The sequence below is a fragment of the Embiotoca jacksoni genome, unplaced genomic scaffold (genome assembly GCF_022577435.1).
Source record: "Embiotoca jacksoni isolate LCO1_2020_lvr unplaced genomic scaffold, fEmbJac1.0.p SCAF_28, whole genome shotgun sequence".
NCBI classification, from domain to species: domain Eukaryota; kingdom Metazoa; phylum Chordata; class Actinopteri; family Embiotocidae; genus Embiotoca; species Embiotoca jacksoni.
In genome coordinates this window covers 5,792,274-6,080,631 of record NW_027185379.1, presented here as the reverse complement: position 1 = coordinate 6,080,631, position 288,358 = coordinate 5,792,274, and the positions used below count along the sequence as shown (strand labels likewise).

Below are 288,358 nucleotides of genomic sequence, written 5' to 3'. Positions count from 1 at the left end.
TTTTTTTTCTTTTCTGTGCTTGGGTCCGTGCCATTATGTCACTGTTGAGCGTTTGATGTAGTCAGACAAGGAGGTGAACCCAAACAATGACTGCGATGCTCTCATGTTAGATTAGTTCTGTTTTATATGAAACGAGTGCTACGGTAATCCACCCAGATCACATAATGGTAATTTGGTACCCATTTCCTCGTTCAACAAGCTTTCATGTAGGCCCAGTAATCATCGGCAGAGAACTTGAACTGCATGTTATAGCACTAAAGCTCAAACGCAGCTGTGCAGGCCAATAAAAAGACAAGTAAGGATGTGTTATTAGACATTAGGACTTCTCCCTCCACCAATCGCCGGGTGAGCCCTGCACTGAAAAAGCAGCTTTCCCCAAAATCGGACTGCCGGTCGGCCTCGGCGATCGGACCGGCTTTGATGGGGAATTTAGAGGAAATGCAGACACTTACTGTTTCTTGCAGACACTGCTTAAAAGCAACAGTGGCTTTGGTGAAACATGCGTCAGTCATAACACTTAATGGGTGAATGATATCATTTGGCATCAGACTTAAAATTCTGAGTAGCAAATCAACAAAGAAAACTCTTGGAAACCACCAGTTGTTTTATTTTGGAATTTGGTGAGAAAAAGCAGACGAAAGTAAACTGCATGTTTGATGCTGAGAAGAAAAATGATTGTCATAAGGTTCAATTCTGTGTGATGTGGTAAACGGTTATTACAGATAGCTAAATAAGATCACGTGACACGGAGATACTGACAGAGACGTGACAGAGGAGCAGCCGATCAACAGTGGTGATACTTTTGCTCTGAGTGACTTCCTCACCGATACCAGAAATCCCCGCAGAGTCAACGTGAGCAGTGGGTTGGGGTGATAAGGTAGTCTTGCCATTGCAATAATTAACGCACATTCAAGCAGTCGGCATAAAGTAGTCTTTTTAGACAAAACTCGCTTCATATACAAAAATAGATCCTTATATTCAGCAGGGTTCTCGTCCTCTCCTCTCAGGACAAACTGTGCACCGGACGAAACCGGAACAAGCGGAAAACCCAGAAGTGATTTGTCAAACAACAAAGATTTTGTTATTCTGGTTTTACCACGGCAACAATACTTTTAGAAATCTTAAGGGCAATTTCTGCAAAAAAAAATGTTCACATCAGCTTGACATGCACTTGGAAGATGTGGCCAGAAAGCCATCGAATTTGAGATCCAATCGGAGTATTTAGAGTAAATACGCATCTCAATGCTTAGTATCCATACTACGGCACCTGCCAACCCACACCTAGCTGTCACTTTCTCTCCTATTGCAGAGCAATGAACTGCATTCTTGAATGTTTTGTCATGAGAGGAATCTGGTATTTTTCATCATTGTCCTATAACTGGAGAGTGAGTTGCATTCACTCTCTGACACTTGGGGCTCATCCAAAGTGCTGTAGCCCATCTTCTCTTGTGTAGCCTTAACCTCCCTAAATTCTCCCAAAGGCCCCGACCATTAGACAACACTGGTCCTTGGCTTCATCACGACCAGGGATACAGCCTCACATGCCTTCAGGCCATGACCTGCGCAGTATATTAAACTACTACTGTTTGACTGGCCGTGTGACTGTCTGGTTATCTGTCTGTCCAGTCTGGATTCTTCCTCACATCCTTATACAGACTGAAAAGCTTTCTCCCCAGACTGGCCCTCTGCCCCTGACCTCCAGCCCTCCAACCCGACCATGACCCCTCAGCCTCGAACAGGGGTTCATATCCTGCATGTCCACAAACACACACAAAATGAAAACAAACACAAATCAAGCGACTGTTTTGTGTTTCTCGATTTCTGCTGCAACACAAAGTGTTACATTGGATAATAATATCACATTAAAAAATATATATATAATGGAAAGAGAATTTCACATTATATGTAAAACTGAGTGAAGATCAGATAAAACCATATTGCAATAATCAACATAAACATGATCTATTTTAAATGGATATTCAACCTTCTAAAGTTATTTTAAGGGGCTCTTTTGCATTTTCTATTTCCTCTCTTTCTATTCCTCTCTATTAGTCTTTTCTGAGCTGTGCGTAGGCCTAGTTTACTGTAAAGTCCAGCGGAGCTGCGTCATCTTGCGGGAAGAAAATAAGAAATAACTGTTGCCAGTCTATTAAATCTAGAATTTGTTTTAGCTCATTTGAATCTACCACTTCAAAATAGGAAATGTTTTCATAAAAATAACTGGGTAAAAAATGACTGTTATCTTTAGTTTAACGATTTGTAATTGCACTGTAACAAGTATTGTAACACTTCTTAAACCTCAAAGTCTTTTTGAATTGTTACAATAAAAACATTAATTTAATCCCAACTACGTTTTTGAAAGTCATGAATGAACTAACCAGGTAACTGCTGTGAGATCAAACCCCCCTCCAGTATATAAAAATAGAAACTTGCCCCCACATCCCCCAATATTTGTAATGAACTGTCTGAAAATCTTTTCCCATCAGTTTTTAATGTTAAACTCCAACAACCAGTGTCTGTTTGACGAAGTCCTCCTGCATCATGTCTGTCAACCAGAAACAGTGAATGCAGCAGCTGTGTGAGACTTCATCAAGCACAGTTACCCAAACACACAGGTCTCCTACCAATGGAAATCACAGCATCACTGATACATGTTAAATACAAACCAGCGGGTTCCTGCTTTATCTGATGAACAAATCTGGTGGTTTATTCAGTTTCTTGTTATTTAAAGGTCTGTAGGCAACTTCCTTGCCATGTATTTGTTTGACTGAACATCGTACATGTAGCTGTTGGTTAAAGAGCTAATATACAAAGAGATATTTATCATATATGCAAAGTCAGGAAATATATATATATATACACACACACACACACACACACACACACACACACACACACACACACACACACACACACACACACAGAGGGCTGGTTAAATGGCCCTGGGAAAGAACTGTATCTGGATGTAAAATTGGATTCAGGAGATTGATGAGCTCCAGATTTAAAGCTCAGACCGGCCTCCTCTCTCTCACTATTAGTCGAGGGCATGAGTGAGTGGACTAATCCTGATTGAATTACATGGTAAACTCACTTGCTGGGTATCCACAGCTAAGACAGTGTCCTCTATGTACCCTCCGCACAGAACAGGAAGCTGCCAGCCTCTCTGAGATTAGGCCTGTTTCCTCTCTCCACAGTGCACTCCCAGCGACCTCACGGCCCTGTGACCCCGCAACCTTCCTCCCAGTACGTATGGCATACACACCATCGGCCGAGGAGCGTGCCAGCTGGCGTGACTGACACACACACACACACACACACACACACACACACACACACACACACACACACACACACAATTCCTCAGAAAATGACACGAGTTCTATTCAAAAATAATATGGCCTTTCCTGGCAGAGAGGAATGCTGAAGTGTTCAGCAGACGCTACACATTCACGCATGTCGATACTGTATCCATACACAGCGCCACTCGAGTGCGCCCCCGACATGCCTCCACCTCCCTCTCTAACAAATTGTGGCAGTAATTTTTCCCTCTTGCGGAGTTTTACGAGTCATAATGTGAAGCACCTGTAGCCACAGAGGGGCCAGACGAGGGCTGCGGGAGTAAGTCTGTGACCCAAACTCAGCCTCACAGGACACACAGGTACACTCAGCCATTTTTAGGAGTCATGCTAAAGGTATGAATTTCTGTTGGCCAGTCGGTGGGTTGGCCACTTTGGTCCAGGGAAGAAAACCATGAAACCCACTTTGATTATCCCCTGAGTTCTCCTCCAGTGCCTCCTTCGAGGTTAATATTCTTATTTTTTTCTACCATACAACCCAACTGTTTTTGTTTACGCTGATCAGTCCAGCCTCACAGAGCGCTAGCATGGCTGCTCGGCTTGTTACCATAAAATACTGGCACTTCTGCAAACCCTTCAGGATATGACGCCATTGATCAGTAGAAACACATTCGTTTCATGGAATAAAGCATCAGTAACCAACCCAATTGAATATAAGAGACAAAAAGTGCAAAGAAGTGATGAAATGATCATACTTCCTCTAAAGTGGTAGATGCGGAACAGGGCAATGAAGAAAACATGAGGTAAGGGATGCTGCACCTAAAAACACCACTTACTGTACATAGTGCATCGTCTCAAAATGACTACTGAAGTCACATTTAACACTCCTAAGTGGGTAGTTTTTGTTGTTAAATGGAGGTGAAATTCCTTTCATGTGACTCTTGTGTGTATGTGTGTGTACAGACGTGTTCTATTGAGGCCACATGTAACACCCAGGCACTCGGCTTGCTATGAAAACAAGGGGTCATTAGTCAGAGCGCGGGGCTGTAACCTGCAGTTCTCTGAGCTTTCAGGTCAGCTGCTTTCTATTACCTCAGGGGGTCGACTTGGTGCGGACTGAAAGCTTGTTAACCCTGGTCGAGTCACTAAGTTTGGATACAAACACTGATGCTATTGATGGCCTTTTGGTCTGAGTCACTCAAGAGAAACCCTCAGATGAGAGGTAGTGTGTGTGTGTGTGTGTGTGTGTGTGTGTGTGTGTGTGTGTGTGTGTGTGTGTGTGTGTGTGTGTGTGTTAGTGTGTGCGTGTCTGTCTGCACGCAAAACACACACAAAACACTAACCTTTTGACCCGGTCACTGCTGCGGTATTCACTTCCATAAAAACTACTCAAATCTCTCGCTATAAAATAATGGCACATGCACACTATTATTTTTAGTCAGCCACGGAGCAGGATTATTGCGTGTGGTTTCTGGACACATCGTCTTTAATTATTAGTGAGTAGTCAAGAGCGAAGTGAGCACAAACTCCTATTTAATTTGGCTAATTAAAGCACGACTGTCAATTGAGTCGATTGCAGCAAGGGTATAATTGTCTTAAGAAGGCTGTCGCCGCAAGTTGTACCACAGACGATAAACAAAACAGGCACACACTTTAGCACAGTGGTACTATTACTGTGCTGTAAAATGCGCAGAGGTGTGTGTTTGCTTTTACATGTTCTGAGTGTAATTTTTCAGAATAATTTCTTATTTCAGTCACAGTTTCCTCTTTTAGAAAATGCCACCACAGTCTGCCCGTCTGAGTAAAAGAGAACCGTCTAAATATATCCGACTGCACCAGCATGTCAACGACAAATGTCACAGAGAACAATGGGAAACATCAAAGAAAGAAAAGGGGCCGAGACGATAGGAGACCTGCAGTAAAAGATTGTCAATCAGAGTTAAATAAGAATAATAAAATAGCACACAACATTCTATAAATATTATTAACCTTACAGATACAATTTTAATTCCTACCATGCATTTTAATTATGTTTACAGGTAATAATAAATACTACTTTCAGTGGTGGGCTTTGAGGAAATGCAAAACATCCACATGTGACAGCAGGAGTAGGTTTCAATGTTACAGCAGTACTGAAATTTGACACGAGGTCTCCAGTAATAGAAACACGTAGGCACTAGGGATGGGTCATCATTTTCGAATACTGGAATAGTTGTTCAAATATAAGAAGTTGATTAGTATATGCGACTATGGTTCTTCCTTATTTTCCCTGTTTTTACCAGCGCCTGGATGTAATGCGTCACTCCTGTCAGAAGGTGGCAGTAATATACCTAAAAGCTATATGCAGTAAGTAGTCGTTATGGGGCCCTAAGGGACAGTGGTTTCACTGGGAAAACCTGAACCAGTTCAACAGCTGAGATGTGCGACTTTAGAGAGGCTTAAGTGTATTTTTACATAATTGTAATAAATTTGGGAAACACATCCAGACACATCTAGTGGTTGCTGCTACAGCTTTGCATATCATCAAAGAGTGGACTATTTGCCTTGGTGGAGGTTACTTTAAGTTCAAATTGGTTAAAATAAGGTTCCAATTCATTTACAAGGAAACCAAACTTTAGAACCGATTCATTTAATATGTTACATGTTTGTACTGGTATCTGACTGCATTGACAAGTGCCGGTGTTGAGTGTAAAAGACATGCAAGACTGCTGCTTTTTTGACACTAAATTTTTCTATTTACCAATATTATAGTTGTTCTAATCAGAGATTCCTCAACTCCAAACGCTGCTCATTTTACCATTTTCTTCACTGTAGCAATCTACACTGTTGCATTTTTCAAGACTCGCACACCCACAAACACACATACATCACTTTTCCTTCTCACACCTGGTCCCAACCTTTGGTCTGTGTTTTCTTTGGTCTGCAGCCTCTGAGGCTGTGGATGGTGTTAATCAAAGACTTGTTTTAATCCAGATCCAGTGTATTGCATGAGAACCATGTTCAATCATGAAGACGTGACTGGAGGGCAATGCAGCTTGTTTGAAATGGAAATGAGCGCTGCTTCTTCCTCTTTTAGCTACCAACAGGAGTCCCAGTGGTAAATCCCCTTCTAATTTATCAGTGTGAATCAATTCCAAGTGAATAGATTATTTCTTTTCTTTTTTTTTGTGCGGAAGGATTCCATTTGTTATGGATAAAAGGCTTGAGGGGGACTGCAGAAAGTGTTACAGTGAAGTTCAAGTGCAAACCTGGGCTCAGTAGAAACACTTAAAGCCTTTGATAAACATTCTTATCTGGAGGTGAGATTTAAAAATATGATCTGCTCAGACAGAGCAAAAAGCCAAAGCCTACGGCGTGTGTGTGTGTGTGTGTGTGTGTGTGTGTGTGTGTGTGTGTGTGTGTGTGTGTGTGAGTTTGTCAATTGGTTTAATGGTGGTTGTCCCCACGTTGCCTTTCTTTCCCTTCATCTGCAGCGCTGAGGGCCTGTTTTATCAGCTCCACCACTGGAGCTGACAGTAATGTGTGCCCACCCATGTAGAGAACTCCCTCTGTGTCGATGTGCTTTTTATCTGAATATATCTTTTGTCTGTATTTGTGTGTCTGTGCATTTATGCGTGCGAGTGTGCCAGCCAGCAGGCTGGAACAATACTCAATCTATCTCGGCTGATTTACCGAGTCTCCTCGGGCCTGGGAGAGATCCCATGTATGACTAAAGATGGTGCGAGTTCTGTGCGAGGACAGCCAAGCTTAATGACTTAGCTGGTGCCAACTAAAGCACAGAAACATGCACAGGTATGAACGCTATGTCGACACCAAACCAAGCACACAACAAAAGACCAATCACATCTAAATGACTTCATGCAAATACACAAAGAAAGAAATCAAAGCAAAGTAACACCACCTCTTTGAAACCATCATGAATAAGCAGAATCCAACTTATTTTGCCGAAGAACATTTGATCCTTTTGGCACCAGGAAACGCACAAACTCGACCACAATTTTTGGCTCCTTTAACTGTGGTTATGCTCCCAGCCTTTTATTATAAAAATCACATCTAATTTCTACTTCTGTGAGTATAAACACACAGAGGTTCAGACCACTGTGTAAGCATAGACATCACTGTGAGTCCATGGAACTGTAGGTTACTTAATTAACCAGGGTAGAGGATGAGATTCAATAAATCAGAATTTGAAAAACAATTATCTACAGATATTTGTAATATGCAAATGATAAAACAAGTCCTCATCATAGTTAAATGACTAAAGAGATCTTACATCATCTCATTCCAAAACAATCCATATTAGTGTACAGCTGTTAAAGAGCACTTTGACACCAGCAGAGCATCTTGTGCTTGTCTTTGATTCGCCATTTGCTTTATAGGCATTATTTGATTAGCGCACCCTGATAACACTTTGAGACCTAAAAAGCTCAGAGTTTCGTATAAAGTTACTCTTTACCTACATACTGTCAAATTAGAATAACCTAAACTGCTTGAATGATGTTTAAGAAAAAAATTGCTTTCAGGGTAAAAGAAATGAGAAGACAGCTAAAGTGTAAATCGCACAAGCAAATCCAAAACTGTGTCATCCTCCCACCCGCTCTCCTGCCAACACCCAGGCAACAGTCTGATTTTTTTTATGTCATGTTGCTTTCACAGCAGCATGTAGCAAAAAAAAGTCATGGTACTTACACCTTTACTTAACAAGTTTATGAAAAGAAAATACCATTGCTGTTAATTTTCTTGGACAAAATATTTAAGTCCTCTCAGCAAGTTTGTCTGAGTTTTCAACAGCAAACACTGGTTTAAAAAAATAAATAAATAAATAAATTAAAAAAAATAAATAATAAAAAAAAAAATATATATACACACACACGCACACACACACACACACACACACGCACACATATGGCTATAGCGCATGCATCTTTACCACTCCGTCACCAGGACACTTTGTTTTAAAGCTGGTGTCAAATATGTTTCTGTTTTCTTGTCTGTCTATTTTTAATGATGCATCTCCTGAGCCCAGCCAGTGATCTTGTGATTTCTTATCAGACTTTAAGAAACGGGCCACTCGTCTACCACCCAGGCGTCCGGTGAGTTACTACAGTGGACTAGCGTGTTTCACAAACGGGAGGTTACAGTGCAGAAATTCGTCTCTGGAGGTAATCTGCCTCCTGAGGCCTTATGTGGTGTTTTACTGGAGCCGTGTCGATTGTCGAGGAGGGAGTCTATACGCAGCCAGATATGAGAGCACTATGACCAGGACACAGGGGTGACGAGAGGCCGACTGAGGGCTGCAGGGATGAAGGGAGGTAGGAGGAGGAGGAGTGTTTGAAGTGGAAAGAGATCCTAGAACTATTTTATAGTTTTTTTTTTTTTTTTTTTTTTTTTTTTTTTTTTATGCCCTTCTGCAGGGAGAAAGCAAAAGGGGTTGTCTTTTTTCCTTTTTTTTTTAAACACATAAAGTTTGAGATTTTGATGATTTATAGAGAAAGGAAGAGAGAGAGAGAGAGAGAGAGAGAGAGAGAGAGAGAGAGAGAGAGAGAGAGAGCGAGAGAGAGCGAGAGAGGGGAGGGGTGGTGGCAGGGGGGTTTAAACATGATGCAAACCATTTGGACTTGGGAGCGGAGGTTGCCAGCACAGCCTGCTCTGTTTAAACTGGAGAGGAAGTGACCGTATATACAGCATGCCAGCAAACTCACTCTCTCACTGTCTCTCTTCATCTCTCTTTTTTTTTTTCTTCTTCAGCTTTTCTCTCACTCATGCACACGAACACACACAAAAAAAAAATCAGAGTTTCAGAAGCTCGATGGAGATTGTTCGCACACGTAGGTACACACTCACATCCACAGAGGTCAAATGATGGCCACCGGTTAGAGAGTGTGTTTGTTATTCTAATATTATGTTTCTTTACATCACCGTCACCGGGCCCATCACCATTATTATCATTATTACTATTATTACAATCTGGAAGGCTGGGGGTACATGAGAGAGCGAGAATAAAGGAGCGCTGAGGGGAGAAGAGAGCCAAGAAAGAGAGACTGAAAAATGAAAGAGAGAGCAAAAAGGGAGGAGAAGAGGTCAGCGTTTTCCCTCAACACCCGTCTATGACTTAATCTTATTCTGCTCTATTGAGACCTTCCAGGAATGAGAGTTTGTGGTAATAAGTGAGAGACACAAAGAGAGAAAAAGATGGAGAGTGAGAGGGGGGTGATATAGTGAGGTGGGTGATGAAGAGGTGAAGGACAAAAGGAGCAGAATAAAGCACTGGAGGATGATGTATTTAGAAGTGAGGCTGTATTCAAAGGGGACTAACAGTTACCCAAACTTACCTTCGACGATAATTATGCCTCATTACATCTTGGGTTACAGTTTTGACCACAACGCCTCTTGGTATTAATAATGTGCTCTCCTATTCAAGAGGTTTCTTTTGGTTGGACAGTAGGAGGGTGATTTAGAGAACTACTAAATATTTAATGCAGCAGAACGGTATGTGGGATCGACTAAAAATAAGCTACAGAGTACATTCTACTGTAATGTTGTAGTTGTGCATTCACAAGATGATGATTATTTCCATTTTTCTTCTGAATGAAGTTTTTTAGGTCAAAAGGTTGAACTGGTGGCTTGTTTAAAACCTCCCTAAACAACTGGCTCCTTTCTCGCTTTTTCTATTTTAATTCCAGATGATTAACAACCCTCATCTCAGGCTTGGTATCATTCAAACATTTTCAAGACCGGTACCAGTACCTGGCCTTCAAAGCCTTTTCCTTAATTATACTTTTTTACCATTAGCAATTTTATCAAATTTATTTCAAGGGGAAGAAAATTCCAGTACACATTATGGTACAAAACCTTAGTTGTCATACAGACATTTTAAAGGGGGAGAGTGTAACCCAGGTGACCTTCTGTAGCTACAATTAACACAAGTCCCGCAAGTTATTGCTGGACTGTACAATTAACCAATGGTCCCTAAATGCCTATCAGGAGACGCTTGCCAGCCGGCTGCGCACAGGCGAGCCTCCAATTACAGTAACATATGCAACTTGGGACAGATGTGTGACCAAACATTTGTTTGAAAAGTGTTAAATGGGCCACACTAATGTAAAAAGTGATAGTATGGATGTAGCATGTAGCAATGGATTTTTCCATAGCTGATGGTTTTAAAGCAGTTCAGTCTGTGCCATAAAACTATTTAAGAACCCAACCAAACTCATCTCACATTGTTCCAGTGATTTAAGTAGGTCTGGTATTGTCCCCACTGTAGAGTGATTTCGCCAATCAGAGAGACAGCGGACCAATCAGAGCTTTGTATGGAGAGATAAAAACTTTATTTCTCTACATATCGCTAGCTAGCTGCCTGGCTAATGGAGAGAAAAAAATACACCAGCTTCTATGTCAACTTAAAAAAAGTGACAGGACAGATATGTAACTCTCTAGGGATTGTGATAAAGTGAGTTTTAATCCTTTAAGTGCCTCCGTCATACGCATTTAACATTGCATTGTTTCAACCATCTTTGCTGTAATGGTTTTCAATCAAGTGTGATCAAACTTAAAATAGAACTAATGATCCCTATACTCTTGTTTTGGGTTTTTTATGAAGCAGACACGGACCACCTATTTCTGTGGTGTCTGCTTCAGCTGTGGTGAGCCGGTCTAGACCTCACTAAACCGGAGCACTGGGGTCTGGTGATGTCATCCTAAAAAAAAAAAAAAAAACCACACTGCACAACTAATTGGTTTACGATCACCTCCAAATTGGCTCCCAGTGGACTTTATCAACTTGAGAGACTCGCATGAGTGGAAAGGTTACTTGGCAGTTCAGAGGTTTGACAAACCGCCCTGATCTTCCATATTTAGTTCAGACAGAGAAGAAACCCCAAGCAATAATTTACCATATTCTCATAAGAAGGGTGATTAAATAAAACCCAGTAAATGGCTTCAGACGGAATCTGTGATCCTGAAGTAACTGAAAATTTAAAGTGAAAGACTGGCAAACATTTAAACATGACTCCCCGCATATTTCTAGCAATGGGAAACTACAAGTGTTTGTGAATTGTACATAAAAGTCTAAAGTCACACATAGCAACTTTTTTCTTTCCAAATTAAAAACAAAAGAAAAAACAAAGTAAGACATCACATACCCAACACGTCAAATTACTCGTATACAGATCACTGTTCCCTATGTCCTTATGTAAAGGAAACCTTGTACTCTTCCATTAAAGTTCTCAAGGAAGCACAACACAAGCTGTAAATGCTTCAGAGTATGCAAACACACGCCCACACGTGTGTGCTTGTGCGTCTCAGTGTGTCAGTGTGTGTGTGTGCGCGCTGTGCCGGTGTGTTGCTGGTGGCTCGGCTTCAGGATTGTGTCGAGGCTGTCTGTAATAAATGTGCCCGGGCGAGTGGGCCCAAAAAGATATATCACAAACAGGAGGGGAGGCAGAGTGCACAGGGGAAGGAAGAGGATGGAGCAAGTGGGGGTGAGAGGGGAGTGCAGTGGGAAAAGAAACGAAGAAGAGGAGAAAGGAGAAGGGGGAGAAAGGGGAGGATCGATTGGTAAGGAAAAAGTAAAAAGGGGGGTAGGGGCTGTTTCTCCTGGGTCCTGCTATGTTTCCCATTATGTAAGCCCTGGTCACCGGCAGCATGCCAGCAGGCAAAATAAAAGAGTCTCTCTGGCTTGGCACGGCTCGTATTTTCCTATCCTCGGCGCGGGGTCAGGGAGGGGTCAGGCAGCTGGATGGGGCGCTGGGGGGATTGTGGGGTCTGGGCTGGCCTCCAAAACCCAAAAGGCCCAGGGTTCAAGTACCAGCTGAAAGCAATCAGGGGGAAATCTGGGAGTGCCACAGCTGCTCGCAGCAGCGTTGTTCTGTGGCTCAACTCTCTCTCCCTCTTTCTCCGACTCTCTCTTGTCCCACTTCTCCCTCCTCAGTTGCCTGGTTTTCCCCCTCCTCTTTTCCTTGACAGACTCACACACACAAAAAAAGTGCATACTTTAAACATTAAGCTAGAAGTATGTCTGCTGGTATGTGTGTGTGTGTGTGTGTGTGTGTGTGTGTGTGTGTGTACACGCCAAAGTTGTGTTTGTGTGTGTTAGTGGGGTCACTGAAAAGACAAAAGAGACAAAAACAATAGTCGTGGTTCAGTCTGCTTAGACCACAGTGGATTGTACACAACGACACTTCACTGTATGTGTGTTTGACCACAGAGCCTGAACATCTTGGTACGTGTCTGGTGCTGCCTTTCACACCAGGACATTTCACTCAAAATGAATCCATCACATGCCAGCTACACCCTTCAATATCAGAGATGCCAGCTAAATATGAAGAAAAAGAGGCATATTGAAAACAGGTGGGGGGATTTTGCTTCTCTGGTTTTGTTCTAATCTTTCCCTTAGAGGGCACGACAAATGCCAATAAATACAATACCATTCTCAGTGATTGCTTCCATCCATTGGAAAGTTTCTAATAATCTTTTTCCTCTAAGATATATATCCTCAGGGTCACTGAGCGTTTTGATGAACCTGAAAACAATGTAAACCGAACACCAGAGCCAAGCTAAGCAATGACATCGAAACACCCACGCAAAGGTGCATTAAGATGCCTTTTCATACACGTTCATACGAGGTGCAACCAAAAACTTCAGAGACTGTTCATCTTGAGCACAAATTTGGTGCACTTATAAAGGAAGGGGAAGCTATGACCTTCTTAAATGGGTCGTCCAATTTATCCAAATTCACTGTATGAATATAGAGGTGTGGGTACACTCCATAGGAAATCACTTCCAGTCATTGCATCCTACTAGACCTTGTTTTAAAGTTGAAACTACTGGAGCAGCCTTTAACCAATTGGCATTGACCAGCATATGCGACAATACTAAACCATCACAGCAATTACATTCAGAGGAAAACGATCAACTCCATGATCGCACTGAGCCACCAACACTGGGTACTGATTGGTCTGCCAGAACAGGGTTTCCAGACTACATTTATAGTGAAGACAGCTGAAGGTGTGCGCAAAAGTCTAGCAAATCCAGGTTCCACTAGCACCCATGTTACATGTGCTTTTGTGACCACTGCGTGCGCATTTGCAGTTTCACAATGGCCCTGAAAGTTGAGCAGAGAGCGCACGCCACATTTGGTGTCAATCTTATTTCCTGTCACTTTCCAAGCCCGAAAAAAGGCGAGTCAGGTTGAGTGTGCCACCAAGAGCATGCTGATGTGGTTTTTTTTACATGTTTGTGCACCGTGAATTCGTCCCGCAAAGTCAGACTGTCAACACTGAGTTCTACTGTGACGTACTGAAGTGTATGAGGGAAAAGCATTCAGTCCAAACGATCTGAACTGGGGTGCGATGGCACTTGGGTTCTCCAAACTGACCACGCTCACGGCGTGTTGAATCAAGATGCCAGGACTCCAGAGCTGCACCAACAATAAAACATAGAAAAGCTGGATTTAAGGTGGAGGAGTAATGTCGTATGCCTCTTAAATTGTTACAGATGTGTAAATTCTCCCCCAGTGTGCAGAAAAGCTGTTTTGGCAGATTGCAGCTGCTAGACACCCCATTAAGACACCTTATGTTGTTATTTTCTTCGCCTCTACACTTACCTGTGAAAGCCTAGTTAGTAACATAATTTTATGGGAAACACTTGCCTTCAACCCCCTCATCATCGGAGAGATTAGTAGCTACAGGCCCATTAAACCTACTTCAGAGCTATTCATCCCATAATGGGCCTGAGATAGTACAGAGCATTCAGCAGAGCCATTAAGCTTTGCATAATGTTTATGATGGGCAATGGATCTCCGTTATGTCTTGCTTAATGTGTACGGCCTGCTGTGTATCCACCGAGCTGGCACCGGCGCTCCTGCCAGAGCAAGAACCCTCAGATGAGCCAGGCCTGCAGCCTCTGTTATCATCTGTATTCCCTGTGCTGGTTTCTGGACTCCCTCAACTCATGCCCCCCATCCAGACACCTGGGAAGAGGGAGGGAGGGAGGAAGGGAGGAAGGGAGGGAGGGAGGGAGGGAGGGAAGGACGGAGGGAGGGAAGGACGGAGGGACGGAGGGAGGGTTCGGGAGCAGGCAGACGGATAGAGCAGCAGTGTGATTGAGAGTGGCAAAAACAGAGGAAGTGATAGAGACAGAGAGCCAGCCAGCTGAGCAAGACCCCAGACACAAAGGCCTGGGATAATACGCACGCACGCACGCACGCACGCACGCACGCACTGACATATGCTCACTTATGGTCCAAGAAAAGGGGGGGTCCGACAGATAAGACTTGTGCTCGGGGAGTGTGCGAGAAGAGACACCCACAGTCGTTCGCCGATTCGTTCCCTTGCTCGGAGTGACGGAAGGAGCGGGGCTGGCTGTCGTCAGCCTGGTCCAGAGCAGGAAGTGTGCTGGGGATAAGGCGGCCATGTGGCAGGATGTTATGGATTTCTAATTAGAGCAATTCATCTGTCAGCAAGGGCACGCTTTCACTGGAGCTTTCTCTGGCCCTACTCTCGCCGGACCCTCCATACTTCACACTCCCAAGATCACCCGCACTTTGCACACACATTTTTCACCCAGGGCAGGCACGGCCATTTACACGTTTCCCTGGAGACTTCACAGTCGTTGCTTGTCCAACATGCTTCATCTCGGACTGACTGCACCAGAACAAATCACTCAATCAGCACCGCTCACATCAACCAAACAGCCCAAAACGAGCTGAGGGGATCTCCCGAGAGAGGTCATACTTCAACAGCGTAAACCCATGACTGAGATAAGGACTCGCCAGCGCAGAAGGTGGAGAGGGTGGGAAAGAAAGCAGTTGCCGGTCGACCCCAACACCCGATGATGTAGCATTGCCTGAAGGCAAGTGTTGCAGAGCGAGCGCTGTTCCCTGGACAAAAACGATAATGCTACACTGGATGTTCCAGAGGCCTTACAATACAGAGCAGAGAGAGCTCCCCAGGGAGCAGAACACGCTATTGTGTTACACCAGATATCCTGCTGCTGCTCTTTTGGACAGGAGCTGATAATCATACAAATAAACAAACAAAGGGAGGCGTGCTACATGTCTGACGTGTGTGCATGTGTCTGCGTGGGTGTGTGAAGCGGTGAATGATACTGTAATCAACACATGATTAGAGGAAAAAAATTACAAGGTGGAAAAGAGAAATCTTCTCCACAGAAGTGAGGCTCTGTTGAATAGCTTTCATTTTGTTGCCAATCTGTATCTGACCTTTTGGCTGATTTCATGATTTTTCAAGCATTAATGGCCAACCCTTCGAATCAGACCGAAACATCTCACCAATTATTGAATGCATTGCTATTAAATTTTGTACATACATTCCAGTGTTTCCGTTATATGAGACTCCTTACAGGAACTTTGCATTGCGCTGATTAGAGCACGGCAACAAGCAGCGAGTAGACGTCCGCAATGAAGCAGGGGACGTGATCACGCCTTCAGGATTATAATTAACCAACAGTAACACAACTTTGGTAAGGATGGAAAATATAGCCGTACGTGCAAATTTTCGGAAACAATAACTTGTAAATTAAACATCGTTAAAACATAAATAACGTGTCATTCCTCCAGGAAGGTGGACAACGAGCTATACACACAGGCTGCAACCTAATTTTAATCAAAACCGGCCGTTCTAGGAGCTGAACAGATAACAGTCTAACTGGTCTGTATGTCGGCCACAGAGGGCATACGAGAATTCTTTGTTATTCATGGCTTGTGGTTTGTCTTGATATGCCCTGTGAAGGATCTATACAGGTATATATTTATACACATGTGCCTACGTCCACTCAATTCAGTTTGCCCCATTTGACAATTAAATTTAGGACACACAAGGATAATTCAAGCAAAGACGACGGGCCTCACAACAAATCTGAGTGCCACAGAAAAGGAAATGTGTTTTCACTTTGTCATTATGGATTATGGAGTGTAGGCCGATGGTTAAAAATAGCAATTTAATTCAATTCACTTTAAATGTAAGTTGAATTGAACATGTGCAAAGAGAGAAAGGGTCTGAATACTCTAAATCTATGAAATACCTGGTTCCACTTCATTAGGTGCAGGCTAGTTGATTATCAGACTTTTTCCTTTACTTCCTTTTTCCCTGAGAATAAATCCTAAATTTGGAGATAAATTAACTTTTAAAATAGAATATGGATCAATTTTGATCTTATTCAGTGTTTTGGTTTGAACCCAAAAAAATAAAAGAAAAAGACATTTGGCCTTAGTTGAACCTTTGTTTAGTGCTACTTTGCCAATGTTTGTATGCTAAAATATGAAAGTAAATAACTAAAGTAATAAAAATCCATCACTTGTTAACTATATTGCAGGATGTCAACACATAGGAGCAATAATTACTACAAAGTAAAAACAAATGACATCACTTTAGCCGTACTTAGCTAGAGTAAGTTTAAGCCTTCTTTCACCAATATTTTCCCAACTTTTTCTCTCTTCTACAGCATCAACAATTCAAGGGTGAAAGTGCAAGAGAAACTGAGTCATGAGAAAAAGTAGCAATAGAAGAAAGGGCACAACAAGGAAGATGCAAGCAGGTTAGACAGAACACATTAGACATAGAGTAAAAGAAATGAGGAAGAGAGAAAGATGGACAGCGACGAGGGATAACAACACGGCCCACAGTGAAGGAGTGATGAAGCAAAAAGAGGGTGTGAGAGAGAGCAGAGTGAACCGGGTGGGGATGAGGCGGGTGGTGGTGGTGGTGGTGGTGAAGGAGGAGGAGGAGGAGGAGGAGGGGTGGAGGCTGTGCGAGGCCGGGAACACAGAGCAGCGGCCGGGGGGATGTTTAGATAGGTGCAGGCTGCCACTAGGAAGTCCACGCTCCAGTATAAACAGGCCGCCACACAACCCAGCACTCCCAACTGTGGGAGAAATCTGCCCTGAGACGCATGCAGTGGTGCTGGCCAACAAAGCAAAGGAGGGAGGGAGAGAATAAGGGAGGATGGGTACACGGCCACTTTCAGATCCCCGTAGACTATATACACAGCTGAAAATGGCCTGTGGACCCGTTTCCTCTCGCTTCCTTTGCTGAGGGTCCCTGCAGGACTCCTGAGGCCATTTTGGTTGCCCTTATCTCCATGTAATCTCTACCTCATATACCCCTAATGTGTAGACATGTGAACGGGCAGTTACACACACACACACACACACACACACACACACACACACACACACACACACACACACACGTCTGTATTACCATACTTATGAGGGTCCTCATTGGGTGGAGTACTTCCACTAAACTCAAGCAGCCAATCTCTTCACTTCATGTCAAACATGAACCATTACCATCTGAAATCATTCTTATTTTGAATGTAAATGCAGGACTAATCAATCATTTCATGTGATTAATAGATTAAATGAACATACGTGATGTGAAAGGAATCACCTGCAATGCCAAACACACAGAAAGTTATGAGCCGAATATTCAGTTCCCCTCAACTCTACAGAGAATTTCAGCACCCGTCAGCTCTGTGTTTGGATTTTAACAAGCATGCACCTCCTCTCTAATCGACCAGCTGTATAATGACAGCAGGCCGTCAAAATTAGAAGTTAGAAACGCACGAGGAGAAGAAGAAGAGCACGTTGCTACCAGACTCCGAAGCGGCGGTGCGGACAGCAGAAACATGCAAAGATGACTGCAGCCGTCAAAACGTTCTGTGTGCAACTCGAGGACGAGGTGCAGAGCACATTCTGCCGGTAAAGCTGGCATATAAATCCACCACAGCTAAGCACCGACACTAGAGCGAAGCACCGATCATTCATCAATGACCAGACGAGATGAGTTTGATGCTGGACGTGCAGCGCAAACAACGACCCTCATCTCCAAGATGAAGCTGAGGACATGCGTCTCATCAGCTCTGTCCAAGACGAGTGTTTGAGAAGTTGGATGGCATTTGTTGAGCCCGAGTTAACGGAGCGACCGAGTCTATCTTCTCTTTACGCGTGTGAATCGTTGATTAATGATCAAATAGCTCCTAGCCGATTTTGAACCAATCATTACAGATTGTTTGATGAGTGACATTGGTCCCACAGCCCCTCCATTTTCAATGTTGGAACCCACCACTTGGAGCGCTCCCAGGAACGTCTTACACAACGAAATATGAAGAGTGAAGTAAGACGGCAGAAGACGAGAAAGAAGAAAATTGTTAGCTCGGTAGCCAATATTAGCTGTGGTTATACGTGACTGCTGGACGCTGTGTTGATGTCAGGTTGACATGGAGAGAAAGGAAATTAGCCAAAAGGTTGTTATGCTCAGTGCTCCCTTAAGTTGTAATTTCACTAAATCATTACTTTGGTCATCCTGTCACAGTTTGGGCTGTTGTTTCAGTCAGTTATGATGACATTGCACTCACGAAAGTAACTGATAAGATCTGACTAACAATGATATTACTAAGTCTAAATAGGCGTGAAACATGAGCTGTCGGGTTGAAAAAGCCAACATCAGCATAGGAAGAACCAAGACATCAGTCTGTAAACATGGATAAATGTTTACAACTGCCAATTTCAATTTCTGCACTTTGCTTTTCTCTTCTAAATAAATTAGGTCAACCTTGGATGTTAACCAAAAGGGTTGTTCGCTGGGGGGCTGAATCTTGGCAATTAAACTGGTAAGAACAATGTTATCACAACCTATAGAAAACCATCATAATAGGGCATAATAAGACTTCGCCTTTACACCCTATATTTAAACCAATTATGATCTAACCTTTCCAGTTAGGTCCAGCTGCAGTTCAGAAGAAAGTCCTTACTGTGAAGGAGTTTCCTCCTTTTTTTTTTTTTTTACCTCAAAAAAGACATTCGGTCCTCAAAAGTATAGAAATATAAAAACACACCCACGTACACCAGACCACTTACTCATTTAAACACACTAGCAGTCACACACACACACATGCACGCACACACGCACGTCTTGTGGTTTTCGTGTTACGCAGAGGGTTTTCAGGGGAAATTCCTTTGAACATGAAACCTTATGAAAATAGGGACGGTAAGTGAAGAGAAACATTCAACATTCCATGAGAACCAACACAACGGCAAACCCCACCGTCACACTGAACCAACTCCAACTTCCAACTGACATCATGTCCTGTTGGGTATCATGTTCCCCCCCACATCACCTGGAGGAGAGCACACACAGGCGCACACACACACACACACACACACACACACACACACACACACACACACACACACACACACACACACACACACACACACACGAGTCCATCTCCACCTGGCCCAGCTTAGTGCAGAGAAAGGCCAGTCTCACCATGTTTAGTCTGTTCTTCTGGCCTTTCAGAGTGTGACAAGACCCATGAGGGTCTGAGCAGTAACTGAGGGGACTTACTGTGTCATGATAGGTACACAACTCCTCTCCTACAGACATATATTCAGTGGAGTATTTACTCAGTCTCTGTCACTGTGAAATACTGTTGGTAGAATTGAGCTTGGAAGAGTTTTTGATACCAATAGTATATTACCTTCTGCATGTACAGCAGGAAATAGTCGCAAAAGATCACGATATGCAATCAAGCCCCCGGAACTTTATTCATACTGCAGTGGAGAGCACAATGACAGCATATTTTCCGTTAGATGACAGAGAGCAGACAAAAAGCTCAAATTACCACCTCATGGTTGTGTACCTCTGCCAACCAGCCAGGTGGTAGTTTATATTCATGTTTATCCACACTCATAACATATGTAGTGAATACTGTGAAGGATCTATTATGACAGTAGACAACGCTTTCAATAGAGATGTTACTGCAAAGAAGCTACAAAGCCACAACCACAAGCTACACCTTCGACCCGACAGCAGACGATCAATAAAATCCCAACAGTTTCAAGGAAAACACCCAAGATCGTTTCCAAAACAACGGGGACAGATGTGAGGTAACCGTGACTACTGAAATGTAATCATTTCCTCCTCCAGTCCAAGTTAATGTTTGTACCAAATTTGAGAAACTCCCTCCAAGTGTTTCTGAGGTATCTCATTCACAAGAATGGGATGGAAGGATGGATTGGATGTGAGGTCACAGTGACCTTTGACCACCAAAACTGAATCACTTGTTCTTTTGTCTGTCGACACTTATATGCATTTTAAATCCCATGTTTTCATAATTTGTATATTTCAGTATGACATTATTTTTCAAATTGCAGTTCACATTAATATCTGCAGCTCTACTAGGAATGTCCTGATCAGGTTTTTCTGGCCTGATATGTTCTTTTAATATTGAGCATCTCGGATACCAAGTCTGATCCGACTTATATTTCCCTCAATATCTATTCGATATTGTAGCTGTCGACTTCTAAATTTGATGCTTCTTATTTTTCAAAGTTACCTGATCAAAACGCTGAAGTTAAATTATTGATGTGATATTGATGAAAGTCTTACTGGTAGATTGTGACCCTTTGAACCGCGTCACCCTGTTGGAGTTGTCGTGGCGACGGGAACAAGGCTCGGTGCCACAGAGTAATGTTGTAATGAAATTTGGAGGAGGATCAGAGGAGTGTGAGGGCAGCTGAGAAAGAAAGGACGAGGGGCCAAACAAGAGTGGACCAAGACCTCGCCGAACACATCGTTGCAAAGACACGCACTCTGACACACACACACACACACACACACGCACACACACACACACACACACACACACACACACACACAGGCTGCCAGTAAACACTAACAAGTCCAGCAGTTCTTCCTGGAACAGCACCACGAAACAGCTGTGAGTCCCAGCAGAGCCTGACTCTCCCACTCACTGGGCCTCTCACAAGCAAACACACACCCATGCCCTCACACACTGATATACATACCACACACCCTCACACAAAATCTCACGCATACTTTTTATCTTGCTCATTTCTAATGGTTTCAGTAATATTCTGGTTCAGTCTGAAAGATTGAAAAAAAAATAAGATGGACCACCTCGTAAACGATCACGAGGGTTTCGGACGTGATCACGATTTCTGAGAGGACAAATGTGAAGAGCTGAAAAGAAACAAAGAGAGAAGAAATGCAGCAGTTTTCGAATTCCAGTTCACACCTTATATTTCAAAAAACTATCACGTTTGTGAACCCTACCCCAAACCCAGAAATCTGCTTAGTCAGCAGGTCCAGAGAGTCATGTGATCCAACGATCACTCCTAAACATGAATATTTAAAGCCTCAGTCATCGTCTTCTCTGGATCTGCACTTATCAGCACTGGATCAGCAGGTCCAGAGAGTCATGTGATCCAACGATCACTCCTAAACATGAATATTTAAAGCCTCAGTCATCGTCTTCTCTGGATCTGCACTTATCTCTGATCTTAACTCAGGTTGGGTTTTTTTTGTCACTTTGCCTCAACTATAACGTGACAACACTTTTAATGCTGTGACACAATCACCCCCCCTCCCTCCACCCACCCAACATCAACCGTCTCAACCCTGGTGCATCACTTCCTTAAACAGCAGTTAATCTGCACCTTATCAAATCCAGCAATACTTCGTGTCAACACTCCTGATTGATGCATGTCTGACTCCACCAAGTCTCTGTGTGTGTAGATGAGAGATCACACTGTCATGTGTTGGCCATAACCTCGCACACTGGTAATGACTGCAGAGGGAAGACAATACTGGGCCAACAATAAATGGACCTGAATGAAACCAAGTAACTTTTACAAAGTCCAATTTGATTTATTTAATTTAATAATGTATTTTATCAAAGCCCTAAGGTATGTAGACACACACACACACACACACACACACACACACACACACACACACACACACACACACACACGCACTGCTATAATGATCATCTGAGCAAAAGTCAAGGAGTGGGACCATCATACCTTAACGCTTTTTGCTGCATTTGAATCTTAAAAAGAAAATTTCGTACGCAGCACTAAGTAGAAAGGTTACACAGAAGATGTTGAAGTGAAAGTGTGCCCACTAAACTGTGAAAACAACCAAAACTCCCTGTGTCTGGCGCATACTTGGCAATAATTGTAACACACAATTTTCGAGATTTATTGGTATTTCCAGATCCTGTCGGCTTCAGTGTTGACTCACAGTGATCTGGGTCTTCCAAAGAAAACACCTTCCAGCTCTGCGAACTGTTAAAGTGTCTTTATTGGAGTTTTTACACCAGCTTATTACCAGAAAAAATTTCCCCTTGGGGATTAATAAAGTACTTACCTAACCTAACCTAACCTTATGCCAGTCTGCCCTCTATTTAACTCAATATAGGAAGAATACATGAACTGTACTGTACATACAAGTGTATGAATCAACCTGTCATTTATTGCTCAATCGAAAGGTTTTACATTTACCAACAACTTCTTTTTAAAATGTTGTTAATCCGCTTTGTTTTCTGTGGTTTCATCCACCTGTTTTTTATACTAGGTCCAGAATTGCGTCAACCTGCAGGAAAGTTAAGCTCTTTATTTGAACGTGCATAATAATTGACACGCAGGCCTTGTAATCTTCTTATCACTAAAACTAAATGTTTCACATTGGGTTCAGCAATTAAATAATAATAATAAAAAATAATAATGTACTGGTTGATGTAGTGAAATAAAATAAACAAATCTATGTGACACTTTTCAAATGCAGAGGTCATGGGTTTCATTTGAAGGCACAAACAGACTTGAGAAGGATGCAAGATGCGCTGCTGCGCAGTGACACCCTTTCCCAGGCTTCGCTCCACCGTACGTTTTGCGTCACTCCTTCTGGTCTCGTGGCTTTTCTGTGGTTGCAACTGCTCGAGTTCACAGAGTCATCACTAAGCTTCTAAAACGTCTCTAATGATCACATATCTGTCCTCACACACTCGCATTAGAAAAGCAACTCTTGTACACACTGCCAATCAGAGAAAATAAAAAACACCTGAAAGATAATTCCAGTTGCAGCATTCCAATATGGGAAATCTCCTCCAGATTTCCTGAATGGAGCCAAGGGCCACTCACAAGGCTCGGACACGGGCCCAGTCTGAATGACCTTAGCAGATGCTTCGGTTGGAATGCTGGAGTCCCTGTGATACTGTCCGTGCTCAGACCTTCCTGCGAATTGATGTGAGCCACGGCCATTTAACTACACGCGGTGTTCCTCCGCCCTGACGGACGCCAATCTAAGAAGCACAATGAGTGATGAAACCTGCTCGCTCCCCAGAGTCCCCCGCCAGCCGCCCATGACGTCTGTGAATCGAGACCCACAGGGTAAGAAAGTTAACAGGCAGTGATGACACTATTCTCCGACTCTGTGATTCAGGAAGGAAGAGAAATAGCAATGCATAAGTCAAGAGGATGTCTCTGCTGTGTTTTTCTCAAAACCAGACCGAGATGTTGAAAAGATGTTTCAATCTAGACATGAAACAGTCTGTGTTCTGAAAAATGCTCAACCGACACTTAAAATTAACAAAAAAAATATAAATCAGCCCAGCGACAGATTAGTAGCTTAACGGAAAACTAACTCACAACAATTGTAATTTAATGTTATTTGATTATTTATTAATTGCTGGGGTTATTTTTTTAAATAACAACTTTACAAAATGTATTCTGTTACTGGATTGATTTTTTTTTTTTTGTACTTGTACTTGTAGTGGAAACAAGCTGTAAACACAAATTTCATTTGTGTGACATCAGCCAACAGTGGCTTATTCGTACGAGTGCAAAGGATTTCACATTGTGGCTTTTCTGCATCGGGCCTGGACCTTTGAATGTATTTTGAGTTTCCGAGTATTGGGTGTTCTGCACCTTTTAAGCCCACAAGAGTGCAGGTCACACTAAAGTGGAGTTTATACTCGACCTGTGCACAAAACTCTTTTGTGACTTCCTGTGAGCAACGTGGCTGGCACAAATATAAACGGGACACGCTGGAGGCATGAGTCTGTAATAAGGTCCATCTCAACAGCTGAACATCCCAAAACTGCTGAAAAAAACCCTCTGTGATGCTTTGTACCTCCCCTGCATTAAAACATCTACAGCTATTCCATCGGTGTGGATTTTATTTTTCTCAGCAGCGACACCTGTTGTTTAGGAGGAAGGCTGCAGCGAGTATCGCAAAGACTCGGGCGCAAGTGTCAAAGTTTACGGCGCCGTGCTGATTTTACTGTGTGCACTGACCGACGCATCAAACATAACGGCAGCTGAACGTGACATGCAAACATAATGTATACCGTGTGTCCTCTATTTATGCGGATGGGGCCCCGAGTTCCTAATCACAGTTAACTTCAGTAGGATGAGTCTGATTAACTTCATGTTGTTTAACTTGGGTCAAATCTTACACTGAAACTAAATATTAGGAGAGCAAAATGTAGAAATGAATTGAGTCCAGCCTTTAACACAACATACAGCACGGCAGTCTAACTGTACAAGTCCATGTCGAAACTATTTTAAAGTCAAAAGTCACTGTTTGCTTACAGCAAAGCAAAAATGAACAACATATGTTAATATCTAAAACCTTAAGTGTGTTTATTTTTGTTTCTCAAACAAGTGTTTCAAACCACATTACATTTCTTTTCAAAGCATCCAGATCGATTTGTTTTTCTTGGCTATAAAATGTTCTGTCTATGATCAAAAGAAATTCTTTCCTTCAGTTTTTTCTCTCTGACTTACATCAGTGACCAAACACACTCTGTGCACAACCCAATACACAAAAATATAATCTGTAGAAGGCCGGATTTGATGCCTGGGATGAAAGGAACCTAAATTTAGCAGTCACTTCACTCTAACTGGATTAAAAAAAACAAAAAACAAAACAGACGACTAACAAACAGCAGGATAGGTGCCTACCCGTTTTACTGCTCCTGAGCAGGCTGACTGTGGAGGCCTCTGTCCCTCAGCAGGATGGCAGCATTTGGGAATATTCATATTCATGTTTCTAGAAGAACTCTCAGCACACATTCAGTTGCGTCACGTTTCCATGTTGGTAGACGTTCACACAGAACAACTGGTCCAGCTGAGTTGGTGAGCAGCAGTCCACAGTCCGTCCGCGGTCATTAACCTCTGACGAGCGGCCTTGCGCAGTTTACAGCACCGCAAACGTCAAGCGCAAATTCTCTGTTACTCACGAGCGCTTGAGAACTTGCACATTTTCCAGCTGTCAATCTAAAACACGTAATAATAAACTTTTCCGGTCCAACTTTTGAATTCCACAGCAAACTTCCGCATTGCCTCTTTAACCCTGTTTTTTCCCCCCCTGGCTGGCCTTCCTCTCTCCTCTCACTTGTGCGCATGCACAGGTGTGTCAGCCAATTAACACGCTAATAAAACCAAATACTGCGTCATCTTTTTCTTCTTCTGTGTTTATTGACGGTTGGCAAACCGTCTTAGAGTTGAACCTCCTATGACTGGATTAGAGTGTGGATAAGAAATAAAATACAACGCATTCATATATTTTCACCATTCCTAGCATTACCAATGGAATTGACATTTTACCACACAATAAAATGTGTATTTTATCCATAGCCTTTTTGACAAACCCAATTTATTTATCAATTTATTCATCACGCTCAACTACTTCTTTATTTGTATTTTTAACTGAGCTACAGTAGCATTATTTTATAAGCAGCAGGTCTTGACGAACACGAAACCCAAATAGGTTGGAAAAAGTGAAGAAATTTGTTGGTGGGCATATTGCTATTTCCTTGAGATATACTAGTGTGGACCAAGTATAAATCAAAATTGCAAAAGTTCCAGTAAAAAACTAATTGTTTTTTCATTTTTGCCTTTTGAGTAATTTACAAGTCTAGGACGGAGACTTTACTTTCAACCACTTGGAGGATACAAGTGTACACCATCCTTCGAGGATAATCTGGCTATTAAGCAGCAAGATACTCCACTGTTTTCATTAGCTATTTGCTAACTGTATCTCTGTACTGTTTGATACGGTACAGATAGAGTCAGTTTATCAGAGTTCTTTCTTTGTTGTTATTCTTGAAAACAGCTGAAAACTTTGCTGTTTAGAGCAGTGACAAACGTTAAAATTCTCATATTAAAATCCACACCAATAACCGGAAAGACACAAAAATGCTGAGCATTAAAAGAAACTTCAAAGTTGGGTGTTTTTTCTTAGATACAATCCTCTTCACATCAAACAATGGCCATTTGATCCACTGGTAACATAAAAATATTGATTAGTGCAGCTTTAAACACAATATCTAAAAATAATTGACTGATCTATAAAGGAAAAAAAACACAACTTGCGGCCCGTCAACATTTTTTTAAAAACTATTTGTCCTTTTATAATATAAATAGCTATTTGCTTAAAGTCGGTGAGAATCAAATGACGGCCATATTAAGACCCCCCCCCCCCACCACACACACACACACACACACACACACACACACACACACACACACACACACACACACACACACACACACACACACACACTTCAGGCGTCCTAAATCATAATGCCACTGTACTGTATTTGCACAGAATCAAGCACCACCTGCTCTGACAGCAAAACACTCTTTCAGGGTTAGCTATAAAATGTTCACTCGATGAGTTCTCTGTCACACTTGTTTGTGCATGGACACACACTTCAGATGAACCAAGAGTAAACACAATAAAGGTGCACCTCTGTCTTTTGTAAACAGGTTCTCCAATCTGGGCGCACATTCAGACGGGGCGGTCAGCCAGCGGAGCCATAACTCCACAGAACTAGCCCATCCACCGGCCTGTGTGTCTGTCCCTAGCAGTAAAGAGAGCCGTGAGACTTCCCAGTGGCTGTTGGTTTATAATCAGTCATCGCAGGACGCAGGCCTGTCAGCCCTGCGTCCTGCGACAGTGTGCTATGCACACTACACAGAGCTGGCGGCCTAGCCAGAACCCGCTGCAGCTCTGACATTCAGCCGCGCTTTTCACCAAACTGAGTCAGTCCATTCTCATGACCCGCGGCAAATCAACGTGACCCGTTTACGAGGCTGTCTCAGTCATTCCTGTCAGCGCGGCCCCTCTGGTACATCACGCACAGATACAGGACCTGCAAGAGACGACTGTGGAATTTAAACATTTCAAACCACGGAAAGTGTAATATTCATTTTTCTCGTAACTTAGGCCGTATGGTTTTTGGCATATTCATCACAGGGACAGCAGAGGAGAACTAATGCAGCTGTGGCATGGTGCTTTTCACAGTTTGGATTTTTATTGGATCCTGGGACACAACTCTGGATTATATCTCAGACCTCTCATACATGCTTATAATGTAAAACTAGGATTGGATGTTGAAAATCAAATCAACATTTCAGATCATCTGCTTCTGACACCTGCAGCCACAGATATTAGTATGATCAGGTTACATTCCCTGCTGGCTGTAAATGGCAAAACTGACCTTACTCGACAGTTTAGGGTCTCGTTTAAGTATCCAGGCATCCATCAGTGCCTGTGAGAAGGGTGAGAAGTGGAGAAAGCAGAAAGTGAACATGAAAAGGAGTGCAAGATAAACACTTTTAATGGGATGGAGCAGAGAAGGGTGAGAGGAGGGAGAGATAGATAGAGAAATAGAACAAAGGATTGCCACTGGGGGAAAAAAACGAGGTAATTAATGATGGAAAATCCCGGTTTGTCTCACAGGTTAATTTTCTGATGCGCTGAAAGGCATACTCAGATGTGTTTCTCATGTCATAGCCAGAGGTAGCTGCAGCACTTGTTTCTGTGTGTTTGACTGCAAGTCAAACAGGTTATCTGCTTGAACAGAGGGAATTTTTTTAAAATAGAAAAAAAAATAGCATTCAGCCTGACTCTGATGTGCTGATAAAAAAAATATATATATACACACGTGTACAACTCCACATCTTGGAATAGAGTTGAGAGCCTCTCCAGAGGAAACAGTGCACATTTTGCACGCACACAAAATACATGTTGCAATGAGCGTTGTCTTGTGTGTCTGACTGATTGAGAGTGTTGTGTGTGTGTGTGTGTGTGTGTGTGTGTGTGTGTGTGTGTGTGTGTGTGTGTGTGTGTGTGTGTGTGTGTGTGTCTGTGTTAATATGTGTGATTAAGGGGGGGAGGTTTTGCAGGTGGCTTGCGCCAGTGCTCTGCCAAGAAGGCAGAATACCCTGGGGTAGGGTGGAATAAATGAGAGTGGGAGAGGTGAGGGAGTGGAGCGGGAGAACAACAGGGGAGGGAAAAAAGAGTGGGGACTTGATTTAGATGGTGGTTATCATAATCGATTAAAAAGTGTTTTTGCTTTAGTCCCAGCACCCTGTGTCTCTCGCTGGGGCTCGGGCGTGACTTCCAGAGAACGGCCAGGCCAGATGACTTCATTGCCATATGGTATCTAACCTCTCAGTCACACTCATTTACAACAATACACAACATACCCAGTCTCCAAACACTCCCTTTTGTTATGCAGCACTCAGTAATTCTGATAAAGCCATGCCCAGATACACACACACTGATCAGTAAGTTAGGTGGAACCTACAGCAAATGACCTCAAACCACAGTGCCTCCTCGTTGTAGAGAGGGAGTCAACTTATTACTGACAAAAGTTTCTCATCTATCATTTTTGCAATGTGTTGTGTCTGAAGCCACGATCTTACTTCATCTCACAAGAAAAATTTGCTGATCACCTGCCATTTTTTCCTCATGTAAAGCAATGACCAGATGAAGCTACTGCGAGGGCCGTTGAGCAACAGTTTGCTTCGTGGGACCCTGTGGATTCCCACACATTCAACCTCTGAAGTATTGTGTTTGTATCACCACACAAGCTCATTTCAGGTGAGGCACAGCTTTACAAATGCATCTCTTCTTTTTTGCATGTGTTGCTGTGGGTGTGCCAATGCAAACCTGCTAGCAATTATTGCTCATTGGCAAAAAATGCCATGACATATAAAAGTGGGACTCTGAACTACAGTGATTATCTTATTCCACTTCTCCTGCATCCTTTTTTCATCATCAGTTTTTCAGCAAACCACTGCAGAGCCTCTTAATTTAATCATCTTGTACGTAAAGCTAAATACAACAATGTTTGATCACAAAAGAATTTGAATAAATCAAAAAAAAAAATGGAATGAAAAAATAAGATTAGGTGCAGGTGATATTGTATTCTGGTGGAGCATATACCCAGACAAATGCATATTGAGACAGGTTTATGGGGGTCACTGGTCCTCTGGAGTTGCCCCAGTTTGCCTGCTTGGTTTACATTCAGCCTCATTTAGAATGCAGGCAAAGCTGACAAGTTTTTTTTAGTTTTTTGCTTCTACCAAGCTAGCTACTGGCATCTCTTCAAGAGCCAGTCCACCAGTGTTATCTTCATGATACAAGACTGTTTACACCAAAACAAATAAAACCACATAATTGCACGGTGCAAAGTATACCTGAATTTGACCAAACACAGGGCCACATATCTAATCCAAATTCCAGCAACAACCTCAGCTGCAGCCATAACCCCAAACCAAAAAGATCCCAGTTTGACTGAGTGTGCAGTTAAAGCATCACATAGTTGTGTAATTACTATGTGCTTTAAAGAAAACGTTGCCTCTATAGAAGTCGATTACAGCAGGCCGTGTATATTGACAATGCTACGGAGAGAGGAGAGAGAAGAGACGCTTGGAGAAGCCATATCAAGCCAGTGTGCTCTTGCTGGTGACGGCAAAAAAATATGGAATGCATTACGGAAGTGACAGAGTTGAGGACGAAGACACAAACAAACACATAAATCCGCCATAGACAGACACATAGATGACTGCGGAGACAGACAGGCACCCTCTGCCACTGCTATCTCTCTACATCTGCTCCGTCTCTCCCTCTTCTCCGCCTCTATCGCACCATCTCGCAACCTTAACCCTCACTTCCTTGACATTGCTCTTTCCCCTTTTTGTGCCTCAAATCATTTATCTTGCAGTTCTTGGGTTTCCGTCTCCAGTGCCCGGGGTGGACTGGGTCCCGCTCCCCTTCAGTCCATCTTCCTCCTCTTGTTTTCCAACTCCAGGCCCACAGAGAGAGAGCGAGGCAGAGAAAGTATTTGCCCTCGTCTCTCCTTCTCTCTCTGGCTGCGTCTTGGCCGCTCTATAAAGGTTAGTGAGAGCATGGTGTGGGTGTTGGTGTCACTGGGTGAGTTATGGGTACTGCAGCCAGGGGACCCCAGAAAGAAGCAAATGAGTGTACTGTTGGGAGAACGATGAAAGAGAAAGAGGGAAGAGGGAGGGATGAAGGGAGGGCAATTTAAGGGTTCACAATGCCAAGTGCTGATGTGTTTGTTTTCCATCACTGCCGTTCCGGGCAATGACAGAGAGAGAAAACAAACGGCAACACTGATATATTACATACAGACTTTCAACTCTATTTTCAAAGCAATAATTCTGCAATGAAAGTGTTTTAGTTATGGCCAAGCCTCGGTTATCTCCTCATATCGAATCTTCACACGTGGAATCTTGGAAGCGACAAACCTAACATTATTTTTTTAGATGTAATGTATGAAAGGATAAGCATGTATTTGTGGGTGTGTCTTCACAGCATTTATTATTAACCATGCAGCTGCTGAGATGAACATGAACAGAGGTGGTGCCGGTTACATTAGCCATATTCACAGCATGGCGTCTGTTCAAACCCGTGACTTCTTACTGTGACATTTCAGCGGTGTCTGTCAACTCTTACACTGTGCAGTGATGCTTTATGCTAAGTGTGAATACCTGTCTTTATAAGGTAGCGCATTGCTCCTGTTGCGTGCAGAGACAGCTCCAGACAAGCTGGATCGTCTAGCCCATGCGCTGTTAGGTAACGTATGGGACAGATTGGAGGGCGGAGGAGGAGGTGGAGGAAACAGCACAGCAGTATGGGGAGAAGATGGTGGCTTGCCTCCATCAGTCCCCGACAAGTAGCTATTTGAATGGAGAGACATGAGATGTGCAGCTGATTGGAAAGGTGGGGGAGGGAAAAGGAAGGGTAAGAATTACAGAGCAGATGACATAGTTCAGCCTCTTATGACATACGCGAGGGTTGGTCATTACAAACTCAAGATTTTTAGCCAAACATAGACTGTATGTAAAAGTGTTTGCAGCGTCCCGGTCTGAAAAATGAGGCCAATGCGGAAGTGCCTTTAGCTGCAATACCACCGAGGGCCACTAGAGGTTGCCTCCAAAAAGCCTCCGGCTCCATAGACTCCCATTTAACCAGTCTCATGAAATACAAAGTCAATAAAGTTTTTCCCCATGTTATTTAGGTGTTGTTATTTAAAGTCACTCCTTCTTATTCGTTTTCGAAATAAATAAATAAGCCTCAAAAAGCCATATTTTTGGGGGCGTAGGGGTGTCTGTTTGATTGACAGGCCTGTGGTGCAGTTAAGTTACAGCTATCGGTGGGCTACCCCCCAGCTCGTCCAAATATGGTCACTCTAAACTAGCAGGATGGCAACGGGCAATATCCGAACTCGAACGGCCATTCACAAACCAACGGGTGACGCCACTTGAGCCAAAAAAAAAATCGGCAAAAACCCGTATAACCTTATTTTAGATTGAAGTGGAGATCCTAAAAGTTTCCAAGGATGCCAAATATTACAGGCTGAATTTTGGGAAAACATGCAAAAAAAAAAAAACGAGGTTTCAGGTTTGTATAAATATTGTCGAGGTTCAGTGATGAGTTGGAACATGCTGTAACAGGATGAATGTTATCATGTCAGATGGAATGGAATTCAATAATAAAGCTCCTTAATGGAAACAGAAAAGTGGAAAACTGCATGTTAAACATCACAAAAGAATAAGGAGCAGAATAAAGAGTCAATGGGACAAGGAGACAGAAGAAGAGGAAGACCCCCAGCAGCCCGCACAGACCCAACCTGTTTGCTGTCTGACCCACTGTATGTCTTATGAATGGAAGGAAATTGTCCCCTGAAAACACCATTTAAAAAGCATAAGCAGGAATAATAGCATCAAGCCAGCTTCCAACAGTGTACAAGACACAATACCGGGGCGAGAAGAAGAAGGGGAAATAAAAAAAAGGACAAGAGAAAGAAAGGTAAAAGGACAACAAGGGAGGTTTATTTTATTAGCCTTTAATAAATATCTGACAGATTTCCTGAGGAAATATCGCAGATCACATGTAAAATAGTTTAAGACTGATGTCAACTGCAGCAACATATGAAATCTATTAGCGAGGAGCCACAGCAGACACAGGGTGAGAGGGAGAGAGAGAGCAGCAGAAGAACAGAGTGGGAGAGAGAATGGGAGAGAGACAGAGAGGGAGGGAGAGGGAGGGAGAGGCACCGCTGCTGAAAGTCATGGAGGAGAAAAAAAAAATCTCACAGCCTTTCCAAATTCTTCGAGAGGTAAAAAAGTCAGCCAAGACGCAAAATCAGAAAAAGGAGGAAAAAAAATGAAAAAGAACAGAAGCACGTGCACGAACACAAGCACGCACACGCGCACACACGCACGCACACACACACACACACACACACACACTTAAGCACTGATCTCCACATCCTGCTGCGATCAGGAGCCAGCAGTGAAACGAGTGCCCAGACGTTGGTGCCAGTCCCAGGGAGGGATGGAGAAAGGAGACAGACAGAGACACACACACGCACACACACGCACACGCACACGCACACTCACCTCACACACACACACACACACACACACACACACACACACACACACACACACACACACACACACACACACACACACACACACACACACACACACACAAACATAGAATATTAGAGTTGGCAGGAGAAGTAACTTGCCAAGAGTGCTACCATCTGTAAAATAACATGACTCTGGGACAACGTCTTGAAACTTATCTCTTTGTTCCGGTTCGCCTCTTCAACTGGTATTGTTTACCTTCAAATTAGAGCTCACTGTACATCGTCTCGGTTTCCTCCCCATAGCAATTGATGTATGACTCTGTTTGTAATTCTCAATGAAACTTGTATTTTTTAAGATGAAAATGCACAATCCGGTGGAATAAAAATGCTCCTTATATACGACATAGGAGTCGGGTTTTTGGTTTTTTTGGCTGAGACTCAACACTCAACTAATTATGTGTGTGAGAAAATTCATCAGCTTAACAGAGATACTGAAAGCCACACAGGCAAGCAATCACTACATCTCATGAACTCCCAACAACACACACACACACACACACACACACACACACACACACACACACACACACACACACACACACACACACACACACACACACACACACACAGTGGTGGTTCCGTATTTTGGAAAGAGGAACTTGCACTGGCTTGGTGGTGCCAGTATGTCTGTGGCAGTGTGGCAGCCATGGTGTTCCGCCACCCTCACCCTCGTTCTCCACCAAGAACCAAAACCACAAGCCAATACCCACAAGCCAGAGGCCTGGATGAACACACACACACACACACACACACACACACACACACACACACACACACACACACACACACACACACACACACACACACACACACACACACTCACACTCACCTCACACACACAGCCAACCAACCACACATACCAAGTAAAGAGGTAGAGTTCTGGAAAATGAGAATGAGTGAGGTTTCTGCCGTTCTCTGTCTTTTCTTCCCCCTTTTTAATCATCCAAGCTTGAGAGGGCAAACAGAGTTCAGTGGGGACAAGGAGGCTCGTAGGCGGGGAGGTGCTGCTACAGAGATGAGCAACAGGCTTACTACACACTACACTGCCTCGCATGGGAAACCGAGGCGATGACTGAGATACGTCTGTCACAGGGCACGTGGGTTTGCTCAGTCAGGAAGTATTCAGATAGAGTAAAAGTAATGCTTTATTAGCAGTTCAATCCCATAAGCAATACATGGAAAACGTGCATCAAACCAAAACGTTTAAAATAGATTTTAGTATTAGTTAACTAATTCTGATGGAGTACAATGTTCTGATGGAAAAATGAGCTAATCCTACTGCAAAAGGCAGCATGTGCTGCTTCGAGCCTGTTCACATCGAGTGCTTTGTGGGGAGGAGGGGTTGTGTCAAGCTACTACTCACTATTCACTCTTTTTTCTGATGCAACCACAAGGGGGAAGCAACGTCAGAAATTACCCAATGTGGTTTTCAGAGAATTAGCAACACCACAAAATCTGTACAAATGGTGTAAAAGTAATGTAAAATACTCAAAAAGAGGAGAAAAGGTGAACTTTTAAGTGTGTAAAAGGTATTTTATTTTTTGGATGTTTAATGATTCAAATGCTGCTTTTAAATCAAACTACTGAGGTTTATATGATGTTGGATTGTGACTTCGATGAAATCAGTCATAAGTTTTGTGAAATCTTTTTGTACAACATGCAGCTCTGTTTTTTGTTTTTTTTTACAGTAGAATTAATGTAGCACCTTAATTTACATCAACTGCAAGCCTATCAAATACGTTTTAAGTATATTTTAAATGTGCTAAAATGTATTTAATTAAAGTGACCGTAGTGATTATAAAAAAAGTGAAATGCCATCTGTCAGGGTGAGTCAAATTTATTTTTTGTGTAAAGAGCATTTTCATGTTCAAACTAAATCTAACTAATGGATACAGCTTCGATTTAGTTACAATTCCTCATGAGCTTATTATCATTTCCATTTGTTAAATATTTACCTGTTATAGCTGTCAAATAAATGTACTGTAATATAAAAGTTTGCTCCAAATCCCTTGAAAATGTCCCTCTAACAAAATAGTTAAGTAAATGTACTCGGTTACTTTGCCCCTCCGCCTCTTGTTTAAATGTGTTTATAATAAGTAGAGCAGAATGAACTCCGCCTGCAGCAAAAGCATCACTTCACTTCGGTGTGGAACAGAGTGTATTGCCCAAGGTGTCCCTTCAAATCTAACACCCAGAAGTCTACATCTCACCACGTTGTGTGTATGCGTGCGTGAGTGAGTAGACTAAGTGTTGAAGGTTAGGGTTCCTGTATGTGTTCCCCTCGTTGTGTAAAGGCCCAGCGGAGTAGAAAGTGATGAGAAGCTGGTGTTTGAGCCCAAAGCAGGCCCTTATATGGAAAGCTGGAGCTGTTTTCTCTCTCCTCTCCGCTGTCTTGCTTCTCTCCAAAAGTGCTACAAGGTCGGAAGAGAAGAGGACATCCTTCCAAGTCAACATATTTACATATTTGCAGTGATGTGGGGATATTCAGCCCAATGTTGGCAAGCGGTGGTCAGCCCGGACAGCTGAAAGTGGACATCTGGGGCTGGGCTTTGGGTTCGTTCGCCCTTATCACTCTTGCAGATGGAACATTATACATAAGACTCATACAGCTCAATGGACATCTTTAGATTTTATCTTTAATGAAAACTTCAAATGAACCCACACGTCGAACCTGGCGTAATATAGTGTTATCATCCGTAACGTACTGTGAAGTTATGGAGAGCATATTTTATGTGTAATCCAAATCACTGTAATGTAGTAAGTTTTACAATAAAGATTTGTCATGTCATGCCTCTTCATATCTTCACACATCTTTTGGCAACATCCCAGGGAAGTACCCAAGGGAATCCCTTGTCTTTGTCTTCATCCCCACCTCCAGACAACACACACACACACGCACGCACGCACGCACGCACGCACGCACACACACACACACACACACACACACACACACACACACACACACACACACACACACACACACACACACACACGTCTGTGCAGCTATCCTTGTGAGGACATTGCATTGACTTCCATTTATTGTGGACAGCCGAACCTTAATCCTAAACCTTCATTTAACCTTAATTTACACCTTACCGCTAACCCTAACCAGGACCTCACACACACGCTCAAACGCACACATGCACACACACCCCTCTTGCCCCTTCCCTCCTCTCTCACCCCCATAGCTCTTGCGAGGAACACAGCACCATGTTTCTCTTGGCAGAACTCTGCAGGCTGTCCCTGCGTGCCTGAAAAACCAGCGTTCTCCCCCTCATCCCCGCAGCCAACGTGCACATTTCTCACATTTTCTGCCTGCTCTCTGTGAACAGTTCACTTCAGTCTCCTCACATCATCCAGGCTCCCAGGCACTGCAGGACAGGGTGGGACAGATATGTCCTCTCACTTACATTACATCCACATCCTCCCCCCGTCTCTCTTCCTCCGTCTCCAAAGTCTCTCTATAATTCACTCTTACTCCATCCAAATCCCTCTCTCTGGTGGTTACTTGCCCTTTTTTGCTCTGTCTGAGCTGCACAGCTGAGCGCAGGTGTGTGAGACTATGAGTAACTACAGTGTAATGAGGGAAAGCTGCTAATATGAAAGTTTCTGAGCTAATAGGGAGGAAACCGGTTGTCTGGCAGGCACTGTCTCACAGACAAGTGTCAGTTTGGGGGCACACAGATGTCTGAGCCGGTTAAAAAGCTGATTTAACCCAGCTGTCCAGGTGCAAGATTCAATGCAAATCAAATGCAGGAAGTGGCATACCCACATCAAAAAGGAGGGTAAACTTACATGAGCTTGATGAAATGCAAAGAGTGGTGGATGTGTAGTTGCACACACAAACACGTTTGAGATGAACTGAGTTGAATTCACACAGCCGCAATTGAATCCATTTGCCTTCAACAACAGAGGATGGACATTTAACCTCGATCCCACACACCCGGCTGTTTGGCAGCAGCTCACCATTTGTATTTATTATCTAATTTATTTCTTCTAAACTTTAATTTAAACTTTATTTCCTCTGTGAGTCTGGGCATTGCTACATAAATGAACGTTCTCAGAAATCAGGGCAGGAGGGGAGAAAAGAAGGAGGAGGAGAGAGGAGGAAAAAAAGAAAAAAGAAAAAAAGTGCAGCCTGTCTCTTGGGTGCCCTTTTTGCCATCCCATTTCCTATGCATCTGGTCTGTGTTTGTGCGGAGAGGGAGAGGGGGGGAGCAAAAAGGGGGACGGCCGTCTGGGGCCGATTAATAACCAGTGATTTATAGGAACTTTTATAGAATAATACAATAAAAATGTGTGCGTACGTGTGCGCTAGCGCATGTGTATGCATGCGGTTGTACGTGTGCTTGCCTCAGTGAGAGTGCACACAATGCTTTTCTAATTCTGGGGAATCAAAAACAAATTATCGGGGAAAAAACACAGGCAGTGCTCAGGATAAATTGGGCACAGATGGAGGCAAGAAACAAAAAGAGGAGAGGAGAAGAGAGTTGAGGTAAAAGAGCAGGAGAGGAGCGGGGAAGACAGGGTACCAGAGACAGGGACAGAGAGAGGACAGGACAAGGTGAGCATGTGATGGAGAGAAGGGAAGAAGAAGTGTAGGACGACAGGAGAGAGGGTGAGCAAGAGGACAGGGATGATGTGGAGGAAGAGAGGAGAGTGGGAGGAGAGCGATCAGGGGAGTTCCCATGCCCCGCGCGCAAAGGAAATGGGCTTAAGAGAGGGGGTTAGCGTACACTGCATGAGTGTCTATGTGAGCGAGTGGGCAATGAGATGAGCAGACCTCTCTGGCACACAACAGCATTTCCTTGCCAAAGTGCAATCTCTCCCCCCCAAATCCCCGTTCATCCTCATCATCCATTCTCATCACTCCGCGAGACACACACACACACACACACACACACACACACACACACACACACACACACACACACACACACACACACACACACACGCACGCACGCACACTGCTGGTAAATTGACAGGTTCCCTTGTCACACCCACATGGCTTTCACGTTAGGCTCATTAGTCTTGATGCTACACCTCTAACAGCAGCAGCTCAATGGATGTAGAGTTTGTCTCATGTTTACACACACACAAGGGTTATCCTATTCGTCGAGCGTGTCACAAAGAATAACCAAAAAAACATCTCTAACGTAACTCAGGTCGCTCTCTTCATTCATTTTACACGTTTGTTCAAAACATAAGGACTGTTATTTGTTTTGTATTGCCTTGTGAGTTAATCTGTGTTCAATATCTTACAATAATAATTCTTTTTAGACATTTGAAAATCATTAGCAATTAGCAAACACACTATTTATTGGACTACGGGGTGAATTGTGCATGATATTGGACACAGGCATGTTTTGACATACTTGTACTTGAGCTTACCAGAGACACATGGATGTCAGCGTATGTGCTTGGCAATAAGTGACGGTACAGTTTCACTACAGAGATGTTTGAGGTCATTTAGAAAGAGGTCAATAAAGAGAGCTGTCTAGTATGTTTTTGCAGCTGTAAAATGTCACACTTGTTATCCAATATATATATTTTTTTATTTCTTAAAACTTTATTGAGCTAGTTCTGGTGGAGCTCTACCTAAAGTCCAATGCCTGGATTATAGAATGAGTTATTTAAATGCTAAATAGGCACTATATTAAAAAACACTAGAAAAAAAATGACAACATGGCCTGATCAGAAATGCGTATTGCATAATGACATATGCTATATCTAGCTATCATTTACTGCTCTGACGCATAGGGGTGGAGCTGTTCCGTCACAGGATCATCCAACATTGGGTAACTGTAGTCCCCGACTCTGAAGTGGACAGTAGGAGCCGACAACAACCACTTCTTCAATATGAATGGCTTCCTGTGCTTGTGGGCTTGGACTGTGGCATCTGTCAGCCCTCCCTCTACCTCCTCTCCCCTAATTCTCTCTCTCGCTCTCTGTCCACCAGCACTTCCCTCCTCTTCGTTCTCCCTCCTTCTTCTCCATCCCTTTGCCCTCTCACCCCTCCCTCCCTTCCCCGTCGTCTGGGGGCCTGAATCACACAATGTTTCACTCGATTTGCTGGTTAAAAAAATCCTCCCCTCTCTCAACAGGCCTCCCACCTTCCTCTTCTTCTTCCTCTCCTTTGGCCATCCCTTGGCACTGCCACCCACACACCACTTCCTGTTGACCCCTGTGAACCCCCTCCCTCCCCCCTCCCTCACCCCATCCCCAGGCCTAATTCTGGTTGCCCCCCCTGGGTAAGGCCTGAAGCCAGGAAAGAGAGAGAGAGAGAGAGAGAGGTTGGTGGTTGTTGGCAGGCTAGCAGAAAACTGAGAGGACCTTTACTGGTAACTCCATCAACAGCTGAATCACTCTCAGCTGGGCTTTACTGAGAAGTAAAAGGGAGGCCACGCATTTCTGAGTATCTGTCTTACTGTCCAATTCTCAAATCTTTATATGTTCATCTCATATGGTACATTTAAATACATTTATTCTGTACTCACACTGAGGGAAATGATGCTTTGGATTGTTTTGTTGATCCATTTAAAGTTTTAGATGCTTTCACATTGTTAATTGTAAAAAAAATAAAATACAAGTGCAGACCATTTAAATAATGAATATTAGGATAATGACTTTCAAAACCAACTATCATTTAGCGTTTCAAGTGGTTTCCAAGGGAAGGAAAGCTTTTCAGTCAACTGTTGTGTTGGCAGCTTAGAATTACAGTTTCGTAATGAGAATATTTTCTCTTTCGTTCTACATGATGTGTGAAAAAACTACCAGACAGTCCCTCTCAACTGTTTCTCCCTTTGCTCTCACACTGATAGAGGCCAGTGGACATCTCGTGTTTCTCCCGGCAAACCACAAAGACACATGACAACTGTTATCTTTCTGTGCACATAAAAGACAAATCACTCTGAATGTTATGCATACAAGTGCTTTCATAATCACATCCTCTGACAGTAAATATATCTGAGTATGTGAAACTAGACACATGTGCCTTCCCATACAGAAGTGGCTGCAACGACAAAAGGGGCAAAGGACAGTACGTGCACAAATCAGGTTGAGTACGTGCCGACCTGCCACTGTGTGTGCACGAAAATGAGTGTACACGACTTTTAGAGCAAGTGTGACTGCAGAAGTGAGCGTTTGTGTGACCACACTGAAGTGAACATGCCTGCCACAAAGGGGAAAATAAAAAGAGAAAATTAGAGAACAAAAAAAGAGGCAGGCGTCAGAGGTGCAGCTGAATGCCGTCTGTATGAAATGTGGGTACGAAAAGATACACACGTAAAGGCACACAAGTTTAGAAGTACACAGACAGCAGGTTGACACAAAGCCACACACCCACAAGTTTCACTTCTGCCTGGTGTGGCAGCAGTCTTGAAACACCGGCAACACCGAGGTTAAGGTTCATGAGCAGGTCAGGGCACACACACACGCACACACAGACGCACACACCCAAAGCACACACTTAAAAACTTAGGATTTTCACTTCCTGTCATCCAATTATAGAGTTAAACGGTTATTCAATGTACACCAAACAAATGTGGTGTATTGAGGCACCAATACCATCGATTTTGCACATGTTAACCTGGAGTGACTGTAAGGTATTATTGAATAGTTAACTGTCAATAAAAGAGGGTGAGAAGGCATGTAGGGCACTGGGCCAGACACACACACACCCGCACCCCCAAAAAAAAACCCACTCATGAAGGCGTTCGCAGGTGTGTGTCGGAGTGTCAGTGTGTGCAAGTACAGTAACTCATTCTGCAGCAGGAGAGAATGAAATCTGACAGAATCAAAGTTTGGGAAGCATAAGCTGGTGTGAGTGCTAAGACTTGCCCACATTGCTGCAGGGGAAACGAGCACATGAGAAAATGTGTTTTGTGGTGACAATACAGAGCTATACTGAGAGGAGGAACTTGACCCTGGGAAACGAGCAGGAGCCGTGTTCGTGTCTCATTTGCATGGTCACACTATCAGACTATTTCTTAATCAAGCCACAGTGCTTATCTGTCACTTTGTGACCTCTGGCTTTGGAAACGCATTAAAAAAGTAACATCAGTCCATTTTACGCTAACATGTAAAGCGTGTGTCCTTCTGTTTTGTGTTCAGCGCTTGTGACAGACTGTGTGTGTGTGTGTGTGTGTGTGCGTGCGTGCGTGCGTGCGTGTGTGCGTGCGTGTGTGTGTGTGTGTGTCAGAGCGTCGGCAGGGGTGAGAGCAGCGCTGGTTGGGGGGGAGAAGGTTGCTGGTGTTGGAGGGGTGGGCAAGTCTTTCTCATGGCCTCCGAGCCCTCTCCGGACCCTGTTCTCATCTTGTGATTGGTTAACTCCCAGACACTGTCACTGAGAGCAGACAGCACACACACCCACACGCACGCACGCACGCACGCACGCGCACACACACACACACACACACACACACACACACACACACACATATTTCAAAGAAAGAGAGGAGAAGGGAGGAAGAGATACAGTCGACAGAATTTTTTTTTTTTAAAAATCCAGAGAGTCAGAGAGGTTGATATAAACGCAAGAAGACAGGCAAAGAGTAGTGAGTCGCAAAGTGGCTTTGAATGAATGTGACACTGGATGTCAGAGTTGAGGTGTCAGTCAATGTTACAGTGTGTTTCTGCAAACAGGAAAGCAGAGACACTCTTCCTATCTGTCAAAGGAGGAGTCTGCCCTCTGCTGATGGCATTTTTAACTACACAGAATAAACTGAACTCACCAGTTCAGCCCAACGCTGAAAGCGAGAAGAGGATCTTCGCATGAGTGAAGCAGCTGTAAACAGGACGTGAAAACACAGGAAAGAGTTTCTATCTCTGACATCAAACTCTCTCAAAACAAATGTGCCAAGACAGCGGGTACCCACACAAAATTAAAATATGAAGTGAAGCTGTGCTGTGATCAGGACAAACTCACATTTAAATTTTAAACACAAGGCAAACAAATGCACAAAAATGTTTGGTGTGAATTTGAATGTCACCTTTTTAGTTGCATCTGTGAAGAAAAAACGCATCATACCAATAACTGAGACATTTCAAGTATCTATTAAGCAACGTACTAGGTCAATATTTGCTAGGCTGTTCAAGGAAGTACTTCAGAAATGAGGCTTTGTACATTTGATGCAGCAGAACAAACTTTACGTTAAAAAAACAACAAGTTGGTAAAACTACACTTTGAGAAAAAAAAATATTCTTGCTGATTTGGTGCGTGTGTGTGAGGATATAATCCTGGGGAAGGTGTTTGGCTGGTACAATACTGTTAAGTCTATTGACTCTCCTCTGCAAGCATGGGAAACATACTGCAAAACTATTGCAATACAAAGAACTGCACTGATATCTAAATCTTTCAATTAAAGGTTTTTCTAAAATCGATTAGTTAAGCTGGAAAGCTACAAAAAGACTCTTTCAGAGGTTTTAAAACAAACTCATATGGGATGTTCTTGTTCAATAGGTTACTCTGTAATTCCTGTAATTAAGCTCTGTGGGCTACTTAATGCTATATACAAATATCATTTAGTGGAAGTGGAAAAACTCAATTAAAAAATACACTCCTATTAACAGGACAGTCTCTCAGGTGCCTGAACAACAAGCAGGGCAGCCCGCAGTGGAAATACTGCACCGTTATGTGTCTGACACAGCTGTTTCAAGACATAGGAGTCTGTTTAAAGGTAGCCTCGGGCACAGAGGAGCAGCCATTACTCAAAAGGTAATGGCTGTCTTTAATATGCAGAGTCATATAGACAGACATTAACAAGGCTCTGACCCGGAACAGGCAGGATTAAAACAATAGTTTATACAGTAGTCTCTGATGAGCCGCCTATAAATCACCTGCAGTATCAACACACCATAAGAGTGTTTCTATAGATTATACACAGTCACTTGTGGGTGTGTATACAGACGCCTTCAAGGTCTGGTGCTTTAGTGTTAGAGGTGTTTATTCCACAGTCAGATGGTAATCCCTCTGTTAGGCCAAGTGCTGCCCTTAGAAGTACGGATGTATGAAAGACACACACGCACGCACACACGCACACACACACACACACACACACACACACACGCACACACACGCACACACGATCATTTTTAAATCACAGAGTCTGTGTGCATTTTTCACTTTTACAGGACATTCATGAGTTAAAGGGTTTAGGTTGTTTTCTTTCTGTCAACAAGTTCTTTGAAAAGATTAAAACCATCAATACTTTCCATTTGATTTAGGCCCGAGTACATCTAGTCCTGATGAAGGCCAACATCTGTTCACAGGATACATTAGATCAATCGTGTTTTTTTATTTTTTCATTTGTGTTTTCATGGCATTTATTTTGTTGAATATTTTCAGGCTTTCAGTACTGTCCTTTGAGTTTTGTCACACAGACAGATTTGGACTTTTATCAGAGCCTTTCAAGGATAATAGTCATCCTCCAATTATCGACAATAACCTAAACAATCTTTACCGCAGACCTAATAAACCTAATGTCATGTAATCGTAAACCTCATTATGTCCACATTACAAAGGCGCAAAAATCCCAAAACAGTTTTAAAAGCCTACAAGTATGAACAGACAAAATGTACAAAGATATGTCGCATCAGCCCACCCTCTCCCTTCTCCCCTCTCCTTTCTCCCCTCTCCCCTCTCCCATCTCCCCTTTCCACACACACACACACACACACACACACACACACACACACACACGCGCACGCACACGCACACGCACACACACACACACACACACACACACACACACACACACACACACGCACACAAACATGTACAATACAACACATACACTAACGCAGCACAACTACAACAGTTAATGAACAGTGTTTTAAGGGATCTCTGGTAACCGTGCCACACATTTAGAGAAGTGTGCCACCCTTGCCTTTTATTAAAGCACAACACTTCTGTGAGCTTGTGCAGAGCTGATGAGAGGCAGTAACCCTGGCAACAGCTGCCAAGGTGCTGCTATCTCTTCTCCCTTGCCCACTGATACACATCGCCAAAGTGAGTCATGATGGTGATCGTCAGCTTCCTGTGCAACAGCTGACACTGATCCCCCTCAGGGCACCAAGTATATCTGGTGTTGTGCGCGAGTGTGAACATGTGCTTGTGCTACTGAAATAACTGTATTTTTCTTTTGTTGATTTTCTTGTTGTATTTTTCTTTTGTTTCTTCCCTGACATGGGGCAGTTGCAAATATTACTGCAAATGAAAAAAATCTGCCATACAATGTTCTTTAATTGGAAAACTCTTTTTTTTTTTTTTTTTTATGGCTTCAGAAAAGTTAACCTCGGACATTTTCTTCTTTCAATCTGGTTTTCTCTCTGTCCGACCTTTCCCTCTATGACAAATGGTACGTGTCTACAATTGTGTTTCCACTCCCGCGCAGGCTAAGCTTATGGCCATCACTGTTATGAAGAAAACAACAAAATGTATGTGTGACCTTCAACACATAGAACATGTTAACACACACACGTGTCATCGCATATGCTCACACTCTTCAGAATACTGGCACAATTTTAATCATTTTCTTCCTCTACTCACCTTTCCAGGTTTTTTTTTTTTTTTTGTCCTCTCGCGTCCAGCTGGGCGTGCGTCTCTGTGATACATGTGTACAGGTGAAAAATTGTTACGAGCCAAACCTATAACACTAGGGCTTCCAGCGTCCGATATGCAGAGAAGATAAGGTTTGAATGAAAGGCCGGCCACTTAGCCAAGACCAATTCATGGCCAGCAACAGCTGGCTTGGCATCTACACACCTTCTGTCTGATCCGGCCCCAGACTCTGACAGCAGATCATAATCACATCCGTTCTAGATTCAATCACCGTTTGGAGCTGAGAGAAGAGTGAATGAGAAATATGCACCTTGGCTGAAGCAAATGTGTTTCATTGATGTTTCATGGCTTCTTGAAGCAACGTGTGTTTTTATTGGAGGGGGGGTACCGGGAGATGTAAAAGTCTGTATCATGGGTATTAGCAAGTCTGTGTGCACGTGTGTGTGTGTGTGTGTGTGTGTGTGTGTGTGTGTGTGTGTGTGTGTGTGTGTGTGTGTGTGTGTGTGTGTTCGGCTGCCACAAAGTGTGCAGACAGGTCAGAATAAAATAAAAAGTAAACCACAGAAAGGCAAGAAGCAGGTCATCAAGATAGAATCAGGAAGAGATGCCAGAAAGTTGCTCTGCTTCCTTTTACCCAGAGACAACCAGAGATAGCAGAGAGCTGCTGCTTGCTTCATGACCTCAAAGTAAAAAAAAAAACCTTTCACTGTGACTCATCTTAAAAAAAACTAGACACATTTTGGTGCATAAATGATAAATAAATGATATCTTTCATGTCTTCTTGCTGTTTTTAAATGGTCAACAAAAGCAGTGCCTAATTCGCAAAACATGCAATTATTTTGTGAAGTAAATTAATTACTTCAACAACAGCTTTCTTATCCTGGTACTCTGGTAAAATGAGCTTTTTATGGTCAACACTTGACATAAAACTGAAGTATATCAAAAACTTATAAAACGCTTCCGTAGAGATAAAGTATATTTCCATTTAACAGAGTTAAACGTTATGTGTAATTCAAATACATGTACATGAACACGAGTGTCTTTCACGTGGAGTACAGGAACAAAGGAGGCCTCGTTACATTTTGTGTATAAACTGAAAATCATCACTGCTCGGGCAACAAAGTTCTCTGACTGTCCATATTTACTGAATGCAAATACAGGCACAAATAAAGCGGCATGTTTCAGACACATTTGAACACATTTGAAAAGTTCGGATGACATCCTGTGAAAAAAAGTGTCAGAGAAACTGAAGGTAGGAGAAGAAGATGCTGCTGCTGATTTTAGATTATCTCATTTGGCTCATGGCTGCAACATCATTTATCTTGTGTGAAAGAATTTTGACATTTATGGCAGGAAGAAGGCCTTCCAAGGGTTTGAGGGCATGGCAGGAGCACAGAGACAGAGACTGTGACTGAGGCCAGGACAGCGCTGGAGCTGACTGGGTTTGGGACCTCTGGGAATTGGTGAGGCCCTGTGGAGCCAGCGGTGGCTTAGGTTTCCCCCCCCCCCGACACATTCACAAACGCCACACGGCCGTTCACACGCAGACATTCAAACAATCTTGGCATGTGGTGCCATTGTCATACTTACATACTATTATTTAACACACACAAATAAACAAATTTCATATGCATTGTAAGCATGCCTGCAAACACACACACACACACACACACACACACACACACACACACACACACACACACACACACACTGAAGCTCATTTCAAAAACTGAGAATATATGGATGGGTACAGTGAGGTCTCGATTTAGCTTCTTCACTTTATAGAAAATAAGGCCTGTCAGCGATGATCTACGCTTGTGGCGCACTATTCCATGGACTGTAATGATGCATAAAACATCCAAAAACCACTGATTTACTTTTGCTTTTAATTAGTGTTTGGCCCATGCACCATGTGTGTGTGTGAGTGAGTTTGTCATTGTGTGTGTGTGTGTGTGTGTGTGTGTGTGTGTGTGTGTGTGTGTGTGTGTGTGTGTGTGTGTGTGTGTGTGTGTGTGTGTGTGTGAAAGTGTGGGAAGCGGGACCCACAGAGTGCACTGATAGGGCAGAGGTACTTCCACCCTCACTCGCACAGCGCAATTCAACAGCAAACCACAAAGTCACTTCTGCTACCTCGACTGGAACAAAAGGTCACATATGATCTTGAACTAACTTTCAGTCAAGTCTAGTTCCCTTAAAGCTATTTTCCAAAAGATGTGTAATTTCTATTTCTTAGAACCATTTCATTTATAAACAACTACCTGTAGATTCTTTGTAATGCTTTAAAAAGAATGTACCATGGTACTGTTGAAAAAAAAAACCCCTAAAACAGCAACTTCTGCAAAAGCCATAATTTCCCAGCCTGCACCTCTTGATTTTGGTAAATTAAGTCAAGACATTTTGATTTACATAGCGCCAAATCACAACAGAGGTTATTGCATGGCACTTAACACAGTAAATCCTTCCAACAGAACTTTACAACATTATACAGAGGAACCAAACAATTCAACAATTCCCACCTAAGTTAGGAGGAAAAAACTCCTCTTTAAGGGAGAAAAACCTCCGACAGAGGGAAGGAAAAACTCCCTCTCAACAGGAAGAAACCTCCGACAGAACCAGGCTCAGAGGTGGACGGTTGTCTGCCTCGACCCGTCGGGGTGAAATGAGAGCAGAGAGAGAAAAGAACAGTTGGTGGGGCCAATTAGTAACCAGAATTTTTGCAATTAAGTTTTAGACATCAATTCCTAAAGTTTCACTATGTAGGGGATCAACACATTCAGTATCTGCTTTTGTACACTGATTGTGACCTTGATACTGCTCTGATCTGTCACAACGCATCCTTTTACCTCAACACATTCCTTTATTGCTTTAAATCTAGGAAAAAATGAGACTTTATTTTTACCACGAGCGGTACAGATTACAGAGACACATCCTTAAATAATAAAATGAAATCACGCCACCTTAAAGTCAACCTTTTTTTTTTATATATATAATAAAAAAGTCAAGGGACCGAAAGGAGTTTGAATAACAACTTAATTCTTCTCTGTTAAGGTGAAGTGAAACCGGTCACAGAGACAGAACACCACGGTGACCACAAGCTAAAGGCCCTGACCCCTCGGTCAGCTGAGCAACAGCATGTGTGGGACTGTAAAAAAAAAGCTACAGTAGCGAGAAGCTCTCGTCTCTGTCCGCTTGTGTGGCTTCCCCATCGGTCGCTGCTTCCCTGTCTGCAGGGGAAGCAGGACGGTGCCAGGGTGCAATGTTTTATGAGCTGGTCTCAACCAAACTCACCACATTCCCACAAGCATTACACTGAAGGACGTGACTCTGGCCACGCAGCTGCTGCAGCCAGACCACAGGCAGCGCGCACTCAGCATCATAACATACATATACTTTATACTCACATATATGGTAACACTTCAAACTCTTGTAGAAGGGTTAAGTCACCACACTTCCCTTAAGATACACAAGAAATTGGAATATATGGGTTTAATTATGAGAAAAAAGAAATGATCGGGCCCTTGAAGCACTGGATTTATCTAATTAACTTCATGTAATAACATATTTTAAACCAAGTTTTTACTTACTAGCCTCTTCAGGGCTAGCAGACCAGGACAGAATTCAGCAAACTTGTTAAGGCGTTACCACTTGGCCAAAACACATCACATGTGCTCAGTGTGCAGTGTGTTTTTTTTAACCAGCCACGTGTTGTTAAAGTGCAGAATAAACCCTAATCCTCACTCTGCAATATAAATGGGATTATTTTCTTGTTTTTCTCTCTCTTTTTCCTTTGTGGCACAAGTTATGAGTCAGACCCATCACGTAACTTTGTCTGCCTCGCAGGCTGGAATGACGAACCGGACTGAGTCACTGCTGATGCCTGGTTGGTGATGATTTAATAAAGTTTTTATCTATAAACTGATGTTTTATACATAAACTTTGTATTTTAAACAGATGGAGAAAAGGTCAACTGGAAAACAGTCACTACATGTGACTTATTTTAGAGCTCTACATTTGTTTCTTTGCATGGAAGGTGCCCATATGAAAGGCTACGGTAAGAAACAGCTGAAAAACATAGTTATTTCAGTTAACAGTCGGTGTGGGGTATGTGTATGGACAGCAAAACTAACCCTGACTGTTTCCCCAAACAAAATCTTACTATAAATTAACGTTTTAATCACTTTTTTTTTTTTTAATTGTTTTTTATTGCTGTTAATTGTTTTTTGTTGAAATGTGTGATATAAATAAACTGGCTATACTGGTTATAACTCTAACTTTGACTAAAGCTAATGTTAACCACAACAAACTACCAGCTACAGATTTATTTCCACCTTATTTTTAACCTCAAACTCTGCATACTTCTTTCTGACAATTGAACTTACTAGATGGAAAATTAAAGGTACCCTGTAGGGTTTATGACCCCTGGTAGCACTACGGAGCAATGTGCATCATACAAACAGAGCAGCTCCCACTTGTTACAGATCTACTCACAAGGATGCACATCCTCCAGTTGGCTTCATGCTATTGCTCTGATCGACAGTTGGTGGCAGTAATATGCCAACTAACGTAGAAGTGCATCAGCAAAGTTTGTAAAAAATGCAGAGAAACACAGATGTTAAAGCAAAATATCAAGAATGTTGAGTCGAAGAGAGAAAAAATAACTCGGCACATTTGTCAAAGATACACACAAGACATTTTGGGGATTAACACTGAACTCACATTTAAATATATATCTAAAGAAAGCATGTCGCCTCTTTAGTTTGTATTTTTATTGGTTTTTTTGGCCTCTTTTCGCTGCCTAAATCCTGAACTTTGAGCTCCGGGACTCTGTGGTTGAGAAGAGGACTTGGTATTGAGAAAATGCTTCATGATGTGAGAATCCTCTGTTCTCTGACTCTGTCCAAATAATGTCCCCTACTAGCGTGAACTAGTCCACAAATCTACGAAGGGTGGACTTGCAGAATTCCAGTGGCCTTTCCCAACTGTCACACAGTCAAGCGCCATATATTGTAATAAAATAGCAGCGTCCATGGTGCGCTCCAGCATGATACTCAAACACGGTGATAAATACTTGATGGTGCTGTGAAAAATCCCAAATGAAACGACCACAATCCTCCACTGTGACTCAGATTGCAACGTCGTTTTTGAAAAAAGGAAGGCATTCAGTGTGTGTTGGCATATCCTGTGTGAGGTTGACCAGAGATAGATTACACACCCAGAGTGTGTTGTGACCCGTGCTGCAGCCAGCCAGCAGCGGTTTCGATTGTAACACTAAATCATTTCATATCAGCCGTATCTGCTCTTCCCATGGCAGTTAGGAGCTGCAATCTCAACCCACACAGTCACTACAGGAATGTCCAATGAAACTAACTCACTTTTCAACAAGTTAGCAAATTTAAACAATTTACACACACACACACACAAAGAATCAGTGTGTGTTGCCTCCAAAAAGGAGCTTAGTCCACATACTGCAGTAACACACACCTGCAATGCATGATATAAAGTATACATAAACATGAAAGCTGCATGCTTTTCACTGCAGGTGCTGAGCGCCGAGATGCATCCGTACACCAAACTGCAGTGGAATATACAATATCCCTGAATAATAGATGTAAACCGTCAGAGGTTGTTCAGAGCAGATGAAAGCAGGAACTCAATAGCTTCTATTTATTGAAACTTGATCTTGAAGAAGAGCGAGAAGAGAGACGGCAGCTTTTTAAAATGATGGAGAAGAGGAGACACTTGTAGCTTCGGTCGTCTGAGGAGAGCGCTGATAACATGAATAACTTATTCTATATGAGTATACATATTATTCCAAAGTGCTTGTTTGTTTGACAGAGATGTATGAAAACATGCTGCAAGTAATGTACAGAAGCTCCCTTTTGTCAGACCAACACTGACATCTGTTGGTGGGCTGAACTATTACATCTCTATTTCATCCTCGAACATAAAAGTTAATGTCATTGTTGGGCAAATATTTATTAGAGTTTAAAACATGCAAGAGTTAACAGGACATACAAGAAGATCAGTCTGTGTATGTTTTGGTTAATAATTTAAAAAAAGACAGATTTTTGAATAAACAAAGACCTGGAATACATACAATCTCATGTCAAATAAAGATGTCATTTATCTGCGAGCAATTTATCAAAATCAAGAGATAACATTCACAACATAATACAGCTGCCTGAGAAAAGTATTCAGATCTCCTCTCTTTTTACACACTTTATATTGCTGTAAATTTCAATTTTGAAATAAATAAATAAAAGTGGCATTGTCCATCAATAAAATAACAAACAACAAAAATGTTCTGAGACATTTTTTTTAATTTGTTCAGAAACTGACACATCTCATTAAAAAAAAAAAAAACAATTCAGAGCCTTGATTGCGTCCTTTAGATGCCCCTTTGGCAGCTCTGGTCTCTGGTGGTTAAGTCTCTACAGGTTTTGCAATCCCGGATTCGTGCACTTTATCCCATTTTCCTGCCACATTCTGTAAAGCTTAGTCAGATAAGATCGGAAACGTCGGCGCCATCTTCAGGTCGGAACCACGGATGTAACACGGGGATTATTAAGTCTCTGAGAGCGAGGTGTTACCTGTACGCTTCGGTTCACTGTCACGCTGAAAGATGAACCCGTGCTCTGCAGTCTCAGGTAAAACGCACTTCCATCCGTCCTGATTACTCTTGCCTGGACAGCCTGCTCTGTGAAGAGTCCTGGTGGTTTCAAACTTCTTCCATTTCACACTTGTTATGGTCACTTTGTTTCTGGGAACACTTGAAGCTTTAGAAATGGTTTTTGGTCTCATTTATGCCTCGGTACAGTTTTTTTTTTTTTTAGTTTTTTTTTTTTTTTTCACAGAGTTCCTTTGACTTCTTAGCATTCAGTGTCAATTGTTGGACCTTATATTCGACACATGTGTGCCTTTCTTAACTGGGTCCATTACCCTTCTATTGTCTACAGGTCAAATCCTATTTTGTTGTGTTAACAACTGAATACTGAATACAGATTCCCAGATAGACTGCAGTTAAAGGGAATGTAACAGTAACATTTGGAACAATTGACACCTGTTAATGGCATTTAATATATATATATATATATATATATATATATATATATATATATATATATATATATAGTTATAAATACATATATGTGTATATGTATATATACATATATATATATATGTATATATACATATATATATATATATATATATATATACATAAATAATGTTGCAGAGGCAGCATAGTACATGTAAAGAAAGCATCGTCATGCATCTGAGATAAAAAAAATAAATAAATAAACCTTTCACTTTCACACATTTTGGTTTAATGATTCACACTGTGCCACGTTAGCCCTTGGTCATAAAATATATTTGACTCCATAAGATATTTTTAAAAGGGTGATGTTTGCAGATACATTTATAAAAAAAAAATGCTAATATTTTTGCGCCCGGTCCACGGGCCACTTATGTAAAACACGGAGGTGGCGTCAAGCAGCAGATCCCCGGCTATACGCCTCACAATAACAGCACCTTTCTGTGTGCCTCTGTCAAGGTTAGCTAGGGGAGATAATACAAAGATGTGTGAGCATCTGAATGTGGGGGAGGGGTGGGGGTGTGAGTCATCTGGATGAGTCATGTGCAGTGTATGTGGACAGCTCGGGGAACGGTGAATGAGGGAGAGAAAGGCTTTTGGTTGGGGAGGCCAGAGTGGAAGGTGTCCTGGTGCTCCATGTGACTACATGTTGAACTATAGTTAAAGAGCAGATGTTTTACTGTCTGACAATTTTCTATCGGGATAAATTAGCACACTGCATATGCGTAAAACTCGCCGCTGCGCTCCATCTGATACATTTTTCATGTATTCTCAAGAGGCACAATGACAAATACAGTTTTATATCACTCATTTGAGCTCGCGCTTGCGATGTGTTAACAACCAGCAGGGGGTCCCTAAATATGCAGATTCAAGGCACCGTGTCGAGGTGAGCTATGCTGTGCAGTGGAGGAGCAGAAAAAAGTCGGGGGACTGTGAGAAAGTTTCACAAAAAGAAGGGCGGCCATCTAAGGAAAATAAGGTTCGATGTTTGGAATATATCTGGAAATGTTCTTTTCTGCGTTTTATTGAGATCGATCCTCCACGGTTTCACCCTCCCACTCCCATTTTCTCACCCTCTCGTGCTCCCCTTCCCGTAGAGAATAGGTTCATATCAAAGACTGCTGTATTTCTCTGATGCTACAGTATCCTTGTAACCTACAATCTGCCACACTGCCTCTATTTCACTTCTGAAAACACAAGATATTTACGTGACAGATAAAAGGAGAAGTGGTAAACAGATATGAAAGTAAGAGAGGCAGCATTACTGAACAATTTGCCAAAGTGTGCCGGGCTCTCTGATCTCGTCGATTGGAAGAATCGTGATCAGCTGAGTCAGAGTGAGTGACGACTTTGTCCAAATTTATCTGATTTCTCCTCAGTGAGTCAGTGGAAGACTCCAGCTCTATACCTCCATCAAGCAGCCCCTCTGCCTTAAAAAAAACCATCGATGACGAACGGACGGACGAAGGAAGGAAGGAAGGAAGGAAGGAAGGAAGGAAGGAAGGAAGGAGGGACCGCATCAACTTTTAGTCTGACTTCAAAGAAAACGTCTGAACATCATGACACACTAACTGGAGGGGCATTCAGATGAGCTGTACGAAGACCAGTTTTTTTTTTTTTTTTTCCCCTCTCTCCTCTGCAGAGCCCACACCTGTACCGCTGAACGAACAGTCACGTCTGGCGGAATTAAACTACCTTTGGGTGATCCTGTTTAATTAATTCTCTCCCACTAACACTGTGCTTCCCAACGAGGAGGGGGTGAGTGAGAGCTGTGGAGTAGGGGGATGAGGGGAGGAGGTGCGGGAGGTGGGAGGGTGGGGGGGGGGGGGGTGATGAGGAAGATGATAAAATATTCATGAGCAGTGGTGATATTAGAATGAAAATACTGGGTTTTTTACGTCAGTCTGAGTGAAAGGGATGCTGTAAGTGAACCCTCCCCAGATACATACACCATAAATCAGAAACAGAAAGTATGGCGAGAAGAAATGCCCTCGTTGCTTTTCCTTTGTTGTTGGGTGATTGTAACAATGCACCGGAGCGACTACTGCTGACACGGCCGCAGGGCCCTCGGTCCTGACGAGCCGCAGATTGGAAAACCAGCCCGAATCATTGTCAGCGCGGCGCCCCGGTGCATGTAAAACTATGCAGCTGTGCTCGAAGGAGGGACAGAGATGAGGGGAAGAAGGAGACGGAGGAGTGACTGGCCGGGAAGGAAAGGAAAGAGGAAGAAAATATTTAAAAAAAAAAAAAAAAAAAAAAAAGAAGGAGAGAGAGAGAGAGAGCGGGGAACGAGGAGGAAGAGGAAGAGTGGTAAAGCAGAATACTGATTAGTGGTGCGTGAGAGGGAGCGGTGGCGGAGCGGGATGCGTTACTCTGCAGGTGAACGTGGAGCCCTGTGGGGTCTTTCTATCTGATGCTCGTGCAACCGCTGCATAGATAAATACTCCCCCCCCCCCCCCCCCCCCGTCCTCCCCCCCTCCATGGGAGGACATGACGAAATAGACGGCGAGGGAGAATTAGTAGTGAGGAGGATTATTTGCATGAGCAGAATAACAAATGACACAAGGAATGAGATTGTGGGAACACAGACATTCCCCCGGACATGCAAGCGGCATCCCTACAGCCCATCCCTCCTGGGTTTTTTTTTTTTTTTTTCCTCTCTCTCACTCTCTCTTTACATTTTCCTCTCTCTGACATATGCAATTGCTGCATTGGAGAGACGTTTTTTTTTTTCTTCTTCTTCTTCTTCTTCTTCTCCGTAACAAGTTAAGGCAGCAGTGTTGAGGAGAATCTGAACTACGGCGTTGTGAAACACAGCCTTAGGGTGAAAATTGTGTGTGTGTGTGTGTGTGTGTGTGTGTGTGTGTGTGTGTGTGTGTGCGTGTGTGTGTGTGTGTGTGAGAGGAGGTGGGAGGGAGTCGAACTCCAAGTGACGTGTTACTTTTTCATACTTAATTCATGACGCCCCGGAGAGAACACCGACGCTTGGTTCTGGCATTTGTGCGAGTAAGAGCACACACACCGACAGCTACCTTTGATTGTGCATGACTTATTAATGATTGGCTCATCGGTGAGCATAACTCATCACGTTTCGAGCTCTCTCTTCTGGACACGGGGCTCTCTCGGTTCTCGCGGAGAGCTCGGCTTTAAAGGGCGCGATGAATACGTGGTGTGGAGGCGAAGGGACGGCATGAAATAAATTCGTGTGATCTTCAAATACACTAAAATGAGGAGGTGAGGGGGGGAAAAAAAAAAAAACCGGTCACCGCGGCACCGTGTTCCGCTAATGCTTTGAAATGTTGATTCAAAGCCTGCCAAAGTTAAAAAAAACAAACAAACAAAAACAAAACAGTGATTGTGAATAGATGACTTTGTGGGTAGAGAAGCAGCGCAGATGCGGACCAAGCGGCAACCAGCAGGGACGTCACCCGTCGGTTTGTGAACGGCCGTTATGAAGCCTCGAGGTCAGATTGTGGTTGGCGCCATCTTGCTAGTTCGGAGCGGTTTTGGAGCAGGAAGTGACCATATTTGGGTGAGCCGGAGGGGGGGGGGGGGGGGGGGGGGGGGGAAGCGAGCGGTGGATCTGACTGATCTGATTGGAAACCTGACGATACTACATCCCACCAACTGATAGCCGAAACCTGACTGCACCACAGGCCTGTCAATCAAACAGACACGCCCCCCCCCCCCCCCCCAAAAAAAACACGTCTTTTGGAGTTTATTTTCCAATTAATTTTAGAGAATTTTATTAGACTAGTTGAATGAGAGTCTTGAGAGCCAACCTTTAGTGGCACTCGGTGGTATTGCAGTTAAAGGCACTTCTGCATCAGCCTCATTTTTTTTAGACCCGGAAACTACATGCACTTTTATATAGTCTATGATTCTGAGCAAACTGGGTCTGGGCCGTGACATGACCACATTGAATACAGTTCTTTATCAATGTCATGATACAATTCAGAGGTTTTGCTATAAGGTTCACATGAGTTTTAAGCATGGTGCTGTGAAGTTAGATTTTTGGGGAAAAAAAAAAAAAGAGACGGGAGGTATCAGAACTGTTATATGAGGGTCAGCACCAAAAAGTCTTCCTATTTAAACATAAAAATACTTTAAAGTCAGTGAAATAACATGAAACTGTGAAATAACATGAAGCTGATGATGTTCAGTTTGAGAGCGTGTAAGCGGGGCTTTAATTTAACACTATTTCATGTTGATGTTTTTGTTGAATAGGGCTGTTCCCACATTGTAAAGCAGCTTTCCAGTCTCTTTATACCCCCCGAATAAAAAAAAAAAAAAAAAACCTATTATGATGAGCAAACAACTGCCCCGGATACCCTGTTAACTAGATAGATATAATTATCTGCAGGAATATGAGCTGCATACAACAGAGTCACGGACTTCCGGTTGCCACCTGTCACGTCTCTCTTGTGCTTCTCGCCAGCGCTTGTCCATCAGCCCAACTCTTTTTCTTTTAATCCTAATATCTTTGCCTCCTTCTTATCGCTTTGTCTGCTTACACTTCACGAGTGACTCATCACTGTCGCCCTCTCCCTCATCTGTTAACTGAAGTATTTATCACTTGCACATTCACACATGGAAAAAAAAATCAGCCGACAACAGCCGATGAAAGAATATCACCTTCGATAGGGAGAGATGCACGTGAGTGGAAGAAGAAGAAGAAGAAAGGATGGTATATGGCAAAGATAGACACGTTTTATAGGATTACTGTATGGTTGTATACCACTTGCACATCTTTCTCATTTGAATGTCAGTCGGATTCGGTGATGGATGCTTACCTTGTGTCTGCTCTTTACTCGTGTGTACCTCAAACACACATTTGCAGTCAAACACGCTCTTCGTGGAAAGACGTATGTTCACAATGTTCGACAAAATGTGACGACTGCTGGAGCTTGGACTTACTGAGTGATTTGAAGTAGCCGAATCAGCCTCCTAATACAAAAAAAAAACAAAAAACAACATTTTCTGCATGGACACTCTCTCCAACACACTTCGGTGTTAGAAAAAAATATTAACCAGGAGTCTGGTGAAAATCGATAAAAGGAAGATGGAGGCGATGGGGTGAAAATAAAAGTAAGAGAAAATTCAGAGGTTTTGTTTTATATGTTTAACTTTCTGGATTATTACAAAAAAAAAAACAACAACAACCAAAGATTTTTCTTTATTATTAAAAAAAGAAAGACACAACTTTAGCCACGGTCATGGGTTCCTGCTACACCTTGCTGCATTAGAGCCATCAATAATCGGATTCTTACAGTTTGAGCTAAAAAAAAAAAAAAAAAAAAGCCAAATTAAACAGTTTACAAAAGTCTTACCTAAACTACTACAAATGGCACTTCTTGTCCCTTCAGCCTTCTTTTGGGTCCATGACACCGCTTAGATATGATCCATTAAGAAGGCTAAAGATCTGTTTGATCCCTGTAATTATTCTCGAAGGAGGAGAGGGGGCACTTTCATAAAATACGCTCGAAAACGGGAAGCGATTTACTGATTATCTACGTGAGCACACACGGGTTTATGTGTCCGCTGTGAAAACAAATAGTTTAATAAACCGGCAACAGGAGAGCGCTGGTGACTAATTTCTCTGTTCAACTTTTTCTGTTTCCTGTTACTGCTCGCGTCTCACTTTGGCACGCGCGCCTGTACACCTCCCCAAAAAAAAAAAAAAAAAAAAAATGTCCTGGGAGGACAATTCATTTACTGGTATTAAGCGTGCCGGACAAATACAAGCAGGACCATCGGGGTGGGTGGGTGGTGGTGGTGGTGGTGGGTAGCTGTAACCAAAAAAAAACAAAAACAACAAAGATTGTCTCCCCTCCATCCCTCGTCATGCCCCCCCCCCTTTTTTTTTTTTTTTTTTTTTTTTTCCTCCCCTCGCGGAACCCTGAGCAGTCCTCCTGTTGACTAAATTTCCTCGATGACGTAAGAGTCCACGTACATTGTCCATGTAGGTGATGCTTCTGAATGAATGAGTGTCCCCTCCCATCTCCATTACTAGTACTACGGGATGTCTATAAGAGCAGATCGCCGGGACTGCCCGCTGAATTTCACGAGACACACCGCGAGGTGCAAGCGAGAGACGCCAGATTTAAAAAAAAAAAACAAAAAACAAAAAAACATAAACCGAAAAACAAAACAAAATCCGCGCTGCAATTTGTCGAAATTGATGCCGCCGGCCCGGACGGTTGAGGTTAGTTAGGACGAGACTATGATGCATTTGCCGCCATCAAGTCCAAATTTGACAAAGTGGAAATAGCAAAACTGTGCTTTCCTTACAGTTTGATGAAGTCATGAAAGAAATCTCAGCCGGACCGGCGGAGATTAAAAGGTAAGTTTTCCTTTTTAATTCTGAGTTTTCATTCTGCAAACATTCAGTGATCACAATAGCCACCTTGATCCACGTGTCGTCAGACATTTCAGCCGGGACGAGCCTGTTTAAAATCAGCTCACTCTTTTTTTTTCCTGTCACCTCATTTTTCCTCTGCGTGTCATTTCGTGAGTGTACGGTAGATTACAGAGGCTGGAAGTTACTGCAGTGTGAGTCACTTTGGCGCACATGGGCAGTGACAAGTGTGGAAAAAAAAAAGAAAAAAGAGAGGAGAATGTCTTGTAGGGGTGTAGGCTACGCTGATTGCATTCTAACTAGGCTGCATCCCCGTGGCAAATCACGACACGCGCTGGATTTCTTTTTAAAAAGGGGGGGGGGGGGGGTCGATGTGGGACGCTTCCTAACCGGCTGCTTCTTAGAGGTAACTCGGCCAGGACCGGTGTATGTAGTCAGGGAGGTATGGGGCAGCGCGTACTTGTGACCGAATAAAGAACACAGCATCTTGGCATCGATCTTAGATGTCGTTTTAAACCTCGACCTGATGTAGAGAATGACTTTAAATAACGTGACCTATTATTCCGGCACAGATCCTCTCCACAGTCCACTACTTCTTACTCTTTTTTTTTTTTTTCTTTTCCTCTCCATGTTGAAATGACATCGTGATGCGTTCTGGAGATGAAGTCAATTTTGCGTCATTCCTGCGCACATGCAGACGACTTCCAATCAGCCAGCAGAAGGCTTTAAAGACACAGTGCGAGTCGCCTATACAGTCTATACAACCTGCATTGCGATGTGTCTCTATACTAGGTTGGGGAGGGGGAAGGAAGAGGGAGGGGGGCGGGGGTATGACGGGGGTGGGAAGGCCTGGGGGTCTGATGAAAACTCCCCAAGGTAACTCCTGAAAAGGGACTAGGAACAGAATTACAATGAGCGCGGGTCAATGAGCTCTCCTGCTGTTTTTTTTTTTTTTTCTTGCCCAGCTGCGGAGGGCATCCACGTTTGGCCTTAAACGATGTGGCAGGGCACCGGAAAAAATATGAGCTTTTTTTTTTTTTCTCTTAAAGGATCACAAATATTCTCGAAGATCTTGAAGAGCTGACATAACCAGCGGGGTGTTTGAGCTGCGTATCGCTGTCCATGGTGCTGAACGTGGTCTGAGGGCTGAATCTGCGCTCAGATACGAAGCTGCACGTTTCTGACACAAAGTACTCACTCGAACAAGTAGCTGATTTGTGTCCACAGAAAAAGTAAAGCGATATTTACTCACAGCAGGGAAATATGACATATTTCAAAATGTTAAAAGGGAATTTCTCAGCATGGCCTGTACTGTGTACTAAGTTTCTCTTCAGTCCAGACCTTTAATCACAGGTACATTTTAAACTCTCTCACCTCTACCCAACATGTGCACGCCTCTTACAAATAGAGAGGCGCATCTCTAGGGATATTTACGGCTGACGTAGCTGCAAAAACTCAGCCAGCAGTGTTTGTCTGATCTTCAGCACCATGGACAGTGACAGAGGCCAGATACTCTTTCATAGAACAAATAAGGGCTCTTTTAGTGATTTTAAACCACACAGAGTTTTATTTTTTAAAGAGCTTTAAGAGCTTTACTAACACGAGTAACTGATAATTGAACTACTGGAGCTAGATACAGACAAATATATAACACAGGAACAAGTCCGAGTCAGTGGTAACCTCTGATGACACAACTCTTGCACTTTCCCACTCACAGCACTCCTTCCTTTGCTTCAACGCAACCGTCTAGATTGCTACAGAAGAAAAACTGTTCACATGACAAAAAAATATACAAATCACCACCAGCACTCACTTTACACAGATCCGAACAGCCTAAACAGCATGCATATACACGTCGGATGGGTTCTCAAGGCAACTCAAATTTCCTGACTGCTGACGTCAGTCGCAGAGTTACTCAGTTGAGCTTGCATAAGCCACCACTTCACCCTGTGCTCCCGTCCGGCCCGGCTCTTGTGGCTGACTCATAGATAATCAGGCATGGAAATCAATAACACAACAAGTTGGCTATGTAACCACCCGGTCTGGCTGTACACAGCCTAGGGCCTATGGCAGGGAAAAGGCCACGTTGGATGCTACCTGGCAGCACTGTGTCAAAGTCTATGTTCCGATTTAGCTCACGCAGTGTCGATATTCTCTGTAAATATAAAGAGCTCCTTTTCCTTTGCACTTCACACCTTGATTCGTTTATGCAAAGCAATTATAGCTGGAATTGAAATGTTGAACAAAGAGCAGCATCATGGTGTCTCTCTCCCTCTGCACCCCCCCCCCCCCACACCACCACCACACACACACACACGCACACGCACACACACACACACACACACACACGCACACACACACACACACCTCTCCCTCTGCATGTTGTTACCAGCTTGTGTTCTCACTAACAGCAGCCTGATTTAATTCAGTGCTACTTCTCTATCAGTCAGTGCATCAATACCTTGGCTCTAGACTGCTTACTGCTGAAACTCCTCCAAATTACAGTAACAGTCTACAGTCATGGCTACTGATGTCTGGCGATCCTCTGCTCTGTCTGCCTGCACGAGTTGAGATGAGTGGGAAGCTGCTGCTGTACTGTATGAAGTTTCCTTATGGAGCCCAGCACTACCGAAGCCTGCATCACCGCCACCAGAAAAAAAAAAACGCACAGAGGACGTCAGCAGTTACCGCAGCCAATCACATTTCTCCTGCTGTCTCCATGGTGACCGTGGCATTAGATTGTTACTGTAGCAACAGCAACACTGGTAACAGTCTACAGCCATGGTCGCTAGGGGGCAAAACACACGTCTGAGTCAGAGTGTTGCGAATACAACAAGTTGTCGAAAGACAAACCAGACGTGAGAATCAGTAAGAAAAGTGGCAAAAAAAATATAAATGCAGCATTTGTAGTTTTAATCACAATGTAGAACCTATTTCATTATAGCCGATGTGTGCCATGTGTCCTCTGTAAATGTAGGTCATGAACAGACAACAAAATGTTTGCACATTATTAAAAAAAAAGGCTTCACATATCCTGATTGACATGTATTTGGGATTTGGACTGCAGTGTCAGGCAGAAACAACCTGTCCAGTCCTCGGAAAAAAAACCAGAATCCACTCCTGCCAGGAGAAGAGCTCAGGGAGCATCCTGAAGTCCCCATTCAATCTTGATGTTTACTACTATGAGCGGTTATAGCAATTTGTTAGACTATTCAGTTTTGTTTTCGAACAAAAGCTCCTGGTTGGAGTCATTCCTCGACTGATATTCCTTTTCAACGACATGCATGTTTGAGTTCTACCTATGTAATGTATGACTTCCTCTCAATAAATTAATTAAACATGAGCACATGCGAATTTGTGTCTTTATTGATGTGAATTTCAGTTAAACTATAAAGTGAAGGCTCAGGAGATTTAATGTCTTGCTCAAGGACAGAATCTGGACAATATGGATCTACTGGTTTAAGATTCAGTTCAATTAATTACATATATCAAAAAGCTCATGTCGAGGGAGTGATGATCAGCCACGGGATGAGAGCCCTCCTGAAGATGAGTGTTCTTGTCTCTGCGCAGTAAAACTCCACGCTAAGATTATTTCCACATAACTTTTACTGTTCAGAGATTCAAGTCATGACATTTGCACAGCTGCTGGACACGATCAGTCAGATTTTAATGTCTGATGGTGACTTTGGTTTTAATATCGCACCTTCTCTTTTCAGCAGTTTTTGGCAACACAGGATTAAAAGGCTAATTAAAATCATAAAGACACAAGTGAATGAACTTAACATGCACAGTTAAGCTAATGTTAGTGCTCATAGAGCGCAAAAGAAAACAATTAAACTGGCTTGAAAAGTTCAAGCTGTACACTTGGATCCAAGATAACTGGGACGAAATGAATAACGTGAATAACGTGTAGGACTCGATAAATACACGTTTCTTTTTAATGAGCGTCTTCTAAGAGGCCAAATGCTTTCACAGTGGTAATGCGAGTATTCCACTTGATAGTCTGAAGGTAATTCAAGTACGTCTATTGTAAGGAGAACAAGGTTTCAGACTCAAGAAACATTTCCACAGGCCCATACAAATATTGTAAATATGGTTCAACTACTTCTTAATTTTTGTGTCACAACTGCATTGTACATATTTTACGATCATATTTTTTGTAATTATACAGAACGTATTCTCTCTCTGCACTCATCTCAACCTGAGAAGAGAGGAGAAAACTCGTAAAACTATCAGTGACTTAATAAACCTTTAATAGATTAATTCATTGTTATCTTTGATTTGTCAAATTATTTATATATCAATTATAGTAATACTTATTAATTATAAATGAGTACATCAAGGTGTTAGAAGATGTTTTTGATTTTTAGTTTTGAGTAAAACATTTTTTTACATTAACCTGGAGCAGAGAGGATACTAAAGTAATTGTATTTGTTATGACAACAGCTGTTTTACTAAACATGTGTAAATGTTTAATCAAATCTAATAGAATATTAATATATAGTTTGACATTTCAGAATAAAAAAAATGAAATGCTTTGTTGTATATTTAGATACATTTTCATTGAGACTGGTACCTTTTACAAAAAAAAGGACCATTTTGAGCAGTTACCATGGTTACAAAGTAAAGAAAAGGTCAAAATAACAGTGAAAAAATGTGATTATTATAACCTTACAAGGCATTTAAGAGAAATTTAAAGTCTACTCCAAGACCCGGTTTAAAATAATTACTGTGAACCGGGATGATTAGTCCTTTATTGGGAGTTGATGTGCACGCTCAGCACTGCCTTGCTGGGTTTTTCTGCGATTTACTCTGAATTACACACTGCAATGCCACATACCAATAACTATTATAGATGTATTTATTTTTACAGGGAAAGCATCATTAACTCATGAAAAGCACAATGAGATGACTGACTTATATATAAAAAAAAAGATTTAAATTAATCATGTTGAGAGCACATTTGCATATTCAAATCCACATGTTAAGTTTTTAGTTAACAGCCAAATTAGATGCTGTTAAAGTGACATGCATTATTTTTGTGGTGAGCTTCAGCATGAGTCAGTCTCTCCCAAATGACTCATTGCCTCCCTGCTTCCTTTCCAACAGGTGAGTATTTATAGCGGCGTTCTAACAATGGCTGCTGGTCCCTGTTTAAAATTAGACTAAATCGATTTGATTGAATCCCATCATTTAGGAAGCGTCAATATGCAGATTCACAGATATCCAGGAACTAATTGTTGGACACTGGTACATTAGTATGATGTAGTTTGTTTATAAGTTGCATCACCATCTTCTGCGGAACTGATGCTCCTTCTGTTTTGGATGAAACAAAGGGAATAATGCGCAGAGGAGAGTTCAGTAACATATTTGGACCGACCTGCTCAGGTTGTGGAGACATTGTTAAAGTAACCTTTATAATAAACGTATGGTTATCACTATGTTAACTACTGATTCATAATGAATTGTTTTCTGTCTTAAGTGACGGGTTGGAGTCAGACGGTCTACTTTGGTGTGTATTTTAAAGCTCCACCCAGCTCAGCATGATATTTGAACTTGGGTAAAAGGTTAAAGATGTCCAGGTACATGTTGCAAGATATGAGTTACTTCCTGTGATTTCTGTTTCATAATCATTTACACATGGTGTGTTTCTTTGAGAACAGCTTCTCCACGACAACATTCAAGTAAAGAAAGTACAGAGGGTTGCTAACACTTACCGATTTTGTTACCATTTAAAAAAAATAAATAAATAAATAAATAAATAAATATATATATATATATATATATATATATATATATATATATATATATCAAAGATGCTTTATTTCAGAAAAGTATATATTTTCATTTGGAAAGTTTTACCATTTTTAGTCACACTCCCATAAAAAGACATGAAAACCTTTAATTCAAGCAACAAAAATAAATTGATTGTGATAAAATGTCAGATTGCGATGGACGGCAGAGCGTGTCATGTGGAAGGAGAAGGTGACTCTGTGACAGCCCTGTGCTGGGGTGGCTCTTGGCCGTATGATGAGGGACAGGCTGACCACCCACGCAGAATTAGTCATCTCTTTACACCACTTTTTTTCCTTTATTTTTTCCCACTAAAGACTCTTAGTCAACCTTTTAGCAACCTTCGCTCACATTGCTGTTTGGCCGCCAAGGCTTCTTCTATCCCACACACACACACACACACACACACACACACACACACACACACACACACACACACACACACACACACACACACACACACACACACACACAGTGGGCAGCCTCTAGACTCAAACACTTATTGTTTAAATTTCCATAGGGATGCTGATCAGGAGGTTATTAAATACAGAGAAGCTAATTTCCATATTTCTAGCCAAACTATGTGAAAGAAACGCTCAGATTTAGACAAATACAGCAACATATTTTCATAAAGTAAACTGTTCTCTCTTCCAATTCTGTCCTGAAGAGACCTGTTGCTTTTCTTTTGATGTTTAAACATCTTATTTGCTATTCTCAAGTCGCACACCTGATGCTTAGTTTCAAAATGTGGACTTCTTTGTGTTCCTCTCTTAACACCTTCTCTCCCACCTACGGGGTGACTTGACAAATAAAGCAGATCAATCATTTTTTGATGTCATTTCTTATTTAATGGAGGAAATAAAGACAGAGAAATGAAGAAACAAAGGCTGTCTGAAATCATACTCGGCCTCAAATCTCCACTAACGGGAAAAAAACGACCTCCTCGTCTTCTGTTTATTTTGATTGTGATTTGTTTCATTCTTGAGGGAAACAAACTAAATACATGACAGCTGCAGAGCCACAGGAAAAAAAAAACACGAACCCAGGCAGACAAGTCACAGCAACTGAAAATGTGTTAATTAAGTCAACTCCTCTGGACGTTGAATGATGAGCGGCTGTCGAGCCACATCACCTCTCACTGCTGTAGGCAAAAAGTGCTGGGCACCGACGGCAACCAGCTAACCGTGCAGTCAGAGGGTGTATCAATATAACTGAGAGCAGTCCGTGACCTGAGCACACGTTGGCTCCGGGGTGACTAGAACCTGAGGAGTCTGCAGAGTCACAACACCCACAACCTCACTGTGGCGATCGCTGCCCTTGAGACAGGAAACTAGGTGCTGATGGGAAACACTGAGGGGCAGAAAGGCTGCAGAGGAAAAGAGACGGATGCTGAGCAGGATGAAGGACTCAAATTCCCACCACGTCTGACAGTCATTGCACACGCCAGCTACAAAAGTACACCGAGTACTTGCATTCTGCCTCGCACGCTCACTCATGTACGACCATGTGCCTCTCTGCGATGAACCCTGTGTGACTTGAATGCATCGCAAGACTGCAAATAAGATACTGCGAGCAGCGCCACTTAGTGGTCACTCGGCTGTCTGCAGGCAGAGAATCAGACTGAGACATGCGGCTGTCTGCCGGAGGATTAAAACTGATGTGTTCAGGTCTTACTCTCCTACTAGTCTGCCTAAGTGAGTCCAATCAAGTAACCAAACAATGCTTTGAACTACTCAGAAATGTACTTTTATTATATTTATTTCATATATTTATGAAACATATGTAGTGAAAAATACAATATATGGAGCCATGCATTATACTTCATGCTACAATAATTGAACATGTTTAAAGAGTGACTAAAGGGGTTATTCTTCAAAATGAAATATATTTCTACTTCCTTTAAATATGTGAGTTCACAATTTAATGTTCTGTGCATCAGTGTGTCATGTTTGGATCTTAAGTAAATTTATTGTTTTGGGTATTACATTTATATTTGTATGAGGAGACATAATTGTATTATGTACTACATTTTGTAAGAATAACATTTGTTGATTGTATCGTAGCTTTTCAATATAAATCGATGGAAGAGTTGTTGTCAAGGAAGCCATAAATACAATCTGATGTCACTTTAAAATAATTAGAAATGATAGATAGATAGGTACTTTATTAATCCCGCAAGGGGAAATTTGGTAATGATCTGGCAATCAGAAATACCACAAACATTAATGTTAATTTCACACATATTAGATGTACTGATTGTAAATATTATGTAGATTCTACAGAGGTATGTATACCTCCAAGTGTTGTTGAAAAGGTAATAAGGGCCTAATTTGACTTAAAATTAAACAAAAAAAATTACATTATAAATGTATTTAACTTCTCTCCTCTTTACACCCGACAGAAGGACAAAAAAAAAAAATTAAAAAAAAATAAATCAAACATCAGCTGAGAGCGAGCTCTGCTGGATGATAATTCATTCACACTGTGCTGTGGCAAACACTGAACTAACGTAACAGCCACTGGTAGGACGAGGAGATGCATCACGCCAAACACGGATATCCAGCGGAATGGCTGCGTCACATTGGCCTCTGTTGCCATGGAGATACAATGGTGGAAAGTAGAGGGAGGATGCGACTGTAAAAGCCTTGCAGTCGGAGGCAAATAACCAAAAAAAAAAAAGATCACAGCCACCTCAGAAAAGGTACAGCCACCTGGGGAGGGTTGACAAGTTCTTAGGATCAGCTGAAGCCATGGTGAACAGCTGTCAATCAGTTTCTGCTGTAGCAGGCAAACAGTAATACAGTGTTTGTTTATTTATTTATTTATCTATCGACAGACTCCGCCATCAATAAATAATAAGGATGGAGAGCAGTCGTGACTAGCACTGCACACATCGAGGAACTCATACCCCTCAGCTTAAAAAAATAAATAAAACAGGCTTATCCTTCACGAAAAAGCCCTCCAACAATAAACAGGGTTCCATTTCGGATTTATTTGACAAGAAAAGACAAAGAAACAAGGTCCGGTCACGCTGCATCATCTTATTACTAATCATATATCAGTAGATAATGTGACTCGCACTGTACATAAAAAAAAAAAGTGCTCCTTACAATATGTCTGACTGTGACGGGAACACGGCGTCATTTCAAAGTGCCGCACCGTTTCAAGTGTTTCTTCTGAGGACGAGTGTTTTTTGACTAAAGCCTCCTACACTTGACAGACACTTAGCTCCACACACCGTGCTCAAGGTCATCTCTGTAACAATCGCAACGGCGGTGTCAGCGTTACACAGAGGCCCACACATTTCCCCTGTGCCTGAAGAAAGCTGCTCCTTCATGGGACATGGCTCACCTGAACACACATGAGCTGCAACACACAAGCTATTTTTTTTTTTTTTTCAGTTGCGTGTGTTGGAGCTCAAGCAAAGTAAAAAAAAAAAAAAAAAAAAAAAAAAAAACGTGAATAAGAGTGATGAATTTGGTTTGATCTGCTGTGCTGTAAGGATTATGTGCTGCTGCTAATCCATTTGAGGAGAGGCTGAAAAACTCGCTGATGGACTGTCTGGACAAATACCCACTCATCCTCATCTGGCGTGGACTTCCCTCCTGCCGGCAGCAGAGGCAAGGCAGGCGCGAGACGAGTCAGGACACGGCCCTGGGTCAGGACATGGCCCTGGGTCAGGACATGTCAGTCCCCTTGACAGCCACAGGGGGCGCACTTGTTCTGCTTGCACTGCCTGGTGGGTAGGGCTGGCTCCGAGCCTTGTTTCTGCAGGGAAGCAGTGGGACAGTGTTAACACTTACAAGTGTGACAGTACCTCCCTGAGGCAGATTAGTGGTAACATATGGCTGCTGTAGGGTGTTTTCACAGAGCGGCAATTACCGCCATTTGTAACAGTTTTGTCCTACTTTGTAAATAAATGAGAAAATCTAGACTGTACATCAAGGTCAAGGTCACTACCACGCCTTTTACAGAGGTGTTCACATACATGTCCTGCTGTCACTGTGCCACTGGGTGTCAGTGTGGCGACATAACTGATAAAGGCGGTCAAACACAGGCCGAACACAACATGATTTCACTTTTCTTTTTCCCATTCCCGGTCCCTTCTGTCATTCAAATCTTTTATCTCCCAGCGCCTTTACCTGTCTTCGAGCGGGCCGCGCAGGTTGGTTGTCGGGGTGGTTGGGCGCCCACGGCCCCAGGCTCTGATTGGAATAGAAGTCCATGGGGTAGACTTCCTTCCAGCCTACCTCCTGTAGAGCAACAGCTGCCTGAAAGATAAATAGCGAGAGAGATAGATGGAAAAATCACAAATCACAGGAAGATAAACCAGAACATGAAACTTGACAGCTGAAAGTTGGGTAACGGCATCCTCGGAGGGATGCTGCCGTTATCTCCTACTGTATTTGCAGCTTGCAGTTTTGTTGTTGTTGTTTTTTTTTTTTTTTTTTGGCAAACGAGCTGCAGGGAGCCGCGGAGTGATGAGAAGACACAGAGTATACAGACAGGTGTCATAATAATATACAGAGTTGTCATGTTATCCCTATGCAGCTGCACTGCGTGACACAACAGCTGTTAGAGAGGAGCAGCAGCACAGGCATGACAGTGCTGTGACATAAGTGCAGGCTGCTCCGTATGGGAGAGGAGTGCCTGTAAATATTGATTCTGAATGAGAGAGAAAGTAATCGAATGACTGAACAGATGAATAAACAAAGCGAAACAAATCCTTCGGTAGTTCACTTATTTATCTTTCCGACAACTCCTTCAACACCGAAACTGTTTCCTATGCCGAGACCTTCAGTTTCATAAAGTGTGGGATCATTTGGGTGATGTGTGGAAATGTGATGGGAAAACAAGTCATATTGATATTATGAAACTCCAAAAAAACAGTCAACCACCAGTTAGAGTCGAGTTCAAAGGAAACATGAAAAATTCAGCTTCAAAGTGATGAAATCTTTCTTCAATCGGGACATAATTCATCACTGTTGCACAGCTTGTGAGTAACAACTGTCGTTTGTTAGTTTGGTGTGCAGCAGCGCCGATAGAGTCGTGCTCTCTCTTTACATGTTGGCTTACATTTTGAAATAAATACAGAAATAAAAACGACCTTATGTGAAATAGGATGAACATATATATATATATATTTTTTTTTTTTTTTTTTTTTTTTTTAATTCTTTTACATATTTATCTTTTATATCTGTTATACATAGGCTGTATATTTCGGGTCCGAAAAATGAGGCCGATGCGGAAATGTCTTAAACTGCGATACCACCGAGTGCCACTAGATGTTCGCTCCAAAAAGCCTCTGGCTCCAAAGACTCCCATTCAACTTCTTTCATGAAATTCCAAGTCCCAATTTTTTTCCCACGAGTTATCTCGGTGTCGTTAGCTAAAGTCACTCCTTCTTAATAGTTTTCTGGAGGTCCATCTGAAGATAATCCCGTCCTTAATTAGAAAATTAAAAGAAAAAAAAAGTTTTTTGTTTTTTTCCCCCCCAAACTCGAGTCTTTATAACGGCCAAGAATGTTTATAAGTTTTAAAATGCAGCTTATATGTGTGCATTTTCCAGGCATAACAACATTTCATAACCTCCTAATAATCCTTCATATCCATCTTTTAAAAAAAACAAAAAACAACTAAACTGTGAATCAACTAAATTCCAAAGATGGAGCCTCTTGAACAAACAAAGAAACAAAGAAACTGTACACTGGAATAAATGTTTGACTGTTATTTTTTCTTGTGCTCCAGCCTTCCCCTCTCCTCCTCCTTCTCCTCCTCCTCCTCCTCCTCCTCCTCCTCTCCTCTCTCACACCTCACACACACACACACACACACACACACACACACACACACACACACACACAGCCTTTCTCTGTGGAAGCTCGCTCCTCTGTGCTAATCCCTGCTCTGACAGGAGAGCCAAGTGTGTCTTATTGACTATAAATATAACATGAGACGCCCTGAAAATAAATGCTGCTGCTGCACCCACCACCTCCCTCCACCCTCTCCCGTCTCATCCCTCCTCATCTTCATAGTAAATGCCACAGTGAAAAGCACAGTGCACTGAGACGTATAACCCTCGTAGGTATGTGAGACGGTTGCGCATTAGGATTCATCACACAAGCACAAATATACACACACACGTGCAGCTGCACATCATTTAAATGCGCAGACATTGTTCCCAAATAGTCGTCGGGGAGAGCACAGCGATCTGTAACGCGAGGGGCTTAAGAAAACAGATTGCTGCTTTCCTCGTTACAGCGAAGGCGAAAATCAGACTTCACGTGCTCCGTTATAGACGTCAGTCAGAAACAATTGAAAACAATCATCACTTTTTTCCCCCTCTAAGGTGGAACGCTATCACTTTTCATAATGGCCTCATTCCGAAAGTGTAAGTGCCTTTCAAGCGCTGCGAAAAGATGAGTGGTTGCAATAAAACAGCCAACCACTTCACATTCACAATCCAATATCCAAGACAGCCCCCCCCCCCACCCCCGCACCCCGTTGCAGCCATCTCACAAGGATTCAAATCAGCGGCATATCTTTGAGAGAAAAAAAATTAAAAAAATAATAGTTGACATCTAATGCTAACCAGCCAGGTCACATTACAGCACAACAGCTGCACAACCCACCACAAGGTACATTTTTTTTTGTTGCTGCAACAGCTGCAGCGGCAGACAAACAAACACTTGCTTGGAAATGGATCTTTATGGGGTTGCTGTCCGATCTCTCTCTCTCTCTCTCTCTATCTCTTTCTCCCCAAACAGAAAAACAAGACAGCTGCAGGAGGTGTGGGGACGATGTCGTGCTGCAGCCAGCAGGGGGGGCTAGTCTGCAGCTGATGGTGTTGTATGTTTGCGTGTGTGTCGCTTCATGTCAAGGAGACTGAGGGAGGAAGGAGTCACTCTATCTCCAATACAAGCTGGCCTTTGTGAGTCCTACATAACTATAGTTCCCTTTCAAACATACTCAACGTTATTACGGTGACGTAATGAAGGCTTCAGCCGGGCATCTATCAAGGGGATCTGTGTCTGTGTGTGTGTGTGCGTGTGTGTGTGTGTGTGTGTGTGTGTGTGTGCAATGCATGAGTGTTGCCTAACAGATGAGTGACAGTTTGTTGACAGACTTTAAGGCGCGTGTTTACCTCGTATGGAGAGAGCAGAGGTTTGGAGAAGGCTGTGCCCCAATCAATAGAAAGGCGTGGGCAAGCGATCTGGACCCACCTGTAAAAAAAACAACAACACACACATGGAACAAATCTGTGTTCAAATGTACATCCACGATTGAGAATAAATGTGAGCTGAAGCAGCGAGAGAAGGTGAGAGACCGAGATCCTGTTGGACAGGCAGGGTACACGTTTGCGACGGCACCCTGAACGTGGCTACGTGTGGCAGCGAGATTGTGCTTGTGTGTGTGTGTGTGTGTGTGTGTGTGTGTGTGTGTGTGTGTGTTAGTGTGTGTGTGTGTGTGTTAGTGTGTGTGTGTGTGTGTGTGTTAGTGTGTGTGTGTGTGTGTGTGTTAGTGTGTGGGAGTGCTCCCTTTCCACCTGATCTCCAGCATCTGTTGGAGAGATCTGTCCTGATTTGCAACAGTTCTAAAGACAGCCGTGCTACACTGTCTGAATGCATAGAGGGAGGCTAAACAGAGAGGGGAGGAAGGTTTGATAGTGGTGGAGCAGACTGGTTGCAGGAGGCATAAACAGAGAACAAAATAAATACAAAAAAACAGGGAAAGGAAGTGAACAGAGGTGAGAAGAGAAGAAATGCAGTCAGAGAAAAGGAGGGAGAGGTTAGGTGAGCGGGAGTATTTAAAAAAAAAAAAAAAGGCGCACCAGCTGGTCTCCACGGAGGTAGCCTACATAGCTTGCAGACAGGGTGGTGGAGGGGAGGGTGGTGGTGGTGGGGGGGGGGGGGGGGGGGGGGGGCGTTAGTGGTGGTTGGGAGGATGTGTGTTAGCGAAAATGGAGAGGGAGGGGTGAGAAAAAACAAAAAAAGGAGAGAGAGAGAGAAGGACACAAACATACAGCAATAGGGAGAAAGAGCAACGAAGACGAAAAAAAAAAACGGTAGGTAGGGAGGGCGGGAGGGGTTTGAAGAGGCACAAGCGAGAAGAGAAAACAACAGAGGCAGAAGAGAGGAAGAAGATTGGCAGGGAGAAAAGTGTTTACTCTGGAAAATGCATGAGAGAGCGATGGGGAGGGCTGTGGATGTAAACAGCTGCAGGGAAAAAGTGAACAATGAGAAAATGGAGACAGAAAGCGGCTAAGGGGGTTAGCTTTCACAGATCAATGCTATCCAGCGCTCCATCTCTGCTGAGGGAGCGCACCCTCCCTCATTCCTCATCCTAATGATGACGCTTCTTCAGAAATATTGACAAATATTAAGCTGCAGCGCATATAAAAGCTGATGGTACGTGTAGGTAAATGTCAATAAGAACACACCAGTTGGAGATTTAAGCAAAAGTAAGGACAGATAAATGGATTGAAAACACATGGCCGAGAAAAAAAAGTTGCGCTGTAATCGTTTTAATACTATAAAGTGCGGTACTGCGTCAAATTCCCCTTATGTCTATTGTTCATTTTCCAACTTTCACAGTTTTTCAGCTGCAGAATTGATTGCACCGCTGACTCTCACTCCACTCTGGCTTCTGTCACAGAAATATTCTGCCCCCTCTGGGCAAACGCATGGCATTTTCTCATTTTCAAATAACTCTTTTTTTTTTTTTTTCTTTAAATGCCTTTCCCCTGAGACTGAATTCTTATTCACCCTCCTAATTTGAAAGCCAGATGAGTCGAGACATTTGCACCGAGCACCGATGGAGAGTCGAATCAGCTGCTGCTCATAAACAGAGCGCTTTGAGTAGCCAAACACTGCACATGCAACATATGCAACGAATTAGAAGGAGGGGAACCTGACAGTTTGCGTGTGTGTGCACATGTATGTGAATCTGGGTATGGTATGGCTTTGTATGTGCACCACAGACCGAACATCTTTTAATGGACATAGCCTCCGTGACATCGACACTTAACTTTCCTGAAGAGCGGCTTTGAAGCTCAGTGTGGTGGCTCTGGCCATCGCCATCTTGGCAGTGCCTGACTCCGACTAATTCCCGGCTAATCACAAAATGGGCAAAGAAATGTTGGGTGGGTGGAACTGGGGATGGCTGAACGAAACCTGGTTCCTGAAACCGAGACTCAGTTGGTTAGCTGCCGGCAGGTTTCAGTCAGCGACAGCTCACACCTGTCACGAAAAGCAGCCAGACTTAATATGTTTTTAACAATTGAGGTGCAGAATAATTCAACACCCCCCCGTACAATTGTCATTTGTGGGAAAATTTGCTATCGACACCAAAACCAGCTGTACTAGGCTTTAAACATGTTTGTTTCCGCATTGGCTTCATTTTTCAGCCCTATAGAGGTTGCTGCTTGATGTGCACGTGCAGCCGGGGATCACGATGAAGCGTGTAATACACAGGTCAGCCCACCAGGGGATACCGTGTCAATTTCAAGTTTTGCCTCACCATGGCCTGAAAAGTACACGTATGTATGATCAAAGTCAAAGATGGAGTTAACACGATGGAGGTCACGTCTCGGAGTACAAAGAGTGAAGTCAGAGTAGGCACGTGGTTGGATGGAACAAACACAGGATTTTTAGAAAGACGACTGGCGTCTGAGGGTCAGAAAAGCAAAGTTTAAGATGAAACTAAGACAAAAGCATGAAAGGGAACATAGGATTGGAACATGGAACTCGGAGAGACTCTCAGCCCGGAGACTGACTGAATGGTGTAGTTCAGTAAAATTCACGGTGCCATGTCAGGCACTGCCTCCAGAAAGCAGTCCAAATCCTATTTTCAGCCCTCACCTCGTCTTCAATCTAGCCAGCATGGGAGAGAACCAACACCGTGTGGTGCAGTGTAACAAAGAGACCGCTGGAAGAAAGAGGAGGAGGAGGAGAGGTGCAGAGACTGAGGAAGAGGTCTCAGCTACAGCTTACTCGCAAACAAAGATGAACTAGAACAAAGAATCAGTGAATGAGACTTTCAGTGGCCACTTGTCTCACCAGTCTGTCTCTGAAGGATCAGTTTACTTTGGAAAGAAGAACCTTTCAGCACGAATCGACATATAAATATTAGAGGAGCAGGACGCAGGCCTTTTGAGGTCTATGCTGTGATATATGAAGAAAAAAACGGTGTGACAGTTAGTGCTGCTATGCATTGTGAGCTCCAGCCTGGCTTCGCTGCATTACACTGCTGTGGCCCATCACACCCCGGCTCTGTTATGAGGACCTCCACCTGCATGGCTCTGCTTCAATTACACTCACGGTCTTGACCCGTTAAAAGCAAGAAGAATTAACCTTTCAGAGCCGCAGGAAAAATAACAGATGTCTTCACCTTTAATAGCAAACCTAATTGAAATAAAACAAACAATTTCATTTCAGTAGAGCCAAAAATTTAAATTCATACAGAAAGATAAAAGGCAAAAAAAAAACAAAAAAAAAAATCATCGGGTGGCAGTGTGCTGTCTAGCTGAGATAAGTCTGTGTGGTGTGCAGATATCAGTACAATAGTTTAAAACCTGCTTGGGGACAGCCTAATTACACACTTAAGAGCATATGCTAATGGTGCCTCTCTCTTTATGTGAGTGAGTATGTGTGTGTGTCTAATGACAGAGAAAGCCCAGGGGTGCGCTCTGTACAGTGTGCTCTGCCAGCTAATTCTGAGCAATGGCATGTTCACAAAAATGGGACGGAGAGATGAGGGCAACGTGAGTGACCTTGACCTTTACCCTTTGACCACCAAACTTCAATCACTTCATCCTCGAGGCCGAGTGAACGATTGTGTAACATTTGAAGAAATTCCTTCCCGACGTTCCCGAGATATCATGTTCACGTGAATGTGTCGAATTGGGGTCACAGTGACCTTTGATACACAACCCCAGTCATCAATAGTACAAAGACAAAATGATTCATGCACTGCATTCTGATGTATATAACCATTCAGTGGTCAGTCTATTAGGTACAACTAGATCAAATGAATACAGTGCTACAACAAATGATACCTTCATGATGATTAATAATGGTCGGGCTGCATTTGTGTATTTTCAATTGAGGTGTTAATTTAACTTCATGGTCACTTTGGATGCTGTAGTGTGTAGTGATCAGAGTTTGTCTTGAGTAATACTGACAGTTGTCTACAATAATTTGTATATTTATGCCCTATTTGTATAAATTAAGACAGACAAAATAAAGGGAACATTTCTCACTATGTTGGATTTATTGCAGGGCAGTTGGTCAGATAGGTGTACCTAATAAACTGGTAAATAACTATACAAAAAAATAGAGTGTATTCCTATCTGACACATGGATATATTGGGCTTTTGTATTCAAACACTTTCTTGACATCAGTAAAATAAACAGTCCTGAAACAGATCTTATTGAACAGCTTTTTGTCTGTAATGAGGCATTGTTTTGGTCGGGTGAATCGTGCCCGAATTACATAATTTTCGAGTTGCACTCATACGTCAGTTGAAAGGGGAGAGCCAAAAAGTAAAACGCAAAAAAAAAAAGCTTTTACTGTGATCGCCTGCTTTCCAAACACTACCCCCTCATCTACCGCTGCATCTCTCCATCTCTCTCAGACCTTCTGTCCCTCTCTCACCCACTCCTCCCTCACACATCACACCTCTCATTACTCCACAGTGAGAGGCCAATCCGAGGGAGTGTGAGTGCCTGCGCCTGTGCGAGTGTGATTGGAGCTGTTGCACATCAGCGTCTCACTTACCCCTTCTCCATCTTCGACTCTGTCCTTCTGGTTGAAGTCAGATAAATCACACAAACTGGACCTTTGTGCTTTTAATACTTGACATTCCATTGATGAAACTTAAGGATATAATCTTTAAAGACAGCATTGAACATTGCTGGGGTTAATAACAGTGCTAAGTAGCGGACAAAATAGCTCAACCTCTCCCATGACAGTTATCAGGAACATGCTGATGGGGATATGCATGTGTGCATCATGAACGTCACGCTTTAGCAATAATTTAGTATGTAAGGGAATGGTTGAGTGTTTATTAGGTTATATGGGTTCCTATTTCCTTTGGCCTCGGGTAAGGGGAACTATTTTTTTACTTTTGGTATGAAGATTAAACAGAAAAGTCTAAAACCTGACAGTAAAAATATGCATTGATAAAGACCCATCTTGAGCAGGTAATGTATTTCTATCTTTTTTTATTACACTCCAACCTCGTTGTAAAAGTACAGAGTCTAAAGTAAACCCCTTGACAAATCAGTCATGTATAAAATTCCCTCTTTCTAAGCACTGACGAAATTGTATGAAGCATCCAAGTTAATTATGTTGCACTATTTGTTTTTGCTACAAAGGCAAAACTATGGAATTTCACCAAGACCTGAATGACAATGTTGTTTATGAAGCTATGAACTCAAGACTGCTGTTTGTCAGCTCCTTGTTATAGTGTGCACTTTCAAATTATGCTGACTCCCCTATTATGTGTGCAATGATGCTTACAGAATACAATTCAAATGTTGATTGGGACTTTTAGGTGACTACTTGCTGCTGATCATAATAGCTCTGCCAGGGTCCATGATCTGAAAGATTCTTTATATCAGAGGCACAGCGGCGTGTAAAAACTCGCAAATCAGGGAGATAATGAGGAACCCATAGAAAGTGAAAGAGGAAAAGCTTCCAAATACAATGTATAAGAGTCTTTGAGTCTTTGCAGTAACAAAAAAGGAAACCTTTTAACTGAATCAGAGATAATCCTTAGCCTGGTATTACCGGACTCAAATTCCCTTTGTGATTAGACATAGTGTCTGGACAAGCTGCATTGGGGATTGTTTCCTGTCAATGGATGCTAATGGGTATTGACAATTTTTTTTAACTATTGAAGAAGCCTTTAACCATTCGGCATTGGCCACCCTATGACATATGTCGTGCACCAAAACTCACCAAGCTGTAAACAACTGAGACTTTTCCCCAATATGAGCATTATGTAACACTATCCCGATAAATGACCATTGCGGACTTTGCAAAAAATATTTTAGGCCTTATTCTTGGTCTTCAATTTCTCAATATTGGCTAGTGTTGCTACAACTGTTAATATCGCTTCATCTAGCTTTACCTTTGCTGCCACTGCTGGAACATGATTTCGAAACAAACACTTTAACTTTATCACACTTAGCCACGCCCACTGGTCACTGATTGGTCCGTCCCTCAGAGCGTCTGGGCAGACCTTCACAGCAGGGATTGGTTTGGTTTGGCATCGGTGGCGTTACCTCTACCTCGCTGCAGAGCTGCGGCTCACTTGCTTGTGCGCTCCCCCACCGCAGCGTGTCTCCTGCGGCGCCGCAACTGCCAGTCCCATTAGTTAATCATTGAGTTTTCCTTTGATAATGGTCATCAGAAATCAAATGTTTGAGGCCCGACAAGTGAAGAGCTGTAACCAAAGGCAGGCACGTGATTCTTGTTTACCTTCGTTCAGAGAGAGATACACACAGGCACCCAAACCAACACATAAAAGAGATAGAGAGATGGAGGGAGCACCTGGAAAAAGCTGCCCTTCACCTGTTAAATTATCACCATGATATTATTAGAGCACTAGATTGGGTTTCAGCTACAATGATACAGTACATATGCAATCGCACTTCTTTTCAATGTCCACTTTTGCTGGGAACTGCGTGGTGCGTGTGAAAAATAGGCATCAGGTCAATTCTCGAGATGACGCACCGCAGACAGAAGTCATAACCTGTCTCATGAAACCTGTTAATATTTGTCCCAAAATGAAAATCCATACGTTCTGTGACCGCACACGCCAGGCAGACAGTGTGTCCCAGGCTTTAAGCTTGCATACTTGCTTCATGTATTGTAGTATGGCACAAAGTTATCAGGGGGTTGTTGGGAGAAGTAGACCAAAAATGATGTTTCAAGCAACAGGATCAACCCTAAACCATTTACATCCACGACACTATACAACACAACACATATAATGTGCTTCATTTGCTTCAACATTCATGTTCTGCAGTGAAACTGAGTGTGAAATTGAGGCTTCTGGAAGGCAGTAGAGTATGAAGAACAAATTTTGACTTAAGCTAAGTAAAGCTAAATGATTAGCATGTCCTAATTTGGGCATGGGCTGGTATAAATGTGTGTGCATCTTAATACTCACGCATCTACATCTGGCATCAGATCCAGCTTGCTGGGGAATATCTCAGAGAGGAGCACTCGAGTGAAGGACTTGCCCAACGACTGAAGCCTTGACTCAAGGTGCTACAAAAAGAAAGAAGACCAGTGTAAAGGTTTGCAATCAGCACATCAAACACAATTTCCACTAGGGTAGTGAAACTCCACAACATAAAATAGTCAGTTACAAATCAAATAACCATGACATTCACCTACGCTGACAATCCTTTAAACAGTCGAGTCGAGGGTTGTGCGCAGGTTTTTCTCTACTGTTAACAATGTCAGCAAATCTAACATTTTGTCTCGATTTCCGATCCTCAAATATCCGTCAAACCGTTTTCTGCTGCTTACCCAAGTCTACATGATGGTGACAGCGAGTAAAGCAAGGTAGCAGACACAGGCTTCTCCTTAGCCATTTCCCTCGACTACTCCTTTTCATTTTCTATTGACAGTGCAATCTGTACAGCACATGGGGATCCAGAAGCTCACTGGGGCCCATATAAGTATTTTGAGATGGGCTCTCTCACACTAACTGTTTCACAAAATCTTCAAAGTAATGATTTAACAATAAAGTTAACCATTTTAATGATTGTAATAACTATGTATATTACTTTTCCAGTTTTGAGTCATGTCTTTGTTCCAAGAATACATGTCTTATTGAAAATAAATTGCCTATTATTTCTACCCATCACTGAGGTCTATTTCATATGGTTGCTTTACTCTCAAAAGTTACTGAGGAAGAAGGCATGCTGAGAAATCCCAATTAGTTGGTCCAATGACCTTACTTCCTGTCATTTGAGATAACTTGCGAGGACAGTGTGACAAGTTTTTTCTCAACAATTCAATGTTTTGTTTGTGTCTCTGACGCCCATTGTGGGTAATTCACATAGGCATCTCTGGAGAAGGAGAAATCTCTACAGATCGCTTTGGAAGATTTGGTGAGATATTATTCAAATCCCCCTATTAAAACCATTCTCAACCTAAAATGAAACTTTTCATTCTGGTCTTTATTTGACATTTTTCTATCAATACTAACATGATCTTTAAAGACTACATATCTATGTAGAAGAGAAATGCACTAATTTGAGCCTGAGAATGTAAACTGCTGGATGGAAAATATGATCACGTGAAGAAGGCAAAGCCAATAAACAAAATCAAACACAAACAGGACAGAATAAAAGGGGGGCTATAACACAAAGAAAAAAAAAAGAACAGTCAGTGATCATTAAAGAAGGTGCAATGGAAGGGACGAGCAGTTGTAGTTCAGCAGTGACCAGTGAGGTCCATCGATTGATATCCCCAGACAGACTTCTACACATGCTAGTGCATAATAGCTTGTGCTTGTACAGACTGACATGTGAGTGTGTGGACTTACAAACCCGGGTTCTGGAAAAATGTGGAACAGTTTTGTAAAAAGCAATAAAAACAAGAATCAGCACAATCAGCAGAATTAGCACAAAGAAAAAACTGCCAGTCTTTTCACTGACCAACAACCTAAAGTCTTTGCACAGATGAAAATTCTTGCTAAACTGTTGGACAATTCTCACAAAGTCTGGCTTAAAGTGGTGAGGCACAACCCATCTTTGCCTTTAAAGACGCCACTTTTATTCCCAATTATGACACCCTCACTTGTTACTAATTAATGTGTTTATTGTGGAATCTTTCAAAAGAGGACTGAAAAATCAATGAACTCAAAGCTCTAGTTTTTCTTTCTAGAGTGTGTTGCAGTCTACATTTTTACAAAATACAATTAAGTTGGTCTTCTTTGTACTTTTATCAGTTCAATAAAGGTTTGAGAGAATTAACAAATTACAGATTCTTGTTTTTACTACATTTGACCAAATGTCCCAACTTTTCTGAAAAATGGATTTTGTAGTATTTACAGTGTGATTTCCTATGGGGGTATATTACTGCCATAAGTCAAGAGCATGTTATTTAAATTGAGAGCATGATTGAGCTAAGAGCATAATTTTTGCGAGCGCATGAAGTGCAAAGGAGGAGAGGTTAAAGTGGAGCAGGGTAAAAACTGAGTGCAGACGTACAGTTTTGTAAGAGAGCGGAGCAAGTCCTCGAGGGAGCAGCGACTGTTTGAGTCAGAGGGCAGACTTTTGAGAGACAATATTACAATATTTCATTGTGAAAACAACAAATTATGCTCTCAAATTGAAAAAGCATGCTCTTGACTTGCGGCAGTAATATTCCCCCATAATTTCCTGAACCATCAGAATTTATGCCAAAAATATAAACAGTTTCGAAAAGTGTGTCTCACATAACAAGCAACATAACTATTCTGGTCAGAGCCTTGAAGTGATTGTTATCCAACTTAAAATATTATTAAAAAAAAGCTTGCAATCCTTAAAATGAACCATGTGAATTCTGCTTAGCTTACTTTCCGATTAAAAATGAGCAGCATATCAGAATTTTTCAAATTTCAAATTTAATTTACTCAAACATTCAATATACTAAGACTGTGCTATAAAAAGCTCTAACTGAAGAAAAGCAAGGGCTTTGTGCAGTATTTTTCATACTTTTAAATATTTAGTTATGATTGAAAATCCCTGATTTGTGTTGCTGAAACGATAAAATAAATAGCTCAGCATTGTACATGCCAAGTAACACTCCAACACAGCGAACCTTGAGGCCAACAGAAAGATCAAGGATATGACTTTCTATAGCTGTTTGGCTGCATCATCCTAAATGTGAAATAACAAGCTCCCAGAGTGAATACTGCTTGTCCTATTAGTACTGAATGTCACCAGATCACTTGTCAAAGAAACTCACACTGGAAAATATTACAAGCCATTGCACAAGTGGCCTCAGGACATGTAGACTGTTGAAATGAGGATGCAAACTCACCTCCAGGACTTTGGGGCTGCCCTGTCGGCCCAGCGTGCCCAGGATCAGGCCCCATCTCTGGGCCAGTCGGGCCTTGTCAATAGCCTGAAGCCTTAAAGCGCGCATGGTCTTGTGGTCGTAGTATTCCCTGGAGAACACCTTACTGTAGGGGTCATATCTACAAACAGACAGACAGATAAAATGCTGAAACACACAGCTGTGAATGGGATGTGTGCACAAACATTACCAGACAAACCAGATTAGACACATTACCATTTTTTGTTCAGGTATCTACCTTGAGGACAGAAATGCAAGAAAAGATGAAAAATCCAATCATGAAAAGCCATCAAGTATGACAGGAGTTAGTGATATCTGAGGGAAAACTGAGGTATTTCTGTGCATCTAATCTCCTTTTCTGCAGTACAAGGCGTGCACTTGAGATTAGAATCTTGTTTATGAGAGACCTGTGATCTGTGCGGCGGTGTGCGTATGTCTACAACAATGCAATTTCACTTTGCATGCAAAAAAGGCCTCATCAAACAGAACTTTACTCTCCAAAAATATTCCCGTGGCGTTGCAATAAGGTGAATGATCATGACCGCAAGCAACAGCCTTGAATAGCATTATAAAACAAACTGTATATGCCTTAAACATTATTTAAGTATTTTTTTTTAAATGATTACATATGTTTTTATATTCCGTACCTGCAGAATTGCTTAATCTTCACCTTGGGTTTCTAAATATTGTTGTAAACTTACTTTATTCCGCCTACATGTTATCAGTGGCTCCCATATTGTGTGACTAATACTGGAGCTGCAATGCTAATTAAACGCAGTAAAATGTTTGTAGATGAGGTCAGTGTGTAAATAACATCAATATCCAAGTACAAAAGGTGCAATTTAGTTTCAAAGTACCTATAGGCAGGGATATCTGGGTTTGCAATCATGATTGATTCCAGGTGAAATCTTCCATCCCCAAGATAACTGTGGAGAAAAACACCAATCACTTCAATGAGGTAAATAAAACGAGAGAAAAAATAATTTGTGTAAAGAAAACTCCCTGTAGACAATCAAAATTCAATGGGCAATCTTCATAAATACTGACTTATTACTCTACCATCTTCTCCAACATGTTTCTCTAGCTCTCTTTTTAAATCCATGAATTCCGCAGCCTCTTAACAGAAGATCAAAGTATTTCCAGGCAGAGGGCCCAAGGCTGGGGTGGAGAGTGTGCCCTCCTCCGCTGTCCGGGCACATGACCCCAACGATCAGAGCACGCTGTTTATGGAGAATACAGGCTCTTCCAATTAACCTAGGGTCACCAGAGCAAAGTGGCCCGTAGGTATGTGAAAACACACGGCCTCTTGCATAAACCACCCCCTCAGCGTGAGCCTGAGAAGGATCCTGCTGTTGGTTGGAGGGGAGTCACAGTCAGCTTGGTGGCGACACTCATTACTGTACAGTCTCAGTAGGCATACTGAGTGAGGACTTGCAATTAAAGCCACTAATTGGTCAGTGTTTAGAACAGCTTGAAGCAGAGTGTGGGTGGTTTGCCATACAGGTCACCTGGAGACAAGACCAGCCAAGACTTCATTTGTGTGTGTGTGTGTGTGTGTGTGTGTGTGTGTGTGTGTGTGTGTGTGTGTGTGTGTGTGTGTGTGTGTGTGTGTGTGTGTGTGTGTGCGCATTTGTGTAACGGCACTGAACGATAACACAAAATGAACTCGAGCGCAAACTCTGTTTCATTGCCAATCTTGGATTAAAAGCATCCAAGGCACTCATACAATTGTGTGGCTGACAATAAGACTGCTGCATCTCAGCACTGTGCAGCTTTAAGAGGCTGCTGTGCTTGACTTTAGGTCTCCCCACGACCACACTGCTTCCATCCATATTGTAGTGTTCTTTGCAAAAGGGCTCTCTCGGTGTAATGGTAAATGTTGTGTGTCTTTGTGTTATGCAACAGCCTATATTAACATTCACATTTTCTGACTGTTCTATTATGAGGGAGAGGGAGAATAGAGGCATTCGATAGAAACAGTCGACTGATCATTTCCTATAGCTCTCTTCAATGCAATTATAGATCATTTTCACTATAGAAATGACAGTCCGGGCCCTTTTCAAAGCTTAGAAAGAATGCAGTTACAGCATCATTTCCATTCATGTAAAATAAAATGATGTGAAATTTTAATTTATTTATTTATTAAAGGTGATGAACAAAACCGTGCACTGTTTAGAAGGAGAATGAATGTTAAGAGGCTTGGTCTGTGCTGCTGTTCGATATACTTGCTGTTGAGCTACACGTTCACGTTGACAACTCTTTACAACATCCTGATCTACGATCTATGTTGTAATCAATAAACACGGCGACAATTGAGGGGGTCACCGGTTTAGTGATTCTGGTACTAAACCAAAGAGGGCACTATGGCCCGTTACAAGATGGTCAAAGTGCTCACCATGTTAGTATGTATGCATATAAACAATATAAAGATGTGTATTGAATGTGTGCACGTGACAAAGACTGAGGGGAGAGACAGAAAGAGGCAGAACAACTCTCAGGCAGGTGGATCGATTCTCTCTGCCAACAAATGCCTGCAAACCCCAACTGACGCATCAAAGACGTCGTACATTGGATTAGTAGGTGAAACACACGCGAACCCTTCCACGTCTTTAACACACACAAAGAAACACACACACAGACACACTACGTTTGTCTTCACTTATGCATGCAGCCAAGCTCGTCCTCGTGCAGTCGTTTTCATCTGAAACACACGGAGGTTTTATATGTGCGTGGACTCAGACACATGGGTTGATGCACTAACGCATGAATATAACCACATAGCATGAGATCTGTCCACTGTGAAAAAGCACGAGATGTACGTACACAGCGTGACCGCAAAGGTCTTGTTTGTTGCAGCACAGGGACAATAAGCGTCTGTTTGCAAGGTCTCACATGCACAGTGTTTGTGTGGAGTACTAGTGATTCAGGATACATGCAGCTACGGACTGGATTCATTGTTGTTGTTTTTTCCGATTCAGAGGACATAACCGGGACAATAAGAACCGAAAACAGGCAATCACACAAGCCGACAGACAAACTGTGACGCGTTGCTTCATTTAACACATTTTACCATGTGCCACTTTGTAAAAGCATTTTCTTTAAGGTTTGGATGTGTTGAGGTTGTTATGAAAGAGCGGAAAATGTCTGACTATATACAACTCATTACTTTTCAAAGTGTATTTGTATGCTGATGCGTCTGGCTGTTTCTGCCTGGATACAATACAGGTGCACTCACAGAGCTAATTACGGCACCATGTCTGGTGGAACTGGTATAATGTCAGACTGATCATTACTCATGGCACATGTGTGGGCATGGTATTAACAGATGTAACTGAGGAAGATAAGTCGTGAGTCACGAGGAAGGAAATGTCTTACATTATGGCGTTGACGTGGCGGTCCAAGCGAGGGGAGGTACAGCCCAGAATTTCTCCTGGTGACAGAGGGCGACACTGTGGGACATGAACATCGTACTCTGGCTTCAGGGCGGCACTCACAGCCTGCAACATGGAGGGAGGAAGAGGGAATGATATGTACAGCCTTTGTACAGGTAGAGGTGCACGTAGTTAGTAAATGTTGTCACTTTTCTGCGTTCAATCCGACAGCAGAACATGTAGAATATAGTAGCTTCAGGACATTCAGTTTGAAACACGATAATAGATGCTCCTTCTCTGTTTTCATTTGAGTAGGTTTACATTAATATAGAAAGAATTGTTGGAGTTAGAGACGTTTTGACAAATGATGCACAGAGTTTAGGGTTTCAAAAGTAATTGCACAGATACAATAAGTAAAACAGTATTTTCCAGCCAAGTGTTGTGAATGTAAACTCTGTAATTATGAGATGGTTTATCATTTTTCAATATTTATATATGCTAATCATCTATTTGTAATCATTTGCTTTTATTTCAAAAGCATCATATCTCCCTCATAAACTCAGACTGACAACATGAACATGAACGTTAAAAGGTTTTAGTCTGAGTATTGGAGGTTTACACTCAGTCTTAACATCAGAGGTCTCCAATCTTTTTTCCTTTGAGAGCTACTTGGACAAAAAGGAAGTGGCTAATCGCTCGTGGGTAGTCATGTAGCTCTCAGATACTCCAACATTTATTCACATAGCAGAGCTCCAGCAAACCGGCTTAATAAACGTCTTTCATGTGAACAATAACAAAACGATACTCCATACACATATACTCAACCAGTAGCTACCTACTTTACATGCTTGTAAAATAATTAGCCAATGCAGGACAATGAGGATTTTTGGTGACTATAAACTCTGGAGCTTTTCACTCTTAAGGTTTGAAATGTTTTGATTGTTTTGTTAACCCTAAGATTTGTCGACAACCTGAAACTGTTTTGTGTCTTTCTTTAAGTTTTTAGCATTAAGCAGTTTTTCCATGACATTGTCCAATTACATTTCAACACTTGCAATCTTTCAGTACTGACATAATACCTACTCAAACTAAAGCTGACAACACTTCAATGTAGCAGCCATTAAATACTTGCACTCTGGACTATTTGTACTCCCGCATTATTGTTAAAAGATGAAGGACCAACACAGGGCAATAGTGCAGAGAGAGAACTGACAAGACGTGACTGAAAGTGGCGCCCCGATGTGACCCTGAAAGTTTCGTATAAAGCTCCAATTCTGTGAGAGATTTAACTCTGAATGCAGCCACTTTAAATCTTCGTGATTCTGCAAAGCACTGGGAAAGAAACTGTCTATCGCTCTGCATGCCATACTAGAAGCAAATAATCAAAAGATAAGATAAGAGTGATATCACATAAACATTTTCTGAATAGAGTGCTCTAATAGTCAAGAAAAATCAGCACTTCCAAACACCTACATTTATTTAAGCGAAGTGAAAAGATGAGAGGACAAACAATAAACAGCTTCTCTCGCCCATACTGTGTGAACTCCACAAGCCTACACATCATAAAACATGAGAGATGGAGGCACACATGCATTCAATACAGACACAGAGGCACATGCAGCCATATAGACACGGATGCACTCAAACAGACCCTAATATATAATGTGACCCATAAGGGCAGAGCATGATTTCAAAACAGCAGCAGCTACATTACTGAAGTCCCAGAGTGGTGCTGGTTCAACACATCAAATGAAAGCAGCAGAACCCATTATAGAGGAGGAAAGACAGCATTCCTGAAAGACCGGTTCAAGCTTAATACTATAGCTGCTGCCACTGCTTATGTAAAGAGCAGCGCAGAGCACGACGCTGAACTGAGAGGCCTTCCGAGTTCATTCCACCTTTCAGATCCAAAATAACTGCTGCCGGATTTGTCAAACCCACACTTGAACTGAGCTTAAGAGCAGAGTGGTGAGCTTGTTCATAAAAGCCAGGAGCCACAAAAAAAATATACTTTCAAAACGTGGAGAAATACGGATGTGTGTATATTCTTGTACAGTAGATACAAATATACTTGTATGAAGACGGAAAATAAACACAAGTGACGATAAATAGTTTGTCTGCCTCACAGAGTTCCCACTCCAAGTCAAAGGGCAAATTCCCTGACATTCATGGACTAAAAAGCTGAAATTCAATTACTTATAATGAACAGACAAACCGGCTGCTGTTGTGCTGAGCAGACAAGGAACAGTGATATTTCTGTTAAAAAACGGGCTGCCGCATTGAAATAAATTAAATATATTTCCAAACACTGGTTGCAGAGGCAAAAATTGTCACGGAAAGTGAGCTCGCAACCTCAAAACATACAGTGCATCCGGAAAGTATTCACAGCGCTTCACTCACCAGTATGGGAGATGTAGCGTAACGGTAACCAAGCATATTTTTCTTAATCAGGTAGCAGTGAATGTTTACATGGCTGGTATTCTCAACATATAAATAAATGTATAAATGTATACCTGACAATAAATAAACAGCAGATAAAGCAACAGATAAAAATGTCAGAGCAGAAAAGGTACCACAGATAAATGGCAACTAAGATTCGAACATGCACACAAAACTCCCTGATATACCATGATTATCAAATTCTTTGACTTTACCTGTCTGGAAAAGAGGTAAACAATTCCCTGAATTTCCACGACCCGTGGGAACCCTGGCCTGAGCTCTCTCTGACCCAAAAATGGACTCATCACGCAGACACATAACGAGACCCATCAATGCTTAATCACCTGCAGTGCTGCCACAAACTGGATAGTGCTGACTAAGGCCAGCGATTGTCCAGGAGGGAAGTTGAACTTGACCGTATCCAGGAAGTGCGCATTGTCCATCTGGATATCCACAAACACATAGAGCATCTTGATACCTGCTGTGGCGTCTATGGGAACTGCAGGGAGACAAAACACAAGAAAGGCAGATGAATAATTCACTCTATTATGTCAGGCAAGCCTGCATTCTATACACCATTGATGGGCCTTCAAACATGAACTTGCTGCACATGTTCAGAGATCCAGGTATAGAAGGAGCCCGTCCATGCACATACTGTACTGTATATAGCTCACAGTGGGCGCCCGCGTGATATAACTGAAACTCCTTCGGAGCGAGTCTTGAGCACGTGCGGGAACTGATGTAAAGACCTCAATTATTTAGAGATGGAGAGGGACACATGCGATTACAATTAATGCCATTGATTTTACAGGCCATTTAGGACGCGCCCGGGCCGACAAGATGTAAAGACATGAAAGACAAGAGTTTAGATGCTGAACAGAGTAGCCGACGGTCCAAGAAAGAAGGAGGAAAGAGCAAAGAGTTACTGTTTGTGTTGATCATCATAATTATTCTTTCTCTTGTGTCGCATTTAATTTGCAGATCAGGAGCAAAGGGATTTTTTGTTGTTGTTGTTATTATCAAGAAAAATCACTCATTGTGGTGCAAATGTTTTATGAGCAAGTGAAGCTCATTTGCTGGCCTAGATTAAAGCAACGTTGAGAGGGAGGGAGAGATATGGGAGCAAATCATGATAAGGTGCAGAAAGTAGGGAGTGAATAAAGTAGATTATACAACAAATAGTTCTGACCCAGAGATCTGATTGGTCAACTGAATATTTGGACCGTGCTCAAATCATCATGACATCACACCCTGCTCATCGCTAGAAATATCGCTCCGCCTTCTCAATGGCAATGTATAATTAGAAATAAACTTCATATAATATGAAATATAATGTAGTTTCTACTTGTTATATGTCTATTAAATGTGACTCATTTGGTGAAATCGAGTCTCTTTTGGTCCTTTTTGGTCGCTCCCAGCACCCGTACCCGTAACACCACGGATAGTCGTGCACTTTGAAGCCTAGCGGTGGCTAGCTGGACCGGTTTGGTTTTAACACGACACGGTGCTATTATATTAAAAATACATCAGTCTATCGATATCCTTTTCAGCGGATATCTTACTTACAACCAGACTGAGCTTGCTGAACAGTTTAGTGTTTCTATGTGCTGTATTTATTCAGTTTGAGAAACTATCTCTATAAAGCAATAAAACGGACTAGACCTCCTCTCTGTTGCTCGGTGGTTGCTAAGGGTCGGACTATTTCCTGGAGTGGTAAACATTGCATACATTACATAAGAGTCTACTTGACGCAACTGATTGCTGCGTTTATTTTTATCATCAGCACTTAACTGAATTTATTTTGATTACATATTTTGTTTAGTTGTTGCATAATCACAATATTACACTCGCTTGCGCAAGCATGACTACATCACTGAAGTGCCAATAAAGACGTTAAAGCACACCATCAAGCGTAATATTGCTTAAAGATGCTGGGAAAACCAAAGCACTGTCTGTCCCCAAGACTAAAAGCAGATGTGATGGAAACAGGAGTGAAGAATGAGAATGTCCTGCAAAACCAGGCTGAAATTCAATTTAGGAGTCGGGGTAGGGGTCGGGCTCATTATCAACTGTATGAAGTCCAAATGATAGGAAAGAAAAAAATAACAGGATAGGTTGGCGGGGGTGTGTGTGTGGTGGTGGTGGTGGTGGGGGGTTGTCAATTAAGAGGGAAGAGCAGGAGATGGATAGGTATTTAAAAAGGTGCGCTTTGATACGCTGCACATGATGAGTGAGAAACCAAGGAGTTTAATATATGATGAAGCTTAAAAAAAAGGGTGGGAAGAGATGAATAAAAAAATCTGACTGAGACCAACAGCTGACTGCTGCTTGTTTATTGGCACTCCAAAATGTAAAAGGGCAGAGGAAAGTGACATCGATCTGTTGCTCACATTATCATTGTAGCCTGAGAGCACTTATACTGCAATTAGAGACAGTCAATGAGACAGACAGAACTCGCTCGCTCCGTCACTGACTTTATTCTCATGTGTTTCAGCAATAATGTCACTTAGCACTGCTGCTTATTAATGCCCATGTAAATATATACACAGGCACATTCATGGCAAGTGAAACGAAAAAAAATTAGAACAAACACTGAGGTGTTTGCAAGTGATATGCTTAAAAATCAATGTGAAGATACATAATCTATTTTTAATTCTACTTATGGAAATTTTCATAAATAATAGTGCAATTATTACCAATTATCTCAAGGTCCTCAACTGATCTGTGTCTGATTTGTGGTAATATCTTTGTCATCATATCATAAGTCAGCTTTTACATCACTCTAATTTAATATCTGAGAAATAGCTACAAAAAGAGAACAGCTGTAATGGAGTTGTTCTGTGGATGAAAACTAGATGAAGACTCCAGAGTTATTTGTAATGTTTGTTATCTTTGTAGTTTTACAATATAAAGAAACTGGGTCGCGCGCACACACACTTGATTAAGTCCATAAATAGAACTCTGACATAACTGATGATGCATGTGGAAGTATGCGGGTATTAAAAAAATAAAAAGGTTATTGTTATCATTGTTATACAATATCAAAAAGCACTTAGCAATGACTGGTTAAGTGTGATTGCATGGTGTATTTTAATGTAGTGTGACTGGATATGTGAAAGCAATATGCACTAAGAAAATCTCGTCTCACATTCAAATGTGCAGAAATTCTGTGTCAAAACAAAAAAAGGCAAACAAAGAGACGCCAACAAAAAACACCACAAAGTCACTGATTCTTTTATCGGATGGGTTATTGATCTTATTTTTTCCTTATTACTGACAATCGCATCCTACGCTGCAATACTTTGTATTGAAAGTACACACACAACCATCAATCCCTCCCTCCCTCCCTCCCTCCAGGAAATGTGAAAAGATATTTTACTAAAATCACATGATCAATCAAGGAATTAAAAGAAGATCAAGACGGGGGTTTAGGGTTAGGGTTATTGGAAAGCTGGGTAGATCTCACAGTGGGACACAGGTCACAGTCAAAAATTAAAGCAATGTAAAAAAATAAAATAATAATAATTCTACGCACGTGCAGAACGGATCGGTCCGACGGTTCTGATCAGGCACCGACAAGTCACAGTCTTCAAATGGGATGCATAAATTCTGAAGATATAAGTATGTTGTCATAACTGTCTATATATAGTAATAGTTACCGGGGCTGTTATTTAGGTGTCAACCTGTACCCCATACATAAAACCAGCTAATACTTTTAAACTAGTGCTTTCGGTACGTTTTGCTTAAGCTTTTCTAAAATGATTCATACCACTACAATATCAGCTTGTGATCTTTAAGAAGGTCCAGTCATACTTTGATATGGCAGCTGGCCTGGCATTGTCTGAGCAAAGCTGCCATGTCCTGACAGCTCTTTTTTCTTTCCTGGAGGAAAATAAATAAATAAAAAAAGTTTCATTCTGGTTTCCCTATTTTGCTTGTTCTCTCTCTCCTGCCCACTCACTTCAACATTTCTTCCTTTGTGTGTTTGTTCTCTCTAGTCAGGTATTCATTTTAAGGTTAAATAAAATTCCCATCTCATATCTGAAAACAATTTTACAAATTCAAAACCTGATTTTATGATGTTCCCCATATTGTGCAGCACAAAATGGAGGTGCTTTATGATAACGAAATATGAAAGGACACCAATATTAAAAAGCTTACACTGCAGAGGAAATGAAAGGGAAATAAAGGAACGCGGGAGAAACACTTTCTTTGTGTCTTTCATCTCCCACAGGTGGTTGACATCTTGGGAAACAGTGCAGCTGATGTTCTCATGACTGAGTGATAAAGGTCAGGAACACACACACAGACGCACAAATTCTCTGGAAATCTGAAGTTCATTTGGATTTCTAATCCATCAATTAATATTGGATCGAACTGCACAACCCACAAGGACTTTAGTGCCCTTACGTTTGAGTGTACAGGGTTCTTCTAAGCGTGAAGGCAAATGAGTACACATCTTATCTCTTTGGTAAACATACATGTCTACATTTACATTATTCCTCCATGAATATCAAATAATGAAAGAGCCCAAACACACACAAAGACAAAGACAGACAAAAAAAAAAAAAAAAATCAAGAGAGAGGGTTTTTCAGTTGTATTAAAATTCTGTTGGTCATTTCTGGTATTTAGGAGAGGACAGGTTGTTCTGGCAGAGATATATCAAAACTATTGATTTAACATTTCCTCCCATGTTCTGCAGGAGACAGACAGCGTGTGTGTGTGTGTGTTGGGGGAGGGGGTCAGGAGGGGGGGGGGGGTGGGGGCTGGGGGCTGTGAAAGTCCTTAAGAACTGCTTGAGGTTTTCAAAGGACGACTCTAATGTATGTTCCCCATTGATCTGCCGGGTAAATGTGATGTCCGGGCTCCAAAGGTCTGATATGCTTTCCATAAAGCTGAGACCAACCGCACTAGCAAGTTACGTTTTTCTCTGATCGATAGCTCTCTAGTGCTCTGTCTGTCTGTCTGTCTGTCTGTCTGTCTGTCTGTCTGTCTGTCTGTCTGTCGCTTCCCATTCTCAGGAGGTGGGAGTCTTCACGTTCTTCTGTGAGGTCCAGTCTGCAAACAGGGTGACGGAGAGACAAGACAAATGTGCACACGGACGGTGAAAGAAACTCACTGAGGCAACTGTGGCCGTAGTGCACCATGAAATCGGCTCCCAGGGCCCGGGCGGTGAAGTCGTCGACGCAGCAGGCCCCGTACGTCACGTCCCCCATCACAATGGTGTCCGCCTCTGTGAATCTAGCATGTAGGCACAGAGAGGCACTAATCAGCGCAGTCGCACACCACATGCACCTTTTGATGGCTGTTACCATAGTGATCAATACATATAGCATGACATGCACGTTGTGATTATGAAAGAGCTGAATAAGATCAATACCTATCCAACTGCTGCACATAGAGAACACTATGTATTTTCTTTACAATAATCGACTCACCGCTATTCGTTTGCTATTTATGACCAGCAGTCAATCGCCAAGGCAACGACAAGCCGTCTGAGCTGCCAAAGAATTACCAGACCAGGTTAATCGGTCATCAGTTAGTCTGGTCACAGAGAGGAGGCTATGAAGGATAGAGAGGAAAGGTAGGACTTGTACAAATAGGGGCCAGTCTATCTATGGCCTGGATTTACTGCACATCTGCCTGGGAACTGGAGAAAAAGCCTTAGCAACAGTTAGTGTTCGCAGCATGAGAATAAACTATTCAGACTAGATGCTTTATGTTACAAGTAGGTTGTGAGAGCGTACTGCAGACCATGTGGGCCTAATGTTCCATTTTGCAGAGGTAGTAGAAATAGAAGAAAATACAAAATCAGGGCCTTCTTGAGAGGAAAACGTACAGATTACACACTCATCTGTGGACCCAGATCTGTTAGGAAGAATTGCAGATTGCACTACTGAAAAACAAGGTCTTTCTTTTATCGCCCTTTATGGCCAAATAAAATGCTAAGTAAACCCATAAAAAAAAGAAAAAAAAAGAAAAGTAAAATGAATAAAAGCTGAGAGTAATGGGGAGAAAGAGCAAATGAGCAGAAGCTTGAAGCATCGTAGGGGGATGGAAAAGATGGGTAGACAAGTGGGTGGCTGTAAAAAGGTGGTTGTTGCCAGGTATTTGTGGCTGCATCCTGACAGATTTAGGCTAGACAGAAGGGGTAGAATAGAGATGAGACGGAGGGCTGGGGGAGAAAAAGAGGGGAAACGATAAACATACATGGCTGCACACGCAACAGAATCTGAAGCAACCGACGAGACTCTTCGAAATGTGTCTCCAGCTGCCGAGTCTTTCGACTCGCATCCACACCTCGCAAAGGGCTTCAGACAAAATTTCTATTTAGACCTTTCCTGCCTCAATTTCTCTGATGCAATCTCATGTTTGTGCTCTCTCCGTGCTTCTCATCACTATCCCCCTGGATTTCGAGGTTGTTTCTCTCCTCAGTTCCCTGTCCATTCTCCTCTAATGGCTGCTCTCAAGTGAAGGCCAGTGCAGGACCAGCTGAGCCCAGAAAAACCGAGCAGCTAATTTACCAAACAAACATTTGCCTTTGAAGGTTTGAGCCAATTACCCTCTCTCTCGTCAAAGTTTGGATTTTGCCTACATGCGTCTGTTTCTACAGCCTGCATGTGCGCAAGCAGCAAACGGCGAGAAGGTAATTATGGGTTACTAAAAATGATATAATCACAGCGATAGTTTGAGGTCTGTGGACTCATGCACGAGTTGCCTCATTCCTCGCAGCCCATTGTTCTTTCAATGCAGTCTGCCGACTTTGTTTTGAGTTGCATAAATGTGCATCAACCTTTCAGCTAAAAATACACAGCCTGCCCACCAGGAAAAAAAAAAAAAAAAAAAAGACTCTTCACTGCAATCCGCTGCAGACCACGCAGCAGCATCTACAATGCAAAATAGAGCACTCGAGAAGATTATTGTATCTAATCAGCCATCTATCTGCCAGTAATGTCATTATCACACTTTCTCCACTGGCAGTGCAAGGCACATCCAGTTATTTCTGGAGCAACTACACTAAAATTTCATGGTAATAAATGCTACGAATCCGATTAAGAGGCCGATATGAGATGCGTGATGCTACTGGGACGCGGGAACAGTAATTATTGGGTAACGAACAGCCCCGTGTCCCACTGGGAGTGAGGAGAAGAGAGACGAAGTGATGATAGAACGAGAGAGCGATAGAGAGGAGACGACAGAATGAAATGTTTATCGGTGTTAATCAAATCCTATTTCCAGCACACTATCTCAACACAGGACATATATGACTGCTGGGTACATACAGCATGGATATCCCTCCTCATTTCCATTTATTCCATTCCATTTTGTTAATGATCACCCCCTCTCTCCGTCTCCGCTTGCACTTGTCTTTAGCGTCATTCACTTCCCTGCTTCTTCTTCTCCTTATATCTCGGTGTGCTCGGTTCAAGCCATTCCAACTAAAATGTCATTAAGATCTAATTAAGATGTCAGAGGAGCTTGTGAACTCTATAACAGCCCTTGTTAATTAGCTCTTTAGCATACAGCTCAATACGTGTGAGAAATTGCCAGCTGATTTGAATCTTTGTTATAAAACCCGGCAAACACAACTCAGAGTCTGCAACCACGACTGGAATATACAAACGAGCACACACACACACACACACACAAACACACGCAGGCTGGCGTGAGTGTGTGCACACGTTCACTCCCACGGGCTGTGGGTTTATTGCCAGCTGATTGTATCGCTGCGTGTCAACAGGTTAAGTAGTTAAGTAATTTTCACATAAACTGCATCTCCTTCAGCCCCATTATTGCCCCAATGTGGTGGGGTAAAGCAGAAAAGAAAACAATCTTTCTGCTCCGTCCTCTGGAGATCACATCCGTTTTTCTGACTTTGACGGGAATTTCTTCTGATGCCACCAGAAAAGAGGAACTCGTTGGCGCCGGTGCCTCGGAGCTCAGAGATGTTACAGCAGACAAAGAGAATGAAAAACTTCTTCTGTCACTGAACCATCCCATTAGCACACAAAGCCGTTCTGCCACAGATGACACCATTCTGTTGATGAAAATTACTCGACTGAATTAAACTAACAAGCTCCCACCATCTGTCTGAACTAGTGCTGGTTTAGGGGTTTGGAGTATTTTGTGATGAGGTCATAGATATTTTTAACTCTGACACAGAGTCCTACTCTTGGGGCTATTAGCTTGAAAATGCATGACAGTTTGATACATTAACATCTTTTCATTGAAAATTGCATTGAAACTGTTTTGTGCTGTACTTAAAATGCTAACAATTATTTGCCAGTTTATTGCATTTACATTCTTCCCTCTGGCAAAGGATGCACATTTCCAGTAGTACTTTTTCAGGTAGGAGTAGTGTACATATTGAGGGACTTATTGCCAAAAAACAAAATTTGGTTCTTTGTTGCTTGAAGTCTGACAGTTCGCTTATCATGAATGGACAGTGTTTTACATTCAAATCCACTTTTTATATACACTTCAAAAACAATTTCAGTTCCAAACTTCATGCCGTTGTTTTTCAGATATTCCCTTTGTGACACAGCTCCGACAAAATCTGAAGTGTTACTGTGATGCAGGGCAACAAAGGATGGACACAAATCAATTATGTCATTCATATTTATGTGTCAGGCAATAATTTATCCATCAAAAACAATACATTTGATTAATATAGTACATTAAAGAAGTATTCTTTTCAGTGATGCACGTGTTAATGTGCAAAAACGGCATCATTTCCAGCCATGGTTCGTTCCAGTCGAAACCATAGCACATCAGCTGTACGAGGTGTGTTCAAAGTTCCTGTTGAACGCAAATGGAGAGGCAGCACTGCCATGCACATGGAATACTGGGAAGCTATGACATTTGTGAGAAACGCTAACACAGGTGTTACATGTGTTTTTGTGACCACTGTTACGTGTACATCTGCGATTTCCCCATGGACCTGAAAGTTGAGCAGAGAGCATGCAGCAAATTTGGCGTCACATTTGAATGGGGAAAAAGAAAGAAGTTGCAAGGAGCCAACTCCGGTGAGGAGGGGTGTTGGGAGGTGGGGAGTGACGCCTCAGAGCATCTCAGGAGTTGGTGTTGACAGTCTGATCCTGGACCAAATGTGAAAGCCACACAGAATACCTCGTCCGATCAATTGCTTTGTCGCCATACGCTACCGGAAGCATTTCAAGGGTCGCCTATTTTTTAAGTTTGGCGCAAAAAAATGTGATCGCCCATGGTATAGGTACAAAGAAAATAGTGGCTTCAATTTGTAGCTATAATAAAAATAAACATTTTGCATCATCCGGCTTTAATGGTATATATGAGTTTAAAAAGTAGTCATTTTTATGTTACCAAATGGTTTATTTTTATGGTAGCCAATGGGCCTTTGTCATCTAATTAAGTAATTAAAATTATGTAAAGTTATGACAGGGAATACTACCAACCAACCACATGTTACTTTGGCAACAGAATCGCTTCGTAGTTAGCATTTCCCTCTCACAACAGAGGGTTCTGTTTCTAATCTGCAGCCAAAGCTCTCTCTAATAGGTCTGCATGCTCTCCCTGTGGGCGTGTGGGCTTCCTCCTGGGGCTTTGAATTTTCTCTCGTACTCTAAAAACATGCAAATGGCTTTGTGACTCTAATTTGCCAAGCAGAATTGTGAATATGTTGACCCTGATGGATTTATGTCTGTCCAGACTGTTTCGCTGCCTTTTACTACGTGCATGCTGGGATTGCTCCAGACTATCTTGATTCCTCAAAATTTTACTTTTTACAATACACAATAATATGTTGGTATCAACACTAAATTGTACAGTATTTGTAGCAGAGGTACCGGAACAGATGCACAGAAGGGAGACTACGCCTCTTATTTACCATCAGTATCAATATACTGTAATTTTTCTTTGCAAAGAACTCATCAATGATGCCTTACGAGAGAATTCTTGCAGAAAACTACCAAAGGGACGAAAATCTTTCCCACATCAAAGCTTGTCAGCAGGTTTTCAAAGAGAACAATTTATATGCACATAGTAGTTGCAGTATGATGTATCAAAGCAACACTTAATGGTGAGTGAAAACAACCAGTAAGGTGTTTTGTAGATGCAGGTGGATAACAAACACAAGGTAGAGCAACTTTCAGTGACAGAAAAATGCATGACCGACTCTAAATAAATAGTAGCTACTGGACGTGACTCCAGTTCTATGAGTACGTATTTTGTTTCTTTCGGGAGGTCCTCTGAAGACAATGGTTGGGGAAACACTGACCGCTATGGCTTCTCTGTTGTGTTTGCTAATAATACATACATATGCCCAGCCTGCAAAACCAATAATGATAAATGTATTTATGAATAGCTAGAGATGAGGACATTGATTTTTAATGCCATCTCTTTGAATCCTATACACTTCTTTTACTACTACATTGATCTGTTTTTCTTTCTTTCCCTGTTTATATGAGGCATGATTTTTGACAGCTTCACCTGGTGTGTTTGCGAGCGCTCGGTGAGCATCTCTTCTCTCTTTGCCACAGCATGGCATTAAGACGTGATTTCCCGGAATGAAAAGAATCTGATGTGCCAAACTTGTGTGGGCACACTCAAGAGAATTCCTTTTGCTGCTTCTGCGCTTACTTATTTTATAATGAGAAGTGCCAGAAGTTTCCAAAGATCTGCAGAGCTATTCTGATTTCGTTGGCTCTTCAAAGAATGAATATCCTTTCTGTCATTGCTCGCAGCTCATAATAAAACAGATGTCTCAATAAAATGTCTTTTAACTTCGCTGTAGGTAGTGCATCAACTGTCTAAAGTTTAGGATGAGAACTTCATACATATCAGGGTTTTTCCTAAATCCTTTGACAATGGTTCAAATAAAATGGTCTGACTGCTGTGCTCACTGTGGCACCGAACTACAATCATTTCATTCAGACAGGAGTCCTTTTAAAAGTTCTAATTTAACGTTACTATAACTTAATTTCAATTGTATTTACACAAGGTAATAGAAAAAGACAAAGGGCTCCATTTTAATAATGTGAGCACGGTCTAAAGTGTTTGGCACAAGTGCATTTAAGACACTTCCAAATCTACTTCTGCTAGTTTAAAGGCAGATAATCAGATGGCAAAGTAAGGTGAATGGCTAGAAGAGGTTGTGTTAAGTCTTTTAATTCATCATACTTGGGGTAACATAAAATAAACCTCTCCGAGTGTCGTATCTCTTTCCCTTCAAAAGCTGCAGAGAACACTTCTCTGGAGAGGAAGCAGATCGATGCACGTAAAAACTCTTTCACGTTGTAACCTTTCATCTTTTGCAAGCTTGTGCACTGCTGCATGTCCCCGTGTGTCTAACATCCACAGTGTGTGTACCCGCCTATGTCGTTGCATATTATTTTATTAATATTGTGCCCTTATGATAATAGTAAAATACTGTGTCATTGACTAATGACCTGGTTGTTATTGGTCAATGGTGCAATCGATTTCAGCCGCCTAAAGATAGCAACACTAACAATGCACAGGACCACACCGCATTTTAATACCACGATGCCTATTGGTGCTCAGCAAGTAGACTGAACATTTAAACAATGTAAACGCTGGAACGGAAAATAAAATGAAAACTTTGCATTGCGCATGGTGCCATTTTGTAGCCCGGTGCAAACCAGACCCAATTTCACCGCGTGAATATGGTTTTGGTCACCCACCATGGGGAATCGTTTGCAGTCATTCGACCCTACTGGACGTAGACCTCGGGTTAATTTAACCAATCAGCATCGCCGAAATCGGCTGACACTCTGCCACCACTCTACCTACGGCCCTTGTCCATCAAAATGTTTCTTCCCGAGTACAGCATATATATGAAAGTGTTTTAATGACCGCCAGCAGCTTGACGAGGTGATGAAAGTTTATTCTGTGATGAGGAGCTGAATGTTCTGGATTTTTTCCGGTCAGCGAGAGTTGAAAGATATTAATGCTGCGCTTGTCACTATCACCAGCTGTGCAATCACAGTGAAAGACGGGCGGGACAAAAGCGGTTAACCATCGACACTGGTCGTTGATTGGTCTGGCCATCAGAGTGGTTGTGAAAACGCTAATACGAGCCGAGCTACCAGACTGTATTCACAGCAAAAAAAACCTGAAGCTGTAAACAACAGTCGGCGCAGCCAGGCTAGCTGTTTTGCATGGGGTGTAAGAGAAAGGGTGTAAAAGAATGAATCACTGTGCAACAAGAAAAAAAATAAATGAGTCGAGGTTTCTAATGAGGGCGAAGTATTCAGTTTTTTTTCTTCTTTTCTGGAGGATCTCATGAGAGCCGACACATCTGTAGATTCAATAAGAAAGCTTCATGACTGACACTGTTGAATATATAGAATATATGGACAGGAAGGGTACTGCTTTTGCTCCAAAAATAATAGTCTGTATTGTTGGAGTCTCAGTCAGAGGAAGGCTGCAGTTTACTCCACAGGGAGTTGTCTGTCTATATGATTGTTTTGCCAACGAGATTTTTACATCTGAAATCTAATAATAGCAGAGGCAGCAGACTCACAGGAAATAAAGTGACAAGCAGGTCAACAAGGTGGGTACAGGTGCAAGTACCACTGTTCTCACAGTTGCCACTGTGGGCAGACAGCTCAAATGAGCATGTTGGGAATGTTTGCATCTCACAAGCACAATTTGTGAATTATTTCGCACATTTGGCATAGGCTCATCTTTTATTCCATTACATTTCAGATATTAGCCCCCATCAGCCCATTGTGTGCCCGTGAGTGGGCTTTGGCAAGGGGCAGAGCAGATTGGCCCTGGAAAAGAGGCTTCTCCCAAAGGTAGCTGAGTTGATCAGCAAAGATGGAACCTCATTATTGCCTCAAAGGAGTTCAGTTCAGGTAAACGAGGAGGGAAAAATAAAAGATTAAAGCAGAGCGAAAGGAGAAAAATTAAAGTCCAGTGGAACAAGCTGTTGAGTGGGAGATGATACAGAAGGAAAGCAGGAGAATATGCGAGTTGACAGAATGGTAGACGAGCAGTAATGTTTTCTACATAACACCAAGAGAGACGGGGGTCAGAGAGGGAGCAAAGGCTAAAATGAGGATGATACCGAAGAGGAGAGGACAGACCACGTATGTCAGATGAGCTGTTTGCCTGCAGGTTCGTAATATTAGCAAATCTGATATCTATAATCTGCTCTCTGTATACACGACACACAAAATATCCCCTCTGAAAAAAGAAATTGGCAAGGGGTACAGGGCAGGAGGATTAAATGATTTCCAGTCTTCCTCTCGCTGTATATATTTTCCACTCCCTGTCTCTCCCCTCTTATTGCACTTCATTTCATCGTCATATTGACACAGGGAGAAAATTTGGAGACGACACCCCCAGTAACATATGACGACAAACTGCAGTCATAGAACATCTGCCAGGAATCAGTAAACAGAGAGAAGAGCGAGGCAGTGAGTGAGGGATGATGCTTAGACAGATGTTTTCAGTAATACCATTAGATAATCCTTTAACTCCCTGATAAAAAAAAACAACAAAAAAAAACATCATTACTGCTATTTCTGTGAGTGTATCTCATCTATTTGTCATGGCATTTATTCAAAAGACTGAGCCATGGGTCATTCCGGAAAAGCCTACAGCTTTATCAAGATAGAGCCCACACTATACAGCATAGCAGGGCACACTTAACAGAGCTGCAATCCAATTTACTCAACAAAAACAAAACAAAAACGGTGACATGGCAACAGTTATTGAAAGTGACTGCTGTTGAGCTGATGCTGCTCTAGAAGGTGAAAACTCAGGGCTGGGCCGACAACCAGGAATATATCTAATCTAAAGGGATCTCTAAAAGTAATAATACAGAAAACTAAATCATGTTTGACACAGCGGTTATCAGATCTGTGAGGGCATAAAGACAGGGATCAGGATCAGGATCAGGATGAAAGAAGACAGGTAACAGCTGTTAGAACAAACACCAAAGCTTCCTTTAAGGTGTAGTTACTGTCTGAAATGATTTATTCACCTAATCTTATTTAATTAATCATGCCATCTGCAGTTATGGAAAGCCCACATGGAAAAACTGTTATAAGGAATACTACATTTATGATCCCTACTGAACACCTTTAGTTCACTAGAATTGCACTGTTTTTTCTCAGAGCTCACAGCTGTTTTCAGGTTCAAAGCCCACTGTACACTCCCTGCCAGACAAACAGAAAGTTAGATACTAGCTCACGATTTGTGAACCTAATGGAAGCTTAAAGGACAGTTATTTTTTGAAAACACAATCAAATTAATGCTATGAATGCGGCCAAATGTGTAAACTGGCAGCTATTAGTAACAAGTTGATCAAAATAACTTTGAAGGACATATATATCAGTTTATCAATATATTGGCTTTGTATTTACAGATTGTTTCGAGTGGCCAGAAAACCTGGTGTTGCAGATTTAATAGTCTAACTCTTAAAGGAAAACAACCACTACACTGTGAAAGACTGTGTGGGCGAATAGTGGCAAAATTAAGAATAGTCCCTCAACATCAAATTGCAAAGAATTTAGGGGTTTCATCATCTACGATACATAAATTCATTAAAAGATTCCGAAAATCCTCTGTTCGCAAGGGACAACACTGAAAACCAATATTGGATGGACGTGATCTTCGGTCCCTCAGGTGACACTACATTAAAAACAGACACGATTCTGTAGTGGAAATCACTGCACGGGCTTGGAAACACTTCTGAAAAACATTGTCTGTGGACACTATTAATCGTTGCATCCCCAAATGCCAGTTAAAACTACCATGCAAAGAAACAAAAAATGAAACGACAAATAAGACAAAGGAGATCCTGAACTGCAGAACAGCTGAAATTCTATATCAGGCAAAAATGGGACAACATTAAACTTCCAAAACTCCAGTAGCTGGTCTCCTCAGTTCCCAAACATGTACAGAGTTGTTAAAAGAAGAGGTGGCGCAACACAGTGTTAAACACATCCCTGTCCCAACTTTTAAAAAATGTGTTGCTGGCATCAAATTCAAAATGAGCACATATTATTCATAAAACAATACCATTTCTCTGTTTCAATATTTCATATATTGTCTTTGGCCTAGTTTTAATTAAATATGAGTTTACATGATTTGCAAATGATGAATGGAAGTGAAGAGTTTTAAACCCATGTAAGAAAGTCGACAATCATAAATCTTATTTTTTAACTTAAAAAAGGCCATCTTACTCTGGTGCTTACATTGAAGATGACTGTATTACTATATTTCATAATAAAACAAAATCAAATAAGAATAATAAAATAAAAGTGCCAACCGTAATAGTTTACTTATGCAATTCACAAAAAACAAACTCCCACACACATACAAGCACTGGGCTCTGTTGTTTATAGTATGAAGGTGGTAGAGAAAGCAGGTTTTTGAGGGCCCTTAAGACTGAATATGTACAAGTCACACATGAACAAAAAGTAAATATATTTTAAACAATTTACAACGAAGCTCAATCCCACCGCATGTAATTTACATGCTACTTCCGCACATTCAATGATATTAATCACAAACTACGCCTTGCAACCTATAACTCTAATGACATAAAAGTCAACCCTAAAAAGTAACGATCAAAAGAACCTTTTCTTAAAGCAATTAATGAGGTCACATCCATCTAATGTCATTCATTTACTCATAAGGGATCCCTTCATTATCTGTCACTCGATTCTTCTTAAATCTTTTCACATTATTTCTCCTTCCTCTTAATTTTCTCAACGTTTTTGACTCCTTTCCTTTTTTTATATTCCTTGTCAGAATTTCCCTGAACTGCTGTGTAAGATCACATCTTGCAGTTAATTTTTTTTCAATGCTTGAATGTAGGTGAATCTAATGAACTGAATTGTCCTTCATTTATCCGCTTAAGCAAAAGGATATCTCATATTAGCTGCTTGTCTCCCTTATTTCCTTAATAGGAGCATAGTTCAGTGCAGCTAAATGAATCCTCAAATATCACTTTGGACAAGTTACATTGTCCTTTCTTTTACTATTCCATTAGGTTTGCACATATAACAGTCCTCCAATACATTCTTAGGTTTTACATATTATAGAGCAAATACCAATGTGCCATCCTCCAAAATGAGAATGATTATGGCTGGTCTGAGTGCTTATGCTGGACAGAGGACAGAGGGGAAAAGAGCGAGTGTAACCTTCAGCACTAAGCATTGCTTGTCTCTTCTACACACTGCTGAGAGGAGGGAAAACATGTGTATATCATTACTTTATAAATAAGAAGTACCTAATCTAAGATTACACAAGTGGTCTTCTCATCACTTCCTTCAGTGGTCATTACAATCTTCACATTTCATTCAGAAGTTAAAGGCCAAACATTAAGGATAAACACTCCAACCTCCATCTGGCTTTCCTATTGTCTGAGTTACAGTCAAAGTGACCATTGTTTTGTCTTGCTCTATCTCTTCAGGGAATCAATTGTACTTTTCATGACAGCGAAGGCAATTTTTCCAAGTTCCTATCTTCCAAGATATCATATTACACAATGTCAGCATCTATCAGGATTTCCACTTTGCTGGGACATGATGACCCGATACATCAGATCTGATAAAGGTTAGCAAAGATAGAATCGGCATGTATTTTGGTGGTTATCCAGGTCTTTAACTGTGAAGTGCACAGGGACACAAATGCGGCTGATTCACTTTACACTCTCCGGTACCATTTTCTGACACTACAAGCAAATTCACCTGAATGCAACAGTCACGTCATCGTTGGTAGGTGACGTACGTGCTCTAAAAAAACTACCCGAGGTAGTGTTAATGTCAGTCCTGAGTTACTTTAATAATTGCTTGTCGTCTCGTCTTTTTCTCTTCACTCTCCTATGAAGTACTTAAAAAATCCTTAGGATGACCAAAGACAGTTTTCAAGACAAATGAATACCTACCTGCTTGCTTGCTTGCTACAATAAAACATATAAAAAAAAAAATGCCCCCTTCCAAATACAAATTCGGCAAGGGGATATTGTTGCGGCTTCAGTTACGGGTGAGGGGTAGGGTATGGCTGGCAGGAGAGCTAATTAGACAGCACACGATTATATGCGTGAGCAATGTATGAAATACCTCATATATGAGGGGCGAAGCCAAGGTCAGCAAAGACATACCATGGTGCACATATGTGCAAAAACCCACAAATTCGTAGGCACACATAAACCTTCAATTACTCATGCCTAAATCTGCTGCTAAAGTTTAGCTGTGCTGTGGGCAACGTGAAGACTGCGACAATGTGAGGGCAAGTATGTGTTGGAAACTCCAACCAGGATCCTTCCTAATGGTAGATTTGACATTTACCCCAGGAGGCTGTGGGCTGTGGCTGCTGCTCACAGAAATGATTCAACCTGCTGGGCAGAATATAAAGGAATCTGTTCTGATGGATGGATGGAGACACAAACAGTGAAGGACCTAGAGATGTCTGGGGGCTGTGTGTGCATAATGTACCTTGATTTACCAACGCACTGCATCTGACAAAACTGTTACTTGTGTCATATATGGCCTCTAGTGACAGTTATCCAGGGTAATACATGATGGAAAGAGACAGAAAACATGTACAGTATGTCAGTCTGATCACCAAGTAAGCATCATCCATCTCAAGTCTTTTTGAATCATCCATACTAGCACGTAACTCCTCCAGATGGTTCAAAAAAATGAGCAACCAACTGTCTCCACTCCAGCTCCCCTCACTGTTTGTACTGAATCCGACTTTTGTTCCGACAGTATAGTTACCTATGGACAACAGGTGTGTCATATTGTTCACGATAGTACCAGTATACAAATAACATTTTTAATCATACCCATCCCAACCGCTGCCAGCTGAAGTCCAAAAATCTGTGAAAATCCATAGTTTTTTATTAAATGACTGCAGCTGGGCAGAACTGGGCAGGTATAGAGAAAGAAGGACAATAAAAACTGTTTAAATAAATGCTTAAAGCCTATCTATCCACTCAATCTCTGTTTGCTGAATAATGACAAAACCTAATTATGATTAGGGATGGGGCATAGTTTTCAAATATTCAAATGGTTGTTATAATCTAAAAACAATTATCAGTATATGCGACTTTCATTCTTTATTTCACCTGTTTTTACTGGCACCTGGTTGTAATGCGTCTCTCCCTTCAGAAGGTGGTGGTAATGCATCTAAAAGCTGCCTCCCGCCATTAAATAACATAAGTAGAAGAAGAGCATGCTGCTTTCTAGGGTCAGGGGGGCAATATTTTAGATATTCGAGCTACATCACACACCGGCCGTGAAGGACCTCCATCTCCTTGATTAAATGATAGAATTACATAAAATAAAAATGTCTTGCAACGTAATCGAGCGCATCTTCCCCTACGTCCGCAGCGAGCTGTTCTCAAGAAAGTTACACGGGTATACCATCAGCCAGGCAATAACACTGCCAAACAAGCTATTTTGACAGCCGATCAGTCCAAAATCGCCAAACCCTAGAAACCTGCTGCCAAAAATGAGCCCCTTCTCTTCTGCTTCTTCTGGTATCAGCTCAGCCGGACTTTTTGGTTTTCCATTGGGTGAAAACTGCGAGTGGTACCTGATAACTTGTACTATTTCTGGTATTATATCCTAGAAGGAGCCGAGCGAGCTGAGCTGATGCTGAGGTTAATACACTGCAGACCACTTATTAGTCAGAGAGGATTGTCACAGTCGCTGCATAGCTTTTTTTCATGACAGAGGATATCTGGTGTCACCACCGATTGTTAATTAGCCAAGTCACTACAGCAACCGCAATTTTTCTTATTCACTGCTCGATTTAATGACAACCCGCAAAACCCGGCTGCAGTCAATTGAGGTGTCCAGTTGCCATCATTAGTAATAAGTGAGTGTATGTTTTGTGACATCACGTCATGCGGCGTTGTAACTATTGAAACACTGCGTAAGGGGATACTATCTGCAGTAGAAAATTAAATCCAGAAAAGCACCAAGGAAAAGTGAGTAGCGTCAAGTAGAGTAGATCCGGTATTGGCAGTGGAAAGAGAGACACGAGGCTTTTGAGCATACATACAGATAAGAAAGAAGGAAGAAGACTAAAGCTGGAGTCTTTTTTCAGTTTCATTTTTGAATTTTGAATTGCTGTCATCTGTAAGTCCCTCATTGGGCCTAAAAATTTAGTTTTTTGCTCCATTTTACGATTGTCATGGTGATTTGTTATGACTTCATCAGCTCAGTCTCTTTGGATGTTAGATGCCATTTATTATGGTGCTTTGTGATTGTTAAAAATTGCAAATCCCTGACTCATTAGTGTATTCTCAACGCCGTGGCTGGTTGGCCAATCTCTGTCAATGCGTAGGCTCAGTCGTCAGCCTATATATATATATATATACATATATATATATATATATATATATATATATATATATATATATATTTTCATACGGCCATTTTTGGGGAAAGCTTCCTTCCTACTCCTGTTTCTATATTAATCATAAATGTGGGCCTCATTATACGTCAGTTTCAAAACCTGGCATATTTTTTGCTTCATGTATTCTGAAAACAAACTAAAAAACTAAAGGAATGGTGTAATGGGTTTAGAGCGGCTGCCATATGTATGGAAAATATTTTGGTGACTGTCAGGGCTGTCAGTAATATATTACTCATATATTTCAACTGACCGATTTCTAATGTTCTCTGTCCTACTTTTCTTCTCTCTTTCCGTTCAATGTATTATACTGTATGTCCAATGTATTGTGCACTACTGACTGTTTTTGAGGTGTTGGCCTACATGTTTCACACTGTACATCTGTTGACGAACAGATTATCAACAGAAAAACAATTACAAAGATCAAGGCAATTAAAGCTACAGTAAATGCCAAAATCTCACCGTACCATCTTTGACCTCACCCTTTAACTTCCGATTTGGAATTACTCATAAAACACCACAGAATCATATTGGTTAAGGACTAACAGGTCAAGTGACATCTTGTGGCTTCGAACTACCTTATCAAACAGATAAAATACCGAACTGTCAATCGCCTGAAATGTGTGCAACTTGGCTACAGTAGATCACCACTTTGACAGTAGTATCGCTAAACAAGGACATCCATATACAGTCGCTTCACTTCAAAAATTTTGCACTGTATGGTGTTGTACATTTTATTTCAAATGAATAGATTTGGTATTTTCCCCAATCAAACAAATATGAAAAGGTAAAAACATGTTTTTAGAACTGTTTGCAAAATATTTGTCTTAAAAAAATAAAATTTGTTCCATAAAATGTTTAAATTTTAACTGACTATATTTCAACAGGCTAGTCCAAGTAGCACAACTGAAACATGTACTTTGTAACTTGTGATCTATGACAAATAGTCCGAGGGCTTCTATTGAATCATGGAAAGGAATGTTTCATTTTTCACTCTAGTTGTTTGGCCTTGTGTGCTCAGTAAACTTGTCAATTCCACCACCAAACATAAGAACCAGGACCTCTGACTAGGTTACAGACCAACATCTTCATGCATCGCCGGCACACTCCTTTCTGCTAGCCTCTTTATATTCCTCTGCTGTCATCAGAGCAGCAGCAGTAAATACTGCAGACAGTTCATAAAAGTATCTTTCAAACTTAAAACAAGACAGCTGGTATGCCATCAAAAGCAATAAAACATATGGTAGAGTGACAGCACATACTTCAATGCCTGCCTGCCCATAATTATTTCTTTTGTTTCAAAAGCTTTCCCTCCCTTGTTTGCTCGTAAAAGCAGTTCATAAGTCTTAGAATTCATATGACAACGTCAACACCGGCAGAGAACAGAATAAATTAAATGCCACAGAGAATAATACAGAGGAAGAAGGTGCTTTAATAATATGGCCTCCAGCTTTACATGTGATTCAAGGTTATTTGGACTGTTAAGATTAGAGAAGACTGACCACCTGAAAGCTGTGACGTTTCTAAAAGCCAAGATAAGGTGTGATCAAAAGAGACTTTTCCTGTGGTGCTCGAACACAGTAATGCGCAAGGAGCAGGAGGAAGCAATCATTTTGTAAGTATCCCAACTTAAGTCGTCTGAGTTAACAAATTACTCAAAGAAAGGTTACTTAACAAGGGTTCATGGATAACCTGATGGTGAGTGTCTGTCATTTTGGCAGTGCAGCATGAAGAGGGCAATATCTAAAGTGATTTTAATAATAGAACAAAATTGAAACTGAGAATGTTTGAGGGGGGACAATGAAATCATTCTGAACAGTATTGGGGGAACATGTTTTATTCTTTCTGGTTGTTAGTGTGAATATGAATGGAACAGAAAGACAAGAAGGCTAAGACAGAAATACAAAAAGGCAGTTGGATATATATGTACATACTACAGTGGATACAGTATAAATATATATGAAGAGAGAAAGATTGCTGTGCCTCACATACCACTGTGACTGCAGGAGTTTGCATATGTAAAGGGTGTATGCTCTGGCCAAAGTGTATTAATGGCAGCATGGCCATAATTCAGAGCAGCTTGTCCTCATTAAGACTTAGCAGTCCATCCCTCTGAAGCGCCTTACTCAGGGGGCAGCTTAGCCCTTTCATCCCCATTTTGATATGGACCTCAGCCCTGTCCCCCGAGAATAAGGGTGGGGGTGATGGTAGCGGCAAAACTGCCCAATTCCTGGGACTTCTGGTAACCACCAAAATCATCTGGGTGGCACGAGATCAGCTGCAGGTGGTGCCAACATCTACAGGTTACTGTGACTCCTTTTCTCCAAACACCACCCTCCAATCCTACGCCAGATCCACATTCGGACGGGTATACCCATCTGCTGGATTTTTATCAATGAAAACAAACTCTAAAACGGTAGCTGCTGCAAAGTCTGGTCTAAATATCTGTCGTTCTCTATTCTTGTGATCTTTGTTAAGTTTTACATGAGGTATTTGAGTTGGGAGTTATTTCATTTTCCATGTTTGGGCAGCTTGAAGTGCTGGCAGGCTTCTCGGCACAAAATCCTGGTTTCTCCCTACAGCAAGCAATTTTATCAAGTGGCGGAGGGGTGGAGGAGGGCTCAGATTAAACATCCATAAACAGACAGCTTTCACCTACAGGTTAGGCCTTTTAAGGGATCAGCCAAATTCTTAGATCCATGTTGAGATTGTTATCAAGACCGTTCTGACTTCTAAGGGCACTAGCTACCCTCTTACAGTAGGAACTGGAAATAGACTTGAACCAAGACCATAACATCCTTTAGTGCCCCTTTACACATGTTGTAATTTATCCACACATCAGGATCAGCGGTAACAAAGTCAGGAGCCACCAGCTGGTGTTGACCTGAGAGTCATTGTTTGCTTCCATAAGCCCTTCCCAAAGGCTGGTGTCAAGTGGCCGTCGACTATAGCTGCCATTCTTATGGCTATAACCTTGGAAAAGCAAAGCACGTCTCGGAAAATTGTCAGTCAGCCTAGTCAGGATATCTGCATACACCGACGCTTGCCCTCCTATGGGTGTAGACTTTGGATAAAGACCCTCTGTTGTATTTTCTGAGGTACAGTCTGTACACAGATCAATGCTGACTCTGTTCTAATCTGTCAAGCTCTGACTCTAATGGTCAGAAAAGAAGTAAGTTAAAGACAAATCCTTGTTTTATCAGATATTAGTCATTTTGCATAATGTTTTTCCACTATTAGCAACAAAATAATAATACATTCCAAAGAGTATTTGGAAACAATAATTCAATTCTAATAAGACTAATGAAAAATATAATGAAGTGAACTGTAAAATTACTAACCAATTGCGGTTTACAGACCTGACAGTCTTGTTTAAGACCTATCCCTTTGTCTGCCCAGTTGTTTTATAGCCATTTCTGACTCTGTTGTTACAATATTGCCGTGTCTAAGTTGTCAGCTATTAGTTTGGTCAGTAAAATGTTATCACACCCACTGGGTAAAAAAAAAAAAAAGACTGAAGGAGCAATAAACTGTCTATTGTTGAGTTGTTGTTATTTTGATTTTACAGGTAGACAATGTCACTGAAACGCGTCTGGTTTCATTCCAATGACAAAGTCAGCCTGTCAGTCTGTGTACGAGATGGAAGCTGCTCACTACTTTGCACTGACGTTTAGCCAAAAATCTAAGAATCCATTTGTTAAATCTGGGGAGCATAAAACTGAAATTCTTAGTGAGTGAGCACAGACAGAAGAAAAAGGTCTTACGGGAGGGAAACCATAAAGCACTACCTAATGAAGGGGAACCGTGAGAACCGACCTCTCTGCTGCAGTCTGGGAGGGAACTCATGTGGAGGGCGAGAAATTGCAGCGAAACAAGCGATTGAGCGCGAACTATGAAGATGGTGAGAAAAGCAATTAGTGTCCGGCAATTGCTCTCATTAGAAGAGATGGGGCCGATTTAGCAGATTCCATGATGGACATTGACAATTCAAACATATGACTGTGGACTGCACAGCTGCGTAGTTTAAAAAGCAGCACATGGTGAAGACTCAGTCTGATGGCAGCAAGAACTGATAACACCAAAACCTATCATCCAAACTTCACCCTATCGTCTTTCTTGCGATAAAAAACAAAAAAACAAAACTAGAAATGACTGTAAAGAGAGTGACAGACAGATAAAGTGATCGAAGAAGTCTGATACAGCCGGAGAGAAGATGAACAAAATGATGGTGTAAGACTGAGACGACGAATAAAGGGGGCAAGGTGAAAAGACAATCCCCTGTCCAACACTTCTTAAACCAACACCGAAGCTTTATCACTTAGATGATAAATAAGTGTGTCATGGCACAGTAATATAAAGTGCATGTTATCATAAAGAGCACAATAATACAGCTAAATTGTCGTGATGCACGTTTCCTGTGTGAAATCAAATATCCAGTCAGCCTGCAACGTTTATGGCAGCTCCAGCACTCTATTTTTCATCTTATCCATCTTGTAACCAGGTTGCTATTGACTCAGCACACAGGAAAGGCCTCCACTTTGGGGGTTTAATGATACCAGCCGTTTTCTTTGAGAAAACACTTAGTGGACATTGCTCTGGAGAAACAGGGGCCAACTGAAGGTGAGACGAGACTACAGAGGCAACAATCATACCTAGGCGTATATTAAAATGTGGTTTTTTTTTAACAAGCACTGAAGAAGAAATGTTATTTTGCATAGTGAAGGCCAAACCACAGTGGAACATAAAACCATTAGGTGTGGTGCACATTATTGGGTAAGCATTTCGCGCTGCAGGATGAAAAAAAACTCAAACTTTGTGGTGCCTGTGTGATGGAGTGCTCGTGTCCAATAGGGCATATGCAGACTGGAACTAGATGTAATTAACAAGAATAATATCGCTTGCCTCCTCCGAATGTGAGCCGGGGAAGCTGTGATATCTGCTCTGTCCTAAAACAGAGTAATCGTGTCTCATTTTCTGCTGAATCCCTGATTGAGTCAAAGGCGGGGAATTGCGATAAAGCTCTCGCTTTCCTAATGAGTACCGAGCGGCCACTTTACTTCATATGCTGCTGGCTTGACTTCTACACCTGCTGCTCACTAACACACTGTCAAATAGCGAGTAGCAGTGAAAATATAAAACCTCACCTCTCGATGATGTCAGCGATGATACAGGCGAACATCTGCAGGCCCTCTGGTAGCTGCAGCGCGACTGGAGTGACAAGGAAAAGCAAAGAGAAGTTACATATAGCAACATGTTATTTAATACATCTCAGACAGCAAACCTATACATAGCTGCTCCCACATGTTGAGAGTGCTCCACTGGCAGCAAAAAGTGACATTTCAGGCCAATTTTCGCTGTGCCACGCCAGTGCTGTTGGTTTATTTTAGGTGGTGACAGGCTGTTGGAAATATAGACCAAAGCAATCATCATAGGTCCATGTCTGTAGCTCAGAGCCTGCCACTGGCTCCATGTGCCACACTTTTATTTTTATCTGCTTCCCCCCAAAACACACAAATGCACTCATAGAGACACACACTCTGAACCTAGAATCCATTAAAGACAAATGAAACTGAAACCAAACAACCAGTTAACTTGCACTGAGCCTGCTGATGTGATTGTTTGTTGACAAGAGAAGACCTACCAATCTACTGATATGTGACACCACCTGAGAAGCATCGATGGAAAAACCTCAATTATGGCTGGCTAATTGGTTGGTGCCTCGTTTCAGATTCACTCTGCATCAAGATATACACGTTATTTATTTATTTTTATCAGAAAAGTTCAGTTTGACTGCCATCCCATCCAGCAATCAGAGAAAAATGACTCTTTCCTTTATGCATATTCATTCAAAGAAAATGATTGAAGATTTGCTGCTAATGCAAAACACAGGGACCAGTGGTACATGAAAGATTCTCCACCTCTAAAAAGCAGATGAAAGGACATTAAAGATTGGCTGGAGTTGGCAAGGAAATTTACAGTGTTTTCTGCTCTCAATCATAACGACTCTGTGTTAGATCACTACATAGAAGTGCAAAGAGAATCTGAAATATATTAACTCAAATTGAGTGAGCTTTTGTGACAGAAAAGGAAGTTAGACGCAAACATATAAATCCAATAAAAATGTTAAAACATATCTGTGTGATGCTTACTTTCTAAAATATATCAGACATATTTGACTGCTGTACCAATGCATGAACAATGCCTGAAACATTATAAATCAGCTCTTTATCACCAAACAAACCGGCCACCTGCCAGTGAGATGACACATCTAAAATTAACAGAGGCGGACAAAGTGCTGTGTTGTGCCTTCCTTCGATTAGTAATAATGGGGCAAATAAATGGTAAATGTCTTCCCCAAGGACACTTCGGCATATGGACAAAGGATGGATCAAACTACCAACCTCATGATTAGTGGGCAAAGCGCTCTACCATCTGAGCCACGGCCGCTCAGATATCCTCAGCCTTCCTTGGAATTCAAAGTAAATGGAAATCCAAATGTCCTTTAGGGATTTCTTTGGAAATAAGCCCTGTGGTTTGCGGATTAAATATCCGATAAGACTTGGTATATCAATAATATACTAATATACATTATTCCTGCCATCTCATCATCAAATAAACAGGATGACATGTTAGGATTAGAGACTACTAAAATATTGGTGATGTCAAGTAAACCTCCCGTGAGGAATAATGGAAAAGAAATCAGAGCATGAAGTGGATGAAAATGAAAAGACAAGCATAAGAGAGATTAGTTGAGAGAGCAAATATGGTGCTTCGGGACCCCACATAATACCTTTATAATAATTATATTTTCTCTCTTCAAATTTTTCCTCATTTTGTTTCGCAACTTTTTTCTTTTTTTTCATCCAGTAGTTCAACCAGTAATTCAACCAGTAATCATTTTCTTAGTTTCAGTGTCAATAAATGGTGAAAAATATTAATTATAATTTCTAATAGCCCCATGTGACATTACTAAATTAAAGTTTCATATGACCAGCAGTTCAAACCTTAAGAGAGACACAATTTTCACTGATCGAAGAAAAATAGTAATTCTTCACATTTGAGAAGCTGACAATACATTTTTTTCTGGATAAATGAGGTAAACATTTAGACACTCATCAAAATATGAGCGGTCGGGATGAGAGGGGAGCCGAGAGAGAGAAGATGAGTAGAGTAGAGGACAGGAGGTCCACGACCAGCCTGGGCATATAAAAACCTAACAAAGAGATGGTTCAGGGTCACGTGAGACTGACACAAAAATAAGCTTCATCAAAAAGTCAAGTTCGATGGCCAATCTTAAAGGAAGAGAGGGTGTCTTTCTCTGGAATCCAGAGGACAGGAGCCTGACAGCTAAAAGCTCTGCCTCCCATTCTACACTGCGTATCAGCAATACCACCCGTCAGCGCTTCTCTTTTTTTATTACCCATTACCATTTGTGAGTTTCATTTCACAAACACGAATACACAAGGTTCCGACTCTTCAGTGTGAAGTCTCCACCGACACATTGAGCGAGTACCTCGGGACGAAGGCTTGGTTTCAATCAACCATGACATTTTCTCTCTGCCACACCTGACTTCAATAAATCAATCAATGTCTCAGTGGATTCTTACTCTTTAAGGACACTGAATTCAGCACAGAAATGTTTTCACATGACTATGCCTGAAACAATTTCAGGACCTCAGTGCCAGAAAACATTAAACAATAAAAGCCTTGACAGATAAAAGGCCAGAGAGGTTGGGGGGGTGTTCATGAGATGGAGTGATAGACAGAGCGGTGCTAGGAGGAGGAGCGAGAGCACCTCTTACTGATGAAAGGTTAAGGGATCACCGAGTGCTCATGCAGACAGTGAGAGACAGGTCATTACCTGGAAAAGGGCACGTTTATTAACAGAGAAAGGTTTCAAAGCACACCTCTGCTTCAGCTGACAGAAGCAAAGAGCTTTCTCCGTCTGCTGCCCCCTGGTAAAAGGTGAGTCAGATGCTGGAGGTGGGTCTTTGCTTTGTGAATGCATGTTGATAAGCTGCTTCTGCCTTTGGAGGAGCATATAAACAGCATCCTAACCACACAAAAAAAGGATCAAATTAGTTAATGTTGTGGTTTCAATTCAATGCACGTTGTGCTTATGAGGACAACAGCTGGAAAACAAATGTGGACCACTGTTGCACAACTTTGTCAACATGCAGTGAAGAGTTTTGTTTTTTACATAAACTGTCAATCATTTGACATGGATATTGTTATAAGAGTAAAGGTTGCATATGAGAGATTATGTAGACAATCAAGGACAATAAGTAGACTAAGGAAATGCTGTCTGACCAACTTATCAGTGAACAGCAGACTGAAAAGCAAAGAAATTACTCAAACTTTTCAAAAGAGGGGTTATGGCCAGAAAGATGAGAATGAGTTCATAGAGGGTTCATCCCATAGTCAATACAGTTCTGGGTGTTTGAATGCATTACATTTATATGTGATGAATGGTCAAATATCAATCAACTGAAATGTGAAGAACTAAGACAGAAATAGTATGCAGAGACTGTCTTCTGTGTTCATGTACTACATGATGTCAATCTCCAAAATGGCCAGTATTCGAAAATGGGAACACAATGAAATGATTGAATGAGTAAATATAGAACATCCTGTTTCCAAGTTATTCGTTAAACCTAGCTAGAACTGAAGCGATCAAATACAACAGTCCTGCATGAAATAAACCAGAGTGTTATCTCCTTTCCTTTTAAGACCCATGTGTGTTTTGCACCTTAGTGGATTGCTGTTATAACGGTGGATTAGCAAAGTAGTAGGAAAGAGCGTTTCTCTGCAGAGGAAACAGATCCGCTCGTGTGCATATTGGTAGCAGATTTATGTACAAAACAGGTTGTAATCTTTACATTTTTTTCCATGTCTGTCTGTCTGTGTGTCACAAGCAGAATGTATACTTGTTAAGTACCCAAAGTACTAGGATTTGAAAAAAACGTGTCCATGTCCACGACTCAACAACTGTCATGGTGTGTTTACAACAAAACTTTATCAAAGTTCCTGTCAGTCAAAGAATTGATTTCAAAATACTGCTTTTACTGTATAAAGCACTGGATGATTTAGGGCCAAAATACATTTCTGATCTGCTAACAATGTTAGGAACCATCAAGGCTCATTCCAGATATGTGCTGCACAAATGAAATTGCCTTGCTGTGCCTTGCAGTTGCTTGCCACTGGGTGTAAGTTGGAGTCCCAAATATTTGCTTGTTCAGAAAGAGTCAACATTTTAAATGGGACATAAGTTATATTTCCACATGGCTGTACATGTTTTGAACTTTATAGGTATTTCTGTTTAGGGGGTAATCATTATTTTTGTCCATCTATGGCTTAGCTGGATGGGAAGTCAACATGGGCAGTGAAACAATCCTTAATTCAAAATTGAATTTAAGATTATTACAATTTCATAATGTAATTATTATTAGCTTTTATCTTATTTCCCTACAACCCACCTTTCATAAAATTGACTGTGGCATGGAAAAAAACTGAAAAAACAAAAAGAAGGACCTAAATTCTTCAAATGGTGCCAAGTTTCTTGAAGCTCAAGAAAACATCTAAGAGAAAATGTCAACTGTCTTAATCATTTGGTTATATCTGGTCTAGTTGTGAGAAAACATTGGAAAACAGAACTACTCTCTGTGAATTTCACAATTACCTAGGGAGACATGCTCAGATTCAAGGTCCCTCAAGGCCATGCTGCTTCTTGCTTTTTTTTGGCTCCATCTTTGTGTTTTTATGTCAGGTTTTCCTGAAATAGATTTAAGGAGGCTGAACAACTGTTGTAAGACAAAATGAACATTAACAGGGGTTCAAAAACACCCAGGCTGTACATCATCTTAAATCTAAGCAACTGAACAGTCCAAAAATGATAACCTGGAAACATATCTGGCAGCTCAATTAGAGCTAAATGATGAACCAGTTGTTTTAGCACGGTAGATGCATTGGTTTGAAAAAAAAAATTCAGGATTTTTGTTTTTATAGAAATTATTTCTTTAATGTTTAATGTATCTATTTTTTTTTATCGTCACATTTTTTTATTACAATCAAATTTCAATATCTGCCCAAAATTGCAATACCATTTTATATTATACTTTCAGATAAAGATTGTAAAATAAAAGCTAGAAAATGGGACCCCACCTCTAAACTTCATTGTATGGGAACACATAGGGTCATTTCAATGAAATGTACCAGGGCTGGAGTTGCAAATCCATTTGTTTCTACAAACATTCAGTATATCACAAATATTAGCCATATTTTCAGCAATACAAGGAGAAATACATTGCCTTCATCTTTTATCTGTTTATACCTAGCCTAAACAAACAGGTTTTTTTTTTACTCTTTTGCTCTGTAATATTTCCAGGCATAACCCAAACAATTGCCTCTCTATAGATAAAACACTGGACTCAAGTCAGTGAATTTGTATCGTCTAATTACATTTTTGTGCACTTGCCTTCATTTTAATTGAATGTGTGAAAACAGCCAACAGCAGAAGTTGCTGCAGAACTAAAACACTCTTGTAAATAGGTGAGATGCCCAACTGATTGTATCAAAACAACAAACAATTAAAACATGACTAAATTAGCCATACAGGTTTTTCAGATTTATCAACTCAGAAAAACAAAGAGACCGGGACGCCAAAATAAAATTCGACTGTATGTTCCTCAGTTTTAAAAAGAACAAACTGCATGATACTCAAGAGGAGTTCAAAGGCTGAAAAAGAAACAGATGGAACAGAGCAATAGGGGTGATAAGGTGAGTTATGCTATCTGAGTTCAGAGAGGGAGAATGATCTTTGATAAAACAAAAAACAAAAAAAATAAACATCACACAACAACAAAAAGAGCAAAGCCAGCAGGCTTCAGTAAACCACACGCTTCCCACTGGGACATCTGAATAGTGATTCAATCCTCGTGGCATGCCATCTGCATATTTCCACTCAGGGCATGAAGGGACAGAAAGAGAACACATTTTGACATTTATATTTGTGAAGGAGGTTTTTTTCTTAGGCTGGAGGGCGTCCATGAAACATGGATGACCCGTGACCCGTTTCACAGGGAAAAAAACAAACACAATAAAAGGTCAAATGTGTAAGCTAGGAAATGGAAGTAAGGTTTTAAGTGTAAAAGTGCAAACTTTTCTTCTCATAAGCTTATTTAATAGGCTTATGACATGAAAGACATACAAAATGTAATTTTGTGCATTTTCAAGATAACAGAAAGTAAAAAGAACATTAGCAACTAAGCTTTCTTATTCAGGTAATCAGGATTAAGAGTCTTCAGTTGATAAAGCATTGTACTGCTATCACAGAGTCAGAGTCAACATGATTAGTAAGAAAAACATCAAAATTAAAGCAGCAGTACAAAAGTTTTTTGTTTTTTTTAATTGCATGCATTGTTCTTTTATTAAAACCTGATAACTCCATTATACATAATGCAAGTTTAACAACAAAAACACCTCCTGCTAGTGGCTAATATAGCCTGGAGCTCCTAGCTTCAAGTTGACATGAGGAGCTGGTAAATTTTCTTCATCACCTCCAGATTGTTCTCATTGTCAAACCTGTGTAATTTAAGCCCTCTTCAGACTGACAGCCCAAATCTGGTTTTTGTCATATCCAGTTTGTAGCCAGATACATTTTTGAAAGTCTGAACAGCAAAAAAACAAAACAAAACGTGAAATGCGATTACAATTGGATTTCTACAGACCGGACACTCTGTTGGCTCAGATCGGACTCCTTGTGTCACTCGCAACGCGACACATGGTGACAATGTCATTTTCTTAAAGACTGAGTAACACAATTTCTTCTACCATCAGCAGAGCTATCACAGATTGGAGATTTTGGCGCTGTGGAGGACGACAATAACACCACTCTACGGACACTTCAGTGCCAGCAGCTTCCGTATCGGAAGGCCGCGTCATCGGCGTAGCTGCGCATGCATCGTTACCACAGCAACCCATGCAGATAGGTTGGTGATGTCTGGACACACCAATTCCAATTAGCTCACTTCTAAATAACAGGGCAGACATTCTGCTCTAAACACCTGATTTGAGAAAAAAAAAATCAGATTTGCCTAAAGTCTTAGACTAAAGTCTAAAGCCTTAGACCCAAATCACACTGCCTCAAGTGACATCACTTGACACGTGCAAGACTTTAATCGAGTCAAAAGGAAAACATCTGGATTTCTGGACACAGGTTGTGGTGCTTGACAGTACAGGCCAAGGATGAACAGCTGGAGCCTGTGCACACCTGACATCAACATGTGTTCTGGGTAATCTGATCTCAAAGTGGACATCTTAAAGTACCGGTTTATACAAAGCCAAGATGCATTTAGGAGGCATTAAGATGTGACTATTCTCTGTGAATGCAATTTTGTCTCGGGCCACATTAAAAGACCATTTACTCAACTGAAGTCCTCTGAATTAGTAATAAAAATAAAATACAGAAGAAAAAATATTGCACATGACTCTGCCATGTGCAGCTGAACTGTACAGAAAGTCACAGAGATTAAAACTGAACTGCAAACTTTTATGAATAGAAATTCAGGCTTTCTGACGCTTTTTTCTTCCGCATTTAGTTTTTGTTTTTGTTTACTTTGACTGTAATTTCTGAGACACATCCGACCCACAGCTGTGAAAGAGCCCTGCCCCCCTTGCACAGTTCATTTATCCACCGCAGCGCATGACCAGACCCTGTCAAACCCTCTGAAATAAACTGACGTGATTGGGTCGAGCCTGACGTTTCAAATTGTGAATTACAAATTTGAGTGTTCAGATATTTAAAAATGTGAAATACATAATTCCTTATGAATAAAATGAAGCTCAGGGATCTCAAAAATGTTTTAAATGCCTGTTTCTTCGACTCCTCTCTCCTCGCATGCTTGTACGTGTTCATATGTTTATTTGCTTGTTCATTTACATGCATTGCATATAAAGCGTGGAAGTAACATCGGATCACTGGTGATCACTAGGGACGCATGTGGAGACACATTCTGAATGCACGTGTGCAAAGGGATTTAATCCTGAGGCTAAAATGCCACTGCAGAAACTTTTCAGATTTCAATTTATATTTTTTGTACAAAATTGTACTGTTCTCTTTATCTATATAGTTTAACAGAAGATATTACATCTGGACAGTCTTTCAGACAGATAACCGAAATGACTGAAAAGTTGTATGCTTTTAAATGTCTGTTGTTCATGAGGTCAAATTCTCCTTTCTGTACGGTCCAGAAAAGATATTTAAAAAAAAAAACATTGTACTTGTTTTCAGATGCAATGCACACAAATCTGTTTGCATGGATGGTGAGAAGAAATATGAGTTTGGGCTCTATCAGCTGGAGTGTGAGTGTAGACTTCCAAATCTGACAATAACACATCAGCACAGTTCCTGGGGGAGATGCCACCCCCCCAAAGATCAAAGGAGACTAACACATCCACTTCACACATTCAGTGTTAACTGACTCCAAAACACACTGGACATGAAATGCTTGTGAAAAGCATCTCACTTGACTTTGGTGTCCGTGCTGTCCAGTAAGCGTGAACTCACCATGAGAAAAACAGGCTGTATTTAAATAACATCACCGCAGAGCCACAAGTATTACATCTTCAAACATGCCGCTTTCTTTCCAGTTTTTGCTGCTGGTGTGTTTTGTTTAATACTTTTCAGTGATTTTATTACCACAGTCACTGTAGGATGACCTAAATGGCCTTTTGAAAACTGGGTCTGTTTTTCAATTGTTCCATCACTGGATAAACCTGAGTGAACCTTGCAGGTCAACATTTGGACAAATAAGTCGTCAAAATAGGTCAAAGAAGTAGTGCACAGATGCACTTATGAATGGCAATATGAATGAATGCTTGCACAAACTGTCTGTATTCGATACCTCATGCTGCTCATACATAGCACTGCTATATGAACTGCTGCATAAACTTTCAGCTAATATTAGTTGTACCTTGAGTTGACACTAACATCAATGGACATATTTTTTTAATAAAGATGATAAAGTGCATGTTGGCACAGCGTAAAGGTTGTCAGAGTCAGATTTTAGGACAGAGATCTTTTAACAAAATGTGTGATTTCTGCTTAATTTGCCTGTAAATCGGAACCATTCCTGATGTGTAAATACTGACTGCATAGACAGATGCAGATAATTTACTTAAGTAACGTCATCCAGCCTACAATTCAGGTGATGAATGTCAGTTCAGCTTTATTTGCAGCAGAAAATGAAATTCAGAAAAGTATCTGGTAGCAAAAGTTTGGTTATTTTATTTATAGTTTACTCTATTTTAGTTTTTTATTTAACTTTGAAATAATTTACTTTAACATTTATTTCTGCATTTTATTTTTTTTTTTCTTATCAGTTGGCATAACCATATCGTTTCTTTTAGTATTCATTGAACTCAAATCCCTACTTCTGGTGTTTCCTTCTTTCAGATTTGTGTGACAAATAACGTTTCCCAAGTTCCCCCGCTCCTGACTTTACTGAGTCTGTTCTCTACGATGTATTTCTTTATTGTGTTATGCGCGGATAGTTTGGGGTGCGTGTGTCTCTGCATCTGACAGGTGTGGAGGGTTTGTTTTTACTGTAAAGCACTTTGTGTTACTTACCATTTGTATGAAAAGTGCTACTAAAATAAAGTCGGATTGCTTTATTGTAATAAACCCCCAATTATACAGAGTGAGATCTACCCGGACCATGTTTTACCTTTGGTTTAAAGTGTTTGAAACCTCGCAGGCTTTCTATCGCAACAACATCTGTCTCTGTTAAAAGAGTAAATATAGATCATCATGTGCAAAATGAATGAAGTGCATTGAGAAAAAACAGAGCTCACCTCTCTTAGATTTTGCTTGTCTCACTCGCCAAACTGTCTTGTGGATCTCAAAGTTGTAATTTGCAGGCAGGGCTTTGATTGCCTCCTGTAACTCACGGTCTTGGAGGATTTCATCTGGAATCTGATTGGCTACCCGCCGTGGTGCTCGGGCTGAAGAGAAAGGTAAATTATTGAGCTGTTAGCAATGCGGTGAACACAGGTTGAAGCATAGATAATGCACCTCTCTGTACAGATGAAGTTCAGGAAAGTTGTTTTCCAAAATCCAAACTCGACAAATGAAGATACAGGCCACATATTATGGGGTATAAGAGATGCGGGTTACTGTGTAACTTAAAAATGCAAGCTCAAATCTGAGAAACATTTTGTTCAGCGTAGCCGCATTTGTTTTCAAGTCAGGTTTGACATTTACAATGTATATCCTAAAATTATTCCCTCCAATACCGGTCATTAATTGCATTTTGGCCTTCAATCTGCTGCTGGCATTTTTTGACAAGCTCCTTATGGCAGGAGAAACTAAAGTAGTAGTTTTATATTCAAATCCTTTGCCACCAGACATCAATGCTGTTTTGATTTTCCTCTGTAACAGCTGTGGAAATAATAATAATTAAAAAATTAAAAAAAGCCAAACTAATGAGTATTTTTTTACAGCACAGTCCAAGTTACATATTTAAATCGTGAATTAAATTTTTTTTAAAAAGAAGCCAAACTATTTCAAGCCTAAAGTAATTAAAAGCAGATCACACTCAATCAAAAATGCTGCTCTTGTTCCATCTATTGTTATTGTACATTTGGTCATTTTTTAAAATAAATTTTAATCTGAAAACATCCTTAAGGGTCTTTTCCTACTAGATCTTTAGGAAGCCCCCGGTAAGATGCGGGCCACAAAGTTCAACATCACCTTAACTCTCCTACAATATCTCCTCAGCATCTCACTTGATATGGAGATGACTGACGGTGTGTGAGACTTTCTAGCTGATCAAACAATTTTGTCCCATAAAGGGCCTCTCATGGGATGATCTTGCATATCTTTGGAAACAGGGCTCAATTAAGAAGTCGTTTCACTGCTTCCTAGATACAGAATACAGAAATATGCCCTGACTCAAAATAATTTAATTGTATTTTTATGTTTGTCTTCCTTTCAAAAGTCACAAAATGGAACCATAGCTTAAAGTGCAAACTCATTAAAAAAGTTTGCCAAATTTAGTTAAGTTAGCTTGAAATGTCATGCTGTGGTAAACATTGTGTGGTTGGTGTTGCTCCAGTCAGCACAATTGTCAGTGAGAAGTTATCACAATATCAAGATATTTGGTCTCTCAACCAATTCCTTTCAAATGCATGCAGAAAAAAACTAATTGTAATACATCAAATAGGCTGCAGTTCATTTCAGTAAATACAATTATCTATGATATTATGTTCAATGGTCATTTTAATCAGAGGCAATATCGTGCTTTTAGGTAATTTATATATTAATAAAAGTCATACACCTGAACATGCTGAGCCCAACTTAGATTACCTTCACAGACAAAAGAAAACAAGCCAGCCAATACACAATAATATACATATATGTATGTGTGTGGGTGTTTAAACACATGACATCAGATATAAACTGAACAAACTGACTTAATATTAATAACAAAAACTTAGTAAGACACAATTATAGACGAATTCAGTGAGCTTATTAAGGCTGTCATGAGAACGGGTACTTCAACACCAGGTACTAAAATTCTGACACAATTGTACCTGTAAAAAAAAAAAATGCAAATAAAAAAAAAGAGATATTTTACTTTTGAGTCGAATGATCAGGGAGGGACAAGTTACAGACAGACAAAAGCCCAAATGAAAATGGTGTAATTAAGCGCTTTGGACGGACAGAATAAACACTTTGAAACTTATTTAAGCAGCTCAAAGGCAGACATCTGGATCTGTACATAGAATTCACATTGAGTTTCAGTTGTTATATTAACATGTTGTCAGTCACAATGTTCACATCCTGATTTGTTACTGTGATTGCTGTTTATGGTGTAGCATTGCTCCACACACGACCTTCACATTAGCTTGTTCAGGCTAATGTAGCGAAAGCTCTTAATTTTAGCAGCTAGCTACCCTATTGATGTTGTTGTTGTTGCAGTACTGTAGAAACGCTCTGCAACAATAAAAAAAGAAAAAGAAAAAAGGTTAATAATTTTTGGGGGTTTTGGGCATAGTGGTTTCTTTTGTTTGACTTGACAGTAGTCGTTTTTAGAAGGCTTGAAGGCTTCTTCTTTCTTTTGTGCATCAAAGTTCATTTTTAAATAACAGAGCTCAGGTTGAATTATATTTATTAATACATTTTGTCGCAGGATCGACAAAGATACCACGACAATATCAAGAATTGTGAATTTTCTGTGCAATTTGTACCGACAACCAAAATTCGAGTATGGTGACGACCTTTGTGCTTAAGTTAAAAACTCACAATCAATTCCAATCTTTTCTGTCTTTGTTGGAAACACCCATTAACCATTCACAGAGTGGGTGGAAGAACTAAGTGATTCCTTAGATCAAATAACTGCTCGAACCTCTTTTGTCGGTAAAAACATCCAGTAGCAGCGGATCAAAGCTGCGGAATGTTCCAAAGGATTTCTGGACCTTTTCTTCCTTACAGAACTGCTTTTCTCAGCCATATTGTTAGATGTGTGGTCTGAACGGCTCGAGGTCATCCCACAGCTTCTCCACTGTTTTAATAAGGTCGGTGCTCTGACTGGACCACTAGATGTTCAAGGTAATGTCCTGTTGCATCACCCAACTTATGATGCTGATAACTGATGCTGAGATACCTCAAATAAATCCCTAGATGGTGCGGAGCTGTTCACCTTTGGGGTGGTATGCCATGCCCTTTTTGTGTTATGCACTGTGTGGCATATTTGTATTCTTTTTCCTTTTTTTTTTTTTTTATCTCATTTGAGTATTTTGCATTGTCCTTGCGGAGTTATCTAAGTCTGGCCATTGGCTAACTTATCCATTTCTAAACAGATTGTGAAACTGTGCACTGATGAATATCTAAAACCTTTGCCATTACTTTATAACAATTCATGACTGGAAGTCCTCTGACATCTCTTATTTGCAAGGCATGTTTCAAGGAAGATGTTTCAAAATGTTTTTCCTCTGGGCTAAAGTAAGTTTAACCCACACCTTCAGTCGTGTTTCATTGATTGGACTCCAGGATTAGTAACTCTTCACGCCAATTAAGTTTTGTTGATGTCATTAGCTTGGGAGTTCACAAACTTTTTCCAACCCCTACAGCGCAAAGGTTTAGATGATTTATTCAGCAGACAAGATCAATACCATAATTAGCATGTTATTTCTGAAAACAGATGACGTCGGTTCCTAAATATTAGTTGAAAATCTGTCTATATCAAGGACATATTTATAGATAAAAGCAGATAACTGCAAAGGGTGCAATTACTTGTTCATTGCCTCTCGATAGATAGATAGTTACTTTATTAAACCCCAAGGGGAAATTTTTTCACTACAGCAGCATTTATAGATACAAGAAAGCAATAAAATAACAGTAAAAAAATATTAAATATAAAAATGCACAGTATATACAATAAATAGAATAAAATAAAATAGAATGATTAAATTAAATTAAAACTAACTAAACAATAGTGCAAAGGTTTTTTTGTTTATATATATATATATATATATATATATATATATTTAAACAAACAAGAAAAACAGACAACGGTGTTATTGTTATGTGATGGATTTTGCCAGAGGTGAGTTATTGTACAGTCTTATTGCAGTGGGCAGGAATGATCTCCTGTATCTGTCCTTGTGACAGCGGAGCTGGAGGAGTCTATTGAAGAACGTACTCCGCTGTCCCTGCAGCAGGTGGTGGAGAGGGTGGTTAGGATTATCCAAAATGGATAATAGTTTCCTCAGCGTCCTCCTCTCCACCACCTTTTCCAGGCTGTCCAGTTTTCAGCCAATGATGGAGCCGGCCTTCTTAACCAGTTTGTTAAGTCTGTTGGTGTCGCCGGCTCTATGTAAACATATTGAGTAATCTAATTTCAATGTGTCCTTTTTCACAGACAGGGATGCCCAGCAGACATTTACAGGACAAATTGAACTTGCAGCTCACAACAAAATGGGTAGTAGAACATAAAATGCACTTCATTCTCCCTGCAAGGACACAAATCTGCTGTTGTTCTAAAACAAAATATATGATGACTGGGATGGTGATTATGACCAAGCATCCCTCATCTTGCCTACCACATATTTAGACAATGTCGTGATTGACTCTAGTTTTTATCCACAGTATGTGAAGAAGGCGAGGAAAGCTGCAATCTTTTAAGGATGTGGTTTTTTTGATGTCAGTGCATACGTGGGTCACATTCAGGTGAGTCTGTCACCGTCTTTGCTGCCTACGCCACACATTGCAGGGAACACTGCGAGTCACCAGACAGTCACAAGCTATGCAGATTTCAGCGGATGACGATTAAGGAAACGACGCTACAACAAAGACTGGGGAACTACTTCAAACCAGGTAAAACTGGTGGAAGATGGTTCTCAAGAGTTTTGTTTTTTGTTGCTAGGGTTATGTCTCAAATTCACGTTGGGAAGAGACGGTACATGCGAGTCTCACAAGAAATGTGCGGCTCGAAAAGAGATTTGCCGATCTGTGGGAGCGTTCCTACTGGAAGAAGTTTTCCAGACAGAAAAGGAAGAAGGAGCATTCAAAGAGATGAGCTGGGTCTGGTAGTAAGCGAGCACCTCATAAGACCAAGAGGACTTTAGCTTCCTTTTATGATAACTGTATTTACTTAGTGCTAGAGTTGGGAAAGTTACATTCAAAAATTCACATGCTGTAGGACTAATCTCCAACCTGCATAGTCTTTTGTGTCCCACACAAACATATTTTTTTGCCCCACCTCATTGGTTTGGTCCCACGTACTATCGGTAGTAATGAAACATACGATTCCATAAACCCTTAAATGTAGAACTAATCTGCTGGCACTCAGCATCGAACTCATAAACTATGAACACTGATTGGATACCAGCTAAATGCTGACCTTCACACTATGTTTGCTGGCCGCCTACAGAAGAGAGCCAGCAACATCTGCTGAGACATTACACACCCACGTCTTTCTTTCTTTGTTCCTCTGCCATCAGGAAAAAAAAAGATACAGAACAATCAAAACCCAGACCAACAGGCTGAGAAACAGCTTTTTTCCCCAGAGCTGCAGCTGAGGACTAATAATAGGCAATACAAACGACTTTGACAATGCACTGCCGGGCACTTTAAAGCCGCTGATGCCTGTGTTTTATCCTTTATATATTTATATGTCTATTGTTCATGCCATGGTGATGTCTTGTTTTACCTTCGTTGTTTATATATATATATACATATTTTACCTTTGTTCATTGTTCCATTTCGTTGTAGTTTTTACAATGACAATAAAGTGCCGTATGTCCTTACGTCATCATATGTGAAAAGAAAACATTTTGCCACGAACACAATTCGTTAACACCATAAACACTAAAACGACATCACTTAAGTTTCCTGTTTGCATCATTTTCAGACGGCTGTGTCGTTGGGCTGAAAACAAGTCGGTGTAACTGCACCTCGTCGACGCAGGGCCGTGCATCTGTGAAGTACTAATATAAGTTGTACATTTATTCGTGTCGTTATTTCGTGTTAATATTTACCTGTTGGCTTTTTGGCAGGAACAATCTGCGCTTCACTCGAGGGCGCTGCCATGTTTTTTTTTTTCTTCTCCCAAACATGAGACACGTGAGGAGCAGAAAGGCGGAACCAATCGAGTGAAGAGAACAGCGAGGAGAAGCGGAGCACCGATAGAACCGATGTCACTGAACGGGACAGCGCGACCAAACCATCCCGGTGAACCTGAGCGGTTTATGGCGAAAATCTTCTGCAGGTTAAAGGGAAGGATCCACTTCCCGCGCTGACAATCAAATCAAATTAAATTAAATTTTTAAAATAGACATAGAAATAAGAATAAAACAGACATTTACAACATGTAAAATTAAACTAAAACAAAAACAAAAAATAAAAGGAACAAAAATATTGAATAAATAGAAAATAGAAATAAAAACATAAAAAGCCAATCACACACGGTCATTTATAGGCTAATGAATTGCATGTGACAGTTTCATGGAGTTTTAACTTCATATTGAAGATAAAAATGAATTAAAAAGAATATGAATATACACCGTTTAAGTGTGTGTGTGTGATTCAGAGCGAGAGAGACAGAGTCAGTTTATCTGATCCATTGGTCCATTATGCTTGCAAGATAAGAGATAAAAAACAAAATTTATCAAGGCTATTTTCTTCAGTAAGTCAGTTTCTTTGAAAGCTGCCTGAATGGGGACCTTGACAAAGCTCCAATCCCCCCTGACGTGTTATCCGCTGGTTCAAGTTATTGTTTCTCCGCTTGTGTCATATCATGTTGATTATGAAGACCTCTGGTGTCAGGGAGCAGCGCGTCTCGGGCTGGCGCAGGCAGGGACAGAGGCTGTAAAAGGGATGGAGCGGTATGCTGCCCGGCGGAGGGGCTGATCGGCTCACACACTCTCTCCCTCCTTGAGCGCATCAGCGAGGTCTGATCTATATAGGTGGAAAGCAGACAGATATTCACAGACGAGATCACAGAAATGTAACAATTACGAGTGGAGAAGAGAGCTGAAAAGGAGGGGATTTTTAAGAAGACCGACGGCATCAAAGTCTACATTATTAAGGAGGATTTGAGGAGTCTGCGTTTATAATCCGACATCAGAGGCGGAATGTGAATCCAAGTAACTTATGTTAATTAGAGATTTTAACGAATGTGATGCGATTTGAACGGCTCTGAGGCACCGGGAGAAGAATTTGAGAGTGGCCACTTGAATTTAAATATCTGTGCTTTTTCGGAGTCTGCCCGTGTTCACCGTCGACTTGCCCCATGAACTGATTTCCAGCCTGTACGGTCATTTGGGTCCTGAAGGAGTTGGCCGTCAGGGGTTGTGTCGGACTACTGTGCGTTTGTGCACATCCTACCCACTGGAGTTATCATTATTTCGGATCGAGCGGATGATTTTCGTGAGTGTGCCTGCCCATGGTTACCACCTTATCACAGGTCCGACTGAGGTCCGCCAGACTTTGTGAAAAAAAAACCAGGAGAATTATCGTGTATTTGTCAGTATTGATCAATCCCGCGACAGCCTGCAGTGCAACTCAATAGAGTGGATCGCAAGAATATCCAGAGGAGTGACGACTGACATTTGCACGACGAGCCACCAAAGCTCCGGATCAACTTCAAAACTAAAGCGCAGAACTTTTAAGTCTGGAATATAAGAATAGATGATTCTCCGAGGACGTAAGACGAAATACACCTAGGCCTACAAAATGTTCCAAAGGGGTGAGTAATTCTCAACTTTTGCCGCCCAAATGAATGATTTTGCCTGTGTTATTTGTATAATGGAGCCTACAAGGCGAACCATGCGCACGACTCCACTGCTTGTACTTCTTACGGTTACGAAATAGATGTTTAAATATGACACATTCATAATGCACCATGCTGCCCCGCAGATGTGTTATTAGCCCCACAGACGATGCGCCATTCGAAGAGCATCTTTAATTTGTACAACACGCACTGAAGGTTTCTGGGAATTAAATATTCATCTGTATGAGGATACGTGGGGACGACTGTGTGATATTAATACAGCTGATGCCGCACTGCAGTTTATGAGTTGTACCCGGGTCACAAGGCTATCTCTCCGAGCGCTGCACTCTGCTGAAGCCTTATTATTTGCTGTGTGTCAGTACATTTAGATGTGATGTATCAAATCGCAGTTCACAAGGTTATTCTCCGCCGGACACACAATATATGAACACTCCAGACCTTTAGCACCTCATAAAAAAGAGGAAGAGCCCCTCAAACTTTTAATATCAAGCGCCCCCCCTCTCCCCCCCAGGTCTACACATTAGACCACCCTTTTACTTGATGATCTTTGCCCCAAGGAACTGTTCCCGACAGTCTAGGCTTTAATTGGCCACACAGCTGCACAACTGTCTGCACTGGATGTCTGACAACAGTTGGAAGAATAAAACCTCTAATGAGAATGGATTACAGCACTAGCCTTTCACTATTATTAAGAGAGTGAAATAATAGTGAAATTAAACTGTTTCCCGTTTTGCTGTGGCCCCCTTGAGGCCCCTCAAGGACCTCTGGAGATCCTTAGTTTTCACTTGTTACACTTTACTCTACACTTCTTCATAACCTGCTCTTTTGTTTCAACAAAAGTTGTGCAGGAGATAGTAAAACTTTCCACACAAAAAAAAAAACACACCAAAAAAAAAAATATATTCTTGGTGAGGGGTCACCATAAACCATTGTATTTATTTCACCATTGTATTTATTTCGTCCATCTTGAGAGAAAAAACCCATTTGTTTAGAGTGGGTTTGCTACTGCTATTTGCCTGAGGGGCAGAGAAAAACAACATGTTTTTCTTGCTGCCATCAGATCGATTATTGCTGTTCCAACAGTCGAGATGAAACACACCATGGTAATGAGTGCCTATAGCTATAACAGCTTTGAGGGAAGGTTTAATGTCTAAACCTGTTCCTGACAGATCGCATAACTAATGTGGCTTTACAAGATATGAACAGCTCATTTTCATCTTTCCTGAGAAGTATTATGTCTGGGTTTGGGGTTTTTTTGGGGGGGAGAACTACGAGTCACTATGTATTCCAGAAGAGGCACTTTAGAGTTTAATGCATGAGCAAATACGTCTGTCTCTGTTTTGGGTAATGCTGGTATATGCTGAAGTGATAATACAGTGTTATCATCAACAAATCCTCAAGGAGATGATTTCCCACAGCTTGCACTCAATTTTCATTTTTGTTTAGCGCTAAATGGAGACTGTAGAGGTGCAGAGGTGATTGGCATCCTGGGATCGTGCGTTATCCCTTCTCCGTCCAAGGTTTTCGTATGTGAATCCGCTGTCTTACCAACCGCACAGCGCCGGACAGAAAATCACTTAATTCAAGACAAATGACTTCAAAGTACAGATTTCACCAGTCTGCCGAAAGTGCTCAGTGAGCCAACATGTCTGACTCTACAATAGTGAAGCACAGATGCGTCAGCCTTGGCAGGAACAGCGGCAGAAGTTCTCTAGTGAATTTGAATTTTTTAGCACCTAAAATAACACATTCCTGGGAAGCTGGCTGATGCATCAGGCTCAACATTTACTGTGACAGATCTACCATTTACAAACACATACAGGGGACACTGACCTAGCTGACACGTGTTGGCACCGCCTCTCCGGTTGACTTCACATTTTGGTCATTTGCCAAATTACCATGTTAATGAAGTGAGCCCACAGATTTTATGATGATCAATTGGCTCCCACTTTGTCTCACAGTCTCCAGATGCCGAGCTCTTCATATTTGTGCCATGATTTTGAACATGTTGATAACTGCTGTGACGAGGTATGGTCATGTCTATACAATCCACAAATATGTCTGAACATCGCAGCATTAATGGTGCTGTGTATTCATCTGCAGGTGAGAAAACATAGTCCTCATATCTTTGTTTGAACACTCACAATGGCGTTTGTGATTCTGCTAGTGTGGGTGTATATCTTTTCTGCGGCTTATGGAACAGCTATGTTTGTGTGTGAGTCTGTATCCGGGTACATGTGTAAATTTATGAAGCCATGCAAGCATTGCAGTACATGTCGCTCGATATCTGTCTTGACTTTTGTCTGTCTCTTTGTCTTACTTTCACGATCTCTCTTTTTCTCAAAACTAGTCAGCCATAGAGTGGGCACAAGGGATGATCTGTCAGAACAGCTCTGAGATGGAAAGGACAAGATGTCCACTCAACATAGCCTGCTGTGGCGGGCTGTAATTGCTGCTATATGTTACTCAAGATTATTGGATCAGGCTCAGCTGAAGCTTTTCTTACTTTGGCAAAAAACAAATAATCTATGCAAACAAGCGCAGACAAGTATGCAGTTCACATGCTTGTGTCAGTGTGCACCATGTCCTGTCCCCTGTGAACACAAAGATGAACATACCTACACACCCTTGTACTGCTATCATTATGAGAATGCTCTGCTGATTACAGTGGTGTGAAAAAGTGTTTGCCCCCTTCCTGATTTCTTAATTTTTTGCATGTCTGTCACACTTAAATGTTTCAGATCATCAAACAAATTTAAATATTAGTCAAAGATGACACAAGTAAACACAAAATGCAGTTTTTAAATGAAGGTTTTTATTATTAAGGGAGAGAAAAAAAAATCCAAACCCACATGGCCCTGTGTGAAAAAGTGTTTGCCCCCTAAACCTAATAACTGGTTGGGCCACCCTTAGCAGCAACAACTGCAATCAAGTGTTTGCGATAACTTGCAATGAGTCTTTTACAGCGCTGTGGAGGAATTTTGGCCCACTCATCTTTGCAGAGTTGTTGTAATTCAGCCACATTGGAGGGTTTTCCAGCACCAACCACCTTTTTAAGGTCATGCCACAGCATCTCAATAGGATTCAGGTCAGGACTTTGACTAGGCCACTCCAAAGTCTTCATTTTGTTTTTCTTCAGCCATTCAGAGGTGGACTTGCTGATGTGTTTTGGATCATTGTCCTGCTGCAGAACGCAAGTTGGCTTCAGCTTGAGGTCACGAACAGATGGCCGGACATTCTCCTTCAGGATTTTTTGGTAGACAATAGAATTCATGGTTCCATTTATCACAGCAAGTCTTCCAGGTCCTGAAGCAACAAAACAGCCCCAGACCATCATACCACCACCACCATATTTTACTGTTGGTATGATGTTCTTTTTCTGAAATGCGGTGTTACTTTTACGCCAGATGTAACGGGACACACACCTTCCAAAAAGTTCAACTTTTGTCTCGTCAGTCCACAGAGTATTTTCCCAAAAGCCTTGGGGATCATCAAGATGTTTTCTGGCAAAAATGAGACAAACCTTAATGTTCTTTTTGCTCAGCGGTGGTTTTCGTCTTGGAACTCTGCCATGCAGGCCATTTTTGCCCAGTCTCTTTCTTATGGTGGAGTCATGAACACTGACCTTAACTGAGACAAGTGAGGCCTGCAGTTCTTTGGATGTTGTCGTGGGGTATTTTGTGACCTCTCGGATGAGTCGTCGCTGCGCTCTTGGGGTAATTTTGGTCGGCTGGCCACTCTTGGGAAGGTTCACCACTGTTCCATGTTTTCTCCATTTGTGGATAATGGCTCTCACTGTGGTTCGCTGGAGTCCCAAAGCTTTAGAAATGGCTTTAGAACCTTTTCCAGACTGATAGATCTCAATTACTTTCTTTCTCATTTGTTCCTGAATTTCTTTGGATCTCGGCATGATGTCTAGCTTTTGAGGATCTTTTGGTCTACTTCACTTTGTCAGGCAGGTCCTATTTAAGTGATTTCTTGATTGAGAACAGGTGTGGCAGTAATCAGGCCTGGGTGTGGCTAGAGAAATTGAACTCAGGTGTGATAAACCACAGTTAAGTTATCTTTTAACAGGAGGGGGCAAACACTTTTTCACACAGGGCCATGTGGGTTTGGATTTTTTTTCTCCCTTAATAATAAAAACCTTCATTTAAAAACTGCATTTTGTGTTTACTTGTGTTATCTTTGACTAATATTTAAATTTGTTTGATGATCTGAAACATTTAAGTGTGACAGACATGCAAAAAAATTGGAAATCAAGAAGGGGGCAAACACTTTTTCACACCACTGTACATACAGTGTCTTCTAATGGTTTTATAGGTTTCTGCCCAGTTCCTATTGCTGCTATAGTGCTATAGATTTTCTTACTCCCATGGGAAGCCAGACTGGGAACATCCTTGAAATAATCACTAGCAACATGAAACCATTTATTTCTGATCTCTTACGTCATTGTTGCGTTGTGATGCACAAACTATATTTGTACTATTTTCGATGCCGCTTAAAGAGGATTTCATCCACTTGAATGGTGTCTGTGTGGAAAGGTGCCATTATTTTTTTAATTGGTTGTCGATGATCAAAGAACACAGCAAAATAAAATTGCTGTGCTAGGCTCTTATTGTTGGAAAGGCAAATAAGGCAAATAAATCCTACAACAGCCAGAAAGCATCGCAGTCTGTTCCTTTCGAGGTTGCGTCACAAATCGATGCTATTAGATAGGCTTAACCCTGACTTCTGTGAAGGTGGGCCAAAGAAAAACAAAGAGGTACACTCTGTAGTTTGAAGTCTGCCAACTGTTCAGGCAAATGAACACAAGCATATGAGTATAGGCAACATATACATCATATAGATTTACTTCCCATTTCATGATGGGAAAAATCCTAAAGTATATTATAATGAATTACATTTGATATTTCAAAACTTTCAAAGCATCTCTTTAAATGCGAAAAAAAAAAAACTGTCCCTAATTGCATCTGCAGTATTCTTACCACACAATGACAGTATAACATGTAACAAAAATTATACTTCTAAATGTACAATATGTGATGGATTTCTACATGTAAATCTTCATGTTGTACTTCTGTCATAAAATACAATGGATGGCTGCAACCTATGTCATGCTCTGAAACTGATCTGCTTTGGCTTGTAAAACACACATTTTGCACTTAAAAGGTTAAATCATGCAAAACAGCTGATAAGCAGTTTAAGCACCAGAATTGCATGCCTTACTTCAACTCTTCAACGTGGACTTTAAAATAATCCTTCATGAACTATAAATCCAAGTTCTCAATCTAAAACAGGACTCTGACGGTCTCACAAAAACACACACACATACACAAATATGGTACAGTTGTTTTTTTGTAGAGTCAGGCTTGCAAGATAAGACTAATTAGGAAATGCATTTGCACTGACTTCATTTAATATGATAAATTTAGCTCAAACAGAACAAAGAGGATTGTAAGAATACTACAGATAATGCAAGCTTTGTGTCGTTGCACACATGCTCACACATCAGCAATCGTATGAATGCTAATTAATTACATTTTCTACATTCCTGTCATAAACGTATCATCTAAAATAAAACAACACAGTCTGTTCCCTAATCTTCCAACTACAGTGATTGACAATATGCTGAGATAATTACTTGTAGTGATTACGACATGCTGTAATCAAATTTGGAAAATCAGCTGCAATTACAAGCTTTGACTTTAAAGCCGCACTTTGCTCATGTTGTTGTCAGTGGAGGCAGACACGGCTGGAGGGTTGGCCATCATTGAGTTAAGCATAATAAATGCAGCCCAAGGAAAACACCTGTGACCTCGGCTCTTAAACTTTCCAGCTCTGCTCACTTATGCAGGCTGTATCTCATGGACCTGTGTCAGAGGCATCAGAGCAGCTCTTCAGTCACAGCTCCAACTCCACTCTCTGCACAATACTGAATAACTATGAAAGGGCTTCTCTTCTCTGTCAGGAATATGTTATTTTAACCTAAGCACAGCGTGACTCATTGACATAAAGTGCTATGTTGATGACTGTAGCAAATTGTTAATATTTTAAAAACAAATGGCCTCTTTGTCACCAATGGACAGCAGCTTCTAAGTAAGTGTGCCCTCAGCGAACCCAATGCAAGGGATTTGAAATACTGACACAAATTTGCACAAGAGCAATATATGTCCATCTGTCACTGTTTTTTTTTTTTGTGTGCAAACTTTCAGCCATCGTCAAGGCCTAGAGAGGGTTATATTTGAAGAGAATAGTTTTCTCACTCACATTATCACCTTGCTAATCCTCTCAGAGAGTCAGCCTTTTGCTATCACTCGTTGTCAGGTCTGCATTGTTCTACTTTTCAGCGTGACTTGTGTTTCTGTGCGGGTGAGTGGCAGCGTGGACTGATGACTGAGGGTTTGGAGGAGAGAAGGTTTGAAGCGAAGTGAAGAGGATAATGTAGATAGGAGCAAAAAATATAAACCTCAAACTGATCCCTTAAATCTTTCTAAGCTGCCTGAAAAATAGAAAGCAAATCTGAGCAGGGGATGACATTTCTACTCCTGTCTGACAGTTGTTTAAGAATGTGAATTTTAAGACCTTCTCCACTTCTGTTTGAACAGAGTTGGCCAATCAAAGCATCAAATGGGATGCATGAAAACGAAATACTCCGGCAAACACTTATTTCCGTGTGTTTTGCAGAAGCTGTGCAACCTGGTATCATGGCAAAACGTGAAACAGACACATTGGTCCACAACAGCAAAACATGAAATAGCCACGCTTTGGGCTGTCGAGGCGTGACAGTTACACGTTTTCCGGCAGTGGATGAAAATAAACTACTGCATGCACAGTATGTGATTTACAGGAAAATGAAGCTTCGAGCTAAAACACATGGTTGGGGTTAGGAAGCAAAATACAACTCAACAAAACCTTTGTCACCTACCTGGATTTATCATCCCGCGTGGCAGTCCGTGATTAATGACACCAAGCCACCCATCCTGCCTCCTAATACCGTGAAAACACGTCTTTTGTTGCCTCTGTTGTGAGACCTGGGTCACATGATCCCACATCACGTGATATTTATCAGCGTGTAAGTGTCACGCTTTCAAAACGTATGACTCTTGCCTACACAGCCCAAAGCGTGTCTATTTCACACTTTGCCATGATACTGGGTTGAGCTGTGATGTAAAAGGTTGAGGCAAATAAAAATGTCCACAAACTAACCTATTGGTAGTCTGTAGATATATCCTAGAAAACACAGTCTAGTATAATTGAGAGAGGAGCATTACTAATTATTGGATAGCTGAGTCACATTTGTTATACTGTCACACTGCACATCCGGCTCTGTCAGTGCATTCCAAGTATCTGACTTTAGATAAATTGTTAAAATCCAAAAGTGATTTAGAGTGGCCAATACTCAGGAAGACTCTGGCACTATTTCATCACATGACACCTAAGAGAAGATGACAAAGAATTAACTCGTCAAGTGTGTGAAATGGAGAAGACACCACTGACTGGTGTCCATATCATTTTTTTTTTTTTTTTTTTTTTTTTTTTTGCCATAGACTTGTTTTTTTCTGGGAGCCATTTCGTACTTCCTTGTCAACCATTTCACACTGAATTAGGTCATGAGGCCTCTGAGTTCAGAAGTGGATGCGGTGCTTTTATGCAGCCGAGGACTCTCTTATTAATGCAGTCTGAAGAGACATCTGAGCAACTAAATCCACAGACCACGCATCACAGGTTCAAATTACAAAGCATGCATGGGAATATCTGTCTGTCCATTTGCCCTTTAAAAAAAAATAATCACCTGATTCTTGTGCAGACGCCATTTTCTCAGTCTTTGTTGTGGAAATGTGATGCAAGGGTGGTCATTAGCGGATGATAATGAGGTGAAAGAGACAAACAACCTAAGCCCTGTTGGTTTTTCTAATATTAATAATTAATTTGTGATTAAGTGGCTAATTGGAGATTAAAGGTCAATGTCAATGAGAAAGCTATGGATCTTAGAGACAGGAGGGAGGTGGGGGAGAGGCAGAGTTTGACAGTTCAGGAGACTCTTGACGGTAATCCCAGGTGCTCTGCTGTTACTGTGACAGCTCTCCCCCCCTTCCTGAGACATCCTCCCCAGGCGACTGTGCCTTTGTGTGCTGAGGACAGCAATTCACTTACACCAGCACCTGGGCATCTGCCCTTTTGGCATTGAGAGTTAGCAAGTCCTAGAGATGGAGTGGCATTATCAAGATACAGCAGAGGGTAAGAGGAGGGGAGGGACGGGTTGCACTCATACATGTTGGATCTATTACTAAGTAAATTAAAGGGACAGATTTGTAATTTGGTTCATGAGAGCTCACCAGCAAAGCATTTATTTGGTAGGTACATGGTAGCATGCAAAGTGTCCTTTGTGAGATAAAGTCTCAACTGATCTGACTCCTGGCATTGATTCATCTTGCTTATTATGCCACAGATTAATCTCATACTCTATCCATATTACAGTCAGAACTCATTTATTTCAAGATTTTTGACGTGAAAACAATGGCTAATTCAGTCTCCAGCGTATGCAGGTTGAAGGACGCTTTCAAACAAGAGTTTCTGCTTGGGCTGCCAGGCAAAATTAAAACAGTCAGCGGGGAATGAGATGAGGAAAAAGGAACAACAATCATCTTTCCATTTTCCAAAGCTCCTGTCTCCGGCTCTGTGGCTCACGCTCACCTCTTGCTCCACAGCTCTGCCTCCTCATCCCTGGCGTTAATGAGACAGGCTACTGTCACAGTCACATCTGAGCTTAGTTCTTGTAATATCTGCCGTGTCTGTGCTCTGGCTAATGTCATCTGTGCTCTTACGTCTGTCACGGATCAAGCTGAGTTTTAGGAACAGTGAGGGTGCAGGAAATTTCCACAACCTGTTAGAATTAATTGCATCCTGTGATGTGAATCTCCACTATTTCTGTGATATTGCAAGTGCAGAACCACTTAAAAACTCAGTGCCACTTGAACCAGCTACGAGGTCCATCCATCCATTATCTATATCTGCTTTATCCTGAACAGGGTCACAGGGGCGCTGGAGCCTATCCCAGCTCACATTGGGTGAAGGCAGGGTAAACCCTGGCCAGGTTGGCAGTCTATCACAGGGCCAACATGTTAAGACAGATGGAAGCAAAGACAATTCATGCTGTTATTCACACTTAAGTGCAATTTGTAGAACCATCAATTCACCCAAGACACATGTATTTGGATGGTAGGAGGAAGCTGGAGTACCTGGAGAGAACCCATGCAGGCACAGGGAGAACATGCAAACTCCACACAGAAAGGCCCAGGCCTGGATTTGAACCCAGAACCTTTTTGCTGTGAGGTGACAATGCTAACCACTGCACCACTGTGCTGCCCCAGCTATGAGGTAATTAGGCTAATTGTGACTAATTCTGAAACATACTTGGCTTGGACTTTTCCCTAGTCTCGTCTACATTTTAGGATTGGTGTATGTTCAATGACTCCTTAAAAGCAGCATGATTTCCTTGTAATAAATATTTCAAGAGTAAATCAATGAGATACAGTCTGGTACCAGATGTTGTCTCATATAATAGCTTGAGGAGGACAAGAGGATTTACTATGGACTCCAAAAGATAGTTGAGAAGAGAAATGGATAATTATTATGAAAAAAGGCGGGACAGACAGAGACAGATGGAGTCGTAATAATTACAGAATATAGGCCAAGGTCTTTTCCACAATCACATCTTTTATATGCAAATCCCTGACAATTGTCTCAGAATAGACTTAAATTCAGTCATTCAAAGAAGCAGAACCATGTTTCGACCTTATTAAGGCTCATACAATGGGGATAGGAGAGGATTGTAATTACCAGTTTCAATTTACCCTACATTTGTTTTACATATCTGCCTAAATCAAAAGTCAAAAATGTCCTCCTGTGTTTGCAGCCACCTTCAACAAACTGAAATCTATTTCTGGTGCAGGGAGGACCTCTCTCGCACCCTCTCCTTGTGCTGTGAATGAGACTGGTCCTTGACATTTGTCTGTTTTTCTTCTCCAACAAACATTGCTCTTCAGCCTCAGTTGGCCCCCACTTGTAAAAACCATTCAAGCCAATTAGACCTTGCATCATAAATACTGGGCATCAAATTCATAATTGAGGTGCAAGGTGCTGTTTTGTGTGGGAGCGATAAGCGTATTAATTATTCCAGTATTCGTTAAAGAGTATAGAGCCCTGGCTGGATGCTGAGGTGGACTGTGTCACATTGTGCATGCAGTATTTGTTTAAAATGTGTTGCTGTTGTGCTGCTTTGCATCTCTAGCCTCCTTAACTGATGTTGCAGTGCTATTTTCTTGTTTGGGGGTGAGAGGTGTGTCCAGGATAACTCTGCTTTATAATGGGGGAATAGAAACAGTAGTGAGGACTCATGAAATTGGGAGCAGCTTGTTTTACATTCCAATCACCTTGATCCTGTAGGATTTCGGTTGTGAATTCTAATGAAGCGCTTTCCTTTGCACGTTGCTTTGGTTAAAATCCAGGTGCTTTTCTGTTTAAGATGAAACTGCTGGAAAACAAACTGCTCTCAGAACATCTTGTTCCTGACCTTCATTTTGGAACAGCAAAAGGGAACATGTCACAGCAGTTGTGTTCGAAAGCTGTAGTAAAGGCCGCCTGTATGAAAACACCATCAGATATAGATTTACTTCCCTTGGCAGTGCAGGAGAAGTTTTTTTGTTGAGACTTTAATGGTAAGCAAAAAGAGGAAAGCTCAGAGCTGTTTTTATGAGGTTTCCATCTGCTGTGCTTGGCAAGGGACCTTGAAGAGAAAACTGCATCCTGCCTTGCCTGCAGTTAAAAAAAAAAAGAGAAAAGAAAAGAAGCAAGAAAAAAAAAAAAAAAAATCTGTCAAGCTAATAGATAGTCACTACCATGCATGCTGTGTCTAGTAGCTGCTGCTCCCACTCAAGGCCTCAATCACATACTGCTCAGTTCCCACGGGAGGCTGGGGAACACAGAGATGCCACAGTCTGACAATGAACACTGCCATGGCTCTGCCCCAACAACCCAGTATAAGATCACTGTCTAAAGCCATGTGTGCACCTCTGACGGCGCCAACTTCTTACTAAAACTACAAGTCTCTTTATTCCCTCGATGGCCGGTGACAGCCTACAGTCACACTAATACGTCCCGAGCCCCCGACGCACAGACCTGCCTGACGTGAAAGTGTAGTTTAGAAATGGAGCGTAATCTAAGGAGTAAATACAGCAGATGTCATCGGCTGCCAGCTCTCCACTGAAACAATAAACAGGACATGGTGGCGGACTACCGACTTGTTATATCGCTGAGCTTGGGTTGCATAAGATTTATGAACTGCCATGGCGGTAACAATTCTATGTAAGGGGTGGGGGTGGGGAAATTGATAGTGTTTGGTACTAAAACTCCTCTGGCTGGGACATTAACTCAGCAGATTTGTCCCTGTCTTCACAAGCAGAGCCTTGTCAATTATTCAAAAGAGCAAAACAACAGCCCAGAAAAGACAGTGCTAGTGTGTGGAGCTCATTTACACATCTCTATTCCCAGAAGTGTGCTCATGCGTTTAGGCCATAATAAGAGCTGGTCTTTCATCCCAATGTGTCTGTGTGCTAATTCACACCATTGCCAATGTGCGTTCCCTCATCCCTCAAAGATAAAGGCATCAAGGGAAAACAAAGAGGCACTGAGGAGAAGGTTGAGAAAAAAGTATTATTAAAGACTTGTTTAGTTGCTCACTTCACAGCAGGAGCAGAAGGAGGCAGAAGACTTCATTATTGTAACTGAGAGTAACAGGGCCAAAGAGAGAGAGGGGGAGAGCGCGAGGACAGGCATTAGGCTCTGTCAGGGCTCTAATGGAAGAAGCAGGTTTTTTGTGTCACGGCTGCTCTCTCCACTGATGGATGGGGAGGTTTACAGTCGCTGTGAGTTAGGTAACACAATGCGCAACATCCTCTGGAGCCACTTTCCTGACGAAGCCCTCGTGTAGCCACAGACCAGTCAGTCAACCAATCCAACACTAATATTTAACCCATTGTGATAGGAAACTTTATCCTCGTCATTTTGTCCCAACAGCGTGTTTGGACGAGTTTTGTGTGGCAATATTTGGCATGCTGCATTGTTGACTCTGCTTACATGTATATGTATATTGTATACTGTATATATTCGTTTCACACTCTCTGGGGACTGGAAGACATTCTCTTTGAGAGACCATAAAAAATGCCAAAGAATAACAGATTTTTTTTAATTTCAGTGATATTAAACTGGATCTAAAAAAAGAAAAAGTGATTCGCAGGCCTACCCAGCCCAGACTCAGGGACCCAAAGTGACAGAGGGCACCTAGATCAAAACCCCTATCTAAAAGAACTGTTAACATCTCAGGTTGGAAAGTCAGTTCAATGACTAATGACACAAAAACAACTAAAGACATAAAATGTCCACAAACAGATGTAAAATGGCTACAAATGTGTAAAATGGCTACAAAGAGGTGTACAACCACTACAAATAGATGTAAAATAAATACAAACAGGTGGAAAATGACTACAAACAGGTGGAAAATGACTCCAAACAGGTGGAAAACGACTACAAACAGAGTATAAAGAGACACCCAGCGTTAAAAAAACAAACTGTTGAGATGTGAAAAACTAAAGTGGCAACTACAAACAGATATAAAACCACAGAAATGGGTATAAAATGACAAATAAGAGGCCCAAAACAACTACAAAAGACATAAAACAAGGCTCAAGAGACAAGACGACAGCACACAAAATGACCACAAAACACAGTAAATCTATGTTGTCCAAACCTATGAAAATCAACCACAAGTAGACAGGATGTGTAATTTATAGTTGTTTTGTGTCAATTTGAGTCTTTCTGTTACGTAAAGAGATGGGGGGCCTTTTACATGTCTGTGCCTGGGGCCCCGTTGTCTCATAATCCATCCATGAGTACAAAGAATTGCTAAAATTGAGAGTCGTGAATGGAGAGTGATAGAGTAGGAGGGAGGATTGGGATGGAGAAAGAGGTAGGCTGTAACAACGTCTTGGGAAATTTCTGTGAGCCTAATGCTGCTTTTAAATGGAACTCGTGAGCTCGGGGATCACAACATGGGATGCTGTATTCTCCGTATGCTTGACATTCAAGTGGTTAAGTTTCGAGAAGATGGCTGCTAAGCAACGACAACATGGACTGAGTCGAGAAGCTACAGAAGTTAACAAACAGCCAAACTAGCAGGCGGGTAACGTAATGAAGGAAATGCAAAGACATGATGATAGAGGGAGAAGATCAGGCCGTTGGAATATCAACATTTCCCTCAGAAGCATTATTTACGTTAGGAAGAAAAGCTCTGCTTGACTAAAATGACACGATATTAGATATTAGTTTAACAACCAACCAAAATGAAACCTATAGAGCCTCCGCCATCTCCGTAAACATCAGTAAACACGTCACAACTTGTGAACTCCGGGCGTACCAAAAATCGGAGTTCCAACAATGTGAATGGCACAAGCGGGCAACGTTCATATGGACTCTGCTCATGAACACGGTAAATACGACCCTATTTGAATGCAGCATAAGATAGTGTCATTGACCCCGAGCACTGATGGCCATTTCCAGAGAAGATATACTGTCTTTACATATTCTCCATACATACAGAGAGACATATTCTCTCTTGCAATTATAGCATCATAAATTCTCCATGACATGGCAAAGATGGCTATAATACACGCTGGTTACTGACCAGTCACAGGTTGCCATCATTCACCACCTGTGTAATGTCATCGCAAAGGAGATATCACAGCAACCAAAAACAAGAGCAAACAACCATCTGTTGTGGTTGAGCTTTTTCAAGCATGGGTCTCAGTTCTCTGCAAATAAGGAGGCCCTGACAAGCAGATACATTTACCATTTATAGAATCTTCTCAACAGATCTGCACCTACCAGATGTTTCAGCTCCAAATATCTTCCTGTCAACACTTAACTTTTCAGTGGAAATTTCTGATCTCCATTATAGAAAACTTGGAGAGGACCCTTCCGTCTCTCAACAGTTTGTGCAAGTGAAACTTTAAGGAGTGAATGATCTTTTAGAGATTTTAAAAGTGATCAAATTAATAGAACACCTTGAGCTCCTATTGTTCAAAGTCATTGACACATCGTGGAAGTTCTCACATAATGTGAGAGGAAATAAAAAATGTAATATGATAGTTTTGTTCTGGACATTAGAAAAACTGAATTATATACAATTAACCTCATTAGAAGATTTTATTTTACTCTTTGTCTGTCTAACAGGAAAGGAAGCCATAAGTCTGTCTTTAGAGAGAGAGCATGTTAAAGAGCTTAACAAATGCAACACCTGAGGAAAAAAAAAAGCAAACCAAGCAGTTTAATGGATTTATCTGGTGGCTGAAAAGATTAGATTAAAGTATATTAGTACAAGTTCAAATAATTTTTTATTAAAGCACTTGTGCTTCAGCAAGATTGCTTTAAAAGTGTGCTATTTACAATAGTAATATCTGTTTCTGGGTGGGTAAAAAAAAGTTATAATTAGTCCAAGAAAGAAAAAAAAGAAAAGGAAAAAAAGAAAAAAGATCAGTTAATATGGAGAAAAGAAACACCGTCAGTGGCCCCTTTACTTTATAGAAGGATTTCATTTCTGCCAACCAGCTAAATGATGTGGCACTGACAAGGTGTGGCTACATCCCAATCTCACAGCAGGCACCACCACTACCACCACCACCACCACCACACACACACACACACGCACACGCACACACACACACACACACACGCACACGCACACGCGCACACACAGCTCAGGTTTGCAACTGTCTCCTAAAATACATACATTTGGTAAGTTTCTCATCTCTGCACGGAGTACCTCGTCTTATGAAACCACGCAATGACGGCACTATTATCCCGCTGATCGGAAAAGCTCTCGGTGGAAGCAGCTGTGGCGATACACACATGCGCACACACTGTCACACACTGTCACACACTGTCTCGCTCTCTCTATGGGAGAGTCACACCGTTGTTGTTACATCCGTGTATGTATGAGCCCTCTTCAGCTCTCCACCTCCCACCTAGCAGGTGCCAGCTCTTCTATAGAACTAAAAGGCTTTAGTTTTCTCTCTGCATACACTATTCATCTACTCATCCCAGCCCACGTAGTCCTTCTGAAGAATGTGATATTATCATGCATGTGGGAAACAAAACAAGTTGTACTATGAAGCTCTGTTGTGTTTCTACAGACAACTGTTGTGTTCATCTTTTTCAACTGTAAAAGCACAACTTTCAGTGAAACTTTTTGTCCGTGGGATGACTGATGTTGCCGTTTGCACTGTTCGTCCAAGACCCAACACTTTTACTTTAACATGTTTAAAGTTTGCACATCTTAACAATTAGCCAAAATGAACCTTAATTCATCAGATTACTTTCAAAGTTCGCACCCAAATTTTTTTATTTAAGAATCGATTGCAGAATTTGCAACTTTTGAGTTGGAGTGAGCCGCACACCTCTTCCATCCCTATTTGTGCAAATGAGTCTCCTGCAAACGAGTCCCCTGTCTTGAGACAACAAGTATGCAACATCTGTCTGGGTTGGTGATGATTTACTGCCAGGTCTGCTCCCTCGGCCCGTGTATTCTCTCCCTCTTCTTTGGCTTATGATTAATAAGACACTTCCAACGAGTATGCTTGTGTGTTAGCATTTGTGTTTAGACTTGCACTGGGCAAAGAAAGCTGTGTTCCCTGAAGAATATGTCTGAACATAAAGGCCGTGACCTCTCAGCACCACTCCCGTGACCTCGCAGCTCTGCATTCTCAGCCCCTGCCGCCTGGTAAACACTCCAGAGCTCCAGCTTATCTCCAGTCACAACAATAAACAAGGCTTTGTTGAAAGAAGGTGAAAGATTTAACAATGAGGTGAGTTGTTTTTTATCTGATCCGCTGTCTCTTCCTGACTATGCGATGGCTGCCACTGTTTTCTTTTGAATCCAGATATATAAGCATGGACAAAACACGTAATGGAAGTCAGGAAAATATTATTCCTCACAGCCCTCAGTAAACACAGACATCACGCAGACAGACGGGGGGGGGGGGGGGGGGGGGTGTCCACACACATGCAGGGAACGTTCATGTTTTCTTTCATGTTGAATACGTCGAGGTCCAATTTGTAACAAGCAAATATATAATAGATGTCACCACGCTGCCATTATCGACACAAAAAAGATGACAACAGACACGCTAAGTGGCGGTATTTGAAATAGGACGGCGTCAACACAAACGATTAGATCTCACCGCAGCGCTTCCTCTCCCCCTCTGGCAGGGACTGTGTGTGCGGCCTCAAAATTAATAATTGATGTAAATTGGAATTGTTAGTAAGAGTGGCAAAATCACAAGGGCTTAGACTAATTGGCAAACGTTTTTATTCTTTTCAATCTCTACCTTCTTGCCAGTGGTAAAAAAAATAAGTATAGTGAAACATAATGAGATGTGGTTGTGGGCCAGGGACGGGAGAAGTAGAACAACCAAATGGACTGATTAATTTGAGACAAAATTCTATGAGAATTGAACTCTGCTAAAAGGAAAGTTTTGTCTGAGAAAACGTACAGGTGCCATGACTAATTGAAAAAAAAAAAAAAAAAAAATCGCACCACGATAATTGTAAAAATTCTCATTTAGTTTGTTACCTGAAATGAGTCCTCGGGTGCAGGCAGAACTTTGTCCACCACCTGCAAAGAGAATTTGATTACATGTTTACAATGGAAAATTAATTGTAAATTTTTGAGTTAATTGGAATTTTTTTTGTCATTCTTAAGCACAACTGTGCAAAAATAAAGATATCATGGTGAGTGATACTGTTTAGAGAGAATATGTGAATCTCTCACAGGTTTTTATTTTATATTTATGCATTATTAAATAATTTTCTATTATTACTTGAAAGGCACTTTTATCATTGCGCCAGTCCTTTAACTGTCACCCCCCCCCCCTACTGTTTATATGCGTTTTTAAGATATATGTGTGGTTTATAGCGTAAACCTAGATCCAGAGCTATGTATTTCTGTTCCACTGTTTGTGTATTTTTATAGATACGGCTGGAATGACAAATAACTTTAACCTTGAACCTGGAGAACATTTGTCTAGACTGGAAGATTTTTGTACAGAGAGTGTTGTTGGATTCCTCTCTTTCCTGTCATTTCCTTGGCCTCCTTGATTGCTGCAGAAAATGTTCTCCTCTATTCATCCTGAATTATTAAAAAGTGCTGTGATTCCCAGTATGATTGTGAATCTGGGGCTGCAGCTCTCAACTGCGCAGTCACATTTGCTTGTTTTTCTCTCTTCGCAGTGTTTTCCCTGTCTCTCCTCATGCTTTCTCACTGGGTTCACGAGCCAGAGCATGATGCTGCAGTCCTTACTTCCCAAATATCACCTTGAAAGGGGCAAAGAGAGGCGATTTTAGATGATGAATACTCAAAAAAGTCGTGTCTGCCCTCGTCTACAGGGCAAGTGTTATTCGGCTGAATCTATATTCAGGTCAGGGTGCTTTTCACAGGGGAGGAGAAAAAGGAGGGAGGGATATTTTTCTTTCCCATCATGCACCAGCAGCAGTACCCAAATTGGCACAGAGGGTTGGACAGTTTCTCCAGGGATAAGCATCCTGTCTCTTGCCTGACTCCATTTGAGGGAAATCTGCCAGGGACATCCATTCACGAAAACACACATGCCAGTTGTATTTCCAATCATAACCAAAGACCGAAGGGGCCAAATGCATCCCCCCCCCCCCCAACCGCTGACCTGCCACCATGGCGCTTGACCCCACCTCTTCTGTTTTTTCGCGCTCCTTCAGATTCCATATGCTGCCAGAGTTGATATGCCAGTAGTTCTGTGGCACCGCAGAAAACACAGTTGCTGCCCTGAGAAAAGGTTATGAAAACAGCTGCTGACAGATGAAAAATTCATGCAGTGTTACCATATATTTGAGTATCCCCCCCCCCAAAAAAAAAAAAAAAAAAAAAAAAACACCTCTCTCCCTCTTTCTCTCTCTCTTTCTGGATGATGCACAGATGACACACCAGTCAGTACAGCACATGGGTCTGCAGCTCTTTTGTCTCTGATCTGTGGGAGAATATTAATGTAGTGTGTGCTGTCTGAGATGGATCAAACTATTCAGTGAAAAGAGGGATCTTTATCTGAGTCCGCAGGCTCTGGGTTGTAGGGGATTTTAATGTGGCACTGGCTGGATGTACACTCTAATAGGCCAGTGCAGAAAACATGAGAGGGATCCTCCGAGAGCACAATGGAGGAAGACATGGAGTGAGGGAGAGGAGGGGGAGAGCTACGGATGGCTAAAGAGGCTCTTTCTATAGCTGATCCACTGTGCTAGCAGCTGTATTTCTGCAGAGTCCTCACTCGTCGTGTTGCTTCCAGTGCATGTGTATCTTTTTTAAGAATCTCTGTATTTACACCCATGGCAGAGTTGCAGTGTACTGTATGTTTGCCATTTAATGGGCTCAATAACTTGTATGCGGGCAGACCTAATAGAAACACAGAGCTCAATTAGCTCTGTAATACTTTGTGATACAACCACCCAAATGAAGTTACTCAGCAAACCTGTGTGTACTAGATTGTTAAGATTTGTAAGGCACAGGGATGCTTGTTTTGTACTATAAGTCTAAAATATGATATGATACTCTTCAGGCAGATGCTTGAATTTTAATCTTACAGGGGTTTCTGTCATGAGAATCATGGCTCAGTCTTTGTAAATATCATATTTCAAAATTCAGGATGAACAAACACAGCAGTTGTTTGAGCAACAGGCTCAAAACAACATCAACTGACAATGCCCTCTAACCGTAGTAATAAAGGAGCAAGTCAAGTAACAATAAAATAGATCACACATGCAGAAACTTGGGGGAGTGACCCTCGCCATAGACTTTGATGTAAAATAGTGGTACAAAACCAAACCAAGAGAGGTAAATTAATTTATAAATGACCCAAAAACGCCATGTCAAGGAAATATATGTCGGCTCTGCCTGCTGTGGAACATGCTAGACAGATTGAAAAGTGCAATTTGGTCCCTCTTCAGTCATGTCCCTTCCTTCTTCATCAAGCCAGTACTATAACCCAACTCAGTGATCAGAGGTGTCCTATTTTTACCAGACCGATCCCCAGTTGAGCAAATTACCTGTGAAATATTTTACTTTACAGTGCTGCTCTATAAACGGCATGCTAGCTAACATTCGCACTGTGCTCTGACAACTGACCCAGTGACAGTATAACCCACAGCGTGCCGTTCTCTTTTTTTGTACAGCTCATAGCCACAAAGCACTCCTATCAGTTTTTTTTTTTGGATATGTCGGGAAACATATCAGAGATAAGCGTTTTTCACATTAATATTGGTGCAACTAACTAAACAGCAGCTATTCGGCATATAGTTGTTACTGCATTTTAACCGGTTAGTTTAAATTCAATAATAAATAATAAAGCCGATTCTCCATTGCCGTCGATGCAGTATGCGCAATTGTTTTCCTACGGGAAAGGGCCGTGGCATCATACTTTAATGTGGGACACCGCTGCTTGTTTCCTGTTTGAGTTGCAGCATCCAGTAGGTTTCAGAATTTTCGTGCACCATACACACAAATTCTGTCAGTTTAGTTTGGGTTGATAAAATGTGTTGATATACATCAATAAATAATATCATTGCCATTCTAAGGTTTGTCTACTTTTACTGTAATTTTAGGGCAATATGGCATTATTATAAAGCAGTAAAAATAAGCTGTAGCAATTAAGAATGATGGATCTGCAGTGCAGGTCTTGTTCCATGTCATGACAGGTATTTTAGAAAAAAAAAAACACATATGGGATGAATTTAGCATTAAGAAGTTATGAGTTTAATGAGTCAGGTTGATGTCGTGGGACTTTGCGGCCTTCAGCCTCTTAGAACGGAATCCTTTATTCCAATCAATTTATGGTAATGAGGGCGAAACCGAGTTTGTCCAAGAAAAGGAAAATGGATATAGGGTTACAGGTTGTCAAAGAAGCTACAGTAAGGAACTGCCAACACAATGATAATGTTTGTGAAAGAGCATTGAAAGTCTAAGGCTTCTTGCAGCATCAAATGTTCTTAATCCACCTGTGCTACTGCTCACAATGCAGTAGTAGGGGGCTTGGCAGTGGGATGTGATGAAGGACAGTGTTTTTAGATGTGATCTGTCATTGAGCACTCCATTCTTGCTCTGGGAATCGCCTGTGGCTTAATGTCTCTGAATGATAATCAACAGGCTTTCTCAGACAAAGCCACGCGTTTACTGTAGTCTTTCAAAGCAATATCAGATAGTATCTATCCACGCTAGCAGCCACTGGCATATCAAGGTGAGTACATTCTGCATGTTTGCACCTAATCACACCCCAAGAGGTGCAGAGACTCCTGAGCTCGATCATCAGAGGATCAGTAAAATCAGAGCTCTGCAATGCAATGCAGTGGTCTCTCCTCCACAGAGCGAGGCTCCAGGGCTGGATGTGTCCACAGTGGGACAGTTTGTGATCAGCTGCACTTCAGAGAAGACTACTGTACATTGCCTATCACGTGGCTGTTGGACTGGAGGTAATTTTTAGATGGATGTGGTGTGAGAGTGGAGTAGGATAGAAAGTTGATGGCAGACACACATAGGTGGAACCTCAGTCTTCAGCGTCTTAAATTTTCTGTATTGTCCATGTATGTTGGAACTAGCCTCAGCCTTCTGAAATAGTTAATTATTGTGCCCCAATATTAATTATATGCATAAATACTGTATATGCTGATTGAAGACTTCTTGGAGTTAAAAGTGCCTTTGATTATTGCCCTTGATGTCTTTTCGGTGCAGGTCTGTAAGAATGGAGGACAAATAAGGTTGGGGTAAGCCAACTGGCATATGGTTGAAGTCTCCCCTAAGTTTTACATAATGGCATCCTGGCAGTAAGAAACGCAGAAAAAAAAATCATTGAGTGAAGCACTAATTGCAGCTCCAAGCTTTGTTTGGATTTACTGACAGTGAACTGATACCATTTCAATGTATTTTATGGCTATCATTAAAAAATAGAGACGTGGTAAAAACTGAAAAACAAGTGGTTCTTGAAGTGCCTGAACCCCCATGGATATGTGCTTTCCTTCTTGTATTTTTTTAATACAAATTTCAACCCACAGAATGGAAGTATGGGTGTTCTTCAAAGTGAGTCCCCACAATGTGACTGTTAACGGACAAGTTTCCACACGTGTTTGGACAAATCCAGGAAGGTGCTTTAATTAGTGTGTGAAAACACACCATTTTCAAATCTGGATGCATCTTCTATTTAAAAAAAAAAAAGCCTCTTTAAAAAAAGAGACAAAAAGTGAGGTGTTGCGAAACCAGATGCGGAGCGTTTCTCCAGAGAGGGAAACCAAGCATAACCATGGTTTTCAGTGCGGCACTGTGTAGGGATAATAAAAAATATTCAGCTGTGTGAGATGAGTTAGGACTCTGGCTTAACTGCACTACACAAGAACACAACTTACTTTTCTTTTTATGACTCACTGAGGGTCAAAGTTGAATACAGCGACAACAGGGACAACAGTGGTTCCCTTACAATTCATAATGCAACACTTAAAGACGTTGTGACGTGATTACACAGTTGTTATCTCAATGCCAGATAGCCTACTGCACCTGCTGCAGGGACAGCGGAGCATGTTCTCCAATAGACTCCTCCAGCTCCGCTGTCACAAAGACAGATACAGGAGATCATTCCTGCCCACTGCAATAAGACTGTACTGAACAATAACACTGTTGTCTGTGTTTCTTGTTTGTTTAAATATTTAAAATTTTTATATATATATATATATATATATATATATACTGCACTGTATATACTGTATATACTGTGCATTTTTATATTTAACATTTTTTACTGTTATTTTATTGCTTTCCTGTATCTATAAATGCTGCTGTAGTGAAAGAATTTCCCCTTGGGGATTAATAAAGTAACTACCTACCTACCTACCTATGGCTGCAAAATGGAGATTTCAGAAAGGATGTGCAAACACAAACTATGGTTGGTTTGTGAGAGTCCCATGACACAACCTCCCCAGACAGACTGGTCAGTTTTCTCTGTTGTGGGATTTGAGAAATCAAGTGGCCCCTTCACAGTTGAAGATATGACACTGGAGGACTGTACAAGAACAAGAAGAAAGCTGTCTGATGAAGGAAGAAGGTCTGGCACTGGCCTGTTACTATGGTGACTACCATCAAGTGCAGTGTCAGTTGCATGTCTGCGGAACAAAACACTGACTTGATAGTTAAGTGTCATTGACAGCATCTATGACAGTAAGTTTTGGGATTATGTTGTTGCAACACATTGTCTCCCAAACTTCTGAAGAGATCAATTTTGGTTTTACATTTTCTTTGAACTATAATTGGTGCAATATCAGTTTTTTTTTTTCATATTTCTATCCCAAAATCTAAGTTGTTATTTTTTTTTCTCCCTTTTTTGATACTGTGCAATACTGACGTGTCCCGTTTGTTTACATTTGAGGAGCTGCATTACATTTCCTTTTGATGAAATAATGTGTTTTTTGTAACTAATAGCAGCTTCTAATATCTGGTATGTATTTACATTGTCCAATATACCACTTAAATAGCAGGATATATATTGTTTTATTTTGCCTTTAGTTACTGAGTTATGATTTACATGCTATGTTTAACACATATTTTATGATAAGAATCATTAGAAACATGTCAACACAAATGGAAAACACTCGAGAAAAACTTGTTTCATACATTATTTTCCAATTTGGTCACAAGAGGACCATCACTGGGAAAGCAAAATGGAATACTTCACAGAGACTCTTTCCACAAATATTCCCAGATTTTAAAGGGTCTTCGGTGTTCACATTTTTGGCAAGGTGTTTCTTCTTAGATTCTTGTAAAAGGCCAAGTGTGTCAACAGTATCAAATCTCTTGTCTAGTAGGACAAAAAAAAAAAAAAAAAAAAAAATCCAGCAACCTATTAGTCAACAACCGTTCCTCCACATGCTGTACTTATGAAAGAAACAACTCCTACAGGGACAACAACTTGCAGGTGTTGTGGTGCTTGTAATTTCACCAGGTCAAAGTCAGTGCAAGCACATTACATTGTCTGTTGATTAATTCTAAATTCATACTCTCACACTGAAGCACATTGTCTTTGTTAACTTCTGACTTTCTGCCCATTCATTGAGGATCCTCAAGTACTCATAGTTATTAATCCAGGTGAGAAAATATTCCTCATTCATGTCATTCTATTAAACAGACTCCTATAAGTGATTAAGGAAAGACAATGGTTAAAAAAAACGTATTGTTTTAAGATGTAGTTCTGCACCCTGGTGATAATATGTAGCTGTGCTTGCATAGAAAATGTGAGACATGCAGGAAAATAAAAGAAGCTTTCCCATCGGCTCCACTGGACTACCTGGTTGACCCTGATGGGGTATTAACTCCGTAGGATGTAAAGGACCAGATGGCATATATGTGGTGGCCAGGTTGTCTGTCTGTCTGTAACACCACAGGCAGCTAACGCGTGGACGATACCAGGAAGGAGAAAAAGATGGTGTCCAAATTCAGCCATGTCCAAACATCTTTCAAGGAGAACAGTGTTGAGAGGTGGATATGAAACGTGGCAGCTGTGTTAGACAAAAAGGGGTTTGGCAGACAGCTGAGACCAACGAGACGAAACGTGTCTCTTTGTATTTGTCACTCTTCTCCATACTTTTAAGGACCATCTCAGGAGCTTCTCAAGAGAATAAAAATATATATAATGTTACACAAAGAGGTTATGTATAGCACAACTATAAAATACCTCTGCTGACATGTGCTATCTTAGCACAGCAATTTTTTCTCAGAGGGAGGTTTTCCTTCCCTCTGTTGGAGGTTTCTTCTTGTTAAAAGCTCAGGTGGGAATTGTTGAATTGTTGGGATCCTCTGTATGATGTTGTAAATTTCTGTTGTAAGAACTTTACTGTGTTAAGTGCCTTGAAATAACCTGCGTTATGATTTGGCGCTCTATGAATAAAATTGCATTGGATTGAATGGTAGAGCCACATACTTTTGTGGGTCAAAGTTAGACTACATTGATGTGAACAGCTCAGAACAACTCAACCTGGAGCGATCTGTAATGCTTGCCTTACTAAAACCATTATTTGTAAGTAAATTAATATTTATAATGAGTAACTCACTACTGCACTGTGGACTGCATGGTGTACATTTTGTTATTGATACTGAATGAAGAAGTAACGAGGTGGAGCTGAAACATAAAACCACCAAGTGCTGTTGTTCTCTTGCAATACACATCAAACAATCAACTCTCTCCTTCACTTTGATTCCCGGCATCCTCCCCTCCCATCTTGACTCACTCTCTCCTTTTGCAACATGACAGCACAGAAACAAAGTGCGAGACGACTGAGCGAGTCCTGAACCTGTTTACCTCTCAATCCTCCAGGACACTCCTCCAGAGGACCACAGGATTTCTGCTGATGTATAGTTACATCCGATCCATTCAGTGTAGAAATATTGCCACTGCTCATGAAAGAAGTGTGGGCGATAAGAGACCCACAGCAGTTTGTGTGAAAAGGCCATGCCAGTGAGGGTGATGCATTACAGCTACATATCCTCTCCCCTCCTGGAGTTTTGTTGGATGTGTATCTGCGATTGTGTGTCTCTCTGTGCATTTGATGTGGTGCGGATGTGACTTGTAGAAGCAGAGGACTGGACATAGCTGCACAGAAGTGAAATAAACTTGTGATAGCAAATTCAGTATATTGTGGGAAAAGCCTAGCCTCTTGTGACTCTGGGCTGACTAATAGGTTTTGAAGTATAAACAGGGTAAGGTTGTGAGCTGCTGCGAGTGGTGGGACATCAGAGCAAAGATTGTCGAGAGGAAAGAAAAGCAATCATGACTGACATTAATAAAAAATGGCAGCAGTTGGAACAAGAACAAAATAAACCTGGAAGTGCAGCAACAACGTAAGTGTATGACATCAGTGGGAGGAAGGGAAAAAATAAACACAAAATCAAGAGCTGTTTGTCAAAGCAAACTAGTGAGTGAGCGCATAAGTACCTGAAGCAAATCGGGGGTAAAAGCATGGAGGCATTTTGCCATTAAAACCCACGCTTTAAACTAGCCGATGCTCTTTTTATATTTGTAATTTTCTTTTCATTAATTTTCCTCTTCAGTCAAACAGCAGGATGTAATTTGCATCCATTACCAAAAGCCTTTCTTCGCAGTGTGTTTCTACATTATTGTTGCATTATCTCAACCCTTGTCTGACCTTTTCACCTGCTCCGCTCTGAGTGTCTCACCAACAACATATGTCACATACCAACGTATAATTCACAAGCCATTTCAGAATACAACACTTTGGCTGAGACTGCTAAAAGGTTTGGTGATGGCGTGGCCTTTGCACGGTAATTTTTCCCACAATCACAGGAAATCCGGCAGTTGGAGTACACAGAGAAGCTCAATGTCATCGCTGTACTTGACCCCGAGTCCAACATGTGATCTTCACATATCTTCTCCCTATCCAGCATCCTTTAGAAACGTTTCAGCCTGAAAAACTATTTGCACAGTGCTGAACCACTTTTCTGAGCACAGCTCCTTGACAACAACTCGACAAACGGAATACTTCAACTCTGAAGCCTTTCTCCAATCGTGTTTTTCATCTCTGTTATTACTTCTGATTACTGCCATCTTTGTAACATACGGGTCTAGTTGTACAAACTTCCAGGGAGCCCCTGCACTTTTCTGAGAACTTTTTCTTTGGTGCTGCATTTGCACATCTAATTCATGGCATTCACACAGAAATCTGCACACACACAAACACCAGCTTGCTGTGTATCGAAATCACAGACTTTGACTGAGTTTACAGGATCATTTTCTTGCTGTCTTATCATGATAGATATGTGCCATTCAGTAATGCCTGAGGCTGTGCAGTGCCGTGATTGCAATCTCAGATAGAGGGACTTTTATTTCCCAGTTGTTCTGTTTTTGTTTTCAGTGATACAACCTTTTTTTTCGAGATGTATCACCTCTCTCTTCCTGCCACATACCTCTCATGATGCTAAGTGGAAGAATAATGAACCCCTTACTCCTCATACTCCTCGGCAGCTACGTATTTACGTTTTTTTTTTTTTAGAAATGGAAAAAGAAACCAAGTAAATTCAAGGCAAGTCCCATTTCTGGTGTGTGTCCAAGGGATTGAATGAGTCTGCTCCCCAGCTGAGCTGACCTCAAGACTGTCTCTCCTGCCTGCTCCTTCATAACTATCCTCCCTCACATGCCCCTTACTCTCCAAAGGCCTCTCCATTGTATATCTCCATTGTAAGAAAACGCTATCTGGGGATAAAAAATGATGCCTGTCTTTGTGAGATAAATTCCTAATGAAGTAAACATTTCCTAATGTAGAAACAAACGTACAAAAGTATTAAAAAACACAATTTATGCGCTGGTGCAAATTAGTTCTTAGTTCACAACATTAAGCCTGTTTTCCTCTTGAAGGGCGATGATGTTGGAATAGTTCACATTTATTCTCTCTTAATGCACTTTATGAGTATTATATAACTGAAAAACAGACAAATCTAAGCTCGTAGCTTGAATTTTAACTAAGATCAATGTGAGCTGTTGCTGTTAGTGAATCACAACGTCCAGAGGGAATGCCTGGATTTTAAGCCCCATTGTGCACATTGTTAAACCCACACAGGTTCGTTAAAATAGGAGTGCTATGGTACAGACTGCCTTTAGGGTTTGAGGGTGTGGGATGAAGCTGAGCTCTTTGTAATAGTACGATCTGCGGTATGTAGACTGTTGATGGCTGCCTGCCCCGCAACAGGCATCCACGTCTGTGCCTCAGAAATGTAGTCATGTTGTGCAAGCTTTCCTTTCCTTCTTATTCTCTTTCTCTCTGTGTTTCTGTCTCTTTGTCAGTCTCTTTTTCTCTCCTTACATTGTTATACTATTAATAGAGAATCCAGCCTCTCGAGGATGTAAACTTGGGAGTGGGGGAAAGGAAAAAAAAACACAGCATATGAGGGTGGAAAGGAAGTGGATGGGGATACCAGAGCAAAGAGAGAAATGAGAGAAATGTGAAAAAACACAGCATATGAGGGTGGAAGGGAAGTGGATGGGGATACCAGAGCAAAGAGAGAAATGAGACAGGGGTTGATGAAGTGAGGACAGAGAAAAAGGGCAGAGAGCTGAAATAAGGGAATAGCTGAGCCAAGCTGAGAAAAAAAACCCCACCAATGTTAGGAAGAGGAAACAAAAGAGACATAGATAAAGTGAAGTTAAGCAGTGTCATATGGAAATACAGCAGCAAGAGGAGAGTGAGGGGGAGAGGGGACACTGGAGAACTCAGCCTTAAAAATCAATTTTTAGTTGTGTGCTGCCAAAGCAAGAAGGCAAAAACAATGTGTTCAGGTGGGACCTGAATTAATGTGAAGACAGACCAGTCAGAGTATCAAGTGTCATCCTGCAACTCTAACCATCATCTTTTAAAACCGTATAATGTTTCTATATTATTACAGAAGTGGTCTACAAAGTAAGCTGAAAGACAAGTTCTGTTTTAATTAAAATTGTCAAAATGCTTCTCAATAAAAAGTATTTTGATCAACTAACAATGTAAAAATATTTTCTAAATTATATAATTAATCTGGACAACTCGTCTTGTTTTTACTCCTTATATTTTATGGATTTCTGGTGGAGTGGAAGCAGGTAATGTCGTGGCAACATGACATCAACGCTTTGTTCACAATTGAGCAAATCAAAGCCGAGTATAGGAACAACTATAAGCTGTTAAAAAAAAAAATATCAGTTTCAATTAGCTTTTACTGCATTTTTTGTTTTTGTTATGTTAGCTTTTTCTATTTTCTGTATTGAAAAGACTGCTGCTGTTGCATGCGAATGGTACGCAACACCGCGACGTGCAGAGCAGCTACACCCTTCCTGAGTCACTACTCCAAGGTTCGTTGCTTGATCAAAACCAGCAACTGAGTTACACGTGCTTTTGTGAGCAATTTTTGACTGCAATTTCTTAACCCACCTGAAACTTGTCAAAAGTTTGGAACAACAGAAAGAAGCGTCAGGGAGCCACAGACTGTGTTTATGTCGGCAGGAAACTTCTTTTAATGTGCACCAGGCTGGCGTATTGTCATGTTGAAGAAGCCAGGAGCCATCGTGCCATAGTTCAGGTGGTTTGCGGCGAATGTTTTCTCTCAGACGCCTCAGAACGCCACAGTAGAGCTCTGTGTTGACAGTCTGAACCTGGAGGACGGATTCGAGGTGCTCCACCAATGTCATAGAAAACATATCTAATTGCTCCTCACCTCATGCGCCTTTTTCGGTTTTGACTGACATTCTGCCCCTCGGCAACACAATTGTCCCTCAAAACACTTCTCCGGGATCATTAATTCATTGCTATTAATTTGAAGTGCAGCCTCTGGTCATCTCCATGGAGAAATCACAGACGCACCCAAACCAATGCATTGAGAACCAATGAGTTTTTCTTACCCACAAAGGTTATAGCTTCTCTGCGCTCCATGCATGTCACAGTGATGCGCACCCTTCACACGCAACGGATTCAGGTTTAGACTTCGTATCGTATTTGATCTTTTCCTAATTTATCAAAAAACAATTTCATTTTTGAACTCTGGTGCACTAAAGCAGGTGGATGGAAACGTATCGTCATTATTATCTATCTGGAAGTTGTCAGGTATTTCATTTTCAAGAGTGATTTTGCAGTCATTAGTGCTGGAGGGCCATTTTCCAAATGAGCAGATTTAAACACATCGGCAGGTTTTTTTTTAATTTTTTTTATTTCTTCATTGCTCAATTTCATGGCATCCGAACACTTGGGTCTGCAGGTAATTGAAAATAGCCTGTTGTTTGACAAGCTATAAAGCCATTCACAGTCATTACCCAGCCAATGAAAAGCATGTTCTCCCAATTAGGCTGCTGATAATAAAGTCACCTGGGTGGAAGCTCAGATTTATCTGTGCTACAGAAGAAGGCAGGCAGGCCACATGTGAAGTCAGTTATTGTAGTCTGACCTCAGGAACCTTGCTTCCCTCCGGGCCCCACAGCTCCCACTGAGCCTTAATTGCAGCCACATGCAGCTCTCAAACATGGCCATATCTGATTCGAGATTAAGCCACTTTGACACACTTAATTGAAATGAGAAGTTTCTGTGAAAAAGAGCCTGGCTTAGGCTGAGTCCGAGGAAACGGTAACACCAGAAAATCACAATGGCTGTGCGAACTGAAGTGATGATTGTCCACCTGATAGGATGTTTATTCTGGCTGCCACAGTAGCTTAACCAATTACCTGATGGATCAACAGCAGGATAACCTGGAGCACCATAGAAAAAGCTTGTGGTTACAAAAGACAGAGAGGGCGGGAGGTGGAAGATGTTTTGTGTTAGAAAACACCAGGTATTTGTGAGCACATCTGTGGCCGGTTAGCAGGGCTGTTGTTCTCATCAGAACGGGTCACCGCTGGGATGGTGCTCGAATTATGGCACCCCTCTCAGCTTTTACTTACGTTGTTGAGCCTTTTTCTTTCCAAGTTGTCCCCCATGCCAACCTCTTGATGGCTGGCTTCCTCCACCCTCCACCTTTTTTATTCCACAACACAGATGTGACTCAGCTGTGTCACAGTCGGATCAGTTGAAGAGATCCAGCTCTGAATGAAACAAGACACTCAATGTCAGCATGCGACAGGGTACAAATTGCTTCACTGCCACGATCTTTACTCCGCAACAGCTCCCGTGTTACAAACATGCGTTACACCTCGTGGTGATTGTGAGCTTCCATTCACCCCTGATTTCAATTTCTCTTGATAGCAGCTGCAGATCATGTTATGTGGTTGGGAATTTGCTATTGCTCTCAAACAGTAGCAGCACAGGAGATAATATATTCCTGCTCTCCAAAATGTTACTTTCCTCTTGTCATTCTTTAGCTCCCTGTCTTTAAAATGACCTTGAAGGGCTTTGGCCTCTTGGATTCACATGGAAGTCCTTCTGCATGACTTTATGTTATATGCAATACAAAATAATAAGTAAATAAAAAACATTCTGTCGATATTTTAAAGACCATTTCTCATTGTAAAGAACAGAAGGTACTCTCACAAAACCAAGGACATAACAGTATCTGCAGAGAGTATGTTTCACATACTTCAGCATAAATAATGTCTTCCTGGCACGACACGACAAATTAAACAGAACTTAAAAGCGTGTTTAGACTCTCCTGGCCTCCTTCAACTGATGTTATTTCAGTCTTAGCATCGTGAGCTTGGCTGTTCTTCAGACTGAAATCTTAAAGTTTCATTATTGGCAGTTTTTCAATTATTGAGTTAAAAAAAAAAAAAGATAAACCCAAAAGTATTTTTTTTATGCCACAGAAATGATTAAATTTGATAAAAATGGAATATTTCATTTCCAAGGTCATTTGTTATAAATTGTATTCATTTGTTGCGACAATCCACCACACTTTCAAACTGCCACACCTTTCCTAAATATTACTCACATTGTTGTTTTGTAAAACCTATTTAACATCGAAAGTTAAGTCTTTAAGTTTAAAAGGCTCTTTTCAATATAATAACTCTCTTAAGTGTCCTATATTAGTGCACAGCAGTAATTTGCTAAATTGGTGCAAGGCTTCCTCTTACAAAACTCTCTGGCACAGCCTTCAGCTCTCCTCTCAGTGCTCCCATGTCATTTTCTCACTGAGTTTCCAGCAAGCTTGATAGTTCATTGAGTTATCTAGATGAAAAAAATATGGAGAATGGAAGAGATGCAAGATACTCATATGCAAATTACTGCATACTTTTAGCCCTGCATGCTAAAATGTCCTGCGTTGCCGGATGTGCAGTTGTCTTCCACCAATCACAATTAAAATTACAGAATAAGTCACGAAGGAAAAAGAACTTTCAAAATGTGAGTCAGATTGTATCAAGCAAATTAATCCTTGCATCGGTGAAATTGATCACTGACATCACCTTAGATAATTCTGGTTATTTTGTGCTGCTGGGCAGTTAACAGTAGGACAAAAGTAAAACCGAACGTGGCAGGAAATGTTTCCCATGAAGGCAGAGCCTTCATTAAAGAATGGGTTTGCCATTAAGGTGTGTAGCATTGGGTGTGTTTTGGCCCGAGTTTCCAATCTGTCTTCTCTGTGTATCTGAAAAACTAATGAAATACTAAAATAGATTGGCCTGCCCTTCCTGATGGTGCAGTGGATGCTGATTTAAAGAGGGAGGGAGTACAGCACCAAGAGCAAGAGAAGGAAAGCAAGAGATGATCCCGACTGAAGCCAGATTTCAATCCATGACAAGTACAAACACTGCAAAAAAAAGGCCAGCAAAGCAAATTAAATAGTCACTGCTCAAACCAATGCAAGCACAGACTGACAGTAATTAATCTTCTTTTGAGTTGCAAATGGTTGGCCTGCTCCTGCGTTAACCTCCGTCAGGGTTGACACGGTACTAATCTCTTCTCCTCTCTGACTTTCACGCTGCTGCTGATGAATGTAGGACACCGAGCTTGAAGTTGGGCAGAGATTGAAGAGGAGGGCCGATCCTCAGGCCTTCAACTCTGTCACCCTTGTGACATTGCCTCTTTACTGACAGAGTAATTGAACAGCTGAGACTGTCCCATTTGTGCTGGGAGAAAGCAGGGGCGTCGTTGGCAGACCCAGTGCATTGACCTAAATGCTAGGTAGCAGCAAATTAAGCAGTCCAGTAAGTGTGAGCTGTGCATGTCTAAAGGTTTGTTCGGTTAGAGAGCAAAACAGATGTTCACCTCTGGTCTGTACTATAAATTTGAAAGCTGCACTGTTTGTGTTCATTCTCCCCAAACAGCCAGTGTACTGACTATACAGACGTTAGCTTTATCAAGGTAGCAACCAAGCGGCAACCAGCAGTGACGTCACCCGTTGGTTTGTGAACGACCGTTATGAAGCCTCCAGTTCGAATTTTAACCGTCGCCATCTTGCTAGTTCGGAGCGGTTTAGACAAGCTTGGGGGGAGCGAGCAGTGGATCTGACTGGAAACCCAACAATACTATGTCCCGTAATCTGACTGCCCCACAGGCCTGTCACTCAAACAGACACACCCCCAAAAACACCGCTTTTTAATTCTAATTGATGACGGATTATTTTCAGATGGACCTCCATAAAACTAAGAAGGAGTGAATTTAGCTAACAACACCGAGATAACTCATGGAGAAATTTGATTGACTTAGAATTTCATGAGACCAATTGAATGTGAGTCTATGGAGCCAACCTCTAGTGGCACTGCAGTGGTATTGCAGCTTAAGGCACTTCTTCATCGGCCTCATGCAGAGGCATTGTCACTATGAGTGTGTGTGTGACGAGCTGCCCTCTGACTGATTACAAAACTTACCAAGATCTCAGAGATCCTGTCTTTGTACATTGGCATTGTAACACCTCAGTATATGGAACTTCCAAGGATGCATCTTCAAATTTATTTGACCTGTCAGCTTGAATTCACATAGTTAATTCTTTTGCTTTGCCTTGCCTCCTCAGGTGCCACCTCTGACTGCAAATTAAGGCTGAACACACCTGAATACAAACCAAAGACCAAAAGGAACCTCTTAGCACTACTGGATTTAAATTGTTCAACAATTCAGGATCTTTCCCTGCTGGAATTTCTATCTCGCAAAGATGTGGCACATCCCACTCTACTCTAATTCTAATTCAGATTTACCAGACCAAGGAGTTTGAGGGCACATGATACAAATAACTGCACAAAAAGGCATGTCTCACTATTTATTATGTTATTTTCTTGTACTTTCTGAGGTAACTTTTACTTTCGCATATACAGTAAGTAAAGGAAAAACATCTCATTTGAAGGCAGTGTTCAGTAGTTGTTGGGATGCTTGTGGATGTAAGAAGCTGGATGGAGAGCTAAAGATGAACTGTGTGTGTGTGTGTGTGTGTGTGTGTGTGTGTGTGTGTGTGTGTGTGTGTGTGTGTGTGTGTGTGTGTGTGTGTGTGTGTGTGTGTGTGTGTGTGTGTGCGTTAATGTGCGTAAAGGAAGGTTTCTTCTCTTTGTACCTGCTCTTAGGAAAGATCTATCCACTCATAAACCCCCCCTGGGATATTCAACATGGCAAAGGAGCCTCAGGACTCACTTCTGCAAAATCCATTTTCCTTTAAAGAGGAGAGTGTTATGGCCTATGCATGTCAATACAACAATGTGTGTGGATGAGGGAAGGGAAGGGGAGCAAGCCAGGCCCATCATGGAGGGAGAGAAAGGTAGAGGGATAACAGAGAGGGGGAGCATCAGTGAGAGAAAGCCCTTTCATCTCTTTCTGACGTCTTCAAAGACAATGAGCGTCACCCACTGCACTCTCGGTTGATGTTAGCACATGCACACGCAAGCACACACAAAGTCAAACATCTGAAAGCACACACGCAGTGCAGACACACGTGTATCTCCCTCAGATGCAAGCCACCATGACCACAAGTGCTATGCATGTTTGAATGTCAGTAAGGTCATCGCATGACACGCTCACTTCCACGAGTGCATGAGCAAACACATGCAGTTGAGTTTAGTCACAAACAGTGGAGATCGTACACGTTAGTCGTACTGGATGTGGGCGGGAGGCAACACAAAAATTCTGCCCGAGGACGATCTGACAGACAGAAAAAGAATTATATCAGCCTTATGTTGTTTTCATTCTATTCAGTTACAGTACAACAGCGCCATGTTAGGGGCCTGACTTTGTAGACAGCTGTGCTCAGTTGATGCAGCAATGCCCTAATTAGACACAACCTTGCATTTCAGAGTCACTGGCTGTTTTATTTTTTTTATTTATTAAAAAAAAAAGCTATGGTGAAGTTTAGCTGTAATGTGGACGGTAACAGTGAAGCAGCAAATTCTGTTTAAAGCAGCAGTGACTGATTTCTTTGGCCACTTGGGAGAAACTGTACACACAATGCTGAACTTTGTAAAGTTGTGAACCCTTTGGACTCCAGGCTATTTTGAGGGTAATTTCACTACCTCTACTTCTAAGCTCATAACTTTGTCATAATAGGGGCTAACCATTCATTTTATGTCTTGTTTTTCTCAGGACAGTCTAGGCGATCCACATCTTTCATCATTTGATTTGATAACACGTGTGTACAGTATATATATATATATATATATTAATTGTTTTTTTACAAAAAAAAAATTCCCTTACGGAATCAATAACGTATCTATCTCTCTCTCTATCCATGAGCCTTTATATCAAAATAAAAATATTGTTTTTTGAAATTTTTGCAATTACATGTATCACCATAAAATATTGGCAGTAGAGATATATTTTTTATACTTTTTTAAGATTGTCTAGAAACTGGCAGTATCTGAACCATGTTTGTGGGAAACTCTATGACTTAGCAATTTGGAAGAAATATATGCTTGAAGGTAAAGTGAGTCAGTGAATTGGTGGGACTTCGGGAATCACTCAGTCAAGAGAAGCGGATGTGGAGATGGATAAACAGCTACATGTGGAGCGTAACAATGATTGAATTTGATGTAAATTTTAATTATTTTCTCTGCAACGCTTCCTCACACAGATGAGGTATTGATGTCGTTGGAAAGCTCAAGCCGTGCAGTTTCATAGGATATGTGCTGAATCTCTCTGTGATGAAAACTTGTTATGCAATTCAACTGAGAAAAAGGGGTGGGAATTTGGATGTAATTTGCGTCCATTGGGTTATAAGGGTTGAACTTAACATGTCCAAAAAAAGTTGCCTAATGTTGCCAAACATTCATTAATGTCATGTATCTGGCTACCAAATGTAAAGTGTGTTTTGGTCTCCACCACCCTCTGAGAAAAATAACCCCTAGCTACGCAATGCCTCATGAAAGTCACCAGCTAGTTGCTTTGTCTTATTCTAATTGATGATTAGCAGCTATGGTGTCGGTTCTTCCATTTCTGCCAGCTGCAGCTGGACATATGGTTGATGACAACAAACCAAAACAGTCAAGTTGGATGCGGTAAAACCAAAACAATGAGCTGAAAGTCACTAAAATGCTTTGTAAAGCTTGCAGAAGCTGCAGAGTTGGCTGTTCATTATCTGTGGTTTTATTAGTACATGCCACATGATTTACAATACATGACTGATCCAAAAATATGAATTAGTAGAGCTTTAATCTTTACTCACAAATTTACACTAAAACCTTGTGTAGGAAGTAGAGGTGGTGATACGAACCTGGATAATCTGTTAGTGGCAGATTTCCCAGCAAATCAACAACCACAGATTCAGTTAACTGTTGCGTATTCTCCACATGAAATGACTGAATTATATCTGGCCTTGTGAAACAACCCTGCTACAAATATACCAATTAGAGTCCAACCAACCCCAACAAAGGGGAAGAAATCTATCTCATCAAACAGTATATGTACATTAAAAATCTAGAGAAATGCAGCTACCTATATTTAGTCAATTTATATGCTACATCTATTAGATAAGGCATTTTGTAACATCCAAGTAGAATTGTTCACAGTTTTTGTTTTTTTCCTAATGGCTGCATGCTTGTTTAGTGTTTATCTGTACCAGGCTTCCTTGCAGTTCGCAGCACTCATCTTGTTATTGTGTTATTGCGAAATGTCTTCTAGCTATGTATCTCTCTCTTTCTTTCTCTGTCTCCACCACTCTGAGTGTGCAGATGAAAATACTGCAGGGGGAACGACTGGTTTCTGTTTGTGTTCATATGTTTGTCTTTTGAGCTGGTGTTTTAGTGCATTTGACAGACAGAGAGGACGAAGTGTTGGGATGGGCAAGAAGATTTGCTCGCAAGGTTGTTGGATTTTTTTTTCCTGCAGTAATTATGAAGCAGAAAATTGCACTGCAGGCGGATAAATAACTGCGAAAAAGACCTTTAAAAAATTCTTCAGATCACATGAAGTCAAATTTAGGTCATTTTTACACTATTGTGCATTTTTATACCCACTGAAATTTTATATTTACTACGGATTGTGTATAAATTGGTTAATTTCATTAGGGCCCGAGCACCGAAGGTGCAAAAGCCCTATTGTTATCCAAACGATTATTATGATTCTCCGTAAACAACTGCATTTTTGGAGGCTTTATTATACAAAAAAACTCATGAAAGTTGGTACGCCCGTCTCTCCCGGTGAAAAATTTGGTATTTTAGTGGAATTGTGAGTGGGCGTGGCCAAATGGCTCGCTAGTGCCCCCTAAACAGATACCCTGGCGGCTCCATTTACCTACATGCACGGAATTCGGTGGACATGTGTATCACACCTAGACTTATAAAAAAGTTACACTGCACCATTACGTCAACTCAACAGGAAGTCCACCATTTTGAATTTAGTCACCATTTTTGGCGATTCACACATGTTGGACTTTAACGAACTCCTCCTTCAGATTTTGTCAGACCGACTTAAAATTTAGTCTGTGCCCTCTTAACATGTTTGGAATTAAAAGTTATAATAATAATTTGTTTTCGTCGATCGGTGTGCCCGTGGTGTGGCGGCCAAAAAGTGACCCAAAGGTCACACTAAAGCATGTCGTCCAAAATGTGATATTGGACGACATGCTTTAGTATGACTTGGCTTTTGGATGACATGTTATAGTATGATTTTTTTTTTTTAAGTCATAACCTATCGAACCCCAAACCTTCTAGGTGAGAGGCAGCAGTGCTAACCACTGCGCCACCAATCTTCCCAGGACTTAGACAGCATTATGAAAAATCTTTGACTCACTGCAGTCCATAACTCCACCGTCCACAAATACTCAAAATTGCCGCAGACATTTTTTGGATAGTAGATATACTGTACATATATGAGTCAAGTGTTTATCACCTGTCATAAAAGTGCAGCGCACTGTAATAGAATAGTCAAGAGACTCTGAAGTGTAAATATAATCATCATAATTTAGAACAGACATATAGATTGTACAAAGTCCACTTATTTCGCCTTCATTTTTCTAAAAGTGTTCTGTGTGGGTCTCAAAGCAGAATTTGTATTGGTGCCATTTGTTATACACAGTTAAAGCCTTAATTTACATTTGAGGCAGTCATGAGTGTATTGACCAGAACTTAAGTGAGTTGTGTAAGAGCTTCGCGCAGCTGCACTGAGGTGTTCCCAGGGCTGCTGGGCACACGCCAGCTCTTAGACCTGTCAGTTGGCTGGTGTGTGCAAGTTGGAGGTAACAAGGTGACAGCGATGGTACCTGGGTGAGCAATGAGCAGCGAGGCGCACACGGGCCATCTGTAGTGAATACTGCTCAGGGGTCAAACGCAGAGATGAAAGCAAACCACAGAGCTGCTTTTATTTCTTTGGCCTGAGTGACCTGCACTACCTCCTCTCATATAACCCCCCTCGCCCCGTCGAGGGCCAGGACCATTTGTCCATGTGATCCTGCATCTTATCGGCATCTCAGGATCCGTGGAGACTAACTAAATTCAGCCTTTCAAAATGGACTCGGAGAGAGTTTCGGCTTACATAGAGGAGCCACGGCTTATTTAGAGCAGGCAGGGCTAAAAAAAACGAAGGTAGTGTTTCCCAAATGTAACCCTGTCGTCCTCTCTCAGATAGAAGGAGAAAATAAACTACCATCTTTTACTATAGAAAACACCAATTGAAATGGACTAACAAACAAAATTTCGTCTAAGGTTCATGATGTTGATACAGACACATGACATGATGTTGATAAATGACTGTGATAACCGGGAGCCAGTAACTCTCCAATTTCACCATCATTGTAATCAATGTTTTCTCCAGGTCTATTCTAAGTGTAATTGTCTCAGATATCTATAATTGCTGATGGTAATGGACAGTGATGCTTCAGATCAGAGCATTTGCTGTGTAGAAAAAGAAGGAATATGATACATAGCTGAATCAGCGCTGGGAGAGATGGAGAAGGTGATTATCTCTTGGACAGGAATGCCAGGAGGTTAGCTGAACGGGTCATGCTGACGAAAGACCACCGCCATCAAAGCAAAGATCTGTGACTGTTGATGTCACAAGCAGGGAATCGAAACCTTTAATCTGCCCGTACCTATGTGTGATCTCCCAGTTGTGTGCCATTCCCTCGCTAAGACTGTTTACTGTGCAACCCACAAGTACAAGCATTGTCAAACAAGAAGGACTTTAAAAGGAAGAAAAGCAAAAGTGTTTATATCTGCTGCTGAAAACCAGTCCTACGTTTGGCTTGTGAGCACAAGCGAAAACAACCAGGGTACACAGGCATCGTACAGCTGACATGTTTGTTCAGTAAATCAGAACAAAAGAAAACAAGTAATGCAACAAAACAGTGAATTTAATCTCCAGGTCAGCTCTCGTGCCCCCGTATCTTTAGCTTCGCATCAGCTGCTGGCACAACAAAAGCCTCGTCTGGATCTAATGGGATATTCAGGTTGATTGCAACATTTCTAACCATAGTGTGTGTGGCTGAGAGTGTGACATACAGTTTATTTCCCATTACCACTTTGAATCCTGTAATTACTTTCTGGGCCTTCTGAGAGGCTGCATGCAGAGCTGTGTGCACACACCAGACGGCCCCAGCAGCCCCAATCAAGTACACATTCACTCTCCTCTGCCCTCGTTGGCATACAACATTGTTCATATTCCATGGAGAAGTATACAGTATCTGAGTGCTACACGATTGTTAATCTCAAGTCGACAAAACCCAGTCCTGTAAGGCTCACAGTGGTCCGGAGAAAATCTCATTACAAAATGTGATAGCGAGATCTCAGGTAATCCTCAGACAGCTATTCGAGCGGATGCAAGTCTGAAGGTTCGCCTTGGGAAACAGCACCTCGGATTGGGTACAAACAAGTTCCCTGCAGGGTAACATCATTGGTTATCATTTAAACATTGTTTACACTGTTTTTAAACACCTTGTTCTTGGATTTCTAAAGACTTTGCCTGCCTATGCCAAATTATATGATTGTAACCTACAATTTTCCTTGATGCTACATCCCTATTCATGCATTACACCTGATCCTCTGCACTGTATATTTATCAGGAAATATACAGTATTCAGCTCCTTTTAAAACAATACCTACTCTTCTCATGATGTATCATCATTAGCCCCCTGCATAAGCCCAGAGAAGCCCTGAAGTGGTCCATTTCCAACAGGTTGGAGACAAAACACTTCACTCTTCGGCATTAGACTCCATATGGCCGGGTTTGAAATCTAGTTTGTCCTGGAGCAGGGTAAATGGAGCGGAACTGACCCCAAAATGGACTCATCATAGGTGTGATGGCAACAGATGAGGGAGTTAAGTCCACATGGCCACCCTTTGCTCATTAAACAGGCCTGCACCTGTGTTCCCGCTGCACAGCACATCTATCAGCCATGGCCGGGCTCTTCCTCGCTCCCTCCGCAGCCCTCTCACGGGGTGATACACCTTCATTCATGAATATTGACACCCACATATCTTACTTTTACTCCTCACAATCAGACCACCCCCTCATCGGCATCTGGTATGGTACTGATCGTGTGTAGTGCAGTCTGCAGTGATACCTGAAGGTTAGTAGACAACATGTTCCATATCTCCAACAGAGCGTGCCTCCGCATTACAGCCAAGCTCAGACTCTTGTTTCAGATGTTTCTTACATCTGTTCCTTTTCTATAATGTACACTGTGTAGATAGTGCAAATGTAAATATTCACCTCAATAGCGTGTCATTTACTGAGATATCGGCCTTGCTATAATAATTGTAATCATGTTTTGAGATTTACAACATTTTTACCTGACCAGCTGCGACGTTGTCTCGTTACGATTAAAGTGTCTGATCTGTACTGAATGAAAACAGGGAAGCTGTGTGACCCATCACAGCTATTTGTTTGGAGCATGCTGTGATTAACTGGTCTGTGCTTCCCAGACACAGCTGCAGCTTTAGGCGAGGACGTTTTCACTTCACGGGCAACCTGCTCTTTGTAACCACGTTTTCCATTTAGGGATGAATTACTTCTTATTTGATGGCATAGGTGTGAAGGAATGATTAATGAGGTTAAATTATATTTAGCTTTAATAGTGACTGTCATTTATGTCACACATGCCGTATCTTACCAAGGAATAATTTCAATATTTGGTACAATCAATTAAACAGTCCTAACTGAAGCACTATACTGGTTTTTTTTTGTTTTGATATGGCAATGTGTGTGACCAGTGAGAGTATATCTTAAAAGTTATATTTCGTATTATTCAATCAGCCATGATGGTTTGGAAGCTCTTGGCTGGCGTGGCCCGTTCTGCTCCCAGCCACTCATCCTCCTCTCTCTGAACTTGGCCTTTCTACTCCAGGAAGAAAGCCCTGCAGAGCTTCAGAGCTTAAATTAAATGCATGTCCAATATTTTTTTTCCCGAAGAATGGCACAGCAGTAGCCCAATAAGATATTCACATTAACTTCGGCTTTGCATGCATCAAAGGGAGAGCTGTCTGCAGCCGCCATGTCCTTGTTGAGCAATAAAGAATTTTTTCTCTTTTTGAGCATTGATCCGGGTCCCTCTCTTCCTTTCTTTAACAGAAAACCAACTCTAATCAGACACAGCTACACTCATGAGATCTGAGCATGAACAATTCACTGGCACCGGACAACAGCGGAGACACAAAACATCCCTCACTCAATGTGTTTGTCCCTCTCAGCCAATGGCGGTGTGTTTTCCAACTGTTTGCATGTTGTCCACCTGGTGAACAGACAGAGTCTGCCTTTCATCTGTATTTGTGTTGAGCTCAGTGGCATTTGTCCTGCATTCTTCTGTGTTTGAGTGAACAGGACCCAGCTTTGTAGAGCTAGACACGATCCAGAGGCAAATGCTTTTGGCACCACACACGAAAAAACAGCAATTTCCTGTTCAGGCGCCACAATCATGTCAAGAGGAGCACGTTTTCTTTTCCTCTCCTGTTTTCCATAAAGCTTTGTAGTTGATGTCAGAACTGCACAAAGAAAGCCGGACAGACGTGCTTATCTTTCACTTATGGCGGCAGCCCTCATCAATGGTACCAAACAATACAATCTAAATTCCTCTGTACCATCTCTCACATGGGCACAGGAAGGGAGATACTAATGAGAACAATTCTACACAAGGATGATGGCTGAAGTTTGGCCTGTTAGAAATGGGCTTTTCCCAACATCATTAGGAGAAAAACAGCGTGTTAGTGTGTACAGGTGCTGGTGGTCATGGTGATAGATATGGTATATATGAGGCAATGAATGTTCATGTGTGTTTGAAAGACCGATAACGTCATAGAGGGTGAGACAGTGACAAAAGAAGCACGGGAAAGGTGAAGTAAAAGAAAGGAGGGGGCCATTCCAGGACATACAGCAGTGTGTCGTGGTACAAGCCGTTGAATAATGAAACATTTTGAAAACGTGAAACATTATGCTGGAACACAGCCTTATTTATTCACATTTGGAGTGATGTGAACAAATAGGAAATGGGATTTTATCTGCTCCAAGGCGAAACGTGATTCTATTATCAATATATGAAGGAAATGACTAAATGCGAGCAAGGATAATAGTAGTAAAGCGTGTTGCAAGGGTGTCAAGTCAACATTTACGTGCCTGAGTGTTATTCTGTGTGCATGCTCCAGCTGACATTTTCTAATAGCTCTGAAGTGTGTGTTTTGGCAACTGAGGGATTGAGGAAAAACCGAAGGAGATATAGAGAGAAAAGCGTTAGAACAATCCGAGACGACATGGTGTACAAGCCGTCTCTCAGACACCATTAAGACTGATGGCGCCCCCATAAAGCTTCTCTGTGCTTTTCCTGCTTATGCTCTTTTTCCTCATTCAATACACAAAGTGATGTTTGAACCTGACACATTCAGGCCACAGCTGGTTTAGGCTTTGATCCACATATTTCTGTTTTGCACATATTTCTTTTTCCCCAACACTGACTCACTGAAATAAAGACTGAAGCATTGCCGTTCTTATTCAGCACTATGAAAGGACAACGGGCTCAAATCCTCTGTGGAGCTGTCCGTGGAGCCGTCCATGGTACTGGCAAAGACAATGAAGCTACTGCAGTGACTCTAAGGTTTTTTTTTTTTTTTTTTTTTTTTTACTGCCTGCAGCCAACAGTGTGCCATGTGTCCATATTCTGCCCGGTCCAAAATGGCTGCTTACACTGTCACTCTGGGTAACAGCAAGAGAGATAGCAGGGCCCTGATCTCTGATGTTCCTCCGTCTGTCTCCTTCGTTGCCTGTCACTGTTAGCAAAGACTGTCGAAGGTTGACAGTAGAGTTTGCATAACACACACTGCAGCATTTACTGCACTGACACTAAGTCAATAGGCCAACAACATTATTTTTGCTTGAGCGGGTAAATGTTTTACAGTGGCTTATAGACACGACAAGGAAGGTAAATGCATTCATATGTACACACACAGGCAGCGATGAAAATGAATGAATCAGACTCTGCCATATGGGAGGCAGGGGTTTGAATCCAGGAGGTGACATCGTTGTTCTTGAAGTTTTTTTTGTTTCCCAACCCACCTTTTACCATATTTGATAACCCCTGCCATGTTTTAGCTTTAAGTTTCTTTTTCCTGTAAATCACATGGTTAGATGCAAGCAGTAGGTTTAATTTAAGTGCCGTACAGGAAAACGTGTAATTGTCACGCCTAGAAGCATGACTGTTTTACTTTTTGCCGTGATACCAGGTTGCTGGGACAGTTCAACATTTTTTCAGTTGAAGAACAGTTTGCTGAACATTAACTAAACTGATGAGTAAGAAAATCTCGAAACAAAAGTTTTATATCCTATACAGACAAAACTAATGCTGATATAGAACGTGAAGCTGTGACAATGAGCGAAGGCCAAAAAGAACAGTAGCATCCTTTCTATATGGGAGCAGGGTGTTCAGCAGAACACGAAAAAAAAGGACGAAAGCAACAAAAGGATAAAAATATCCATTGCCCTTGAGGAGAATGAAAGGGAAGATAAAAAATATGACAGATGGACAAGAAATTTCTTTTAAAGACATTAGGAAGGGACACGGGCACGCTGTTAGTAAGTGTCAGAGAGGGAAGGACTGGAGGAGATGAGCAGTGTTCCAAAGGGACTGAACCACATGGCTAGTAGCTTTTTACTGGATATGGTCTTTTATCACTGTTGCACTGTGCTTCATTTGCTGCTTCGCAGGCTTGCAGGTCTGTTTCAATAGCTGTTATCCACAGCAGGAGCAAACAGGACGAGTCAGAGTCAAAGCCAGTCCTACATGTTGACGCCACAGGACATACATTGCAGCAGTATGTTTATTTAAAGCTTTAACAATGCTGACAAATTACGTAGTTTACTTATAATGCAAAGAGAAGAGCAGAAATGCTGTTTTTGATAGAAATTGATTATATTATTAAAAATGTATGGGCTGCAGTGAACATGTAGTTGATTAGTTATCTATGTCCCAGCATTTGTAATTCCTGCTACCTTTAAAAACCATCACAATCCCACAGCAGAATGAATGAGCCTCCTTGACTAATGCCCATTATGCAGCAGTGTGCAGCCTTGCACTCTCGGGGGTAATAGGAGTGGACAGACAAGGACAGAAACATGCATCAAGTCCCGGGGGGTTGATTCTCAGTATATGAGCATGAACTGTAGAGTGGGGTGGGCACTGCTGACATTTATAGCGCCCTGTGGATGTGGCAATAGAGGCCAGAGATGTAGTGGTGGGTTGGTGCAGGGCGATGATGAAGTGACCCTGGTGCAAAGCACCACTTCTTTTCCTCCCTGCCCCTTTGCCACCCGCTGCAACCACGATTGATGAGCATGAACCAGCCAGGAGACACTGGGCCAGATTACAAACATACCGCTTTGTCTTATGTGCAGCACTTCTTCAAAGGGTAGCACTGCTCCCTTTAATTGGTTGCAATCCCTCCAAAACTATTCTCTCTGTACGAACAGCACATGTTCGGTATTGTTCTGGAGTGAAAGGTCATAAGTGTGTGTGTGTGTGTGTGTGTGGGGGGGGGGGTATAGGTAAGAAAGTAAAGAGAAGAGAGGGACAAGAAGGAGCATCTAACTACCAGTTGCAAGAGCAGCTTGAGTGTATTAATCTTAATCTGAGTGTCTCCGTTTAACATATTCTCTCTGCTGGGCGCGTGTGCATGTGTGTTTTCCAAAAGCAGAATATAAAACATTGAGACTTTGCATGCCCTAGATACAGTAATGTGGTTTTTTTTTAAGTCGGTCCAGAAACATGAAAGGTTGAGAAACAAATTTTGAGTACAGCTTGTTTAGCAGCACTGGGATTGATGGGACTATTTTTGTTGTTGTTGGAGAAGGAGTAAGGATTTACTGTGCTTGCAAACTATTTGAATTACTCCAAAGAGTGAAGCATTTCTCATCAAATGAGGATGAATAGAAAAGGAAGATTAGAGGAGAGGTGCTGGCATAGATTTGAATAATTCCTCCCTTAGAGTAGCAGGTACAATTCACACGCAAGTGCTCACTTTTATTAGATCTTAGTGTTGTATCCTAGCAACCCAGCTGTGGGAATAGGCGGGTGCCCCACCCATGCCCCAGGGGCTGCTGGGAATGGGATTCTGATTAAGGCTTGAGGTCAGTCGGAGAGGGGATTGCAAATCATCAACGTAGCTCTGAAGAGTTGTGGGAAACCTGGCAGCCCTCGAGCCTTGAGGGCCCAAAAACCGAACCAAGAGACAGCTTGAGAGAAACCTTGATGACTCAGCAGGCTGCATCCTCATCGCCTGGCGGCCTGATGATGTTGTGCTCTGCGGAGGATTCACAGGAGAGATGGTTCAGAGCACGCTTGGGCATTTTCTAACACAGCAGGGGGGTTAATTGTTGAAAGTCCATGAACTTGTGTTTGTTGCAAGGCCTTTGAGCCTGTTTGTATTTGAGTGTCTTACAATGTGTGAGTGCAAGGCTGTGTATGCAAAAGTGTACTCTCCTGTGAGTGCTGCGCATCTATTATTTTTAATGGTCTTCTTGAATCACAGTGGAAGGCTGCTAATGAAGCTCATTGGGTGTCTGAGCTGCAGTAATGCTGTTTACTCTCTCCCTCCACCCTCATCCACTGTCTCCCCTTCATTGGCTACGTGTCTAAAACTACAGAGATGCCCCAACGACGAGGGGACGATGACGGGACAGCCGGGAGAGGAGGGATTGGAGTGATAATAATAGGAATTAGGTTGGCGTGAAAAAGAACAATAACCAAGTCTGAGGAAAGAGAAGTGTCTAAATTGGCAGGAAAAACTTGACGAAACGGGGAAACAAAGAAGATGTGAGATACAAAGTGAAATAGATGTCAGACAGAGTCAGTGTTAGTGAAAGGGCTGCATGATGAAGAGGGTGAGATAGAGACTGAGAAAAGGAGGGAGGTAGATAATATGCTGACCCACTTTGCAGACGCCACGCTGAGATCCTAACCAGTGCTGCAATAAATAACACACAGCAGGCCAGCAGAGCTTAACAGCTGCTTGGTGGCATTCTGTTCCTGCACTGCTCCCGCGTCCACTGCCACCGCCTGCCCTGCAGCCCCCACCCATAACCTCATAACTCCACCCGTCACTTCCACCACTCACACAACAGAGCTGCGTGAGTTTCCTAACATGACCTCAGGTGTGTGAGTGGATGCGGTTGATGCAAACAGTAAGATAACAAGGATTGGTCAGTGATACAGGTATGTGCAAGCTTGGATGATTGCACGGAACAGTTATCTTCCCTCCCTTTATAATAGATAACAAAGCAAAGTAAAATTAAAGAGAGGGGTTACGAGAAGTTATACACACATTTCTCACACACGTACCTCATTGTGCGCACAATATTTTCCAGCAGTATATAAATGCCCCTGCTGATACAAAGATTATTGTAAAATCACTGGGTACTGTGTAAAATGGCATCTCAGTTTATACTTGTCTTTAAAAAAAAACAAAAAAACTTAGTTATTAGCTGTAGTCAGCATTTTTTGCAGAGGTTGGAAGTCTGTTGGCCAAATGAATTGTATTGTAGGTTTGACATTGTTCCTTGTGGGAACCATTGATTTGCAAAGTTTTAATGGACCTGAGTCAAGTTCTTTGGGCACAGAAAGGCACATTCATCAGCCTTTATGACAGAAGGACACTTGTTGGCTGAGGCAGGTTATTTGCTTGTATTTATTGCCAACTATTTATATATAAGTGTAAAAGAAGTATGCACATCCACATTTTACACCCACATGTGATTCTCAAAAATGTATTTTCAAACCAATGGGCATTGACACGTTACTGTAACATCCCCCTTTATTCTCGGAGGACTTTTCACAAAGTCTTCGAGCCTGGCTGGTGTTCGTGACGTTGGATGCTGATGCTGCGAGATAAAGCCTGGTTCACAGTCAGTGTTTAAGTTTGAAGCTGCTTGCATGGGGCCGAGGTCAGAGCTTAATTATCATATCATACATTATCATTGTATCCTGTAGCATTTCAATTTTCCTCACTGGACTGAAGCCAGACAATAAGAACCAGCACCAACAAAAGTAGGCTTGTCTATATCGTGTATTCACTCAGCTGGCTGACTGTTGCATTTAAAGATCGTTTTAAAACATACTGTTCATTAACACGTGTCCTGCAGCAGCAGTAAGCTCTGACTATGTTGAACTATCTTCCAGGGAGACTGAGTGTCTGCGGCTGCTCCTGCACTGAAATTGTCATCAAACACAAAGGCGACTGCAGCGTACTTTAGAGACCTGTTCAAAGCAAAAGCTGGGGGGACTTGTGTGTGTTTGTTTGTGTGTGTGTGTGTGTGTGTGTGTGTGTGTGTGTGTGTGTGTGTGTGTGTGTGTGTGCTGGATAAGCATGTGAAGCCACTTGTCCTTGGAAGGGGGTTGAGCCCTGGTACCGGCAATCAATCAATAAGTAGTGTTGTGTGAAGGGGTCGTGGAGACATGGCCTCTCTCTGCCTTCACTCTCTTCATCACCAAAAGGAGGCTGCTTTTATTCTATAGCTCACCGAGGTTGTTGTACCAACACTGGAACAGCTTCTGCTCCTCTTTTAATGAGGCTTTCATTGCGTAAAAACTACGGACTTACACATTATCCAATCTACAATCAAATTCATTTCATAAATTCATTGCAACAAAATGTTAAGATACATTTAAAAATAAAAGTCTTATTAAACTGGGGTGAGTGTATTTGATTTGAGGGGACGTGTTGAATTATTCTTGATTCTCTGGGGTAACTTTTTACTGTTGATTTGCCAAATCAACATATACTTTGCCACTTGTCTTTATCATTTAAATGAAATGCCAAAGGAGACTGTCTTTTAAAAATACTCAATCCTTTTCCCCCCAGGAACCTTTTATTTTAAAAGACTTCCATATTACATGCACATAACATAAATAAATGGCTGTAAATCCATTAATGTGTCAAAAGCCTCTCTTGGATGTGCCATATAAACCACTTTAAAGACAGTTCACACATTGTGCGCAATCTAAATGACTCGGAGGATTTCCCGCCAAGAGACTGTGCCATCTATTTACTCTAACTTAATTACTAACCTTTTGAAACGCATTAATACACAGTAGACAATCTGCAATATTGTGATGCCAAACAAAAGTGCCAATGAACACATTATATGTGTGTTATTAAAAACTCTATAATATTAGATTAGAAGAAAGAGAAGTAAACAGAGGGATGTAACTGCGGAGGGAAAAGAAGGACATGCTTGTGTGAAATGTCGAGCATGAAAAAGCTGGGGTGGGTGTGGGCCTTTAATCAATCCATATGAGGAGAGCTGCTGTCACTGACCCACACACGGGAGCATCACCAACGTGAATCCACTTCATGATGACTAAAATAATTGATTAGGTCACATCAATGGAGAGGGCTGAATGTTTTTATGACCGCTCCCATAAAACTGCCTCGGCTAAAACAGAGCACAACTGCTTCGGTTGTCAGCTGTCATTCCTGCTGTAATAATATCTGATCACATTAAATATCTTCCCATCTTAACTGGTGTATGTGTTACAGCTTTATATTGTTCTCAGTTGAGCTCTTCAGCTATCCCCGGCTGCTACATAATATCAAACTGATTTCCTCCAAATCACTGCAGCACCTCCTCTAATAAATGGCACTCTAATTGTAAAAGAAAAAAAGAAAGTGTTGGAGCTCACATTTTATACAGTGCAGCATTTATTACTTGACAACATCTTGTCTTACTATTCTCAGCCATGTGTGTGGAGATGACATAAATCATCCAGCGTGTGTACATCTCTGTGATGGATGGCCAGAAAAATGCGAGGTAGTCTGCATGGCTTTTGATACATAGTTATATATAGACATGATTCTTTCTCTAGTTTCCCTCAGCTCTGATTACTCACTATAGGAGATGCAGATATTTTTGTGGCTGTATGCATTGTGACATGCTGTCTTGATGGGCTGGAGATAAAAGTGGATACACATGACATGGCTGACTGTGCTGGAGGTGGAGCGCTGAGGGAAAGTGATGTCGGGCAGCTTACAGTCATCAGACGGCCACGGATCTACAGCATGATAAATCACGCCACGCTACCTGTGTAACACACCGCAGTTTGTTTGTTTTTCTGACGCCACGCTTTTGATTTACAACCTGATGTGTTCCTTAAATGGCATTTTGTTCCTTTCATCGCCATATTAAAGGTGTTTAGTGAGAACAATACACATGCAGCAACTGCTGACGTTGTGTTAGGTGGCCCTCTGGCCTGTGGAGAGCGCAACATAAGGCGAAGCAGATAAAGACAGGTGACTTGGACCCATTTATTGTTTACTCCGAACCGCAGGATCAATCAGTACAAAGATGCCTTGTCCTGCGATTTGTGAAATGTGAAATGTTGACCTTTTATTATTCCCATGAAGCCAATCGGCATATTTTTTTGGTCCTAAAATGCCAAAATGCATCCCTCCTCTGCCTTTTATCAATAGTGCAAATGGTGGCTGTATGTTAAGTCTTGGTATTTACTGAGCATTGTGTCACTTGAGAGTATTTTTTTACCAGCGCCTGAGGTGTTTTCACTTCATGAGATGACATCACTATGACAAACATGCTTTTGCTCTTAAAATAGACAGTCTGAAAGTGTAATTTCCGTTTGTTTAAATCACAGTTGAGTTAGAACAGTTGTATATTTAAAGCATATTAAAGAAGTATTTTTAGTAAAATAACACAAGATGCATCATTTCAATCTTTAACCAAAACCTATATTGAAAGGAAATAAAATGTCTTTCTGTCTCTGTTAAATATTCATTCCATTTTTCATGATGGTCGTTTCATGATTTAAATGAGTTTTAGCACTTTCTTATTTTGATGTTGCACAGTTATGCAGAAACAGAGAAAACAGCTGAACATGTTACACTGCAAATGAGTCAAGATCACATAATTATCTCAAGATAGCCTTACTGGTTGTGATAATGTATCTAATAGTTTTACAATTAATGAGGCTTTCCCCACCTGGAGAGACGGGAATCATCCAGCACTGGTTGTGTCTGTAGCAGCTGTTTGAAGTCACTCTGGGAAATCACTGACTGCAGAAGAAGTTGATGAGGCAAGTTGAAACAGTGAGAAAGAAAGACAGGAAAAAGAAAATTAGCACATCACATCACAAATGAGTGATATCTAACAGTCAGCGTAAACATGTCCTCGCCAATCTCTTTGTCACCATTAAAATGAAACAAAACACCCGTGTCTTGCTTTGTTTCTATCAACCTGTAGAGATTTAAGAATAAATTATCATTCCAACCACTGACCATGGCCAGTTTAAATAATGGAGATACTCAAACAAACCTTTAGGGCCCTGGAGGAGAGGGCGTATCACACTGCACTACCATTGGCTAAGCACTTAATAGAGTATAAAGTGAGCTTTTGTGACAGAGAGAAGGATCCACAGGGGGAACTATAGTGCTGTTTAGTTGTTAAGGTCCGTACAGACATGCTGAGTGCCTCAAGGGCTGCTGGCTCAAGCTTGCTTTTTCCTCCTCACACTGGAGGCGATTCACCCGCTCACCGACTTTAGAGGTTACTTTAGCTGGATCAGTGTGGGTGGAGGTGAGCATTTTGCTTGGAACAAACAAGGCTCTAATCAGGTTTCCCCATACCAGTATTACTCACACTTTCTTTTGATTGTGATATAGCAGTTGTATAGACACCGTTTAAAACATAAATCTAGAAATACTCACCATGTTTTCTGTCCCAGCTTCTGTTAGTGTAGGCCAGCTGGCTCTGTTTGGAGTTGAGACACATCTTCTGTTAAAAAAAGAAAACAAAAAAGATTAAATTAAGCTTACTTGTTTCTGCTAGTTTTAGCCTGTAACTAAAGTATCTTTTCCTCACAGTCCAATCAGGCATGTTTCAAAGCTGTACATTATAGAAACCAACAGTCGCTTGGAAGCTACACATTCTCTGTGCGTTCCAGTATCCATACTGCCGAACTATTTAGTATGCCAGAAAAAGATTTAGTATGTCCCAGTACACAGTATGTTAAATGTAGTACACCAAAACTACCAGGATGTCCTACTACATCCAGTTGTATGTTGCAGTATAAAGGCCAGCATGCTACTCTGGCTTTTCTGACCCACAATCCTCTGCTCAGTGGAAGATACGTCACATCGACTGAAGAGAGTTGGTGGCGTTTTGTAAAGGTAGCTGCAGTACGTACTGTTAAGCAAAAAGAAAAAGTATGCGATTCGGAACACAGCTTCTATTTTTTGGGACACCTTTACTAATCGCAGAATACGCCTTCTCAAGAGGGACCGGATGATGTTTACGTGTTGACATGTTGCACTGTAATCTTGTAATTATCAATAATAAACCCAGCAATGTATTTTACACATTACAAATTCAGAAGCCACTGTCTTTTCCTCTTCCTGAGCGACATAACGGACTGTTGTTATTGTCATAGATTTACTAAAAGCAGCATACATTCACATACTGCTATTTAAACCAATGCAATCTGTCATGCTGAAAACACAAGCAAGTTTTATTTTTCTTTGCATGACTCGGACTTACTGCAGTCTCATCCTGCCCGAATTGAACAGCAGAATACGTGCTGTTCAACATGACTCAAAGCTGCAGTGTTTGTCTGTGAGCTGTTTCTATTTAATTTTTGAGAACAATGGATGTCTGTGACTGGCGGGACTGCAGGCAAAGAGATGGTGGCAGGATCTCACCATGAAAAATACAACATAATAATACAATTAGTAACTTCGGTTCAAACCAAAGTTTTTTCTACTTGGTTGACACAAAATTTCTGTGCATCAAACAATCATTTTAACGTTACTTCTCCCAAAGTGTGACTCTGTTGTCACACAGGATAAAGTCCGGGGGTCTGTCTTTTCACGAGCCCACACAAGCATTGGTAGACTGTGGTCAGTGGGTTGGGAAGATCTTGAAAGTTTAGAACTCTCTTCTGGGACTGAGAAGAATAGTCTGTGATGTTTTGCAATGCTCTTCTCCTTTTGTAATGGATTTGTGGAAGTGTAGCACCAGAAAAAGTAGAGGAGGCAAAGTGTGGCGGAGTTTAAGCCTCCTTGGGGATCCCTTAATGGCCTTTCACCCCTCAAGATCTCGCAGAGATTTTTTGCTTGGGCAACGTACAAAGGTTAATGTGGCAGGTGGTGGCCTGAGAGGTGACTGAGAATGCGTGATATGACACGATACATAGTCATGGGATGGGGATTAGGGACAGAAAGCGGAGACATCAGCAAGTAAGTGAGAGCAGAGGGAGGAAAGATGGGTCATATCTACTCTCATTAATGCTTTCCATTGTCTTGGCTGCATGATAATGGTATATGAGTTTTAATTAAAACCATTACAGACAACAAAAACTGATTAATGTCTTTTGTGACCCAGAGAGGACGAAAATCTATCAAATGTGGATCGCATAATTCAAAGTAAATGTGTGGTTTGGAGATAAAAAATAATGACATGATTCAATATCCTTTCAGTTTGCTGATTGAGGTGTGAGGTGGCCAAGCTGCCGGAAAGCTGGACCAAGACAGAGAAGGCTAAACACACCTGAAGAGCTTGTAAAAGACTAAAGGGGAAAGTGGTAAATCACATGCTGGGGCAATCACTAATGATCCATAGAGGATAGCAGTGAACCCACAACGGCCTCAAAGTGGCGCGGTGACTAATAGCAGAGGTCCGTCGTCTCACTCTCCCAGGTGAAAATATGTCTAGCTCTGCTCTTTAGCAGGGCAGTGTAGAGAAGGGCCATGCATGCAACTTCCTCTGGGTAAATATATAAATATTGGAAAATGGCAGGACGTACATTGAGAGCAAATGGAGGGAAATGGAGCGCATCAGGGCAGGACAGCTTTAAATGATATGTGAAATTACCTTATAGGGAGGCAGTGTTTGAGAATTTAACCTTAGATTTACACAGAAATGAAACTTACACTGCAAAAAATACCCACAAAACGATCCAGTCATCAAGCGTTTGCATCTTTATATTCCTAAAAAATATGTTACAGCCACACCAGAGTGAAAAAGTAGAGTCAATATTGGATTGTGTTTCATTAGATTATAATGACACTCTTTTGGCTTCATTTTGCCTGAAAGCATTTCCCATTCAAACACATTCACACATTAATGGAGTTGAGCTGCCATGCAAAGTGCTCGCCATCAGGAATACATTCACACACATTCACACACCAATGGTATGCTATCAGTAGCAAGTGGGGGTTCAGTGTCTTGCCCAAGGACACTTTGGTATGTTGACAGGAGGAGCCGGGGATCGAACCACCAACCTTTCAATACCATCTGAGCCAAAGCCACTAAAAAAAAATTGTTTTATCTTCCATCCCGTCTTTGTCCTGTCAAAACCTGGCACATATATTGCCCACAATGCAACATCTGGGTGTGTCATGCACATACATGCTAAGTGGTAAGATCAAAGTGGTGCTGTGGTAAAATGAGTAACAAATGGATTTCTCAAATTCTTCCAAGATGACATGATATTGTTTATTTGAAAGGGTATAGTATGAAAATATATTTGATCCTTTAACGCATCAGTTAAACAGCTCAAGACTATGCAGAGATTTGTGGACTCTCTGTGGAAAAGTGATCTCAATATGTTTTTTCTGAATATCGTATTGAACAGTTTTCAACCCTTTGATAGAAAGTTCTGCTGCTTGTGGTTCAGGTAATCACAACATCCCAGTGTACAGCTGACACTTGAGAAATTAAATTTTGAAGTTGTGTGAACTTGAGAGATTGGGATATGAGAATAGGCCCAAAGTGGACCACCAGTGTATCTAAATGTAAATATTTCTATATCGTATCCATGTGTTCATACATTTATGTATATATTCAAGGTCACTCGCAGGCCCGGCTAAAGCTGTGTGACTGAGCAGAAAGGATTCTGACAGCAGTATTTGTAGCTTTAACTAATTCCAGCTCCACTGTCATGCTTAAATACCTTTTCCATGTACCTTCCCGCCATTCTGGAAACACTTCAGAGGGAAGAACAGAGAGCAGTAGATGGAATACATTCTCTCCTTTTTTTTTTTCTTCTTTTCAGTCCACTAATCTGAAGTGTTGCCCTCATATAATGCCGTTTTTTCCTCCTCTTTGACTGTACAAGTGTAAAAATAATGAGTATTTGCTGAGCTGCATTTTAATGTGGCCTCTCGCCTGTTCATATTCATTTGATTCATTGTAAAGTGAATTAAATCAGTCACACAAAAAAAAACAATTTTAACCTTTCTATATTTCTTTAAATCGTAGGCAGTACTTAGTGCACTTTAACTGCTGCTAATCAACATATGTATGCCCGTCCAGATGCTTGCAGGCCGATCAATTGTTATTGTGTATCTAATTGTGAGGATAAAATCATTAAAAATCAAGTTGTTAACATCATATCAGTTTAATTTGTTTAAAAAAACTTTTCTTTAAAGAGGACCTGTTGGGCTTTTCCATACTTTCTGTCATATGTATTTTGTCACAGTGTTGGATGATCATATTAAATGAGGCTTAAGTGGGTATTTGAAGCTCAGGTTTCATACTGCTCTGAGCATTTGGTTCGTAACAAGTTGAGATCAAGATTGAACATGGATTTTAGAAATTGCTATTTATAATCAAGGACAAGAAGTTATGTTTAGTCAGTAGGTTTATAGTTTTCTTTCAGTACCTCTACAACTGCAACCAACAGTGACATCACACATTGGTTTGTGATCAGATTCGGATTTTGGCCGTCACCATTTTGCCAGTTTGGAGCCAGAAGTGACCATACTGTATTTGGGTGTGATGGGGAGAAGCGAATGGTGGATCTGACTCAATCTGATTAGAAACCCGACAACACCATGCCTTGCCCACCTATATAGGAAACCTGACTGCACCACAGGCCTGTCAATCAAACAGACAGGCTCCCAAAACCACAACATTTTGAGGTCTATTTTCTAATTAAAATTGGGATTATTTTCGGATAGACCACAAGAAAACTAATAAGAAGGAAGAATCTAACAACACTATAATAACATCTGGAAAAAATTTAATGACTTTGTATTTCATGAGTGAATGGAACCGGAAGCTTATGGGAGCCAACCCCTACCGGCACTTGGTGATATTGCATCCACCTCATTTTTCAGACCCAGAAGCTACGTCCACTTTTATATATCGTCTATTGGCCTATTAGAAGACAGGAGTTAACGTGACTTGATTCAGACAGAGGATAAACTGAGGGGCTGCAAGAAGGGCTCAAAGAATGATAAACCAGAATATTTCAACAATGTGAATCATAGAAAGCTGCTCTCTTGAAGTCCCAGACAGGGCTGGACTGGATCTGGAATGCTTGGCATTTTCCCAGTGGGCGAACATACCTTGGGGCAAATACAATTTAACTTTTCTATTTTTTATTTCAAAAATAATTGTGGCCAAAACCTGGCCCTTTTAGTCGGGACAGTGACAGTAGTTGGTTTATTTGCTTTAATGGACTCCCGGCTGGCTCAATCACATCTCTTGTTAAGTTCCAGCCCTCGCTCTCTTTCCTCTCTTTCCTGTTTCAGATGCCGTGATTCAGAGACAAAAATCTGTGAAGGGATGCAAAAAAAGACAGACCAAAGCGCAAAATGGGTGTGGAGAAGTTGTGGGCAAAATGAAAATGAAAACTCTCGAGGTGGATACCGCCAAACGTGTCACAATAAGCAATATAATACCTCCCCTGTTAGCTCAACACGTCTCAAGCTGGCTTTCTTTAGACTGAATGATAAGGACTCCCCCCATCTTGGTCACCATATGAGCTCATTCAGGCAACACAGCATGATGTGAGGATGCTGCCATAGCTGTTCCACTCACATACTGTAAACTCTCGTAGTCTCGAAAGAGAAAACAAAATTACAACCCCTGAATGATGCCCTATACTGTCCTCACTGCAGGAGCTTTTAACTGTTTAACTGCAGCATATAACCAAACAAATTCAAGGGCTTGATTAGCAGTCCAGGATACTTATACAAAGAAATAAAATGTGTGACAGAGGAAAATGTTTTGCTTAGCTGTGAGCAGAATCCTCTCGCTCTCATCAAGGGCTCTCCTCTTATAATTACCCAGCATTCAATGCTACTGAATGCAGCTTATGTTCTAACCATGAAGTTTTTTCTTCCTTTTTTTTTTTTTTTTTTTTTTTTTTTTTTTTTTTTTTTTTTTTTTTTTTAAGCTTGCACATCCCCAACACCCGTCCGTACTTTGACTCAGAGGTAGTTGGCACGGTGACCATTTACCTTTACCTCCTCATCATCATTTAGGACACTCTGAGGTTCTAAGCAGCTCAGTGCCAGACATGGTGCCTGTTTTAGCCATCCTGATTGCTGAATGGCCTTGCTGGAGCTTCAGCCCCCGACCTCCTGCTGGGACTAACTGCTGTTGGTCTGACTGTGCGTGGATCTTGGTGTGGATTCCCTCTCAGACCTTTCCCACTGTAATCAGTAGCCTGTAGACAAGCATAAGTATCTATTTATTCCTAAACTCCAAGCCTTTGCCAAATATTTAAAAACAGTGCGCTGCTTGCTATAATTAAAGACAAATGGTTTCACTTCACAAATCTTTTTTTTCTCCAAGGCACAAAATGGTTGTGTTCTGATATTTGGAAACCAAGTTAGCTCTCGGGTGAAATTTTGGCTTTCTTTTGCTCTCTGACCTCCGTTTCTTCTGGCATTGCATTTGCCCATATGCAGAGAAAGCAGCCAAAACACTGAGCCAGGGAGATGCTGAGTTAATGATGCAAAAAAAAAAAAAAAAACTCTGGCTGGAACTACATGCCAAACACACTGGACACTGAATGGACAGATTGTCACAAGTAGACTCAACAACCGTATCCATGCTCAACAAACGTTGTCATGTTTCGTACCTCGGCCGCGAAGCCTTATGACTTATCTGTTAATACAGGCTTTCTCTTTCCGTTGAATTAATTCCTCCATTTGCCTTTTGTTTTGCAGTGTGCTCACATATTCATTTATTCCCAATGGAATGTGTATCGCGGTAAACGGATGCCGCGTCATTGTCATTCAACTGGAGACACAGCACGTACTTAACAAGCAAAAGCTCGTTAGATTAATTTTGTTTTCCATTTTTCGAGCATGCCACTCCTCACTATCCATTTGTGAAATGAACACAAAATGACTCTGTGATGCACCCTATCAGGGCTTTTGAGCTGACACCATGTCACCAATAATAATGGCATTACACAAAAGATTAGGGAGTTGATCCATTTGTTGCCACTGCAAAGCCCTTGTGTTGGTGTTTTTCAGTCTTCCAGCAGCAAGAGGTTGTGTCATGTCTCCAGCTCCTTTTGCATTTTCCCATGTATTCATTAATCCATCCTGTTTATGCAGTAATAATCTATTGAGGATTGTGGTGCTAATAGAGAGAAGACCAGATGTTCTTTTCTCCAACAGGTTTCACACTGCTCATTATGTTTTTTGTAGATGGTCTCATTTTTCATTCAGAATAAGGCCAATCAACTAACAGAAACCTCAGCACTGCCATTTCATTTTTTTGGCCCTAAACAAATCGAATGACCACAAACGACCAATGCTAACCAAAAGCAGAAAAATTAAGAGTTTGATCTGTGGCCTACACTTTCTTTCACAGCTATATCCCAACATACCACCTGCGATAAGTGCAGCTGACACCCCCCATTAATCCCATGATCCTTCTTACTGTCACACATGAGTAAGACTTTGAAGACATGTTATTCTCTCTCACATGGATGGGGAAACCAGAAAACCATTTTTTTCAGGTGCCAGTGCTTGCCTCAGTCATCACCCTGCAAAATACACCATTTAAGATTAAAGTCAAGTAAAGCCAGAGAAATGGCATCATCAGCAAAAAGCCTCACAATCACAGTGGAAATTTTGTGATCTTTATGAATATCTTCATAAGTATTACTAACTCAAGTAACAGGGACCAAATGACTTCTTGCAACTACCAAAGCACCTTCCAAAGGATTTAGTCCTGACAACAGATTGTATATAAAAGTGGATGTAGCGTTCAGCTTTGAAAAATGACATCAGTGCATAAGTACCTTAAACTGCAATACCACCGAGTGCCACCAGTGGTTGGCTCCAAAAGGCGGCAGTTTCCCTGACTCCCTTTCAACTTCTCTCATGAAATTCTCAGTCAATAAACCTTTTCCACGAGTTTTCTGTATGTCATTCACTAAATTCACTCTTCCAGATTAGTTTTCTGGAGGTCCATCTGAAAATAATTTTGTCATTAATAAGAAAATAAGCTTCAAAAAGCTGTGTTTTTGGGGGCGTGTCTGTTTAATTGACAGGCCTGTGGTGCAGTCAGGTTACAGCTATCGGTGGGCAGAACGTAGTATCGCCGGGTTTCAAATCAGATCAGTCAGATCCACAGCTCGCCCAAATATGGTCAATTCCTGCTCCAAACAGCTCCGGACTAGCAAGATGGTGCCGGCTAAATTCTGAACTCGAGGCTTCATAGCGGCCATTCACAAACCAATAGGTGACAACACTGCTGGTTGCTGCTAGGTCCTTACAAATAGCAAGCGGTTTGTCATGATCTAATAGCCGGTTACATTAAAATCTGGCCCACTGTGCAGGGGTCAGACATGCCCTCCTAAACAGATGCTTTAACCTCCTAATTAGGGCTTTTTTTGTTGCTGGTTCTCACCTCAGCCCCTCTCTCCCTCTCTAAGGATCAAAGTCATTGAGTAAGGTGTTGAATATAGATGACCTGATAAACTTAGACATTTGCACTCAGTCATCATTGCACTGCGGACCACCCTTTTTTTTTTTTTTTTACTGCATCCATATTGCTATCACTCATGACCAGTATCATGATATTCAAACTCCTTTTGGTCCCCTTCATAAAAAAAAAAAATGGGGAGCATGGCCTCTGCTTGTTGGTCAGGGCTTCAACTCTAAAAGATAAAATACGAAATAAGCTTGCCGTTTTCCAGCATCTTCAAAAAATAAGCTTTTCTTTTCATTCTAACTTATTTTTATTGGTATAAATGTGTGCCAATCTTAAACGCAGTCTCACCTAACTCTTCCTAATACAGCTCTGCTCCCTATAGTGGGAGTTCCAAGACTTCCCCACAGAGGAAAGAGAGCTGAAGGAGATACTGATGTATCCCATAATTGAAATTAACAATCTCATACACACTGACCCTCAGAATCACAGCCTAATTGCCTCCCTCATTAAAAAACATGTGTTGCGTCTTTGTGATCTGCACCCACATTCATATTAAACTGGATTATTGCTGCTGCCACATACAGCAAAGTATATATATATATATATATATATATATATATATTTTTTTTTTTTTTTTTTTTTTTTTTTTTTTGTTTTTTGTGTAATTATTTGTCAGGTCATTTTGTAACCACACGGTGAGAGTGAGATATCATTGTTTGGTGACATGCTATATGCTTTTAATGAATAAGCTTCATTATAGAGGGCTCGCTCCTTTGAACTTCAATTCCGTTCAGTGTCCAATTCTCCTTTGGTATAGAGCCTCGATCATTACCCTATTTAATTACAGCTCCTGAAGAACTTGAATCAGATGGATTATCCACAGTGGCCATGAGGCTTTGTTTCAGAGTGGGGGGTTTCCAGCAAATCCCCAGAACACGGTTGAGGCCTGCTAGCCCCCACTTGGAGACAGGATTTAGTAAAAAAAAAACAACACTCTATTAATAGGTCCATTTAATGTGGAGCTGGTGTACGGCCTTCATGGCTGTTCAACAGGTATTGTACTCCATTGCACTACCACATGTCGGCATGACAACCAAGTCTGAATATGAGATAAATACTTTTCACATCTGATGTCATTTGAAAGGACTCAAATAGGAGCTTACTAATACACCAAACCAAATGTCTCTGTTCATATTAAATGAACAGACAGGTCAACTACATTGCCAATTGACTAGACATGAAAACATTTTATTTCTAAAAAGCTGAAATCTTCTTATAATTGTACTTGTATGATACAAATGAGACTCTAACCAGAGTGTTATTATCTCTGCTACAGATCATTGAGTTCAGTTTTCATATATCATGAGCTTTTTCTGTTATACAATCACCACACACACACACACACACACACACACACACACACACACACACACACACACACACACACACACACACACACACACACACACGAATGAGAACAAATGCACCCACAGGCACAGGAAGTGAAAGATAAATGTGATCAATAATGCATCTTTTAACTGAAGTGTTGAAACAGGTGTCAAGAAGAAATAGGTCATCGGTGTTTGCTGGTTCGGACGTGTTGATGAATTATCTCACTTTCAAGTATACTATTCTCAATCACAGTCTGACAGCTCCATTTGAAATGCTGCTCAATATTTGATGAATCCATCTCAGATCTGAGAGAGCACTCATTGTACTAAACTGCACAATCTCTGAAAGATTCTATTTTTTCATTGCAACTATAACTGTTGAACTGCTTTGTTTTCATACTTTACATTAATTGTCATGCAATGCACGTTTATTTCACATAATAAAACCTTGGATTTGAAAGTCAGGTTCACTTAAATTTACCAGTTTGTAAATCCTCTTCTCAGCAGTCCAAAAGAAATAAAAAAGAAATTAGCCTTGCGTTGAATCATCGACAGGCTTGAGTATTCAAATAGTGGCACAAATCAAGGGAATCCATTTTAAGAGTTTGGAGAAAGACAGTTTAAATCCAGCAAAATCACAAATCTGGCCCATGATGATGTCGCTGAGCTGTAGGGCATATTTGCATTTGTTCCCCAAATATTCTGGAGAGATTCACTTTCATACTTACTCTATAATTATGCTGAAACTCGACACAGCTGACAGCAACATTTTCAGGCTTCATGTTGAAGAACAGACAGGGTTGTCACTTGTTAAAAGAAGTCACAAAAGGGCTCAGGTTTCGAAGGATTCAAAGGTTTATTTGTCAGCTAAACAAGATTCTGATGAGAGTACGGATAAGGTGTCTTTGACTTTGATCACGTCTTGTGTGATGTAACTGATGTACATCGTCATTCTCAGTACCAAAGACTCAGTGTTTTAAAAAAGGCTTTTTCTTATTTGAAAACACAGAGAGCAGAATTGGATGTAATTGCTATAACATAAGATAATTATTTGATAAAGGGATAGTTTCCATTTTTTTAAGTGAGGTTGTATGACGTATGAGTGAGTGTTTTAGCAGCAGTCGATTCCTCATTTCTCCTGTTTTTACCGGTTCCTGGTTGTAACTCGTTGCCCCCGTCAGAAGGTGGCGGTAATGCAACCAAAAGCCGCCTGCCATGTGCATTAAATAACATTAGCTAACTAATAACTTAGCAGGTAAAGATGTCCCGGTAATTAGATGTCCCGGTGCAAACATGGGGAAACATGCGAAGACAACAACAACAACAACAACAACAACAACAACCGTCAGAAAGTTCAGTGTGGCACTCCTTCAAAAAATAAATAAAGATGAAGTGCGGTTCAAACCATGCAGGTAAAGCTATCTTACAAGCTAAGCCCACTCAGTAGAGTGAAGCACCGAGCAAACGGCCCCGTGTCTTTATAGTCGTGTGTTTGCGTGCGGTCAGGCGGTGGAGGTGCATTTCATTAATAATCTAATAGTTCTGAGCAAATTTGGAATAGTAGTTCAGCTTGAAATGCCCATGCCTAGTTGGCACAAGTCTGGCGTGGAGAGGCAGGCAGCTGTACCAGCATGGAAGCTATGCAGTGAACTGCTGCGGACAGGCTCAGTAACAAAATGCATTTTAGCCACCTAAAAAAAAAGTCCACTGCTCTACCTTCCTCACAGACAGTGCAGACAAGCCGTAATAACGCTCACTTCAAACCAAACTTCTTTGACAAAAACATCAATTTTACCAAAAAGAAATCAGCGGCTGCTGATCTACTGTTGCCTCAAAACAATCTAACCAATCAAGGACCTGGAGCACCTCCTGGCTATCCAGAGAGTTGAATTAGCATCTAATTCTTCCAGCTGCCAACTACGTCACTGTACACATCAAATGACAGATTTGTTGCTGGAACAACAGCAACAGATTTTGGAGCTGCCTTCCAGAGACACAGCGAATTTATTGAGGAATCTATTGATTACTTTCAATCGCGATTAATTTGTGTAAAAAGTGGCAAATTTAGCTTTCAGGATTCTGCGCTTCTTCTAGCAGATTTGTGGCATTAACTATTATAACTTCTTTCCACAAGAAGATCAGACTTCCTTCATTTTTATCCCGTCCGTTTAAGTATCATTCACAAGACACTCAGGTGGATCTGATTCACTCATCAGAGGCTCGTTCAAGGAAATCAATTTACAGCCATTGTTGTATTTTAAGTCATTCTGTGCCCCAAATTTTCAGCAGAACTTTGCTTACTAATTAGAGCTGTGACGGGGGGTGGCATCAGAACAAGGTGAAAGTATCGGAAATCAGATTGTTATTCTGAGCAGAGGGGCTCTCGCATCATAGCGAGACTGAAGGTTTGGCACACAAAAACACTTTGCAGAAACAAGATTAATTGTATTCAAAACCCTTTCAAGCAGACACCACCAGAAGATCAATACCTCAAGCTTTGTTAACTAAAAGATGGAAAAACAACTCATAACAGGTACAGAATTTGCTCATGAGGAACACAATACTCCAAATAAAGTCCTGTATGGAGAGGGCTGTCTAATAATGATCTCAGAGGACAAAGTAGCTTCTCCAAATCACTTCTCTGCAACAAGACCAAACAACTAGAGTGGGCTAAGACACATCAACATTTCATAGTGGATGACTGGAAAATAGTCATATTCACCAATGATCCCAAGTTTGAGATTTGTGGCAGTAACAGAAGGGTGTATGTAAGGAGACAAACAGGTGAGAAGATGATACCACAGTGTATCAAACCTACAGTGAAACTTAGTGGTGAAATAATCAAGTATGAGGGTGCTATTATGGGTTTGGATGAATCCTGACCAAGGACAAACAGCACTCCGTTCTTCAGAGATTTGCAAAACTATGGTTTGCATCTTTGTGAAGAAGGATTTATACTGCAGCAAGATAATGAGCCCAAATGCACCTCAAAGCTGTGCAAAAACTACCTGAAGACAAAACAAGATGCAGGAGTACTGAAAGTAATATGCTGTCATTATATAAAAAAACAAAAAACACATCAATATATGCTAAAATTCATGGACATTTTTTTTAACTCAACTCAAATTGCTCAATTGACATAGTCATTTGAAAGAAATGCAAAATAGAGGTATCTTTATTAGACCTGGAGCACACTGCCTGCGTGGCGTGTTTTCATTTTGGCGTCCATATTAACAGTTTAGAGCAGCCACACCGCCTGCTGAGACGTGCGTCACACGCCTTGTGTGTTTGGTGTGTCATTTATAACATACAACTGACGCCTGTTTTTCATGCAAGCTGCCCGCGGTTCCCAGCTAACATAAACAGGGAAACGATCTGCGATCACATGTGCACTGGATAACCGTATCAGAAACACAGTGTGGACTATTGGATTATATCATGACTCTACCAGGTAAGGGGCGGAGTTTTCTTCGCTGCTCTTTATCTCTCACCCTCTTTGTGTCGCTCCTCTGTCTCGGTGTGTGTCTGTGTGTCTCGCTCTGTACTGTTTTTTTGGTTACAACTCATCACTTGTTGCAGCTAAAAAAAATCTTTACTAATGGGCACGAGCAAAGAGAAACTCACTGATTCAATGGTAGGACGAGCAATCGCCGACACGCAGCCGATGTGGACGCATTCACACAATCGAGCCGCGGCTGAGCGGCGCGTGACAGGTAACGCACAAGTGTCCCACGCCTTAGTGGTTTCAGACTTTTCGATGCCAATACATTTGTTTCAGGTATCAACTAAATGTAGTTGCCACAACACCAATGTTTCAATAACCGCAAGAACTTTTAGCAACCTAATAATAATGATACTGATGCCATCTCTACATTTGTTTTTATATGTATTCAATATACACGTTTAAAAAGGGTTGTAATTCTTCAGACAAACTGTTGTCCTTTCAGTTACCCTTCGAAAGGAGCATGAAAATAAAATAATATGAAGGTCTCTGGTAGTTTGACGAGGGGAAGAGCCACTGCTCGCTGCAGTGTCTTTTCTGAACAGCTTCTTTTTTTCTTTTGTTCCCTGTTGGTGGTTATTTTCTCCTTCTCCCGTTCCTTTTTTCCGCCCATCAAAACACAACCTTCCCATCTGGTCCGTTTTACACGTGCCTACATTTCATCTTCCCATCTAGCAGCCCAAACACCAAATTTACCTTTCCAGCTTTCCTCCCTGTGCAGACTCAGGTTAGTATTGTTGCGTACCCCTCTCTGCTTTTTATTCCTCATCTCTCCATCTGTTACTCTGTGCATCGTGCCATTGATAGTCTGCTCACACTGGCCTGTCTAATTAGAGTGAGGCAGAGAGAAAGAAAAACAAAGGCCTCGTCTTTTTTGCTTCATGTCATCTCCCTCCTTCAAGAGCCTCTAGTTTCCTCCCTCCTCAGTCAACTGGATCACAGGGAGATAGTGATAATTGATTTGTTAAAAACAACTCGGTCTCTCATGGTATTTAAAGGACTTTTCTGTGATGAGACAAAACAAAATATAGTTTTATTTCTCAAATGACGTGACTTGTGACTGGTCCTACACCTGTAGCGTGTGTGCATGGTTGCAAAACATTGTAAGCTGAATAATTTATTTGTTTGGAGTAGCCAAAGTAGATGCTACATTTCTCACTGTGGTTTGCCTGTCTGTTTATTTATTTAATAGTGTACTACGTATCAGGGAGATTTTCAACACTGAATCTATTAGAATAAATTATGCATCACCTATTGACATTGTAGCAAATTATCAGCGGGTTTATCAGAAAGGAAACGTGTTTATGCAACACTTTGATGTTTCTTTTGAGAAACCCATTCCCTCATATCTGCATGACTCTGTCACATACACTGTATCTATCTATCTTGGTGTTTACTTGTACATTCTTCCTCTGCTGTGGAGCATGATCAATATTTCAGTGAAGTGTCATTTCAGTTCCAGGCCTGTTTATTTCCCTTGTCTACTTCAAGCTGCCCCTGTTGCGTCCATCCTTGCACAAGCATGTGCATACATGCACAGCAATGGGCATATATGTGGACGCACAGTTTATCATGCGGCTGAGACCAATTTTACCACCTCAGCTAACACAGCTGGGTCAACCAACCGCTCCCCACCACTCTCCAAATTACCCAGCTGCCCCGTGCCTGGTCCAGCTGCCCCGGTGAGCGATGCTCATTTATAATAGAGCCTATGAGACAGGCTCCAGCACACACATGTGCACAAATCCCACTCTATGGGACAAAAAGTGCATTCCTTCAAATGTGCGTCTGTCCCGCTGGTGACTCCCCAGCAGTGAGGCTGTGTCTCAGCTGGGCTGGTTCTCCCTCACAGCCTGCCACCTGCTGCCACACACCCATCCTGATCAGTCACTGTTAATAGGAAAATTCAATCACCAGAGCATCACACACACGTCTTAGCCTCCCACCTCCCAATGAAGAGCGGAAGTGAACATAAAAAGGAACAAAGCTGGCAGGACATACACTGCATATCCAGCACTACAGTCAGGTTTGGCAATCTTCACTTCCAAATATAGAGCTTGGATCCGGTCCCTTGACTCTATGCATTCGAGCAGACTGTCAAACACACTTAGGAAGTGCTGCAGATGGCAGAATTGTGTTGTTTTGTTAAAGAGAACAGATTTAGTGATGTTTCTTTGCTTGCTCTGTTTTGGTTGTTCGGGGGCTTCTGCCTAATGATCTGCATCAGATTAGAGGGATAAATCATTAAACACAGCGGTTTGTTGCCATCCTCAAATTGACCTCCTTAGCCACGCAATGGAGTGTAAACTATGTTTTTGAAGCAGACACTTTCTAGATTACATTCTTGATTCAATGCTCTCTCCTTCACTATCAGAACTTCGTATCTCCTGCTGTACCCGCAACCCTCTCCACCTCTCCTCCCACTCACATTAATTGATATTGTCTCACTTCATTACAGCTGTTTTACACAGGTAAAAAAAAACATCCTATTCATTTTCTAACCGTGTTTCATCATTGTTAATTTCAACCTTTACTGTCACCCATAAAAACCTACTTTAATAATATCTCATGATCTGAATTCTCTCGTCTCTTTTGAATCCGAACACTGATTTGAACCTTTCACCAGCATGCAGCTCAGCTGGAAAAAGAAGTGCTTCAGTTGTTGTAGGCTCGTTGTTGGTGATAAGGTGCACTTGCTAAGACATCTTCTGTCATAGCCATTAGCACCAGTTTGTGATGGCTTTTTTTGGTGGTTTCCGTGACACAAACTGTGCAGGAAAACAGACAACTTTGTTTTCAGGAAAGGACCGTGCAATGATTGGAATTTGTCCTGTAAGTTTGCTCTGAGTGTTACCTGCTCTTTTCACACAAGATAAACAAAGCACGTTAAGGAGACTCCTTTTTCATATTTGACTGTGCTGTTGCTAGTTAAAACAATAACTAGCTCCACACATTGCCAAAAATACTGTGGCCAGGTTTTTCCAGAGACCATGCAGTCCCCGATTTATTGAAATTTAGGCACCAAAGCAATCCAGGACGAAACAAAAATGTCAATAAATAGATTTCTAATGACAGATGGGTCTGTAGGAAAGCAAGAGAAACAGCATGCTAATGAGAGAATGGGAATAAATGCCTGAGAGGAAGAATTTGCTTCCCACACATCAGTTTTCCTTCAACATTTAGGAAGCAAGACATCTGCTTTTTAGGGCATAATTTAGTCCAGTTGTTGAAAGGCACTGTGATGGCTAATGTAGCTGAAGTTGCAGTCTTACTGACTGTGGGTCAGTTGACAGGTAATAGTGCTCTTATGGCGCCAAGAGCTCTGATGATGCTGTGGAGCATCACAGACAGATGATTGTAGTTTGGAGTCCATCACTTGCCTGTGAGAGCGATTCACTAAAAAGGTTCCTATTGTTACAAGAATAGTAGAGTTGTTATTTTTTGATTTTCAAGGAAATCATAACTTTGCCCTCTGAGGAAAGACACTTGTACACTTCTGTTTGGGATCCCTGTTTATAAGATTACTTTGAATTGATGTCATTTTTCAGACATCTACTACAAAAAAATTAACATTGTATCTGAGTCGATTTGGGCTAATGGTGTTTAAGAACAACTTATGCACAGCTGTGGGTCAAAGAAGAAGCCGAACCTCTCATTCATAAAAAGCTCTTGTGAAAGAGAATACATTAGAAATATATATTTGTTCATGAATAACATATACAGTATAACCCATAAACCATTCATTATTTCCTTGTACATTTATTGCGTTTGCCCCATCTTATCACCACTTGTTGTCGGTATGGCCATTTTCTCCCCTTTATTAAATGTGAACATCTGATTGTAACAAAGGGAGGGTTTGCCACTTACTTTTCTACGCATTTGTTTTTTATGAGTTCAGATTAAAAGGAAAGATACATTTCAAGAAAAAAAATGCTTGATGCTGCTTTTATTGTTATTATTCTTATACACACTGTATTTTGATCTATTACAACTGAAGGGATATGATTTTAACAGCATTCTTATCATAAATGGTCTCAACTGAATCCCATACTTAAACTGACGTATAATTTATTTAAGGTATTTAACATTTTGCTATCTAACAGGTAAATTACGTGGACCTGCATCACTGGCATTTTAAATGAAATGCAGGAAACAATCCGATAAACGTCTCCTGTTTTAAAACTGCACAGTTAACTGGAATCAGAAGAATTATTGACTCCGGCAAACAAACACATGAAGTGAATTAGCTTGCTGGCAGGGCAAAGTCAAGTACATCCACCAGACAATAATTATTGGATTAACGGTGGATTCCATTGTGTCTTCCAGTGCAATCATTAAAAAGGTTAATTGAAGCCACTTTGAAATGCAAAGGATTAAGAGCACTCTACGATCGTATCCCTATTAAACTTGCAGAAAATGCTATTATCGGGATGCGTAATGCATTATGATGGTTTCCAGAACAAAACATTTCCAGGTAAATGCTGCTGTGTTATTGCTAAAACACAGGCATACAGATGGAGCTAGATCTCGTCATGAAAAACAATCTTTTTTTTTTTTTTTTTTTCTTTTGATGGGGAACCCACCCTAAGAAAGCAAGTCTCAGATCATTTATGTTCTGTTGCCGCCCACAATATTCTGACTGTGCCCTGGGGACACTAGACTCCATCAAACAGGAGAAACAAACAGAATGTTCAACAGAGTGTCTGCTCCTGCTGCGTGGAAGAGTGTGTCTTCGGCTGGTGGAGCTCAACATTTGATGCGTGTGCTGCACTCAGTGTGCGACGTGAAAAGTGATAAACGAGAACCGATGCTCATTAGTTTTTTCTGACAGTAACACTGGAGGGTTACACCTATAACACCTTTCTGACAGACAATAACATTCCTGTTTTCGTGGGGCGACCGGCTTTGAAAAAGAAAAAGACAGCGCTCGGTCATGGTGTATTCTCTGACAGCTGACAGACAGCCTGAGATAGCCGCAGTGTTTGTGTGTATTGGGTTAGATGAGTTTAAAAAAAAACTATCAAAGTGCTATTTGGTTTGACTGGCAGAGAGGAACACACTTTACCAGCATGCTCCTCCACTCTCCACATTCCCCATTGTTACTCCAGCACCCAACACACATGTACGCACTGACTGGGGCCAAAATATTGGCCCTGACTGTGCCGGGCTGTTTTGTTGCTGTGCACAAAGACAAACAGGCTGAACTCCTCTGGTGTCCATCCACCCGACCAGAGCGGACCGACCAAGCCCGGCCAGCTGCTGCAACTTGTCCGTGCTTGTTTGGACTTGCAGCAGAATCTGGTTGCTACATCTGGCAGTGACCCAACTCCAGAACCACCTTGCCTTCACAGGAATATGCTCTGAAAGATTGATGAGCAGCCTGAGCACGCAGCAGTCTCGCAGGTGTATGGAACAGCTAATGGAACTTCTAGATATGCACTGACTAGACCTGTCTCGTCCTGACTCAACAGATCCAGATCTGATATCGTTCAGTTCTCTAAATTTTCCTCCAAGTCACCTCGGCCTGCAGTCGAGTGTTAAGTTCTGTCTTGTCAGCATGTGCCGCGAAACGATTATTCTAACTTCGATCCACAGTTTCCCCAGTGTCCACTTTAGGTATTTGAACAGACTTGAACTTTGATTAACCCTAATTCAACTACAGAAAGTCACTGCAGAGGCTGTGTTTGATGAAAGTCATCTTGAATTAATGCATGTATTGAAATCTGTTTTCGGTGTATGGGGCATCTTGCGCACAAGCCATTGACTGTATGTAAAAGTGGACGTAACTTCTGGGTCTGAAAAATGAGGCAGATGCAGAAATGCCTTAAGATGTAATACCACCGAGTGCCACTAGAGGTTGGCTCCAAAAAGGCTCCGGCTACATAGACTTCCATTCAATTAGTCTCATAAAAGTCAATAACATTTTTAAATGAGTTATTTTTTTTTTTTGTCAGGTGCACCACTCGCGCTTCCCCAGCGCGTCCAAATATGGTCACTTCCTGCTCCAAACCGCTCCGCACCAATATCTGAACTCGAGGCTTCATAACGGCCGTTCACAAACCAATGGGTGACGTCACCGTTGGTTGCCACTTGGTTCAAGCGCATGGTTTGAAGCAAGATAACTTACAAATGTCCAAATCACAGTCTGCAGTATCCCTTTTACTATAATGGCTATTTGAATCCACATGCAGAGGATGAGATTTCATTATTTGTTAATTACAAGAAACATCTAAATGTCCTCTTTTCTGCCCTTTTGTATCAACTGTTTTAAATATGTTACAAATAAGAAATCAAAAGCAAGGCAAGCCCTGAATTAATAGGAAAAGCATGCCATACTTCCTAACTTGCAGAGGAATGGATATTGTAGGTGAATTTCTTTTACCAGACTTAATTGAGTAGAGAGCCAACCACCCATGCAGTGCACAGTGCAGCGTGTATGCAAGGTTCACTTTAATGCAATTTAATCTGCAACCCTGTCCCTCCAACCACCCACCCACCCACCTTTAAAGTGTACCCAAAAACGGCTAAAGGAAGTGTTACGGTGAAAAATCACAAGGCTGCCAGATACGGCAGTGATTTTGATGAATTTCCTCATCAAAGAATCGTCACGCCATATGGCAGATCTGTATTTTGCACCTGACCTTCTCTTAAATACCTTGTTTCATGGAAGCAAGGTAAGCAGATAATGGCCTTCAGCAACACTGCAGGGACAAGAAAGCTCCCACATACCACTGGAAATCTCTCACTGAAGGTACAACTACGTTCACAAGAAAAGCAGCAAAACAAAATCGAAAAACAAAATAAAAATACTTCTGTACGCTGCACAATTATTAGTCCCTGATTGGTGATGCGTGTTTCTCGCTGTGAGCTATTAACCATTGTAATGATAACTGTTGTGATATGAGCATTGGAATGGGAGGCATATTCAAACAGATATTGCAGTTGGGAGTAAATTATTTAAAGTTGCAGCAGGAAATGGGAATCTTCTGATTGTCTTGGAGCAGATTCCGGTCGGGTGTGTTGGTCAGCACTTCTTAATTCAAGATGTAATCTTTTTTTCAATAAAAAAAATTACACCCTGAAGATATCCAGATAGAAGGAGATCATTTTCCCAGTGGAAATCTGGGAATGACCCCTCCTTGGTTTAAATAAAAACCCATTTAGGAATATCTCACTGACTACTGGCTAGATGGCTTTAGATTTCCGGGGCTCTAACTCCAGTTGCTACACTTTCCATTACAATATCTAAATCTTTATCATGGAGCTGAACGGGAATGGATGTGGCAGATTGGCTTAATGAAGCAACAATGTACACATGCGCTGCCTTACTGAGAATTCAAGTGACGAATAACTGTTGAGTGCCGGCATGTGCAAAAAGCTCTTTCCCCTCAACTATTAATGAAACGTAGCACTGGAAAATATTTGATATGAGATGAGGCACCTGCAATAATTTCTCTTCATCATGGAGCAACCCCAGGCTGCACACAACCTACACAGAGTATTGGAACCACGGCTGGACAAGCTGGGTTTGCATGGGTGGCTTTGGAGAAGTGGTGTTTACTAGAGTGGGCTTTGAGAAGAGGGATTAGTCCTCTTCCACTTAAAAAGTGGGCAGTGGGTTCTAACTCTGCTGTGGAGCAGCCAGCACTCCACTCTGCCAGATAAGGCAAATAGAAATGGCTCCTGAAGCAGCTCACAGCATATGCTAACACACACTGGTATACACTCTTACAAGCACATGTGAAGAGGAAGAACATGCAAATTTGCATGTGCACATACAGGAATGCACAAGCAATATTTCCAAAATACTTAGAATACTTGTTTTATAGCACTCTTTCATTTTCAGTACCTGATTACAGTTTGTAGTACTCAGTGTGATGCTCAGGTGCACAAGGAATAATGTCAACGCAAACACAGAATATCATAAACATGAATTAACTGTCTTACTTGTGGGTGGGATTAGAGACAACAAAGGCTCATAAATGAAGTAAGAATAAATGGATGAGGAAGGACGAAGAAAAGACGAGTGGAGGCGCCAGACGTGCAGAGGAGGCAGAAACGGGTTCCCACAGAGTAATGCGAGAGCAGAGGAGGTTGTGAGTGGTATGATGCAAGGGATTGGATCTTTCAAACGGTAATCGCTTACCTACCCAAAGGGGACAACTCCCCCTTTCCTGCTCTCTCTCTCTCTCTCTCTCTCTCTCTCTCTCTCTCTCTCCGCTCACTCCCGTCAGGACAAGGAGGAACAGGCGGTGGATTGGATTGAAATGTAAAAGAGGCAGATGATCAGAGATGGGTGGAAAATGAGAGGAGCAAAGGGCAGAGTGGGGGAGAGATGAGGCAGAAATGGCGACGTTCCCCGCACTTGAACAGGATAGAGGCAGAGATCTTGTGCATGTGTGCTTGCCTGCATGTGCACGTGCGCGTTTTTTTTGTTTATGGGCAGGTCTCAAGGGACACCGTGTAGATTATTGTTAGAGAGGATTTATCCTGTCCAATCACTCCACAAACCTCCTTCAGGAATTGTCACTCATGTGAACTTCTCCTGGGAAAGAGGAGAGAGGTAGAATGAATGAAAAGCAGAATGATATCATCAGTATTATAAACAGCTGGAGGTAATGCCGGGACGAGGAAGGATTCGGTGCTCTGACTCCCCTGACGGTCGGCTCAAGAGAGCTCCAGCGTGTTGCCGACATGTGAATCTCATGCCCTTATAACACAGCACGCAACCAGAGATTAGGGATTGAGTGGAATTAGACCAGCTGCTCAAGGGTTAAAATAATCAGACAGATAGATTATAAAATGAGATTAAAAGTGGGAGTAAATACAGCAACCGTTGAAGCCATAGAGCTGGAAGTGAACTCATGTTTATAACTTAAAACGAATCATCTCTGTTTAAGTGGAGAACTGTTGATGTGAAGTTGGAAGTCATATGAAATTCTCCACTGAGAGGTATTTCTTTCAGATGTATTGTTGGCCGGCTCTGTTTGGCCTCACTTTAAAGGAAATCAGGCTAAAGCCCTGACAATGAGCAATCGTTACGTCCTTTCATCATTTCATCGTACGGTAAATGGTGCACCCCATCCCGTGTGCACGATGCACGTATCAGGCATACATTTTTAAATACCAACTAAATTAATTATTCATTGATCTAATTACAGCCATGACTCATTAACGTACATCTGGAGTATGCATGAAAAAATGGCTCTGAATCACAGTTCACCCACTGGGAACAAACATCAATCAAGAAGGCCTTGTTCAATAAATTTACGGTAATTGGGCCCAAAGAAAGTATGATATTTGCACATAGACCTAATTAAATACTAATTTTAAAAAAAAGGTTCCAGTTGGTCCCCAACTGGAAATGATACTTAAAAAAAAACAAAAAACATGTCAGTGGTTTTGGCGTATTTAAAACTAATTGACCATATACAGTGCCTTGCATTACTGTTAATCACATGTTTTAAGTTGATTTCAAGCCACCAGATGCAGTTCATTAGGTCTTCCATTCCAGTAAACAAGAAGTCCATTTTTGTGTCAACACAGTTAACAAGTCCCTCTAAGGCAGGGGTGTCAAACATACGGCCCACCTCCGGCCCGCCAGGGGGTCCAGCTCGGCCCGCCGGATGACTTTGCTAAGTGTGAAAATTACAGAAAGACATAAATTGCATTTGTATGAGAATATGGAGGTTTATGAGAACAAACGTTTTGTAAATTTTTTAATCGATCCAGTAATTGCTTCAAAAACAGCGTAAATGCGACGTCTGCTCCGGAGGCAGAAGCGCTCGTTGCCACAGGCAGCAGCGCTCGCTGCTCGCTTTGTGACACGTTTGACATCAAACGCGTCACAAAGTGAGGGAATCTGCAGAGGAGAGCCCAGGCAGATAAACAGTGGGCTGATGTCTGAGTTTTTGGTCTTTATGTTTCTAGTTTATTGTAGAAAGACCTTAAAATAGGGTTTATCATCCAAAAACCTTCACCAATGATTTAAACATAGAGAAATATTGTCGTTATGTATGCGTTATTATGCTATGATTTTACTGGTCTGGCCCACTTGAGATCAAAGTGGGCAGTATGTGGCCCCTTAACTAAAATGAGTTTGACACCCCTGCTCTAAGGCCTGAGACACACTGCCTGCCTGGCATGTCCGTTACATTTCACGTGCTGCGTAGCTGCGGCTTGTGTGTGTGTGTGTGTGTGTGTGTGTGTGTGTGTGTGTGTGTGTGTGTGCGTGTGTGCGTGTGTGTGCGTGTGTGTGTGTGTCCACACTGGCTGTGTGTCAACTGCAGTGCTGTGGCTGCAGGTTCTACCATTAAAAAAAAAGGAGCTCTCTTTGATAATGGCCATCAGTATAGTATTTTTGAGGTCTGACAAGTGATGAGTTTTAACCCAAAAGTGTGCACGTGGTTTTTGTTTACCCTCGTTTATAGCGAGACACAGACGCACACAGGCACTCAGATAGAGGAACGATACAGAGAGGGGAGGAGGAAAACCCCACCCTTCACCTGGTAAAGTGTCGCCATGATGTAATTACAGCCGACACTGTGTTTCTGCTATGATTATATAGTACATGATCACAGATCGTTTAACTGTATATTTTAGCTGGAAACTGCGTCGGTTCTATTCTATAGATGACACACTGCACACGGCAGGCATGAGATGCGAGTGACAATGTACAAAAGTACCACCCACTGATCGATCAATTCTCTTGGAATAAGGCCATCACCAAACAAAGATCCTGTGGAGACATTGACACAGTTCTCTGTGGATGGCAGTGTTCAGAGACCGACAAGACTTTGGCTTTCCCTGCCGATTTTTATGAGATATTGAATAATTTCATTGTGTTTTTTACTACAACAGAGACTGATTGAAGCACCTGTCTTGTACCTTATATGAAAGTAAACCAACTTTTACTCTTTTGAATTGCTATATTTCTTTCTGATATTTTCCTTAGTCTGTTTGACACCTTTTGACAGCTGAAAGGATGAAAATAAAACGGTCATACACATCATGAGAATACATGTAATTTAATAAAATACGCACATGTAATTAGAATCAGATCTTCTCATGCTTATGATGGTAAGGTGATATTACGTCTTTCAACTTTCTACACATTCATACAGTCGATGATTTCAATCATTTGGCAGCTGCAGCTGTGCTGCTTTGAGATGGATTATGTGTTTAATGTCCTCAGATTAGCCTACAGTTTGCTCCTCATTTGTAAAATCTGCTGCTCTGCTGTCAGTATACATGTCCATGTTTGTGATTGGTTAGATTCGGCAAACAACTCCTCTTTTCTTTGAAAACGCTCACAGCTGCATTGAGAAACCCTGGGTTGACAGAGCGAGTTGAGTAACCGCTTAGCATGATCTCGTTTGTTAAGGCAGATAACAAAGAGATATCCAGAGTATGTTGATCTTGCTTCGTAGTACAGGTCTCAGGCATCCGCGAGATGGTTTTGTCACTTCAGTGTAAACAAGCTTTGTTTTGGGCCTTTGCTGATACAACATTTGGAAACTGTCTGCAGTGGCAAGGATAATGTTAAACTCTCAATTTTCTAACAACTAAAAATTCAGTCTTTTGTTGCAACTGTTAAAAAAAAAAATAATAATAATTAATTAATTAATGAAAATAAGTTGAGCTATTCACTGTGATGGATAATCAGACAGTTGATGAATCTCAAATATCAACTCTGTTCATTTTAATAGCATAATAAAATAAACTGCACTGCTGCCTGCCAGGCAGAAAATCAGTTAAGGCACTCGTGGTATTCACTGGAAATTGTTCACAGTAATGTAACGCCTCTTCTGTGCATCACTTTAAAGTTTTAGGAGAGATACTTACCCATAATGGGCTATGCACTGTTCATCTTTTTATCACCCCAGCTACCGTCTTAGACACATCTGGTGAGTGGACAGAGGCTTCTCCTCCAGGCTCATCATTAGCACCAAACATGGGGATTGGCTCATTTGATCAGATTTTCTCTCTCTCCACTACACACGTTCTCACCCATCTCTTTTTCAGTGTTGCCATTGTCAGTCGTTTCTTGCCTGTCAGCCACTGAATGAGGGAGTTCTATTTTCAGAGGAGTGCCTGAGAGAAGTCATCAGAAACGATGACAGGAACGTTTAATGACGTAGAGAGGAGGACGGCTAAACGCTTTGTAGTAGCGAACAGAAACCCAAACGTTGGTGCAGTGTAGTACATATACAATAAGGAAATGTTGTGTAAAAAGGGCCAAGTTTCCTTCTGCTATAATGCACTTTGATGGCATGAGTGTGGGAAGGGATCAAAATGCTGGAGGACCTACTGATGATCAAGTACCATATATTTCTGGGGAAGAGACAGAGACCGTGTGTGTATGTGTGTGTGCTGGGCATGTATCCCGTGTAAACTTGCTCAAAGTTATTGATCAATAGCCTTGGATTTCTTGACCCCTCTTAGTACTGTCAGTCAGGCAGCTTATTCTCACCCAAACGCCCCCTCAGTGCTGATTAAATGTCAGCGTTGAGGTCGTTAAGCGCTGCGGTTCTGCTTGACTTACCTGGGGCAGAATATCTTGGAAGTCTTATATTTTTAATTTCCTGCCTGTGTCACGCACACCAACTCTGTACCAGTGGGTAAGTAAACACTATAGCAGAGCCATGCTAGGCTGCCTTCATGCTGAATTATATCCAACAAAGGAGATTCGGGGAATAAATCGCAGATGACTTTACATTTCTCTGGACATAGTGACATGTGACCTGATGCATTCCTCTTTAAAACCAACCCTTACTTGTTGTTCGATGCTACCTGGGAAGGTGGAGCTCTAAATTTAAACCCTGTTGCTTTCTCTCCATGTTTTAGTTTCCTTTCTTTTGAGCCTGTCAGCATATAAAATGGTCACGATATCAGTGGTTTCCAGTCTTCTTTATTTAGTTGGACTTAGTTGGCCAGCTTTAAAGCCCTATTTCCCACTGCTGGGGAATAGAAGCCTGTGTGGTGAAAAATAATTTCATTACTAAATTGCCATGAACCTTCATTTCTAGGACAGCTCATTTATATCGATCAGTAAACCCACTTCATTCATCATCTTTGAGAAACTATTAAATAAACAGCAAAGCTCTGAGGGTACAGTATTTACTTATCTGCTGATTTTCAGGTTAAATCAATGCTAGCATTTTATTAGCTGTGTTAATAATTTTGTAAATCATTGCAGAATGAGCAGATTATCTCCCTTCTTTCTCAGGTTCATTTTGTATATGCAGTAAGAAATAGATTTGCAGCTTTAACAAGTTAAAAAAAACAAAAACGGTTTAGAATGATTTAGCTTCTTGTTTCCTGGTAGATTTCAGTAGCAATTAAATGCATTGTGTCCTCCCTATGATGAAATTTTGTGAGTGAAAAGTGAAATTATTTCCCAAACTGAGGCAAGATTTGGAACGCCATCAATTGTAGTCAGCAACTGCAGGTAATCTCAGTAAATAAACTCTTTGGGAATCAAAAAAAAGTGTCTGAATTTTCAAAGTCCCAACAAGCTTAATAATTCGGTCCAGATCACAGTGAAAACTAATTGTATTCTGCAGCCGAGGCGTGCTGTCAATTCCTGTGGGTCTGTCTGTGATTTGTTTACAACAAATCTGGCAACTATAAAAAAAAAAATTCTGAGGAAATTTGTGATCATTGCAACATCAGCTATGCATATGTGTGTGTGGGAAATGTGCTGCTAAGTGTGTGACCCAGTATTGACAGAGGCCAAAGACCTGCCCCTTTGGAGCTTGTTTGTGGTTTGCTCAGCTCTAAATGAAAGTCTCAACAGTTCTCATCATGTCTCTGTCTCTCTCTGATTCAGGTTTGATTCACACCTTCCACTCTATCAAAACCACTGATGAACTTGACTCCTCCATGAACTTTATCCCTTTTAAATAGGCTTTAACTTTGACAACAGATCAATGAAACCGTCATTTTATTTAAACTATAATGTAGCGACAAGGACCAAAGAGCTTTGGTTTTCAGATTCCAACATGGTTTCATTATTACTCATTTGATAATTTGATAACTTCTAAAACAGTTGTTTTAATGAATAGTGCTTTGTCTGTGTGCACCTTTTTGACTGTTGCTCCATAGGAATGTATAAAATCAGTTTTGGCTGTCCCTGTACAATTTTTGGTTCTGGTCTTTTTAACCGCAGGTTAATTTACAGATTCAAATATGTTTGAATGAGAAAGTTGGGAGTAGTGTGTCTCAGTTGCTGTGTGCTAGCCTTATCGGTTGAAGCAACCCAGTATCATGGCAAAGTGTGAAATACACACGCCGGTCCACTACAGCAAAATGTGAAATAGCCACGCTTTGGCCTGTCTAGACGTAAAAGTTACACATTTTCCTGTAGCGGACGAAAACGACATCTACTGCATGTGTAGAGCCATGTGATTTACAGGGAAATGAAACCCGCAGCTACCCTTGGTCACATGATCCCATGTCACATGACATTTAGGTTTGTGGAACTTTCATGCCCAGACAGCAAAGGCAGTGGTAGCGATTGATAAAGGGTAATTAACCATCGTTAATTCTTACATCTCACAAATGCTTGCATTTAAACACACACACACACACACAACCACACACACACGCGCACACACACACACACACACACACACACACACACACACACACACACACACACACACACACACACACACACTTCTACACAAAAGTCTGTTAGCTCCGCCCCCAGCTTTATGTCACACTGGCCAGTTTTAATAGAAAAAAACACAAGACAACAAATTAGAAACTGTCCACTGAATTTTCCCCAAGGACAAGATTGTAAATTGTTTTATATTCACAGGAAATGGTTTCTATCCTGCCTATGAGACTGTGTGTATATGTGCTTGTGTAATTTATTTAAACTCTGACAGTTTCTACTCTCAGACCTTGGAGGACATCGGCGCACACACTGTACATGGTGTCCTTGCTGCAGTAATGTTGGGCATTATCAGTGCCAAACCAGAAACGGCTCCAGTCTGTCTTCCCACCCAAAGAACCAATATGCCAATTTGTGGTGTTGGACTGGGCTGAGTCAAGTCTGAGAGAAAGAGAAACAGATGTTTAGATTCAGGGCCTTTGGTGTTTTATTCCCCTTTATCAGCAGGATGTTTGTGTTCATGGATGACTGCAGCAGAGGTCAAAATCACACAGAAAAACAAAGACAAAATGGATGAGAGGGAAGAGTTTGTTTCACTGTGTTGTTTTGTAAGACAGGCCATTTAAATATTGGAATTTACCTTAATCAAGACAAACACAGGCCGGAATTTACCAAGTGAACGAGAACACAAACGGAACAATTTAAAATGTAAACAGAACATGGAATGCAATTCATTTTAGTTGCTGGACTTTTCTACTGGAGTGAAGATAAAGCCACTTATGGATGTGTCAACAAACAGCGTCAGCAGGGATGGGATACATTTGTTTAGGACACAGCCTTGGTTCACTACGCAAACACTTGATACAAGCTGAGGCATCTGAACTCTTTATATTTGTATCATTATTTCAAAGAGTCAAGCAAGATAACAATGAGGAGGATAAATATTATCACAAGTTTGTTCAAATTTCTTTGAAATAATGAATATCAATATGAATATGATGAATATCCAGCAGAGTGTGGCACAGGTTGAGACTGGTAGCACTGACTATGAACAAAGGGACAGCAGCATAAAGACTGCTAAAATCTATTACACAGTAGATGCGACCAAGACATCTGATTGGTCAACTAAAATATGCTCAAATCAACATGACATGACACTCTGCTCATCACTAGAAAATATCACTCCAGCCATGTCCACGGCAAAATTGTTCTTCAATAAATTTGGATTGAAGCAGAATATGTCGTTAGATTAAAACCTGTTGTACATTTTGGAAATGATTGCATCTATATTTCTTCAATGAATTTGGACTTTTATATTTTACAATGCTCTGGAGACGGTTAGCCTGTTGGGTTTGGATCATATCAGCTGTGCCGCTGAGTGGGTGACACAACATTACATTACATTTAATTTAGCTGACGATTTGTCCAAAGCAACTTACAATAAGTGCATTTCAACCATGAGGGTACAAAACCCAGAACAACAAGAATCAAGAAAATACAATTTCTTCAAGAAAGCCAAATTACAAAATGCTATAAGTAAGTGCCATTTTAAGCGCAACAAAAGTGCTACCTATTCAAGGTAAAGTCGGAAGAGGTGTGTTTTTAGTTTGCGGCGGAAGATGTACAGAGTTTCCGCTGTCCTGATGTCATTGGGGAGCTCATTCCACTATTTAGGAGCCAGGACAGCGAACAGCTGTGATTTTGTAGAGTGTTTAGCTCACAGTGAGGGGGCAACAAGCCGATTGGCTGATGCAGAGCGGAGGGAGCAGGCTGGGATGTAAGGTTTGACCATGTCCTGGATGTAGACTGGACCCGATCTGTTCACAGCACGGTACGCAAGTACCAATGTTTTGAAACAGATGCGGGCAGCTACTGGTAACCAGTGGAGGGAGCGGAGGAGCGGAGTAGTGGGAGTGAATTTCGGGAGGTTAAAGACCAGTCGAGCTGCGGCATTCTGGATGAGCTGCAGAGGTCGGATGGCACTAACAGGTAGACCTGCCAGGAGGGAGTTACAGTAGTCCAGACGTGAGATGACCAGAGCCTGGACCAGAACCTGCGCCGCCTTCTGAGTGAGAAGAGGACGTATTCTCCTGATGTTGTGCAGCATGTATCTACAGGAACGTTTTGTTGCAGTGATGTTGGCAGTAAGGGAGAGTTGACTGTCGAGTGTCACGCCGAGGTTCCTAGCAGTCAGGGTCGGGGATAACAGAGTTGTCCAAGGTAGTAGTCAGGTCGAGGGTGGGAGAGTCTTTCCCTGGAAGGAAGAGCAGTTCGGTCTTGTCGAGGTTGATTTTCAGGTGGTGTGAGAACATCCACTGAGAGATGTCAGTCAGACAGGCAGAGATTCGTGCGGCTACCTGTGTTTCAGATCGGGGAAAAGAGAGGATCAGTTGGGTGTCATCAGCATAGCTGTGGTAGGAAAAGCCATGCGAGTGAATGACAGAGCCGAGAGAGTTGGTGTACAGAGAGAAGAGGAGGGGACCCAGGACAGAGCCTTGAGGGACACCAGTAGTGATAGGACAAGGTTCAGACACAGATCCTCTCCAAGTTACCCGGTAAGTGCGGTCGTTGAGGTAGGATGAGAACAGGGAGAGAGCAGAGCCCGAGACACCGAGGTCCTGAAGGGAGGAAATAAGGATCTGGTGGTTCACTGTGTCAAATGCAGCAGAAAGGTCAAGAAGGATCAGGACAGAGGAGAGAGAGGCTGCTCTAGCAGAGTGAAGCTGCTCAGAGACAGCAAGGAGGACCATCTCTGTTGAGTGGCCTGCCTTGAAACCAGACTGGTGAGGGTCAAGAAGGTTATTATGGTGAAGATAGGAGGAGAGTTGATTGAAGATAGCTCGTTCAAGAGTTTTGGAAAGAAAGGGAAGAAGAGACACAGGTCTGTAGTTGTTTACTTCAGCCGGGTTGAGGGGGGGGGGGGAGGGGTTTCTTCAGGAGAGGGTTCACCCTTGCCTCCTTCAGAGAGTTCTGGAAACAGCCAGTTGACAGAGAAGTGTTGATGAGATGGGTGAGAAAAGGAAGAAGGTCAGGAGCAATAGACTGGAGAATATGAGATGGGATGGGGTCAAGGGGGCAGGTGGTTGGGCGGGCAGAGGTTACCAAGGTCAGAACTTGATTGGGAGACAGAGGGGTGAAAGAGGAAAGCGAAGGGGATGAAGATGAAGCCGATGGAAATGTAGTTACAGAAGCTGGGTTTGAAAATGAGGAGCGTCTGTCATCTATCTTTTTAGTAAAGTAGTTGACAAAGTGGCTTGGTAGAAGGGTAGAGGGAGGAGGAGGGGGGGGGTCAAGGAGGTTGGAAAAGATGGAGAAGAGCTTTTTGGGATTGGAAAATGAGGATTGAATTCTGGTTAGGTAGAAAGAGCTTTTGGCTGCAGAAATTTAATTTAAAAATGCATGTGTCCATGTCCTTTTTTATCATCAGATATCGTAGTTACAACAAGACTGAGCTAACAATGCAGTTTAGTGTTTCTATGTGCTGTATTTATTCAGTTTGAGAAATCCCATCATCTCTAGAAAGCACTAAAATGGACTAGAAATCGTCTGTTGTTAGGTCGTTACTAAGGGTCGGCCTACTTCCTGGAGTTACTACAACATTGCATACGTTACATAAGAGTCTATTGACGTGGCTGATTGGTTTCCAGTTGTTACTCAGACCCCATGTATTGCCATTGAAACGGAGCTGGCACGAACAAAAAGTTTCATATTTTGAGAGCAAATTGCCCCACAACATGAATACATTTTGATAACATATTTCTTTTATTTAGTAACATGTGACACCAGAGTGTGAACTTTAACATCATTAGTTGGCACGACAGTCACGCGGTCAGGACCGAGGCGGTTGCAGCAAAGTCTGTAAGCATCACTTAATTGCCCATAATGACTTTAAACCACAACCTATTGTGCAATACTGCTTAAACATACCATATTTAGATAAGCGTTACTGGAGACCACTTCTTTAGAATTCCTCCTTACAATTCTTGAAAATGATGAAAATTACCATATGTCTTGCCAGGGAAATTAGCCCAGTTGCAATAACGTCGTTTTTCATTTGTCCCTTAGTTTATATGTAACTTTAATGCACCCTTTTTCTCTCCTCTTTAGCAGGAGAGTTGTTTATTGTGTACAAAGGTTTCAGTTGATTCGAATACAAAAGTGTAGAACCAAAGACTAAATACCCTGAACACAATTATCTGCATAGATCTCCTGTTCTGTATTGATCTTAATTTAGCAACAAATAGCCTTGTGGCTGTGAAGAGGTACAAGGAGGACTTTTGAAAATTGCCCATTCGTCACAACAGCTAATTTCACTCTTTGTAGATAAAGCAGCACACTGGATGCCATTGAATGGCAACAAATAATTGTGTAAGCTATGGCTTTTACAATGGTGAATGAAGGCAGGAAAATGACCCTCCATTACCTCACATAAAACCAGTCATGCACACTAACAGGCAAGGATGTGTTTATTCGAGTGCCACGATCAAAATATTGACTCCTGTCCTTGCAGCAGGTATTATTTAAGTGCAGTTGAGGTGAACTGTAAGAGAAAACAAAGTAGAACATTTCCATGATGAGACAGTATAAGATGGGCTGGGAATGTTGTAGACACATAACTCTCGACACAGCCAGCCTATTGACCAATGATCAGAAAGCTCTCCATTACCTGACCCTACTCTGTGTGAGGAGTGGTGGCAGAAACTCTGTAAAATGTTCCAGTAGGGCTGAAGAAATAACCCCTGTCAAATCCTCAGATATTGCGCTAGCTCCTAGGGGTAAGGGAAAGAATGATGAATGTTTTAGAAGCTGTTGTGCTCCAGGAACTGGGATTTTACAAGCGATCAGCACTGGGTTGAATTGGACCAGACGGTTGCGAGGGAGACACCAATCTCAGGGGAAGTAAATCTAGGCTGCACACAGAACAAGAGATTCAAGGCTATGCGTGCTCCGCAGTTACCTCGCCAATCTCAAGAGGTTTCTCAGAGCTGAGAGTCAAGGCGATTATTAATTATGGTTTCTTCTTTTTTTCCTTATGGAAGAAAAACTGAGAAAAACATGTTCATGTAATATGTGATGATCGAGATTAGGCAGTTTTGTTCTCAGTTTCAAGCAACAAATTCTGTTTGCCACAACTGGTGCTATAAACTACTTAAAAAATAAAGTGTATCAGAACAGCCAGTAAGTCCGTTATTTCCTGTTACATCTCTACTGCCAACTAAGAGCAAGTCATTTGTAATTTCATGATTTTCGTTCAAAATAATAGTAAAGCTGTGATCCAGCAAATCACAAGTAAATCGAATATTTTTGTACGTATAACGCAAATCGTTCTTATAGTCTCATAATGTCGGTAATCTGATCTGTCTCATTTAAGACATCTGCATCTTCTACTACTATGATCTACTTCTATAATAACATGGAAGGGTTATATCTGATTCATGGCTATATGACAGAAAAGGAGGTTGTGCTCTGTCGAAGCTGTCATGAAAATAGAAAAGGAGAAAGGAATGACCTTCAGCAATTCCTTAGTCGTGGATGTTTTCTTCTCCGCTGCACATTCATCCTAAATTTTTCAATAGGTACAAGTCCCCATGTTCACCGAATATATGCACTGCTCAGTATATCCATCCATGCTCTTTTTTTGAATAATTTCACACATTGTGGCTATAGCTAAGACATCCTTTGACCCCTGGGCACGTTTTTAGAGTCTGGAAAAATACTGATGTGTTAACTTTATTTATACTCTCTTCCCTCCCTCTCACTCACTTTTCCCATGTTCCATTGTCTTGTCACATTTTGCATTTCCATCCATCTGTCTCTCCCCTCCCTCTTACATTTTTCATTCATTCATTCATCCATTCATTCCTTCACAGCACATGCATGAAAACATGTGCCCATGCACTGAAACTGACACCGCCCTCTCGTGTCCACTGTTCTCTTACTCAACAGATGAAATATTTAAAACAACATTTCTGCTCTTACTTAATTGCATGTCAACATGTCATCCGCAAAGACTCAAACCGGTCTGCGGGGTTTGGAAGTGAGGCTGCAGTCTGTCTGGGGTCAGTGCTGTTGTACAACACCCAGCAGACACCGGAGAGGGACGGGTTAAGAATGAGAATGTCGAGTGTGGGAATGTTAGTTGCAACAACACCATAAGTAATTCATAGGCTGTATTCTAACCGACTGGGACAAAGTTGCCCTTCAAATGCCTTTTTCTTCGAAATTCTATCCTGCCGCCATTTCTCATGTACACAATAGCAACACAGTGGCAGGACATTTTACATATTGATCGGTAAGCAGGGATTCCGAGAGGGATAACATCCATTTGTTCCAGGATGTGTGGACTCGGTCGGGCGATGCGATGTCAAAATCTTTACATGTATGTGTGTTTCTTTGTGAAACATGTAGCCCAGAGGAAAACGACACTGCCCAGCTGTGCTGCATGTGTTACCCCGGGTGATTCATCGATCAGTGTTATGGCGAAGTCTGCCCCTACAATGACTGTCTAGACATGGCAGAGTGGTGAGGAATACAGAGATAGATAGGATTAGAGAAATAAGATTGAAGAAAGGTGTGCTGAATGTGCAAAGGCGGGTCAACAGACACTCCGACCGTCCTGTAAACTCAACATGCATTACTTACACGGAGAGACCGACAGATGACTACGGAGTTGTTCAGTCACGTGATTTATTCATCTCCAAGAGGTCCTTTTTTCTCACGTGACCTTCTGCTGCTCTAGCAAAACCATAATGGCTGCCAGGCCATTCAGCATGTAATCTCAACATAGGATCATAGAGTACACCCAAGCGGCAACCAGCAGTGACGTCACCTGTTGATTTGTGAACGTCCATTATGAAACCTTGAGTTAGGAATTTGGCCGGCGCCATCTTGCCAGTTCGGAACGGTTTGGAGCAGGAAGTGACCATATTTGGACAAGCTGGGGGAGGGAGCGAGCGGTGGATCTGACTGATCTGATTGGACGATACCACGTCCCGCCCACTGATAGCTGTAACCTGACTGCACCACAGACAGTCAATCAAACAGACACGCCCCCAAAAACACAGCTTTTTAGGCAAATTTTGTAGTTAATGACGGGATTATTTTCAGATGGACCGCCAGAAAACGAATAAGAAGGTGCTTTGACTTAGCCAGGACTTTAGCTAGTGAAACCGAGATATGGAGAAAAATGGAGAGAACTTTATTGGACTAGTTCAATGGGAGTCTATGGAGCCGGATGATTTTTGGAGCCAACCTTTAGTGGCCCTTGGTGGTATTGCATCTTAAGGCACTTTAGCATCGGCTTCATTTTTCAGACCCAGAAGTTACGTCCACTTTTACATAGAGTCAATGAGTACACTCAAGTCTCGTCTCACAATCCAAATCAAGGCTGAGTTTGTTGGAATTATTTGCCGACCAACAACAATTCTGATACATGCATTAAAATTTTACCTTGGACCTGTATCACATTACTGCTGCCCTATAATGCATTGCTGGGCCTGTTTAAGACCCTGAGAGCAGCCCGTGAGAAGATGAGTAGATTGTGACTCATCTCTGCAGACATCAAATCATCTGCACACATCATTCTGAACCGTTGGCCACCCACAATCCATTCCCATTATTTTCCGATATCAGATTTCCATTTGATCTGATGAGAGTTTTTTTTTTTAAAGAAAAAGAGCCACTCTCCAGACACCAATTTAAAGTGGCAAAGCAAAGTAATCTATTCCCAAACCGGAGACTGCAAACTGAATTACTGGGATGGGGAGCCAGGTGGTGGTAGGGATCAGCAATGAGAGCCGGTTTCACAGCTATCCATATCAAAGGCTTTCAGGGCAAGAGAAGAGGCAGTGAGCTCCTGAATAGTAGCAAGGGATCAGTGATGATTAAAGCTAACCTGAGCATAGCAAGGCAGCCATACAAGAGGAGTGTGTGGAACTCACGTTTACGTTCCTGATTGATTTTCCAAGCTTCAGGCTTTGGACTGTCCACCTTCTTCTTTGGTCCTTTATAGGTGAGGCAAAATTAGATTTTGATGAGTCATTCTTTTGGACCTGCAAAAAACAGTCTTTTCGTTATAATTTTTTTAATTTTTTTTTTATGGCAAGTCATAGAGAGGTTGCTCTGACCTGTTTTTAAAACTGATATTTTTTGAATACCTTTTTGCTGCACCGATATCAGTCTGATTATAACAAATATTGGGAGGAATGTGCCAAGCTTTCATTTATCTCTTGAGTTTTGTATTGGTTTTATTTCTCCTTTGTATAAAGTCTTGCATACTGACTGCTGGATGTATAGATAATAATAGTAATTAGAAATGTAACCATTTGAAAAAAAAAAAATATTCTCTTTTGTTTCTATTAAACTCAAATATGTTGGAAAGTATTTAATCCTTGAAAATCATTTAGATGTGACAAAATATGTAAATGTATTATAATATGGCTATGTATAGGTTGAGTCATAAGAACGAAAATAATAAACAAATTGTCACTTTCTAACACGACAACTGCTTCTGACTTCTACTTATTCAGTTTGAGGCAGTGTGTGAGTGCATTAATCACCGTTATATCATGTGTGCCGCTTGCTGTTGTTGTGTCTCATGAATCTGACAGTTGTGATTATATCAAACTTATTTCACACAGGCTCTTACTGTATATTAATGGGGCGTCATGCTGGAGGACCTCAGAGGTCTTAATAGCTCTTCCTCCTCCTTTCCCTCACTCTTCTTCCACTGGTGGCAGGCTACCCCGCTGCATTATGTAAATCTGCTATGATTTGACACCGCCAGCCATAAATCATCATTAGCAGGTAGAATAAGAGCAAGGAGCTATTTTCTGATTCTGAAGAGCTGTTTTGTTATGTCGAAGGATACTGAAGTCATGGTGCAAACACTAATCTGTGCCTTGAAACTGACTAAAGAGTATTATTGATGGCTTTTACCCTAATTTAAATAAAAGTGCAACCACCAACCCCCATCCATATTTCTCTCTGAGACATAGTTACAGTAGACACTCAGAGCTCATTAGCTACCAGGCAACAGTAGGAAAACACACTCCAAATAATTTCTCATTTTATAGCACATTGGGCTTTGGAAGAGCTGTTTTGAGAAAGCACTGGATATATTTGCTTAGCTCTTAATAAGATAACAAGCATTGTCAACGGTCCACTTATTGATTTTATCACGTCTTATTTAGGCACTCAAAATGAAATGCTGTAAAAAAAAATTAAAAAAAAAAAATTGATTACGTCTATATTTTATTTACTTGCGAGCAAAAAAAAAAAAAAAAAAAAAAAAGCCGGCACTCTGACTGAACAGGACATCCATTACTGCATATTTTAAAAGTCACAGCACATTCTGTGAAAAAGAAATGAGTTAGTCGTGCATTAAAAGTGTCTAGCAGCTACTTAAAAATAGGCACTCTGAATCATCCCATTGACACTGTTATCGCACCGAGCAAGATAGAGCCTGGATTGCATGTAGACATTTTAAAATGTCAGCCTATCTCTGTTTCCATCTTCCAAACTCCTTATTCAGGACGTAACCAGACGAAGTCCATTATCCCCCAAAACAGTGTGCAGATCGTGCGGATGTGTAGTCTATTACAGAAAATTATTTCAAGGCATTGGAGAACTGACGATTTATTATGTCAGCACATTCCCTTCATATTGTATATCAGTGAATTCTAGTCCTCTAAGTTTCACTCTATCTCTCTTGAAACATTTAAAAGTGGATACACTGCAGAAATAGCACCGTGCCGAATGATGTTTATCGCAAGCAAGCGTTTCAGCACATAATCCATAAGGCCATTCTTGAGAGTATTGTGTGCGTGTGAGACATTTCCCTCCCCCGAGTATCAGATTCATCTCATCTCTCTTCATTACCATTACACATCCATCCACAGTGAGCTGAACCCATGGCTGCGGTACTTCACACAGTATTACTCGGCAGTCCCCCATCTGCCCTGGCAACTTCCCCTTGCCACTCAGGCCCAATCTACCCATATTACATCCCCTCAGGCTTCATCTAAGTGTGACTGATAGGGCCAACACTGGGAAACAAACAGCAGGCCTAACTTCCAATAGGATTAGGGGCTGTAAAGCATCAGCACAGTCTCTCTCTATACCTCTCTTTCTGCCTCAACAGTGGACCAATTCAACCCATCTGTATGCATGTTGGACTGACTTGAGAGAAGTTGCTGTTGATGAAATGGACCTGAAGAAATATGGGTTAGAATGACAATCTTAGAGCCGAAGCAGATTTTATTTGCTGGTCAACAATGCTGTTCATAAAAAATACAACTGTTGGGGTTGGAGAGAGACGACCGCTGTCTGAGTTTGATTCTTCACACCCACCAGTGACAGCATGTTACACAGGAAGTGCACACTGTTACAAGATGATATTGGGGTTAGATTTCATGAGACTCCAGAGTGCTCTTACTGTACAGCACCAGCGCTGCTAAGTTATGTGCCTGCTTCTGCCATGCACCACGTCAGCCCATTAGCTGGTCACCTGGTGCAGGCTGCCGGCAGGGCGGTGCTAAACAGCAGTGGAGAGGTTCCTGGCCTACACAAGGTACTGCGTGCTGTAGAAATACAACACAGAACAATAAATTACGATATTTGAAAATGGAAGGGATATAAAGATAGTTAACTTTTATTCTGTGTGGCACTGTAGGTATAGTTTGAAGTCAAATTAAGAATATTTGCATTGAAAATATAATACGTCATACTAAACTTGTTTCCAAAGGACATATTATTTATTCTTAAGAAAACTTAAAAGTAATCTCAGCAGGCAAATTTTGACTAACATATAGGCTTGAACAAAATTGGAAATACATATAAATGGTATCTATGACAAATAAACTTTATGAAAGTTGTTGTTTAGAGTCAAGCTAGCCATCATCTTTGTCTGTTTCTTGGTCAGTAATCTTTGTCAGAAGATTTAAGATTTTGACAAATCATTGAGTCTGGATATAGTTGTGATAATAAGTTTAAGAAGGTGTACACACTTGCGCTTGAAAAAAATACTTTAAACTGACCATAATTTGCATCACGAAGTCAATATTGTGTACATTTTTGTAAATATTACTGAAGCAGCTGGATTTCCAAAATCACGAGATTACAGTTCTGTGGAACAAACCATCTGGTGCATCAGATGAAAATGGCTTTACATCAATATATTATTAGAATTCATGTAATTCTGAGTTATTACAATTAGTTACTCTTGAGGGGGGAAAAAAACACTTATTAGAGTAGAGTCTTTCAAAATTAGCATGTTTAAATTAAGTTATTGCGGTTACAGGAAGATTTTGTCAAAATTGATATTCTACGTAGAGACTGTCCTCCAAAAAACAACCCCATTGTTTTTGGTACAAGCAGCTTGAAACAACTTGCTGTTTCGTTTTAGAGTTAAGCGACCTCTAGTGGTCATTTAGATAACAACAATCTGGTGTCTGGGTGAAGTGACGCATCATGACGTCAATAAAATGTGAGTTCTTTCTTGATTGGCGAAGACGAGTTGGGTGGATGGTTTGATACAACATCTGATTGCGGTGCAAGAGACTGCGAGTCAGGACATGTTTTTTAAAACCACATTTGTCGTTGCCGTGACAACAAAGGTTGCATAACTTTTGGGTCTTCACAACACTGTGAAGGATATCACATCAACCCAAACCATTTATCTTTCCCTAACAACACCCTAACCAAGCGCTTTTTGTGCCTAGACATAACCGGCGGCACTGTGGCATAATGTTTGAGGGGAGGAACAAACAACCAATGCACTCAAAAGTGTCTGGGGGACTTGTTGGTTAGGTAATTTGACTGTGTGACAATCAACATTTTGAAGCTCTTCTTAGTAATCGTGCCAGCTCTCACTGGCTCATCTGTAGGAGAGGCACAGACAACGGGGATCTGCAGGGCATGCTGAGTGTGATTATCTCAGAGGATTCTTGTGAAAGCTAACAGAAAACATAATAAGTGAGAAACAGAATGCTTCCTTCTTGTTAAGATTCCTGAGTGTATATCCTGGTGGAAAAAAAAGTGTGTAATTGCTGAGAGCACAAAGGAATCTGTTGTTTGCTGTAGGTCGATTTTCAGGAGTATTGCTAAGCAGCAGGATTATTCCCAGCGTAGTCTGGTACTAGTTCAAAACTCCTGTAAAAACAAATTCATTTAAAAAACGTACAACCAACATCAGTTTTCCTCCCACCAGCAAACTAACCTATACGAGCACGTGAACATACTGAGAGTTATATTTATCATTGGATGGGCTGAGCTTGCTTTACAGGCTGTGCACAGACAAAAATCACACTCTATCAACTGCATCCAAATGAGCTCTATCCACGGGAGCAACTTTTAGTGAGTGTGGGTTTCAAGGCTCCATCTCTCCTGCACTGCTGAGTTCATGCATGATTGACAATATTTTATTTCATAGTGCTATGGTTTCTATTTTCATTACTTGGAGAGAACAAATCTAAAAAAAACACTAAGTGAGTTTTTTTCTTGTGGGACTCTTGCAGAGGACTTTATCCAATATCCAATAATCTGTTAATTGCACCTGGGAACCGCTTTGTTTAATAGTGATAGATTTCGTCCGGTGCCATTTTGCTAGTTTGGAGCGGTTTGGAGCAGGAAGTGACCATATTTGGACGAGCTAGGGGAGGAGTGAGTGGTGGATCAATAACGTGATATGATTGGAAACCTGACGATACTACATCCCACCAACCGATAGCCGTAACCTGACTGTAACCACAGGCCTGTCAATCAAACAGACATGCCCCCCAAAAAACTGCTTTTTGAAGCTTCGTTTATAATTAATAACAAGATTATTTTTAGGTGGACCTCCAGAAAACTAACAAGAAGGATTGACTTTAGCTAACAACACTGGAGAAATTTTATGACTGAGAATTTTATGAGACAAGTTGAATGGGAGTCCATGGAGTAGGAGGCTCTTTGGAGCCGACCTCTAGTGGGACTTGGTGGTATTGCAGCTTGAGGCACTTCCACATCGGCCTTACTTTTTAGACCCGGAAGCTCAGTCCACTTTTACATACAGTCTATGGTGTTAATATTCCAATCTGATGATTGCTTCTTGCATCAAACCAATCCTTTGGGCGGTTCACACTTCACCATGCATAAGGATTTTTATACCTCATACACAACAGACCACATGCACATTACTTTACTTTTTAATTAATTGTTTTTCCATCCCAGTGACTTGCTGAAGCATATTTTTGGGCAGAAAGGATTCTGAGCTGATGATGACGAACTATTCATTTGAGGTCAGCAAACAGGAAATGAGCTAATAATAATGATCTGATTCAAATGCAGCATTGCAGTTAATGCACCAGTCTGACTGCTCAATCTAGGCTCTTGACCTCCACACAACGCAACCTGAAACGGACCGTCTTCAATCAAAAAGAGCTTTATCTTAATGTAACAACAATCAGGCAAGGTATTAAGTGGGTTCATGAGATTTGTGAATCTGATTCATCTTCTAATTAAAGTCCAGCTAAGATGTAGTGTTGAGACTTCAGCATCACTAACAGAGAAGAGGGTGGAGGGACTGGATAATATGCAATCCTTGTGAGACACTAAATTATTATTTGTCCATGTCTTTGCATTTTAATTTCATGTACAGAATATTTCAACAAGAAAAGTGATTAAATTTGACATTGTACATGTGCCAAAGGTTATGAGAAAATTATTTCTGATTTTGACGAAAGCAGGAGAAAAAAAATAAAAAAAATCCAATAAAGCTTAGCCGTGCCCCAGAAAGACAAGATGTTAAACCGAGGCTGGTTTTTCATTTAGACTTTACCTCTTTCTCTCTCGTTTCCTGTTCCCTTATTACCCTGCAGCTCAGAAAGGAAGGGAAATGATTTTGGTTGAGCCAGCACAGTAGTAAGGACAGACTGTCAGAGACCTATAGCTGGGGTTCGGTCTGTGTTTGAGGCTGAGCTGGAACAGGAAGATCTAAAATGGAGGAAAATATTATTGTATTCATAATTCATTTTGAGCGTCTCTCCAGCCTCAAATTCAACTGCAGCATCACTGCATAGTTTGTTTGTTTCACCCCAGCAGCATGCTGATAAAGATGCTGCTGGGCGTGTGTGTGTGTGTGTGTGTGTGTGTGTGTGTGTGTGTGTGTGTGTGTGTGAATACGTGCATTTGAGTGTGTGGCCTCATGTGTGTGCATGACTGTGGATGCTTGCAAATGTCCTGTCCCTTGCGGGTGATGCGAGGGCTGTTTCCAGATGGCTGCCAGCGAAACTCAGTCTTAATCGTAGTCCACACCTGTCCTCTGAAAGGTAATGACAGCGTCCCACTTCTCTCTCTACCATTTGATGTCTCCTTCTGCTATCCTCCACACCTCTGTCCTCTGTCACTCCCCATGTTATTCTCTTCCCCCAGTGGTGCAGGTGAGTTTTTTTTGACTCTCAACTCAACCCCAACATCCCCACGTACGCCTCTCCTGTCCTCTCCTGACACGACAAGAACCAAATCTATGTATCACCTTATTAACACTAACATTAAACTGCATTTGTTTTCCTTCCACTAGCTTCCAAATCATATGAATGAAAATGTCACACACTGGCTGTTTTTCATAGGTGTTGCTGTTAAATAATGCGACACTTTCAAAAAGGCATTGAGTCTTCTCAATAATGTAAATAGATACAAAGAAAACAGCAGAAAACAGTTTCGCTAGCCTCAAATCACAACATTAATTTAAATCAAAAATGAAAATGTTTATTTTCCTGTATATCATTTAATGCCTTTTTCTAAGACTTTAGATTGTCTGTCTTTGGAGGGAATACTGTGTTCCCCCCAGGGCCCAGATGGGTCGGGCAGAGCTGTAACTGTAACTTAAAATCTTACTTCTTTTTTTTTTTTTACCAGTTCCTCATGCAGCAGGTCATGCCTGTTTTTTTTTTGTCACATACCAAATATAAGGTGTGTCTAAAATGTCTGGGAAGCATTAGCAACAGACTTGATTTATGGAGCAGTGAAACAACCACAAAGCTGTATTGGCAACTGATGATGCTCTATGAAATACTGGAAAGCTTTTAACTTTGCCATTGAGTGCTAATTGACAAAGTCTAAAAGTACATTTTGATGTTTTTGTGGTTGCTCTTCGCCGCACACAGATCAACTTGTATAACTAATGTGAAGGGGGCTGGGTAATAGAACCAGTCTGAAGCCCCTGTGTCAAATAAAGATCCCTAATGATAGCAGCTTCTACTTTGTATTCTAGATACTGCCCATGCATTTTAGACACTCTTCTCATTACCATAAAGACTGACAAAAAATATGAAAACTTTATGGGAATAGGGGAATTGATGACATTTAAATGCAAAGTAGTGCTCAGAAAAAATAAAATGTTGGAGTTGAGAAAAAAAACACTGAATATAATATACTAATATGATTGCAGAATAAAGTAATTGTATTATGAATTTATGTTATGACCTAATTTGTGGCAAAGCAAATTATTGAGAGTGTCAATCTGCATTTGTATTTATTCAATTCTACTTTGATTCATCAAATTGTTCTTAGTTAGAAATTGCTAATTTGGGGAATGCATTACTCTCACCACTTTATTGTTAGCCTGCCCGAGTGCCTGCCTAATTATAAGATGGTAATATTTTATTAATTTTCATTGCACATGCTCTTCATGTTAATGTTAAGTTCTGCAAACCAAACAGTGTCATCTGTCAAGACAGGGCGTCCAAAAATATCTTGAATTTGTGCAGCATGAAGACAATTTAAATGGCAGTTTCATGTAACAATGTGCATTTTCCACAGTCATTTCTGCCCCGTTTATTTTAATAATGAGGTTTCCATTATAATCAAAGGCAATCCTTTCTTCACACGTGCAGCATCTGCCTGGGGCCAATTACTACTAATACATAGCTGGATCGAAATGTATGGTAAGCTAATTCTGACATGTCTTTGAGCCGTAGTGTGCATCAAGGTAGTTAAGACCATGACAATAATGACTGACTCCTCTCAAAATTGGATGTGAATGAGCTGGTGTACTTGGCTGATCTGCTAATGAGAAACTGGTTGATGGCTAATAGATACAAGAGGTCCAAGTGTATAGGGAGTGGCTGTAAAAAAAAATGTTGGCTTAGGTTGGTCTTCTGGGGTGCTGCGTGAATTACTAAGTGCCAGTGTATCCTTTATGTTAAATCTAAGTTTTTCTGTGTGCCTGTTTTTCATGGTGCACATGACAGCATCCTGTGGGCAGTGTGGCCTCAGCTGATAAATCCAGGGCTGAATTTCTTTACACAGTGTAGCTCTGTATAATGTCACTGACAGTGTTAATATGTTTCGTTTGAGCACTTAGAATAGCAGTTTGGGACGAGATTTAGCTTTCTACCAACTTCACGTAGCAAACCAAACATGTTTTCTGACCTTGGTGTGACAATTCAAACCTAATCTTTTGTGGAACTAATGACTACATCACTTGTACTGAAAAACATTCTAAATACAGTTGATATATGGTTTTACTGAGGCTATTAAGGACCAGCAGAGCACTGACCAGAAGGAGTTAACACTATAATAAATTGTAAATATTTTTTTAATTAAATTGATTTGGAGTCCAGCCAAGGTTTTTTTTGGAGCCAGCCCTTACCGGCCCTAATTGGTATTGCACTCTAAGGTACTTCTGCATTGGCATGTCTTTTCAGAACCATAGGCTACATGTAAAATTGAGCTGGAGGCATTAAAAGATCTGGTTTGCTTTTTACAAATTACACCTTCACCAAGCTCCTATGCACAATATCTTCACCCTTTTGCCAGAGGCTGTTTCTGGCCAAAACAATGTTACTGGCCTTTACCTCATATGAACAAGCTGTGTTTAATAGTGTGAATAAGAGACGAGTGAAATGCCATGTGTAAAGTAGCCATTAGTTATGCTGTCAACTCCGGTCCAGCAGGCGTGCACCGGCCATAGTTTAAATGTCATGTGTTGGCTGTACACACAGCCAAGACAGACTGAATAAAACGTCTGCCAGTCCAATAAGAGGACGGTATAATATAGCCACGGACACAGCAATCAATAGGCCCTGTCTGTGGAGGGAATACTGTGTTCCTCCCAGGGCCTAAGTGGGACGGGCAGAGCTGTAGCTGGAACCCAGTGCCAGGCAGCATGGATTAGAACTGGCAGGTTTTGGAGGAAGGCATGACAGAAGCTGAAGCCATACTGAGTCACAGCTTACTGAAACAGCATGGCCCGATATGGCCTTTGTAGCAGTAACTCTCTCTCTCTCTCTCTTTCGCAGGCCACATAATGCTGACACATGTATGCAGGGATTTCCAGGCATAATCTGCGCTGCCTTCCACAGTGCTTCCACACATCTTTTCTGGTTTCATCCCTGCACCGATACAGACACAAACACAAATGTGCAGCCGTACACAAACGTATACATGCTAACGCTCATACTGTCATTCCAACTCTTTCATCACTATGGTTTATCGTTGTTGGTGTTTTTGTTTTTTTAACAGTGTCACAACTCATAGCTGTCTCTCCAGCTGGGACCTATCCATCCAGACTATCCTTCCTATCCATCTCAGCCTCTGACTACAAGCCGGGGCTGGTGTGTGTGTGTGTGTGGGGGGGGGGGGGGGTAGGGGGGGTTCTGCCTGTCAGCAGAGGACTTGGTACACTGATTCATAACCTTTTCAATGGCCTCTCAATTTCCCCTCACTGTCTTCTTCCAGACAGGTCCTCTAAAGTGTCTGTCATAGCTCCACAGCCAAAAGTACAGTCACATTCAAAAAGGCCGTCAATGAGGAGGACTAAGTCTCTTGGCTCAGTCACACAAAGACCAAAAAGACAGACAGACAAACACGGAGACAGCTCATCTTGATAGATAGCTCCTGGGAGACGGAGAAGACTCTGACAGCGTATACACACATACTGAAGATCGAAAGTCGGGAGGGGGGGACTGAAAGAAAGGCATTGCAGAGGTGCAGCGAGGAGCAAGAGGGCCGCCGCGACAGAGGAGCAGAGGCAGGATGGAGATGGATAGAGACAAGGCCAGTAAACAGACAGAGGAAGATGAACATACAGTATGATGACATATGATAGACAGCAAGATACAAGACAGAGTGCCTGTCCTGTCCTAAGCCTGTCTCTGCCCTGTCTGTGAGGGTTAATGCAAGCTGCACATCAGCACTTTAATAATATACCAGGCATGGAGTTAAAATGGATAAACATATAAAAGATTCATCAACCTGTCGTGGAGGAAGGCTATGGCGTGGGTACTTGTGCATGAGTGTACTGTATGTGCAAGTGCAACCCGCCATGTGTCCCCTGTGGGGGTGAATATATATATATAGGCTATGTAGATATGCACATGTAGATATCACAGCGTTAGCACGATAAGAACAAGTTTCTCCCTGAGATCAGATTGACGTGCAGGCATAATAACGTCGGCTCTGAGGGTGCTGATAAATAGCAAATGTAGTCATGACATTGACTAAAGGTAGAGCTGTCAATGGTGAGGCATGGGGTCTCGACACAGCCTGTCAAATACAATTCACAGCAACAAAGGAAAATCTAAATCAAGGCAGTCTTTCTTTATGGAAAACACAAAACACATATCTAACAGACTGAAGAGTCATTATGTGAAAAAAAACACACACATGCATTCCCATACACACACACACACACACACACACACACACACACACACAGGGCCATTATAACCTATCAAGTGAAACTAGCTCTTAGTCTGGCTGCTTTGAAAGCTTCAGTAGTCTTACAGTTCAATTAGTGGAGCCATATCCATCTCTTGTCCGATCCCAGTAGGCCTGTCAGTCTCACAGTCAGGACCTGTCACTGCCCTGCTTTCAGCCTGACAGTCAACTCCACACACACACACACACACACACACACACACACACACACACACACACACACACACACACACACACACACACACACACACACACACACACACACACACATCAAACTGTTACATTCCTGAGAGGTCAGGACATGAAGGGAGTAATATTAACAAAAAACCCAGGAAAAAAATAAAAGGAAACTAGAAATATGAGCACAAGTAAGTGTTGTTGCTTTTTTTTGTATCAGATTTGTTCAAAAGTAAAATACTTATAAGAAAACTGAGACAACAGAAAACTAGCTTTTATAAACAAAAATAAGAAGACAATCTTCAGCTATACTTTTAAACAAATAAAATCGAAGTAAAATACGAGTCAGAAAAATTAACATGAAATGCCTTTCCTTCCAAAAGAGAGTAAGACTAACAGGTTTACCACGAGTCAAGCTGACAGCAACACACAAACAGCTTGGAAGCTGCAGAGTGAATCTATAGCAGTGGCTGCGTGTCCATAATCATCCTTTATGCCTTTGTGAACTTTGGAGACAGGTGAACTCACCTACCTACTGCAGGAAGATGGTGCAGGGCAGAACCTGAAGGAGCATCATTTTACAACAAGAAACATACAGCACTACTCTATAACAGCTTGCTTTACTAATATGTGAATTGCACCTTTTCACTTTGTTGGTAGCACTCTGAAAAACTTTAAATGATTTAAAATAAAGCCAAAAAGTAGAGCCCATTACTTTCTTTATGTTAGTTGTGACTTTCAAACCCTCAGACATGCACTTAAGATAACCGAGTATGAATTCAATGCACAGGGTGTGTCACAAGTGAAACAGACAGAGAGCCTGGGAAGTGAATTTCATGTCCTGTTTTTCCTCATATCCCCCTCTTTCAGCACCAGCAAAGACATAAAAGCAAAACATATCGGCGGGTAAGACGGAAGAGTTCAGGGGGACACATTTGAGGGAGAATAAACTGGATGGCGGCGGTAAACGTTATTGTCCCATTCATCAAAGTGACACTTCTTGTACCCATCACACATGCGAGAATTGTCTCTGGTGACATAAGTAGATGGCACAGGCTTGGAGTGAGCAACTCTTATCAATGGAATACAAAAGTGCAACTGACCCCATGTCTCTCATCTATTAAAGGAAGCACCAGTTGGGCCCGCGAGCTGTAATTTAGCCTGAGTAATGCATCTGCAATTTCATGCTGGCTTTGCTATATTTTGAGGACAATGGAGGCAGCATGTATAAATTAGACTCTTCTGTTATCATGGATATGTATGGGACTGTGGTTGTCTTTAAAAGGTGCTCAAGGATTGTGTTTAACAATGCTGCACACGCCCCCATAAGCATCACTGCAAATAAATATTTACGTTGAGCGACAATCACCCTGCATAAACAGCACTTAATGCTCCAGAAGCAGAAGTCAGACATTATTTGTTTCTAAATTACCTTTTTCAATCTTTCAAACAGCAAAATTGTTATGTTCATGCTGTCCAGTGTCATCTTTGTCGTTGTTGTCGCACTTATTTTCGCCACTGCTGGTATAATGAGAAATAGCTGGAGTCGGGACAGCTTGGAAACAGTGCAGACCATTTGCTCCTGATTTCTATATAAAATAAGCAATCAATGAAGAAGTTGGCTTTTGAGATAGCAGGTGTCAGAGTGGTCCATGTTTCATATTAGTGCAGCTCCATGGTTGACGTAGGGCACTTGTGCAGTCAGTTTTGTAAAGGGCTCTATCCTCTGGGATTCACCAAATACCAAACACATGACAGAGGGGAGGCTCAGTGAAAGAGCTGAAAAATACTCATTAAAGACTGAAGACTGAAAAAAGCACATTCATCAGCAGAAACGAGGGCTTCATGAGGCAACTTCATGGGGCAACATTTGTGTATTTTTCTGACGAAAGCAGCAAACATTTTAGCGTCATTTCCGACAGAACTTCACCACTCTGATTTCCTCTCCTTCTGCATCCCTCCTTTTTCCCTCTGCAGCTCCTTCATCTGCAACCAACAATTGCACAGTCATTGTGCCTCCCTAGGAGGCTTTTCTGTCTGCCTTGGGGGCTGCTGCCACATAGAAGCACCCTGTCATTGCTGCTTTCATTGTGCCACCATGCAACAAACAAACAGATCAAATATCGATCAGCCACAATGACAAACCACCTGCTCTCACAGTAATACAAAACAACTATGCACTGGCAGCTCCTTAATGAGAGAGCTTGATTACAAAAGTAGATGCATGCACGCACACACACACACGTGCTTTCATCTACTCAAAAAACACATGAGACAGAGGAGGCTTTTGAGAAATATGTCAGACTAATCATCTTATCTCGCAGAGTTTACATTTACAAGAAAACATTCGTACCAGGGATGTAGGATGTCTGCAATTATCCATTCACTCCTGTAATTTTATTTCTCGACTAACATGTTTACTCTGTGTAGAATTTTGAAAAAAAACTAAGAAAGGTAGCACCATCTGAACGAACTCAGAGATTATATGTTAGTACTCCTCACACAGTGAACTGAAATTTGTACAGTTAATGGAAGTATTTCTATGCGGCACAATGGTTCTGTAAAGTGCAAGAACTATTAAAAAAAAACAAAAAACAGAAGCAACACACCGTCAAACAGAAGCACCAAACACTTACAGGCTTGGAAAGTCATAAAAATCCCTTCCCTTTACAAAAGAAAGAAGCTGTTATGAGCTAGAATGTGTGTTGATTATGACTGCGAGGGGTGGACAGTGGAAAAGCACATCAAAATTATTGAAAACTCAATGTTTGACAGATTATGTGTTATCAATTTAAATCCTTGAGTCTTACTAGTATCCCCTACAGGCAGTGATATTCATCACACATTATCTTCATAATCTATCCACTGGCTTATGAGATTTCATGTGTGCAAAGGTTAAAGTTTGGTCTACGTATGGTACTGCAGAGAAGCTTACGGCATGTTCACAACAGAAGCTTTTCATCTTCAGGCAACCTGGAAGTGCTTCGAAAATGTAACAGCAAACTGAACTGCCCAATGTTTTCATATTTCTTAAGCACATAGAAAATTAAATGCTGGTCATGAAAAGAGTAACCAAACAGTAACAGTACCATGTTACTGAGTGACTGATACAGAATTCCAGTTCATACTGTCATTTAGAGTCACCAGGGGGTTGTAGTGGGCAGTTTTTCTATTTGGCAAGTGTTGCAATCACTCATAATGTTATCATATTGTTCTGTCGTCAGAAATGTCTGGCTTTACAAGACCTCATGAGCCAATGTTGCAAACAATTTTCTGTATCTACAGTTACACAGATGTTCCCTAAATGCCTTCTGCAGTGCACGCAACCTTGTGTGGCCAAACTGGTTCAAAATGTGTCAAATAAAGCTTTCTAATATAGAATTTAACAGTACATTCAGTGTTTGCCCTTCAACTAGGACACCCCGCACCTCCTGAAGAAACATGTCTAAGTCAAAACCTAGTATATGTCTGGACCCTGAGTGAAAGTGGAGGGCTTTTAATTTGAAAAGTCTCAGCGTTCAACCAACCTGCGGTGTATTTTGATCTCTCACTCACTCAGTGACAGACACTCGTTTTATAGCTCCGCCCCACTGTTGCAGTCCAGCCAAACATATTATATTTATGTTATTAACCTAATTTATGAGCACCTGTTTCTTTCCAGCTCATTGTGAGAGTCTCTGCTGTGTTTCTGTCCTCTGATCTCTGTGTCTCATGCGGTGGAGCTCAACCTCTGCTAAACTCGTTGACAACAAGGGGAGATTGTCCACTCGGTAATCGATCGCATTGATAGCGTCATTCTCTCAGACAGGATGGATCGCCAGATATACCTGGGCAGCGCTTCCAAGTAAGTCTATGTGTGGGAAGCACTGCATATTGTTTGAACCTTTTGCGAACTACTCAGAAACGGGTTGCGAGCTACTGGTAGCAAGCTACCGGTGGCCACCTACTCGTGGCTCGCAAGCAACAGTTGGAGACCCCTGCTGTACATTATTAGCAGTGAAACTCTAATAGATGCTGCGGGCATGTTTTCAAGGTGACATAAATACCTGCATTGCTACTTCGCATCCTTGACCTCAGCTGAACTCCATCCAGTCTACAAGTGATGACAACCAGCCTCAGTTTTACTCCCGTTTCACCCCCCCCCCACACACACACATACACCCTTATCTCGAGTCGTCTCAACCTTGTATTATGCTCCATGTATCCCCAAACAGCGAGCCATTTCAGCAAACAACACTAAGCTGCATTTCAGCATGCTATTTACAAACATTAGCATTAATGCAAAAATGTATTAGGAATAGATAAATGGAGATGAAGGTGGGTGTATTACTTTCATTCCCTCAACTCTTGCCAGTTAAACTGTCTCTGCAGTGTCAGGTTGAATGGAGAGGATGAGCACTGAGAATATCTATGAGGTAGAGCAATTAGGAAATTAGACTGTGGCTTGTATGGAAGGGTAGGTGGCAGACTGAATGAAGTGAACTGTGCATCAGTGTGTTTTGTGCTTCTGTTGAAGTGGGCCATGTCACAGAAAGTAACTGCAATAAAGTTATGCGTTAGACAGGGATGAAGAGGTAACTATTTATGAATGCCACTGTGGAGGATACTTTTAAATTAGGTAACCCATAATGGGACACATACTGTCACGGGAGTTTATCTGAATCCAATCCTGTCTTGAAGGCAGATCAGAGTAGTTCCAGTCTCTGTCTCACAATCTTATTATCACCTGCAAAGTCCCAAATCCTTGTTCTACTGAAAAACTAATCTGGCAAAATATCTTTCTTTGCCTTTGGAGAATTAGGATTACATGTTTAATCTGTAATTATCTTCCACTTAAATCAGTCACAATATCATTATGGGACAAGTATGCCCTGCTTTGCAGCAACCAGTTTCCCTAGGAGCCTGTTTCTCACAGTAATCAGGTCCCACAAACACAGACAGAGAAGCTCAGTAATAACCCTAATTTAGATCCCAACAACAAAGCCCACAATCCCACAGGTTGTCCGAGAGCAAAGCTCCATTCCAGTCCACCCAAGGTCTGTTCCAGGAAGCTAGCTGTAGAAAGTCACCTAATCTTTGATATATCTGCTTTTACTGAGGTTGTGACAGTGAGAAATGTATTATGATTATTTAAAATTAAAACAAGAAATACAGATACTAAAAAATGGTTAATCAAACAATAAATCCAACGGACTTTATGCTGCATGCATGTCAGATACTTCTCGTAGTGCGATGGAGCAATGTTGGTCTTGTTTGTATCTTGTGTACGCTTACAATGACACCCAGGTGATACAGAATCCTGCCAATGAAAGGCAGCAATGGGCCACAAAAGGCGATGAAGAAGAAAACTGCTCGCAAGCACAAGTAGATGTAAACTATGACAGTTTCCCTTTCCCAACATCTGGTTCTGCAGATGTTTCATGAGAAAAGAAATGCATTCATCACATTAATTATTCCTCAAGGATAAACAAAATGTGTGTTGGTGAGATAAACTGAATGAAAACATAATTGTGTTTACATAGAAACTCCAGACCAGTGGTTTCCAACCAGAGGGTTGCCAGGCCCCCCAAGACGTTGCAATATAAATCTTTTGAGAAAAAAAAAAATCAATGTCACGTCATTCAACTTTTACATTTTTCTTTTAGTCTGAGTTTTTTTTGTGTAGACCATACAACAACATGCCCCTATAATGTATATTGGAACTCTTTAAGTGAACTGAGTCCTGTGCTATGAAGCAGGATTTGCAGTTAGGAAAGTAACTTCAGGTTTAACCCAAGAGTTTCAGGATGATGAAGGTGCTTATCTTCTTGCCGGGATACATCGCCATGGTAATTTATGCTCCAGATTTAACCTGCTCCGGAGCAGATTAAGTTTGAGATAACAGATCAAAATGTATAAAAACATTCCCCACTGAACAATCAGTTCTCTTAGAAAATGGCATCACTGATCTCATACAAGATCTCGTGAAGCTCAGTGAGACAGTCTCTATGTAGGGAAGAGTGTTCAGAGACCAGCAAACCTCTTTCCCTGATGAATTGGAGATAAAGAGTATATTTTATGGTTCTTTTGGATACTGATATCATCCCACAACAGAGACTGATTGAAGCATGTTAGAAAAATTACTCAGAGGCTGGATTCAAAATCAAACACATCGGACATTTATTCTTGCAAGAAAGAGCAAATACATGTACACTCAAAGAAAGATGTCCAGCATTGCTCAGCGTCTCTCCTTCGTTGGGCAGCTTTTATACAGTGTGACAATCAGTTGACATCCACCCCCATTTCCTTTATATCTGAGTTCAGTTGTAGGTCACAAGATAAGGACATATGGACGTCGTAAAATTAGACGTCATAAATAAGATCATGCTGTGGACAGATAGTACTGAGTGAGGTCGTAGGTCACAGGATCCAGACACGGAGACGTCGTGTCTGAGAACATGTCCTGTCTGAGACCATAAGAACATGTTGTGCAACAGATAGACAAACATTCGACAAGTATGATGAGTTCATTATTTTTCCATCAAAGCACCAAAGCCTTGTACTTGTATGCATAAGATATAAGTAAGCTTACCTACAGCTTGGAATTAGTTTTTTTTTAAAATATATTTTGGCTATTTATTATTTGGTCCCCAGTTTTCTTGACACCACTGGGACTGCAGCTGAAAGAATATGACAGGTAAACACAACATAGGATTAGCCAAGAGAATAAAATATGGAATTTTGTTTTACGCATCTGTAAACTCATCAAATCTAATACGGAGTGTTACATTATTGCAACTAATAGTATTACCTTGTACATTACAAATACTGTACTCCCTATTTATTAAGGGGTCACAAAACAACACAAATTATATTTATTTAAAGAATGTAGAGCAGAAATTTCCATGGAAGAGGTACATAAATCACAATTTGTTACAGGAAATGGAAAGTGGTTGTTTTGTGGAGCTTCTCTGAAATGAGCTTGTGTTCTGAGATATATATATTTTTCTTGTATTTTTCTTTGTTGAGTTTTCAAAAAAGTTATTCCGAGCCTTCAGTTTGTGGTTGTGTTGGTGCACATTTACTGTAGCAGCATGAAAAACGATTCATCCACCACCCCTGAATCATCCATCAGGACAGTTTCCTGAAGGGCGACAGGATCAGAGGGACAGAGTTGGTACACAAGGGGAATGTATTGAGATATAAAGTTTAGGATGAAGAGTAAATTTTGATTAATTTTGTGCATGCATAATGATAAATGTGGTTTAGTTGTATCTATTAGTCTTCGTTTCCTTGAACCTTCATGTTAAACCTGCTAAATCTCAGAAAAGTCGTTTTGAAATAACTTTGATTGCATTTCTCATATAAATGTCTTTAGATCAGTGAAATGTAAAGAGGACAAAATTAATGAAAGCCCTGTTCATTCAATTTGATGAATTACTGTATATGCTTTCAGATTCCAACATCTGTGCACAATGAGGATTATAATTGGTATCTTTCATGATGTCAGATCTGTAGCATCAGCAAGAATAAAAGTTAATGCACTGTCCATGTTAAAATCAACTGTCAGGACCAATAAGAATGCTCAAGTATGTAAACACCTGAAATATCCATAAAAATCCATATTTCACATCATTTTTAGGATGTATTAATCCTGGGGTGTGACTGATATTTTTTCTTCTCCAGACGGAGGACACTGTCACATTGTCACAATTTTCTCTCCTTTTTCTTTTTCCCCATTCTGAATCTTGTCAACGTTTTTTTGCAATTGTGAGTATTGGGGATTTAGAGCAGCGAACAATGCTATCAAGAAGCAATCTTGGTTTGATATAGTGGGGATCTAAGCCAGAGAAAAATAGGCCGGTGGCAAACACTTGTCTGGGACAGCAGACAAACACTGCACGGTCTGCCTGTGTACATTGTGTGGAGTCAAATGTGTTTTACCTCCTGGGCAATTATGTGGCTACACAAACACTTCACCCCTGCCAGGGATAAAAAAATAAAGTCTGCTTTGATGGCCAGTAAAGGTGTGTACATTATATCAAATAAAAGCAAAACAGTGAATTATCTACTTTTTCAGCAGAGGTTGCACTTGTGCCTCAAAACATTTTTTTTTTCTTCTCTTTAAGTCAGTTATGGGTGACTTTGAGTCCTGGGTAGACGTTCTACAGTTGCAGTGGGCAATTCTGGAATAATATACCAACTAAACTGCAACCCAATGTCAGTGGGAATGACACTTAATATTCCCAAAGACTTCATTACACTTCTGTCAATCCTTATTCTGTACCCATTCTGAGCCTGAAGGTCACTGTGTTCGGCTCATTCATTGCGATGTTGCTGGCAACCAAGAAGTGCACTGATCACAGCCGGCCCTTTTATTAGTCACTGAGTCATTTAACCAACAATGATGGCGCTATAGGATCTGTGGCTGCCAATTAATTCTGAAAGCTCCCGGTGTAAATGTTCTTGTTCCAGAAATAATTGACCTACTCAAAAAAGTGAAGACCATACTGTATTTCCTAGCAGTCCTTTTCAAAACACCAGAAGACAATGTTCAACGCCCTGTTTAATGTAATGTAATGCAACAGAAAATAATAATGCCCAGTTTCCAAGCTAGTGTCAGAGCGGCGGCGGCTCCGATTTATGGTAATGTTTAAAGTGTGTCTCCTAAAAATAGTATTGGCTTGCACTAAGCTGAAAGCAGGGGTCCAATGTACCAAATTAGATTTAATCAAATAGTTTTCAGATATTTGAATATAATTTGCTGTCACTTCATAGTCTGCTGTATTGTTCCTGCTACACCAACCGAAAACCCTGAGTGAAGTGGTGTTCCATCTGCTTTGTGCTTTGTATGAGGGTCGTGTGGTGACCAACTTTAACTATTTCTCCTAGAGTACCTTCATAGTTCAATCCAGCTATGCCTATGTCCAAAATCACCAAACTACACCATGCCAGCTACACTTCCAAACCTTCACTTCTTCACAACCAAATTATACAATGTTCCCAAACTTCACTTTGATGGGAGAGTGTCAGACAGCTTTTATCTGCCATCTGACACTTTGTGGCAGACATATTTTGAGTTACGCATCATCTTTCGCCAGCTCCGAGTCACACCCATCTGGCTATGTTTTGTTCATGAGGGCTGCGGTACCTGACGAGGAAGGAATTGTTCACAGATATGCTGCATCCTTCTTCACTCAAGTGAATGTGTAAATGTGGCATGGTGCAGTGCAGCAGCTCTTTATTTCAGCCTCTCTTCCAGGCTATTTTCTGTGCATGCGACACCAGCAGGCAGATCCAATACTCTGGGATGTGACGTAACAGCCATTGGGAAGCCATGCAAGTTATATTAATCATCAGAGTGACACGTTATGGAAAGCAACAATTGCACTTTGAAGAGTTTTTAACGAAGTCTCTCAGAAAGTCATACACTAGAAGGGGGACATTTTAACACTGTATTTGTATCAGGTTTATAGCAGTCTGCAGCTGCTACGGCTGCTGCTTTTGTTGCTGGCCTCTGCACTCCTCTTTGTAGTAATGCAATCACAAATGACTGCAATCCTTATTCTCTCTTTGGGGATTGAATTGGAGAGTATTTGAATGATTCAATGATGTGCCGGCTAAAGCTTCTGCAAGCTAAAATTCAATGTCAATATCATCTTCAGGGGCTTATGTCTGAAGCATACACAAACAGCTAAAATGAGGAAATGATGAAGAACGCGAAGAGACTGAGCTACAGTCAGTTGATTGTAGCTACTGGGCCGAGTTCCACCTCCTGGAGTCCACTCAGGTTGGTCAGCAAACTGGTGCCTTTATTTACAATATTAATATCATGTCAGGTTGTTCTTTGCAAAGATGTGTGTAAACTAATAAGTCAATACATCTTTAATACTTCCATTTGACGCAACGGTTTAAGCTCAAGATAACATGGAGTCTTGGTTTGAATTCTTCACTTTAAACATGAAACACCCTCTTGCCTTTTTTGGCTTTGAAGAAAAAATAAAAGAGGGAAATGGTACGTTAAGAAGTCTCTGTGGAATGTTGTTCTTGATTGTTGCAATACAGTCGTAATAATGACTTTGTAGATATTAAAGTAATTGTGCTATTGCAACAAAATCCCAGTAATCCTTGTATCAAGTCTGTGTGATCCACACAGGTTTGTGCGCTTGTGTATTTATCTCTCTGTGTGTGAGTGTGAGTGCATGCTGTGCTTCGGGAGGCCGACTTCCAGCTGTCAGGAAGTGCAGTGTGCAGTCAGTCAGGGAGAACAGGTCTGTGTAAGCTGCCAGTCAGGCCCAGCACTACAACGGCTGTCCCTACAGTAATGATGATGGGAAGGCACATCTACCACTACAGGAGCTCATTAAGGGAAAATAATTGCAGTTTGTTAAAAATAAAGGTCTTCACGGCTGAGGAGACAGGTGTTTGTCCACATTGGGAAAGACACAGTCTCCTTCCTATTTTCACCTACAAGCTACCACAAAGAGTAAATGGATGGATAGATGGACGTATGCATGGAGGGCATAGGTGATCTCAACTGAAACTGCCATTCATCTACCTCATGTAGCCTCCATCCCCTCGTCTGCTGTCAGCAGCAACAATAAAACAAGAAATACAGCCTCTTATACACACAATACTTAGAGCCTCTTCTGATTCCCCGCTTTTAAGCAAAATTTACAATCCTGATAATCATTGCTGCTCTCACGAATAAATGAGAGTGAGGAATCATTTCATGGTGCAATCTAAAATTGAACTCAACACATGTAAACACTGGCATGGAAGGAGAAACACGTAATTATGCAGGATTCCACCAGGGCAAAGTCAGTCAGCCCATCAGTGCTGAAAAGGAAACTGTAAAATAGCAAGAGATTAGATCAAATGAGGGTTTTTTTTTTTCTCACTGTAGCAATGCCAGCAAGTTAGTGTTGTATATGCCTTAGAGTTTTGGATTTAAAACTCTCTTGGACATTATTAAATATTCATCTGCGCGATAACAAATCTGTCCATAAAGAAAACGAAAAAGACACTTTTGATTTCACAAAATGAGACAAAATTTGAGTCCCATGAAGATGCTGTTAAACTGGTATGAATCCTCCTAAATGTGGAGAGTAGAGACTGCAAGTTAGATGGTGATTATGCTGCCTGTTCCCGTGTTTCATATGCTCCTCCCTGAGCAGCAGGGGGGTTACATCCTCTGGGTGATTCAGCTGTTCGAAACCACGCTTAAACTTTTACCTTGACTCATCAGAGAAGGATTAGGTAGAGATTACTTACATTTAAGTCCCATTTGTGACATTTGACAGGTGATTTAACGGAAGGGAGACAGATTATGTTGTGTATGTTTCTCATAAGGTGTTGAACAGGTAGGATATATGTATTTCTGTACATGAATGAATGCCTGTGAGCGTTATGTCAGCTGGTGAGTTGTGCCTTCTACCCTACATTATACTATCTTAAAGTGAAAAACTCATGCAAATGCATGCAGACCAATGGTTTACTTTCCACAGTTTGGTCTACAGCCCAAACCACTTGGTCCTTGCCCTCAGTTTTGTGCGTGCCCATGTGAGGTATGGTGTCCCGTTTCCTGGAGGGATCAAGGCTCATCGAGCCCTTCAAAAGCCCCCTTTAAACGGAGTGTTTTCAAATGTAGACTCCACACGGAGTGGCAGAAGAATGCTTTGCAAACTGAAGCAACAAAACATGAAAAATGGTCCATTAAATAACCAATGAGATTTATTTCAAGAATATTTTTGGATTCTGAAACTGCAGCTTTGGGATAATAAAGCCTATTCTGTTTCAAACAGATTGGATGAATTCTTGTTTGTGAGCATCAATAGATAAACTCTGTTCTGAAGGGCCACTACCCAGTAGAGGGCCCTCTTAAACGAGGGTTAGGGCCACGGGGTTGGGCCTAAATAATTTAATCAGGTATGTGAAGTTTCATATTATATATTATCCAGTGAACAGTGTGTAGGGGGTTTTCTGCAAGCTTGTGACAGAGCGTATATAACATTTTGAGGTGTGCAAACATAGAGTGTATCAATATTTCAATCTAATTTGTGTACATCTGCAGTATTATGGATGAGATGTAACTAATGCTCAGATCTGTTGTTTTAGTTGCAGGCAGTTCTTTGTACTGTACTGTGGTGAGTGTTTTTATTCAAGGGTGTAGTTCGCGTGCTACTGGTTGAGTATGTGTGTGTTAAGTACGAGTTTGTTATTGTTCACATAAAAGAAGCTTATTCAGCAGGTTTGGTGGAACTCGGCTATGTGAATAAATTTAACAATGTCTGGTCTAACTAATGTTCTAATGTTTCTGAAAGATGCCGTGTCCGTCCTTGGTTATGAAAAAATGCTGCTTGTGTTCATATTTGGCAGTGTCAGCGATGTCCATGTCGGTGAGGGGTTTGCTTGCGAAGTCGTGCTCTAATGTATCCGCTGTTATTCACATCACCAAATTCTTCAAGGGGGTCATTTCACAAGTATAATTGGGTCATCAGTTTATATTGTAAACATGAAAATACGTGGACAAATTTGATTTTACCTTGTTTGGCAGCAAACATTAGTGAAGGATTAAAGAGTTTGTGTGTGCATGTTGGTGCGATAATAGCAATTTTGAAGATGAGCTGGACATGTCATTACCCAGAATGCTTAGCTGTAATGGAGCATGGCAGCACCACTGGCACTTTCTCAGCTCAGAGAACGGAATTTATAAAAAGGAAACACAAATATAATGGTTTGCAGAATACAAATGAAAAAACATCAAGGAGCAATGCATTTACAGTCTTTTATCAGGAGTGTAGAAGCTGTTCCTTGTGTTGATTGCTTCTGATAAGATTTTATGTCCAACCTCTGGCAAATGATCAGCGCTATGTGGCTGTAATTACTGCAGCAGTTTAGGTGTTTTGGGGACGCGAGAGGCGCTCTGGCCAGAAAAGAAAATGAGCTTTTTGTCCACTCATTTTTGACCGAATCATTCTTTTAAAAAAAAGAGGGAGCCCAGCTCAAAGAGACCCGCTGTCCAGAGATAATGGTAGCCTCTCATATTTCAGGGGAGCAATTATGCAGATTTTTTTTCCTGAAATGGCTAGCAGAGCAGAAAGTCACTCAATAACAAACTCTCACTCAAACATGGCCCGGCATTCCCTTAGTATTCTCTGATTGGTGGTTAACATATAATGGCACAGCATCACAAAGTGACTCCATGTAATAAACCCAGAAAATGGAGCACTCCATGATGGAGGGGAAGTGGTCAAAATCCATTATAAATACCTGTACCAACTCATGCATGGCATCCCAACAGATGGTACATTTATATACATGTTATGTGTTCATTATCTCAATGTCATGCAGGGTGTTCTCTTCTCATAGTGAGAACTTCTCCCCCAACTGCAATTATTTCTTTATTTACAGCCAGTTTTACCGGTTTATTAGGTGTAATTGTCTGTGTTAAGTGGATTCAGCTTTTACAATCTGCAGCCCGCCTAGAATAAAAAAAAAAAAAGAAGAAATATTCAGTCGTCAAAAATAAGAAAAAAACATCGGTGATGTTGAGGGTTTTTTTATTAAGTGTACCCTGTCTTAGCTGTCCTGTGAGCTCTCCCTTTAATTACTGGTTTCTAGAATGTCTTTTAACAATCAAAAATAACTATCTAACAAGAAAATATGACACATTTGGCTCAGACATATACAGCAGCAGTAAGAAATAATTTTTCCACTTGAGGAAATCTAAGCATCACATCTGTAATTCTAAGGGCGACGTGTTTTGTGGCTGCGTCGCATGTTTCTCTTTTAAGGCTTTTGCTGGTAACAAATTGGCATGTGAACTCTGAAACCATTGATTGAGTGTTTTTGTGTAGTTTGGATTTTCTGTATTCTGTAAATCCTTTATTTGCACTGTTTTAAGTTTTATCATATTAATTATTCATTTTCAAGTGTGTGGAACGAGCCCACGTATTTTTAAAGAGCATTCAGTCCATCCGGCAACAAATGTATTTAGATGATTTATGGTAAACATATATAGATTTATCAGCGGAAATTGAGACATTTAACAGTTGTGGAAAGCATTTTTTTTTTTTACTAAAGTACCATACAAAATTTTAGATATTTTATTTCTATTTAGAGCCACTATATATTTCTACTTAACTACATTACAAGGTGAGATATTGTAGTTTTGTTTCACTACATTAAGTTTGACTGCTGTAGTCACTTGTTACATTGCAGATTTAGATTTCACTCACAAAACATATGGATGAGCTTATTCAATATACATTTTATCACCCAAACACGCCCTAAACATATAAAATTGTTTTAATTCGGTACACTGTGATCAGCTACAATTATAAAAATGAGAGTTATTTATTGATAAATCAGTCACAATAATTTAGAAGTTCAATATTTAACGCAAAAAAAAAAAAGACAGGAACAATTTTCCTTCATTACATTTGTTTTACTTTTGCCACATTTTTCTGAAAATACTTTTCCTTTAGTACATTTTTAGCTCTGTCTAAATCATTTTTATCTGTAAGAAACAAATCCTATTGTGACCGGCGGGAGGTCTGGAGCAGCATCCACTGGCCCACCAGCCAGTTTATTCATGTGACCAGGAGATGTGGCATGTGATCAAAGCAGTGTAAAAAAAAAAAAAAAAAAAAAAGTGACTGGTTGCACTGAGCAAAAAAACTAAAAAAATACAGTCGTCTGAAAGTAAAGCTGAGGCAGATGTAATCTCTGAGAGTTGGTAAGTAAGTGTCAGCTACATTTGACATTTACTTGTCATGAATACCGAGGGGGAAATTGGTGAAACTGTCATCAGCGACTCCTCCGGGGGGATAAGCTCGCTAGTTTTGCCAGTGAAAGTGCAACTGACATTCTGCAACACATGACGTGGGAGAGAGAATGAAAAATGACAGTCACAGGCAGAGAAGAGAAAATATTTAGTGGTTATAAAATTTACTGAAAAGTTGGAGGCCTATAAATGCAGAGAAACAAAAGAAATATGAGATACCGTACGTTTTTCGGAGCTAGAGGGTTCAGGGCAGATAAGTCAAAATATAATGATGCTGCCCTTAGGTAAGTCACTTCCTGGGAGCGCCATGTTTTCCCAGTCTATACCAGATGGAGCTACCCTCTGATTCAACTGGAACTATTTCTGAAACCTTCACGGGGACATTTTTATGTCTAAAGGGAACTTTACAGCTTCTCTGTCGCTACAAAAAAAAATTGTCTGTCCAAATATGCAGCAATACAATTAACGCTGTGCTGCCACGGTCAGTGATTGCTACTTTTCACAGCCACAGTCCATGTGAGAAGAGGTTAAACAATATGCATTTAAACTGCCATGTAACCACAGGGTAAAACAACTTGACTGTTGGTGCTTTTGAGCTACAGGTTCATAATCAGTGCAGTTATACATCAGTGGAGAAAGGTAAGTTCGGAATTTGGCCGGCACCATCTTGCTAGTTCGGAGCGGTTTGGAACAGGAAGGGACCATATTTGGACAACTGGGGGGGAGCGAGCGGTGGATCTGACTCGATCTGATTGCAAACTCAACAATACTACATCCCGCCCACTGATAGCTGTAACCTGACTGTACCACAGGCCTGTCAATCAAACAGACAAGCCCCACAAATACTGCTTTTTCAGGTTTATTTTCTGATTAATGAGGGATTATTTTCAGATGGACCTCCAGAAAACTAATAAGAAGGAGCAACTTTAGCTAACGATACCGAAATAACTCGTGGAGAAATTTTATTGACTGAGAATTTTATGATATTAGGTGAATAGGAGTCTATGGAGCCGGAGGCTTTTTGGAGCCAACCTCTAGTGGCTCTCGGTGGTATTGCAGCTTAAGGCACTTCCACATCAGCCTCATTTGTCAGACCCAGAAGCTACATCCACTTATATATACTGTCTGAGTAAAACCTTTGAAAATGGGTTTTTCATTGAAAACATTGGGTTGTCGTATAGAACTTCTCCCTTCTGTAAAAAGCAGAATAAACAGAGAAAAACTAAATCTGTTTTTTAGAAAAGAGATGAGAGTCGATCAGAGAGAAAAGAGGAGGCAAATAAAGGTTAATGTGACACTTTTTCAAGCATTCATCAAAAAAAAAATCGCCTCCTTTTAGAGTTTAAGCTTTGGATGTATCCTCTTCTTTATAGATGTCTAATATATTCATGAAATGTATTTAAAATGTGAACAAAAAGCAAATGTCAGCAATAGTTTAAAAAAAAAAAAAAAAAAAAAAAAGATTATTCCAGATGAGTTGTGAAATAAATAAAAAAATGCACTGGATCATATGGCTGTGTGATATTTAGAGAGGATGAATGAACATGAACTCCAGCTCGCTACATGAACTATCTACTGTGCACAAATGCTGTAGATAAACAGAAGACCGGCTGAGACGATGCAGACAAGACACGAGTGATGCAGCAGAGCAAATAGCCGTCACCGAAGACAGAGCGATGGGACAGATGGCAATGTTGTCATAGACTGCGCTCTCAGGCTGGAAAACAGAGACACTGGCAAGTCATAACTACACAAAACAGCAGTGTGCAGCTGCAAAACAAAACAAAACATTTGGAAGGGTAGACAAGACGAACCCTCATTTATCCAGCCTGACATTCACAGTTTTAGTGTTTAACTCAATGGGACATTACTTCAGAAAAGGGTAGTTGTTACATGAACCTTCTCACACTGATTTGTGGAGTTAAGAGCGTGATTCATGCCATGGAGCTGTTAGAAAGTTGAAGTTGTAGAAATAGCTGCATGCTCTGGAGCATGAACTCATAACACTAAAACATCATTCTAGCCAGAAGACAGACAATATATTACCATCACAAAGAACGTAAACAGTGAGAAAACACATTGCAAATGGTGTTGTGCCCTGCCTGTACTGTATGTGCATATTTATTGACCGATGAATTTGAACCCCCGGGTTCGTACATAAATGTAAAGACACTTTGAAAGCAGAAAGTATTTCTGCCATCTATGATATACGTCACTATGTGGTGTGCATTCCTCAGGATTAAAACGTTAAATTTTCTCTCTACAATAATATTTTATGCCAATTTTCTGGGCAAATCCGACATAAATGAGGCAGACATCTGATAATATAATACAGTCACAGGATGCTGTCCTGACCAGAAATGAGAAACAAGGGTTAATTTGTGGGTCAGTGCAGGTAATGTAGGTAGGAAAAAATGAAAATGAAAGGGGTGTGCCACTTCATCAAACACACTGCTGTATCTATAAAGACGTTCTCCTATACACATCATAGCTTCTTGCTACTTTTTGAACACATTTGCTCACATTAACCTGCTACGGGGCCTCTGGGGCAGTGCTCATAAATGAGCTGTGGGCCTCTACTGCAAACCCTATCTTCTGGAGGTTATGTTTTTATATTACTAAATTATTTTCCTGGTTACGTTGCTATGATGAATATAATTACTGACTGCTTTTTTTTTTCCAGAGGTAACTGTGTTTGGCATCATTGAAGCGCCACATTTATGATCAGCACCAGGACTTGTTAGGAGGTGGTTGGGGTGGATGGCCGGCGTACAAAACTCAACTGTCAAACCAGAGACTGACATCTACATTCAACGTCTGCGATTATGTTTAGGCCAAAAATAACACTCTTTCTTTCTTTCTCTATTGGAGAAATATTGTGGTTTTGCCTACATGTTAACAAACACATTGTCTCAAGTTATACCACAATCTTCACTTTGATACATGGCTGCTCAAGAGAGGAACTCAAGATGTGAAATAATTCAGGTCCCACTTGAAGGAAGAGTTGCCCAGAGTTAGACAAGAGGAGTGATAACACGCTCATGTCTTTAGAGTAAATATGAAGCTAAAGGTAGCTACTGTTAGCTTAGCATATCACAAAGATTGGGAAAAAGAAGAAACAGCTCCTGTGGCTCAGTCCAAAGGTAACAAAGTCCATCCTACCAACACCTCTACAGATAACAATTTGATTCCTGAGTTGTTGGGAAAATTCCATTGGGTCCGTCTTTGACTGATAATCCAGATTTGGTTATTATATGATGAAAACTGCTAAATTAATGTGAAAGAATATCATTGTGTGATACTGTTTGATTATAAGTTGATTGAGTTGACAGAAATGATTTTCAATGCCAAATTTTCCACCATTGGTAATTCAAGTATAGAAGATAAACAATATCAAATTAAGCCTTTACAGGGAATGATAAAGCTTTGAAGCCAATTGTGATTTATGGCAAAAACAGACGTGTTTTGTTGTGTATCACAATTTGATTTGTTGGGAGAAAGTTCCACCGAATATCAAAAATGCTGACCAAGTGATTCATCTTAAGTCTCGATGCTTGAAAATTTGGAGCCGAAAGAAAATGAGCTTCGTTTCGACAAACACACAAGACAGCACGCAATGTCAGGTTTGTGACTCCAGATCTTTCAAATGGTCCATCACAACATTTGACCACACAGAGAACTGAAAAGAGGTCCCTCTGATTTTACAGCATTTAACATGAATGTGTTTATCAGTCTCACGCGAATCCTTGCCAATGTCTGTAGGGCAGCTGGACTGGAAAAGTCTAAAATGCTCTCACAGGATACTGCTCTCTCCATCCCTAAACACATCAGCAGAAGTCCTCTCACTCCACAATCTCAGCTCAGTTATTTCTCTGAGAGAAAATTCTTCCAATTTCGGTTTTGTCATTTTTAACTGGAGCAATCCATTGAATGAATTCCCAGAGCGCCAAAGTACATGTCAGAAAGAGAAAGGCAGAGAGAAAGAGGGGAAGGGTACAAAAAAATCTCCAGCACTTAACAGGAAATAATTCATCATGACTGAAAAGCATTTGCTGCACAAGTTTTTCACCATCGCTATTTCTCAAACTCCCCTGGTGTCATTAGTCTCTCGGAGAGGGGGAAAAAAAATAAAAGTTAATTTTCTCTTTGCCTCTGAGTACAGTGTGTGGTGCATTATATCTCTGCAGATTTACACTTTCACACACGCTGGCTGTCAATGGTGGAGGAGCAGCCTGGTGATAATAACGCTGGGCCCCAGCGTTATTATGAATGCCATGAAAGTAATGGCATTTGCTGCTCGCTCACTCATTCACTGGATGACTGCGTGTGGCTGCTACAGTAGCAAAATTTGTGTGCAAAACTCATACTATATTCTGCAATAATTTGATCAATGGTGATGCAAAAAAGAATGTACCCATGTCCAGTTTCCCACTGGCACTGTATCCTGTGGTTGTCTCACAATGGCACATAGCATTACAGTAACAGTACACAACATTTTTTACGATGCCATTTCTCATTAAAACACAAAAATAAGTGTAAGAAACCAGTTTTTAGTCTAAATGTGATAACAGAGAAAAAAGTGTTCATGTGCCTTTTTGGCTCTGTGTTTTTGCCTGTAAACCATGTTTCATGTGTACTCATGACTGCTTTCTACAGCATTCACTTTTTATTCTGTCAAAGCAACATTACCATCTCATTGTAATGCAGTTGTAAACAGAAGGGGGTTTGAGAACGTGCTGATGCGCTCAAGGAAGTTTTGGTATCTGATATTTGTGATTCTGTAGCCTTGCATTCACATGCTGTTTTTGCAAACTCAAACCTGGAGGACAAACAATATGCAAACGTGACTGCTGGAAGCATCGTGTAAATTCAGGTTTCTTGCATAAAAAAAGTTCACTCTTATGTACCACAATCTAGTTTCTTACTGGCAGTGGAAGGCACCAACAAAGAGGAGTTTTTCAATTTGTTCTTGCTCAACTATTACTGAAAAGTAGAAAATCCCCCAAAAAACAAAGGTATAGTCCGCATTAAATGGGCAAAATGCCTGATATGGAATATAAACTGCTAAAAAAGGTATTCATGAATCGAATAAGTGACACTATGATGATATGAAAATATATATATATAATATATCCGTACAGCCATATTGGCCGGTTGTTCCAACCCGCAAACACGACCACGCGAGTGTTTCCTAAATAATCACCTCTGGTTGGGTTTAGGTACAAAAACCACAAGGTGAGGGTTAAGGAAAGGTGATAGTTTGCCGATAAAATGATGACTTGAAATTTCTTTTCATATCTACACTGAGTCCAAATTCATTTTTGAAAGTCAAGTTTGCCTGATTGTGGCTGCAGAGTCTCGTGTTCTGGCACCAGATGACCAACTAAGAGTTGGGCCTCGCACATTTGCTGTATGCCTGCCAGATCAGCTCTAGTCAGTGGCAGGATTAGCTAGCAATGTGGAGAATAAAAAAGACTCAGTGTGAAAGTTTCTTTTATATGTTGTTATGGAATAGTAACTCCAGCTCCAAAAGAGTGTGTGTATTTTACAAGTGCACTGATGTTCCCAATACTATCGATGGAGAGCTAATTCATGAAGTCTATCTCAAATACATAAGAATCTGGCCAGACAGAAGAACGTCCAACAAAACTTGTGCTAAAGTCTTTTTTTTCTTTAAAGATTCTAATTCGATTCTACGACTGAAACAGGCCGTGTTTCTCCCTTGAAAAGGATTAAATAAATACATAAATAAATCCACCATACTTTCTGCATTTTTAATTAAAGAGATATCCTCTATGCTCTTGCACTACCCTTTGGATGCTTTCTATTACAATGTTTTTGATTCATTATTGCAGGCAGATATCGCAGTCACTACTGTGAGTTATTTGAAAAGGTTGGACAGTGACTAGAAGACATTGGCATATGTATCTTAATTTATAAGAACTTGTTTTAAGTTTATGAGATATTTAACATCTACATTTCAATTCAGAGCTAATAAGCACGATACAAGAACACAAGATGGACTCGTTTTTAAAGCTTTGCACGCACACTCTGAACTAAGGACAGATTTCCAGTCCCATGCACCATATGAGCTGCAACACAGCTTGGAGACACTCATTCCTCCGAAGGAACTGACGAGCTCGTCTTTCAGATTGTTTTGTCTGTACTGTTTGATTTTAAAAAAAATTAGGTCATGCACGTCAGTATGCCGTGTGCATGAGTCAGGATTGAACGTCACTTCAATCTTAATGTGGGAAGTTTCGATGTTGGTTTCATTAGTTGCCAGGTTACTGACTATTGATTTCTTATCAAACTACGCAAGCACAATCCTGATGAGGCAGATTCATTTAGTCTTCTGCATTGAATTCTTGATAAAAAAGCACAATTTCCTATTAAAACTTTGACATGTTCCATGGTTGTCTATCTAAGCATGATTTTTAATGGTAGAGAGAAATATTTAAGATTTGAAGTTTTCAGGGGCTTAAAGTTTGGGATGATTGTCAATTCCAGACACACTGGTTGCTCTTAAGAATAATAATACTGCACTGTTAGAGGGTTTTCAAGATTGACACTCCACAAACAAATAACCAAACCATTGAACAACATCTCGGTGCACTGAATGCAGGGGAATTCGTCACAGACTGCTTAGCAGCACACATCCACCTACACTACTAAATAGAGGTGTCTAATAAACTGGTTACTGACAGAGTGAGGCAGAGAAAAAGAAACAGAAGAGCTTATTATGTCCCTGCAAGAAAGATTCATTACATTAATTACAATATTCAGGGTAAGACTGCGGTATGACAGATTTCAAGTAATGTGGAATTAGAATGAATATAGTGTATATAAATTATCAAATGTTGAAATTGATAGCTATTAATATAATATACTTTAAATTTCATTAGAATTTCAACTGCAAGAATTAATCTTTTGTGGAGCATATCAAAAGAGGTTTTGCAGAAAGCAGAGGAGAATTTAAATGTGGCGCTATAAGTACTGCAGCATGAAGGTGTGAAATCAGTCAGCCCATTATAAAATGTATACGTTCATAGAAACCAACCTTAATTTCAAGCTTCTGGTGTATTAAAATTTCTAACACTTTAGTTTGAGCCTGTAATTTGAACTCTGTGGTATACTCCTGTAAGATTATTATGCCATTGCTTTTGTTTGTTTGTTTGTTTGTTTGGACAATGTTAAAAGCAAAATAGAATTATATGAAAAGCCAATACCCAATTAATGTTGGTATGATCACGAGATGTGCAGGCACAGCCTTGTTGGGTTTCTCTATATATTGCAAGGTCTTGATCTTATAATGCAAAATACCCAGAGATGACTCAGGTTATGGTTGAGTGCTATACATGAAATTGAATAAAAATATCTTAGAGTTATAACTAGGGTAACCATATTTATTTTCCTCGTGTAATACACAGTGCAACAGCGTGTTGTCAAAGGCATAATATGTTATACATCACAGATAAAGTTGCATAATGATCAGTTATTTGAGTAGAAAAAGGTATTACAGGAAAGAAAATATGAATATAAAGGTCTGCATAACATTACCATTAAGATCATAATAAAAACATGTTGTCCCTCTTTAAATACCATCAAATTTGCACTTTCCTTTACCTCTAATTATCCACTAAATTGTACAAGTTTAAACCCTGTTTTTCTTAACAACATAACCATACGGTGTATATTAATCAGCCCCACCACATTTTAAGGCAATACGACACAGAGCCCATCACCTCTCTACCATCAACCTGCCTACTCACCCACCCACACATCCCTTTTTCAATCCACCCAAATGTGCCCTTCTTCAAACCCAGGAAAATTCTCCACAAAGAATTGTGGGCATTTCCACAAGGGAAGTATAAAAAAGAAGAACATCAGAGATCGGCTCCAAGAACATCAAGTATTGGCGGGTTTGCTACACAACTTTGTATCATGCCATATCGTAGCCCTGAGAGGTTTTAATGACTGAACTCTCTCTTTTTTATGTCTTACTTTATCTTTTTTGTGCACCATATTCTCTGTAAAAAATCACAGACTGTAAGCTCAGGTTTCTCAGATCAAATTTATACATAGTCGCTGGATGTTCTCTCTTTTGTTCTTTTCATTAAAAAACGTCCTTTCTAAGTTTAGCAAAACCAGGAAATTGATAGTTGGTTTAAGAAAGCTTGTAATAAAGTGAGTGTTGAGCAGACACATTCCCCAAAAAAATTTAAGTTGGCAGATCTTTCCCTCTGACTGACACAGAAAAGAAAATTAGTTGTTTCCCCATAGCAGCAGATTGTTTTCTTATACCAATGACATGGAGTCAAAAATCCATGAATAAACCAAACCAACAATGTGTTGTGTCTGCCTCAAAGTGATGCTTTCTGACTCTGATGGTGGCACTCAGCCCCAACCTCATGCATTACTGAAGACCTTTAAAACAGGTAACAAATGTTGTGTATTTCCATTTCTTAGAAAAAAAAAAAAAGTCAATTATATTCCTAAAAACAGCTGCTAGTTATACCACACGTTGCTTAACCAGCAGCGAATGTGGAAATGTGTTGGGGACTATTTTCAGGGGTGGATCAAGATACGATTGCAGCTTGACTGAGTATTTACTGCAGTGGGAGGCTTTGTTGGATTGACTCAAAATAAACTGCAGTGCCAAAGTTTATGGTAATGAAGGAACACAGTGCAGCTAAATCACATTTATTTTAATAGTGTTTGGACAACAATAGAGGTTACAACATGGAATAAGATGCATTTCAGACTTTTCATGGTATTTATTTAGAGAAAGGAAAATATGGGATATTGACTCACCCTTTGAGTTTAAGGTAAACTTTAAGACTTATAAAGTGGCAAATGAGAAATATGTTTTGAAGGACACTCATTGTTAAGGTATGACGACTGTTTAATTTGATGATTGCGTTTAGGTTATTTAACCCTGCATTTGATCAGCGTCAAGATATTTTTCTTGCGTATAATAATTATTTCTGTTTGCATTCCTGGGCGCATGCTCACACACACATGAACGTTTACTCTGGGAGATCAGTTAACACTCTCTCAGCTCTCCCAGACCAATATTTGCAAAGCACATTTGAACCCTTTTAAAAGAGCAGTATGCATATCAAGATTGTTATTTTGTCAACAGTGTGGGTTCAACAGGAAGAATCACTTTGGCAAACTTGGTGTGTTTGAGTTTTGGCTTTCACCATTATTGCTTCCCATGGTTGACTGCGGCCCGTTTAAACCTCTGAAACGGCCCAACCAACAATGCTGCCTGAGGTTGGAGCAGAATAGGTGAGTGAGAGAGGGTGACATGGTGAGGAGGTAACATCTGTGGTGGAGAGAGCAGAGAGGTGTGAAGATAATAGCCCCAGTGGGAAGATATGCAAGGCAGGGGTGCTTTATGAGGCTTGGTCAGTCTGCTGTGAAGGAGTCCTGCAATGCACACAAAAACTAAAAGAGTAATCCTTAATTTATTTCCTTTCTCACTTTTTTTCCTCACCTGCACAGGGATATCTGTGTAGTTAAATTGCTCTAAAATAAACACAGCTGTTTTAATTTATCTTAATATAATTTAATATCCATTTTACTTCCCAATCTACTCTAGACAACAGCACCACACTCCGAGATTTGACATTTGGTGGGCAATTACAATAAAAGAAAAAGATCGAAGCAAGATACATTTTAAGGCATTTGAATATTCACTTTGGTAAAGAATTGGGCTTTTGTGTCTTTAAAAAGGCTGCAGAACAGGATGTGTTGCTCTTTTTTGTCTCTTGTTGTTGGCAGACATGAGTGAGATATGAGTCCGCCCCCCCCCCCCCCCCCCCCCACCCCCTTGTCTCAATGAACACATTCTGGTCACTCACTCAGTATTTGTTTTTTTCACTTTCTTGTTGCTCGTGGTGCACAGATAATCTGACATTTGGAGTCGTCTGTTCTATAATAAACAGCATAGAGTCATTGTAGGAGTCCAGTGGTTGACGTATGTGTCTTTGTGTTTGGCAATAATTTGTTTGAATAAGTTCAAGTTTGAGCTGTGCTGTGCTGTGCTGCTGTTAGATAGGCTGAGGCAGGCTGATGGCACTTTGTGCCTCTTTGCAGCAGGGAACTTTAAAAAATAACAAAACTAGTATTCATTATAAAACTCTGTGGGCTCTATTTTAATGATCTAAGTGCACAATCTGTGCCTGCAGCAAATATATTTAGGGCGTGTCCAAATCCACTTTTGCAAGTTTAACGGCAGAAAATATGAACACCTAATTAGTCAAAAGTGTCTTTTGGGCGTAAAATGAAACAACCCAGTCAGAGTGTCGTCTCCAATCTCCTAAAGCTATGTGTGCTTTTGGGATTGCTATTATAACCGTGGATTTTCTAAGTAGTAGGCAAGAACTTTTCTCTGCAGAGGATCTCCCCATCTGCAGACTGAGTAGATTACTGTATGCAATAACAACATTTCGCACTGTAATGTGTTTATTTAAAACATTTTTGTGCCCTGCTGCATATCCCTATGTGTGTAACACGCAAGTGCTCACATGAGTGCATGCACCCACCAACCATCCTCTTCCTCCTGTAAAGAATGTGCCTTTAAACAAACCATAAAATACTGCGCCATCAACTCAAGACCAGGTTTTTGTTGGTCAATCATGCAAAATGTCAAATTTCTCTGTATGATAAAGTGTTTTCAGCTAATACAGTTTTGAAATCACAGCTGACCTCTGTAATGTCTCCAGCATAAAGCTGACATTACATCCCACTTTGTACGAACAAAACAAAACGTATTTGCAGTCATATGCGTTATTAGCACATATCACGTGTGCATATGTCCTGAGTGTGAGTCCCTGGTTTGGGCCCTTGGCCACCCAGAGTCATTCTTGACAGATACTAAGCACAAATTTTGTTCTAATTGCGGAGTCGTACAGTGTCCCACAAATATGGTTCAGATATTGCCAGTTTCAAGACAACCTCCTCTACACAATTATGAAAACATATCTCTCCAGAAAATATTTTATAGGTTTTTTTCCTTGATATAGGGCATAATATAAAACACCTCTAAGTATTATCAGATCAAAAGATGAAAGATTTGAATAGCCTAGACTCTCCTGAAAAAAACAAGATACAGCATGAATGGTTTGCCCCTTTAATGACCAAGATATGAGTTTAAAAGTGACGGTAGTGAAATTACCCTGAAAACCGCCTTGGGTTCATAAAGTTAAGTATTTCCAGGTCACTGTTATATTTCTGTACTGATTTAAAATGACCAGGCCAATTTCATAAATGGGTTCAAGAAGTGAATCCCACACAAAGGTTAAGGTGCTATAATCATATTGCTCTTTTAGACTCTAACAAAAAGTAGAAATTGGCTTAATCCAGCACAGCATGTGTTGTTTTCTTTCCTTAGTTTCACTGTCTCTTCCTCATCTCCCTCCCTTTATCTCTCTACACTGTCTCTGTCTCTCCTCCCTTAATTTTCCTGCCTCTCCCTCGTTCTTTCATCTACCACAGCCGCAATTTCTTGTGTAAACAAACCCGTCACTGGTTCTCTTTCTGTCCTTGACTTTACTTCTCATGATCCATCTTCAAGGAGAAACAAGGGGAAAGTGGCTTGAGGGAATCATGTTTCATCACCCAACCATATGAACTGAGATGGACCCTGACATATTCTTTTGCAGCTGCTTGTCTGGATATCATTGTTGTTTTTGACTTGCTGCCATATTCAGGGGATAGGGTCTCTTTTTGGTCATACGTCGAAAGAGTTCAAGGGACAAAGTCATTACATGTGCCAAAAATTAGTCTCAGGCCATCACTGCGGAGGGGGAAAAAAATAAACCACTTATTTGTGGAACGTTTGCAGCAAGGCACTTGGCTTTATAAGGAGAGAGAGGATTGGGAACACTCACTAGTGAGTGGTAGTTGCATGCAGACAAGCAGCTAGAGGGAGTGGGGGAGGGGGGGATGCACTCACAAAGCTGAGTGGTTTGTGCGGTTTGCCTCCAGAAGGTTCAGGTTTACAATAGAGGAGTAAAGCAAAATAGAACCTTCAAAAGGCAGAGTTGTGGCAAAAGCAGCAGCTCCCCATTACATGTAAAAGCACCAGAATGTCTGGTGAAAAGACAGTCAATTTTCATGATCCTCCAATTGCACTTCATAGGTATCTGGCAAGGTAATAAGACTAAGAAATTAATTATGGGGTTGTATGCTTTTTAGGTTTTGGTGATGGGACACTTTAAAGTGAATTTCTAGTTTGGTGTTGTGCTTTTTCAGTGACTTACTAAATCCCATAAGCCACTATAGTATCTCCAACAGCCAGACTGAGGTTTCTTTAATCACAACTAGACAGTGACTGTTTTATCCAGAAAAGCCTTGTGCTTTGTAGTTTTACGAAACAACAAAAGAATCATTTAAACAGCCAGGGGGACATGGTACAAGTGGGGAGAGGAGTAAATAATTTCAGAGACAGGCTGTAAAGAGGCACAGTATGGAAATATAAGTGGTAACACTCATGAACTATCACCGTTTCGGCTTTAAATTGAAGGGACTTAACAAAAGTCAGTCAGGTGCGTAGACTTATTAAACAGGTACAGGTATGTTTGCATTTTCAAGATGGAGACACTACAGCGAGTCAAGGGCAACCTGGATGCACTGAAGAGAATTGAGCGAATGAAATGATGATAAGTTACAACTGGAGCCAGGCTGTATGAAAACAAAGACGGACTGAATGAAGACAGAACAATGAGAATAAAAAAGTGAAAAGCAAAAGAAAGAATCCAATCGAATTTGATCTGATGACAATTTAACTCACTGTAGTCATTTTTTTTCCCTCTCATTGTGAGAAAAAGTCACAGTAGGGCGTGTTTGGTGCAAGGGAGCGCTGGAAGCCTTCAAGGTGATAAGCCCTTTAGAGGCTCGGTACCTTAATGAATTGACATTACACAAGGATCAATGGTGAAGCTCTCCGGGTCTGAAAAACCGCACTTAATGAAAAGGGATTACTCTCTTAAGATCAAGGTCTTCCACTTCCTGCCGTTTGCCCCGCTCCTTTCTTCTGCTCTTTTGTATTCTGTTGTGATTTCCTTCCTCATTCCCGCACCCTCTCTGAGGAAAACACTCACAAACACACACTCTTATAGTCAGTCATACACGACTTTCCCAATCAACTGGTTGAACTGTTCGGCTTGAAAGGTGCTAGTATTGTATGCTATATCTGTTGCACTATCACATGGTGAGAGAACATTTAGTTGTTGTGATGTGCACACTTGATTAGCTTGTGGGAATTGGAGTTTCAAAGAAACACTTCACCACAAATTAGGCCTGGGACACACTGCCTGCCTAACATGTGCGTTACCCGTCACGTGCTGCTCAGCTGTGGCTTGGTTGCGTGTGTGTATCCACAAAAAGGTCTCTCCGTCTCTTCAGATGGATGAGGTTTGAAGACAGAACAGTGTGTCAAGTGTCCTCTTTGTCTGTCACCCCAAAACAAAAGCAGCAGCAACGTGAAGTCGCACTCCACCGTAAAGTTAGCCATTGAGACCGAAGCCGTTGCATTGGATGAAAAACATTTTTACTCGTCATTTAACATGGCATGAACATTGGTTGGGGGGGGGGGGGGGGGGGGGTTGCACTTGAGAGGGAAGGAAATCAAACTCAGACACAACAGAAATTAAGTGCCATAGACCATAGCAAGCCAGAGCCAAGGCAAACAAAATATGTCAAGAGTAAACTTCCCTTCACCTTTTCTGCAGCATCACCACCAACTCGTACTATACGTTCCTTATTTTCCAAACACTCCAAAAAAGACTAAGCACCCTTATGTTATGCTCTTGTCTCATCGTAGCTCCAAAGCCTCCAAGAAGCAAGGCAATGTATGTACGACAAAAGTGGATTATTGTTTGACAAATGTTTTGATATATTTTCGTCGGGATCTTCATTTGTATTTATTAAATCTGATCTATGCTAACTACCGTCTGAACTTCACAAGTGGTGAGCGTTTGATATCCAAAAGAAAATAATTTGGATGTAACAAAGTTGACCTGTAGCATATGATTTATAAGTCTACACCCTCACATTCATTTGTACACTGTGTTGGTAAATGTTTACGACACTGTGTAAAGTGTACTAACCGCTATACACACTCCTGCCTGTGGTATGTGTTATGTCCTCCCTCGAGGTATCCTTTCAGAGTCCTCTTCAAACGCGTGGTCATCCTACTCTTTCTTGAACTAATGAGCCACAATGCACTGCTGTTCTCTCGCACATTTTTCTGCTTGATTTCATATTTCTCGCAGCCTCTTTGAAGACATTAGTTGAGACTGTTGAAACTCTCTGTATGTGTGTATGTGTGTGCGTGCGTGTGCGTGCCTTTATGTACATGGAGCACCAAGCTCTCACCTGCTATGAATAATTGATCTATCGAATCTAGGGCACATGAGGTTTATATGCAAGGAGCTGCTGCAGCAGGAAGGCAGCTTTACAGTTTGTTTTAAAAGAAACATGTAAGGGGTACCAGGAGGTGGAGACCAGTGAACTGGAAAATATCACCTGTGTGTGTGCAGGTTATGTGTCTATACTGACCTGATGGCTCCAAAGCTTAGCTGCACAGTTTCTAAATCATTAATCCAAAATGAGCTTTCAGTGGCATGTACTACATTACGATTGTCATATCTACACGTCAACATGATGCAATTTTAATCACAAATTTCAAGTAGTTAAACCGGACTGGCACTTCGAATCACAACAATGTTTAATGTCTAAGAATCTGAAGGAAGTTTAAAGAATGAGATTTTGGAACGAAGGTTGTTGACTGTGGGAAAAACATGTCAGACTTTAAACGCTCTGCAGTATACATGTCGACACCTAAGCAGAAATACATTAACAATTCAGTAGATAAAACGCATTGAATATTTGTGCAGAAATAATGTGAAATTATTCATGGTAGCACGTGGACATTGTTGGGTCATGCAGTAAACTTCCCTCAGCCCATCAATGCCAGGATTATAGAGTTTAAGAAGACAGGTATATGACATTGAGGGTCGATTGAGACAAATTGTAGGGTACATCAGCATTCTTTAAGCCGATTTGAAATGTTACAAATGATATCTTAGTATATTTTTGTGATGCTGCATGAATCCCAAAGGGAGAACTACATTAGTTTTAGTTTTGGTCGCAGTCCCGCACTGCTTTCCTAAACACTGTGTTAATTTATTGACTCCATGGGGAAATTTCAATATTTTGCTTGGCCTCTGCTGTAGAAACATCAAAGCGCAGGGTCAGTTAAAGAGCAGCAGCCCTGGAGCTGGTAATGATTCAATGCCTTGCTTAGATTCTTCATTGGCCAGATGCTTGCCAACACAAGGCTTGTAACAGGGTCCTCTGGTTCATAGAGTAAACATGTTTCCTGATGTGCACAGTTAGTCCTCCAACAACCTCCCACAGATATTCTCCTCCTTCAGCCGTAACTTTTCTGTTAAGTAAGACAGAGTCGGTTTAGTAACTTATTAATATAGACACATCTTTGTCATTTGCTGCTTCTCTCTCTCTCTCCGTCTGTCTGCTCGCTGTCACACAGCATTACTACAACCGTGCTGTCACTCTCACAGAGACACGCGGTGATTGGCTGTGCTGCAATCTGTCACTGACATACACGCACATGATTGAACAAGACACAGGAACCGGACCAGTCAGGCAGACTGACAACCATCCAGTCAGCTGCCGAAAGCTATAAAATCAGCTAAAAACTCTGCAAAGTGTTAAAACTCTAATATCAAGTGTGTGGCACTGGCAGCGCAATGTTAGCCTGTGTGAGTAGAATGCTATATATGTAAAAAGTGCGTTTAATTAAGCAATATTTTCCCAATATGTATAATTGAATCAAAGACCAAATTGCTGCTTACCCCAATAGACCTAAATCCAGAATTTCAGTGAAATGTGAGTCGTACAGTTGCAGACCAGTCAGATTTGAATAATCAGTTTACCAGATTAAATTTCAACAAAAATCCAGTGTTGGTTAATCTCCTGTCTAAAGGTTTTAAACAAAGAGCTGCAGAGTAGTTTTACTTCTCAGAACACTTCATGTTTTTTTTAGAATTTCAAGCTATTTCAAAAACAGTGAAGAAGTCAAAATGTTGATTTAATTGCTGTTAAACATCTTAGTTGGTTGACTGACTGACATCCACAACACTGTCATGATGAAAGGTTTAGTTGCCACATTGGTCGTGGAGGAAATGTTGCTCGACTCGTAAGAAGTATAAAGTAGCAACAAAAGGAAATACTCATGTACTTACAAATTGTACTTAAGTACAGTACCTGAGTAAATGTATGAGTTACTTTCCACCACCGTGTTTCAGTCATCTTTAACAACTAGAAAAGACCGTTAACCCTCCGAGTTCTCATATGTACTACATGTAGTTGTCCTTTTATTCATTGCCTTATGTTGTCGTAACAACACAGATGAGTTTTAGTAAAAGTACTTTGTGACATGACACTGACACCAAACATCCTTTTACACTGTAAAACCGACTGGAGATTTCTCTAACTTTGAAGAGTTGAAGCTCCTGAACACCTCTGAGAGCCGCAGACCGTCAATATAAAAGATAATTATAAATGCTTTCTATCACTTTAACAGAACTGCAGTATATGAACTACATATGGATATGCTTTGGATGATTTATATAGGTTTGGTACAACCATTAGTTTAGTTTGGCCAGTGCAGTGCAACACTGCCAGAGGGAGTGCAATATATTTGAATCATTTGGCTTTGTGCTGTTATGATGAATGAATGTAGTTGGTGGCTGGTAGTGTTTCTCCCAACGGCACTGATTTGGCTCGTGTGTGTGTGTGCATAGTTGTGCGTGGATGGTGTGTGCGCTTTATGTTAGTGTGTGTGCATTGTGGTCCATGTGTGCATGCCTGGTTTATGGCATGTGTATCCCTGGTAAACAAAATGCTCTGAAGGAGGAAGTAAAACACCAGTAGGTACTAATGTGGCTCTGAATATATGAAAATTTTATCGACACTAAAATCTGTTAATTAAAGTGTCCGTATTTAACATCTGTGGAAAGCTTCCGCCATCAGCCATCCACCTCTCTGCTGTGCTTCTTTAATATCCATCATTGAAATAATGAGCTTTACTCACTTGAACACTCCCAATAAATCTCCCCTTTTCTTTCTGTATATGCTCTATGTGGTGCCGCTTGTTGCTCAGTCTATTTTTAGGCCCTCTGAAACCTCAACCTGAGAAACTCTGCTGTCACTCACAGCATCTCTGCCTATTTTATATTTAACTCCTTTCCGGTTGCTTTGCTTCCTATTATGTGCTTGTGTGTTGAGCAGCACTAAAACCAATGAGACTCTCAGTTGCAACTGTCGTCACTGTCAAGGGAGAAAGACCTCTCCATTGTTTTCTATACAAACCTATAATATAATAGTTTACTCTCCTCTGTCACTTTGTCCATTTCAAATCTAAATAGATTTATTAAAAGCAAACTGACTGACCGGACACTGCTGCACTTCGAAGGTTATCCATGTCTTTATTGTGATAAACTCACTGGTCTATTTGACTCCAACATATCTCAGTACTGTCTATGTAAACCTGCTTTGTGACCGGACTTCACCTCTCACCTGCTATCTTTACTTCTGCGGTCAGTCTGCGATCAGAAACATGAAGCTGCTCATCTCCCTTGAAAGGAAGCCAAGCCGACAGAAGAGTCATCAAATTCTGAATAATGCGCTGGAAGTAGTGACATCATTGAAGAGGGTTGACTGTTTACAGTTCCACAGAACACACTGTGTCACACTGGAACACTTGGAACAAATCGCAGCGATGAGACAGCCAATTGTAAATCAAAAGCAAAAACATGAGCGATCCGGAAAGCAGCTTGTGCATTATCATTTTAACCAGTGAACATTTGAACAATACCAAAGCACTGAAAAGTATTTTTATGATGTTTTACGATGAGGTGAATATATAAATAAAAAAAAGATCTAAAATAAAATATATACCAATCACACTATCAGCTCTGACCGAATTTGTGTGTCGCATACTAACATGAGATAAATGATAAGACCAGTGACTACTCCAGTACAAGCAGAAACATCGCTCAGTTTACTGAAGCCTCTACACTAGAAGAAAATCGCAGCGAGGCAATGAACTTCTGAAATATTTCTGTTCAGCTGCATTTTTAAAAGAACTGATTGTTCTCACCCGTTTCCCTTCCATTCTCTTGAAAAAGAGCCAAGTGAACTTATGAGGCAATATTGCCTGCAGAGGAGCCGAGAAATGGCAATGACATAAAAACTTTAACATTCTGCAGTCAACTGTTAAAAAGGGGGGAAAAAACAAATATTCAGAGGCAAATGTTCCCTGATCACAGCTGTTTGCAGGGGTATTCATGTGTGAGTCTGCTGTTCAGTCAGGGAATAATGCCATTAATCAGGACTTTTAACAAGTCAACACAGGAAGTCTTTAAAAATGCTAATGAGAAACAGCTTGAGTCAAAGTAATATTTTTGTGCTGTTATAGCAGTTTCATTATCCTTGAACAATAAATACTTTGTGCATTTCTGATTTTCTTACAACCTTGCTAATTTGAATTCATATGCAATAACTGACCCATACTGGAAATATCAGGGGCTGATGCTCTAATCAAAGGATTTTTCACTTTGCTGTGAAACCAAGGAAATAAAACTAATATAGAAACTCATTCATGCAAAATTCATCATTTAAAAACAATAAGTCTTTCCAGTTTTCCAGTCAAGATTCCTTGATTTTTTTTTTCAAGTCTGTTCAATGATGCTTACAATGTAATGTACAAGAGATACATTATGTAACTATATGTATATGCATATAAAACAAAAGATATAAACTGATCAGATATGCTGAAAAAATTAGGACTTCACCCAAATATTGAAAGTTATATTGCAGATAATGTCTTAAAAAAATTGATGAAAAGTGCAGTCACACCAATCATACTATGTCATACCGTAGATTTGGGATAAATTAGACCGATTATGTATAAATGGGAGTAGAAAACTAATAATACAGGAAATAAAGTGGTTCAGAATTATCTGGGGAACTTCCAGTGGAGCCACTGGGGGATGTTATTGCAGCATAAATTCAATTATATATAATAATATATAGTTTTATAACACAAAGATACAGGTGCAAATCAGCATTGTAACACAGATCTATAATATATATTGAAATCAAACAGACTGTAATACATACAGTGGTTGTCCACAGAGAAATAGAAAGGCAAGTTTAAAGCCATGCTCCAAGAAGAATGGGCCCATTCAATCAATAATCAAATGTATTAGTTTACCATTATTACCCACAATGAGCATGTGCACGATTGCGAGCACCTTTTGACTGCGGAGCGAGTTATTTAGAAGCATCCAATAGCAGCAGCGAAAACACAGGGGTGCTTATCAGCGTCTTCAGCGAGACACAGGAAATTGAGTTTGTCCAGTCTAATGACGGGCAGAGTCACGCAGCTTTACAGACGTACCATTTCTCCCCTATTAGCAGAGATGTGTTATTCATGAGGGCAAATCTAGTGTGAACTATGTTTCATTGATATTCTCCACAGTCCCTTCTCATTGTCTATCAGGGGACCCGCACCATTCTGTTTTAGTCACTTATTTATCTATTTCCATTTCTACGCCCTGAAAGAAATTTAAAAAAAGGGAAACTTGGTGGTGATGGTGGTGTCACGGGGTTAAACGTGATTCTCCCCTTGAAAAGCCATCCATAGCTTGTCATCTGTAGCCAGTAGGGAGGGAGAGGGGTGATAGGAAACTCGATGGGAAGAGATTTGGAGGCGAGAGACTTGTGACGAGAGCGTTAATACGCAGGCGAGACTCCTACCAGAAATAGCTGCGCCTTTTCCTTTCCAAAAACACATTATCTGTCTTTCAGAGCCTCTCCTTTATTCTGCCAAATTCCAATAGGCACTGTTGGCGTATATAGGCTCCGCCATGTCCAGAGCTGTTTATATAAAACAATGTAAGCTGAATGCCTTTTTGCGTGAGCACATAATGGCGTTATGACACACATTAATTTCTTTACATTTTCCTTTAAGGAAAGCATTCACGCATAATACTTAATTTCTCCTCTGTGTTGAAAAGCAGTCTTCCTGTTCAAAGCGCTGTAAGCAGGAGTCAATGAGCCTTTAATGCTTGTCACACTGACATGATCCACCTCCTTCATTGTGCAAGCTGATGCATGTGTTGATGTTCAGGAACATATATCTCTGTGCATCCATAGAAGGCTTATGCACAGAGAAATACAATAAACCACGTGTAGTGTTTATGTGATGCACGCTTGGATTTGTTAACATCTGTATGTAATGCAGTGTTCAGTGGTGTAAATACTGCCGAGATCAGTATTAAAGCCTCAGTCTGTGTAAATACACATCATTCACACATGCCCTGAGTGTGGCTGAAAACAGTGTTAAGGGCTTCCCTGACACACAATCTTCATGTGGAATATTTTTATGGCAAAGTTCATGGGGAAAGAATAGAGGAAGACCTTCCATGACTTTATTCTCTGTTAATAGATGTACAGTATTTGGCAAAGTGGTAAAAACAGCCACTTTAGAAGAACAAATGCAGCAGGGTAAAGAATCTATTACTTTGTCCTGACAAGCTGAGGAGAGAGGAAAGGAGGCGCATCCTTATGTGTCCAACATGATTAGCAGATCACTGATTCAAATTGTCTCGCTATCGAGGCAGCATCTACGTTCTCATTCTCTCGCTTTGCCCCGTATATCACGCTTATCACTTTCTGTCTCTCGCTTGCTCAGATAATTTTCCTGTTAGAAATCTGCTACCTAATTTCACTGAAGACATGCATGAAGTAAGGTGTTAATGGAAATAGTTTAAGGCCTCAAAAATAATTACTGGTGTGAGAAGATCAGTTTTCTGAATAATGCAATCTCTTGGATGAATTCCTGCAAAGACAAGAGATTGTAATCGGTATAATCTCGGAGCAAATATAAAAACAAAAGTAAGGTTTCCGTTTGTTTTATTTTGCGAGTTCCTCTACAAACTGCTTCTTCTGCGAGGGTCAATCGATGAATAACGTGAAACAATACCAAATTAAAGGGTTAGAGAGCTGCATCTCAAGTATAGTGGAGGACAAATTTTCCTCAAAGTGCAACGAGTAAAATGTATAATGTCTTGTCTTGTTTGTCTGATAAATGAAGCAAACCTTTATTTCCCCAATATTAATGCAAAACATTTTCACCTATTTACCCATTCAGTGGGTGCCATGCTTGATACATTTTCATGGAAACGGCAAGCACAGAGGAAAACTGAGGTGAAAAAAAATAAAACACCTGCCGAGTGAGAAATGGTGTAACAGCTTTCTTATTTGTGACAAATCTGGGTCTAGCTGGTAAATTTTTTAAGGATCCATGTCCCCATGTAGATCATCAGAAGCCTCAACAAGGCCTTTTGTCATTCCCTCATGGTCTCAAACACAAGACATTCACCTGCATACCAGCACACATGAACACACACTCAGTCAACCTTTCGACAGTGTTCAACCGTGAAAAATCGCCTCATTTAGTGAGCATATTTCTGGTTTAGGAGGATGCATGCATTTCCATTGTTGCCCAGTGGCAGGGTTTAACAAATAGGATTAGATCCGTGCCCGAGAGAGCACACTCCTGTTCAGGTGACACATGGCTTCGTGCTCCAGCTCTGCGACGAGACACAGAGAATTACTGTTAAAGGTCAGTGGAGTCAGACGCTGAATGTCACAGCTTAGCCACAGTTTGGCAAGAAAATACATTCAGATAAATAGGCCTGTCTCTCGGTGGAGAGTAATTCAGCTCCTGAATTTCCAGCATAAAAGACGCAGGATTACGGGGTGAGGTATAAGGCAACAGAGGCATATCGATTAGAGGCAGTGAATCAAGCCTCCACCACGCCGTGAATATTAAATTGAGGAGAAGACAGCCAGGGTTTGTCAGATGGAACTTTCACGATGGGCTGCGAGTTGTGCTCTTTTTAGACGAGACTGTGGATAAGTCATATCTAGCATCTCACGGATCTGAGGAATCATGTCACCGATCAGAAGACGCCTCAGAGCAGTTTACTACGAGTTTAAAATAAGCGTTCAACTCCCCATTTAACAACGCAAACGGACTGATTGCAGCCTCTGCTCCCTGCAAAGAAGTGCCAGTGGACTCAGGGAAGGGATTGGACTCTTAATAGCTCATCTCCCGAAGGCGGCACAATATCGGAAAGGGTAATTTAAAAAAAAGAAAAAAGCTGCATATGTGTTGAATGAGACTCGAGTATTGCAGTGGGGATGGAGTCAGCTTTACAGAGACATCTCGGTGAAGCAGGTGTTGTTGATAGCTCTCTTCAGAAGACCGAAACACACTCAGTGGATCGGCTGTAAACTGTGAGGGTCACGGCGCTCTGTGCCACCAGCTGCTCTTTGTGACAACAAACATAAAACAGATGAGCAGTGCTCGTCCTCGATTGGCACAGAATTAGATGATGGATTCATTTGCAAAATCTAAACCTTTCCGCTACAGAGTTTGTGTTGTTGTTTCCTGTCCATTGTATGGTTTCAGTACAAAATATGATGTTCATTTTTAGCAACAGTAGTTGCAAGCGATATAGAAATGTTGGCCTGTCCAGCCTTTTTGTCCAGACTGAAATTTTAAAACAAAAATTTTACAGATTGACATGAAGTTTTGTACAGGCTTTCATGGTCAAATGGTCGACTTTTGTGGTACAGAGTGAAATATTCAGGATCTTCAGTGGATAAATTGTTTTAAACTGCTGCAAACCAAACCAAACCAAAATTCCAGCAGCCTTAGCTTTACTGCTAAATAACAAAGACTAACACACTAAAAATGACACTGTACTTCCTTAACATAAGCTTTTATGCATTGTCATTTAGAGCGTTTTAACATCCCCCTTTAGGTGCAAATGGAGCCCCAAAGATCCTCTATCATCACTTTGAATCGTTCATACATAATTAACCTTTTTAACTACCCACAGAGGCACTACGTCTAAATGTCAAATCAAAATGCTGCAGTTGCATAATTTCTTCCTTTTCTTGTGTCTTCCCTTGTATGTGTGTGTACACAGGCTGCGGGCTGGAGTTCCTGCTGGTTCTCTGTGGCCTCGAGTTTTCCTGGTCCTGCCCCCGTCACTGTATCTGCTACACAGCACCCAGCACCGTGTCTTGCCAAGCCCACAACTTCCTGTCTGTCCCCGAAGGCATCCCACCCGACAGTGAACGCATCTTCTTACAGAACAATAAGATCCATCGCTTACTGCGGGGCCACTTCAGCTCCAACACCGTCACACTCTGGATCTACTTAAACAACATCACGTATATCGAGCCCTCCACCTTCCACGGCTTCACGTTGCTGGAGGAGCTGGATCTGGGAGACAACCGCCACCTGCGCTCCTTAGCCGAAGACACCTTTCACGGGCTGAGTCGGCTCAATGCGCTTCACCTGTACCGATGTGGGCTCAGTTCACTTCCAAATAACATCTTTCAAGGCCTCAGAAATCTACAGTATCTCTACTTGCAGGTACACTTTGTACACCGTTTGCGATTACTGTGAAAATCTAATTTGAACCAACACATACCGAAATTCAGTCAACACAACATGCATAGTTTAATCCTGAATAAATGAACATAGCAACAAATATTGTGCACTGAATTACAAGCTAATGTTACAATGCATTTTGTGAATGCTCCAGTTGAAAACAAGACACAACATGTGCTTATTGACTGAGAATTTGAACAGAAAATCTCAGATTACTTCTTTTTTTCTCACATTTGAACAGCAGTTCTAACATTAGTTAGCATGATGCTGACTCACAAACTGTATTTGTGCCGTGTCGACAAGAGGCGGGGGTACAGAAATACAGTGCAATAATGTACGCATTGAATATAAACATGGCAGGACTTTGTATTGCCACATTGTAATTTCATGTTTTCTGCACCTCCTCAGGATAATCATCTGAAGTTCCTGCAGGATGACACTTTCATGGATCTCCACAACCTGAGCCACCTGTTCCTGCATGGAAACCGTCTGTGGAGCCTCAACCAGAACACCTTCAGAGGTCTTCGAGCCTTGGACCGTTTGCTCCTGCACCAAAACCAGATAGAGTGGGTCGACCGTTTGGCCTTCCATGACCTGAAACGTCTCACCACCCTGTACCTGTTCAACAACTCACTGATCGAGCTGTCCGGACAGTGCCTGGACATGCTGCCCGCCCTGGAATACCTGCGCCTCAACGACAACCCTTGGTCATGTGGCTGCAAGGCCCTGTCGCTATGGGAGTGGTTGAAACGTTTCCGGGGTTCGACGTCTTCGGTGGGTTGCCAGGCGCCGGCTGACACGGTCGGGAAAGACCTCAAGGAGCTGCGCATGGAGGACTTCCCCAACTGTTCACCAACCGTTCCTAACTCTGAGTCCCGAGCCCAGACTAACAATTTATCTGGCACGGTGAATCCGTCGATGAATCGGGGCGTAGCAGTGGGCTCTGGAGGGCAGACCCACCTGGTGCACCCGTCGAGGCCCGGCCGTTCTCGGAACTGCACGAAGCCTCGTAACAGGGTAAGCAAAGGGAAGGGTGACAATGAGGTTCACCACTCAAAAGAGGTCATGGTAGACAAGGAGGATTCCTCCCCGGATTTCACAGATGGGGGCAAACATGACCACACGTCCCCAGATGGTACGGTCACACGGCGGAAGCACAAGTGCACCCCCCGGACCACTGTTCGCCCCCCTAGTGGGGTTCAGCAAGCCAACAACAGAGCAACCTTATCCAAGTCCTTACTACATGTCTACGCCCTCTTTGTGGCCTTGATAGCGACAAATACCGACATTCTCCGTTGACCTTCAGAGGGTTTAGCGAAATGCTAATCACAAAAAAGAAAAACACAGCTCTCAGACCCTCTCTTGCTCCTGCACTACAAGGCCCGTGTGTCTTTAATGTATGTGTGTGAGTGCGACTATATGTGTAAATGTTGTGCAGGGAGTTTTACTGTTCAGACTGAAACAGGAATCAAGGCATCGAACATCGACAAGAGAAAGACTCACAAAAACCGGAGGGTCTGATGATGATGAAAAGGGGAATTGCAGACCAAGCTTGCACTGCCAATGCCAGTATGATTTCACTGTACGTCATGGTGTCTTATGTGTTTTGTTCACTTTGGCTTTTCACTCAACTGGAGCTCAGACGACCCAAATTTGGTAAAAAAAAAAAAAAAAAGGGAAAAAGGGTAAGAGATGACAGAGCAAGTGAGGTATAACTCGTTAGCTCGCTGGCTCCAAAACAGATAGGCCAGGTATTCAAGTGCTCCATCGAGCCTTAATTTTGAGTTTGTAAATTGGTATAGAAGGTATAAATGGAATGTCAATTCATCTGTAAAGCCTCCAGTGTAAGTTTTATTTCGCTCCCATCTATTCTGCCAAATGTAGTTTTTATGTTGCAGCCCTGCTAACAACAATTGGGTGTTTCTCATCAACAAAGGAGGTGCAGTGTAAGCATCGCAATGAGTTGTCGATCAATATCAGACATAGGGATTTGCCATTGTAACTACAGAGTGAAAATCTATAGCCACAGACATTTTAAGGCCATAAAACAGATCAACCAGTAAGCTCATGCACTGTACGATGCCGTAACAAATTGTAACACCGACTCTCTCTGTAATGCTGGCTTTTTTCAGGTACTATACTTTCTGCTAACAGTATTTCTACACAGCTCTTTTCTGACCGCTTTTGTTTACACCACTTTTTCCCCCTCCGTGCAACTGAACTGAAGATGACGCTGCTAGTTATTTGGAGAAGATGACGACTGCCATCTGCTACTTTCTTTTGCTTGGAAAACAATGTGTGTCTCTGGGAGATCAAGCTGTGAATAATGAAGAGTCTGTCTATATCTCGCGTCCGATGTTGTTCATTTTGATTTTTTTTTTTTTTTTTCCAAGACACAAAAAAGGACCTAGAGATGAATCCCTGCTGCAGGGCCCGACAGGAGCCTTAGAGTTCAAGGGTCAAATGGGGTTTTCTCAGTTTCCCGGTGAGGTCGAGATGAACTGATCCCCCTCCATCCCCTCATTGAGAATGTGAGGACTGCATTTTTTTTTTTCCTCAATCGCTTAACTTCAAAGAGATACAAGAACAAGACTCTAGGAAAAAAAATGTGCGCGTACCTTAAATGACTCTTGTGATCAATAAACGATTAAAAGGACAATTTGACTGGAGCATGGCATAAACTGGGATCACGCAGTGAGGATTATGCCTCTTTATTAACTGATGCGATTTTCCATGGATGTGGGGGATCTGAGACCAAGACAATCGCTCGTGAAGTAATGAGGGGATGCTGTAAAATGCAGATGGGCAGATGGACTATTACGGGACATCTTGCTGTACGTCTGGAGCTTTTGTGCCTCCCTTAAATGTACTGATAAGATGGTGTTTGTATTAATGATGTGAACTGTACTGTGGAGACACGAGGACTACTCGCAGTGCTGATAATAATCATTTACTGTATTACTATGAGAAAAACAATATCAGTGACATCAATGATGATAACAGGGTTTTCTGCTCCTCCTGTCAGGAGGAGGGATTTCAAGTTTTGAAGTTTTTTTTCGTGGATTTCTTTACGTAATTTTCATGTTCTATTTTTAGAAGCTTTTGATTTGTTAATGCACAATTTCTCACCTTCCTCTTTCTTGTTCTACTGTATGCCTACTCATCTTTTTTTCTTTGCCATAATTAAATTGTTCTGTAACTTATCATCGATGAACAACAGTACAAAAATGTTTATAAAGATATTAAAATCTATATCTTCTTATGTCTAACATGGCAGTCTGTGTCTGTTTATTGCTGCATTTAAGGCTTGGTTTGTTTGGATAAAGTAAAAAAAGTTATACTCCATCCCCATTTCTTGGCTTTCTTTTAATTCCTTTAAATCAGAAATTGATTCTGTCAGCAACTTTTAGCTCTTACCCCACCCTGTTTACCCCTTTATCTTTGCTGTACTTTGCAATGTGTCTTTCCTGATCAGACCTTCCTGGCTAAACTAGAGCTGCCTCCTGCAAACACTTCTCCTCTTCCATTATCAAGGGTTCATGTACAAATTACCGTGTAAATATTGGCCCATTTTATCAACAACATGCAGACCAGCAGGAAAAAAAAAAAAAAACATTTAAAGATGACGTGCAGACTGCGGTGTGATATACCACAGTTCAATAAATCATTTAAAAGCACCCAGGGATATTAATGAAAGTGTCACATAGAATCTGTAGATATTCCAGGCTATTATTATTATTATTAATGGGCCTTTAGGACGTAAATTCTATTTCCTCTCTAAATTTCTCTCACCGTGATAGAAATTGATCCGCGAGTAAGTGTTCAATTTTACTTTTTTTTTTTTCAAATTCTGTTAAATGATAAATGAGCGCAAAAGGAGTGGTTGTATGCATGGTTGAGTGCTGTGTAATTATGTTTAAATTGATAGCAGGTCTGGTATCTGGTGTTTGATGCTCCTCTACTCACGACCACCACAAGTTGTAACCCCTCTCGTAGCTCTTTTGCTATGCTTCTTACAGAGACTTTGCTTTTTCTGCCTACCTTCAAATAACCCACTAAAATCCCTCTTTTTGAATGCTGAAACATTTTATTCCTGACACGAACAAAAAAAAACTGTTAAATTGAAATAATTGAGTAAAACAAATAGACGCAAACACATAAAATGTTAACACTTTGGTACTTTAGTGTGAACCCTCATTCAAAATTCTGCCACTGCTCTGGTTTTGCTGATGAAGTACAAAGTACTTCTTATCATTGCAACTTAAATGAATCCAAATGCATCCAAACAGATGCTCTGTGCAGTGTATTTGTCGATTTTTCTGGACCCAAAGTCAATATTATGCATAAAAATTGAGTACAAAGTCATCTTTCATGTTCATGTTTGAATGACCTGAATGAGATGTTAAATGACGAGCAGGGAAAATATGAAGCATCCCTGCATTCATTTGTAACTATTTGCCAGAGCTGATGGGGTGTGGATTTTCTAATAAGCGTGTTCACATGCCAACAAACATCCATCACCGGCGTTAAAAAGAAAAAAAGAAAAAGTGGAACCATGCACTTTTCAAAGCAATGTGCATGCTATTGCATAAATCTGACAAATGTATTATGTTTTCAAATCGTGCACAGTGTTTGTAGCTGTGGTAAATGGAATGTTTTACATTTGTATGAAACATTATGCTGCACCATGGCTGCAGTTTATTACAAGAGGAGACGAGCTTTCAAATGTAAACGAAGGCTTAATTAACTTTAGAATATCTGATGTACAAACTCTTTACAGGGTATGTTAAATATGTCTAATACAAGAGCAGACTGGAACAATAATTCTGGCCAGGAATTTTATTCCATCAGGCTACCCTGTTCACGCAAACCGCCAGACTGCTTATTCTGTAGGCTAACTATTTGCTGATGTCAGGGGTAGCAGACTAGTTATAAATTTGGCCACTAAATTCATCTGGGAAGAAAGTTATCTAGATTACAAAAAGCCAAAACTTGGGACTGATTAAGAAGTAGCATCTCTGAATACTGAATGTCTGAATGAAAGTTCCGGCGCTCCTGACGGCCAGTCCGCGTGTGGTCTGTAAACTGGTGGTTAAACTGGTCAACTTGAGGACTGGAGTTCACTCTAATGGAGTCCGGGACTGGTCATGGAGAGAAACAAATATAGTGACTGGCTGTGGTGGCTGTAGGCTCCACAGCCAGGTGCAGTGGACTTCACACTTAGAGGAGAAAGCCTGTTGTGCTGCGCTGTCACTGCATACACTTATCTCGTGCACATGAATTAATTAAAACGTGCGCACGAGATAGAAAATTGTGGCCTTGATTTAGTATCTTGTGGCCTCAATTTATTGTTTCGTGCCCACCAAAGAATTTAAACGTGGACACGATTTAGCATCTCGTGGCCCCGATTTATTAATCTGTGCGCACGATAAAAGAAAAAGTTTCTTTCTATAGCCACTCCCGGGCTCCGTACACTTCAGTGTGTTAATCGCAGGAAAACTCAAAGCAAGTTTTGTCAGAGCGACTGATGTCAATTTACTCAACATGCCGCTTCAAATGCAGACAAAATATAAAACTAAATTTCACTTAAAACTTGCGAAGTAAGTATTGTGCCAAGCATTTCCTCTCCAGCAGTCACCCGAGACTTTTACATAGAATTGTTTGATTTTCCTCAACTTTGAGGTAGTTTGGTATCTGACTCACAAATCCTCTCATCTGAGCTGACCTACTTATTTGGAAGGCACATCAAAAACGGGGATGCAACTGTAATTGTCTCATTGCAGAGGAAATCTAGGAGCAATCAACATACAGTCAGGACCCAATTCAGCTGGAAGATCCTCCGGAGTAAAAAACAGGTAGGACACCGAGAGGATCGTTCGGAGCCGCAGCCAAAATGCTGCTGCATAATTAAAAAATGGGATGAGGAGAAATATGTAGAATGTTCATTAAGAAAATAAGAGATACCGAAGCAGAGAGAGTGTGGAGGGGAGAGAGGGAGGGGCAGGGGGGGCTACAGTGCGTCAGTAATTGAGCGGTTAGAGAGAGGTGATATCACAGTAATGAAACAAGAGAAGAAAATAACTAAGAAAAAGCATGAAAACAGTCAAAAAAATATATATAAATGAGGTATGTTTTGTTTTTTTACAGCATTTAGGAGTCCTCCTTCTATAAATATACCATGCATGTAGACACAAACAAAAGACCCAGAAATCCCTCTTTACACACCACATCACCACACTACGGGCCCTGATGCGGCACCAGCATGAGATTTTACATCTCTTATTTATGCAGGAGAGATGCTGCTTGTTGATTCATCCTCAGGCTTGACAGTATTGTGGATACACCCTCTAACAGAAAAGGGGTTGGAAACATGCCCCTCCTCCCTGAGAGGAGGAAAGGGGGGGGGGGGGACGCAGCCTTTGACTATCTGTGCCTATTTCTTAGCTTTTAATTGACTCACTGTCACTGCTGTGTGGCTTTAATTAAAACCATGCAATTAGAAAATTGAAAAGGAGATGAAGAAAGTGGGTGAGCCGGGAAGAGAGACAGCACACGGGGACATGATAATTAAGAGCCAAAAAACCCCACAAAATACCACAACACTCGCACCGAGTGTGACTTTCCACTCCCTCTTCTTCTTCGAATCCCTCTCTCCCTGCTCAATCACAAAGCTAATATCACCTCTTTCTCCATGAAACCCTTTTCTTATTCCGGCTCTTTTATTTTGTCTATTTATTTAGCTTAAAATCCCCCCAGAGCAGTGGTGTGCTCCAATTCTCTAAACCAGCCAGCCTGCATACTAAACAGAGAGGACTTGAACAGCCCAAGGCCACACCACCACCTGCATGGATTACAGGCTTGCTAATCCTCTCTCGATTGACCTCCAGTCAGATGGAATATGCAGAAAAATGACTGAAAGTCAGCATGGCATGTTTCTCTATAACAATACATCTAGGTTAAATGATTTCTGTATAGTAGGAGAAGGAGGGGCTGGTTAGTGCAGTGTTATATTTCATGAATTATATTTGCTGTTTTTTCAGTGGTGAAGTCTTGACTGCTGTGTACTCTGGTAAACCTGCGGCTTTAAATGATTCATAGGGAAATTTGAGCTTTTGGAAAAAGCTTAAAAGAAAATGAGGACTTTGTTGCTATAATTTCTACTGGTTGTGATGACTTTGTAGTGTCTACAGTAACTGTTGGGATCTGGGAACACGGCTAGAGCAAAGACCAACATGGCAGTCGCATTAATCCCTTTGGTAAGAGGTAAAACTGCAAATGACTGTGAATGTAGCTGCTTTCCAGCTGCAGCATGTCTCCATCAAAGTTACATTTTCCACTTTCAGAAGTGAAGCATCCCCAAGAAGCCTTTTTCTTCACCAGCCACATTTCACAAAAGGCACAGACTGTGGGAGGCACACTAACTACCAACGTTTCCTATTTCATTATACTTTGACTAATTTATAGTTTTGTTTAAAACCAGAAGATCATCAGATTCTTCCCCCGTGAGATTTTTTTTATTTTTTACTTAGATGTCACTTTGTTACCAGATTTCAGTAAATACTGTGGTGGTCTCAATGTTATTATACTAACATCTATTGAGAATGATGGACACAATTGTCCTATAAAACTCACATTGTGTTAAACTTTTACTTCTTTATGGACATTCTCCTGTTTGAAAAGGCTCTTTGGTCGACGTTTGTTCTGATCGATGTCAACAATTAACCCACAATCGATTTAGGAGGAGTGAGAAACGGAGACATCGCCGTCTGAGTGTGAAGCAGCCATGAGGCCTATCACTCCTACAGAGGTCCACAAAGGCTAATGACAGTCACAGCACATTCCTACACACACACAGACAGACACAGACACACACACACACACACACACACACACACACACACACACGCACACACACACACACACATTTAATCACTGCTGATCTGACAGAAGGAAAACTCCCCTCCACAGCATTTTGATTTCCTCGGGGCAGCAGACGAGATGTGCTTAATGCATATATTTAATTAGCATAATTAGAATAGACAAATATGTTAAATGGAATGACAAAAGATCTCCAAGTTGTACATGTGATAAACAAATTTAAACTGTAGCAGGTAACTGTAACTATGTATGCATTTCTAAAAGTGATTGCCAAGGGTTAAAGCAAAGCAGTGCACAGGAGGGACTTGGTTGATATATACAGTGGAGAGGAGACGACCATACGACTCCGAAGGGTCACAACAAAAATTTCAGACAGAAAAACAAAAAACACCCACAAAAAAAACAACAACAGCAGAGAAACCAATTCCTGTAAGACTTTGATACTGGGAACAAAAGACGAAATAACAACCAACTGAGTGGTGGTGAACCGGGGGTATCTGTTCCCTGAGGGGTTGATTAGTTGAGTGGGGACAGGCGGGCTGGTCGGGAAACTAGGAGCCGGCGAGGTTTGGTGCGGCAGTCAGGAGACCTCTGGTCTTGTGTTGTCATTGAAGATAATGTGTTTTTTTGTTTTGTTTTTTATCTTGATGAGAGTTTTGAAAAAAGATTTAGATCACAGAAAAAGGCAGACCCGTGTGGTCCTTCTCAGGGATTTAGACATGTTAATGTGAGGGTTCACCTCCCGCATCTGCAAACAAATTTCCGTACACACAAATAGAAAAGGCCCCATCGCTGTACCATGGACTTAACTCTCCCAAAAAATACGAACATGACAAATAGCAGTATGATACACAGTGGGTGCCGCCAGATCATTCTGCAGCACTGACGAAGCAGATAGACAGAGGTCAGGCCATGTGAAGGAAAATCAACAACTCCATATAAACTCAGCCCAACAAACATGCCTTCGGCTTCCAATAATTGACATCAAATACAGTGTATTATTCCTAGAAAGTTAGTTACAGAAAAGAATGGGACTGGAATTACATGATTATTTACTAAACTATCATTTAATTTTGATTGGTTTTATAATTGTTTTGAAAACAAAAAGGTGATGAGATTCTGCTGGTTTTCATTTTAAAAGGACCACAGTGTCTCTGCCCTCCTTTGTTGTAAGGTCTGATACTTTAAATCCATCCTGTGGAGTTCTGCTGAGTTACAGGACAACGACACGCAGCAGCTTCCTTTGAGCACTGAGCAAGGTCTTCTCCTTTTTTTTTTTTTTAAACGTACATTTTGGGAGTCCATGTCCAGATAGCTCCCGGTTTTTAATTTGAATAAAACTCTGTTCTGATCTCCGGACAAAGTGGCTCTCTGGCTCTCCTACTGCGGGGTACAAAGAGAATGAAATATGCTGATGTTGTAGTGATTTTGTCACTCACCTTGAGGCTAGCCAGTGACAGACCCTGCCGAGCTCACTTAATCATCCCTGCCTTTCTAGGCACAGAGAAATAACACGGACTTACTGGAGCAGTCAGGACGCTCCCCTGTGCTGTGCAGCACTGTTTCATTTTCAATGAAGGGTGTCAGTTGCAGCTGATGGCCTGATCAGTGGGCCGGCAGCACTGTCTAATTATCATGTCATATTCTGCACACGTTCAATACTGCAGTGGCAATACTCCCGAAGCCTCTACTCCTCTACTTTGAAGCTGTGTACTGATTATGCACAATACTAACATAGAGGTTAATAATCAAAGGCGGTTTTGTTTCTTTATCTCCGTCTTTTGAAATATAGTTCACACTGTTTCAGGGATTACAACATGAACACAGATAAACAAATTAAACGACTTCAATTTTTATTTTTTTAAATTTTAAATATGACTATGACAGAGGAACCGCAGGAAGAGTGAGCCGCTCCATCTGAAAAGGCATTTCTGCCGCCGCTCCTAGATTTAATTTCATGTCGCCAAGTTTTGCCATTTCAACAACAACAACAACAACAACAACAAAAAAGACACCACAGGCGTATCCCCTTTCATTCACATGCTCCCACTCGGTGGGAAGCTGCAGGGGGGCATCTGAGGTCGAGTTCAAGCATGTCTCACTCCCTCCCTCGCTCTGTGCTCCCGCCCTGCGGCACTGGCATCACGCAGATAAACACACACCCACACTGACACACAGCGACGCACGTTACAATCGCAAACACACGCACTTTAAAAGCACAGCGTTTTACATGTGACGCTCATCGGCCTTTACTCTGTGAGCCGCACACACCAATGCACATGGGTGTATCTGCACGCCTGTGTGGCTTCCAAGTAGGTTTGCACTGCCCAGGCGAGCACCAGACCCCAGCTGTGTTTACAAGAAACAAACCCTGCTGATGAACTCAGAGACATTTGTGGCCACATGCCAGACTTCTGTGTGCACTGATACTATATCGCAATTTATACACAATGTGTATCATTTGTCAGAGTTTAAGTGTTGGTAACACTACAGCAGTCGTGTAAATTAAACAGCTGTCACACCGAGTTGTTACTTTGAAACTAAAATTTTCCAACCAAACATTAGAAAATTATCAATGTTCGTCATAGATATCGATCTGTGACACATGTTAGTTTGCAGATTAGCATTTGTAATTGTCAATTGTAGAAAGTCCATTACAGTATGGTCACAGATGTATTTGTTTTTGTTTTTGTATCAACTCATGATAATGACACAATATTTCCTTGTTTTTTTCCATCTCCCAAGAGTTCAAATCAAATAAGTCCCTGACATCATTCTGCTACTGTCAGATTTGCACGCATCATGCTCTAATACAAAATAAGTCTGTGGAGTCGACTTCCTGTCCCCAATACTGCATCTATGAGTCAGTGTCGGTATATATGCCAGAAGGAGGGTGCACGCTCCTCTCGCTCATCTTATTAACATTTTAAGAAGCCATGAACTTGTGATATTTGAGACAGTTCGGTTCACTTGTGTTTTCTGCTCTTGCGGGGCTTTTTATGAGGACTATATTTCCTGACAGGTCTGGCTTTCAGTGGAAATTCACTCCCCCCTGAAAATGTTGTCGTGGGTTATTTTTTTTTCAACTGTAATATTAATCATTTCCAAGAAAGGGAACATCTATTCATTTTTTAACATTACTAATAATACCATGTATGTTTTGATGATGCCTTTTAATTGATATTTCTGTCAAAGTAGGAGTACAATTTGGCTTTAAAGTCGAGGAGAGTGATGCCACCTGGGTCAAAGTGAGTGTTTTTTTATTATCATTATTGGGAGAGGGAGGGTCGAAGTCTTTTTATTTTCATGTGGATCAACTTGGATTGAAAACCATTGTTGATGGATATTTCTGCATTTTTCACATTAAGGGGGGACCTCACAAATTTAAAGGGCCATTTGAGGATGAAGATCTGCTCCTGAGCTCAACCAGGTTAGTGTAAGGGTTGGGGACTTAGTTGTGACGGTTATAAGATCATTAATGTATCTTTCCTCTGCTGCTGGACATAAGGTCACTTTTGGTTTTGATATATTATTTTCCAAAGTAAACAAAGCACTTACTAAAACTATAAGATTTGTCAGTCTCAGAACCTGGTACAGTTGTTAAAAGAAGGATTCATTTAACCGTGGTTAATGTTAGTCACAAGCACACAAAAAAACCCACTCAGTTAAGGTTTGAAAATGTTGTCCTTGATAGGAATGTTGGCTGCTTGTAGAAAACTACGTGTGGAAGAAGTATGAAGTGAAGAAGTCACGTTGTTATGCTTAAGAAACAAAAAAATATAGAGTTGATGTATTATAAATGAAGGAATTTGAAGTTATGGATGAATGCAATAAATAAAAAGTTAGATCAAAAGACGTGTGCAGGAGGAGGGATGGCAGGCTGAGGAAAAACCAGAGGGATTTTTAGTTTTTTATGAAAATACATTTACTTCAAAAAAAAGAAAAAAAAAGAACAAATGATACGAAACAGAATATTTGCCTTAGATCTACTGCATTGCTATAACAATGGATTTGCTTCTCCCTGACAGTACATCAGTGCTGTTAGGCTGTTCCATCACATTCGGTGTGCAGAAGAGACGTAAAATGTTGGTAAAGGCAGAAAAGATTTCACTTTGTCCGCACGATTCCAGGTGCCGCTGCCTCTCGTATAAATGTGACAGATCTGCATCGTCTTTGGGCTGAATTAATTAGATATGGGCATTTGCAGTCCTCCAAGCTAATTGCTCGATCGGCTGTTGATTGGACCAGAATTATACATTTCTGCCTGGTTCTGCAGACACCAAAGTCTATACCTTTACACAGAATAATCACTGTCGGTCAGTGGCAGACCTGTTTTATCACTGATGTGAAAACACTGTCAAGATCTCCTTGGAGTGTTTCTGTCAATAGCTGACGTGTGAAGTAAGAAAACATCCTTGTCAGTGTAAGCAGGCTGCTGTCGGTGCTCGTGTTCAAATGAATATGGCGGCATCGACCTGTACATGTTCATCTCACGATAAATCCACAACATATATAGTTCCATAGTACAAATAAGTAGTTCTTAATCCATTTGACACTTCTGACTAAACTCATCAGCGCTGGGAGGGGCTGAAACAATCTTTTTTTTTAGCCTAGTGGTGATTTATGCTGACAGTTTATTCATACAAATTAATGTCCAGTACATCCAAGCCCTTGCGAAATGAGTTCAGGCAATGATAATTAAGTAAGTTTCTGTATTTTTCAGTGTTGGCTGGTGAGAAATTCCCTCGCAGGCCACATGAATTCATTTTGATGCTCTACGAGATTGTGCACCAAAGACTCATGCTGTGTTTGAATTGAGCTCTTGGTTAAAACACGAGAAGCCGTGTGCACCGTACGGTCGGCGTTCAAGCGGTTAAGTCGGAAAAACACTGTTGATAGGCAACGGCAACATGGACGTCATCTAGAAGCCACAGAGGCTAACAGTTTATCAAGCTAACAGGCACGTAACGTAACGCAGGAAATGTAAAAAGACAGATGGAAAAGATGAGGCTGTTGGAAGATCAACATTTTCCTCAGACGTAGGCTATTGTCTAGGCTGCAAAGTTATGAAGACAAACTCTAGATGACTAAAATTACGATACATTAGCTGAACACCCAACGGAAAATGAACTTCAATGACCACTGAGCTTTCTGTAAACGTCAGCAAACAGGTCACCACTCATGAACTCGAGGCTTCGAGAAAATTTAGCGTTCCGACGTCGTGAATACCACAAGAGGGCGCCGTTCATGTGGACTCTTCTCGTGTACACATTATCAGTGTGTAAAAAATATCACTTAATCAAAATATCATTTTTATTAAGCTGAAAAGAATGAGTCTGCTTTTCAAAGCCATAGTTTGTTTATTAAATAAATACATTTTATTTATTTTAACTAAATGTAAAAAATGATATTTTGGCCCATGACTCTTATTCATCATTTATCATTTGGCTCTTCAAGACTTCAAATTATATCAAACTGAATAGATCTAATTCTGGTTGTCAAGTGAGTGATTTTTCTAGTTTTTGTTCATGTTTAACTTAATTCTTTTGTATTATTTTCATGTGTTCGCTCACAACCTCTTCTTTACTCTCTCCATTTATCCCGTCACCTTTCCTTTCCTGCTTTTTACAGGCACACTGCTAAATCTCTAGACCTTAACTGTCCATCACTGGAATAGTGCGAAACCATTGTCTGGAATTCATACATCTTCTTGCAGGTGGTAGTAGCATCAGATACATACAAAACGTGGACACATTCCTCACTATGAGCTTCACGAGCTGTCAAAAGCACCAAGGGCATCTCCTCCATCAGATGGATTCAGACCGTAGCCTCTACTTGCACAGTCCAACTCCTCGCCGATCTTGTCCATCATCTCTTACTTGGCTTTAAGAGAGCACAGCTGGTTGGAACATATGTACAAAAACATGGAAGGGAGTTCTCTGTGCTCCCTCATGGCCATTAATGCACTGTGTAATATTTGCACCGTGGAGGAATATCAGCGGCCCTGTGGTTTTTTGCTGATTCATGCTTTATGAATTCCCCACCGACATCTATAGATGCTGTAAATGATTAATACAAGTCACGGGCCAAAATATCATTTTTATTAAGCTGAAAAGAATGAGTCTGCTTTTCAAAGCCATAGTTTGTTTCTACACTGGATTGTTGTGTTTGTGTTGGTTTGTCCATCCTATACACAATGCAATGCACCATTTTCCCTTTAGCTTCTTTCTCTTTTAGTTACAGTGTTATTTCACTGGGTTCTACTGTAATTTTGAGTCATTTGTTGCCTCAAAAACATAGCGAGGAAAACTGGTTGGTCAGGTGAATTTGTTTTACAGCAGCCTGATGGTAAACTGACCAAACAAAAACATGTAAATAAAATTTGTGAGGGAAGTCCTGGTGACAGGTGTAATAAATGAAAAGATAGACGGGAACATAAACCGAAAATGAAAAATTGCAGTCATTTTCTTTTTCATTTCGACTCGATAGCAAGGAATTGTCATGCTATTTTTGTAATAATGTGTGAGTGTGCTATAAAAATGCACAAAAAAATTGTAACCAGCAGTCTCCCCGGGGGTTTGAGCTGGAAAATTGAGCTCCCATGTCACATCCCCACAGCAGTGACAGCAAACAGCAAGCAGTGTTGTGAGTGCCACTCCGTCACAGGAGACTAGTGGCACAACTACTCATGTCAGCATGTCGTATTCTCCTCATCGCTAAAAATAAGATGCTAAATCCTTTGGAAAAAGAAAAAAAAACTGCCTCCCAGCTTTCTTGGATGTTTCAACAGGAAGACTAAGAGATTCCATCTATCCCATCAGCTTTGGTGCAACTTTTTTCTATCCCATAAACACCAGGGAGGCTACACATTAAAATGATCACTGCTGTAGAGCTTCAGTCAGGATACTTCTATCGAAGGTCTTTTCATGATGCGATCTGATCAAAGAATTCCGAATATTTCAGAATGGCTGTGATGCTGTGAATTTGTAAACCAAAACTAGAAAGAAGGTTCCTGTGAGTACAGGTGGGAACATGCTTCAGCTCAGCTGCACCTGGGGTTGCAGATAAACTTGATTTCAAACGTTTACAACCCACACTTTAAGCCTGACTGTTGCCGTGGTTCAAAGTGACAAGTGTGATCCCAGTCATTGCTCTTAGCTCTGTCCACACCGGGAAACAACTGAGCAAAGAAAAAAGAAAAGAAAAAAAACCCACCTCTGCTTCTTGTCAGTCCTTCTTCTCATGTGTCCTCTGTAGCCCCATCACGGCCAATTAAATTCAAACTGGTCAGATCAAACAGGCTGACTCTGCCTTTCCCTTCCATGTCTCTCTCACACACGCACACGCACACACACACTAATAACATAAGGGTACAAGGCAGAGAGGCGATGCCTTTAATTCACAGTGAGCAGAAGAAAGCTGACATTTGCGGACAAGTGTCTGTTCTGCTCAAACACACTGTGATACACATGCACACTCTCCAGTGCACTCAATTAGGAACAGGCTTCATGAAAGTCTCTGATATACTTTAATACGCCCTGGACATGACTCAGCATTTATTGTACAACACCCTCACCACTGAAGCAGTCCTGTACAGTAAAATATGGATGTTTTCAATGTCAATAACCTATTTTATCTTCACTGCTGCAGTTTTGTTTCCAGATTTCCACGACACCTCAAAGTTGCTCACCATCTTCCCTGATTCAAAGTTTTACTCAGAACTGGTGGTTTGATTGATGCACATGTGAATGTGTCCTCGAACAAATGCTCGTGGTCACAACAGGGGAAGTCGTGTGCACTGCACGTTCGGTGTTCAAGTGGTTCAGACGAAAAACATTGCTAGGTAACGGCAACGCGGACGGCGTGTAGAAGCCACAGAGGCTAACAACTAAGCAAGCTAACAAGGGGGGTAACGTAATGCAGGAAATGCAAATCATTTAATTTAATTATTTCACTTCCAGATACTTCTATTTTCATTTGATTTTTTTAAATGAACGAATGAAATGTCATAGCAGCTAAGATGTAAAATAAGAAATGTTCTTTATGAATAGTATGAGCATCTTGACCAATCAAAATGAGGAAAATTTAGGAAGCCAGAATTAAGCTTGACAACATTTTCAAGGTTAAAATAAAAATGCAAAAAGAGTGTGTTTTTGATTGATGGTCCGTCTCTCTTTTAAATCAAATAAAAGGTGCTCAATGCTCAAGTTAACTGGTTGAGAATAAATCTCAACCAGTTGCATATATGAACAAAACATTCACCTCCCTCATGGCTGCATCACAGTTCTGGGTTTGAGGTTGTCTTATTCTCTCCCACAACCAGTTGTCAGTGTACAACAAAACAAAGAAAAACCTGAGGGACATCAAGGAACACTTTGCTTTAGAGCCACATTCAGCAAACTACTGACAGAGATCAGGTCAAGTGTCGTTCTGCATCATGACGATGCACTAAGCCTTTTGTCAGCATGTGTCACCAATACATACATTTAACATGACAGAGGCCACCAACTAGAGGTGAAAGGTTTTTCTCTCTGCCACTCAATATTCCAAATGTTCCCCGTTTCAAATATATGGGGTCAGAAGGGCGTAATATGTGCTAAACACAATGCTAATCTTAAGATATTTGCCACCTTAAAGGACAGGACTAAAAAATATATATATATAAACAGAGGTTGTACACATAATGCAGCATCTTACTTAATATTCCTCAACAATATGTAAATAGTGGGGGAAAAGGTTCCTGTATTCCCACTGTACAACAGTGAGAGTCCCCAGTACTCCTCATGGGCCTTTCAGTAGAGCACCATCAATGTGATGAGCGTCTACGCTGACTTCAGAGGTGCTTACCCCTCCTCTGCCTATTTCATGGACTCTCGACATTTGAAATACAAGGATTAACGATTCCTCCCTCAGCAACGGGGGACCGAAATGAAAAATAAACAAAAACACATTCTCTGCTCAGTTTCCTGTGACAGAAAGACAAAGCGTTTCTTTTAAGCTCCACCATTTCAGCTGATTGACTTGTCCATTCTTTAATATTGAGGAGCGCTTAGTTTGTGGTTGTGTGTTGCGAATGTGAAAGCAATGCATGTTTTAAGCACACTGGAGAAGGTGTTTTTGTTTTTGTGTTTTTCCATCAGTGCAAAACTTTGGCTTCAGAAATGGCAACATGGTTACTTAGGTTTATTTACATAAGAAAGGGAATTAGTATATGAAGCAAAAGCTGTGCTGCAATGCACTGCAATTTAAAGTCACAGTCACAAGTTCGAACAGTTAATTATTCAAACGCTTTACGATTCAGCACAATTGGATATAAATTACTCTGGATAGTATATTAAAAAGCCAAATGGCAGCTTTAATTTGAGTAGGTTTACATCACAATATAAATAACTGTCTGAGATGTAGATACATTTGAAAAAAAAAAAAAATACCTCATATTTCGTGGTCACATGTTTAAGGTTTTTCTGTCAGATAATATAATGTGAATCTGCTCCTACATATATGTCTGAACTTACGCTGTTGCTTCTATCTGCAATTAAATCCTCATTAAACGCTAGTGTGGTGTTTCCACTGGCAGCCACTTATGCCATAGCCACTACAACAGATAAGTTGAATGGTTTTGGGTCATAAGCTGTTCCTCGTTTCCTCCAAACTTTCCTCTTTGCATCATTATGATAAAGGTTGATTTTTGTCACATCACTTCATAAAACCGTGTTCCAAAACCCAGCTGGTATCTTTTTGTATGTTTTGGTGTTTTGGTATCTTTTTGCACCCCAGCCTCTCTGTTTTTATGGCTCAGCGGGGGGTTACATTTTGGGATGAATCCACAGACATACATCCCGGGGAGCATTTTTTTTCAGGGATTTTTCTTCACAAATGGTTTTCCAGTCATCCAAAAGTCTTGAGAATCATCTGTCTACTTTACCAGGTTGTTTACCAGTTTGTTGTTTTGTTTTTTTCTTTAAGATAAGATAAATTGATAAATATTGATCTCAGCAAACCAACTCACCTTTGATTTTTTTTTTTTTTAATGAACAAAAAAAAACTTAAATTTATTAATGCAACTCAGACAGTTATTGTACAGCAAACAGGGCTTTGATAAGTCTGCATGTTCACCTCTTTGCCCCTCATAAAGACAGACAACTCAACTGTAATCTAAATCGCATTCCCAAAATCTAAACAATGTGAGATCACAATGACCTTGACCTTCAACCCTCTAAATCTTTGTCCCTCGGACAAAATGAAAATTTGTGACAAATTTGCAGATAGCCCCTCGAGGCTTTCCTGAGATGGTGTTCACGAGAATAGAACGAACAGACTGATGTACAGACGTGAGGGCAGGTAGACAACAAGACAGCATGTCGGCTACGGCCGGCAGCAGCTCAGAGGCATAATGATGGGAGGAAATTGTAAAAGATAATGCAATTAATGAGAAGAAAAACAAAAAACTGATGCACAAACAGGGAGGAATAACTACTCCAACCGCTCTACGAATGACTGTTGACATCTAAAATTAAACTTTTTTTTCCACACCTGCTTTGAAGACAACACAACACTGCTGAACCCCCTAAATTCACTGACTTACAGAGCCCAGGAGTAGAAAACACATTCCTATAATAAATAGTTTTTTCCTTCAAATATCCAAAACTGTACTTACTCGTTTAAGGTCGATGACGACCAACGTGGACTCCTCAATGTTGTGCTGGAACACTTTTCAGCCTTTGCAAACAGTAGGCGGAAACACCTGCAGTCTCAGTGAAAATCCCCTCTTGGCATCTGTGGGAAGATAATTTCATACATATCAACATGAATTGGATTGGCATGCCTGTGATTTTGTCATTCAGTGTCCATATAATAAAAACCTATGCTAATATTGAAATTTGCAAAGTGTGATGTACACCAAAAATCCACTTACCGAGTGTCATTTCTACTTCAGGAAAAGGGAGTTTCCTTCCTGTCTCACCAGGTGGTGGATCTTCTCTGAATATACATGCAGCCATGTTACAAACCAAGACGGCAGCCACATTAAAAAAAAAAAAGCATTCTAGTTGTACATAAAATTGGATTCCAAGCCTGGCCCAGAGCCTGGCTTGCAATACAAGTGGTGACCCACAGGGTGGTGGCTCCGTGTCATGTGTTGGTGCTGTGCCTGACCGGTTCCTGTAGGCCAAGGCCCGGTCACCAAACCCTCACTGGCAGGCACCCCTTCCCATCCCAGTTCCCCTGGGAGTACTGATGGAGTACTGAAAGTTGCCTTCCATCAGGGTGTCGTGAATCGCTCTCAGTCTGGCCTCTCCCCTGGGACCAGTTTGCCTTGGGAGACCCTACCAGGGGCTGATGCCCCTGACAACATAGCTCCAAGGATCACTGAGACACACAAACCCTTCCACCACGTTAAGGTGGGGGATTGAGAGGGGGGCAGTCTTCAGGGTTGCAGGTGTGACGGTCATGAACGCAGAGGCTGTGAGAGGAGGTCAGTCATGGAGAAGGACTTTCGGTTTGCCTGGAGGAAGTTCTGGCAAACCATCCATCGTCTCAGGAGGGAACGGCAGGGATTACCACAGGCTTTTTTCAGCAGGGGTGGAGAACTGCTGTCTCAATCTGGAGAGATGAAAAATCTTCCTCTGTGCAAACAGCTTTCCAGTCATCCATAAAACATGTGTTTCTCTGTCTGCAGAGTCTACTTTTGATGTCTTCCTAGTTTTATCGGCTTTTTACAAAATGAACCCAACTTTGGATTTTAGCAAACCAATTCATCTTTGGTGATTGTGCTTCGTCACATCTTTCTGATATTCCCAGAACTCTCAATCAACTTTTAATCATGTGTGAGCCCTTTTGTGCACAAACTAACATTAAAAAAGACAAACAACCTGCTGAGAGAAATGTCCCCAGCAAAGTGTCCTGCTACATTTTTACCCTTGGAATTTGGCCACTATTTGTTAAAACGTATATTTCAAACACAGTTCTTTGAATTTTGATGTAAACATAAATAAATTAAAATGAAGACTTAGCACATTAATGTAGTATCCATGATTTCATTTCAAATTGAATGTGCTGAATCACAGAAGCAGATGAAAAAAAACGTCTTACAGTCTGGATTGTATATTGAGAAATTACACCGATAAATCGAAAGACCCAAGATGGTTATAAAATGGCAAGTATTTACACGTTATACAGTTTACTTCCTTCCCTGCCTACACACACACACACACCGAAGCCCCGGGAAAATGGCACAAAGTAATCAATGGCTGCAATAATTGCATTTACCGTAACAATACAGATGCAGCCAATCCAATCCCACCCTCCAATGGCTGCCAATAAACACTGCCTGGCGCTCAGCTGCCCATTGATCAGCAGAGATGGTCAAGATCATTGTGTGTGAGCCCCTCACAAGTAATGCAGACCTTTTGTATTAGCTATTAGCGAGGCATTAGAGTAGCTACTTTGTAAGTGCAGAATGAATGGAGCATTTCAAGGGTGTCGAGTTAAATTACAGGAATTTTGACGATGTGAAGACATCAACAAATATGTATTCTTGTGGAGGTATAATGAATTGAATGAAATCTTCTCGAGGCGAGTTTCTTTTGTTTTGATTCAATGTTTAAAAAGAAACTCTTCACTGACCTGTGCTAGACTGTTTTTGTAAATTGCAGTCTGTGTATGGCTTTTGTCTTTCCCTAATAATTCATCTTTTACTTGGAACACTGCTCAGTCCTTCTCTCTATTCAACCCCAATGCCCTATAACACATATTAGTCCAATAACTCCATCTCTACTCATCCCTTGGTCCACTGAGAAGGCATTTAAAATCATAATCAGCTTTTACTAAATCAATAACTCAATAACAAAGAATGGGGACATTGTCAGACAGTTCGCAGACAGATCAGTCTCTATTGTCTGCTGCTTGATGGTATCTAGTCAACAAGTACACACGCACAAGCATGATATGAACCACTATGTCAGCACAGAGCTCTGTCAACTCACTAACCCCCTTAACAAGCTGGTTTTTAATAAGCCTGAAGGCTGCCTGCTTTTTTATGAAATCTCACTTTACAGATCTTAAGTACAAGACACACGTTCCTAAAATTCAACATTCCCTGCAAACCAATTAAAAATGTGATTAGAAATGATTTAATGACATCTACACATGTTGACATTTGTCGTTACGACCGCATTACCAGGGCAAATACAAAATATATTTGCTTCTCGCTGAGCTGTGCAGCCTTACAGCCGAAGGGTTAGCTTTTTCGTTTCATTTGTTCCCGATAGTCAAACTGGCATGAAGCAGCAGACAGTGATTGAAACTGTGTCCATTTTGTTATTTGCAGGAGGGGTTTTTGTTTATCGTATTTACCACGGCAGTATATCAGCGATGAATAATGTAGGTTTTGGCCAGTATGATGGGAGGATAAAGAAGGGTTTTTGCCAGAATATGCAACGGTTAACTCAACTAATCTGGTTTTGTGACGAGGACACGATATGTTACGATTATAACTTCTGTTCCGTGAAGAGGAACAACGCACGTTGTATGGGATATCACACGGTAGCCGAGTAAATTTAATAAAAGCAAACCATAGAAGTTTCCATTATGTTGTTTCAATAAAAGTCCACAATGCACAGTAGCCTTAATATATACAGCACCTAATGGGTGGCAGTAGCTCCAGTTTGAGACATATTTCTTCAATGGTTGGTATACACAATACAAGCAGAATAGCTCGATCCTTGCCCCTTGAAATTATTTAGCATCAGACCTGTGTAATATGAAGCCTCAGCATGGCTGGAACAATTTGTTGCCCCTTGATATAATTAGTACTGCTCGAATGAACCTGAAAATAAAATTAGTGATGAAATGTTGTCAAATTCACGCACTTCGAGCTCTCTTTAGCTGCACTTTGCAGAAGAGCCTGTCATGCGCTCAGGTGAAATAATGACATTCCTATCGCCTCAGAAAGCCATCATTAAAGATTAGACAGGCTGACAGATTTGTCAATATTTGTAAAGTAATCTTTAATAGCATGTGGGGTTACATTTATCGTGAAAGGAGCAATATCAGTCCCCAAAGGAAACTGTGCAGCAACAGCTCTTAGCCACTAACAGATGCAACTACCAATTTTTCAAATCCAATTCCGGGTTGTTTTATTCTGAGGTTCAGTGAAAGGGATCTTTTCAGAATTTTGACCTCGATGTCACCGGCACAATAAAATGCAGCACAGCCCTGAAATTAATCCCTTTTCAAGCTCCTCACGTTTGCTTTTTTGCAACTATAAGGATGGTATCAATTCAGTTCTGAAATTTCTAAGGCTGTGTTCTGTGATGGCGTTGTGAACATTAATAAAATCTGTGTATTTGATATTTAAATGTAAATTTAAATTGTATTTGCATACATAACAAAAAAACATTGAAAAGCCTCCTTTAAAGACTCTTTACTGACTTACTGATATTTCTTTAAATGTCACCAAAGTTCACCAAATCTCCAAAGAACATTTTCCCAATTACTCCTTGTGGTCTGTAGCCAAGCAGAGTATTACTTATATTTACCAGGTTTTTAAGATATTCACAGCTCTGACTGGTGCCTCACCTCAGAATGATGGGGGTGAATAGAATTCTGTTAGTGGTGCTCAAAAAACTGAATGAAATCCCAACTCGGCAGCAATATGTGCAAAAAAATACGGTCTGGGTTGCTCTGGTTAATCCACAGACCTCACTATGAACCATTTTATTTAAAAAAAAAAAATAATTCTGAAAACATTGTCCGCATTAAACTATTCACAGCAAAGTCTGCTGACAAACAATAAAAGCCTGGAAAGTGTTAAATTATCCTTAAAATCAAATCATACAAGAGTACAAAATAGGCCATTTATCCTTAAATCAATTTTGTATTACTTCAGTTTATGGTGGCTAATGATAGCAAAGCTTGCTTGATATTGTGTAATTCATTCCTAAGTGAGCTAGCTTTCTGCAATTAAAAGATGAATCCCAAACTTATTTGTAATTTTATTAGAAAAATATGAGCTTTTTTTCCCCAGCAGATATATTTACCATGTGAGTAATAACATCAACAATTAATCATTTTAGTTGCCTCTCCTATGTGGCAGCATAACAACACCAGGCCCCTGGAACCAGCACCCAATTATTAATTAAATGTAATCAGTGATGTGTGGTTTCCTGTCATGACCCCTCAGTGAGGCAGCCTAATTAAGATTTATTAGTGACTTCACCTCTGCTGAAAACCAGCGTTTTTCTGTCTGTAAGCACTCCAATTAAAAACAGTTTAAAAGGTCAAACAGAATGAAAATGTTCCACGTAAACACCTCAATCAGAATAAACAAGCCGAATGAAAATTTCAAACCGTTTCATCGTGGTAGTTCAAACTTTTTTTTTATACGCTTTTTTTCTATGTAAAACAAAGAAAATGGTTACTTCCTGGCTGTGTTCTATCTATGCATGACCTCCACCTTGATATACATATAAGTCAATGTAGGATTTTTCCTCCACTTCCAAAAAGATGTCAGCTTCCAAGCTGAACTGGACAACAGCGAAGTTTGTTTTTGATTCAAATTTTTAAAATAAACTATTGGATGCTTAGCATGCATTTTTATAGCTATTGCTTGATCAAGAGCAACACAAGAATCGCAAATACTTTGCTGACCAGACAATAGATATCCATCTAGATTTGTTTTTCCATTTCTGTTCAGCAAAAACCTGCCATAGTTTATCCAGAGCCAGTAAAGGTGGGTCTCCAGTGAATACAGGAGGAACTAAAGAAAGGTGGGCAAACAAACGCATGTCACACAGCTGTTCCTATTAGATGCATCGGTGCATGTAAATACCAGATTATATTAGATCACATCAAATGTAAATATTTCACCCGAAATCTTCTATCAGAATGAAAACAATAGTGTGCAGGAAAGCGCTGCTAATGTCCTGGATTACGACAATGCTGCAACGCGAGAAAAACAAAAGCAGTTTATAGTTTAGTTAGTTTTTACTTCTGTTAGCACACTTATACACAGTTCAGTTCATGTTGGTTCACTTGTGTAGAGCTTAAATTCCAACATGTCTTCAATCGCACACTGCTCATACCTCAATCATGTTGCTATTTAAGTAGAAGAATGAACCAACTTCTGTTGTTTTTAGAAGGTGTTCAGTTTCTCCTCAAACAAAACTCCGCTTAAGAGAGTGTGCGGGGAGAGAAGTGAAGTTCAATAGAGTTGCAAAGTGGGTGGAGCTATTTCAGGCATCGCTCGTTGCCTGAAGTCTCATTTTACCATAGAAAAGGAATCATAGTTGGCGCTCTTTAACCAAAGAGCACCAAGGGCATTTCCTTTCGTTCTGATTTGCACATTTCACTGGCTTCTTTTCCATGGCAACAGCAGCTAAGGCTTACGACTACAGTAGTAGAGTATAGTAGAGCCATCCGAATGCCAAAATGACCAAGACGTGATTTCTCATAAGAAAATGTTTAGAACTGCTGACTAAGTCATAACCTTATATCATCATTACAAAATCCTGTAGACTTGTTATGTAAAGAAACTTTGAGGATATAGTTTGAAAAAATACATACACAATGTATTACTGTAATGTATTACCACTACATAGATTAACTTGAAACTTCTGGTATGTACACATTTCAAACACTGATTTACAAAATATTGCATGACCTCCCTGACTGTCCTTATTCTTTTTATTCTAACCAGAAATCAGGTCTTCTTTCTCCATTCCTCTAAAATTAATTTCTGCACCACTCTGTTTACCGTTTATTCATCACAGAAAGAATATCTTACGGATTCACCAGGGACTGAAGCACTGCTCCTGGTGACACCGGATCCCAGGCTTATTTCTTTATCAGGATAACTCAGGGTATACAACATGGCAGGGGACAATAGCAGGCTCTCTGTCTTTATACGCAGCATAAACCCCAGTCTTAAGGGGTTGTTGTTGATTCCAGAACTGACAAGCATGAAAGAAGGGATTTAGATGTTGACCCAAACATCTCTCCACCTGGCTTTGAAGCCTGCGACTAAGGCCTGGTATCACGCTGTCCCACCACCTTCCTTTCTGCTGCAAAGCTCCCAGCACAGCTCCCAGTCAAAGAGACATCCGCGGCGTCAAATGAGACATATTTTCCCTTCCACTCGCCGACTCTTGTTACATTTTCTGTGATTCAACTGCGCGGCGGCTGGTGGGATAAACAGTCCAAACGCTGCCCAATCCCACAGACCATTAAATCCCCCCGACGGCTACCTCACTGCGGAAAACTTCAAAGACCGGTCAGGAAACATATAGGTCACTGCTTGGCCAAATCGGGACTTCAATTAGGCAAAAACAATGGGTGCTAGTTGAGGCTACTACGAGCTTG

General features: G+C 41.1%; 2 protein-coding genes across 4 annotated transcripts; one reads left to right on the top strand and one right to left on the bottom strand.

Annotated features, from left to right (window-relative positions):
• Positions 1 to 66,655: 66,655 nt before the first annotated feature.
• Positions 66,656 to 126,577, bottom strand: dph1 (diphthamide biosynthesis 1). 3 transcript variants are annotated; one of them, XM_069161390.1, is made up of 12 exons: positions 126,501 to 126,577; positions 120,813 to 120,962; positions 111,107 to 111,170; positions 91,699 to 91,820; positions 86,923 to 87,077; positions 84,144 to 84,265; positions 81,626 to 81,694; positions 80,733 to 80,889; positions 77,863 to 77,963; positions 70,828 to 70,906; positions 67,826 to 67,954; positions 66,656 to 67,451 (listed from the first exon to the last, which is right to left on the bottom strand). In XM_069161390.1, exons 1-12 carry the CDS (start codon positions 126,550 to 126,552, stop codon positions 67,371 to 67,373), a joined length of 1,281 nt encoding a protein of 426 aa, XP_069017491.1. In that variant the 5' UTR covers positions 126,553 to 126,577; the 3' UTR covers positions 66,656 to 67,370. The 3 variants fall into 3 exon arrangements, with proteins under 3 accessions (XP_069017491.1, XP_069017492.1, XP_069017493.1); XM_069161391.1 differs by lacking the exons at positions 120,813 to 120,962; positions 126,501 to 126,577 and adding an exon at positions 117,689 to 117,790; XM_069161392.1 differs by lacking the exons at positions 66,656 to 67,451; positions 67,826 to 67,954; positions 70,828 to 70,906 and adding an exon at positions 74,167 to 77,133.
• A 726-nt stretch (positions 126,578 to 127,303) lies between these two features.
• On the top strand, positions 127,304 to 266,391 carry rtn4rl1b (reticulon 4 receptor-like 1b). Its single transcript, XM_069161428.1, has 3 exons — positions 127,304 to 128,209; positions 262,653 to 263,104; positions 263,531 to 266,391. Exons 1-3 carry the CDS (start codon positions 128,197 to 128,199, stop codon positions 264,419 to 264,421), a joined length of 1,356 nt encoding a protein of 451 aa, XP_069017529.1. The 5' UTR covers positions 127,304 to 128,196; the 3' UTR covers positions 264,422 to 266,391.
• Positions 266,392 to 288,358: the final 21,967 nt, after the last annotated feature.

Bases quoted from the DNA above. Each gene is read 5' to 3' on its own strand.
- dph1 (XM_069161390.1), bottom strand. From the start codon at position 126,552: ATGGCAGCGCCCTCGAGTGAAGCGCAGATTGTTCCTGCCAAAAAGCCA. The intron at 87,078-91,698 runs GTGAGTTTCTTT...GTCTCCCTGCAG, and splicing joins CTACGGCCACAGTTGCCTCA to TTCCCATAGACGCCACAGCA. The intron at 81,695-84,143 runs GTAAGACATTTC...TTTTCTCCACAG, and splicing joins CGCCACGTCAACGCCATAAT to TTATCTTGGGGATGGAAGAT.
- rtn4rl1b (XM_069161428.1), top strand. The intron at 263,105-263,530 runs GTACACTTTGTA...GCACCTCCTCAG, and splicing joins TACAGTATCTCTACTTGCAG to GATAATCATCTGAAGTTCCT.